Source organism: Cervus canadensis, chromosome 14 (assembly GCF_019320065.1).
Source record: "Cervus canadensis isolate Bull #8, Minnesota chromosome 14, ASM1932006v1, whole genome shotgun sequence".
Classification (NCBI taxonomy): Eukaryota; Metazoa; Chordata; class Mammalia; order Artiodactyla; family Cervidae; genus Cervus; species Cervus canadensis.
In genome coordinates, this window is record NC_057399.1 from 46,036,441 (window position 1) to 46,324,477 (window position 288,037).

The 288,037-nt window shown below is 41.6% G+C and overlaps 5 protein-coding genes, 2 non-coding genes and 1 pseudogene across 10 annotated transcripts in view; 2 read left to right on the plus strand and 6 right to left on the minus strand.

Annotated features, from left to right (window-relative positions):
* Positions 1 to 11,176, plus strand: part of ADAMTSL1 (ADAMTS like 1) — a 505,479-nt gene extending 494,303 nt beyond the window's left edge. The window contains 3 exon segments of the mRNA XM_043486937.1: positions 5,856 to 5,965; positions 6,750 to 6,970; positions 8,629 to 11,176. Coding sequence (XP_043342872.1) covers positions 5,856 to 5,965; positions 6,750 to 6,970; positions 8,629 to 8,735 — 438 coding nt within the window. The 3' untranslated portion in view covers positions 8,736 to 11,176.
* A 17,920-nt stretch (positions 11,177 to 29,096) lies between these two features.
* SAXO1 (stabilizer of axonemal microtubules 1) lies at positions 29,097 to 137,352 on the minus strand. The gene is made up of 4 exons (XM_043486964.1): positions 137,071 to 137,352; positions 58,758 to 58,937; positions 41,829 to 42,031; positions 29,097 to 30,200 (listed from the first exon to the last, which is right to left on the minus strand). Exons 1-4 carry the CDS (start codon positions 137,115 to 137,117, stop codon positions 29,200 to 29,202), a joined length of 1,431 nt encoding a protein of 476 aa, XP_043342899.1. The 5' UTR covers positions 137,118 to 137,352; the 3' UTR covers positions 29,097 to 29,199.
* A 9,425-nt stretch (positions 137,353 to 146,777) lies between these two features.
* RRAGA (Ras related GTP binding A) lies at positions 146,778 to 148,576 on the plus strand. The gene has a single exon (XM_043486974.1). It carries the CDS (start codon positions 147,212 to 147,214, stop codon positions 148,151 to 148,153), a length of 942 nt encoding a protein of 313 aa, XP_043342909.1. The 5' UTR covers positions 146,778 to 147,211; the 3' UTR covers positions 148,154 to 148,576.
* Positions 148,577 to 154,452: 5,876 nt separating this feature from the next.
* HAUS6 (HAUS augmin like complex subunit 6) lies at positions 154,453 to 193,532 on the minus strand. Its single transcript, XM_043486939.1, has 17 exons — positions 193,119 to 193,532; positions 189,455 to 189,550; positions 186,539 to 186,617; positions 185,714 to 185,846; positions 182,758 to 182,905; positions 181,711 to 181,776; positions 181,356 to 181,404; positions 178,474 to 178,644; positions 175,585 to 175,778; positions 174,732 to 174,858; positions 174,156 to 174,258; positions 167,234 to 167,315; positions 161,169 to 161,235; positions 160,671 to 160,856; positions 158,650 to 158,785; positions 156,042 to 157,085; positions 154,453 to 154,592 (listed from the first exon to the last, which is right to left on the minus strand). The coding sequence occupies exons 1-17, from the start codon at positions 193,244 to 193,246 to the stop codon at positions 154,531 to 154,533; spliced, it is 2,871 nt and encodes a 956-aa protein (XP_043342874.1). The 5' UTR covers positions 193,247 to 193,532; the 3' UTR covers positions 154,453 to 154,530.
* LOC122453460 lies at positions 161,317 to 161,450 on the minus strand. The gene has a single exon (XR_006273078.1).
* A 5,873-nt stretch (positions 193,533 to 199,405) lies between the features above and the next one.
* Positions 199,406 to 214,096, minus strand: PLIN2 (perilipin 2). 4 transcript variants are annotated; one of them, XM_043486915.1, is made up of 9 exons: positions 213,987 to 214,091; positions 212,963 to 213,017; positions 212,679 to 212,874; positions 210,770 to 210,852; positions 209,682 to 209,967; positions 208,541 to 208,722; positions 207,291 to 207,425; positions 205,742 to 206,032; positions 199,406 to 199,799 (listed from the first exon to the last, which is right to left on the minus strand). In XM_043486915.1, the coding sequence occupies exons 2-9, from the start codon at positions 212,990 to 212,992 to the stop codon at positions 199,659 to 199,661; spliced, it is 1,344 nt and encodes a 447-aa protein (XP_043342850.1). In that variant the 5' UTR covers positions 212,993 to 213,017; positions 213,987 to 214,091; the 3' UTR covers positions 199,406 to 199,658. The 4 variants fall into 4 exon arrangements, with proteins under 4 accessions (XP_043342850.1, XP_043342848.1, XP_043342846.1 ...); XM_043486913.1 differs by lacking the exon at positions 199,406 to 199,799 and having other exon boundaries at positions 205,202 to 206,032; positions 214,001 to 214,096; XM_043486911.1 differs by lacking the exon at positions 199,406 to 199,799 and having other exon boundaries at positions 205,202 to 206,032.
* A 56,483-nt stretch (positions 214,097 to 270,579) lies between these two features.
* On the minus strand, positions 270,580 to 270,685 carry LOC122453472. Its single transcript, XR_006273090.1, has one exon. It is a non-coding gene; the product is annotated as a small nucleolar RNA U13 (small nucleolar RNA).
* Positions 270,686 to 284,402: 13,717 nt separating this feature from the next.
* LOC122452833 lies at positions 284,403 to 285,273 on the minus strand (annotated as a pseudogene).
* Between the last annotated feature and the right edge of the window lie 2,764 nt (positions 285,274 to 288,037).

The window sequence follows — 288,037 nt, forward strand, 5'->3', positions numbered from 1 at the left end:
TTTCAACATGTATTTATATTTGCTGGCCATGTCATATGGTTTAGAGTTACTATCTCACATCTTTTCATTTCAACCTAAGGGTCTCTCGTGTATCTTACTTTCAAGTATAGTGGTTAATGAACTCCCTCTGATCTTATTTGGGAATATCTTAACTTTACCCTCATTTTTGAATGACAGTTTCACTGGATATAGAATTCTAAGTACATAGTTTTTTTTTTTTTTTCTTTCAGCACTTTAAGGATATAACTCTATTACCTTCAGGCCTGCAGGGTTTCTGCTGAGAAATCATCTGCTAAGCTTGTTGAGAGGATCCCTTATACCTGATGAGTCTATCTTGTTGATTTCAAAATTCTTTGCAAGACAATTTGATTATAATGTCTCAGATTTGCAGTTCTCATCAAATTTGGGGTTTTTTCAACAATTATTTCTTCAAATGACTTCTCTGCCCCTTTCTCTCTCTCCTCCTTCTAGGACTCATAGAGATAGATAAAATCTGTATACATTGGTCCCATTTTCTTCATTTTCTTTCTTTGAGCTCCTAAGACTCAACAACATCAATTGAACTGTTTTCAGGCTTGCCAATTGTTTTTTCAGTCTCCTCAAGCCTGCTATAGAACTCTTTTAGTGAAATTTTCAATTCAGATAAGTATTTTTTGGTTCCAAATGTTTTTATAATTTGACTTTGTCAGTATCCTCATTTTGTTCACATAACGTTTTTCTGATTTCCTTTATTCATGTTTTGCGTTAGATCTCTGAACATGTTTATGACAGTTGTGTTAAAGTCTTTGTTTAATACATGTGATGCTCTGTTGCTTTAGGGCGGGTTCTGCCACTTTACTTTCTTCCTTGAATGGGCCATGATTTCCTATTTCTTTGAAGTGCTTATGACTTATTATGGAAAACTGGGCATTGAAAAAAATAGACATCCCTCCCAGTCTTTGAATACCCTTTCTCTGTGCCTGTGCACAGATTAGCTGGGTGCTCTCTGAACCTAGGGATCAGCCTGAGATGAAAGCTTAAGGTCTTCTGAGGTCTTTTCTGAGCATATGTCTTACCTGGGCCTGCTTCTGGCTTTCAGAATTCCTCTTTATGTACAGCTGCTCTTGAACATCTTAATTTCCAAAGATGGTCTCACCTCAGGTTGTCCTCAGGGCCTTAGGTGGTCTAGTGCATGTCTCCATCTGTGATCTCTTGCCCCAAGCGTCCCCAGTCTCCTTGCAGCTTTCACACGTGGAGGATGGCACTTGACGCCTGAGTTAGGAGAGACACAGACCAGTCCTTCAGGCAGCCCTCTGATAGGTTAGAACCCTGCACACTGCAGATAGGATCTTCTCTGCTCCCTACAGATGGTGGAAGAAAAATAGGCTGCTGCTACTACGTCTAGACCAAAACTGCCTTGCTGGGATTTGGGCACAGGAAAAGACAGACATCCCTCCCAGTCCTTGAATACACTTTCTCTGTGCCTGTGCACACATTCGCTGATTTCACTGGGTGTTCTCTCAAAACTCCACAATTTTTCCTAGTGTTTTGAAGACGGATTTTTCTTTATTGGGTATTTCTAAGTTGCTGTAGGCCTTTAACTTTTTCAGAATTCCTGTGAGATTAGTTTAGCCAGTTTCTGGCAGCTTTTTGATGTTTGTGTGCAAAGGAGGACTTAGAGCTACCTACCCTGACATTTTGCTGACATCCTCACAATCGGGAATTCTTGAAGGAGTGCTGTCTCTCTAAGAGCCCTATTGCCTCCTCTCTCGTTTGTATCTCTGTTCATTGCTGCTTTGACTTCAATGCCAACTGCCACATTGAAACAGCCCTTTCCAGGATCACCAGTGCAGCCTATAAGTTCCACTGGGTCCTGGCCACTTCTTTGTTCTTGTTGATGCATTTTGATTTTGATACCACTGACCCCCTTTCCTTTCTGGAAACTCCTTTACTGGTCTCTGTGAATACATTTTCTATGTTCTCTTTTTCTCCTCTTCCTGCAGTTTAATTAGTGTCCCTTGCGGTTCTGCCCTAAGCCTTTTCTCCATCTCATACTTTCCCCCACCTTGGGTTATACTACTTGTGACTCCTAGCCACTACTTGTCTCCTGATGGCTTTCAAATGGATAGTGCTCAGTACAGCTCAACTTTTAAGTCACAGATCTATATACCCCCCTGCTTAGTGAACATACATATTTGCATATGTCACAAACATCTCATACAAAACATCTTCAAAACAAATTCTTATCTAGTTGTTCAGTCCTTCAACCTGAGACTCAGCTGGCTCCCTGTCTGTTACTGAGAGTCAAGGCAACACGGAAGCCAAGCGAATAATACTTCTGGAGAATCACCTCTCCATTTCCACTGCCCTCATTTTGGTCAGCACAATTTGTTGCCTAGATTTCTTTCTCCAGACTTTTCAACTCAATTACTATACTGCTGACAGAATAATCTTTTTAAAGAGTAACTCTGATCATGACACTCCCACTTAAAAACCATTTTAGGTGCCTCCCCTCCCCCACCCCAACAAAGTAGCATTCATAAGAAAATCCAAACTCCTCAGACAGCATACAGTACTTCTCATGATGTGGCACATGTTTTACAGCCACATTTATAATTCTACCTCTCATGTAATTCTCCTGTAAACATTCCAGGGCTGTTTTTGCCATCATTCCTTCACACATGCTTTTATGGAACACATTCCCTATCCACGACAGGTGCCTCATAAATTTGTTGGATAAAAAGAGTAAAGTTGAATTATACATGAAGCCAGGTTGTTAGAACTGAGAAGGTGGTCTTAGTTCTACTTTGACTAAAACCAGCATGGTTTTCACAGACTTCAAAGAGATAGGAAAATGAAGGAATAGATCTTTGCATGACACTATTTCAAAAGAACTTTCTTGTCAGAAACTCACCATTTTCATTCTTACAGGAGAGGGATATGGAGGTTTGGTGGGACTTTATGGTTTGAAGCCAATCCAAACAATATCACCAATGCAAAAATACTAAAAAGATCTTGAGATCAAGCAGTTCCCTATTCTTTGTAATGCCGTAAGCCTTGTTACTGTTTAACATGAGGTTCATGGACCAATGATATTGGCATCACCTGAGAGCTTTTAGAAATTCAGCATGGGTGAATAAAAAGATGTGTGAACAGAATGAGAAATTCAACCAAATGATAGAAAATATAAGAAGGTACCAAATAGAAGTCACAGAGCTGAAGAACACATTAACTAAAAATTATATTAGAGGTGTTCAACAACAGACTAGATGAAGCAAAGGATCAGTAAATGTGAAGTCAGGGCAGAAGAACTCATCCAATCAGAGCAGGAAAGAAAGTTAAGCTAAAGGGCTTGTATTATATAGGTCCCAGAAAAAAAGGAGCAGAAATCCTGTTTTAAGATATAATACTGAAAAATTTCTAAACCTGGGGAAAGAAACAGACATCCAGGCTCAGGAAACCCACGGGGTTCTAAGTAAAATGAAGGCAAAGCAATCAGAAATAGTTCCACAAATATATGATCAATTAATTTACAACAACGGAGTGAAGAACATATGATGGGGAAAGGACAGCCTCTTAAATAAACGTAGTCTGGAAAATTGGACCACTACCTTACACCATATACAAAAATTAACTAAAAATGGAGTAAAGACTTGAATGTAAGGCCTGAAACCATAAAGTTCCTAGAAGAAAACATAGGTGGTATGCTTCTTGACATCAGTGTTGGTGTTGATTTTTTAAAATCTGACACCAAAAGCAAAAGTAACAAAAGCAAAAGTGAAACTACATCATACTTAAAGTTTCTGCACAGGAAAGGAAATATCAATGAAATGAAAAAATAACCTACTAAATGAGAAAAGAGTTGCACATCATATATCCAATAGGGTTTAATATCCAAAATAGATAAAGAACTGATATAATTCCACAGCAAAAAAAAAATTTTTCCATTTTAAATAAGCAGATTTGAATATACATTTTTTCAAAGACATACACATGGCCAAAAGGTACATTAAAAGGTGCTCAACATCAATTATCAGAGAAATACTAATCAGAAACACATTGAGATATAGCTTCATACCTGTCAAAATGGTTATTATTGAAAAGCCAAGAAGTAACAAGTGTTGGTGAGGATGTGGAAAAACAGGAGGCCTCCCACACTGTTGTTAAGAATGTAAATTGGGGCAGCCACTATGAAAAACAATATGAAGATTCCTCAAAAAATTAAAACTACCCTATGATTCAGCAATTCCACTCCTGGGTATTTACCTAAAGAAAATGAAAATGCTAAGTTGAAAATGTATCTGCACCTTCATATTTTACTGCAGCATAATTTACAATAGCCAACATATAGAAACCACTTAAGTGTCCATTGTTGGCTGAATGGATAAAGACAACATATGTATATCTATATATATGTGTTGTGTGTGTGTGTATATATATGTGTGTATGTGTGTATACACACATCATCTTTATATATATATACACACACACACAATGGAATTTTATTCAGCTATAAAAAAGACTAAAATCTTGCCGTTTGTGACAATATGGATGGACCTCAAGGGCATGCTAAGTTAAATAAGTCATACAGAGAATAATTAGGAAATGGCAACCCACTCCAGGATTCTTGCCTGGAAGATCCCATGGACAGAGGAGCCTGGTGGGCTACAGTCCATGGAGTCACAAAAATTGCATGATGGCGCATGCATGCACACACACACACATACATAGAAAGATAAATACCATATGATCTCTCTCATATATGGAATATAGTTTTTTAAAAAAGCAAGCTCACAGATACAAAGAACAGATTGGTGGTTGCCAGAGGCAGTGGGTGGAGTGTGGAAATAATGGGTGAGGAGGTCAAAGACTAAAAAGAAAAAATAAAATTTAAAATAAAACAGGATTTCCGCTTGTAATTTTAAGGGTTAACAGCTCCCCTGTGAATCCCTAGGAGTCCAGATACTTTCAAGTTAAGAGCCTTTGTTCTAAAATGACCTCCAAGGGGGTATCTGTCCCCTTACCCTACTCAAATAGCAGATGTTGGCTAAGGGCCTGCTGCTTTCTCATTGTACAGACATCGCTGTTGGTGGGAATATTTACCATGATAGGCTGGCTCTGCCAACCCTGGGAAAAGCTTAACCATCTCCATGAGCGTGGACTAACTATACACACTTAAGTCTACTTTTGCTCCAGCACCTTTGGTTTATCCTAGAGGAAATGAAACCAGAGAAAGGAAAGAAATGATCATTACTTTAATGAATTCAGCAAGAAAATAATAAACCAGATTACCCTCTGGACTGAAGGAGGGAAGGGGGCCTTGTTTAGAGGTCTTCAGCTCTCAAGTTTACCACGACATCCCTAGTACATTGTGTCAAGTCAGCTTGCATATGGTTCATCTGGGAGGCGGCTGACATCTCTGACCACCTCCACACTACCATTAGCCAATTGCTCAGTGGTAAAGAATCCATCTGCCAATGCAAGAGACAAAGGTTCAATCCCTAGGTTGGGAAGATTCCCTGGAGGAGGAAATGGCAACCCACTCCAGTATTCTGGCTTGGGAAATCCAATGGACAGAGGATCTTGGTGGGCTACAGTCCGCGGGGTTGCACAAGAGGCAGACATGACTTACCAACCAAACAGCAACAACGATGTGAGAATGCTCACAGAATTCAGCAGAGCCAACCATCCCACTGTGGCACTAAGAAAAGGAAATGTGATGGATAACCTTTAAACTGGCCTAAAGAGAGGCAGAATCAATGACCTGACGACCTCGAACAAGCCCCTGCACAGGGATCTTCTGCCACACGCAGCCTGGGTGTGGCAGCCTGTCCCATGACTGGCTAACATCTATGTCACCTTTCTCTGCTTCCCAGTGCAACGGGCCTTGCATCGGGCCTCGCCTCGCGGTGCAACACAGACAAGTCTTCTGCCAGACACTGGATGGCATCACCTTGGCATCGGAGCAGTGCAGCGCCCTTCCGAGGTAAGGGAGAGCCACGGACCACCCCTTCCCCAGCCCTTGTGTCAACAGCGCGGAAAGACGTCGGCGAGTGAACGTGTCTCCTCCAACCTCCCACGGTCCCAGCGGTCAGACACTCTCCCCTTTCACCTCCACCCTCTCCAGACCATTGGACTCCTAAAGGTAGACAGCTCAGGGTGGCCTCATGCTTACTGGATGGATCAGGCTGGGCTTTCCTCATTCAGAGATGAGAGCACAAGAGGGTGCTGCTCTTCTGAGGAGACTAGCTGGCACAGAGACTGGCTCTGGCCCCAGGGTGGACAGGAGATCAGGTCCACAAAGGGGACACCAGACCTCAAGGGTTCCACCAGCCTCACTCTTGTCCACTTCCCTTTAGAAGTTACACTGAGACCCTTGTCTCCGGGTCTCCACCTACCATTCCTACCCAGCCCCCAGCCCCTCTCCTCCTTCCTTCCCTGGGGGTGAGGGCTCATCACCCGCCTCCCCAAGGTCCCAGGCCCTGAGTGCAGCTCTGCTGGCCCCAGCCTGGTGGAGCTCATTCTCAATTCCTGCAGTGACAGAGACGCTGTAGGGATGAGCAGATGGAGGCCCAGTTAGAGGAAGGGGTCTTCTGAGACCCTGCAGCCGTTCAAGAAAAGAGATCAGAACCCAGGGCTAGCAGCACTGGAAGTTCTTGATGGATGCCTGACAGTCTTGGGTTTATAGCAGTGTGTTCACATCTGCCTCCCCTGATCCTGCCCCCAGAGGCGCAGATCCTAACCCTGCCACTCCCACTCCCCCGGCACAGGCCTGTAAGCACCCAGAACTGCTGGTCAGAAGCCTGCAACGTACACTGGAGGGTCAGCCTGTGGACCCTGTGCACGGCGACCTGCGGCAGCTACGGTTTCCAGTCCCGGCGCGTGGAGTGCGTGCACACCCGCACCAACAAGGCAGTGCCCGACCACCTGTGCTCCTGGGGACCTCGGCCCGCCAACTGGCAGCGCTGCAACATCACCCCCTGTGAAAACAGTAGGTTCCAACCCCACAGAGCCATCTGCAAACTCCCCGCCAGGCGTCGGGTGCAACGGGCAGTCCCAGGGACTGAGCCTGAACACAGGGCAGTAGTCCCACCTTCCCAGGGATCCTGAGCCAGGGCCGCAGTCAGGTGTTTTCAGAGGGTGCACACAGGCGTGCGAGGATGTGGATACATGTGTCGAGGCCACAGAGGACGGCTGGGTGTGGCCCAAGGGCTCCACACTGGCCCCTGAGAGGGCCAGGTGCATTTGGCTAAGCGCTGGATGCAATCAGCCTCCAGCTCACCTACAGTAGTTTGGCTACGGGTACTCCCCCGATAGCTTAGATGGTCAAGAGTCTGCCTGCAGTGAGGGAGACCCAGGTTCCATCCCTGGGTCAGAAAGATCCCCTGAAGAAGGGAATGACAACCCACTCCAGTATTGTTGCCTGGAAAATTCCATGGACAGAGGAGGCTGGGGCCTGGCAGGCTACAGTCCACGGGTCACAAAGAGTCAGACACGACTGAGTGACTAATACACACACACAGACACTCAGAGAGGACGACGAAACCGTGGCTCTTGGGGAGAAAGCACTGTTTATACCCGAGCAGTGAACAGAGGTCCTCCCGCTCAGCCGACACTGCAGCCCTCGCGGCTCTGCTTCCCACAGAACAAGGACCTGCCGACCCGTGCCCTCCTTCCCTGCCCCGTGTACACCCAGCTGGTTGTGCAAGAGCCACACCCAGGGTCTGATACTCATTCCCTCCCTCAAGTTTGGAGCCTCCTCCTCAGTGCAACACCACATTTGTATCCCAGTTGGGTGGGGACCTATGTTTTCTTCCTTTGGACCCAAAATACATTGGAGGTGCTTCCTCCCAAGGACAGAGACAAAACATGAGGCAAAGAATAGGAAATTTTTAAGTCTTGCTGTGCAGTTTCTCCTCAGTCAGGGCCTCACCGAGTCTCAGATTCCCCCTGCTGAAGAGATACCCTCTAGACAGACAGTCCCATTGCTTCTTCTACATGAGCAGGGATTGCCTATGTCCTCCTGTGTGGTGCTGACCCATCTTTGCCAGCTCCCACACTCGGGGCCACTGTTTTCCATGAAAATAGTTCAGACTTAGCACGTTAACCACCGATGTGCACAGCCCCAACCCACGTCAGTATTGAAGAACCATGTAGCCGGTGTCGGTACTGAACTAGGACGCCACGGTGCAGGTGAAGAGTAGAGAGGCTGGCGGGAGATTACAGCAAACAAAGCTTCACAGGGAAGGGAAGATTCACATTTCAGGGATGAGGCCACCACAGGCAGGCCTCCCTTGCATGCCCCCCGCCCCGAAGTGGAGCAGAACTTAGTCCTCCTGGGAACCATCTCAAGGAGGAAGAGCTTCAGGTACTCAAATGCCATGGGAAAAGGGCACCTTGCCTAGGAGGTGAGGCAGTCCCGACCACCCTCAGGAAGGAAGGGGGCTGTCAGAAAGGCCACAGAGCCCCAGCATTCAATGCCCAGCTGCAGCCTGGGGAGCAGATGGCCAAGCTCTGCCAGAGCAAGGCCATTTCAGAGGTGCCGGGCAGCGGTGGCCCTTCCAGCACAAGAGTCTGACCCCAGAAGGCACCTGGTGGCCACGGCCATGACTGAGTCTGTGTTTCACATCTCCTTTCTGCCCCCTTCAGCGGAATGCAGAGACACCACCAGGTACTGTGAGAAGGTGAAACAGCTGAAACTCTGCCAGCTCAACCAGTTCAAATCTCGCTGCTGTGGAACCTGTGGCAAAGCTTGAAGACAGGACGAGGCGAGACTACCCTGGCCGCACAGAGGACTCATGCAACCACCTCGGGCAGAACTTAAGCTTTCTTCGTTTTATTTATTTATTTGCCCCTCCCCACCCCTACACACACAACCCTCTTCGACCTCCTTCCTTGCCCCCTCCCCAGATGTGAGGCCCCAGCTGTCTGCTCTCAGCTGGCTGGAGGACAGAATGAGGGGACAGGACAAGGACGGAGGTCTAAAGGAGGCTGCAGAGCAGAACGGGCCAGACAGCAGAGCCCCCTGGCCAGCCGGCTCCCTCCCAAACCTGGGTCCCAGAGAGACCCAGGAAGAGGCCAGCGTAGGCCCCGGGACAGCAGGGAGCCAGAGCCAACAGCAGACGAAAGAGAGGGGCAGAAGGGTAGGTGCCTGAGAGTTTGTAAAGCATCGGTATTGACTCTGGACAACCAAGGCGTCTCTCCTAGCCAGGGATGGTCAAGACCGGGGAGAGGGGACATCAGCCATGCTAAAGACCCAGCCCAGAACTCAGCTCTTCCACTGGAGGAAGGGGGCTTCAGAGAAACAAGAACTCAAAACACTGTAGGGGTAAAGGGAAGCCAATCCAAGTAGCTGAAGTGGACGGTGATGCAGAAAATGAAGTAGGCAGGGCAGGGACAGAAGCACAAAGAAAGTGGTGTGTGTTCCTGAGAGGAGGGGACAGCAGGGAATGAGCAGACAGCTGGTGAGGGTCTGAACCCCAAGCCCACATGCCTGGTGGACTTCTGTGGAGTCAGGGGAGGCCCTGGGGCTCTGAGCTCTTCTGCCCTTGGGCCCAGGCTGCATGCATGCCATGCCCTCCCCAGGGTGGAGAGGAGTCCCCGAGGCAGCTCCGTGAACTTTCTGCCCACACCCCAGGGCAGAGCTGGTGAGACAGCGGGGCCTAGCTGTGCAGTCATGCCACCCCTGACGTCTCTAAATCAAGAGTCCCCCAGCCCGGAGCTAACTGCTCACACACGCCAAGGTGTTTTGATCTGAATAGACTGGGTTTCCTACCTATAAGGTTTTTAATGCGTCACTGAAGGGCCAGGGACTAGGGTCAGCTTGTCAAAAACCAAGCCATTAATCGACTTGTCAGAACATCCATCAGATCAGAGCAACCACTTCCTTCCAGAGCTGACCAGGTGTGGGTGGGGCCAAGGGGCTCAGCAGCAAAGCCGAAGGGTAACTAAAGCTTCCCAGAAGGTCCTTGAAGGCTTTTCAACCATACCCTCCATACAGTGAAATATGATATACTCTACCGGAATTAACATACCTCGGGTTTGCTAATTCAGTGTGGGCAAAGCAGCATACACACCTAGTCATGCCATCAGCTATGGTAGAGAGGCTGTAGCAAGTCCAGTGGCAAAACTGAAAATCTGGGACATTTTGGCAAATTGCTCGTTCAGCAGAGTGGTTTTGGGCGAGTGATTTTGTTCACCCCCCACCACAATGGCCCCCATTTAGTAGCAGCTAGAGCAGAACCAAGTGGCCAGAGTCACTCACCCCTCACACAGACTGCCCCCCGCCACATATACAGACTCGCAAAATGCCACTCACCTCAGAGGCCACCACTGACATCAGGGCTGCGTTTTCCAGCAAGCCTGGAAATAAAAGTTGGGGTGGGGGGAAGACATTACGCTTTGTGTCCGCCCCAGGTGAGCTGTGGACAGTTAAGGCGGTTTCCTCACCATAGTAATGGGCTCTGAGAAATCATGTTACTAAAAATCAGTGTAATTTTTATTTAAAATAAAAGAGAATGTTTTCTATGTCTGTATATCTTTTGTGAATATTTATTAGGATTTCTTGTATAAAAAAAGTGCAATATTAATAATTGTACATTGTCTTCCAGAAAAAAAATAAAATATTTGGGGGACTTTTTATTAACTTCCTGCAGTTGTGTTCCTGTAAACTCAGTGGCGATTATTGTATTGTTCCTATTTTTAGACGAAGCTGATGTTTAACTCTGGATCCACCCACTGTGTACAGAATACATTGTAATAGTCGGCACGGGATGATGGGGCAATAAGAGGGGATTCGTTTGTGACACAACAGTCATGCACGGAATGCAGAAGACGGATTCCATACTGGTACTAATGCGGTTGGTTCTTTCTAGTTCAATAGTTCTAGAAACCCAGTGGCCAATATTTACAGTTCCTGAACAGTGGAGGTCCTCTAGCTTGTCCACATGTCAGGGTGTAGCAGGTGAAGATGGCTTTCAGAGCGAGCCCAGAGGACCGAGGTTTGGGGTGGGAAACAGCGTGCTCCTTCCATGAGATGAATGTACATTTACTGTTTGTTCTGTGAATCGTGACTCAGCAGCACCACGAGATTATTAGGGCTGCTGAAGAATGTGGGAGGAGGCACTTCCTCCTCTAAAACACAAAACTGTATTTATTTTTTTTTTTTTGTACAGATAATACAGCTTATTTATTTAAATCTTGTCGTCCGAGTCTCTATTAAGTTCAGCCTTCCTATCTTGTTTTGGGCAGGAGGGGAGGGGGTGAGGCTGGTTCCCAGCCACTAATGTGAGTTTGGCCAAAATGGATGAATTGCAGTTTGGGGCTTTGCCTAGAAAGCTGGGGGGCCCATGCCTGGAAGAGTCAGTCCTGTAAGTGAACCCAGAGGAGCTAAATATCCACAAATTGAGACAAGTGCTGCCTTTCACGATCAGCTCATTTACAGCCCTATGGATAGGTATACCTCAGAGATTTAGGATTTTGTTCCAGACCACTGCAATAAAGCAAATATCACAAAAAAAGGAATTCCCATGAATTATTTGGTTTCCCAGTGCATATAAAAGTTATATTTATGCTATCCTGTAGTCTATGAAGTGTATAGTAGCATTATATCTTTAAAAACAACGTACATACCTTAATGATAAATCCGTTTTTGCTAGAAAATGCTAAAGATCACGTGAGCCTTCAGCAAGTCATAGTAGCAACAAAGATCACTGATCACAGAGCAGCATAACAAGTAATGATGAAAATTCTGAAACATAGTGAGAATTACCAAAATGTAACACAAAGACGCAAAGTGAGCAAATGTTTGAAAACTGGTGCCAACAGGCCTGCTCAGGGTGGGGTTGCCACAGACCTTCAATTCTAAAACACAGAGTATCTGCAAACCACAATAGACCAAAGCACGATAAAGCACGTTATGTGTGAGAGGGAAGACGGGAGCCACGGCACCTTCAGGAAGAAGAGCAAGCGCAGGCATCTCTGGGGTGTATGCAGACTTGGGTGCAGGAGGAGCCTCACTCCCGGTCAGGCTTCCCGCCCCCAGGGGCATGCACCCTGGGTGTACACCCTCGTCAGGGCTCCATCTAAAGATCATTACCACATTTCAATCCTCACATGAACCCTATGATTATCTCCACTGACTTATGGGTAGACAGAGGCCCAGAGAAGCCCAAGGTCACCCAGGATTCAAACCTGAGCAGTTTGGCTTTTTAGCCAGAGCCCTGCCCTTCCCTCGGAGGCCAGCCGCAGCTCCTCTGTGCGATAGCCAACATGTGTGGCCACCCTGGTGTGGGCATCGTTCTCTCCTGCTGCTTGGAGGTTGGCAGAAGCCAATGGTGTGACTTTTAATAGAGACGTTGCTTTTGCACCCTCTAAAACCAATGCTCCTGGCATTCGAGGGCTCCTAGCTCCCCCTCTTTTTAAAGCACTTTAATAAAGCTACTAGAGAAAGTGCAAAAGAAAACAAAAGCCTGCTTGTCGAGTTCTTTATAAACAGGCTCTGGTGAAAGGACAGCGTGTCCCCAGGCCCAGAAGACACCCACACAGGGACCTTTGTGAGAGACACTCCAGGGGACCCCAGCCTGCAAGCCCAGCTCCAGCCTCTTTCAGCCACTCAACCCAGCATGTGACAATCTGTTCTGCAGCATAAAAGTATGCCAGCAAGCTCTTCTTGAAATTCCAATTATTTTCTAAGGAGTTGTGGGTTTCGCTTTAAAGAGAAGACCAATGCTAGCGCAATAAATACTCACATACCAGCAACCAATCAATGTCCCCCAGAGACACCCATGGAGGGTGGGGGGAAGGAGAGACGCCAGAGAGAAAACCTAGGATGGCTCAAACAGTGGGGAGGCCTCAGACAGAATGTATGGAAAATTTTCCAGCCAAAATCACAACGCTCAGCAGGGGGAAATGAAGAGATCCTGACCAAGATGCCACCAACCACAGTGTAAGAGTTTAGAATCTTAACCACGGGCCAGTCCTGGGATTGTGACTCCTCATGTGAGGGTCCCCTGCTTGGCCTCAGAAGTGTCCATCTTTGACAGGATAAGCTGAGAATATCTGTGGACCCATCGAGTCCAGGATGATCAACAATCATCAGAACTCTCTTGCATCCCAGCTTCCTCACCTTTAAAGAGAAGATACCTCACGTGACAGGTTGTTGTAAGGAACTGGTTAATTCCTGTTGAGGAAACAGAAGGGTGCCTCGCCTATCACTGACACATTCATTGAATGTTAACTGCTGTTACCATCATCCAAGCTACCTCAGAGAGATGCGGAGATGAAGGGCAGGGCTGGCAGAAGGTTTATTTCACATTACTTCCCATTGTCAGTTTTCAAAGACTCTCGCCTGTGTTTTCATTTTCAACTGAGAAAGACATCAGCCATTCCTTCAAAGTTCAATACCAGCCAATAGTGTAAACGAGAGGTATTAGGAACCAAGCTCTGCATCATGGAAGAAAACCAATCCCTCCATGTAGCAAACTCAATGATTCACCAAAATACTGACAAACTCCCAGAAAAACATCCCAAGACGGATATGATTTTATAATCCCAATGGACAACCTAGTCTCAATTCAAAATACTCAAATGTGCACATAATTGCAATTTCCTTCAGTTTAAAAAAATGGAGAGATAGTCATTCATGAGCAAATATACAAGTTAAAGTGAAAGCTAAAATTAAGGATATCTTACTTACCAAGTTGAGGGCCATAAACAGCGTGGTATTATCCTCTCATTTCATCCTGCAAATAAGATCAAAGGAAATAATCCAATTTTATTAATGCTTTTCAGCTAAAATGAGACAAGACAGACCTAAATAACTTGTGAGACTCCCCCAAATAGGCAAATTCATCTACAAAGGGCAAGGGAAGATTGAGGTAGAGAGAAGGATGAAGCTTTGGGGAAATAACCCAATGAAAAGCTTGATCTGTTTGGCAAAATAACCCACAGAAGAATAAATGAGGAAACAAAACAAGGTGACACCCCCTTGATGTTTTCTGTCTGTGTCCCTCATTTTGTTCAATGAATGAGCTGTGATTTAAGGACTTCAAGATTCAGAGTCAGAGTGCATTAAATGTGAGTGAAATCAGGGTAGGTTACGTATCCATGTCCTATACTGCCAATTAGGAAAACATCAGTGTTGATGCAAGCCTTGAAATAAATAGTGAACAGTTGAATGCCCAATGAGTTCTACCAACCCTCTAAGGTTAATCTAAAATTATTGTCTGCCCCTCACATACCCCTCCTATCCAACTGAAGATGCTTTCACAGGTCACATTTGTGTGAGCTGATGAGCCAAACCTTAGCTTCTTCCTCATAGCACCCCAAGGTTTTCAACTGTTGCCACCCCCAAAACTGGAAGGCAGGTATTTGCAAACAAGTTTCTGCTAAGAACTGAGCCGTCACCTCCTCCATCGGCGAGAGGTTTACAGCTTCAATCAGAGGGATTCCGTGAAGCACCTGGACCCCATCAACCACGTGTGTCACACCTCTGATAACACAATATACAGATGTCACTCACCTCTGCGTTTTCCAAAGGCAAAATCCATCTTCAACCGACCATTTCCCAGGCTGCTCCTACAGATGTGGTTTATATATGGATAAACAGAAATTAAATGTGTAGTTTTTATGTGAGTGAAGAGAAAGCAGACAGTGGGGAATGGTTCTCCTGCTGAACATAAATAATGTTTGCTTAAGCAGAATGTTTAGGAGGGCCTGAGAGAGATCGCACGGTCAGCGTCCAGACCAGAAAGCATGCCTGGGAAACCTGCCCGCCTCTCCAAGACGACATAAACAGCCTTCCTCCAGGCCTCTGTGATGGCCAGGGGTGACCTCGTTCCAAACCCCACAAAGGAGAGTAGACAAGCTGTGAACTGGTTGCCAGGTGAGCAACTCTAGGAAAGCTTGAATGGTCAATGCAGGGAGGCGAAGTGAGTCACGAGCTTGGTTTTCTTCCCTCAATCCCCACCACCATTTTTAAAATAACAATGAAAGGGCCAGGAAATGACTTAGCGGAGGTCAGTTGGAGAATGATGAAGTTGGTCATCAGTCATCCAGGTGGCCCGGTCCCACAGCCAGAGCCCAGCACATCACAGTGGCAGACACACAGAGGTGCCAGGTTCATGGCCCAGTCACTCCTGAATTGCCTTTCTTCCCCTGTATTGGCCCTCCCTACCGGAGCAAAAACAGTCAAGGTCACCACCAGAGAGCAAACCCCCTCGACTTGGATCCTTCTGCACTGTGAAGTTCCTGGGCCCCACTGGGATGGAAAACCATCAACCTGTCCATCCAGGCCTAGTGGGCCTCATTCTGCAAGCCCCCACCAGGCAGTCCTCCCATTTCTTCTCATCTCATCTCCTTCTCCCTCATCTCTTTTCCCGTTACATACCTTTCCTTTCCTTCAGAGTCTGACCAACTCTGGCTATGCACCGGCTCTGTGCCAGGCCCAGGCTGAGCCCTGAAAACACAGGGGTGAAAGCCTTCTCCCTGTCTTGAGCCCCAAGGAGTTCAGAGTCCAACCAGGAAAGCAGATACACCCCACCACAGACGCCAGTGCGTCCTGCTCCTCCACGTTTGGGGAAATCTCCAGTCCAGTTTTCTTCCTCATTTGGTTCTTTCCACAGTCAGCAGGCATGAGTTTCTTCTTTTATTCCTGACTCTCTCCCACTGGGGCTTTTGCAAAGGTATCCTGACTGGACTCCTTAAATCTGTCCTGTCTCCTCCAATTCACTTCCCATATAGCAGCCAGAACTAATGTAATATTGCCTGCAAACACATCAACGTAAACTGATGGCTGTGGGCGAAATAGACTTAAATCACACCCTAGGGCCAGCTAGCTAATATTTAATTATCTAATCATAAATCTACTCTCCAAAAGTGACCACTGCAAGCATTTCAAATATTGTTAACTTAATCTGCACCAGAGGGTCTGTTAATTACACAAGGTTCATTAATTACATATCAGTGAAATTAGTTGTATTGGCAGATCAGAAAGGGCACACAAGCACCACAGCCCTTGTCCAAACAGTCTAGGTATCCAGCAAACCCAACAGCCTGGAGCTCCAAGTCTACCCCCCCAGCTCCCACCCAACTCTTGCTTGATCTAACTGGAGAAGGCTTTGGCTGATCTTACCATAAGAACATCCACCTTGGAATAACTCTGAGTGACTAGGGCTGGAACAATAGGACTTACTCAAGTTCACAGAGCACTGGGCCAGTTTGTGGGCATTTTATGCTCATACCTGATAGGCTTCCCTGGTGGCTCAGATGGTAAAGAATCCGCCTGCAATCAGGGTTTGACCCCTGGGTTAGGAAGATCCCTGGAAAAGGAAGTGGCTACCCACTCCAGTATTCTTGCCTGGGGAATTCCATGGACAGAGGAGCCTGGCTGGCTACAGTCCATGGGGTCACAGAGTCAGACACGACTGAGAGACTGACACACAAGCCTAATATCAGAATTTGGCGTGAGACTGTTTCCACTGAAACACACCACCTTAAGGAATGAGGCGGTGTAGGTGGAAACTCAGAGCTCCAGCCTTTTTTTTTTTTTTTAATAATTTTATTTTTAGCTGAGCTGGGTCTTTGTTACTTCACGGGCTTTTCTCTAGTTGCGATGCTCAAGCGTCTCATTGCAGTGGCTTCTCTTGTTGCTGAGAACTAGCTCTAGGACATGTGGGCTCAGTAGTTGCAGCTCCCAGGCTCGAGAGCACAGGCTCAACAGTTGTGGTGCCTGGGCTTAGCTGCTCCATGGCATGTGGGATCTTCCCAGATCAGGGATCGAACCCGTGTCTCCTGCATTGGCAGGTGGATTCTTTACCAGTGAACCACTAGGGAAGCCCTCCAGCCTCTCCTGATGGAGCTCCGATTTTCCCAAGATAGCCTGGAAAGTATTGGTCAGCCAAAATGGCTTAAATTCATTCACCAAGAAATCTCAAAAGACAAAAGGGTTATACCAGTCCTCTGTTCTAAAGCCTTCTACACCTTCCCACTGTTGTCAGGATAAGGAACAGACTCGGTGAAATGCCCCGAGGCACCCTGCAACAGCACCGCCTCATCTCTACGTGACTGACCTCAGCTCCCTAGAGACTCCATGTTCCATCTTCCTTCCCCTTCTCACCTTCCATGAGCCATGGAATGCCAACCACCACAGCCACCACCACTTACTCTTAGCTTGTGAGTTGTCTTGGCACCCAGGGCAGGGAAAACATGGAGGCTTTAAGATGTTTGCTTCTTAAAGATTTCCTAATTTCACAGCACTTTCCCCCACTGCCTTGCAGCCAAGGTAGAAAACTGAGGCTCTCAGTCCTTCACCAGCCCACAGAGATACAAAGTCAAGGCCAAAGGTAGGAAACCCTGTGTTTACAAAGCATCTCTTCCCCCTCTGCCCCTCTTCTCCTCCCTCATTGCACACATCCACTTATTTCAGGGCCAAGTTTGAACTTGGCTCCCGCAAGTGGCTGAAAAAAATAAAATGATGATTATTTATCATACCCCCTCTTCTAAATAGAGTAGCTGCCCACAAATGCTTCCCGTTTCACTGAAAAGATGATGGGTGAAAATAAAGAAGACCACAACCAAGAGAAGACGACACTGTGCAACCCTATAAAAGGATGAAGAAATCCTGAAAGACAAGATCTGGGTGACTGTGGCTGGAGAGGCTGGGGAAGGGGAGACAGAGGAGCGAAGTGGGAAGGTGAGGGTAGTCACATATCATATCAAGATAGTCACAACCTCCAGGGAGCCATCACCATCTTCCAAGCTGATCCCCATCCTCCTCCTCCCCCCTCACAGCACCCAACACAATTATAATTACCTGTCCAATCCTGGTGCCTGGGAACTCAGAAGATCTTTCCTTCTGTACTTCAGGAAAGAACCCAATCTCCCTAAAGTTGTAGGGGAGAAAGGAGAAACAGAAAGAGGACACATTTCTAGAAAACCCTAGGATGCTCGGGTCACCCCTGGGCCATACTGGGTCCACAGTGGTGAGTGGAAGTGCCAGGCCTGCCTGGCTGCAAGAGCCCCACTACACCCCGCTGGCCATGTGAACGATGGTCCCGCACTCAGACGGCCCAGCCCAACTCTCCTCAACCTCAGTGGATGGCAGCTCCATCCTTCCAGCCACTCAGACCGAAGGTTCTGGAGTCATGCTTGATTCCCTCTTCATCTCACTCTACCGTCAGCCAGAACGTGCCAGGATAGGCCACTTTTCTCACTGGCCCCAACTCCACCGGCCAGGCATCTTTCTCTAGGTAAGAAGCCCCCTACCAAGCCCTGCTTTTACCCTGGCCCACTGCTGCCCCCTTAAAGCAAGGGACAGGGCAACCAGAGCAACAGCCGTAATGGAAACCTGATCCGGCACTTCCCAGTTGCAAGTGTAGTGCTGGCTCGCCCTGGAGTAAAAGCCAAATTCCTGGCAGTGGTCTCTGCACTGGCCTGGCAGTGGCCTCAGGACCACTCCCTGGACACACCTGGACCGAAATATGCTCATGTCAGGGCCTGTGCTCCAGCTATTCCTAAACACCCTTCTCTCTTCCTTTGAGACTCTCCAGTCTCCCTTTCTCAGGGAGGCCCACCCTGACTACTCCCTTCAAGACACCCTGGGCCTCCCAGAACTCCCAGGTCCTCTTAATCCTGATGACTTTTTCCTTTTTCCATGGCTCTTATCACCTTCTAAGTTACCATACATATGATACTTTTTATCATGTGTTTATTATTGCATTTATATTATATATTATACATTATTAGATACACTTATATATTTGTTGTCATTTAGTCACTAAGTCTGGAGAAGGCAATGGCACCACACTCCAGTCCTCTTGCCTGGAAAATCCCATGAATGGAGGAGGCTGGTAGGCTGCAGGCCATGGGGTTGCGAAGAGTCAGACACGACTGAGCGACTTCACTTTCACTTTTCACTTTTATGCGTTGGAGAAGGAAACAGCAACCCACTCCAGTGTTCTTGCCTGGAGAATCCCAGGGATGGGGTTGCACAGAGTCGGACACGACTGAAGTGACTTAGCAGCAGCTGCAGCAGCAGTCACTAAGTCGTGTCCAACTCTTTTGCAACCCCCGTGGACTATAGCCTGCCAGGCTCCTCTGTCCATGGGGTTTCCCAGGCAAGAATTCTGGAGTGGGTTGTCATTTTCTTCTCCAGGGAACTTCCCAACCCAGAGGTCAAACCCACATCACCTACACTGGCTGGCAGATTCTGTACCAGTGAGCCACCATGGAAGCACATGTTAGCTGTACAGTATATTTATTATTGAGTGTTTGTCTCTCCCCGACTAGACAATAAGCCCCACGAAGGGTAGGATCTGCATCTGCCCTGTTTACTGATTAGCCCAAAGCATCTAATAAATATTTTCTGAAGCAATGAATAAATCTATATATGCATGTATTTACAGATGGCAGGAAGAGGAGAAGTGTGGCCAATGCTGTGACAGATGGTGCGTCCTGTCCCTCCTGGTGCTGGGGCTAAGACAGCAGTTGTGGGGCGGAGGGGAAAGGGAGGCGTATCTAGGGAGAGGCACACAGGATGCGAGGTGTGGAGGGAGAAGGCAAGCTTCCTGAGCAACCGCCCACCAGACAAGGGACTCACTGGACGCAAGCTCATTGAGAAACTGGAGAACGCCTACAGGCTGTCTGGATGGGTCCCCTGGAGATGCCCCTGGGGCAGGAGGGTGGTGAGAACTGTCGCTGACCCAGGAGTCTGGGCAAAGGGCTACACAAACCCTGTCATAACCTCAAGTCCCACGGAGCCCGGGGCAGCCAGGAGAGCAGAGGTAGGGTAGGACACACAGCAGTCACCGGAGCCCAGGACACTGCCTCCCTTTGAGAGCTTGTAACAAAACCAACACAGTAGATGGGCGGTATGTTAGCAGATCACAAGATGAAATTATCTTTTTCCTTGAAAAATCCCAAGGGATCCTTTTCTAGAGTCTAAAGTGATTATTTTAGACCGAAAGCTTAAAATGTAAAAATCTCTGCAAACAACCTTTATCTCTGGATGTAATCATTCCTTTTTATATATATGACTTGTAAAGCAAGCAAGCATCATGGAAAGAAGCCCTATTGCAACTTAATCAATATTTTTATATCTGTGTGTGTGTGTGTGTGTGTGTGTGTGGTGTGTGTGTGTCCAGGAGTAATTTGTAAGTCTGAACGCTAACTCAGTACTAGGTACAGTGAAGAATCACTCATATAGACATAGTTCTTTCAACCTTAGTATTTCAGAAGCCACACCTGCAAACTGAATGGCCCCTTAAAAACATTCCAGGGACCTCCCTGGCAGTCCAGTGGTCCTGATTCCTCACTTCCAACGCGAGGAGCATGAATCCAATCCCTGGTAAGGGAACTAAGGTCCCACACGCTACACAGTGCGGGCAAATAAAAACTTTTTTTACATAAAGCATTCCAAATTGTGTTCTTTTCTCTCAACCTCCAGAGTCTCCTGCCTCTAGCTAGCTAGCATCCTCCTTCCTCCAAATCCAAGGCATCATTCAAAAACATCTTTGCTGTTCACAAGATTTGTTTTGCAAATGTCATTTCCTCCAATGTCCTGAGCAAGGCTGTGAGTAACTTGCCAAGTTGCTTTACCTCTCTGAGCCTCAGCTCCCTGCCTGGACAGGAGAATAACACACACTGAAGGGTTGCATGTGGATAAAATGAGGTGGTGTGTGCTGGTGCTGTGGGAAATTGACACAGGAGATACGTGAACTTTCCCAGGCTCCTTGGGGCTTGCACTTGGCTGTGCCGTAACCTCCCATTTATCAAGAAGCCAAACAACATCAGTGGATGGTGAGTAGGATGTTTCAGCACTCAGAGCTGACCCCGAGGCCCGGCAGAATCCACTGGGTTTCTGCATCATCAAAGAAAGGTCCAACCACATGTTTGCATGCGTGTGTTTTACTACATTCTAAACTTCTTTTGGAAAAAAATGTGCAATGATCTCTTGGCAGTGTTTCTCCATGTACGCGCCAATGAGTCTTGCAAAACAAAAGGACTCTGCTGTCAGAGTTGGAAACTGTTGTTTCCTGCTCAGCATCCATCCCTGGAAACCACGTCCCAGTTTTCTCTGGGGCAGCCCCCTCACCCCAGCCTCCTACAGTTCATGTAGTTTGCATGAGATTGACCCCCCATGTATATACACTGCTCAGTCCAGGGGTGTCTGGGTGATCCTGGCCCAGAGAATGAGTATTTTCCATCTCCCTGGCCAGGGCCATCAGTTCAGGGATCAGAAATGAGACTCAGTCAAGCAAGAGAGACTCAATTCAGGGACGTTTACTGGAACCACTGGAAAGGAGAAGCACTTTAGCTAAAAGGATGCTGTAAACTCACAATTGCTGTAAACTACCATTTAGAAAGGGCCTGCCTGAGATGGCAATGCAGAGAAAAGGAAGCGCCCATCACAGCATCCAAGCCTCTGGATCCAGCTACGCCTGAAGGCCACAGACAAAGCTCTGGTCTGCTCAACTGTCTGAACCAACAGCTACTCTTTTTCAGTTTGAGTACTTGGAATTACTAGAATGCTAATTCACGGCCTGGAATAAACAAAGTTAAACAAGGTGCCTTTACTGTAGGGCTCCACAAAGACTTCAAAGGATCAAAATGCATCACACATCTCCAACAGGAGGATATAACAGGCAGCCTCTCCCTGATCTACATGTCCAGTGACCATATCCCATATCCCAGGGCTGGTATTCCACAGACATTGGGCTGATACACATTACCTGTAGGTTAACCTTATATTAAAATACTCCAAATCCCCATTCCCTTATTATTCTGAGACAAACGGGAATTTATTTTTCCAACACTGTTGATGCATTTACCCAGACTTTAAAAATGTGTATGATTTTTTCTTCTTAATAGCACAAACTGTGGTATATTTTCCAGACTCAATAAAATATGTATGCACATACATGTGTGTGTGTGTATTATACTGGGATGATTCATGAGCTGCCATGCTTTTGAATACTGCATTTTTTAATAGTCTTCTTTTTTTTTTTTTTTTGGCCTCTAATCCCAGTGCCAAGCTATTAGTTGTCAGTGCTTTCTGTTCTAAATGTGTCAAACTAGCAGCAGTCTCTCTTACTCTTCTGTGGGCTAATAAACAGGGAAAAAAGCTCATTGGAAATCTGTGTTTAAAAAAAAAAAGTGGAGGAGAGGGGCCAATATGCTGAGAGTGAGCGCTGTGTGAAGTACCTGAGTTTCCACACATGAAATGCATGTCAATGACTTTGGCAGCTTACAAGATGCTTATTTCCAGGTCTTGCCTCAGATTTGGACAGCTGAAATTTCCAAATAATTGACCTCTGAATATAAGAGGTGTTATAATGCTTAGCCAAGAAAAGAGTCCCTCCAAGTCAACAGTAAGCATTGTGCCCTGCTTAGAAACTTTCAAGTGAAAAGTTTTGTTGTTTTTTTAAGCCCAAGAGAGCCTATTGTCCAAAAAATTCCATTTCTTAGTTTATAAGTCATCCACTGGCATAGATGTGTCAAACTGCAGTCATTTTACAGGTATTTTGTCTGCCTTAAGTAGCTGCTTGCCTGTTTAAAGGGTGTTTGTAGGCTCCTTCATTTTCTGCTCCTATAACATGAAATGGCCTTCCCAGGTGGCACTAGTGGTAAAGAACCTGCCTGCTAATGTGGGAGACACAAGAGATTCTGGTTCGATCCCCGAGTCGGGAAGATCCCTGGAGGAGTGCATGGCAACCTACTCCCGTATTCTTGCCTCGCCTGGCAGGCTACAGTCTATGGGGTTGCAGAGAGTTGGACATGACTGAAGTCAAGTAACACACATGCACTGGGGGTCACATGGAAGAAACCAAGCTTCACCCCATCATTGAAAGAACAACCTTGGTCCTGATGAGGTAGGCAGGTCACAGGCATACAGGCAGGCTGTCTGGTTTGGGCAGTAAAAGCCCAAGAAAATCAGTGTTTCAGATTCAACCACAGGAGTGGAAAGTTCCTGAATCCTTTCAGTTAGCATCAAGCTGTGTTTGCTGCCACACCTCAAGACCTAACAAGGAAAAGCCATCAGTACATCTCATATCAGCATCCGAGGACCCAGAGGCAGGGACCCAGGCACCTGTGGCCCAGAAGTGCGACTTAAAGAGGAGCCCAGCTTAGCGCTACCTTGATGCCTTTTCCAGAATCCAGAGCACATGTTCTAAAAGGTTCACAGGCTCCTAGGCTCCCCCAGGGCACCCTCCAAGTGGGAAGGAGACCAGCACCTGCTCAGCCAGCCATGTGGAAACTCTGAGCTTGTCCGGCCAAAGAAAACACCTCTGCTGGCCTCCACCCCCAGCGCTTATGCTCAGAAGGGCCTCTGTCCTCCGCTTCAAGGTCTGAGGACCAGATGTGGGCCTGGGGGATGGCCTGGCAGGTCTGAGAAGCCAGGGGGCCATTTAATCCTCCATTAGGACCTGTACACACCCCGCCAGTCCAGCTACTTCCTCACAACAGCTGCACAGCTGAAAAGCCCTTTTGGAGAATCTGGATCACTCAGTACATCTTCAGGCCCTAAATGACCAGATCCCCAAAAGAGAGCACCCCTCTGGGAAGGGTCTGTTGTGCTGATCCTATTGCCTTTGAGCAATCTGCTTCCCTCCTGCGTTACAGGTAGAAGTGTGGAAGAGGGTGGGGAGGACAGCTGCACTGTGTACATTACTGCAAACACTTTTAGGGCAGTGTGACCACAAATGAAAAGGTATTTGGAGACACAGCAGGGAGGACTGGCTCCCTCGCCACCCCCAAGCAAGGCCCCAGCCAGGACTGATCCTCCTGGTGTCAGAACTGGGCTGTGGTTTCTGCTTCAATAGACAGCTCTCTCTGAGCCCCCAGACCCTCCTCCATGAAACCGCTGGTGACGTCTGAAAGGGGTAAGGAGGACAGCAGTTGAGGCCCGAGGATGGAGTGGGAAAATGCTATCCTAAGCCACATGCACAACCTTGGGGAACAGCCTGGGGTTTAGAAGGCAGTGGCCCAAGATCCAGGACTCTCTTCACTGCAAACACTAGTTGACCTGGTACTTATTCTATGCTGACTGCCCACATTTGCCTTTCAGTCCCTTCGGGGGAAAAAGTCACCCTCCGGGTGTGCTTCCCAGTGGAGAAGACCCCAAGAAAGTCCATTAGTCTTGCTCCACCTTCAGTGGGCTCTCTGCCCAGTCAAGTGGTGTCAACTCAAGCTCATCTCCAGCCTGCCCCCTCATATACACTATTCAACTCTTTTAAGCAATACTGAAATTATAAAATACCATAGTGAAGAAGATGGGAGGAGGGTCATCAGTGAACGAGGGTTTTCAAGAAAATGGAAGAAGACAGGAGAGAGATAGTAGAACAATGACTGACAAGCATGGAGCAGACAAGCCCAGAATAAAAATACCACAAGAATGCTGGGGCTGATAAGGAGTGGGTCTGACAGGCAGAATCTGGCAGGAGCTCAGGATCTGAAATAGCAGGTACCACAGAGAGCAGAGTGACAAATGGTGCTAAAAGTGGGAACTGCTGAAAGAATCATTAACGGGCCCTGCCTTCCCCAGCCTCTAGTCACTGCCTGGCCTAAGATCGTGGAGCCAAGGCCTAAAAAGGGAGGCCCATCTTCAAAGACATTGACTCCTGTGAAAACGCAACAAGCAGTATATTGGAGATTTTTCAAGCTACCCTTGGTGCCGTGTTTCGATCATAATTGGGAAGCCAACTGGAAGGGGGGGGGGCGGTCCTGACCTTCAAAAAATACAAGTGATGTGCCAGAGTCTTTAACCACACAGGCAGCCCTCATTGTAAGGTGAACCAGGGAATGAGAGGTGCCCTGGCTATCTAGGCTGCTGATACAAGGCTGCCCTGTGCAAAGCACGGGCAGGAAGACACCGTCAGTGGGAGTGGCACATCCCAGTAGATGCCCCCGGTCACCATAGCACAAACCAGCAGGCCACACTCACTCCACCAGAGTCTCCACACCAACTAACCCCACCACCTCCAGCCCATCAGCCTCACCCTGAGATCCCACTTTCTTCGAGCAGAATAGAGCTTTCCCATCTTTGAACTTTAAAAACCCCACCTGTTTGCATCTCCAGAGCCTCATCCCAGAGCATATTGGATTCTGCACTGGAGCAGGTTCCCTGCTTGGCCATACTTTTTTGTTTGCATTTGATTTCTGGTCTCTAATAATTTTTCTTTTATAACGTGCTGAAAGCCTTGGAAACCCTGGAATGTGGTAGGTGATTAAGCTCCCACTTCATTCCCACAAGTGAGAAAGGCATGAAATAAATAATGTGTGTGTATTTCTAGACAAGACAACATGTTTGAAGTCTTTCATCATCAGAGTTTGTTAAATAGGATGCTATGGGGTCTTAAAGCAGTGTGTGCACACGTGTGCATGGGTTTTCGTAACTGTAAAAGAATTTTTCTCCAACAGTCTTTTATAGGGGAGCCCAATACATAGAACTGACTACAAGAAGCTGCCATGGGAGAACAGGGGAGGGGAATCAAGGCCCCATCAGCTCAGATCACTGTCTTTTTCCATTCTTGTGACCCAAGTAATGCTCTTAAATGACATTTCTAGGGAGCACAGTTATCAACCCCAACTCAGAACAACTAAAAGTAAATGAACTATAAGAAAAAAGGAGGTATTTAAAACTATATAAAATACACAAAATTTAAAATATGAGCAGTGGGACTTTCCTGGCGGTCCAATAGTTAAGAATCCACCTGCCAGTGCAGAGGACAGAGGTTCTATCCCTGGTCCGGGAAGATCCCACATGCTGCAGAGCAACTGAGCCCATGAGCCACAACTACTGGGTCTGCACTCTAAAGTCCACGCTCCACAACAAGAGAAACTGCAGCAATGAGAAGTCCGAGCACCACAACTAGAGGTTAGAGCCTGCTCGCTGCAACTAGAGAAAGCCCATGTGCAGCAATGAAGATCCAATGCAGCCAAAAATAAATAAATATTTTTAAAATAAGTAAATAAAACACGAGCAGTTGTCCTTACCTGCACACTTGTGAACACTGACCAATAAAATCACAGGTAGTTTCAGCGGCAGAATCCAGCAATCTTCATCATCATGATCACCACCATTGTTGTCATCCCCATCTACATTTAATAAGTTAAAGATAAGCCATGCCTAAGTGATTGATATATACTCAATCATTCAATCCAAACCACAAAACCATGAGACCAGTATTATCCACATTGTAAAGAATTTGACCAAGGCCCCATAGCTAGTGGGTGACAAGGACCAAGATGCAAACCCAGGTCTGCTGGACTCTCCTCGTATGCTCTTAGCCATTGTGTTCCACTAGCACCCATAAAAGCCACTTGTGTCCTTCTTTATGTATTTTATGAATTTATTTGTATTAACTACTGTCATAAGAAGAACTAAGAGTAGGGGAGAGGCAATTCCTCAAGTCCTAGAGAGACAGATAAGGCAGAGATGCCCTGGGTGGGTCATCAAGCCTGGAGTCACCGTGGAGATGATTCCAAATGTCACAAAGAATGGGCTCAGAGGAAATTTCTCACCCCAAGGGGACTCAGTGCTCCTAAAACAGTCAGATCTATCAATCTTTCTTCAGTTTCTTCCCTTCCTACTCATCAGAAAAGCTTATTAGTTTTGACATTACTACACACTCTCATATAACTATATTAAGAAGGGGGAGCGAAGGAATTAAAAGAATTAAAGAATTAAATGTAAAAGATTAAAATACCTAATTTACCAAAAGAGACTAGGTCTAAAATCAATGAGTCAGCAGACACCAGTACACACACACACACACACACACACACACTATTATAGGGGGGCTTTCCTGGTGGCTCAGAAGGTGAAGAATCCGCCTGCAATGCAGGAGACTCGGGTTTGATCCCTGGGTTGGGAAGATCCCCTGGAAAAGGGAGTGGCTACCCTCTCCAGTATTCTTTCCTGGAGAATTCCATGGACAGAGGAGTTTGGCAGGCTACAGTCCACGGGGTCACAAAGAGACACCACTGAGCGATTTTCACTTTCATACTAATATATTAGTATATATACTATGGACTTCCCTGGTGGCTCAATGGTAAAGAATATGTCTCCCAAGAAGGAGATGCAAGTTCAATTCCTGGGTTGGGAAGATCCTCTAGAGGAGGAAATGGAAATCCACTCCAGTATTTTTGTCTAGGAAATCCCATGGACAGAAGAGCCTGGCAGGCTACAGTCCATGGGGTCACAAGAGAGTCAGACACAACTTAGCAACTAAAACAACATTATTAAGGAATTTGAGGGAAAATATTAGTAGAAACAGATCCAATTATTTACAATTGTTCTCTGGGGAAGTTATAATAGAGACGAAGGGGTGGCTGCTTAAGAGACTGCTGCCGTTTTATAAGCATTTTAATACCATTTGGTTTTTCAAATCAAGTGCCAATATTCCTTTGATCTGTGAAAAATGATGAAACAAAAATAATAAAACCTACCCTCCTAAGTGGCCTCCTTTAGCTTAATGGCCTCCAGAAAGGAGTTCAAACAGAGATAGTACAATTTGATGCAGTTGCTGGAGCCATGAGATCTGAGCCACTGCAGATGGGAGGTGCCTGGTGTTGAGTCAAGAGCCCTGGATCTGGAAACAGAAGACCTGGGTTCCAGTCTTGGCCTTGGTGCTCCAAGCTCTGTGGCCTTAGGCAAGGTGCATCATCTCTCTGAGCTTCTTTATCCCATAAGGGCAGTCATCCACACCTGATACAACCAAGAGGATTAAATGCCATAAATCCCAATCCAGTGATGCAAACTAACCTCACGGTAAGAAGACAATGAGTGGGGACCTGAAAGTCTGGGCCAGGGAGGTGAGAGCCATGGAAAGATAGACTTGAATAAGAGATACAGGCGTCTTGCCCATGAACCAGGCACTGAACTGAAATTTCCTCTCCCCTCCATGCTCTTCCCCAGTTCTCTGATACCATGGAGTATATTTTAAGGTTCTACAGACTCAAAAGAGAGGCAGATAACCCAAGTGTCAATCTGCATCCCCCTGGATGAGGCTCACACAGACCTTGAACCCATCTGATCCTGGCCTGGGCCCTCTTGAACAAAGTCCCTCCTTGATTCTTCCCAAAAAAAAAAAAAACTCCAAATTACTTAACCTTAGGATCAAACCTTAGGCCCCAAAGAGGAACCTCCAACCCTTTCTCCATTATCACTATATCACACTTTATGAGAGGCCTGGTCATAGCTGTCATTTTAGGACAAGCGGATCCAGGCTTCCCAGGAATCAGCCCAATGTGCGGCCATTTTTTCCAGGTTCTGAGCATTTAGAAGCGCTCACAGCTTAAGAGCCAGCTGCCAACTGCCTGGTTGCCGAGGGCTCCCTTTCTCCCCCCTCCGCCCCTCCTCTCCCTGGACTCAGAGCCTGCACTGGTTTGGGAATGAGAGAGGTCTGGCCGTCCATGCTTTCCTAGGACTGCCATAGAACTTTGTCCTTTCCCTCCATCTGCCTCTGTTTTGAGTCGGTAGAACCCTAAAATACACTCCATGGTATCAGAGAACTGGGGAAGAGCATGGAGGGGAGAGGAAATTTCAGTTCAGTGCCTGGTTCATGGGCAAGACTCATGACTAGACTCATACCCCATCAGACAACACTGTTGTTACTGGTATGTTGTGATGTGAAGAGGTAGAAAGATGCCCTGTGAAGCAGCCCTGTGTAGAGAGGCCCCAAAACAAGACTCCAGATCAGGCCTGAGGCACCCCTACCAGGATGAGGAAGCAACAAGAGAGTTAGGCTGAAATATCCCCAGAGGTCGCAAGAAATATGGCCTGCTCTCTGCATAGACAGCACATGGGGTGAACAAACAGACCTGCAGATTCAATCCCCCCAAAATGAAGTTTATTCTTTGGCACTTCATTCTTGGCAAGGGATGATCATGATGTCAATTTATACAATAATTAAACTAGTAAAATACATCTGGATGGGAAGGAAACCTCAGAGACCAGCTTTGATTCCATGAGCACAAGATAAAGGGCCCAAGAGGGGGAGACAGAAGAGGGAGGGTTAGGGGACTAATTAGCCAGTGATTAAATGTCATTTTCCTTGAGTCAAGTGATTCTCATTTTATTCAAGTGTCCAGGAAACGACGATGAAATTTTTTTTTCATTTTTGGGGAATTCCTTTTTTTTTTTCTTTTTTGGTCCAATGAATAGCTCAACCATATGATTTTATAAGTATTGTGCAATTTCTAAATTACAACCTTTAAAAATCAGGCTGACACTGTCAACTCCTGCTGGTTGGGATTTTCTGAATCACCTACAGAAAAACGGCTGTTCCGCCGAGAGCCTGTCTGAGAAATGGGCCTGTATATCCTGTGCCCCAAAGCATCTATTTCCTCAAAGATGTAGCCAGGAGGCTCAGGGTACGAAGCCAGGCATCTGCTCATTTCCTTAGGAGTAAAGCTGATGGTATATGTGGTCTGGCCCTCCACAGGGATATTTCCTTGGGGCCCAGACCAGAGGGGCTTGCAGCTTTTGGTCATCATGGGCAGGTGGGGCACATAGTGGGCTCGTGTGGTGGTCAGGCAGTCCAAGGGCTCAGAGGGAAGGTTCAGCTGGGGGATGGGCTTGACCGGCTCTGTCCGCATGCTGGCCCACTGCTTGTAGTCCTCTTTGGTCGTGGTGGAGCCTTCAAAGTGGCCACCCTTCTTGACGGAGGGCGCGGGTCGGCAGGACTCAGCCGGGGCGCCCTTAGGGAACGTGTAGTGGGCCTGAACTGTTGTCAAAAGGTCCATCTTCTCTTCAGGAGGGACATACATGGCAGGAGGTTTGGAGAACGCCTGGGGCGTTGGCCAGGCTTGGTACTTATCTCGAAACTCAGTGGTGTTGGAGAAGGGCAAGAGCCCACAAGGCCTGGCAGGAGGTTTCAAGCTCTTGGCTGGCTCCCCCATCAGACCGCGGTATGACTCCTTGTGGGTGGTGAGGCTTTCAAAGGGGATTTCACAGGGCCTGAACTTCTCTGACTCATGCACAAAGCGCTTCTCCAAGGGGTGGGCCACGTAGCTCATCTTGTAGTTCGTCAGATCCTCCAGGGGGATGTTACAGAGCTTGGGCACAGCTGGAGGCTTACAGCTCCTGGTGTTCACCAGGCCCTTCATGGAATAGTCGTCCTGCTGTGTAGTGCGACTATCAAACTTGGTCGATGCCGGCCGGTAGTGGTGAGGAGGACGAAGCAACTCTCGTCTTGGTTGGTTCCAGGGTAAATAGTCAGCTGAAAATAAAGCAGAAGTGGTGATTATTCATAAATCCAATCACTCGACCTGCATGTATTCCCAGAAGCCCCAAAGCCACAGGCCAGACTTCAGGGAGATGTTACAGGAGACAGAGGAAAACCAGACTAGATCCCTGCCACCACCTCAACCAAGGGCCTGATGTTTCAACTTTGTGGTATTTGCAGGTCATTGTGCAGCAGAAGGGCTTCCCAGGTGGTGCTAGTAGTAAAGAACCTGCCTGCCAATGCAGGAGATGTAAGAGATGCAGGTTCAATCCCTGGGTCAGGAAGATCTCCTGGAGGAGGGCATGGCAGCCCACTCCAGTTTTCTTGCCTGGAGAATCCCCACGGACAGAGGAGCCTGGTGGGCTACAGTCCAATAGATCACAAAGAGTCAGATACAACTGAAGTGACAGCACACACACACATGCAGAAGAGACTAATTTATAGGAGTCTCATCACACCCACAATGCTGCATGTGGGGATTTTAGAGGGTCCATGGCCATGAGTGGACCCACGGAATGGATTCCAACAGAGGAGTCCAACTGCTGCTGCTGCTAAGTCACTTCAGTTGTGTCTGATTCTGTGCAACCCCATGGGCTGTAGCCTACCAGGCTCCTCCGTCCACGGGATTTTCCAGGCAAGAGTACTGGAGTGGGGTGCCATTGCCTTCTCCAGTCCAACTACTGCTTTTCCCTTATCCAAGAACAGCTCCATTCCTCTAAGGGAAGGTGTCCTCTGTGAATCATCAAAGAGTGACTGGGAAGGTATATGCAGAGCAGTGAGACCAAAGATTCATAACCCAGCCCTACTGGGCCACCAGCCAGACCTACCAGGCCTCCCCTGGTCATCCATGGGGTAATCGCCATTATGTTCCTATCATCACACATACAATCCACATACATCAAATATGGCACTCCAGGGGAATAAGGGGGACTATGTTGGCTAACCACTCTGAATCCACAGGGAATTCTCTTGCCTACAACTTTACAAAAAGAACAAAAGCAGTCTTTGAGGTATATAGCCAATACCAGTGGAGTCCACAGGCACACATTTTAAACAGCTTTCTTGAGGTATAATTTGTATAAATATAAAATGCATCATTTTACACACATAATTTAATAACTTTTACAGAGTTGTGCAACAATCTATAATCAAAATCTAGTTACGCTGAATCACCTTGCTGTACCACATAAATTAACAAAACATTGTAAATCAACTATACTTCAATAAAAAAAATTTTTTTTTAATCTAGTTATACAACATTTCCATCACTGCCCTAAAAATTTAATCAAGCCAATTTGCAATCTTCATTCTCATCCCTGGGCAATAATTAATCATTTCTTGGTCACTATAAATGTGCCTTTTCTGGACATTTTCTATAAATAGAATTGCACAATATATAGTGTTTTGTATTGGCTTCATCCACTAAGCATAATGTAAAGGAGGCTCATCCCTCTCACAGCATGTATCAGTCCACTCCCTTTTATTGTTGAATAGTACTAGGGTAAATTTTGTTTATCCATTCATCATTTGATGGGCGTTTGGATGGTTTTCATCATTTGGCTATTATGAAAATTTCTGCTAGGAACATTTATAGACAAGTGTTTGTGAGGATATATCTTTTCATCTTTCTTAGGTAGATACCAAGAAGCAAAATTGATAAGTTATATGTTTAATTTATGTTTAACTTTTCAACATTTACCGCAAACTTTTCCAAAGTGGGTGTGCCACTTCATGTTCCTACCAGCAATGTATGAAAGTTCTCATTTCTCCACATCTTCAACACTTGTTATTACAATTTGTTTTTTAATTATAGGCATTCTATAGTGGGTGTTTAATGGTATCTCATTGTATTTTTTTTCATTTATTTTTATTAGTTGGAGGCTAATTACTTTACAATATTGTAGTGGTTTTTGTCATACATTGACATGAATCAGCCATGGATTTACATGTATTCCCCATCCCGATCGCCCCTCCCACCTCCCTCTCTATATTTTAATTTACATTTCCCTAATGATGAAAGTGAAAGAGGAGAGTGGAAAAGTTGGCTTAAAGCCCAACATTCAGAAAACTAAGATCATGCCATCTGGTCCCATCACTTTATGGCAAATAGATGGGGAAACAGTAGAAACAGTGTCAAACTTTTTTTTGGGGGGGTTCCAAAATCACTGCAGATGGTGACTGCAGACATGAAATTAAAAGATGCTTACTCCTTGGAAGGAAAGTTATGACCAACCTAGAGAGCATATTAAAAAGCAGAGACATTACTTTGCCAACAAACGTCCATCTAGTCAAGGCTATGGTTTTTCCAGTGGTCACGTATAGATGTGAGAGTTGGACTGTGAAGAAAGCTGAGCGCCGAAAAATGGATGCTTTTGAACTGTGGTGTTGGAGAAGACTCTTGAGAGTCCCTTGGACTGCAAGGAGATCCAACCAATCCATCCTAAAGGAGATCAGTCCTGGGTGTTCATTGGAAGGACTGATACTGAAGCTGAAACTTCAATACTTTGGCCACCTCATGTGAAGAGTTGACTCATTAGAAAAGACCCTGATGCTGGGAGGGACTGGGGGCAGGAGGAGAAGGGGATGACAGAGGATGAGATGGCTGGATGGCATCACCGACTCAATGGGCAGAAGTTTGAGTAAACTCCTGGAGTTGGTGATGGACAGGGGGGCCTGGCGTGCTGCGATTCATGGGGTTGCAAAGAGTCGGACACGACTGAGAGACTGAACTGAACTGAACTGCACCTTAAACTGCATTGAATCTTCAATCTACAAACATGGATTCTCACTACCTATTTTGATATTATTTCTCATTCTACAAGGCTACCATCACCCTGATAACCAGATAACCAAAATCAGACAAAGTTATTACCAAAAAAGGAAATTACAGGCCAATATCACTGATAAACATAGATGCTAAAATCCTCAACAAAATACTAGCAGACTCCAACAACACATTAAAAGGATCATACACCATTGTCAAGTGAGGTTTATCCCAGGGATGCAATGCATATACTGATTCTTCAGGATATGAAAACCAATCAATGTGACGCACCACATTAACAAACTAAAGGATAAAAACCATATGATAATCTCAATCTATGTAGAACACAATTTCAACAAAATTAAACCAATTTATGATTTAAAAAAACTTTCCAGAAAGTAGGCATGGGGGAACCTATCTCAACATAATAAAGGCCAGATACAACAAACCCACAGCAAACATTATTTTCAATTTTTAAAAAACTGAAAGCATTTCTTTAACATCAGGAACAAGATGAGGGTGCCCACTCTCACCACTATTATTCAACATAGTTTTGGAAATTCTATCCACAGCAATCAAAGAAAAAGAAATAAAGGGAATCCAAATTGGAAAAGAAGAGGTAAAACTCTCACTGTTTGCAGATGACATGATACTATACATAGAAAATCCTAAAGATGCCACCAGAAAACTACTAGATCTATCTCAATAAAGAATTTGTTAAAGTCACAAAACAAAAAACTAATACACAGAAATCTCTTGCATACTTATACACTAACAACAAAAAAATCAGAAAGAGAAGTTAAGGAAACAACCCCATTTACCATTGCAACAAAAAGAGTAAAATACCTAGGAATAAACCTACCTAAGACAAAAGAGTTGTACATAGAAAACTATAAGATGAGAGAAATCAAAGATGACACAAATGGATGGAGAGATATACCACGTTCTTAGACTGGAAAAATCAATATTATGAAAATTATTATACTACCCAAAGCAATGTACAGATTCAATGCAATCCCTAGCAAAATTACCAGTGGTATTTTTCACAGAGCTGGAACAAAAAATTTTATAATCTGTATGGAAACACAAAAGACCCCAAACAGCCAAAGCAATCTTGAGAAAGAAAAATGGAGCTGGAGGAATCAGGCTCCCTGACTTCAGACTGTGGTTATTGCTTGGTTTCTAAGTCATATCCAAATCTTTGTGACCCCGTGGACTGTAGCCCACCAGGCTTTTCTGTCCACGGGATTTTCCAGGCAAGAATACTGGAGTGGGTTGCCATGCCCTCCTCCAGGGGATCTTCCCAACCCAGGGATCAAACTCAAGTCTCTTATGTCTCCTGCATTGGCAGGAGGGTTCTTTACCAATAGAGCCACCTAGGAAGCCTTCAGACTATACTGCAAAGCTACAGTAATCACTATAGTATTGTACTGGCAGTTTTTTCTTTTTAATTTATCTTGCTTTTAGGCCTAGATTCCTAAGAGCTACCCTCTATCACAGCATAGTTTAGTAATCAGCCTCTGATTAACCAGAAGTTATACATAAGCACCCTCCTCCTAGTGGCTCAGATGGTAAAGAATCCACCTGCAACGTGGGAGACCTGAGTTCAATCCCTGGGTTGGAAAGATCCCCTGGCGGAAGGCACGGCAACCCACTCTGGTATTCTTGCCCAGAGAATTCCCATGGACCGAGGAGCCTGGTGGGCTACAGTCCATGAGATCACAGACTTGGACACTAATGAGCGACTAAGCACACATACTTAGGCACCTTAAGCCACTAAGGTTTTCACCATTTGCCAATGAATCTGTGTGTGAGTTGGAGAATACAGTCAAAGATCGTACAGCTTACAACTTTCCCCCAGCTTTTATTTTCTACCAGGCTGTCTCATATCTCCTCTGCATATGCACCAGGCATCATGTTCAGCCAGGAAAGATGAGTAAATAACTAGACCCTTTCTCTGATCTCTTGAGCCTGCACACTGCCTTGCCCATATGCACAGTCTTTAAGACCATCAGGAATATATATGAGCTTATCAAGGCCCACCTCTGAGTCTGTCTCATTCTCTGAGTCTCTTTGGTCAATTTCTCACTGATCTGCTGGTCTGCTGCTTGTTTCAAGTAGTACTGCAACCTCAAACTAACCGCAGAAACTGTCTTCCCTAATTTTTTTGCCATTAATGTCACTATTGTTTTTACTGAATTGCCTGAGTGTGCACTTTTCTCCAATCAGCCCTCACTGGCAGCAAAGTTTCTGGTTTTCGCAGCCTAGCCTGCCCAAGCAGAACTACCACACAGATGGAACTTGAGGGAGGGGTGATGGAAGCAGCCCCAGGATAAAACACCACACACTCCCACTGTTCATAACATGATTTAGTAGTTTTTCCTGAATAAATGGTTCTCAATTTGTTGTACCCCTTTGGTTGAGTTCCAGAGTCCTAAAATGGTTGGTTTTTACTATTTTGTCCAGTTTTATTGTTGCTTTTTTGGGGAGAGAATTTGTCAAGTTCCTCACTCTGCCACGCCTGTAAGTCCTGACATCCCCACCCCCAGGCACACTCTTAAGCTTAGTTCAAGCTAATAATACTACCAACTATTTATTTTAAATTGGCTTCATTTTAATTGAAAATCTAATCTTTCTCCAAGAGCTATTAATGGCTCTATCAGCATCTTGAAAGCATTAGGGGGCCTTAGAGGGAACCATCTTGCTGAATATAAACCACATGTTTCCCCCTCAGACTTCAAGCCTCACTGAAATGGGGGCATCTACCTGTAGATGCCTACACACTGCCTCAAGGTACATGGGGGTGGGTAGGACAGGGTTTTCTGGCCCTCTCCTGTGATGGATGGAGTGTTAAGAAAACAGGTTCCTAAACTGAGAGTTGCCTCATGTGATTTCTGATACCCAACAATACAGTGGAAACCACATTATTATCCAACCTCCTAACTTCCTCCACCCAGCGTATATTACAAAAAAACCTCAGAATTCCACATGACAAACTATTCACATGCCTGAAAAGCCATCAGTAAAAGCCCTTCAGGGCCAGGGTGTCATGTGCGTAATTGGCAAGAACCTCTTTAAAAGAGATTCCATTCAATAATGTGTCTAAAAAAAAAAAAAAAAGCTAAACCTAAAGCTGAGCATCAAGTAATTACACTCTCAATCTTTCCAATTGCACAGTGTTTTGAAAATGTCAAAATTACAACCAAATGCTGCTGGAGCAAATTTTACTAGTGGTTTTCTGGAGGCCAGTAAAGGCACTGGCCATAAGAGTAGTAAGAGAAAAGTTTGCATATTTTTCCTATGCAACAATAGCAAGCAGAGCATATAGACATAATATAGATGCACCCGTTGAAATACATCTATTTAATGACCTTGATCTTTGGTTTCTACCCCACCTTCCCTTTGGAAGGAGAATCAATGTATAGACACAAAACCATAAACACTGCTACAGAAGACTTATTAAAGACTTATTAAGTATTAAAGCAATACTATTTCCATAAGAGAAACAAGTCATCACATGAGCAATAAGCCAACTGATAAGGCAAGGATGTGGCCCCTCAAATATGCATGAGGTTGTGCAGGATGCAAAGAGCAAATGTCCTGGGCCTTCCCCAGGCTTCATTCTTGCCCTTGGCCTGCACCCACCGAGTAACAGACCTGGTGGGGATATGTGCAACTCTAATGCCAAACTATGGCACCGGGAGCCCTCGTAAATAGAGATCTAGAACTACTCGTTCATTTATTACCTCACTAAACACATCTTCACTGCAGCATCCCCTGTGCTAAAAGTGGAAAATAAATGTTTGGCATTTAAGGCCAAGTTTTGGAAGCCACTATACCCTAGAGGAGTAATGGAAAAAATTAACCACTGAGATTATATGATATGGTAAGTATTATTCAAAAAACTAGGTTACACATAGGTTACAACTGACACCGAATGACAGATGTTTTCTTTGACTACAAACCGAATTGATTTTAAACCTGAATTTCAGAGGAGAACTATGAAACCTACCCTCAGGTACATATGTAGCCAGAATAAAACCAACAGGTCTAAGCATGCCTGGTTCAGAACAGTCCTGTTAAGTCTGTGTAAGTACACTTTTGGTAGGAATGTAAATTGGGGCAGCCACTATGAAGAAGAACAGTATGGAGGTTCCTTAAAAAACTAAAAACAGGGCTTCCCTGGTGGCTCAGTGGTAAAGAATCTACCGGCCAATGCAAGAGACATGGGTTCGATCCCAGATCTGGGAAGATCCCACATGCCTCTGAGCAATTAAGACTGTGTGCCAAAATTACTGAGCCTGTGCTCTGGAGCCTGAGAGCCACAACTACTGAAGCCCAGGGGCCCTACAGCCCATGCTCCACAACAAGAGAAGCCACTGCAATTAGAAGCCCACACACTCAACTGGAGAGCAGCCCCTACTTGCTACAACTAGAGAAAAGCCTGCATAGCAATTAAGACCCAGAACAGTCATAAATAAATAAATAAAATTATTTTTTTAAAAAGAATGAGAACAAATCTTTAAAAAAAAAAAAACTAAACTAAAAACAGAGCTACATTTGATCCAGCAATCCCACTACTGGGCATATATCTGGGGGAAAAAACCAATTTGAAAAGATACACGCACCCTCAGTGTTCACTGAAACACTATTTACAATAACCAGGTCATGGAAACAACCTAAATGTCCATCAACAGAGAAGTGGATAAAGAAGATGTGGTACAGATATACAGTGGAATATTACTCAGCCATAAAAAAGAACAAAATAACGCCAATTGCAGCAACATGGATGGACCTAGAGATGATCATACTAAGTGAAGAAAGTCAGACAAAGACCATATGATATCATTTATAAGTGGAATCTAAAGAAAAGCATACAAATAAACTTATCTATAAAATAGAAATAGAATTACAGATGTAGAAAATAAACTTTGTTACCAGGGGGACAGAGGGAAGGAGTAAACTGGAATATTGGGATTGACATATATACACTATTATATATAAAACAGATAACAAAGAAGGACCTACTTTATAGCACAGGGAACTCTTACTCAATACTTGGTGATGGCTTATATGGGAAAAGAATCTAAAAAAGAGTGGAGTCGATATATAACTGATTCACTTTGCTCTATAGCAGAAACTAATACAACAGTGTAATCAACCATACTTCAATTTTTAAAAAATTTTAAGTCTGTGTCAGCAGACAAATTTCTGGTGCCTATTAACTGCTTTTTAAAAAAAAAGAAAGAAAGAAAATAGGGTTTTCTCAATATTAACTTTCTCGGTAAGGCAAAGTCAGCCATGACTCAGTTTTAACAGCAGAATACTATTCTCTGGTTTGCAGAGGGCAATTTGAGATGTAAATGTTTGGAGAAGGGGAAGAATACTGCAGAGATTAAAGCTTAAGTATTAGATTTTTTTTTTCTGTGTGTTGATTTTGGGGGGGATTATTTTGTGGGGAGTGGAGGGAGATGTCCTTTTAAATAATACCACTGGAAAACTCCATCCTTGCCAACCGCTAAGGAAAGCAGGGAGTATTTCTCAGCCCTAGGTCTCTCCTTGCACCCAGGGCAAGGTGGAGAGGGGAAGCTGAGCTGAGCAGACAGCTGCTCTAAGGAGCCTCTAACTCTGTTAAGACTTGTAAACCCAGGAAGCCCACAAGGAGGATGTAGAGAGGAGAGGATGCAGTCGGATGAGCCCTACCAGAAGCCCTGCCTCCTCACCGTCAAAGGGAAGTGCTCATTTGGGCTCTGTTCTTTTCTGCGTGCTCAGTGTCCATTTTTTGCCCTCCTATAAACACTGGATGAAAAGGGAAACAGAGGAGCCCTGCAGAGGCCAAGTGCCACCCCATAACGTGCCTCGTTGGGCTGACTCCTTAGTACAACATCTGCTATGGTGCCTACCTTGTTGAGGGTAGCAGACAAAGAAAAAGGCAGACCCTTGCTCTCTTGTAGCCTGCGATCTAGCCAAAGAGACAAATGTTAAACTAAATTACAAAATGAATTACGAAACAAGGTGGGACAAGTCAGCCTTCAAGCACCTTAGGGGATGTGTCTGGTCTGGCACAGGGGAAGGTGTGATGCTTCTGCCCTTTGCAGAAGGATGAGCACTGGAGAGGGGACAGGAGGATGGCTCTCTAAAGAGGGAAGGACAGTGCAACCTGCCCTGAGAGAGAAAAGTGGAGCAAAGCAACTGAAAGAAGCTCCTGTGGTCAGAGCAGAGGGGCCCAGGGAGGAGGAGCCCAAATCTTCAAGGCAGCAGAGCGGGCAAAGGTGGGGGAGTTTATCCTAAGAACTGGAGTGATTATTTGAGGAGTTTTAGGTAAAGACGAGGTCAGGTGAGATTTCTGTTTTCAGAAGATCTCTCTGCTTGCTTTCTGTGGCCAACAGAGATGAGCTGATAAGGTTGGAGAGATGTGCAGCTGGGCATCCAGTGGTAGACATGGAGAAGGCAGGGTTTGGTTGTTACCAGGAGGATGCGACAGAAGGACAGAAGAAAGAGGGAGTTAAGACAGGGGCTGCAGTGATACAACGTGGAATAAGCTGCATGGGAACAGACACAGGAGAGGCTGATGATGATGAGAAGGAAGGTTGAGGCATCAGTGGGCTGGAGGTCCCAGTGAGGCCAAGGACTGTCACGGTGGGAGTAAATACAAGAGCCAAAAGGACCAGATGTGGAGGGCACGAAGGTGGAGCTGTTTGGGGATTTGACAATGTCCAGAATGTGGCTTGGCAGAAGGTGGCTATAGAAGAGTAAAAGATAATAGGTGACACTAAAGAAAGTAAAAGGACAAAAAAAAAGCAAAAGCAGAGATACTCAGCCACATTTAGAATCTTCCAGAATGATAGATTAAGAGCTCCTGGAAGGGCTTCAGGAACATTGCTACATCCCCTCAAGCCTCTCCACCTCCCCATGGCCAAGTGTTAAGCTTGACTAAATAAGAGCCACTACTGGGGACTTCCCTGGTGGTCCAATGGTTAAGACTCCATGCTTCCAATGCAGGGCTGAGGGTTAGATCACTGGTTAGGGAACTAAGAGGCTTCCATGATAGCTCAATTGGTAAAGAATCCACCTGCAATGCAGGAGACCCCAGTATGATTCCTGGGTTGGGAAGATTCACTGGAGAAGGGATAGGCTACCCACTCCGGTATTCTTAGGCTTGCCTTGTGGATCAGCTAGTAGAGAATTTGCCTGCAATGCAGGAGACCAGGGTTCAATCCCTGGGTTGGGAAGATCCCCTGGAGAAGGGAAAGGCTACCCACTCCAGTATTCTGGCCTGGAGAATTCCATAGACTGTATAGTCCATGGGGTTGCAGAGTTGGATGCGACTGAGCAACTTTCACTTTCACAGGGAACTAAGATCCCATGTGCTGCATGATGCAGCCAGATTTTTAAAATAATAATAATTTTAAAAAGCCACCATCACCACAGGCATGCAGATATCCAGACATGTGACAGGGACAGTTCTGCACATTTTCTTAGGACAACCATGTACATCACAAGCAGCGCAGTTACTGATCACAAACCTGGCCTCCATCCCCATGGCGTCAGTCCTGTGGTTCATGCTCCATAGAGTAGAGTGACTGCTACCTGCCACACACATCACTCGATATCCTGTCTCTCCTACCAGACTACAAACTCAAGGGCAGGTCATTATGCTTCCTTCACGGGTCCTAATACCATGCCTGGAATGCAGAAAATGCCCAATAAAGAAGGAACCCATCTCAATACAATGAAGTTCAAAACTAGCAAAACTAATTTACGAAGTCAAGAGTCAGCACAGTGGTTCTCTCCTGGGTGGGGACGGTAACTAGAAGGGAGTATCAATGCTATATGTTTCAATCTGCATCCTCTTTCCATGCCTATTCACTCACAATTCATTGGTCTAATCTGCCTTTGTACTGTCAGCTATCTGGCAACTCACCAAGGGATTCTCACTTTCCTCTAGAACTTTCCTAAAACTTTTGCAGTCCAATGGGAATTAAAGATGAACAGGTCCTCGCTGGTTATCTATTTTACCTATAGCAAATACAGCACAAGGAACTCTACTCAATATTTTATAATAACCTAAACAGAAAAAAAAATTGAAAAAGATAGATATATGTATACATATAACTGAATCACTTTTCCATACACCTAAAGCTAACACAGCATTGTTAATCAACTGCACTCCAATATAAATAAAAAAATTTTTAAAAATTAAAAGGATTGATGTATATAGCAAAATAGTTATTCAGGGGGAGGTACTCAGCCCATTAAAAAATAATACAATTTTAAAAACTCACCAGTCTCTATCATTATATATTTGCACATTTTTCTGTATGTTACATTTCCATAATTTTTTAACAAATGAATGAATCAATCAGTGGTGAAACCCAACTTGGCTTAAACTTGAACTGCTTGCCCAATATAGGACAGGAATGGCAAGCTGAGGCAGGCAACTAGCAAATATTTTTTGTAGGAGGCCAGATATTAAATGTCTTAAGCCTTGCATGCCATATGATTTCTGCCACAGCTATTCAACTTTGCTGCCGAAGCACAAACTTAGCCATAGATAATATAGAAAACCAATGGAAGTGGCCGTGTTCCAACAAAACATACTTATGACACTGAACTCTGAATTTAATATTCACATACCCTAATGTAATAGTCTTTCTCATTTTTTTTTTAATCATTCAAAAATTTAAAAACCATCCTTACCTCTCTAGCTGCACAGAAACAGGCTGAAGGCCAGATCTGGCCGCAGAAAAGACTGCCCAGCCTGTGCACTGAGGGCGTGTGTGCATAAAACCCACTTCCCAGTCAGCACCTAGGCTCAGCCCGTCCCCCCCAGCCCTGCCCCTCCAGCCTTCTCCCACCTTTGTAAGTAGGCAGACTCTCCATCTTGTCCCCACAAGGGTATTTACTGTCCCGAGGTTTGATGGGATCCACTCGACAGAGGGGGTAAGGGTTGTAATCTTGTTTATACGTGGTCTGCAGATCCATGTTCTCTTCACTTGGGACGAACGGATTGGGCTGGTGGATCTTCACTGGTAACACTTTGTGAGGCCCATAGTCTCTCCTGTAGGAAAATAAGCAGAAGCCTTGGGAGCCCTTGCCTCAGAATAAGGCTCATGGTTTCCATTCAACCCAATTCTATAGGCACTGGCTGAGAAGTCATCCTCCCCTCTCTGCCTCCCGTTTCCCACTTCTGACAAAGACATGGCCATTCACGTCTCACTCAAGTTACACGCCGTCAAGGGCCAGCCATTCACCAAGTGCGTGATCCCTACCTCCACGCTGCAGCTCATCGGTTCCTCTTTCCTCCTCAGTTCAGACCCTGGCCATTTCTCATGTGGGTCATGTTATAACCTATAACCTGGGCTTCCTGCATGATTGCCACCACCTGCCACTCTCCTATCCTGGAGAGCCAAAATCAACTCTCTAAACCCAAAATCTTACCCTTTTACTCCCTGGCTTTAAAATCTTCCAGATAAAGCCCAACTTTCTAGCACAGAATGTAAACCTTCCTGGACCTGCCTCGGCCTTCCCTCCCTGGCCGCGCCCCCCTCCCCCTCATTCCCACCCCCATCCCACTGCCGCCACCCAGGACCACTGAGAAGGCCTCTCCTGTGCTTGCTGTCTCCACCTTCCTCCCCCAACCTGTTCACTGTGGAGCTGACTTCTATTTTTCCGGTCCCGCCACCTCCTTCTCTGTGCTCCCAATAGCTCATGCTAAGATTTATCTCCTTCCTCTATTTAACTTCATAGAAAACCCAGAAGAAAAGGCCAATAAATGCAGACAATGAACCTTTCACTTCTCAGCTCTCTGGCATCAGCAATCCCATCATTTCAGGGTATATGGAAACAATGGAATAGAAAAACGAAGACATTTTATGAAAAACAAGTGCATATATATGGAATCTAGAAAAAATGGTACAGATGAACCTATTTGCAGGGCAGGAATAAAGTCCACTAACTTAGAAAGCAGATATGTGGACACAGGGCAGAGAGAGAAGCGGAGGCGGGGGGGCACGAACTGGGAGAGCAGTGCTGACCTATACATAGTGTGTGTGTGTGTAAGTCTCTGTCATGTTCGACTCTTTGCAACCCCGTGAACTGTAGCCTGCCAGGCTCCTCTGTCCATGGAATTTCCCAGGCAAGAATGCTGACGTGGGTTGCCATTCCCTTCTCCAGGGGATCTTCCCAACCCAGGGATTGAACCTGGGTCTCCTACACTGCAGGCGGATTCTTTAACTTCTGAGCTACCAGGGGAGCCCACATGTAAAACAGATAGCGAGTGAGAAGCTGGGGGTGTCACAGCAATGAGCTCAGCTCAATGCTCTGTGATGAGGTAGACAGGTGGGATGGGCAGACAGAAGCTCGAGAAGGAGGCGATAAATGTATACATACAGTTGATTCACTTTGTGGTACAGTAGAAACTAAATACAACATTGTAAAGCAATTTATACTCCCAACTTAAAAGAAAGAAAAGAAAAAGCATGACACTTTTTACTATACACTCTCTTCCCAAAGCACCCCAGTTCTACAAAGACCAAGACACTGCGGCATCGCCACCAGCACGAAGTACCCTGGCTCAGCCCGGGTGCCCACTGCCCACCAGCTGCCCAGGGCAAACTCTCTTCAGCATACCTTCCCCCCTTCCTCCGAGAACTTCTGCTTCACACAACGGGCTGTTCTTGCCTGAAACTCATTTATCTAACTGGACAGGGGGAAGGTGGCTTTTCCCTAACGGCACTTCCAAAACGACCTCACCAAGGGAAGGGGAAGGCTTCCGGACAGGAAGACGTTGGGCCCAAACACCAGTAAAAACCTACTTCCCCGCCAAAATCTGGAGCAGTGTTACTGAGCCATGCTTGACTAGCAGAGGCAACACGCTCCACTGTAACCTGTCTTGCATGAATTATACATATGGTTGTCAATAAACCCAAACCAGGGACTGAAAGCGCTTGGTGGGAGGGGAGGAAGGAGTTAGGAAGCCGGAGAATTAGTCTCCCTAGGGCTCCAAGGGGGAAACAGGAGATGCTTCAGTTGAACTCCCTGTAACACCCTCTGGGTAGGTTTAAAAATACATCTCAGCAGCATTTACCGGGCCTGCAGCCTGGGCTCTGTCCCCAGGGGCCCCATGTTGGCAAATAGCAAGAGGAAGCCAAAAGACCTGAGGCAGCTGTTTGCTGACAGTGTAAGTCAGGGTTTATGGAGGGAATGGGCGGAATAAGAACCCAGGGATCAGCTCCCCGCTCCTATCCTTCTACGTGTGCAAGTACCTCACACTGATGTCTGTTCAAAGCTAAACCAGCTGCAGCAGGGAACTAGGACAGTCAGGCCTCTAGGCTGCCAAGAGAAATGGGAAGGCCCAGAAAACACTGGCTGATAACCAGTTAACTGCAAAGTGGCTTCCATCAGAGAGTTTGTGTTCTCAAGGAGGGCTCCCAAGGGGAGGTGGCTTTCCTCACTCCCCAGGGGGCTGGAGTCGGGTTGGAGGCAGCCTGAGACCCTACAGCTCCATACAAATCTGTGTTGACTAATGGCTATCCAAGAGTTCAGCCCTGTTCACTTCCAAGAATGTGTATCAGAAGATACCAGGCGGCAGGTGATGAGGAACAAAGCCGAATGCCCACACTGCCCCGCAGAGCCCTCCCAGGCCCAGAGCAGCCAGGGCTGCCTTCCTGTCATGGGCCCATCACACCCTGGAACCTGCACACAGAACACGAGACATTCTCTTCTGCTGTTACTTCTACTGAGGGAACCAACTTCCCCTCAGAGATGCTGTGAAAACCTTCCTACAAGGGCGGCCAGGCTCTATGATAACTAAAATGTGCTTAATGCCCCCATTTCCTGCTGCTACAAAGATAAAAAAAAAAAACAAACAGGATTTCCCTGGTGGCGCGGTGGATAAGAGTCCACGGGACGACAGAGAGGGTACAGGTTCAATCCCTGGTCCAGGAACTAAGCCCTCAGCAACTGGCCTCAGCAACTAAGCCCATGCACCACAACTAACTGAAGCCCTTGCTTTCCAGAGCTGATGCTCTGCAACAAGAGAAAGCCTGTGCATGGCAACGAGGACCCAACACAGCCAAAAACAAAAAATTTTTAAACAGAAAAGCACAGATGACTGCCTACAACTAACCTTACCAATTCATGGACTTTTCCTGAAATTGGTTTCTCAATAGCAAAAGGTGATGTGGCAAAATCCTCATTTACCATGTTCAAGGAACGAAATTCTTAACCGAATCTTCCTCTCCAACACAAAATTCAAGACAGTTTATGAAAGAACATCAATGGATTGAATTTACTGATCAGTTATAACCAAGACAAATGATCTTGGGGAGGGGAGCAGTGATCTACCTCTGAAGAGAGGAAAGTAGTTTAAATTTTAATTCATTTATCCTCCACCCAAAATTATTTATCATGGCTTAAGAATGAATTGAATCAGAATTTATATGTTTCCTCATTATGTTTTTTATGTTCAGAACATTTACTGAAATCTATCGTTAACCACAACATAACTACAGGTCCCCAACCTCTCATAATCTTACAGCCCTTAAGTTCACGTAAAAGAAAACTATTTTATCCTTCCCAGAAATTGCTCAAATTTAGTAGGTTGTTTTTTTAATAAAACTCCCTTCTCTTCCTGGGGTACATATCCTAGCTCCTGTGCCCATTTTGACTCTGAACCAAGAAAAAAAATGGTCAAAGATGCCAAGTTTCTTTTAGGTGCATAGTCATAAAAGTTATCTGGTATGGAAAGTCCTGAGTTAAACTCTGAAGTAAAGGTTAAAGAGAACCTGCTGGGAAGCCAAAACAATTTGACTTCCCATCATTAGGCAAAGTTAAAGGAAGGCATTTGACAAGAGTCTGGCAAAAGGAAAGAAGCTATAACGTAACAGCTAACCAGGGTCATGAGCCTGGAAGAGGGAAAAGGATATTTTCATTATGATAAAGGGGCTACACAATACTTGGTTCAATCTATTTTTAATTTTTAAAAAATGCTTAATATTTGTATAACTTTGGCATGCTAGAGAATTTTTTTTTAATCTGGCCATCCCACTTGGCATGTGGGATCCCAACCAGGGATCAAACCTGTAGCCCCCGCGTTGGAAAAGTAGAGTCTTAACCACTGGACTGCCAAGAAGTCCCTATTTTTAATGTTTAGCTGGGCAAACTTCAGAATTTGTTAGTATGCCCAATCATATTAATAAGCAGAAATAATTTTAAGAGCTCCTGCCCAGAAATTAACCCAGGCACTTATGATCAATTAATCTACAACAAAGGAACCCAGGATATATACAATGAAGAAAAGACAGTCTCTTCAGTAAGTGGTACTGGGAAAACTGGACACACACATATAAAAGAATGAAGTTAGAACATTCTCTAACAATAATACAAAAATAAACTCAAAATGGATTAAAGACCTAAATGTAAGACCAGAAACCGTAACATCCTAGAAGAAAACAGAATACTCTGACATAAATCATACCAATAGTTTTTTTCAATCTGTTTTCAATCTCTCCTAAAGCAAAGGAAATAAAAACAGAAATAAACAAATGGGACCTAAATAAAGTTGAAAGCTTTTATACAGTACAATGAAATGAAAAGACAACCTACAATATGGGAGATAATATTTGCAAACAATATGAGCAGTAAGGAGTTAATATCCAACATATATAAACAACTCATACAACATAAAAAAATTGATTATAAAACAGAAGAGCTGAACAGTCAAAATTTTTCCAAAGAAGACATGCAGATGGCCAATGGGCACAGAGAAATATGCTCAACATTGCTAATGATCAGGAAAACACAAATAAAAACCACAATGAGATATCACGTCAAAATGACTATTATCAAAAAGAACACAGATAACAAATGTTGGAGAAGAAGTAGATAAAAGCGAGCTCTCCTACACTGTTGGTAGGAATGCAAATTGGTGCAGCCACTGTGGAAAACAGTATATAGGCTTCTCAAAAAGCTAAAAACAGAACTACCATATGACCCAGCAAATCCACTCCTGGGTATATATCTGAAAGAAACAAAAACCCTAATTCAAAATGATACATGCACTTCTAGGTTCATTGCAGCACCACTTACACAACTGGCAAGATATGGAAGCAACCGAAGTGTTCATTAACTAATGAACAGAAATTGTGTGGTGTGCGTACACCACACCTTTTCTGATACACACACACACACAATGGAATACTACTCAAACATAAAAAATAATAAAAGTTTTGCCATTTGCAACAACATGGACAGACTTGGAGGCTATTATTCTAAGAGAAATAAAACAGAAAAAGAGAAATACTGTGTGATATCACGTACATGTAGAATCTAAAAAATACAAACTAGTGAACATAACAAAAAAGCAGCAGACTCAAACCAATGATTACCAGTGGCGAGGAGGAGGGAGGAGCAATGTAAATAAAAAGTAGGGGATTACATTATAAATAAAAAATAGGGGATTAAGAGGCATAAACTATTATGCATAGAAATCTACAAGGATATACTGTACAAAATAGTAAAGCTAATATTTTACAATAGCTATAATGAAGTATAACCTTTAAAAGTTGTGAATCACACTTCCCTGGTGGTCCAGGGGTTAAGAATCTGCCCTTCGCTGCAGGGGACACAGGTTCTGTCCCTGGTCCTGGAAGATCTCACATGCCTCAGAGCAACGAAGCCTCTGTGCCACAACTACTGGGTCCTCACTCTAGAGCTTGTGCTCTGCAACAAGAGAAGCCACTCAATAAGAAAGCCACACACCACAACTACAGAGTGGACCCCATTCACCACAACTAGAGAAAAGCCCCACACAGCAATGAAGACAGTGCAGCCAAATAAATATATAATTTTTTTAAAGTTGTGAATCACTACATAGCACACTCATAACCTATATAATAGTATACATCAACTATACTTCCATTCAGGGGAAAAAACAGCTCCTCCTCTTGGCCCAAAAGCAATCCTCACACCCTGCCCTAAATCTCCTCCCTCTTCCTCAAGGATCAGTGTTTTCACCTTTTCCTCTTACTGGCTGCTTTCTGTCAGTATTTAAACATGCTTCAGTCTTCCCCATTTTCAAAGAAAAACAGCAAACAACAACCCTCACTGCAGTCCACTCCGCATCTCTCCTCTAGAAAGTTATCATTGTTGGTTAGTTGCTAAATCCTGTCCAATCTTTAGCAACCCCAATGCAAAATTCAAGTTAGTTTGTGAAAGAACATCTATGGATTGAATTTACTGATTAGTTATAACCAAGACAAATCATCTTGGGGAGGGGGGCAGTGATCTACCTCTGAAGAGAGGAAAGAAGCTTAAAGTTTAATTCATTTATCCTCCACCCAAAAATATTTACTGTGGCTTTAGAGTGAATTGAATTAGAATTTATATGTTTCCTCATTATGTTTTTATGTTCGGAACATTTACTGAAACCTATTACTAACCACAACATAACTGCAGGTTATGTTCCAAGGCATGTGAGGTTTTTTCCAATCAAAGATTGAGTCCATGTCTCCTGCATTAGCAGGCAGATTCTTTATTGCTGAGTCACCAGGGAAGACCCCTCTAGAGAAATGTTGTTCAGTCGCCTAGTCGTGTCCAACTCTTTGTGACCCTAGAGAGGCAGCCAGGCCTCCCTGTCCCTCACCATCTCCTGGAGTTTGCCCAAGTTCATGTTCATTGCATCGGTGATGCCTTCCAGCTATCTCACCCTCTGATGCCCTCTTCTCCTTCTGCCCTCAATCTTTCCCAGCATCAGGGACTTTTCTAATGAGTCGTCTGTTTGCATCAGATGACCAAAATACTGGAGTTTTGGCATCAGTCCTCCCATGAGTATTCAGGGTTGATCTCCCTTAAGACTGACTGGTTTGATCTCCTAGTGGTCTAAGGGACTTGGTGGAGAGGGAGGTGGGAGGGGGGACCGGGATGGGGAATACGTGTAAATCTATGGCTGATTCATATCAATGTATGACAAAACCCACTGAAATGTGAAGTAATTAGCCTCCAACTAATAAAAAAAAAAAAAATTAAAAAAAATAAAATAAAATAAATAAAATTTTAAAAAATTAAAAAAAAAAAAAAAAGAGTCTTCTCCAGCACCAAGTTCAAAAGCATCAATTCTTTGGTGTTCTGCCTTCTTTACGGTTCAGCTCTCACAACCATGTGTGACTACTGGGAAGATCATAGCCTTGACTATATGGATCTTTGTCAGCAGCGTAATGTCTCTGCTTTTCAACACACTATCTAGGTTTGTCATCACTTTTCTGCCAAGAAGCAATCATCTTCTGATTTCATGGCTACAGACACCATTTGCAGGGATTTTGGAGCCCAAGAATAGGAAATTGGTCACTACTTCTACCTTTTCCCCTTCAATTTGCCATCCAGTAATGGGGTCAGATGCCATGATCTTCGTTTTTTAATTCTTAGTCTTAAGTTGGCTCTTTCACTCTCCTCCTTCACCCTCAAGAGGCTCTTTAGTTCCTCTTTGCTTTCTGCCATTAGAGTGGTATCATCCACATATCCGAGGTTGTTGATGTTTCTCCCACTTATCTTGATTCCAGCTTGTAACTCATCCTGCCCAGCATTTCTCATATTGTGCTCAGCATATAAGTTAAACAAACAGGGTGACAGCAGACAGCCCTTTCATACTCCTTTCTTGATCTTGAACCAATCAGTTGTTCCATACCAGGTTCTAACTGTTGGTTCTTCACCCACATACAGGTTTCTCAGGAGACAGGTAAGATGGTCTGGAATTCCCATCTCTTTAAGAGCTTTCCACAGTTTGCCATGATCCACACAGTCAAAGGCTATAGTGTAGTTGATGAAACAGAGATAGATGATTTTCTAAAATTTCCTTGCTTTTTCTATAATCCAGAAAATGCTGGCAATTTGATCTCTAGTTCCTCTATCTTTTCTAAACCCATCTTGGACATCTGGAAGCTCTTGGTTCACATCATGCTGAAGCCTAGCATGCAAGATTTTAAGCATGACCTTACTAGCCTGGGAAATGAGTGCAATTGTCCAATGGTTAGTACATTCTTTGGTACTACCCTTCTTGGGAAGTGGAAGGAGGATTGACCTTTTCCAGCCCTGTGGCCACTCCTGGGTCTTCCAGATTTGCTGACATAATGAATGCAAAACCTTGATGATATCCTCCTTTAGGGATTTGAATAGCTCTGCTGGAATTTCATTGCATCCACTAACTTTACTGACAGCAGGGCTTCTTAAGGCCCACTTGACTTCATACTCCAGAAACTCTGGCTCTGACTGACCACACCATTGCAGTAATCCGGTTCATTAAGATCTTTTCTGTGTAGCTCTTCCATGTATTCTCTCCTTCTCTTCTTGATCTCTTCAGCATCTACTAGGTCTCTACCATTTTCACTCTTTATTGTGCCCATCTTTGGGCTGAATGCTCCCTCGATGTTTCCAATTCTCCTGAAGAGAGCTCTAGTCTTTCCCCTTTTGTTGCTTTCTTCTGTTATTAAACACTGTTCGTTGAAGAAGGCCTTCTTGTCTCTTCTAGCTCTTCTTTGAAACTATGCATTTAATTGGGTGTACCTTTCCCTCTCTCCCTTGCTTTTCACTTCTCTTCATTCTTCTGCTATGTGTAAAGCCTCCTCAGATAACCACTTTGCCTTCTAGCTTTTCTCTTCCTTTGGGATAGTTTTGTTCACCACCTCCTGTACAATATTATGGACCTCTGTCCATGGTTCTTCAGGCATACTGTTATCTAGATCTAGTCCCTTGAATCTATTTGTTACCTCTACTGTGAATTCATATGGGATTTAAGTCATACCTGGCTGGTCTAGCATTTTTCCAGTTTTGTTTAGTTTAAGCCTCTAGAGAAGGGGCTGTCTACAAATACAGGCTTGCCTTCCTCACACCCTACTCAGGCTCCACCCATCAAATCTCATCCTACTCACTCCTTGCTTGAGTCAGGGCCTTCAAAGCCCCACCTTATTTCTCCAGGCCTTTATCCTTATGCCACCAGATACTCTGGCCACCTGATGCAAAGAACTGACTCATTAGAAAAGACCCTGATGCTGGGAAAGACTGAAGGCAGGAGGAGAAGGGGATGACAGAGGATGACATGGTTGGATGGCATCACCGACTCAATGGACATGAGTTTGAGCAAGCTCCAGGGGTTGGTGATGGACAGGAAATTCTGGAGTGCTGCAGTCCATGGGGTCACAGAGAGTTGGATGATACTGAGTGACTGAACTGAACTTATCCTTATGCAGCATCTCCATGGCATCCATTCTCTCCTTCAATTTTGTAGTAATCTCTCCCTCGACTCCTTTGATACCTCTCCTCATCATTTGACCTCTTAATTGCTTCTATGGGGTTTTGTTCTTTGTCAAGTAATTTGATTTCATTATTTCTGCATGTAATTCTGAAACTCCTGGCATACAGGAGCCCTCTGAGGAAAACATAATGTCTCCACAGGCAGATCGGGTAGGCCATTCCAGCCCACTGAGAAAGATCCCTAGGCTGGGTCACAGGGCTTGATTCGTGCCCTTACCCTGGTAAAGACACACTAAGCCCACGTTATCTTTGCTACAACAGACCGGATTCCAAGAATATGCCTCTAGTACAGAGATTCCTTGGTATCCATTATTCGTGGAGGATCACCCCCAGCCCATGGATACCAAAATCTGTGGATACTCAAGTTCCTTGTATAAAAGGGTGTAGTATTTGCATATAATCTATGTACATCTTCTTGTATACTTTGTATCACCTCTAGATTACTTATAATACCCAACATTATGTAGTTTCTAGTGCATGGAAAATTCAAATTTAGCTTTAGGGAACTTTGTGGAATTTTTAAAAATATTTTTAATGCACAGATGTGGAACCCACCGATATGGCTGTACCTATCTACTCCTCTACTCACTCATCTCCTCAAACCCAACCAAAGCTGAGGGTAACATCTGTCATTGCCTCACATAAACTCTGGACAAAATATAAAAATCAACTACCTGTGAGCACTAAAGGGCAACCAAAACAGGAAGATTCTAGAGCAGAAGCATCAGGTGGAAGAAGGGAATGATACCGGATGAGCCTACGCATCAACTTTCCTTCTTTTTCCAACATTTCCAGTCTGTAGGCAGGCTCCAGTCTGTGCCATGTAGGGCACATCTTCTTGACTGAAAAACCAGAAGGCAAAATTTGAAGCCACCACAAATGCTGGGAAGTGAGAAAGGAATCCTGAAGAGGGGAGACCGGAAACAGTAAGGCTTAAATTCTGTTTATAAACTGGGCCCTTATCTCTGGCTGACATTGCCTGCGTGGGACAGACTTCAAGCAACTGTGCTAAAGATAAGTGAACTGAGGTGAAAATTGCCACACAAAACACAAGTTTGCATTTTGAGTCCAATCAATTTGTGGTGGTGGTCGTTTAGTCACTAAGCTGTGTCTGACTCTTGCAACTCCATGGGCTGTAGCCCGCCAGCCTCCTCTGTCCATGGGATTTGCCAGGCAAGAATACTGGAGTGGGTTGCCATTTCTTCCTCCAGGGTATCTCCTCAACCCGAGGATCAAACCTAACTCTCCTGAATTACAGGTGGTCTCCTGCATTGCTGACAAATTCTTTACCGCTGAGCCACCTACTGTCTGCTTTAAAACCACATTCTTCAGAGGAATGTAATAAAATCTAGAGTTTCCACAACATAATATTAACAATGCACAGGATCAATCCAAATTTCTTGACATACATACAGAAAATGTGACCCATTATCAAGGGGGAAAAAGAGAAGATAATCATGAAGACCAGCCCCAAGCAGTCCCAAATTCTGCAATTAGAAGAGAAAGGTTATAAAGTAGCTATTTTAGCTATGCTTACTTACAAAATGGAAAACAAGGTCACAATAAATTAAAAAAAGGAAATCACAGAAGAAGAATAGAAACTATATATAAAAATAACTACATGTAAATTCTAAAACTAAAAAACATAATATCTAAAATGAAACACTCACTGGATAGGTAACAGCAGAATGGAGACAGGAATAAAGACAGACTTAGCAAACCTGAAAACAGATGAATATAAGCTGTCCAGTCTGAAGGACGGAGAGGAAACAAGACTGGGTGAAAGAAATGAACAAAGCCTCAGGGACAGAAAAAATACTTAAAGGCCAAAATGTCCCCAAATTTAAACAAAGATACCCTGATATCTCAGTTGGTAAAGAAATTTGCCAGCAATGCGGGACACCCCGGTTCGATTCCCAGGTTGGGAAGATCTGCTGGAGAAGAGATAGGCTACCCACTGCAGTATTCTTGGGCTTCATGTCCATCGAGTTGGTGATGCCATCTGACCATCTCATCCTCTGTCATCCTCTTCTCCTCCTGCCTTCAATTTTTCCCAGCATCAGGGTCTTTTCCAATGAGTCAGTTCTTCGCATCAGATGGCCAAAGTATTGGAGTTTCAGCTTCAGCGTCAGTCCTTCCAATGAATATTCAGGACTGATTTCCTCTAGGATTGACTGGCTGGACTGCAGTCCAAGAGACTCTCAAGAGTCTTCTCCAACACCTGTTCAAAACCATCAATTCTTCAGTGCTTAGCTTTCTTTATAGTCCAACTGTCACATCCATACATGACTACTGGAAAAACCATAGCTTTGACTAGATGGACCTTTGACAGTAAAGTAATGTCTCTGCCTTTTAATATGCTGTCTAGGTTGGTCATAACCTTTCTTCCAAGGAGTAAGAGTCTTTTAATTGGCTGCAGTCATCATCTGCAGTGATTTCGGAGCCCAAGAAAATAAAATCTGTCACTGTTTTCATCGTTTCCCCATCTATTTGCCATGCAGTGATGGGACTGGATGCCATGATCTTCATTTTTTGAATGTTGAGTTTTAAGCCAGCTTTTTCACTCTCCTCTTTCACTTTCATCAAGAAGCTCTTCAGTTCTTCTTCACTTTCTGCCATAAGGATGGTATCATCTGCATATCTGAGGTTATTGATATTTCTCCTGGCAATCTTGATTCCAGCTTGTGCTTCATCCAGCCTGGCATTTCGCATGATGTACTCTGCATGTAAGTTAAATAAGCAGGGTGACAGTATACAGCCCTGATGTACTACTTTTTCAATTTTGAACAAGTCTGTTGTTCCATGTCCAGTTCTAACTGTTGTTTCCTGACCTGCATACAGATTTCTCAGGAGGCAGGTTAGGTGGTATTCCCATCTCTTTCAGAATTTTCCACAGTTTGTGGTGATCCACACAGTCAAAGGCTTTGGTATAGTCAATAAAACATAAATAGAGATTTTTCTGGAACTCTCTTGCTTATTCTATGATCCAACAGATGCTGGCAATTTGATCTCTGGTTTCTCTGCCTTTTCTAAATCCTACTTGAACATCTGGAAGTTCACGGTTCACATACTGTTGAAGCCTGGCTTGGAGGATTTTGAGCATTACTTTGCTAGCTTGTGAAATGAGTTCAATTGTGCAGTAGTTTGAACATTATCTGGCATTGCCCTTCTTTGGGATTGGAATGAAAACTGACCTTTTCCAGTCCTGGGGCCACTGCTGAGTTTTCCAAATTTGCTGGCATATTGAGTGCAGCACTTTCACAGCATCATCTTTTAGGATTTCAAATAGCTCAACTGGAATTCCATCACCTCCACTAGCTTTGTTCATAGTGATGCTTCCTAAGGCCCATTTGACTTCACATTCCAGGCGTCTGGCCCTAGGTAAGTGATCACACCATCATGCTTATCTGGGTCATCATAAAGATCTTTTTTGCATAGTTCTTCTGTGTATTCTTGCCACCTGTTCTTAATATCTTCTGCTTCTGTTAGGTCCAAACCATTTCTGTCCTTTATTGTGCCCATCTTTGCATGAAATGTTCCCTTGGTATCTCTAAATTTTCTTGAAGAGATCTCTAGTCTTTCCCATTCTATTGTTTTCCTCTATTTCTTTGCACTGATCACTGAAGAAGGCTTTCTTATCTCTCCTCGCTATTCTTTGGAACTTTGCATTCAAATGGGTGTATCTTTTGTCTATAGAGGTGAGAAAGTGTATCCCCACTGGGACAGCTCTGAGTACAGAAATAAGTATTTGAACAGGAAGTGCGTAATATTCAATTGGTAGACACAAGCCTACTACCAACTTTATTGCTTCTCTCCTGGCTCTTTGGAACAGATTCCAAAAGCCCTTCCCTGGACTTCCCTAGTGGCACAATGGATAAGAATCTACCTGCTAGTGCAGGGGACATGGGTTAGATCCCTGGTCCGGGAAGATCCCACATGCCGCGGAACAACTAGGCCCAGGTGCCACGACCACTGAACCCATGTGCCTAGAGCCTGTGCGCCACAGCAAGAGAAGCTGCCGCAATGAGAAGCCCACGCGTCACAACGAGAGTAGCCCCTGGTCCCTGCAACTAGAGAAAGCCCGCACATAGCAACAAAGCCCCAGTGCTATCAAAAGTAAGTAAACAACAAGATCTCTCCCTTTTAGCTCTTTCTCTTTACTCTTCCACTTACTAAGGAGTCTTGTCAGTAAACAAAGGAATCCATGCCACTTCCTACCCTTTTCGCGGCAGCCAAATTCATCACGTGAACCCAATTTCACCCACCCCCTTGCACCTCTATCTCCCCCTACCCACAGCCTCACTCCCTTTAGAATAAAGGTCTAACACCATTGTAAAGACTCACCTCTTTTTTCTGAGGCTATTCACTTTGCTCATCTTCAGGGATCGCACTTAGCTAACAAAACAATGTCCAAAAATGGGGCCCAAGTGTCTAACATGGTGACAGGCCTAAGAGGAAACAAGGCTTGAAGCACAAACCTTTTGCTCATAAATTGATCTCAGGTCTATCCAGACTAAAGGCAGATCCTCTGTGAGAGAACTACCAAAGGGCTGCAAGAAACCACTCAATATCAAGAAGGGCTGAAAAGCACAAGCGAATATTCGCCTCGTGGCACCTGCTGTAAATCCCCAAGACTTACAGTCAGTAAGAGCGGCGTGCAGCTGCGATCATGCCTCATGCTGGGATAATAACTGTTCTAGAAACCAGGTGTTTTTCGTGTCTGGGCTTCATCACCAGACCCAGCCAAGCCTCAGGCCATATGACTCTGTCATGCAGCAGGTGGCATGTCAAGCAGTCCCAAGTCCAACCTCAGAAACTAAGCCAGGTCCTCCTTTACATAAAGAAGTGGGTCAGACATTCTGACCACCAGATTCCACGGGCAGAAGGATGACGACCTGCACGGACACAGAGGTGTGCAGACACAAGGCCGACCCACCCCTTCCTCACCAACCTCTGGTGGAGCGCCTAGATAACAGCATCTCTACAGTTCCCTATGGGGAATGGTTTTATGTATTCAGAGATATGGACCAGAGTCTCTGCTGAGTTTACAAGGTTCAGAAAAGATGGTTAGTAAAAATCTTGATTTTTGTTGATTTATGTCAGTAAAATCCCACCAAAGCTAAAAGAAAAAAAAAAGGCATCCTGATAGTGGCATGGTTGTTTTGTTTGTTTTTTTCATTCTACAAAAATGTGCCCAGCAGGGCAGGCATGGGACTGAGAAATGATGAAACTGAGGGACGGGGGAGAGAAGAGATGCCTTCTGTTCATCTCCCCTTAGTCCTCTTTTTGGGGAAGAAAATAAAGGAGAGGAGAGAGGTATTTCTGTTCTTTTTCCTTCCCATGGGTAACTGTGATCCTGCCACTTCTTGTTTTTAAGGCCTGTATGATCATTAATAAGTTATTTTGGAAATTCTTTTACTATCTGCATTCCTCCGCTTTGGCCACAACTTAACATGAATGATTTTATTATTCTGGCCTTGCCAGGGACAGAGAGGATTTCTGGGTGATATGTTTATTGTTGTAAGTAACACAAGGCAAGGATAATTTAGAACAGGTCAAAGGGCTGGTTTTTGTTTTGCAAAGAGGGAGAGCATATGGGGAAGGGGGGCATGATGGGGAGGAGAGAGGGAATGTGGGGCTCCACTGGGGGCTCATAGCTCAGGGATGGGGCAGGACTACTGCTCCAGAGAAAAGGTTTGTCTTCATTTGTCCTGAGCTTGTGGGTAACAAACAAAAAGCATCCTTCAACATCCAGCCCTCCAAGGATTCAAATATTTCCAGAACAATATCTGAAGCCACGCTGCACTCTACATTCCATGAGGCGCTCTATATACTTGGGTATAAAGAGAAGTGAAGACTAGTATCTTAAAACCAAATGTGATATTCACAAGCCATTTCTCCATACTGCTCTTATCCTTTCCTATCAACTACATGTCTGTTATACACAAGCCTAGTTCTTTTCATGAGTATCGACCGTAGTTTCTTCAAACGAAAAGCAACATTCGAGAATGATCCACTTCTCTCTCTTGTTGAGGTCTTTAGATTCTTAGAAACAAAGGATGCTGTTTTCTTGGTAAAATGAAGCCCAAACCTTAAGGTTTATATTGTTTAGTAAGTCATAGGTTGAAAAGCAGGTTGCATAGATTACGTTTTTTTCATGAATCAGGACCCAGAAACCCTGTGCTTAAATCAAATCATTTAATATAACTATTCAGCATAAAGGTGGCCTGATTCAAGAATCAGATAGAACCCTTGACTCCCCCCCATTCTCAAACTGCCTCTGTCCACCAGTTCCCACTAAGTCCAGCAATCACTTGGCTTCGACCTTGCCTTGTGGGTCTTTTCTACCCCATCACCCAGACGTGGACTTCTTCCTTTGGATATACAAGATAAGCAGCATTTAGTACACGCCTCCAACCCATGTTCTCAACAGAGGATGTTTCCAGGCCTATCCTGGAGGAAACCCAGAGGCAGAAGCAATGGTGTTCTGCTTAGTCTGGGCCATCTGGGACCTTTATCAGAAAAGCATAAAATTGCAAGGCAAAGGTGGGGGCAGCATGCAATAGGAAGAAAATTTACCAGATCTTGAAAACCTATAATATGTGGGCATCATACTAGGACTATTTCCTCTCCACTGCACAGCAATCCTGCCCCTTAGGGATGAGGATCATCAGAGGCAGAGAAGGCATCCAGCTCTCAGGTCTTATCTGGGAACTAAGCTATACAGCCTGAAACACCGCCCAAGTAACTCCAAGGTATTGGTACTCCTCTTGGTCAACAGGCACAGGACAGAAGTCACTCACTGAATTGTCAACAACCCAATTCTGTGAGAGCCTTGCAACGCAATGTGTAGAACAATCCTGGGATTGACCATGTGTCCCCACCCCCTCAATACAGATAACGCTGCAGCCCTGATGTGTTGACTCATCAGGGACTCAGTCTCTGTACAGAGCTGGACCTCAAGAATCAGAGTTTCTAAGTCAAGAGTAACTTAAAAGGAAATATTCTTTGCTTACATTCTTGATGTATGTTCAAGGGGACCTCAATTCAAAATCTACAGCATAACTTCAAAAACGCTCAAGTTCTCTTTCACCACTACCAACATCACTAACACCACCCAAGCTGACCTGGAGCTTATGTGCAAAAGCCCAAAACTCCTTTTTCTGCAGCAGCCCTCACCCCTTTCAAGTTATTATTTCCCTTTAATAATTTAAGCCTTTCCATGTAGATCAATTTGCAATTCCTGCCCCACGGCCCCACCCTTGCCCCAAGCCCCAAGCAAGAATCCTTTCTAGCTAAAAGAGGGCTGGGGAAAACTAAACTGGCTAATAAATGCAGGATTTTCTTTCAGAGATTCTCTGAGTAAATTAAGGCATTAATAGCACATATTGATAGTGCACATTAATGTAATATTGAACATTAACTTAATGTACATTACTCCATCAGTGTTGTACACTCCTACATTTACACCACACCCTCACCTCGATGTGGTCAGGCCTTCCATCGGCGTGCACGCTCTCTGGTAATCCATCTTGGGCTTGAAGGACTCTCTGGGCAGGTAAGAGTGATGGACAGGGTAGTTCTCGGTATATTCGGAGAGAAGACATGGTTTCTCTGTTTTATCATAAATCTTGGTAGGGAGGTGTGGACAATGATGCCGCCTAGTTAAAAAAGAAAAATGGAACATGAGGTTGGTTACCTTCTTGCAAAGAATACATTCAGCCTGCTACCTACTCAAAATGTGACCCAGAGTATAGAATCATGACAGCCAACATTGAAAGCAGGAGTTTAACCCTTCTTTTTCTCTACTGAACTATATGAAGTGGCCAGAATTTTTTAAATGATCTGTAACTGCAACTGGTTAATTGTCAAAATTCCTTGGATCATAAAGTTACAAAAGCATAGCTGACAACCAGCCCTCACATGCATCACACTTCTCATTTAAATACTGAAACACTCCCATACTGTAGCAAAATGGTTGTAGCCACTGAGGCATCTGAGTGCCAATCCAGTCCCTCCCAAGACCTTCCTGCACCTCCCGGTCGCCCAGCAATCAAGGGCTTAATATCTGACCTAACAGGCAGCTCCAAGGCTGTGCTCAAGGGCCAGGTTATTATCTTTCTTCATTGGTTCCTGGGTTAATTAAGAACATCACCCTCACACACAAGTGGCATCACACAGAGCGGAACCACCCCAGTTCTGAGTATACACCGCTGACGACGTGAAAACATTTTTGCATTGAAAGTCTGGTTCCTTCATTCTTTCAGGTCTCATTTCAATTGTTGCCTCCTTAGACTTCCGCTGATCATCTTAACCTAAAAGACACCCCACCAGCCCCTCCCATCACTCACAGAGTTTCTCTCATCACATGGATGACTTTCCCATCACTTCCTATTATCTGTAACTTGCACTTTTGTTGACGAGTTTATTATCCATCAAGCTCAGCACCATTTTTCTGTCTTGTTCACTGCTATATCTCTAGTACCTCTCATATCCTGCCTGCCATATAGCAGGCACTCAAAAAAACATTTACTAAGCAAATACTGGGGCTTCCATGGTGGCTCAGTGGTAAAGAATCGCCTGCCAATGCAGGAGACATGGGTTCGATCCCTGGTCAGGGAAGATCCCACATGCTGTGGAGCAACTAAGCCCACGCATCACAACAACTCGGCCTATGCTCTAGAGCCCAGGAGCCGCAACAGGAGAAGCCACTGCAATGAAAAGCCCGTGCGCCACAGCCAGAGAGCAGCCCTCGCTCTCCCCTACGAGAGAAAAGCCCACACAGCAATGAAGACCCAACACAGTCAAAAATAAATAAAAAAATTTAAACACAAATATTGAACATATGAATGAATTATTAAATAAACTTTATCCAGGTTGATGACTAATAGACAATAACTTGAATTTATAGTGTATAGTGAGTTTTTCCATTTATTATCATTTCCATTTATAGTTTATAGTGACTTATTCTATTACCATAAGCACGGTAATAAACAACCTTATTATTCTACTTACAGGTGAATAAAGGGCAGCTATTTGAGCTGTCAAAGCTAAGCAGTATATCAATTATTTGTACACCCACACACAATCCTTACAAACCAGCTGGGTATCTCTATCATCAGACACCAGCACATCAACAAAGCTCCGTATTAGTGATCTCCAACTTAGAGATCAGAAATGACACCCAGAATGTATATCCAGAAATGACACTGAATTTTTTTAATAACTTTTTTATACTAAACCAATTCTAAGATCAAGGCATCTGGTCCCATCACTTCATGGCAAATAGATGGGGAAACAGAGGAAACAGTGACAGACTATTTTGGGGGGCTCCAAAATCACTGCAGATGGTGACTGCAGCCATGAAATTAAAAGACGCTTACTCCTTGGAAGAAAAGTTATGACCAACCTAGACAGCATATTAAAAAGCAGAGATATTGCTTTGTCAACAAAGGTCCGTCTAGTCAACACTATGGTTTTTCCAGTAGTCATGTATGGATGTGAGAGTTGGACTATAAAGAAAGCTGAGCGCCGAAGAATCGATGCTTTTGAACTGTGGTGCTGGAGAAGACTCTTGAGAGTCCCTTGGACTGCAAGGAGATCCAACCAGTCCATCCTAAAGGAAATCAGTCCTGAATATTCATTGGAAGAACTGATGTTGAAGCTGAAACTCCAGTACTTTGGCCACCTGATGTGAAGAACTGACTCACTGGAAAAGATTGAAGGTGGGAGGAGAAGGGGATGACAGAGGATGAGATGGTTAGACGGCATCACTGACTCAATGGACATGAGTTTGAGTAAACTCCGGGAATTGGTGATGGACAGGGAGGCCTGGCAAGCTGCAGTCCATGGGGTCGCAGAGTCAGACACGACTGAACGATTAAACTGAATTCTAATAACAGAAACTAAAATACACATACTCTGGGGCATCACATCAGAGAAAAAGGAAACAGACATACAGAGAACTCATCACTGCTCCAACCAAAAGCTGGTTTCCAGGCAACAGTTAGCATGCTGCTCCTGTTGTTAATAAGTTCAACCCTCTACATAAACATTGCTGCCATCACTATAGCTACTGTGTGCCTCTCTTCAACCTCCAACCCCCAGGGAAAATGATCAACACCTGTATTGTTTATATGGCTAGAACTGCACATGGACACGTGTCTCTAGAAATATCCCTATTTTCATTTCACATGTAGATTTGTCTATCAGATTAGGATTCCCTCAAACCTCAAATCAAAAGCCAAGAAGTGCGGGTTATGCAAAAATACCTCTGCAGATATATTTTATTCACCCGCACTCTGAGGGAAAAAATCAAGATATTACTAAGGGTAACTTAAGAGGGTACAAACTTACCATATTTACTTTTCACTTCTGTTATAAAAGTACTATTGGTTCTAAAAGATGCTTGTTCCTTGGAAGAAAAACTATGACCAACCTAGACAGCATATTAAAAAGCAGAGACATTACTTTGCTGACAAAGGTCTGTATAGTCAAAGCTATGGCTTTTCCAGTAGTCGTGTATGGATGTGAGAGTAGGACTATAAAGAAAGTTGAGCACCGAAGAAGTGATGCTTTTGAACTGTGGTGCTGGAGAAGACTCTCGAGAGTCCCTTGAACTGCAAGGAGATCAAACCAGTCCATCCTAAAGGAAATCAGTCCTGAATATTCATTGGAAGGACTGACGCTGAAGCTGAACTCCATATTTTGGCCACCTGATTTGAAGAACTGACTCACTGGAAGAGACCCTGATGCTGGGAAAGATTGAGGGCAGGAGGAGAAGTGGACGACAGAGGATGAGATGGTTTGGTGGATGGCATCACCGACTCGATGGACAGGAGTTTGAGTAAGCTCCGGGAGTTGGTGATGGACGGGGAGGCCTGACGTGCTGCAGTCCATGGGGTCACAAAGAGTCAGACATGACTGAGTGACTGAACTGAACTGATAGTATGAGTATCTGAATTTCAGTGTTAAATACATTCAAAAGTTTTTCTTTTTAATTAACTTATTTATTTTGGCTGCACTGGGTCCTTGTTGCTTTGTACTGCTTTTTCCTAGTTGCGGAGAGCAGGGCTATTCTTCACTGTAGTTCGAGGGCTTCTCGTTGCTGTGGCTACTCTTCTTGTGGAGCACAAGCTTTAGGCATGCAGGCATTAGTAGTTGCAACTCGAAGACTCAATAGTTGTGGCACATGGGCTTAGTTGCTCTGCAGCATGTGGAATCTTCCCGAAATCAGGGTTGGAACTTGTGTCTACTGCATTGGCAGACAGATTCTTACCCACTGTGCCACCTGAAAAGTCCCCAAAGTTTCCTCTTTTAAAAATGTACAGTATTGGCATTTAACATATGAAGATGCATATTTATATTTTATATATATTTAATAAGGCTTCCCTGAGAGCTCAGAGGGTAAAGAATCTGCAGTTATCTCCTAAGTGTTGGCACAAAAATGATTGCTCTATTTTGTTTTGTTTACTATGAAACATTTCCCACAGTATATGTTAGATATTGTTAGCACTGCTAGGCTCAGAATCAGTCCAATTATCTGAGATTTCAATTTGAGCCAATTAGTACCCTATCATTTTGGGATTCCTACAAACCTCAAATCAAAAGCCAAGAAGTGTTGGCTACCCAAAAATACCTCTGCAGATATATTTTATTCACCCACACTTTGGAGAGAAAAATCAAGATTTTATTAACAGTTACTTTATTGCACGTGCCTGAATCTAACTCCAGACTTAAAAAGGATTTTCCCTCTCTAGTGCTCTTGCTTTTTAAACCAGTAAAACTTTGCTTTTATATAACCTCCTTTTCATATTGTTACTTTTTCAAATTGTAACATGTTATAAAGGTTCATTACTACAGAAAAATAAGTGTAATGGCAAAAAAGACATTATAGCTGGCATCATGAGAGAGGATTTCGGTATAGCAATACACTTGCCTCCAGGCATTGATGTTCCATTAAATGGACTTTATATATATATTTACAGGGAAGATTTTATTTATTTGAGATGTTGCTAGTTAACTAGAACTTCCCTGGTGGCTTAGACGATAAAGCATCTGCCTACAATGGGGGAGACCAGGGTTCAATCCTGGGTCAGGAAGATCCTCTGGAGAAGGAAATGGCAACCCACTCCAGCACTCTTGCCTGGAAAATCCCATGGACAGAGGAGCATGGTAGGCCACAGTCCATGGGGTCACAAGAGTCAGACACGACTGAGAGACTTCACTTTCACTTTCTTTAGTTAACTAAGACCTTGTTTCACTTTGAAATATCAAAGACTCGCAGAAACTCAATGTTTCATCACCTGAGTGTGCTCATGGAGGGACCTTCTTTTCTCATCTGTACCCACCCCAAACTGAAAGTCCCTCTCAAGACCCCAAGTACTGTGTCTCCACCTTATTGATCTTTATCCAGGAGTTCCTCAGGGATGAAAACCAAGTCTTACACATCTGTGTTCTGGAAACTAGCTAGCCTGATATTTCATATATTTTAATAGCTGGATGGACAATGTATAGGAGGATAAACTACTGGAGAAAGATATGGACAAAGAGATGACTGATTTGTGCTAATATTAGTAGAGCCAAAAGGGAAAAGGCAGAGCAGATTCTTTTTTTATGGACCTAGTGCTACAGAGTGTGGGATCACTATGCACGGTGTATTTGAAAGTGGTCTTAATAGTCATGGACCAAAGAAACACGACTCTTCGTTCCAGCTCTCTGATACCTGTTCCAGTTACCTCAGTCACCCAGCTCAGGAGCACATTCAAACAAGCCTAGATGGGCCAGCAGACCAAGAAAAGAGAGAAAGAGTAAGATCTCCTTAATCTATCAGAACTCTGAAGTTTTTCCATTCCAAGAATTACTAAAGGACCAGCAATAAAAGGAAATAATCCTAACATATTCTGTGTTGGTAAAGGGACAATAGAGACCTTTCAGCAGAATCCAGAAAAAAAGTTGTTAACAACAGTTGATTCCAAATTAGAATTATAGAATTTTAAAATTTTTAAATGGAAAACATCTGATCCAACATCCCCGCTATGCAGATGAAAAATTTGAAGCTCAGAGAACTATGCATGTAACCTAGCCACAGACCTAACCTAGACAGCATATTAAAAAGCAGACACATTACTTTACCAACAAAGGTCTATCTAGTCAAAGCTATGGTTTTTCCAGTAGTCATGTATGGATGTGAGAGTTGGACTATAAAGAAAGCTAAGTGCCAAAGAATTGATGCTTTTGAAGTGTGGTGTTGGAGAAGACTCTTGAGAGTCCCTTGGACTGCAAGGAGATCAAACCAATCCATCCAAAAGGAAATCAGTCCTGAATATTCATTGGAAGGACTGATGTTGAAGCTGAAACTCCAATACTTTGGCCACCTGGTGCAAAGAACTGACCCATTGGAAAAGACCCTGATGCTGGGAAAGATTGAAGGTGGGAGGAGAAGGGGACGACAGAGGATAAGATGGTTGGATGGCATTACTGACTCAATGGCATGAGTTTGAGCAAGCTCCGGGAGTTGGTGATGGACAGGGAAGCCTGGCGTGCTGCAGTCCATGGGGTCACAAAGAGTTGGACATGACTGAGTGACTGAACTGAACTCTTACTACATTCTCAAAATCTAATGTGTGTCTCACATTGACAGCACATATCAGGACCACCACATTTCCAGGGCTCAAGCCACATGTGGTGGCTTCCCTGCTGAGAAGGGCAGGCCTAGAATCTGAAAGTACAGACAAAAGAACTGCAAGCACATGGGTGCTGAAAGCTCTCCCAACAAATGCTTAGAAATACTTTTGTTGACAAATAGGGTATTTTGCCTCTTAGACTCTCTGGCCTGCCTTCATGTAACACAATCCAAGGCATATATTAAAAGACATGAAAAATTAGTAGGCGGATTTTTTCATCATCTCCTCACTCCACAGAGCCATCTTCAGTTTTAAGCACCCTAAGTTAACTTCTTTCCTGCCGCCTCCACTTTTTCAAAATGTTCCCCTTCCTTCAAGGCCAATCATGAATGCCACTTCTACCACCATCACCACCGCCACCACAGGGAGCTACTGATGATCCCACTGCACTCTCTTGCTGGCCATCACTTTCCTTCTCTGGGCCTGGCGTTGTGTCCCTACCTCTTTGAGGACCCCATTACCATCTGCTCTGCCTTCCATGTTTCTCTACTTATAAATTTTGACGTTAAGAATTTTCATGGTTGCAAACAAAGCTGTTCATGAGGGAGAAAGTATGGTAACTCTTCTTGCCACCAAGAGGCAGCATGATATTCAAAGTGGATAACCAACAAGAACCTAGTGTATGGCACAGGGAACTCTACTCAATGTTATGTCTCAGCCTGGATGGGAGGGGGGTGGTGGGGAGAACGGATACATGTATAGGGATGGCTGAACCCCATTGCTGTCCTCCTGGAACTACCACAACATTGTTAATTGGCTATACCTCAACACAAAATAAAAAGCTTCAAGTTTGAAAAAAGAAAGAGAGGCAGCATGAATAGTAGCTGCTATAACTTTAGACTTTTCAAACAAATGAACTTCTAATAGTTCTTTAGAACCCAGTCTATTTGTAAGCAGGACAGCATTTAGTGGGTACCAGTGACTCATCTGGCCTCTACCGTGGTCTTTTAGAATCCCTCGCTAAACCCTGTGGGCAGTGAGGAGGACTCTCTACTCCAAGGTGCAGACAGCATGGCAGAAAGGGACTTTGCAAGAAGGGAGACTGTTTTCCAGTCCTAGCTCTGTCATTGACTGCTTCTATAAAGTTGAGAAAATTACTTAACTCTTCTGAACTTTGATTTCCTCCTCTATGGTGTGAGGATAACAACTTCTACTTAGTGTCATTGTGTGGATTAAAGTAGATAGCTGGAGGGAAAATGTCTAGCCCAGACTAAGGCAGGCACTCCGTGATTAGTAGGCTATGTTAATTGAGCAATTATTATACATCACATGGGCTAAGAGCTCTACATCTCATCCTGTCTAATCCTCACAGCAGTGCCATAATGGAAGCCCTCTTATTTTCCCCATTTTACAAACATAAAAATTGAGACTTATCTCACTCAAAGTCACATAGCCAGAAGGTAACAAAGTCAGGACTCGAACCTCAAGCCTTCTGCCTGGTTCCAAAGCCTGTACTCTTAACCACAGCCATACACACTGTGTGGCTTAATGGGATGCCAGCCTATACCAAACACCTGTTTCCTGGCTGCTCTGCCCCTGCCCTGTTGTCTTAGCTACACTCTGCGTTCCAAGAAAGAATGCACTCCCCTTTCCTGAGGATCCCAAAACCTTTCTAATACAAACCAAAAATAGATGCAATTCCAAGTACTTTTTAAGACTCTGATCTCTCAACTTTTTTTTTTTTTTGCTGTCTAAAAAAACAGTCTCATTACATAAAATAATAGTAACCACCAGGAAAACAAAGAACACAGAACGCTGGGTCTAGAAGGACGCTTGAGATCAGCCAACCCCTTTGGCTTCATCAGTCAGATGTGGCCACTGAGACCAAGACACACCAAGCTTCTGCCCCCCCACGTCACACAGCCAGTCAGCAGCAATATCCACCCCAGGTCACATATCAACTCCCACATCATTGACTTCCATTTACAACCCGATTTAAAACTCGAAGTGCAGGCTCTTAAAGGATTTGCAGCACATTTTCCCTTTTGCCCAGTAGTTGGGAGCCTGTGACCTGTCACAGCTGCTGTGCGAGGGAGGAAATGCTTCGAGCAGAAAATGCATTCTTGGTCTAGGAGAGGGGAAGGTGCTAACCATCACCAAATCTCAAGTCAAAAAGTCCTCATTCTATACCAAGGATTTAGAATTATTCCAAGGTAGAGTAAACTCCAGGAGATGGTGAAGGACAGGGAAGCCTGGCGTGCTGCAGTCCATGGGGTCACAAAGAGTCAGACGTGACTTAGCGGCTGAACAACAAGATATCTAGAGTTAACAAGAACTCTGAGACCCTAGAGGCAGGGTCCTCTCAGAGGAGGACCTACATCTCTGAATGGTCTTCTCCTGGACAGTTCACAAAGCCAACCCAATTAGCCTCCAAGCATGGACAAGGCCAGTGCTTTTACCAAAGTACACTTGTATCTGCTTGCAGTAGTTTATAAACTTTTAAAATATTTTATAAAATTTGTTCTCTCATATCTATAAAATACCCGGATCCAAAGGGAGAAGTGAGAATGCTTTTATGAACTGAAAAATAAGACCACTGTTGAACATACATATATTTCATACCAATCTTAAGATGACTCACATTTCCCCTACCTACCTCTTCTACATAGATCTTTAAAGAAACATAGCGGTGGGAGAAATCTGAATTACTCGAGCTTTTATCCTGCCTGTGGTGCTAGGGAACTGAACAGTGATTATAAACTAAACCTTTGGTAATGACTAATACCAAGGGAAAATTTCATGCAAAGATGGGCTCAATAAAGGACAGAAATGGTATGGCCCTAACAGAAGCAGAAGATATTAAGAACAGGTGGCAAGAATACACAGAAGAACTATACAAAAACGATCTTCACGACCCAGATAATCATGATGGTATGATCACTCACCTAGAGCCAGACATCCTAAAATGCAAAGTCAAGTGGGTCTTAGGAAGCATCACTACGAACAAAGCTAGTGGAGGTGATAGAATTCCAGTTGAGCTATTTCAAATCCTAAAAGATGATGCTGTGAAAGTGCCTCATTCAATATGTCAGCAAATTTGGAAAACTCGGCAGTGGCCACAGGACTGGAAAAGGTCAGTTTTCATTCCAATCCCAAAGAAAGGCAATGCCAAAGAATGTTCAAACTACCGCACAATTGCACTCATCTCACATGCTAGTAAAATAAAGCTCAAAATTCTCCAAGCCAGGCTTCAGCAGCGCATGAATCGTGAACTTCCAGATGTTCAAGCTGGTTTTAGAAAAGGCAGAGGAACCAGAGATCAAATTGCCAACATCCGCTGGATTATCAAAAAAGCAAGAGAAACATCTATCTCTGCTTTATTGACTATGCCAAAGCCACTGACTGTGTGGATCACCACAAACTGTGGAAAATTCTTCAAGAGATGGGAATAACAGACTACCTGACCTGTCTCTTCAGAAATCTGTATGCAGGTCAAGAAGCAACAGTTAGAACTGGACATGGAACAACAGACTGGTTCCAAATAGGAAAAGGAGTACTTCAAGCCTGTATATTGTCACCCTGCTTATTTAACTTATATGCAGAGTACATCATGAGAAACGCTGGGCTGGATGAAGCACAAGCTTGAATCAAGATTGCCAGGAGAAATATCAATAACCTCTGATATGCAAATGACACCACCCTTATGGCAGTGAAGAAGAACTGAAGAGCCTCTTGATGAAAGTGAAAGAGGAGAGTGAAAAAGCTGGCTTAAAGCCCAACATTCAGAAAACTAAGATCACGGCATCTGGTCCATCACTTCATGGCAAATAGATGGGGAAACAGTAGAAACAGTGGCTGACTTTATATTTTTGGGCTCCAAAATCACTGCAGATGGTGATTGCAGCCATGAAATTAAAAGACGCTTACTCCTTGGAAGGAAAGTTATGACGAATCTAGACAGCATATTAAAAAGCAGACACGTTACTTTGCCAACAAAGGTCCATCTAGTCAAGGCTACGGTTTTTCCAGTAGTCATGTATGGATGTGAGAGTTGGACTATAAAGAAAGCTGAGCACTGAAGAATTGATGCTTTTGAACTGTGGTGTTGGAGAAGACTCTTGAGAGTCCCTTGGAATGCAAGTCCAACCAGTCCATCCTAAAGGAAATCAGTCCCGAGTATTCATTGGAAGGACTGACGCTGAAGCTGAAACTCCAATACTTTGGCCACCTGATGGGGAGAACTAACTCATCTGAAAAGACTCTGATGCTGGGAAAGATTGAAGGCGGGAGGAGAAGGGGATGACCGAGGATGAGATGACTGGAGGGCATCACTGACTCAATGGACATGAGTTTGAGTAAACTGTGGGAGTTAGTGATGGACAGGGAAACCTGGCATGCTGCAGTCCATGGGGTTGCAAAGAGTCAGACACGACTGAGCAACTGAACTGAATCCTTCAGGGGACCAGATTCTCAGTAAGAGAAAGCAGGGCTGTCTGGTACAAATACGACGAATAGATACAACTGATGTACCAACTAGCAGTGGCTACCTGGGAGCCACAATAAAAAACTATACGTCTCAACCAACTGAGTGAGAATGACCATCTTGACAGACAGCCATGTCTGTCAAGGGTACTGAGTTAGGGAAGTGGGGGTAGGGGATAAATGTATGAATGAACCTATCAACAAAAAGGAAGGAAAGAAAGGGAAAGAATTCTGGTTGAAATGTCCACCAACTGTTGAAAATGGTGACATACAGGAATCAAACTTTGGAAGACATCTAGAAACAACAAAGCCATACAAATATGAAAGAAGTTGCCAAGATGAAAAAAGAGGACTAAAAACAAGGCCAACGTTTTGAAGAACACCAAATTTAGGATGCAAGATAAAGTTTAGGAGGAAAACACTGACAAAAAGAAGATAATTCAGGGGCAGGTCAAATAAAGGATTTTAAATGTTCAGCAGTTAAATACCACAGAAAAATCTCTTATGGTGACTAGAAAGCAGCTTTAGTAGAGCATTTGGGCAGGAACCCAGAAATGGATGCTGCTGGCGAAGTGGAGGAGGGCAGAGAGGCCATATTGAAAAATCTGGTGACAAAACCAACAAAAAAGTCCATTAGGAGAGACATGATTACAGCAGATATGATTAAGGTTGGGGGGGGGGGGTGTGCCCAGAGGGGACATGGGTGGGGATCAAGGGACAATTTGGTTTTGTTTTGGGTTTTTTTTTTTTTATTTAAATTATTTATTTATTTATTTTACTTTACAACATTATATTGGTTTTTCCATACATTGACTTGAATCCTCCATGGGTATACATGTATTCCCCATCCTGAACCCCCCTCCCATCTCCCTCTCCATCCCATCCCTCTGGGTCACCCCAGTGCACCAGTCCCAAGATCCTGTATCATGCACCGAACCTGGACTGGCAATGATTTGTTTCACATATGATAATTTACATGCTTCAATGCCATTCTCCCATATCATCACACCCTCTCCCTCTCCCACAGAGTCCAAAAGACTGTTCAATACATCTGTGTCTCTCTTGCTGTCTCGCATACAGGGTTACCGTTACCATCTTTCTAAATTCCATATATATGCGTTAGTATAATGTATTGGTGTTTTTCTTTTTGGCTTACTTCACTCTGTATAATAGGCTCCAGTTTCATCCACCTCATTAGAACTGATTCAAATATATTCTTTTTAATGGCTGAGTAATATTCCATTGTATATATGTACCACAGCTTCCTTATCCATTCGTCTGCTGATGGACATCTAGGTTGCTTCCATGTCCTGGCTGTTATAAACAGTGCTGTGATGAACATTGGAGTACACGAGTCTCTTTCCATTCTGGTTTCCTCGGTGTGTGTGCCCAGCAGCAGGATTGCTGGGTCATATGGCAGTTCTATTTCCAGTTTTTTAAGGAATCTCCACACTGTTCTCCATAGTGGCTGTACTAGCTTGCATTCCCACCAACAGTGTAAGAGGGTTCCTCAAGGGACAATTTGAAAGGAGAGATGTGAATCTGAGCAGCAGCAGTCTGGAGGCCTTGATGCAAGGCACAAAGGCATCAAGACAAAGCAAATAGAGGAGGTGGAAGGCTCAAAGCATGCACAGGGCATTCTAGGGAGAGCGTTGAAGCGGCAACTAGAAAGGATGCAGGCTTGATTCCGAGGACTAGTGATGCCAAGGGAGAAAGGCCCAACCAGGATGGTGTAGCAAGGTTCAGAAGCTCTGGGGTAAGATACTCTGCTTCCGCAGAGTGGGAGGCAGAGGGTTTGTGGGGTGGCAGGCACCAACGAGAGGAGCTCTGCTGGGATGTGCAGCCACCAGGCTGAGTGGGCAGGAAGGTGGTCGGCGAGAACCAGTGGTCCATGGGGAAATCAAGAGCCTGGAGAGAGGGGTAGAGAATACGTTCAGAGCCATGGAGGGGATCCCAGAGGCTCTCCTCACCCATTCCTCCTTGGCAGACGAAAGAAGAGTTTCTTTTATGGAAAAAAATGTTAGATGAATTGAGGAAATCCCTTCAATAAGGTGCAGTTGGAGCCTAGAGCCTGTTATACAGAGTGAAATCAGTCAGAAAGAGAAAAACAAGTATTGTATATTAATGAATATATATGGAATCTAGGGAAATGGTACTCATGAACCTATTTACAAGGCAGAAATAGAGACTCATACATAGAGAACAGGCTTAAGACACAGCAGGGGGCAGGAGAGGGTGGGAAAAATTGAGAGTAGCACTGAAATATATACATTACCATAAATAAAATAGATAGCTAATGGGAATTTGCTATATAACACAGGGAGCTCTAACCCAGTGCTCTGTGACAACCTAGAGGGCTGGGAGGTAGAAGGGAGGGAACATATGCACACCTAAGGCTGATTCTTGTTGTTGTATGGCAGAAACCAACATCACATTGTAAAGCAATTATCCTCCAATTAAAAATAAATAATGTTTTTAAAAAATAAAATAAAATATCCAAAAAAAAAAAAGGAGGAGGAGGTACAATTGGTTAAGGCATCATCCACAAGAGATGTAGGGCAGTCATTGCAGCAATGGCCCCAACTGAGTCTTGAAGAGACATGCAGAAATAAGCATACCAGTCAGCAGGGCACCTTCTCTTTCCATTTCTTTAACAACCAACCCTCCGGGGGAAGGCAGATGCCACCCGAGCTGTTCTAACTTGGCACATCTCCTCCCCATCAGCTCTGGCAACAGTGCCAAGACCCTATTCCCACCTAACCCCCTTCACGTCCTTCAGATTTCAGCTCAAAGATCTCTCCTGCGGAGGACTTCCCAGATCCCTGATCAGATCATGTTCACTCTGCTCCTCGCCCCATTCACGAATCACATGCTGGCAGCGTCCTGTTCAGTTTGACACCCTGAAAGGCGAACCTTGGCTGTCACTGCCTCAGTGCCCAGCACACGGTGGACATTCAATATACGATTGCTGAAAGAAGGCAAGAAGAACAGGCACAAGTCCTCCACGTGGCTAAGCTGTGTCCACTGTGGTCTGACCCAGCAGACCACTTACAAACTGTTTAAAAAAAAAAAAAAAACAGCAGCTTAGACTCATATTTTAGCAGTTTAGCCATGTCCCGTGGCACTTTCTAGGTAAACAAAGCCTAGAAACTTATTTAAAAAAACAAAAAAAACAAACCCAATCTCAAGTCACATATATACATAATTTAAGATGGATCACAACAAACCTTAATGTGAAAACTAGAATTATAAAGTTCTTAGAGGAAAACACAGGGTAATGCCTTTTGTAGAGTAGAAGGCAGATTTCTTAGGTAACAGGAAATAATAACCATAAAGGAAGGAATTGGTTAAGTTATTCAGACAAAGTCAAAAGCTTCTGCTCATCAAAAGATACAACTAAGAAAATAAGCAAGCCACACATTTGTAAGTAATACTTGCAAAACAGATATCCAGCAAAGGACTGGTAGCCAGGATATATAAAGATCATCAATAACTCAATAAGAAAGACACAAAAATAACAGACAAAAATCTGAACAAATACAAATGGTCAATAAACACATACAAAAGTGCTTAACATCATGAAGGAGGGCATGGCAACCCACTCCAGTATTCTTGCCTGGAGGATCCCGTGGATAGAGAAGCCCAGCAAGCTACAGTGCATAGGGTTGCAAAGAGTCAGATATGACTGAAGTGATTTAGCATTACAAGAGATACCACTCTACACACACAAGAACAGCTGAAATTAAAAAGACTAACAAAACCTACTGTTGGTTGTTGGAATAACTAGCACTGTCATTCACTGTTGGTAAGACTGTAAAAAAGTCCAAACCAATTTGGCAAAAGCTATGGCAGTTTCTACATGCTGATCTACCTACTAGTCCAGCAATTTCATTCCTAGGAATTTATCCAAAGAAATAACAGCCATTCATTCACCCAAAAAAAAAAAAAACTGGACAAGAATTTTCATAGGAGCTAATTCATATAAACAAAAAAGTAGAAACAGCACAGGTGTCCAGCAATGAGAGAATAGATAAATCATGGTAGCATCATTTAATGGAATACTACTCAGCAATAAAAAGATAAACTACTTGCAGCCACAGAGTAGCAGTCACATAACATGAATGAAGCCCATGAACACTTTTGCTGAGCAAGCAAATTCAAGAGTACATACTTTATGATTCCATTTATATGAAATTCTAGAACATAAGGAACTAACCTCTACTAGGAAAAAAAATCCATTCAGTGGTTACCACAAGCAGAGAGAAAGAAGGGAATGACTGGGGAGGAGTATTCAGGAATTTGCCTGAGTGCAAGTATGGTTCTACAGTTTGTTAGTGATTGAACCCACCAGGCTCCTTTGTGCATGGAACTCTCCAGGCAAGAATACTGGAGTGGGTTGTCCATTCCCTTCTCCAGGGGATCTTCCTGACCTGGGGATCAAACCCAGGTCTCTTGAATTGCAGGCAGATTCTTTACCATCTGAGCCACACCAGGAAGCCCTGGAGTTACACAGACACATGAATTTGTCACAATTAAGCCAACATCTCAAGATGTGTGCATCTCATTATAAATTTACCTCAAAAGAAAAAGTTAATCAATATTGAACTGTTAGTGATATGAATCTTTAACTATTTAGGGGAGAGGTTTACTGATGTGTGTGAGTTACTTTGAAATACATAAAAAAGATGGATGGATAGATGGTCAGAGGGGTAACAGGAAGACCAGATGGAGAAATGCATCAAAGTGGATGAGAGCACCTAGGCAGCAGATAAATAGACGTGCATATTAAATTCTCAACTTTGTCATATGCTCAAAATTTTTCATCAAAAAATGTTGGGAAAGTGAAAGAGCAAGAAAAAGTTCCTAAAAATCCTCTGCTTTCAGATGTAATCACGCATTATGGTAACATAATAAAGTGTCCACAAACTTAGAGAAGCATAGTGAAGTACACAGGGGTAAAATGACAAGACACCTGGAGTCGATGGATGAACCAAACATGACAAAACCTTTACAATTATTGATGCTAGGAGACAATTATTGACAGGGAGGGGTTCATCACGTTTCTCTTTTTTGCAGTTATAATTTTTTTTCTAATTAAGGAAATATTAGACACATCCCTAAGAGGCAGGGCCTGCATGAAACAAGCATGTATCTGCTTCAGCAAGAGCTCCCCCGAGGCCAACAAGGCTTTAGTCCAACCACCTGGGACCAAACAGGATCTTGATTTAGGCTGATGATAAGTGCAGAGCCAGCAACCACAGGCAGCTTCCCTTCTCACACTCTGAAGTTTGTGTCAGCTGCACTGGGCTTGTTCCCACACGGCCTTTTAGTGTCCTCCAGCCAAAAAGCAGTGAGCACACATACCTAACCAGAGTTTCATTCTCTTCTCAAGAAATCAAGTGAGCATCCCGTGCATTTCGGATGAGATCCGACAGCTGTGCTCAACAAATCTTCCCAAGGCACTCATCCAGGCATTGCAAAAAAAAAAAAAAGCCTCTTTAATCCCTATTTTAAAACAGTAACTGTCTCTGACCCACCACCTCACCCCTAACCCAAGATTGCATTACCGCCAGAGCTCTGTGTAATTATTCTTATCACAGCATTTAATCAATGGTATTTTTAAAAAATGCTTGTTTTTGCCCAGACTATGCTTCTTGGTGTGAGGACAGGGAGGGTATCTTGTTCACTATTATATAACCAGCTAAGCTATGCTCGGAACACCTACATGCTTGCTAAAACCGTTTTGGGCAGCTGGGTGAACAGTTGTAAAACACATAGAGTTTACACAGCCTGTCCATTCAATCTCCTTCCTCCTGCAAACCTAAAAGCTAAGGAGGGCAGAAATGATCCCTCTCTCAAAATATCCTTGCAGATGAAGGAGCAAGGCCAAGAGGGTGCTCAAGACGTGCTTCAATCTCTCAGAACAACCAGTGGTAAAAGCAGGACCAGGGCTGGTTCCGCTAACTGCCCAAGATGCTCTCTCCATCATATCAAATTCCTTTCTGAGGAAAAACCAAGCAGATCACTCAGAAGACCAGACATTTCTCTACCCACCAAAGAGCTCAGAGTTAGGGATCGTGTGGACAGGACCCAATGAGCATGGCTCTTCCTCAGAAAGCAGGCAGAATAAATAGCTGGATAAACTCCACTACCCATAAAAATCCAGATGTTTGGCTTGATGTTTCAACATGATAAATGTCTCATACAATTAATTAAGGTAAAAGAACAACAGTGACACTCTCCACCATGTTAATTTCCACCAGCCAGCTGACATCAACTGCTCAACATGCATTAATTTGTTGCATAATTTCTCCTGCCAAACATGCCCTTTCCCTCATTTTGCATAAATAACAACCAAGTGCTGTCTTCACAGCCCCTCTGGAAGGATCAGGAGCTGGTTAAGATTACCCTGAGCTGTCACCTTTGAGGTCAAACTACCCCCAAGCATTGTTAGTTCATACAAGACTTGTCCTCCTCTCTTAACTTCAAGTTGGGGGAAAGAACTGGAAGTTCTGGTGGGTCTATAAATAAAGCTGGCCATCCGCCTCAGCACGCCCTTCCCAAACCCATCCGTGCACACATACACTGCAGCCCAGGATTTGAGTTTGAGTTTCAGCAGGTGAACTGGCAACGACTTGCACAGGAACAAGGGTCCAAAGGGCAGATCTCCAGGCACAGCCTCGCTCCCTCCCCTTCAGAAAAGCAGCCCAACATCCCGTCACCAGGACTCAGCACGCCCTTTATGCCCTATACAGTGTTACCATATGGAACAACAGACTGGTTCCAAATCGGGAAAGGAGTACGTCAAGGCTGTATATTGTCACCCTGCTTATTTAACTTATATGCAGAGTACATCATGAGAAATGCTGGACTGGATGAAGCACAAGCTAGAATCAAGATTGCCAGGAGAAATATCAATAACCTCAGATATGCAGATGACACCACCCTTACAGCAGAAAGTGAAGAAGAACTAAAGAGCCTCTTGATGAAAGTGAAAGAGGAGAGTGAAAAAGTTGGCTTAAAGCTCAACATCGAGAAAACTAGGCTCATGGCATCTGGTTCCATCACTTCATGGCAAATAGATGAGGAAACAATGGAAAATAGACATTATTTTGGGGCTCCAAAATCACTGCAGATGATGAAATTAAATTCATCAGGCATGAAATTAAAGCCTACAGCCATGAAACTAAAAGATGCTTGCTCCTTGGAAGAAAAGCTATGACCAACCTAGACAGCATATTAAAAAGCAGAGACATTACTTTAACAACAAAGGTCCATCTAGTCAAAGCTATGGTTTTTCCAGTAGTCATGTATGGATGTGAGAGTTGGACTATAAAGAAAGCTGAGCACTGAAAAATTGATGCTTTTGAACTGTGGTGTTGGAGAAGACTCTTGAGAGTCCCTTGAACTACAAGCAGATCCAACCAGTCCATCCTAGAGGAAATTTTGAATATTCACTGGAAGGATTGATGTTGAAGCTGAAACTCCAATACTTTGGCCACCTGATGTGAAGAACTGACTTACTGGAAGAGACCCTGATGCTGGGAAAGATTGAAGGTGGGAGGAGAAGGGGACGACAAAGGATGAGATGGTTGGATGGCATCACCAACGTGATGGACATGAGTTGAGTAGGCTCCGGGAGCCGGTGATGGACAGGGAGGCCTGGCATGCTGCAATCCATGGGGTCTCAGAGAGTCGGACACAACTGAGCAACTGAATTGAACTGCACAGAGTTACCAACAGGCCTGGGAACTGTCAAGGGCCTTGTGAATTACTGTGGAATTACCAGGCACTTCACTGTATTTATCTATGTCCCATTGCCTTGGGCTCCAAAACTTGGTACTGAAGAATCAGCCTCCACCTGACTTTCAATGTCAAGGTCCTGCTGTGTCAAGATTCCTGGAAACCTTCCCTTCTATAAATGTGGACCTGTCCCATGCTGTGGGTAATGAAGAGGAAACAGCTCCCACCATCTCTTGCCAGCCCCAGCCTTCCTCCCGAGCTGGGCCTTCCCAGGTGGCTCAGTGGCAAAAAGAATATGTCTGACGACGCAGGAGCCGCAGGAGATAGGAGTTCGATCTTTGGGTTGGGAAGATCCCCTGGAGGAGGAAATTGCCACCTACTCCAGTATTCTTGCTTGGGAAACCCCATGGACAGAAGAACCTGGTGGGCTATAGTCCATGGGGTCACAGAGAGTCTGACACAACTGAACAACTGAGCATCCACTGCCCACCTCCCCAGTACTGTTCCCCACCCGAGCAGTCACAGAAAAGAGCACTTTCGTCCTTCACAGCAGCACGTGGCCAAGCACATGCAGACAGAGCAGATCTGAATCTAGTAGCCAATGCCCGATTTCAACAGTGAGAATTTTCTCCACTGCTATTCGTAAGCTACTGGCTTTACCCTCATAAACTGAGCATTCCCCAAGCCCCACTGCTGCTTGCTTCAGTGCTGGGAACCTTTGGCATTTCAACTGATACTGAAATTTCAACAACTGTTATATCCTCCATCAAAAAAGATTTACCAATGCTAATCTATGCTTTTTTCCCTCTGCCTCTAAGGAGCTTTTCAAAATTTGAGCCAGATCTTCTAAAATGTCATTAAAGTGAAAGAAACATAATTTAAACAATGAGGGGAATAATTTTAGAAAAATAGCCTTATTGCATTATATTTATTCCTTTGAGTACCATAAATATTTTTAAACAAGCATCTGATTCTTAGGGACTGAAGTCAGTGTTACAAGACACCCCCCTACCCCAAAAAAGCAGAAGGCTGAATTTCTAGTTTAATTATGACTATAGCTGAGCAGCTGGAATGAAATTACTTCATTCTGCTGTGTGTTCATAATTCATCTGTCCAAGTGATCTCTGACTTCATTAATGATTTTTCTCTACTTCTACTCAGATGTTTAGCTTAAAGGGAAGTTTTTTAAATTACCTCTTTCCAACTGTACTTTTTCAATATACTTGTCTCTCTGGAAATTTAAGTTCACTGATATTAACTTTATACCAATGGTGTGAAACCCACCCCTTCAATAAAAAAACATGACCTTATAAATGTTAAAGGCAACCCACTCTTATCTCTGAACAAATATCCTGCTTTATATCAACTGCCTGATAGCCAATAACAAAAGATCCAGGTTTTATTATACTTTTACTTGACAAACACACAAAAGATTTCTGGCATAAAGAACCAAGTTACAGAAATTGTATTTTTTTTTCTTTTTTGGTTTATATGTTTTAGCTAAAATCAGAACTTGTTAAACCCCTTGGGCTTCTGGAAGAATGCAGAGGATTTAAAGAGCATTTCTTACTGGACCTCCCAGATGCTGGCAAAGTCCTAGGGAATGAGGAGGTGTTAGGAGAGAACAGGCAGATATACACACGCAATGGGTGTTAATTCCGTTCTTGATTTCTGGTAGAACACAGTCCTTCACCAAAAAAAAAAAAAAAGAGAAATTCACAAAAATAAAATTCTTGGCTCTCTATCATCTCTGCAAAGTGACCACCTCTTTCTCTTCTCAAATCACTGAAGAAATAAACACCATACGTTTCCATTAGTCCAGATGAAATCTCTTCTCTGTGGGGCCCTCGGCTTTTCATAAAGGTAGAAAGTCTGTCCATTGGTAGATTTGTACACCCTCAAAAAAAAGGTAACGATATGAATACTCAACACTGAGAGCACTGACCACGTACAAGGCGCAGCTCTTACCTCTGTATCTGTATTATCTCAAATTTCACAACAGTCCTTAGACGGAAAGGCTTACAAAGGGCTCAGATCCTCGGGCTGAGAGCCCTGGGCTGCCAAGGGGACCAGCTCCACACAAAAAGCACAAAGGCATGAACGAGGACGTGGACCTGAGTGTCCATCTCTGAAACTCCAAGAAGCCTAAGGTGCTGAGGGCAGGCCTCCTCCAGTTTCCGTGAGACCCCATCCCTTTCCTCATTCTCTCCCTTATGCTCTTCCCCTCGCTCTTCTCCTCTTGGTGCCCACGCAGTACTCCAAACCTTGAATCCTTCAGGCTCAAAGCCAGAGACCGTTCCCAACCCAGAGGACACTCTGGCAGGCAAAGACCGCTAAGAGAACACGGTATCAGCAGCCCTAAGTACTTAGGAATCCAGCCCTCTCCAACCAGATAAAAGAAGAGTGAAAGACACTTCCTGTAATACTTTCACTAACTGGAATCAGGTCATAAACCACACCCGGTGGCAAGGGAAGCTGCGAAGTCAAGGGTCAGGCTTCTTCAGTCACCACAGTGGGCCACAAACAAAAGAGAGAGGGATAACGTCGAGTGGTCACCCAACAGAATCTGTGGTCAAAGTGATTCTAACAAAATAAGGCCTTTTCACAAACTGTCATGTAGTACATGCAGGTACCATGCAAGAGCTAGTGAAAACTAACGAAAGGGTAATGAGTTTCAAGTATTCACAAAACTAGTATTATGCACATTTACTTACAGTTGCAGGCTATCAGAGAGCATTCTAAAGTACTAGCATCTTTACACCAGCAACTGGCTAGCAAACGTCCCAATGCATGCTCAGTCATGTCTCTTTGCTACCCTTCGTGGATTATAGCCTGCAAGGCTCCTCTATCCATGGGATTCTCTAAACAAGAATACTGGAGTGGGTTGCCATTTCCTCCTCCAGGGGATCGTCCCGATCCAGGGATCAAACCCATGTCTCCTACCCTTGGCAGGTATATTCTTTACTGTTGAGCTACCTGGGAAGCCTGCAGATCCCAATAGAGTTGGACAAAAATGACATAAAACACTGCAAGCTCAATAGAATTTCAGGACACACATAAATGAGCAGGAACTATTTACTCTGGGTGCTGCTTTGTATTAGCTCTAACACACAATCACACTTACACACACGAATCTCAAATAAAATGAAGCAGCCTAAAGATCTAAATGTAAGACCAGAAACTATAAAACTCCTAGAGGAGAACATAGCCAAAAAACTCTCCGACATAAATCACAGCAGGATCCTCTATGACCCACCTCCCAGAATATTGGAAATAAAAGCAAAAATAAACAAATGGGACCTAATGAAACTTAAAAGCTTTTGCACAACAAAGGAAACTATAAGCAAGGTGAAAAGACAGCCCTCAGATTGGGAGAAAATAATAGCAAACGAAGCAACAAAGGATTAATCTCAAAAATATATAAGCAGCTCCTGCAGCTCAATTCCAGAAAAATAAATGACCCAATCAAAAACTGGGCCAAAGAACTAAACAGGCATTTCTCCAAAGAAGACATACAGATGGCTAACAAACACATGAAAAGATGCTCAACATCACTCATCATCAGAGAAATGCAAATCAAAACCACAATGAGGTACCATTACACGCCAGTCAGGATGGCTGCTATCCAAAAGTCTACAAGCAATAAACGCTGGAGAGGGTGTGGAGAAAAGGGAACCCTCTTACACTGTTGGTGGGAATGCAAACTAGTACAGCCGCTATGGAGAACAGTGTGGAGATGCCTTAAAAAACTGGAAATAGAACTGCCATATGACCCAGCAATCCCACTTCTGGGCATACACACTGAGGAAACCAGATCTGAAAGAGACACATGCACCCCAATGTTCATCGCAGCACTGTTTATAATAGCCAGGACATGGAAGCAACCTAGATGCCCATCAGTAGATGAATGGATAAGGAAGCTGTGGTACATATACACAATGGAATATTACTCAGCCATTAAAAAGAATATATTTGAATCAGTTCTAATGAGATGGATGAAACTGGAGCCCATTATACAGAGTGAAGTAAGCCAGAAAGATAAAGACCAATACAGTATACTAATGCATATATATGGAATTTTAAAAGATGGTATCGATAACCCTATATGCAAAACAGAAAAAGAGACACAGATGTACAGAACAGACTTTTAGATTCTGTGGGAGAAGGCAAGGGTGGGATGTTCTGAGAGAATAGCATTGAAACAAGTATACTATCAAGGGTGAAACAGATCACCAGCCCAGGTTGGATGCATGAGACAAGTGCTCAGGGCTGGTGCACTGGGAAGACCCAGAGGGTTGGGATGGAGAGGGAGGCGGGAGGCGGGATGGGGATGGGGAACACATGTAAATCCATGGCTGATTCATGTCAATGTATGGCAAAAACCACTACAATATTGTAAAGTAATTAGCCTCCAACTAATAAAAATAAATGAAAAATAAATAAATAAAAGGTAAAAGAAATAAATAAATAAAATGAAGCAGCCGAAGTTTAGACTGTTTCTTGCACTTGTTCCCATAACTGTATCTCCTGGTTAAAGGGGTCCCTGAAGCTGTGCTGGATACAAAGATAAGCTGGTGGCCTCATCTGTCAACTGACTCCAGAGTTTCATTCAGCTCCTCTGGCTCCTTGAGCAGGTATTCCCAAATCTGCCCCTTCCCCCTCCCTCACCCCACCCCCCGACCTTAGTCTTGCAAAGGTGAAGGGACAAAAATGTCCCTAGACAGAGAAGATGCTTTGGTCTTACCTATCCTGTTCTCATCCTGATAATCCCAACGTAACATCCACAAGTTAAACAATGAACAATCGCAGAGGAAAATTGTTTACTCTCTAATTTGTTCATTGGTTCATTTATCTATTCCTTCGTACAGCATTCATAAATCTCCTATTATGTCATGTACCATGTTGGATGGTGAAAAGAGAAGGCACATATCTCCTGCCTAAAAGCACATATCCATTACTTCTTATCTCCACTTCTTGACATTGGTGCTCAGATTCAAAAACATGTGGAGACAAAAGAAGCCTTTATGCCTTATGAAGACATTGGTGCAATGTCCCCCCAAGGGTCAAGGAGGCAGGCAGGAAGAGGTTGGATACAGAGGTGGCAGACAAGAGAGGCAGCCAGAGTAGTCAGGAAGCCTGGTGACACTGAACAGATACGTCAATCTAGTGAGAATAAAAGGGGTGAGATTTCCCGCTCTGAGATTTCTCAATATGGAAAGAAGGCTGGAAAGACCTCTGAGATGTAGGACTGGAACTAGGAGTATTGGTATGAAGCGATGGGTTTTTAAATAAGAATTGGCTAAAATATTTATTTTCTCTATTTGTGAGTGTCTCATATTTGTATGTATAGCTGTGTGTGTGTGTGCATACAGAAGCTATGAGCACAGTGAATAATCAAATTTTGGTTTGCAAATATCATCCTCCACGAAAATGAATCAGAACACTTTGAAGAGAAGTTGATTTCAGGGCTGGAGAAGAGAAAATACAAGATGATTCTGGAACATCTTGTGTTGGAACATAAGGAAATGCTTAACAGATGATGGGCATCTGTGAAGAGGACGTAGGAACACCTTGAAAATAATCAGGAACAATCTGAGGATTAAAATTCTAGTTAAAAGATTATAATCCATTGGTTAAAATAGAACCATAAGTCCATATTTTACATATATAAACAGAAGAGAAGGGAACCCTCTTACAGTAGAAAGCCAAGTAATGAACGTAGAAACGGTGGAAACAGATCACTGCCATTCAGCATCCATGGTAAGGGTGGATGCAGGTGGGACTCACCCATTAAGCTAAGGTTCTTGGGTGATATTTTGAGGAGGAACAGGATATTAGTATAACACTACATACCACAGTGATCAAATACAAAGGGATATGACAATTCTACAGTAGACACACCAGGCCAACCCCATCGTGATCAAGGTAAACGTCACCAGGGATAAGATGGGTCATCATCATGTGTCTCTTGACGGGATACACCCAGAAGAGCTCACATCATGGCCTGAGTCTAATCATGGAGGAAGCACTGGACAGATCCGAGTGAAAGGCTGTCCTATAGAATGAAAGGCCTACCAAGGGCATGAGTCACAGGAAAAGACTGAGAAATGTTTCCAGGTTAAAGGATCCTGATGCAGTAAGATAATTAAATAGAGTGCATGTTCCTAGATAGGATCCTGGACTAGAAAAGAGAAAGGTCATTTTCATAATGCTTGGATAAGTCTGAATGGAGTCTGTGGGCCATGCTATTGTTGCTGTTCAGTCACTAAGCCATGTCCGACTCCTTGCGACCACAAGAACTGCAGCATGCCAGGCTTCCCTGTCCTACATTACTCAAACTCAAGTCCATCGAGTCAGTGATGTCATCCAACCATCTCATCTTCTGTTGTCCCCTTCTCCTCCTGCCTTCTGTCCTTCCCAGCATCAGGGTCTTTTCCAATGAGTTGGTTCTTCGCATCAGGAGGCCAAAGGATTGGAGCTTCAGCTTTAGTCCTTCCAATGAATATTCAGGACTGATTTTCTTTAGGATTAACTGGTTTGATCTCCCTGCAGTCCAAGGAACTCTCAAGAGTTGTCCCCAACACCACAGTTTAAAAAGCATCAATTCTTTGGCACTCAGCCTTCTTTATGGTCCAACTCTCACATCCGTACGTGACTACTTGAAAAACCAAAGCTTTTACTAGACAGACTTTTGTTAGCAAAGTAATGTCTCTGCTTTTTAATATGCTGTCTAGGTTAATCATAGCTTTTCTTCCAAGTAGCAGGCATCTTTTAATTTCATGGCTGCAGTCACCATCTGCAGTGATTTTGCTGTCATTCTTTCCATCCTTTCCCCATCTATTTGCCATGAAGTGGTGGGACTGGATGTCATAATCTTATAGTTTTTTAAATGTTGAGTTTTAAGCTAGCTTTTTCACTCTCCTCTTTCACCTTCATCAAGAGGCTCTTTAGTTCCTCTTCGCTTTCTGCCATTAGAGTGGTGTCATCTGCATATCTGAGGTTATTGATATTTCTACTGGCAATCTTGATTCCAGCTTGTGCTTCTTGCAGCCCAGCGTTTCTCATGATGTATTCTGCATATAAGTTAAATAAGCAGGGTGATAATATACAGCCTTGACGCACTTCTTTCCCAATTTTGAACCAGTCCATTGTTCCATGTCTGGTTCTAACTGTTGCTTCTTATCCTGCATACAGGTTTCTCGGGAGGCAGGTAAGGTGGTCTGGTATTCCTATCTCTTTAAAGAATTTTCCACAGTTCATTGTGATCCATACAAAGGCTTTAGCGTAGTCAATGAAGCAGAAGTAGATGCTTCTTCCGGAATTCCCTTGCTTTTTCTGTGATCCAACAGATGTTGACAATTTGATCTCTGATTCCTCTGCCTTTTCTAAATCCAGCTTGACTATCTAAAAGTTCTCTGTTCATGTAGCTTGAAGGATTTTGAGTACTACTTCGCTAATATGTGAGATGAGTGCAATTGTGCAGTAGTTTTAACATTCTTTGGCATTGCCCTTCTTTGGGATTGGAATGAAAACTGACCTTTTCCAGTCCTGTGGCCACTGGTGAGTTTTCCAAATTTGCTGGCATATTGAATGCAGCACTTAAACAGCATCATCTTTTAGGATTTGAAATAGCTCAACTGGAATTCCATCACCTCCACTATCTTTGTTCATAGTAATGCTTCGTAAGGTCCACTTGACATCACATTCCAGGATGTCTGGCTCTAGGTGAGTGACCACACCATTGTGGTTATCTGGGTCATTAAGACTGTACAGTGTGTATTGTGGTATTGATGCTAATCTCCTGATTGGGATGCTTGTATAGGAGAATGCAGGAGGAGAGGTCCTTGTTTAGGGCAACATTAGTGGTGATCAGCATGTGAGAAAAAAGATGCATGTCATGTGGCCACATGCACGTATAGAAACCAAGAGAGAGTGACCAAAAATTGAGGTGAAATATTAAAATCTAGGTGAGATGGAGGGGATACAGGATCCATTGTACTGTTTTTACATTTTTTGTATGTTTGGGTCCATTGCCAATTTTCTTATAAAATCAGATGATATAAGACAGTGGACACTGGCCCTGACACCACTAGGATCTGAGTTTAAAATCTAACTCAGTAATATATTTGATTTATGACTCTAAGGAAATAATTTGAAGTTCAGTTACAGTATTTAAAATTAATTCCTACTGTGCCTCACAAAATTGAAATTAAAGTAGATAACCAATTATAGTCACCATTTACTGAGGACTTACTGTATGCTCACATTTTAGAAATACTATTTCTAAACCACTCAACAAACTGGCATAGTGTTATGATTCCCAGTTTACAACATGAATAGCCTAAGACTCAGAGAAATGGCATGCAAAAAAGGAGGGCTCAAGCCAGGAAACCAGCTTCAAAATCCCACCCTCATTCTGCTCCACTGGGCTTTTCAGACAGGCAGCTCTTCTTCCCAGTGTCTTTAGGACACTGAAGGAGCTCAATCAACATTCATTTTCCCACCAACCACCTAGTAGAAGAGCAGATAGATGACTAAATGATTATACTATAAAGTGTTAATGCTGAATGCAATGAGTAACTAAAGATCTTGTGCAAAGTGATCTTGTGCAATCTGGCTGTGTGGCAAAAAGGAGACGAGGCTTCTAAGGCAGTAATAGTTGAACTGAGTGTTAGAGAATGAGGAGGTAATGGAGAAACAAGAGGTAAGGGATTTCAGGCAGAAGTTCAGCAGATGCAAAGCCATGTTGGTGTGTGAGCAGGGGTGCTGGGGAAGCAGCATATGGAGGGAGGATGCAGTTGTGGAGGGGTCAGTGATAGGTGGGCAGAAACCAGATCAGGAAAAGTCTGACGTGTCCTCTTTAGAAGCTGACATAGGACTTTTCTGGCTGTACAGTGGATAAGAATCCACCCGCCAATGCAGAGGATACGGGTTCAATCCCTGGTCCAGGAAGATAAAGATTCCACATGCTGCAGAGTAACTAAACTCATGAGCCACAACTATTGAGCTTGTGCTCAAGAGCCTAGGAGCCGCAGCTACTGAGCCCCTCTGCAACAATACTGAAGCCCGCGTGCCCTGGAGCCTGTGCTCTGCAACAAGAGAAGCCACCGCAGGGAGAAACCTGCATACCACCACTAGAGAAGGCCCACATGCAGCAGTGAAGACCCAGTGCAGCCAAAAATGATAAATTAATTTTTAAAAAGGAAGCCAACACGTGGTTCTCCTGGCTAGAGAGGACACGGCACATCTGCTCCCAATGCCTCTCCCCACACTTGTGAGACATTACAAATCACAGCACTTTATGACACTTCGGACAGCCTGCACTTCAGATGGCCACTACCTAACTGGAATTGGCACCCTCCTGCTGTAGGCAATGGGGAGGCGTACAAGGGTTTTAACAGGTAGCTGGTAGGATTGGCTCTGGTGTTAACAGACTACAACCAGCTCAGCAGTGAGGACTGGCCAAGAACCAGACTGCAGACCTCATGACCCGTGAAAAGGCTGCCACCACCGTCCTGTGCGATGTATAAAGGCAAGGGGCACATCCAAGCGAAGTCAGGATTGGGTCAAACTCCAGGCTTTCCTCCAGGCACTGTCACAAAGCATATTATGGTGGAGGAAGCATGCAAAGTGCTCTTCAAACAACAAAATCCAGGGCAAGTTGGAAGTTGTGCTCAGGAGACAGTGAGACTCAGGAAACAGACTACAGTAGGATTGAAAGCAGGCAGACCAAGAGAGATGCAAGTTTCACTACCCTTGACAGTCCACGTAAACGTGGTTGCAAAGCGGCCACAGCAGTACCGCGACACCTATGTGGTATCGGGACTACTGGACGACCAGTTATTCCCTGCAACACTAAGGTGCTCAGCGAAAGGATGCATGTTGCTGCTCAGTCGCTAAGTTGTGTCCAACTCTTAGTGACCCCATGGACTGCAGCACACCAGGCTCCCTCGTCCTTCACTATCTCCTGGAGTTTGCTCAAATTCATGTCTATCAAAAGACAATCACACTTTCTGTATCTTGAGGGGAAGAAACATGATACTTAAGCACTTAAAACACACATGCACAAATAAAGCCCGGTGTGCACAGAGACCTAGAATACAATGAGCAAGCATTTCGACGCAGGATGCGCTTCTTAAGTTTGAGAAGCAGTGGAGCGCTGGGTAGAACTAGGTTTCATCTCTTCTCGGGACCTCGGTTTCCCCGACTGACAAATGAGAGGATAGAAGTATAATCTCTTCACACATAATAATGCTGACTCTGAACTCTCCTCTTAGAATGAGAAGAGCAAGGAAGTTTGGGAGAGTGTTCTTGCAACAAGCACAAGAATGTCGGGCTAAATCCTCCTGAGTGCCTGCGAATCTGGTGAAGGTAGCAACTCATACCACATCCAGAAACCCGGTAATATGATTGAGAAAACGGGAAACATGTTGCAAGTGAAAGCGTGGGGAGCGCACTACATGCTGCTTTAAGATGCTGACTGTTTTTGAAATAAAACTTTAAAACACACTGTAAAAGGCAACTATTCCTCTGGGGAAAGAGTGGCCTAAAGTGTCTTTGATTGTAACTGTGGGAAAGGCTTTCATCTGTGCTCTTTACGAGGTTAATTGTAACTCTCCCCCAAGCTCAGAAACCCCTTTCTGAATCTTGTGGTTGTAATCTTACACTCTGTATGATAAATCTTCATTTTCAACAAGCACATTCCAAAATGTTCAAACTCGTGGCTCAGAAAGCAGTCAAATGAGGGAAGGCTGATAAAAAGGAGCTCTGTTCTTGATCGCCTGCACACATATGTGCCCACGTGTGTGCACACACACAGCCTGCTGACCTCCAGCTACACCCAGCGGCAGTGCTTTATCTTTGACTTCTGCTCTTCTAAGTGATTAAACTTTATCAGAAAGACACCACAACCCACACAAATGTGAGGTACAAGGCAAGCCCTCCACAGCTCCTAACTGTTATCATGTATCCTTCTTTTCCTTCATTATTGCTGATGGATTATAGCACTAAGTATTTAGCAGTCATTGAGAGAGTTATTCCCTACAATGAGGCCATCTTCATGGAGTATATAGCCACAGAAACAGCCCTGTGGAATGCTGTTGTGGTTGCCTTCTTTTACTAATGGACAGAAGACAGTTACCATAAATGTGTTGTTTATATAGCAGACAAAACCCACCATGTTGTTTTTCACATTCTTTTATATACAAAGACCTCAACTGAAAACTATCGTTCATATTTTCCTCACAGATGCTACAGGAATTTATCTCCTGCTGTATTTTCATGACTCCCTTCTATCAATAACAGGCTCACTAGTAATAATTACGTGTTAACATTTATAGAGCATTTGCCACATGCTAGGCATTGTATTGATTGTTTTGTTTATTATTTCATCTTCACTGCAACCCCATGAGATGCTGCTGTTATTTCCATCTATGTGAGATGTCTGAGGCTTAGAAAGGTTGAGCTATTCAAGATCATTCTTCAGTGAGACACATAGCTGGCAAAGGGGTGGAACCAAACTCAAACCAGGTGTTTCTGAACCCAGTGTCTGTGCTAATGTTTTTCACAAGACTGTAATTACTAAATAAAGGGTTCTTAACTTAGGTTCCTTAAATGAACTTCAAGAGACCCATGAGCCAGCCCCTTGGAACCGTATGTAAAATGGTATGTGTATGCATGCATTTTCCTCGGAGAAAATTCAAAACTTTTACCGTATTTCCAAAACAGTCCAGGACTCAAAAAATATTTTTTTTTAACAGCCCAGACGCAGGTGGGACTACATCTTACCATCTTTATATTCTGGACCATCATTCCTCTCACTGCCCTCAGCACCCAAAAATAGTGCCTAGTACATGACAGGTTATCCAATTGACCCCATTCTCTTCTCTGGTCCTTTCTTAGTCTTTCCCCCCATGGAGATGCAATCAGAGTGATTTTTTTTTTTTTTTTTTACATTTCTGTTTTTAAGCCATGCACATGTGAGAGCTCCATTAGCACAGTTCCAGGGCCCAGGCTGTCACACTATTGCCCTTCACAGCCATGTGCTCTGAAAGAGCACACAAGACCCCCATTCTGCCTTCTCATCCCAGAAAACCGACATCTGCTTGCTCCGGCCTGGAGGGCACACCTGCGGAGGAGGAAAAGCCCAGCAGTGCAGAGCAGCACACCTGGCCCTTCTGTGTGAGCTCCAGCCTCATTTTCAGGGTCAGCTGTCAAGTAATCCTCTGCTTTATAAACAATCTCACATTTTAATAAAAGCCACTGTGCACGGTGAGCTCTTGAAATATGTAAAGTTGGTTTGCAGTCTGCAGCTGCACTTAACAGATGCCCCAATTTCCAACTGAACTGTGTGTGATGGCCAGGAAAATGATGACCCATCACTGCACTTTGGGCATGCCTGTGTGCCAGGCTCTCTTCTAGATGCTTCCATCCATCATTCTGCCATCCTCACAATAGCTTAGGTAGACAATATCAACATTTTGCAGATGGAGAACCTGAAGTTCTATCAGAAAGGTTCAGTAAGTTCTCAAGAGCCAAGATCTGACCCCATGTTGGGCCAACACGAAAACCCTTACACATCCCTATCCCTCCACGGTCCTGTCTTCTCATGGAACCAATATTACTTTTTTTTTTTTTTTAAGAAAGTTCACTCGTTTGGAAGTAGCAAAGATATCCAGGCCTCAATATCTTCAGCAGCTACAGAACTATCATTTCACAGCACCGTACTAAAATGGGTTAGTATAGAATGTTTTCCACACTTCATGAGTAGGAGTATATTTAGCATATTTCTTAAGTCTATTGTAGATGCCTCATTAAAAGTCATCTTTGATTCTTGTTATTCAGTTATCCAATGATTCATTCATAATACATTCAACAAATAGAGGAGGTTCAAGGCACTCAGCTAAAGAGTATGAAGAAACCCCAAAGAGTAAGGGAGACTTGGCCCCTCCGTGGATCTTCCAATCAACTGAGCAGACTACTCCCCATATTGTTTAATGTATTACTAAAGCAAGAGAGCAACAATTTCCTAGCAAGCTAATAAGACCTTAACAGAAGGAAATAAGGATGCATTTGTTGTCCTGGGGGTGGGCTGAGGGAAGGAAGGGATGTGATAAGTACAGAATTCACAAGGAGACAGCATCCAAGCTGAGAAGAAGCAGGCTTTGGCATGTGAGGGATGAGTGGACTCACGTGAAGGGGGCGTGTGAACAAAGGCTCTGGGAGAAGGCACAAGGCCCTTGAAGGACTATCCACAGCCACCCCCTGCCAGAAGTGCCTGGCCTGGAGGTGGCCAGCAGGCTGGGAGCTGCACTGGGAAGGTCTCAACGGCCTGCTGCATTCAGAGACAGCAATGGAGCTCAGTGAAGGTTCTGGGTTGGGAGCCACCCAATCGGCTCTATTTTCCATAAAAGACTGACCTGGCCAAAGTATACAGAGTGAAGACAGATTAGAAGCGGGGAGACCAACTACAGCCGTCTGGTGATGAGACGATGAGGCCTCAACTAGGATGTAGAAGCGAGGAAGCAAGGAGTTAAGTGGCAGCTCTATTGGAGGAATGCAAGGAAATTCCCCACCAGAGAAGCAGTCTGAAATGGGGTGCTTAGAAAGGAAGTCTTGCCTTAGAAAGGGAAGAATTTCTGGTTTTTAACAGCCTGATTCTGATTGTTTCAAGTATTTGCACTTTAGGATTAACCATTTAGAATAATTTCAAAGTTTAATTTGTGCAGAGGCCTGAAAACAGGGTTATTCTTGGGTCACTTTCATGCTCTGAGGTTGCTGAGCTCTTTCATAGAGCTGTTTTCTGGCACCTTTGGGCTCAAATTCTCTAAACCAACAGTAGGAACAGAGGTGCTGCTTGGGAGTGTGTGTTTAAGCAAACGAACTCAAAGTCCAGTGGGATGTGGCACATGTGGCTGTGGTAGGTCGGATTTGGGATCTGTCGTTTGAAAGGAGGCTTCAGGAGAGGAAGACGGAGACTTTTAGCAGCTCGTTAATCCTCCAGACCCACTGAAACTGGTATGTGAGGCTCACCAAACACCCTGCTCTCACAAGGACAGGCTGGCCTGGGGAGGAGCCTGGTGGCCTCTGCCCAGGTTCAGAGCAGCTGCTCGGATGATGGAAGGAGACCTGTGCTGGCTCTTGAGGGAAGTCTCCAACTGGCTGGGCCCAGCTTGCCTCTGGGGCCCTCTGGTCCTCTTCAGTTGTCTGTGTGTGTGTGTGTGTGTTTATAAGTCACTTAGTTATGTCCAGCTCTTTGTGATCCCATGGACTGTGGCCAACCAAACTTCTCTGTCCATGGGATCCTCTAGGCAAGAATACTGGAATGGGTTGCCATTCCCTTCTCCAGAAGATCTCCCCAACCCAGGGATCGAACCCAGGTCTCCTACACTGCAAGCAGATTCGTTTCCATCTGAGCCATCAGGGAAGCTGACGTATAATGGTGAATCACTAACTTTCCAAATCCCTATCTTTCTAATCCTAAATAGCACTATATTCAATTTGTGTGAGGAGATACATATATTTTTTGGATTGCCAAAGCAAAACTCATTCTTGAACAATTGCCAAGTACAGAAGGATAGAAACAGGGGGAAAAAAAAAAAAGTCATTGAGAACTCTACTAAGAGCCATCAGTCAACATTTTGATACATTACCTTCCATTCTGTTCCACCTGCATTTTTAACATAGCAAAGAGATTTTCACCTTACAAAATGTGTTTTTCCTGCAGAGCATCATCTAAGAGCTGAAAAACAAATTGACTCACGGACTTGTGAAACTCACATCTGACCAGCGCCCAGCCGAGCGTCTAACAGCAGAGCAGGCGTCGAGTGTTAAACCAGCTTCAAAGTCTCTCCTAAGAACCTCTGGAAATAGATATGATGACATCAATGGACAACTGCTTTAACAGAAATGCTTCTCCCCATGTTTCTGGGTTATTTCTTTGTGGCTGCTAATGGAAGAAAGGGAGAGAGGGCCGACAAGCCTGGCCCCACTCACTCTCATTCTCAGTCATAAGATACCCCGTGGTGTTCTCGTAATGACACTTGCACATCTACATTATTTGCTATTATGTCTACAAACATCGTGGGAGGTGAGCAAAGCTGGTCCTCACCAGCTTCCAAGAGAGTCTGGAAATTGAGGCAAATGGAGGGCAAGTGGCTCACCAGAGGTCATACAGATGGTTGGGGGCAAAGCCTGAACAGAACTCAGGCAACGTGCCCCCTCCACCCTTTCCGGAGGGGCCCCTGAGCAGATCCTCTGGAGAAGGGAGCAGAGGGAAGCTCCTCATGCAGCCAGGAGCCCGCCCTGAGCCAGCGTGTTACTAGTCTCTGCAGTCATCTCACTACTCCAGTGTGCGAAACCCAGTCACTCTCCCTTTCTTCACCACCATGGGCTTCTCAAATGTACTGCAAGAGTAGATACTTGCAATCAGGAGTAATAACCTCTGAGCTCCTGACAGGTATCACATCTCCTCTCACAAGAACCCACAAGGAGCCTGAGCCCTATTTTATAAGTGTTAAAAACCCAACTTGTCCAAAGTCCTGGAGTAAGTTCCAGAAACAGGATTCTTAGTGCAGCTCTGCACAGCTCTGCATTTTGCCGCACTCTGGAGGTTTCAAGGCATCCAGCTCCCAGAGGCTGGGTGAGCCGGACCCTGTCACCAGGGGAAGAGGAAAACCCCATCCCAACAGCGGTTCCCTGGTCCACGGGCCTCTCAGATCTCACCAGGGCCAGCACCGGGACAGCCCCCTCTCAGGCATCACCCATGTCTCCACTGTGGCCAGGCAGGGCTTCCTTCTAAGGACTGAAGACCCTCATTCCCAAGGGAGGCCTGCCAGATGGAGACACAGAGCCCTTGCCACCTCGCTCAGCCAAAACTGGCAATCTTTTTACCTTGGTAAATCTTTCCTTCCTTCATTCACGGAGCTTCTATCTACCCAGTCTGACGGTTTAGGGAGATATGAATTAAAAGCTATGATCTTCGACCTCAAGCAGCTCCAAGTCCAGTCAAGTCCAACAAGTATTTATGCTTTGAGGCAACTGCTTTGATGGCTGTATTTACATAAAGCTCAAAGGGAAAACAGAAAGCTGAGAACCTGAATCAGGACAGGAAATCAGGGAGGGCTTCCAAAATAAGGTGGCATGGGGCTAAGGAGAGCCAGCCAGACCAACCGTTCACAGGGAGGACATCCAAGGAAGAAAGAGCAAAGGTATGAGAAGAGTGAGAGAGCAAGGTATATTTCTAGGGACTTCCCTGATGGTCTAGTGGTTAAGAATCCACCTTCCAAAGCAGGAGAAGCAGGTTTGATCCCTGGTCAGGGAACTAGGATCCCACGTGCCTCGGAGCAATTTTGTCCACATGCCAGAACTAGATGAGAAGTCCACACACAACTAAGACCTGATGTAGCCAAAAATAAATACATACTTTAAAAAGGTATTTTCCATGGCAACCCACTCCAGCATTCTTGCCTAGGAAATCCCATGGACAGAGGAGCCTGGCAGGCTATAGTCCATGGGGTCACAAAAGAGTTGGACACAACTTAGTGACTAAACAACATGTATACAGCACAGTAATTTTACTTCCATCCGAAAGGAGAACAGTCCTGGGTGTTCACTGGAAGGACTGATGCTGAGGCTGAAACTCCAATACTTTTGCCACCTCATGCGAAGGGTTGACTCATTGGAAAAGACCCTGATGCTGGGAGGGATTGGGGGCAGGAGGAGAAGGGGACGACAGAGGATGAGATGGCTGGATGGCATCACCGACTCGATGGACCTGAGTTTGAGTAAACTCCGGGAGTTGGTGGTGATGGACAGGGAGGCCTGGCGTGCTGTGATTCATGGGGTCGCAAAGAGTCGGACACGACTGAGCGACTGAACTGAACTGAATTTTACTTCTGCTGACTCTGCTTTTGTTGTTTTGTCAGTTCAGAAGTAGTTGAATAAAGTATCATTTATCCACATGACAGATAACAATGCAACCATTAAAATGTTTACAACAGCAAATGCTTCTTGTAAACAAAAACAAAATATAAAAATATTTATATATAATCCAATTACACATGTAAGAAAGTAGAGAATAATAAAAGCCCAAGAAGAAGAAAGCCACCAAATATTATTATTTTTTTTTTTTTTTGGTATTGAAAAAGGAAAAAAAAAAAAGGTCTTTTACAAAATTATCATCAGTCCTATATTCCTAGAGCAAAAAATGACAGGTGAGAAAGATTGGGAGATCAGGCTGGACAAGGCAGCAGAAGCCCCACCTTGAAGGGCCTTCAACAACAGGCAAAGGAGTTTTCATTATATGCTGGAGGTGGAAGACTGGGAGAAAATATTTGCAAATGATGTGACCGATAAGGGATTAGTCTCCAAAATTTACAAACAGCTCATGATGCTTAACACATCATCAAACCAAAGAACTCACTCAAAAGAAGGGCAGAAAACCTAGACATTTCTCCAAAGAAGACATACAGATGGCACATGAAAAGATGTTCAACATCACTAATTATTAGAGAAATACAAATCAAAACTATAATGAGATTACCACCTCACACCAGTCAGAATGGCTATCATCAAAAAATACACAAACAATAAATACTGGAGAACCCTCCTACACTGTTGGTGGGAATGTCAATTGGCACAGCCACTATGGAGAACAGTATAGAGGTTCCTTAAAAAACTAAAAATAGAGTTACCATATGACCCTATATTCCCACTCCGGCATATATCCAGACAAAAACATGATCCTAAAGGACACATGCACCCCAATGTTCATTGCAGCACTGTTTACAATAGCCAAGACATGGATGCAACCTAAATGTCCATCAACAGAGGAATGGTTAAAGAAGATGTGGTACATATATACATGGACTATTACTCAGCCATTAAAATGAATGAAATAATGCCATTTGCAACATCATGGATGCACCTAGAGAGTGTCCTGCAGAGTGAAGTAAGACAGACAGCAAAGGAGAAATATCCTATGACATCCCTTATGTGTGCAGGCTCAGTCACTTCAGTCATGTTTGATTCCTTGAGACCCCATGGACTGTAGCCTGCCGGGCTCCTCTGTCCATGGGATTCTTCAGAAAAGAATGCTGGAGTGGGTAGCCATTCCCTTCTCCAGGGGATCTTCCCAACCCACCTGATCTTCCTAAACCATGTCTCCTGCATTGCAGGCAGATTCTTTACCACTGGGGGAAAGCCCATGACATTCCTTGTATGTGGAATCTAAAATTAAATGATACAAAGGAAGCTACAAAACAGAGACAGACTCACGGACTTAGAAAAAGTGAAAGTCGCTCAGTCATGTCCGACTCTGCGTGACCCCACGGACTGGAAACCGCCAGGCTCCTCCGTCCATGGAACTCTCCAGGCAAGAATACTGGCGTGGGTTGCCATTCCCTCCTCCAGGGGATCTCCTGACCCAGGAGTTAAACTTGGGTCTCCTGCATCGCAGGCAGATTCTTTACCATCTGAGCTACCGAAGAACCCCACAGACTTAGAGAATGAGCTTAATGGTGGATAAGGGGAAGCATGAGGGGAAGGGATTGTTAGGGAGTTTGGGATGGACATGTACACATTGTTATATTTAAAATGGATAACCAACAAGGCCCTACTGTATAGCACTTGGAACTCTGCTCAATGTTATGTGGCAGCCTGGATGGGAGGGGACTTTGGGCAAGAATGGATACTTGTCTATATACGGCTGAGTCCCTTCATCGTTCACCTGAAACTATCACAACGTTGTAATCAGCTCTACTCCCAATATAAAATTAAAAGTTAAAAACAATAAAATATGCTCAAAAAAAAGGTGCATTTCCAAAATCATCATCAGTCCTACATTCGTGGAGCATAAAATGACAGATGAGAAAGGTTGGGAGATCACGCTGGACAAGGTGACAGAGGCCACACCTCAAAGGGCCTTCAACAACATGGAGAGGAGTTATCATCATACGCTGGAGGTGACAGAGACCCCAAATGAGCCCTGAGCAGGGAAGAGAAGGTCACAGGTCTTTAAAAGATCTCTCCAGCTAGGGCATACTGGCGAGCCCAGGGAGGCCTATCCAGAAGGTCCTGCACAGGTTTCAAGCAGGATTCATGGGATGCTGAGGCAGGCAGGGGGTCTCGCCAGCACAGAACAGAAACGTTAGCAAGTAAAACTGTCAGGACTTGGAATGTGGGGACACTCTTCAGTGCTCCGGCTGTTAATGAACCCAGGCAGGCCTCGGCCTGGCGGGTATTTCCAGCAGAAACCCCAGTGTTGGATGTTTAATTACACACAGTGTGACGATAGTAGCTGGATTGCAGAGAGGAGAGATGCATTTTGTTATTTGATTTGTCAGCAACACAGAGCAGGGCTCCCTGACCACACCTTCTGGCACAGCGGCCCAGGGAAGAGCCAGGCTCCTGCAGCTCAGAATAGAGCCTTGAGGTCTCCTGCCAGCAGCGCTGAGCGTATTCGTGGCCACCGCTCCATCTCTGCCTCCCCTGCCCCTTCTGTTCCGGCAGCTGCCTTCCAAAGACTAATGAGAACAAGGTGCAGCTCGGTTCAACAGCTCTGATACATTCCTTAGCAAAACCTAATTTCTTTCAAAACATATCGACTGCCTTACAGTGACTCCATCAGGCAAGACACATGTCAGGGGGGAAAGCAAGAGAAAATTTGGCAGGTACGTGTAACGTGTCAATAAATTAAAAGAAGTTTATTTTCACAAAACCAAATGGTCAGACTTGCTCGTGGTTTCCTACCGAGCTCTAAAAATTACTCCCTAGAGAGAGTAATCAAAGCACAATTAGGGCAGTCCTGGAATTTTTTTTTTAAACATACCATCCTTTCTTCACACATGGCTGCTCCTGCATTTGTAGCAAGGGTCCTTAACTCAGAGAAATGGGCTTTTCTAGGTTTGGGTCCTTCTGTGATAATATGCAGTCATAAAACTGGTTTTCTGTTGTTATTTTTTACAAAAGCAATTGGTTTACAGTTAAGACTAAATGTCCTCCACAGTGTATCCATTCATTTGTTCATTTAACAAATAATAGCACTGCCTGTTGGGTTGGTCTATTTCAAATCCTGGAAAACAGAAAATCTATTTTCCTAATAATGGCAATAATTTTTAGCCCCTGGGCAGGAATTTTATCACTCTGAGGATATTTCATTAAAGTCCTAAATTATTTCAATAAAAGAGACTATTGTACTGGAGTGACTCTGTATTTTCAAAATGCAGCAAGTGGTCAAAGAACAAAGAAACCATCAATGGAGGAAAGTAAATATAGTTTTAAAACAAATCAGACTAAAAACGGTTGATATGTGTCTCAGAAAATGGCATAGAGACTTGGCCTCATGAATAGAAGTGACACTTTTAGACTCATAGACTTAGAAAACGAAATTATGCTTGCCAGGGGAGAAGGGATACTTAGGGAATTTGGGATGGACATGTACACACTGCTACATTTTAAATGAATAAGCAACAGGGGCCTCCTGTATAGCACATGGAACTCCACTCAATGTTATGTGGCAGTCTGGATGCAAGAGGGGGCTTAAGGGAGGATGGGTACATGTGTATGTATGACTGAGTCCCTTCTCCGTTCACCTGAAACAAGCACAAATATTGCTAATTGGCTCTACCCCAATACAAAGTTAAAAGTTCAAAAGAAAATTTTAAAAAATAACCTTAAGCAAAACGAAGAAGTGACACTTTTTTTTTCCCCCTGTGGCCTAACAGAACTGAAATTATCTTCTTCCAAAACAGAATATCCTTCCAGGTTTACAAAGATTTTAAAGCTTCTTACCGAGAAATATCTATGGAACTTCAATAAGATTCATTAGTAAGAGGCAAGGGGAACAAAGACTGCTATACACAGTTATACAGGTCGTGTACTGCACAAGGGTGACATCTAAGAGGGCACTGTCACTTCGGAGACATTGTCAATTTGTGTAGTTAAACAGTTTTTCAGGAGATAGTAATGGAGGGTATTGCTCCGAAACCCAGCATGACAATATTCTGATAAGTGGAAGTAAAACACACTGAGGAAGCCGTGTCTGTTTCTAATTTGCACAAAGGCTTCATGCGGATAACAGTGGCTCTGCTGGTGAAGTTATGATTTGTAGATGACACCATTCAAGTGATTCTTTGGAATGAACTGCTGCTTTGAGTCAACTTTCCAACCTAGTGCCTTGCACACAGCACTCCATAAACATTTACTAAATAAGCCATCAGCATGATTGTCAGGTATGCTCAGCTCGGGTGATTGACCAGGATGTTAACACAAAGACAGTGTCATGATTCAGCTGCTATAGAAGCCGTCATCTCAGCACAGAGAACTGCTCTTCCTGTGGAGAGCTTGAGACCGCTCTCCACACCTCTTTTTTTTTTTTTTTAACTCCACACCTCTTAACCCAGGAGCAGCCACGTTGCCTCCTCCTTCTCCTCAAACCTGGAAACGAGGAACTCCAAGATGGCAGAGCGGCAGCATGGCAGAAGTCCTGACCTCTAGTCACTACACAGAAAAGAGCCTCTGACTTTGACAAACCTTCGTCATAACTGAGATCGCAGATCACCGCAGCACTGGCTATATTACTTGACTAATACACTAAGGCAAAGACACGGGACCCTGCTTCCCATTTCCATGTGCTTCCCTCAGGCAGTCCCCCCGCCCAGCCCGCTGTGAACACCTGTGTTCAGTAATGCTATGGGAGAGGGCGAGGGAGAAAGAGAGCAAAGACTGAAGAGTCTCTTCCTCTCTGAACCCTCGCAGCTGAAATCTCCTCTGAAGCCTCCGCGCTTGCAGACACTAACAGTTCCCCCTTTGAGAGTGAACCCAGATTTAAACATTGCTCTAGGATCCCTGAAATAATCTCGATACCATCTGCTTATCCCAAGGAAAAGTGTCAGGACCTCATGATGTATTTGAAAGAGTGCAGAAGGAGGAATTAGGAAGAACAGATTTTAGTGCGGGTTTTACAATTTCCTAGCAACGCTGACTCTGAAAGCACCACTGATCCCTGATCATCACTTCTTCAAAATGGAGCTAATGGAAGCCTCTCTTAAAAGGTGAAAATGAGGACACCAAACACATGTAAAAAGAACACTTGAAACAAAGCATACAAGCACAAGAAATATTAACAAAAGAGGAAAAGCATGCACTCAAACTTCCCTACATAACCCAGCTCAAGAGTCACTTAAACCCCCAAATGTCCTTCCAAATTCTAAGGAGAACAAAAATATTCCTAACTAGACATTTAGGAATGTCTTATTGCACGTGTATGATGTTAGGCTATATGCACAAGGCTAATAAAATTTCAGCTTACATCTGTATAGCACTCTATAGTTTATTAAGCTCTTTCATATACATGAAATCATGGCAGAGCTGTGCATTTTATATGCTGAATGCCTGTTTTATAAAGCACTTGGGCCTTTGGATAATCAGTGTATATACTATACACATGCCCGTTGTATGTAACTAGGAGTATAATATTATTTAAACTATTACACAATGTATATTGTTGTATCTTTACTTTTACAACATATTAGTGGCAATATGTATGATTTATACCATGCTGAGCACTTTGTGAGGAATAAAACCCCTAATTAAAACTAGACTCCTGTGGGAAAACATGAATTGCTTTTATGATGATTCATTTTACCCTGATTTCCAGATCATATAACTACTCAAACCAAGGTCTTACCTGAACATAGGTTGTGAAAATAATTAGCAAAAGGGGGTATTAAAACCTCTGGAAATTTCCTCTGTGTCTTGTACTTTCCCCTGTGGAATTTGTTAGTATTTTCATCTTTAAAAAGAAGTAAGATCATTCGATTTCAAGTGCACTAAAAGTAGTTACAGAATAAAGTTATATTGATTATAATAAGACATGAATAACCTCTCTCCCAGCATCTATCATTACTTTGCTGGAAAATGACAAAGAACCCACATCTTTATAATGAAATCATCTGAGAATGGCCTTGAGACTAGAAAATTAATAAAACAAATAAACCGATTCCAAAACCTAACCTTCTATGCCTCTCTCTTCCCCTACCCCCATTGGTTTTTAAGTGAAACTAGAGAGTAGACTCTTCATCTGATACCAGAAGACTAATTCAATTAAGCTTAAACTGAAGTTCTGTTTTATATGGATATTAATACAGTCTGCATTGATGTTTATAAAAAGCTTTTTAGGTTATTGATGTTATCTGAACCCTAAGTGCTCAAATAGCCATAGTTAATAATGCAGATTTATCTTAGAGAACTTCAAAAATATACATTTAATTTCTGGAGGTAACCAATTCATAATTAAAGAATACTGGCTATAGGAAAATGTACTTTTTTAGCCATCATGCACACACACACACACCCCTGTTTCATGATACCTCGTTCCTCAAATGTTTAGTACTTTCTGACTTTTTTAAAAAATAAGTAACTCAAAAGTTATGTCACCAAAAGAACCATAAGAAGAATATCAAATTCACTGTGCACCATGCTGAAATAAAGTTTTACATCTGAATTATGTCACTCCAAGGTTCTCAGCATGGAAGTGGTGGGTAGCTTTCTGCAGAATATAATGGAAGAAAAACAATGAGCTCTATCCCAAAGCCACCTCCACATCATGCCTGGAGCCACCAACAGGTAAGCCATTGACAGCTGAGGAGTGGGGAAGAGGCAAAGAAAGGAACTTTGGGATAGTATGCACCACATAGAGGAGGCATTACTTTACCTACATTATCTTCCTTAAACCTTAAAACAGCCACTTGGCAGGTAGCATCAGCAGTTGCCCAGAAAGAGTAAGTAACTGGCCAAAGGACACACACAGGTACAAGCATCCGACTGAAGCCCACATCTGATTTCAGATGCCAGCCAACCACACACTGAGAAGGATTTTAATTCACAGACTTTAATGTTTTTCTTCTAAATATCACCAAATAATCCAGGCCTTACTTCCTATGACCTACAATTGTTGTTTTGTTGCTAAGCCATGCCTGACTCTTTTGTGACCCCATAGACAGTAGCCCGCCAATCTTCTCTGTCCATGGGATTCCCCAGCAAGAATACTGGAGGAGGTTACCAGTTCCTTCTCCAGGAGATCTTTCTGACCCAGGGATTGAACCTGCATCTCCTGCATTTTCTGTATTAGAAGGTGGATTCTCTACCTCTGTGCCACCAGGGAAGCCCTATAAAGACCGGGATTCAAAAGTAAGACAATCAATCAATAGGTACGTAAAGGTTATAGGTACTAAAGGAAATCATTCCTGAATATTCACTGGAAGGACTGATGCTGAAGCTCCAATACTTCGGTCACCTGATGTAAAGAACTGACTCATTGGAAAAGACCCTGATGCTGGGAAAGATTGAAGGCAGGAGCAGAAAGGACAACAGAGGATGAGACGGTTGGATGGCATCACTGACTCAGTGGACATGAGTTTGAGCAAGCTCCGGGAGATGATGGACAAGGAAGCCTTTTGTGCTGCAGTCCATGGGCTCACAAAGAGTTGGACATGACTGAAGAGACTGAAAGGTTATCATATAATATAACAAAGACTCTCAGATACAATGGTTAACAGGGAAGGGTCTCAGCCTGTTAACACATACTAACCTCTTAGGATGGGATAGTTTTGCAGATTATCTGTAGCTGAGCATATTGTCAAGAAATAAAACCCCTAATTAAACTAGATTCCCACAGGAAAAAATGATTTGCTTAACATTAAGTTTTCTAGATATTCTGGCCACAGAAACTAGAACCCAGCTCGACAGCTTCTGAAAAAATGCAAATTTAAAAGTGGCCCAAGGCTGAGGAAGTCTGGGAATTGGTGGAAGAACAGCAAAGGGATACCGTCAATAAACATCTTTTCAAAATGCCAGGAGCTCAGGAAGATCACCTGAAAGAGGCTGTGGCAACCCATGCCAGCATTCGCGCCTGGAGAATCCCGTGGACAGAGAAGACTGGTGGGCTGCAATCCATGGGGAAGCACAGAGTCAGACACGACTCGAGCAACTTAGCTTGCAGGCACACAGACGCTATTTAACCCTCAGAAGAATCCTATGAGGTAGGTATGATTTGCCACAGCATCCTGTTCTACAGGTAAGGAAATAAGGCTGAAAAGTTGAGCAAACTTGACTGCTTCACATAAAATATTTGTTTCCTCCAGAACAAAGTACCACACTCTGGGTGGCTTAAACAACAGAAACTGTCTCACAGTTCTCGAGGTCCAACATCAAGGTGGTGGCAGAGTAGTTCCTTCTTACGCCTGTGAGGCAGAATCTGTTTGTTGCAGGCCTCTCTCCCGGTTGCTGGCAGCCTCAAGCATTCCTTGGCTTCTAGATGTTCTTTCTGTGCCTTCCCACCATCTTCCCTCTGCATGTGCCTGCCTCTGTCCAAATCTCCCCTTTTAAAAAGGACACCAGTCATGCTGGATTAGCGCCCACCCTAATGACTTCATGTGACCTTGATTTCCTCTGTAAAGACCCTATTTCAAATAAGGGCACATTCTGAGTACTAGGGGTTAGGACTCTGACATCTTTGGGGCAGGAAGACACAGTCCCACTCATAACACACAGCTATTAGGCAGTCAGGCTGGCTCCCTTTAACCACTCATCTATAACTCCTCCTTGTGGAGCCAAGTCCGCTCAGGGGACAGAGCAGAGCCTTCCAAGTAAGAGGGCTGCAGAGAGAGATGGGCGGCAGGAAGCAGCAAGGATGAGGAAGACAGGGACCACCTCGTGAACTCCCTACACATCCGTTGAAAGCTTATCCAAGATCCCACCTGCTGTGTGTGCCGTGCGCGTTAATGTCCTATAGGCAATGCAGGGCTCGGTGAGGTCTCAGCCTCTGTCCTCAGACAGTCTTCATTCAGGGACTCAGCCAGAGGGGGTGAAGTGGGGACATCCACGGACAGCTCCCCTGTAATCACCGCACTGAGACATCACGTCCAGGACCACGTGGGAGGGGCGGAAGGTACAGTGCATTATGGAAACACAGCAGTGAGCCTTCATTCCAACTGGGGACGGCTCCATGAGAGGACAGGCTTTGCTATGCGCTAGTTTCAACAAGAGGAGATAAGAAGACCAGGTAGAAGGCAAACAGAGCCAACGCCTGCTGCGAGTTTAGATGGAAGGCCTATGCTGGGGGAAGCTGGCACCCTCCATCTTTACAATAGCCTATGCAATGGGTATTCTCCCCAGTTTACAGGTGAAGAAGCTGAAGCCTGCAGATTTCAGGGAGGGGAAGGCGGCCAGGATCCTAACCTCCAATGCATCTGGAAACCCAAGGATCTTAGCACAGGACTCAGCTGGCTCTCAAGAGCTATAAAACCAAAGAATGAGTAAAGCGAGGCTTCCTTAGTGGCTCAGTGGTCAACCAGTAAGGAGACATGGGTTCATTCTCTGGTCCAGGAAGATCCCACGTGCTCTGGAGCAACTAAGCCCACGAACCACAACTGCTGAGCCCACATGCTACAACTGCATGCCCTAGAGCCCGTGCTCCGCAGCAAAGAGCAGTCACTGCAATGATAAGCTTAGCCACAGGCTGGAGAAAACCCTGGGCGGCAACAAAGACCCAGCACAGCCAAAATAAATTATTTTTTTAAATTAGTAAAGCCAATTCATCATCTTGTTTCTGATTCCAAAACAAAAGCAAAAGTACGGTTCAGCATGCAAAAATCAGAGGGATTTTATTTCAAAAACACCAAGTCTGCTCAAATTCACTACAGTAAAAAATAAGATTATTTCCTGTAGCAAAGGTAGAAAAAAATTCAGAAAGTTATAAAACTGGTGATTTCTAATAACAGAAGTAATCATATAGCCAGCTAGGGCAGCTACATGCATATGTGGGTGTGTTTGTGTATGTGTGTTTTTATATGTACATTTTTTTCCTTTAAGCCATTAGAACTTTGGAAAATTTTATGACAACAATGTGCCGTGTACGTGAAAGACGGATGGGTTAAAGTTACTGTTTTCTTAGGATCTGTCTGGAGTTTGACAGCCATGCACCGGTGCACTATCTGGAAAGATTTAGGACCTCTGCTGTAAAATTATTTATTAGTTGTTATTTATACTACGTGCTCACTAGCAGACCACCCAGTGCTGTAACAACAAAGGCAGTCACGCTGTGTCTCTCCAAAACAAGCAAGAGACCACAGGGGCCACCTCTGGGTGTCACCGCTGAAAGATGTGGCTTCCGGCAGGGAAGTAGGTTCTATATTTGAAGGTGCTGCCATGCTAACAGAGACCGAGAAAATGGAAAACACCGGGCTCAGCACGAGAGGGCTCGGGCTAAGCCACCCCTTTAGAGGTCTCAGTTCTGTCATCTGTAAAAGGAAGGGCTGCTTCGCTTTTTGCCTGAAACTGCAACAACATTGTTAAACCCAATACAAAATTAAAAGTTTAAAGTGTGGGGGGAAAAGTGTTTTTAAATAAAATGAAGAACAACACACAAAGATAAATAAGAAAGAAACGAAAGGAAGGGCTGCACCAAAAGTCTCTCAGTTCCCGTTCCCTCTGAACCCTGGATTTTAGGAAGATAAATCTGTGAGCAGTTGCATGCTAACCCTGGGGTGTGATCTGGGGCTAATCTCAGTGCCTGGAGCCTCAGGATCCAACAGGCTGCCCCCCTCCATCCTTCTGACCCCCCACTTTGGCTTGAGTAAGCTAACAAGGCATATCTGAACATTCTTAAAGGCCTCAAAAGAAAAGCTCTTTGTTTAATGCTTAATTGGGACATATTAAATATGTCAAGATGTGGTTCCACTAGACCAAGAAGAGATCGAGTTTTTCTTTTTAATATAGGAAGTAATTGTTTCTACCACTTATAGTGAATTAGTAAATATAAAAATAAATGAATAAAGCAAGCATCTCTCCCCAAACCCCCACCCCACCCAAAAAAACAATCCTTTGGTAACTTGTAGTTTTTTTCCTTTTGAGATATTTGTCTAAAATTTAATCAACCAAATACACAAATATCTTCTTCAGTACAAGGAATTAATCCCCTCAGTGGTCAATTAATCCCCTTTAGTGGCCAATATCTCTCTCTCAGGCTGAAGCTCACATCAGCCAAAGTTTCATCATGTAATAACTCATTCAGGGAGCTCATTACTGGTATAGTTCAGTCTTCCTATTTTTTCCAAGAGTCAAGTTCAACCAAAGTCATCTACGGCTATGAACTGAAATGGAACTTCTAATTCTAAGCCCTGTTCTCTTCCCATTAAAGCAAGAAATCCTCTAGGCTGAAGGGCTCCCATGCCCGAGTTCTGAAGTCTTGCTCACATTTAATGATTCCCAAACCTGGCTCCACAGAAATCATTTCTGGGGATTAAGTCCCAAGTGTTCACAAGAATCATGGAATATTACTCAGCTATCAAAAAGAATGCATCTGAATTGGTTCTAATGAGGTGGATGAAACTGGAGCTTATTATACAGAGCGAAGTTAAGTCAGAAAGAGAGATGCCAAAACAGTTAATATACTGTATTATAACAATGCATTAATATACACATACATACGGAATTTAGAAAGATGGTAACGATGACCCTATATGCGAGACAGCAAAAGAGACACAGATGTAAAGAACAGACTTTTGGACTCTGTGGGAGAAGGCGAGGGTGGGATGATTTGAGAGAACAGCATTGAAACATGTATATTATCATATGTGAACTAGATCGCCAGTCCAGTTTCAATGCATGAGACAGGGTGCTCAGGGCTGGTGCAGTGGGATGACCCTGAGGGATGGGATGGGGAGGGAGGTGGGAGGGAGGGTGAGGATGGGGAACACATGTACACCCATGGCTGATTCATGTGAATGTATGGCAAAAAACACCACAATATTGTAATTAGCCTCCAATTAAAATAAATTAAAAAAAAGAATCACCTATACTGACTTCTAGAGGAAAGAAGAGCACTTTAGGCAAGAGTGAGACTCTTACAAACAGAAAAACTGTTAACAGATTCTTCTTCTACCTTGGGAAAAGGCAAAAGCATAATATATCTGGATGTTACAAAAGCACAGAGTATACCCTAAAAACAAGGGGAAAGTGAAAGTAATCAAAACAATAACGACTTTAAGTAGAAATTTAGTAAATGAGGGCATTAAATAATTTAAAATTAAGTAATTTAAAACAGTCCTTTAAGGTTGACTGGTTTGATCTCCTTGATGTCCAAGGGACTCAAGAGTCTTCTCCAGAAACACAGTCCAAAAGCATCAATTCCTCAGCCCTCAGCTTTCTTTATGGTCCAATTCTCACATCCAAACAGACTACTGGAAAAACTACAGCACTGACTAGACGGACCTTTGTCGACAAAGTAATGTCTCTGCTTTTTAATATGCTGTCTAGGTTGGTCATAGCTTTTCTTCCAAGAAGCGTTTACTAAAAAGTAGAAATAATCATTTAATAAATCTGCAAAGCATCATCCTTTCTCCACAACTATCCAGATTTTGCCACACTTCAAATCTCGTTTTTTTGCTTAAGTATTTTAAAGTAAATGTCAGACATTACTCTTGTATATTTCAATATGCATGCCTACAGAAAAGGCTTTTCATAAAATTCAACATCCCTTCTTGATTAAAAAAAAAAAAAAACTAAGACCAGAAGGAAACTTCTACAACATGATAAAGGACATATATGAAAAAACTCATAGCCAACATGATACTCAACAACGAAAGACGAAAGGCTCTTGCCCTAAGATTAGGGAAAAGACAAAGATGTCTACTTTTACCACTTTTGTTCAATATAGTATTAGAAATCCTAGCCAGAGAATTAGTCAAGAAAAAGAAATGTACCCAAATCTAAAAGAAGTTAAATTACTTCTGTTTATAGATATAATCTCATATGTGAAAACACTAAAAAAAATTGTATTCACTGTCAGATCTAATAAACTCCACAAAATTGCAGGGTAAAAAGATAAAAACAAAAATCAACTGAATTTCAATACACTAACAATAAACAACCCAAAAAGGAAATGCAAATTGGTAAAGATTCCGCCTGCAATGCAGGAGGCCCTGGTTTGATTCCTGAGTTGGGAAGATCCCCTGTAGAAGGGAAAGGCTACCCACTCCAGTATTCTGGCCTAGAGAATTCCATGAACTGTATATCCATGGGGTCACAAAGAGTCAGACACAACTGAGCGACTTTTACTTTCACTTTTCATTCTAAATGGGAAAACGATCCCATTTAGAATAGCGTCAAAATAAGAAACATATTTAGGAATAAATTAACAAAGGTGACAAAAGACTTGTACACTAAAAACAAAACTGCCTGGAAAGAAATTAAAGACAACACAAATAAATGGAAAGATACTTCCATTTCTATGTTCATTATTTGGAAGATTTTAATATTACTAAGATAGAAATAGTATACAAAGCCATCCACAAATTCAAGGCAATCCCTATCAAAATCCCTGGCATTTTCTGCAGAAATAGAAAAACTCATCCTGAAGTTAATATGGAATCTCAAGGGTCTCTAAACAGCCAAAATAATCTCAATAAATAAGAATGAAACATTCACATTTCCTGATTTTTAAACTTTATACAACAGTAATCAAAAGTGTGGTACTGGCAATAAGAACACACATATAAACCAATGGAACAGAATACAGCACTCAGAAATAGACCATCATATACACAACCAAATGATTTTCAAAGGTTATCAGGACTACTGATGGTCCTCAAAAAAATGGCACTAGGCAAACTGGACATCCATATGCAAAGGAATTAAACTGGACAATTACATCATATAGAAAACTTAACTCAGTTCAGTCGCTCAGTCGTGTCCAACTCTTTGCCACCCCAAGAAACACAGCACACCAGGCCTCCCTGTCCATCACCAACACCCGGAGTTCACCCAAACCCATGTCCATTGAGTTGGTGATGCCATCCAACCATCTCACCCTCTGTTGTCCCCTTCTCCTCCTACCCTCAATCTTTCCCAGCATCAGGGTCTTTTCAAATGAGTCAGCTCTTCGCATCAGGTGGCCCAAGTATTGGAGTTTCAGCTTCAGCATCAGTCCTTCCAATGAACACCCAGGACTGATCTCCTTTAGGATGGACTGGTTGGATCTCTTTGCAGTCCAAGGGACGCTCAAGAGTCTTCTCCAACACCACAGTTCAAAACCATCAATTCTTCAGCACTCAGCTTTCTTTATAGTCCAACTCTCACATCCATACATAACTACTGGAAAACCTATAGTCTTGACTAGATGGATCTTTGTGGACAAAGTAATTTCTCTGCTTTTTAATATGCTATCTAGGTTGGTCATAACTTTCCTTCCAAGGAGTAAGCATCTTAATTTCATGGCTGCAATCACCATCTGCAGTGATTTTAGAGTCCAGAAAAATAAAGTCAGCCACTGTTTCCCCATCTATTTGCCATGAAGTGATGGAACCAGATGCCATGATCTTAGTTTTCTGAATGTTGAGCTTTAAACCAACTTTTTCACTCTCCTCTTTCACTTTCATCAAGAGGCTCCTAGTGCTTCTTCATTTTCTGCCATAAGGGTGGTGTCATCTGCATATCTGCGGTTATTGATAATTCTCCTGGCAATTTTGATTCCAGCTTGTGCTTCCTCCTGCCCAGCATTTCCCATGATGTACTCTGCGTATAAGTTAAATAAGCAGGGTGACAATATACAGCCTTGATGTACTCCTTTTCCTGTTTGGAACCAGTCTGTTGTTCCATGTCCAGTTCTAACTGTTGCTTACTGACCTGCATACAAGTTTCTCAAGAGGCAGGTCACGTGGTCTGGGATTTCCATCTCCTTCAGAATTTTCCACAGTTTATTGTGATGCACACAAAGGCTTTGGCATAGTCAATAAAGCAGAAATAGATGTTTTTCTGGAACTCTCTTGCTTTTTTGATGATCCAGCAGATGCTGGCAATTTGATCTCTGGTTCCTCGGCCTTTTCTAAAACCAGCTTGAACATCTGGAAGTTCACGATTCATGCGCTGCTGAAGCCTGGCTTGGAGAATTTTGAGCATTACTTTACTAGTGTGTGAGATGAGTGCAGTTGTGCGGTAGTTTGAGCATTCTTTAGCATTGCCTTTCTTTGGGATTAGAATGAAAACTGAGCTTTTCCAGTCCTGTGGCCACTGCTGAGTTTTCCAAATTTGCTGACATATTTAGTGCAGCATTTTCACAACATCATCTTTTAGGATTTGAAATAGCTCAACTGGAATTTCATCACCTCCACTAGCTTTGTTCGTAGTGATGCTTCCTAAGGCCCACTTGACTTCACATTCCAGGATGTCTCTAGGTGAGTGTGAGTGATCACATCATCGTGATTATCTGGGTCATGGAGATCTTTTTTTTTTTTTTTTTGTCCTTTTAATAGTGTTTTATTCATACTACTACAGAGGGTAATTAGTAGTTATGTATTATGTAAGGCATTCATACTTTATTCATATTAAATTATTGATGTGTACATTTTTAAACCTTTTGTCAGTGCTCCGTTGACTAGATACTGTTTGCAGAGAACTAAATTATTATAAGGACCATGGTTTCAGAGATCAAAAACTCAAGGTGATTACTTCACTTTGAGTAACTTTTAAAGATAACCACTCCCCAACCAAATAAATGGAACTGAGTACTATGTCTTCTTGGTGGTTTTGTCGCTAAGTCATGTCTGACTCTTGCGACCCCATGGACTGTAGCCTGCCAGGCTCCTCCATCCATGGGATTTTCCAGGCAAGAATATTGGAGTGGGTTGCCGTTTCCTTCTCCATGGAGATCTTTTTTGTATAGTTCTTCTGTGTATTCTTGCCACCTCTTCTTAATATCTTCTGCTTGTTAGGTCCATACCATTTCTGCCCTTTATTGAGCCCATCTTTGCATGAAATGTTCCCTTGGTATCTCTAATTTTCTTAAGGAGATCTCTAGTCTTTCCCATTCTATTGTTTTCCTCTATTTCTTTGCACTGGTCGCTGAAGGCGGCTTTCTTATCTCTCCTTGCTATTCTTTGGAACTCTGCATTCAAATGGGAATATCCTTCCTTTTCTCCTTTGCTTTTCACTTCCCTTCTTTTCACAGCTATATGTAAGGCCTCCTCAGACAGCCATTTTGCTTTTTTGCATTTCTTTTTCTTGGGGCTGGTCTTGATCCCTGTCTCCTGTACAATGTCACAAACCTCTGTCCATAGTTCATCAGGCACTGTCTATCAGATCTAGTCCCTTATATCTATTTCTCACTTCCACTGTATAGTCATAAGGGATTTGATTTAGGTCATACCTGAATGGTCTAGTGGGTTTCCCCACTTTCTTCAATTTAAGTCAATTTGGCAATAAAGAAGAGCTCATGATCTGAGCCACAGTCAGCTCCCGGTCTTGTTTTTGCTGACTGCATAGAGCTTCTCCATCTTTGGCTGCAAAGAATATAATCAATCTGATTTCGGTCTTGACCATCTGGTGATGTCCATGTGTAGAGTCTTCTCTTGTGTTGTTGGAAGAGGGTGTTTGCTATGACCAGTACGTTCTCTTGGCAGAACTCTATTGTTTGCCCTGCTTCATTCCGTACTCCAAGGCCAAATTTGCCTGTTACTCCAGGTGTTTCTTGCCTTCCTGCTTTTGCATTCCAGTCCCCTATAATGAAAAGGGCATCTTTTGGGGGTGTTAGTTCTAGAAGGTCTTGTAGGTCTTCATAGAACCATTCAACTTCAGTTTCTTCAGTGTTCCTGGTCGGGGCATAGACTTGGATTACCATGATTTTGAATGGTTTGCCTTGGAAACGAACAGAGATCATTCTGTCATTTTTGTGATTGCATCCAAGTACTGCATTACAGACTCTTTTGTTGACTATGATGGCTACTCCATTTCTTCTAAGGGATTCCTGCCCACAGTAGTAGATATAATGGTCATCTAGGTTAAATTAGACTTTATCAAAATTAGAAACTTTTGTCATCAAAATACACTGTCAAGGTGAAGAGAGAGCTCACAAAATGAGAGAGAACATTTGGAAATCAAAAATCTGATAAGGAATTAAAATCCAAAATATATAAAAGAACTTCTACAACTACAATAACAAAGAAAAACACAATTATAAAATTGGCTTAGAAAAAAAATAAAATAAAATTGGCATAGGACTTAAATAGGTATCTTGCAAAGGATTTATATAAAATGATCAATAAGCAAATGAAAAGATGCTCAATATCATCAGTCATTAGAAAATGCAAATCTAAACCACAATAAGATGCTACTTCATGCCCAATAAGATGGCTATTATATAAAAAAATATTTTAATGACAAGCGTTGGTGAAGACGTGAACAAATTGGAACCTTTGTGCATCACTAATGGGAATGTCACTGCAGATGGTGACGGCGTCCATGAAATCAAAAGATGCTTGCTCCTTGGAAGAAAAGCTATGACAAACCTAGGCAGCATATTTAAAAAGCAGAGACATTACTTTGTTGACAAAGGTCCATCTAGACAAAGCTATGGTTTTCCCAGTAGTCATGTATGGATGTGAGAGTTGGACCATAAAGAAAGCTGAGCACTGAAGAATTGATGCTTTGGAACTGTGGTGTTGAAGAAGACTCTTGAGCATCCCTTGGACTGCAAGGAGATCCAACCAGTCCATCCTAAAGGAAATCAGTCCTGAATACTCATTGGAAGGACTGATGCTGAAGCTAAAACTCCAATACTTTGGTGACCTGATGCAAAGAACTGACTCATTGGAAAAGATCCTGATGCTGGGAAAGATTTGAAGGCAGAGGAGAAGGGGACGACAGAGGATGAGATGGTTGGATGGCATCACTGACTCGATGGACATGAGTTTGAGCAAGCTCTGGGAGCTGGTGATGGACAGGGAAGGCTGGAGTACTACAGTTCATGGGGTCACAAAGAGTCGGACATGATTGAGCAACTGAACTCAACTGAATGGGAATGTAAAAAGAACTACAGTCTCTGTGGAAAACAGTATGGAGGATCCCTAAAAAGTTAAACAGAGAATTACCATTCAATCTAGCAACTGCACTTTCAGGCATATTAACTAAAGAACTGAAGCAGGAGATCAAATCACACTTGCACACCAATGTTCAAAGCAGCATTATTCACAATAGCCAAAAACTGGAGACAACCCAATATCCATCAAGAGATGGATGAGCGAGCACCTTGAAAAGGAATGAAATTCTGAGGCGTGCCACAACATAGGTAAATCCTGAGGATATTACGCTAAGTGAAATGAGCCAGGTAAAAAAGGACAAATAGTGTATGATTCCACTTATGTGGGACCTAAAATAGGCAAATTCTCAGAGACAGAAAATAGAAGTTATAAGACACTAGGGAGTTGGGATAGTGGGGAGTTATAATTTCACAGGTACAGAGTTTCTGTAGGGGATGATGAAAATTTTGTAGACCTGGACAATGATAATGTTTGAATGTGCCTTTTGTCACTGAATTAAGCACTTAAAAATTGGCTAAAATGAAACTTTATGTTACATTTTATCATACTAAAAAACAATGCATGTCTTTAAAATATGGTTATTTTCCTAATCTAGCAATCTGTTTTTAAGCATTTTTAAATATATGGCCTCAAAACTTTGTCAATTTTTCTAAGTATTTTTAGATTCCCCATCCCCCTGCCCCATTCTTAAATCTCACCGTAGTTGACCAACTTCTATCTCGAACAGCAAAACATTGCTTTCTTTTCTTAGAGCTTACTTATAACAATCATCATCTAAGTTAGAAATCAGCATACTATAGCCTTGGAGTCAAATTGGGCTCACCACCTGTTTCCGTACAGCATGTGAGCTAAAAATGAATTTTACATTTTAAAATAGTTAAGAAAATTAAGACAAATATTTCATGACACATGAAAAATATATGACTCAAATTTCAGTGCGATAATAAAGTTTCAATGGAACACAGCCATGCTCATTCTTCTGTGTACTGTCCACAGCTGCTTTCATACAACAAAGGCCGAGTTCAATAGTTACAACACAGAAGCTATGTCTGGCGAAGCCCCCAAATATTTACCATCTGGTCCTTTGCAGGAAAACTTTGCCAATACCTGATCTAAATGATCGATTCACAAAAGGCCAAATGGCTACATCTAACCAGACTGAATTTTCCACTGAGCTAATACAGCACTTGGTCATTTTTTTTTTAATAGATCTGACATGGCCATTTTCGGACTGAACTGATCTTTCACAAATCAAAGATTTCTGAAAGAAGCACAAAAGGGGAGAGGGTCACTATATTTGAAGAGCTGAATGTGGCAGAAAATGCTAGCTGCCTACCTTGTTACCTATATTTCCCTTCTTCTGTGGTAACAGAACCCCCATTTTTAGCTGCACCAGTCTTGTGTGACACTTCTGTGAGGCATACATGATTTGGGGGTTAGGAGAGACTACTCTTTCTTGCTTCCTAGAATATGGATGCAATGGCTGGAGGTTAAGCAGCCATGCTGGATTATGAGGCAAAGCACGAGAGGGTTAGTCACCAAGCCAGAAAGTACCTGGGTCCCTGACATTATGAGCTGCCCGACCAGCTCTGGACTTCTCTCAGGGGAAACACATTTTCTAACACATGTAGTCAAACTTTATCCTAAAGATCACAGAGGTATAAAAGAAATAATGGTAAAGTTAACCCTAGGGCACAATTCTGAATGAGATGAATTTTAAGGACAAACATATTAGGGGATGGCTGAGAGGGAGTAGTCAGGAGGCCCACAGGCTTCCCTGGTGGTTCAGATGATAAAGAATCTGCCTGCAATGCAGGAGACCTGGGTTTGATCCCTGGGTCAGGAAGATCCCCTGGAGAAGGAAAGAGCGACCCACCTCCCTTGTGGATCAGCTGGTAAAGAATCTGCCTGCAATGTGGGAGACCTGGGTTCGATCCCTGGGTTTGGAAGATCCCCTGGAGAAGGGAAAGGCTACCCACTTCAGTATTCTGGCCTGGAGAATTCCATGGACTGTATAGTCCATGGGGTCACAGAGTTGGACACAATTGAGCAACTTTCACTTCACTTCAGTATTCTTGCCTGGAAAATTCCATGGACAGAGGAGCCTGGGATCACAAAGAATCGGACATGACTGAGTGACTAACTCTTTCACTTTACATTAACAGAGGATAAGAAAATAGGCATATTATCTGTCGTAGCATTTTAAAAAGTAGGCTGCACAAAAGAGATACAAATGTAAAGAGCAGACTTTTGGACTCTGGGAGAAGGCGAGGGTGAGATGATTTGAGAGAATACCATTGAAACATGTATATTACCATATGTAAAATAGATGACCAATGCAAGTTCGATGCATGAATCAGGGCGCTCAAAGCCAGTACTCTGGGACAACCCAGAGGGATGGGATGGGGAGGGAGGTGGGAAGGAGGTTCAGGATGCGGGGACACATGTGCACATGCAGCTGATTCATATCGATGTATGGTTTGCCACCACAATATTGTAATTATCCTCCAATTAAAATAAAATAATTTTAAAGTAGGCTGCAATCTATACATATCCTTGTATATTTATAGAAACTCTCAGAAAAGATATATAAGAAACCAAAAACAGTGGGGCCTTAAATAAAGGGAATTGGGGGGACTATTTAAACTTTTTAACCATGAACTTGTATTTCCTCTAAAAATTTTTTCTTAAATCTTAAATTTTTGAAAAATAAAACATTAATAGCACAAATGCCGCAAACTCAAGCCTCAGTTCCCTAGAATGCTTGAAATGATAATGACAAAAGATGTGGGGCAGTCATTTGTATTTTAAAACAGATTAGTTTAGTCAGATTGCTTTCCATCAATAGACTAAAATAATTATTCATTTATTCATGCAAATACTTATTAAAAGGCTATTATGTGCCACTGTCCTAGGATATAAACAATAAATCAATCACCAAACAATTAAAATCCAAGTTGCAAATATTAGAAGGAAGTTTCGAAGTCAGGAAAGAAAGGAGAAGTAATGGCAGCACCAAGGACAGAGGGGAAGGCAGGCCTGGGCCTCAGGGTGGGTCTTTGCCACAGGACAATGAACTTGAACTCCTGAGGGGTAGGATAGCAGACAGTTAGGAGGCAGATGTGATGGGAGGACCTCAGGGGCTTCAAGAAATGTTCTCAGGTCTCATGCCCAACCTCTCACCTCCTGTGAATCTGTCAATCCAACGACAGTCAGCCCATCTGTGGTGTCACGGGGTGAAGAATGGGACAAATGTGGGGTGTGAGGGGGATTTAAATGGAATCCTGCAGGGAGGTTCCTCAAAAAGTTAAAATAGACCTACCATATGATCCAGCAATTTCACTACATCCAAAGAAAATGTAAACAGGATATCGAAGATATCCACACATCAAGATTCATGACAGCATTATTCACAATATCCAAGGCATCAAAACAACCTGTGTCCATCAAGAAATAAATGGACAAAGAAAATGTCATATCAATATACAGTAGACTATTACTCAGCCATGAGAAAAACGGAAACCCTGCCATTCAAGACAATGTGGATGGACCTTGCAGGTGTTATGGTCAGAGAAGTAAGCCAGGTAGAGAATAAGAAATAACGCTTATAACATGTGGAACAACAAAGTCAAACGTCAAACTCATAGAAACAGAGTAAAGAAGTGGTTGCCAGGAATGGGAGGTGTGAAAAATAGGGAAAGGTCCAAGCCTCCAGCTATGGAACGAATAAGTCCTGAGGAGTTCAAGTATAACATTATGACTATAGTTGATAACACTGCATTGTGTATTGAAATTTGCTAAAAGTGGAATGCAATGTTTTACAAAAAATAAATATGTGAGATGATGGCTATATTAATTAATTAGATGGGAGGAATCCTTTCACAATGTGTTATCAAACCATCATGATGTATATATACTTTGAATATCTCAGTTTTGTCAATTATACTTCAATAAAGTTGGGGGGAAAAAACTATAAAAAGAGAAACATCTTTCCAATAAGATTAGAAAAAGATGGGGAAGTGCTGGGGACAGGACATGGCACCCCAGCCACTGCAGAGACTTTCTCAAGGACAGACCAGCTCTCTGGAAGAACTTTTGAGCACATGTGCAACTTAGCCCCTCAGCCAGGTGAATGCTGATCAAGACCCAAAATTCAAAAATCCCAAAATCAAAAGCAATTCATCAACCAGCTGACTGATAGATCAATGTAGTAAAAATGGCCAAATTTCATACATGCAAACTTAGCTCCAAACAAAAATCCATATTTTACCTTCAGATAAACAAAAATGCTTCATTTTCATCAGTACCACACAGCTCTGGCATAGTGAACTGAATCTATCTTCACTGCCTGTCCTTTTCCTGTCTTCAGAGAATAAAAGACTGAAGCTAACACAGCTACACTAAGGCTGTTTTCTGTATCTTCAGAGGAAAAAATAATCTTTATATTTTTAACATCTTCCAAGTTTACTAAAAAGAAAAAAAAAAAAATCCCAGCAGAGATCAGAAAGGTCAAAAGGCATTTTCAAAAGTAAGTCACCCCAAATCAGTCACAGTTGAAAGCTTTCCAAGATGATGTTGGTTTTTAAGCACGGGGAGACCCGCCACTTCTAAGATTCCAGCTTCAGTTGAAACTAAAAACTCAATGATGACATAAACAGCTCACAAAGAAGTCCCCAGTTCTAAGATGTGGCAGAAGAGGGGAAACGGCAGATGCTTTTTTGGCTCTGTGCAAACTCCTGAGACCCCAGGTGGAAACTGTGAAGTCAGAGAAGCAGTTTGGTATTTAAATCCGTGAGGAGAGGAGTACACAGAATAAAATGGAACAAATATCAGGGAAAAAATCAAGATTTCTTGCAGTGTTATTCCCCAAATGCAAGCACTCTGCCTACTAAAACAGCTGTGAGAAACCCAGACTTTCTTACACTCTTTCATCCCCAAAGCCGGTCAGATTTTCCTTTACTTGTGCAATTTCTGTCACCTTCAAAAGAGAAAATTCACTCTTTCAAGAAGCAAAGTCCATTAAAACTTGCTGGGGTTGAGGTTGGGGGTTAGAGGGGCAGTGTTTCCCTACCATTATTATTATTATTCCCTACATTATTATTAACCTAAACAAAAAAATCTTATATGAGGTTGAGACCTAGTAAGTTGCTTTTCACTCACTCTGCACCTTACTCTTCCCGGGAGGGTCTGGAGTACTTTGGTAGCTCTAAGACCACCTTGGGCAGCATGAATTCCTGGAGAGGGGACCCTGACAGCATGACGCCTGGAAGCCCTATATTCCTGCTAGGAATCAGGTTTTCCATCACACTCATGTCACATGGGAAATAAGGATGATCCAGGAGCTACTCACTGTTTCTTTGCATTCCTGGTCCTACTAAATAAACACCACGTGGTCAGGTTCCACACTTCCAGAACCCTAAAAAGCATGGCCAAGAAGGTGGGGACAAAGAGAGTACCCCCAACCCTGGAGAAGCCCCAGAGTTGACTTATGAGGCCCCCTGCAGGCCCTCTTCTTGACTCCTTTGTATACATCGTTTGCTTAACTCACTCTTCAGAATAGAAGCAGTTTATTTAAATTTTTTTTTAAAAAAAGGAATTTTTTTTTTAAGGGACTTTCTCTGGTGGTCCAGTGGTTAACAGTCTGCCTTCCAATGCAGGGGACTCGGGTTCAATCCCTGGTCTAGGAAGATCCTACATGCCACAGGGCATCTAAGTGAGTGTGCCACAACTAAGACCCAATGCAGCCAAATAATTTTTTTGGGAAAAAAAAAGTCATTGTAGGCAGGCACACTGACTGCAAGCAATATACTTTTTAAGAAAAGATCAATGGATTCATACTTCTACCAGAAAACAGTTTTTATTAAAGAAATCAAAATGGTATATAGTAGTATTTTAAGGAATTTTCTTTCAGAGTAATTTACCTAAGCACTAATATGGAAATATGGAAATACAGTTTTATCAATAAAACTGTAAAAAAGACCATTTTATTAGACCCAATTACTATGATTATCTACCAAATACTGAACCTTTAACCATACGCAGGCTCTAGGCTAAATACTCTACATACACTATGTCATATAATCTTTTTTTCCATATAATCTTCACCATACCAAGGAACTAAGGCTTAGAAAGGATAAAAACAAATGCAGGTCTGTCTACCCCAGAACCCCTACCCTGGTCACTACACTTCATCGTCCTGCATTGCTCTCACATCATTTTAGGTACATGCCCAATTACATCCATTTTAAACTCTGTCAAAACAGGAATTAGGTCTTCTACTTATCTACACAGTACCATGAAACTCAAGCACAGGTCAGAGCATGAAAAAGCATTTAAATTCATGCTGACTAAACTTCAGTACCAAATAATTCATTGTTTAACAGGCCTATCTCTGCAAATGCTATAGAACTTCGTAAGGAGGCATTTGAGCCCATGGCCACCCTTTTCTGACGAGGGAGATGGGATGGGGACAGCCACACATGTGTCTCCTCCCCACTTTGCACCAGAACCCAAGGCCCATGAGTAATTCTAACAGCAAATGAACTGAAGACACACCCCGGAGCCTGCGGAGATGCCCCCTCACCTGAGCACAGGCATGAAAACAAAAATGTTTCCGGGAAAGCATTCATGTTTGTCATGTGTCCAGAATTAAGTCTTAGATTGTAAGACCTGAGGCTTGGTCAACATCCTTTCTGACTGAAGACAAATTAGTGGAAACTAAAGTAAAAAATAGGATTCATAGGCTAGTATGTATGTATCTTTAATTCAGTATTAACTTTATCTAATGTTATGTGACTATTCAACCCAAACTGACACAGAAAAAAAATTTACAAATTTAACAACCAATCCAATTATAGACCTAAGACCTAATTCCACATTCTTATTAAACAATTTCAAATCTTACCAGTATTAAGGATGGATAAAAAAGAAATGAGAAGGGAAAATGAGGCAAAGATGAGCCATCTTGTTGTTTTAACCAAAGGCAAGCAAAGAGAAGAAAGCCAATAGAGAAAGTGAGATTTAGAACCTTTGTTTCCACTTATCTGTACTTAGTCACCATGTGCAGTTAAGAGCCAGTTTTATTTTCTTAAACCTTTTTGATGTCTTCAGGCACAGTCAAAAGTGCTAAGGGGCCTCACCTCTAACATCCCCCCTAAATACTCAGGCCTAAAGTTATTAAAATCATCTGTAATAGATAAAATGTAAACAGTACCTAAAGTGAAAAATGGAACATGTGAATGTAATCTAATGATTTATGGCATTATCCGCTGACTTGTAAGTCTGGCATGGACAATAGGGAGCAGGGCAGAGACCAAGTCAAAGGCTCACCAGGAAGGCGCCCACCACATTGCTCCCGTTAGGAAGCTGGGCACTTTCTCCTCCCAGCCAGCCCCTCACCGCAGGCAGGGGCGTCAGAACATCACAACGGACCTCCAAACCCGCGATTCATTGCACTCTCCTTGCTCAGAACTCATACAAGCAACCTGGCAACTATATTTTGGCTCCTACTCTTAATTTTTCTAAAAGGAAAGTACACTCTGGCCAGCAAAAGTGAGTTTCTAGGCCTCCTCAGCAGATGTGTCTCATTCTAAACCGAGAAACAGGCATTTTGGTTAACACACCAGTCTCCCTTGGCCTGGTTAGAGCTAAGGCATGCCCAGGGGTGACGGCTCTACTCTTGGGGTGCTGACAAGCAAGATCCTCTGCCAGCGAGAAGCACTGCCACAGAAAGCAATGCTGTCTCTACGAATCAGGCATTTCCCCAGAAACAATGCTGTCCCATCAGCCTCCATCAGACTTCCAACACCTCCACCTAGGCTGAAAGGTGGCTCCAGAAGCTAACTGTAGGTCCTGCCTGCACACGGATTAGCTCAAACTGGCTTTCAGATGAGCTAAGATCTGGAGACAACAGTGTTTGTGACAGTGTGAAGAGCACACGGCCCATTCAGCATACAAAACGCAGGCGGGCACCCAAAGAACTGTACAACAGTAATGCCCAGGCTAGTAGCTTTTGCAACTTTAATCCCTTTCACTTTTTGAGAGACTATATTGCCCTCTTGTGGGAAATGGGAAGGTAAAGTTTCACGAAGTCTCCTTTATCCAAGGATACCACGGAGAGAACAAGCCCCTGTTTGGGGCAGGAGCAGATGGTCACCACTCAAATGTGGGCAATGGTAACTGCCACATCTTTTCACTTTTCTACAGAAACAAGTCCAGACTTCTTAAAAATCAGGAAATATCACATGCTAGCAATCAACTCCTTTTTAGATTTCTTTTATAATGTGGATCATTTTTTAAGTCTTTCTTGAATTTGCTACAATATTGCTCCTGCTTTATGTTTTGGATTTTTGGTCCCAAGGCGCGTGAGATCTTAGCTCCCCACCCAGGGATCAAATCCGCAACCCCTGCATTGTGAGGCAAAGTCTTAACCACTGGGCTGCCAGCGAAGTCCCACCCAATTCTTTTTTGAGGGAAATATTTGGCAAGCTCCCCATTTGTGAACTGGGTATTGCACACTCGTTTGTAGAATAGTCTGGTGAGCCTGGAATACAGGCTGGTAGAATCATTAGCACACCAAGGATAGTTAGTATACCGGTGTCAGCACAGCGTGGGGAGCTTGGAACTCAGGGTGCAGGTAGGGAATAGCTGGAAAGGCAGGGTGGGCTCTTGAGTGATAGTTCGTCCTTTATTGATGGACAACTATCAAAGTCTTTGAACAAAAGCCACAGCATGATCCGAGGTGTAGAAAAACTGCTGTTGGAAATAGCACTGTGACTAGTCCTAGCTACAGCAGAAGTGAAGACAAAACCAAGGAGCTCAAGTAGGCACCATCTCCCCACCTCCACCCCAGACACGGTAGGATGCTGTATCCGTGGGTGGAATCGTCTTGCTCAGACTTAAGGCTTCCTGAGAGAAGAGCACAGAGGTTCAGGAAGCCCACAGCGCTGTCTCAGGTATTACCAGATGTCTCCTCCACCCACAATCAGAATATGAGACCTCCCACCATGGAGCCTCCACAGGGGAAGTGAAGCCAGTGATGCTGACTGTGCTCCTGCGGAGGTGAGGGCCTCCGTGAACAAGACCACGAGACAGACCAGGGAGACCTGGAAAGCATTAAAACCTCCCAGCAAGATTTGACTCACACTTAAGGGGGGGCCAGGAGGGAGGCAGGGAAGAGGGGCTGAAGTGAAAGGTCCTGTCCCAAGGGGGACTGAGAGGCAAGGCAGAGCTCCAAACAGAAGACACTTCTTGCTGATGGTGATGAAGGCTGATGAGTGCCGGCATCACGTGTCAAGGCTGGGTCCAAACAACCCTTGCCAAAAAACTCCTGGAAGAACAGACCACATCTTTACCTTGCTTCTTTTTAATCAATGACTGGAAAGATCTGAAAGGCTCAAAACCATGTCTCCTCTCCTTAAAGAAACACATGCCTTTGTTTTTGAGGCCAATTCTCCAGGAAGGAGCTGTATGTTTCTTAACGTGTACTCTACAGCCCACCTGCATCAGAGTCGTGAAGGTTTAGTGTTAAAACTTGCAGATTCCAGGACCTCAGACCCACAGAGTCAAACTATATGGAGGCAGGGCCCAGGAATTCATGTCTTTCAAAGAGCTCTCCAGCTGATTCTTAAGCACACTTAAGCTGGAGAGCACTGAAATTTCAGACCTTCGCATGCAAGGGAAAGGCACCAGGTGGGGAAAGCTGTGGGTCTCTCCAAGGACAATAGTATAAGATCCATCCTGTGATGCAGCCATCACTGCAAGGCGATCAAGTCATAATCCGTGGTTTGAGAATGCCTCTAGCCAAGGGATTCTCAACTGGAGCCATTTTACCACTCACCCTGCCCAGCAAACATGTAGAAATATCTGAAAACATTTTTTATTGTTCCCCACTGGGCTGGTACCACTGGTATCTAGTGGTTAGAGGCCAGGATTCCAGCTAAACATCCAACCATGCATAGGACAGGCCTCCACATCAAAAATGCCAAAATGGGCCACGGCTGAGAAAAGGGAAAGTGTTAGTCGCTCAGTCGTGTCCGCCTCTTTGCAATCCCACGGACTGTAGCCTACCAGGCTCCTCTCTCCATGGGATTCTCCAGGCAAGAATACTGGAGTGGGTAGTCATTCCCTTCTCCAGGGGATCTTCCCAACTCAGGGATCGAACCCACATCTCCTGCATTGCAGGCAGATTCTTAACTGTCTGAGCTACCAGGGAATCCCTGCTCTAATTTTATTTTACTATGTTGGTACAGAAATGTAAACAAACTAATTTGCAGCAATTTTTTTTTAACTGCCTAACATCTGACACCCTTCCTTTGAGAGATTCCCAGTGATGTTCACCTCGTGAGTGGTACCCACCTCCAGAAACCAAAGAGTAAAACATCCTTCCCAGCCCCCAACTCCACAGAGAGGCCTGAGCATATGACCACAGCACAGCACATCAGAAATTCCCATCTGGGGACTTGCCGGGTGGTCCGGTAGTTAAGTATCCACCTTACAATGCAGGGATGCAGGTTCAGTCCCTGGTCAGGGAACTAAGATCCCACGTGACATGAGGCAACAGTGCTGCAATTGCTGAGCACGCTGGCCCCAGCGCCCACGCGACCCAACTAGGGAGTCTGGGCCTGACAATGAAAGATCCCACAACTAAGACCAGACACAACGAAATGAATAAATAAATATTTTTTAAAAAGAAAGAAACTTCAATCTGGAAATTTTAATGTAGAAAAAGTGATGCAAAAAATAAGTAAAAAGCGGAGTTAAAGTGAAGAACTTCTTCCAAAGGAGGGGCGGTGACAGGGCAGAACTGTGTCCGGGGCAGTGGCTACACCAGCAGCGTCCTCACCAGGTGGTTTCTGGAGAGTGATTTGGGCTGTGGCTCTGACCTCCTGGCCTCTTTCCCTACCTTCCCATCTGCCATCCGAGGCTCTTCACTCTTCCCAGTTATTTATTCTGTTTCACTGCACTATAGCTTTTGTTTAAACCTGCTTAAACCAGCCAATGCCCATTTCCATTGCTTCAATTGAGAATTCTGTACACTAAAACCATTCTAAAAGCTCTTGTTGGTACCAACAGCATCATTAAAAGACGATGGAATCACACCAAGTTCCTACACCTCAGGCAGAGACTAGAAGCTCCAGAAGCAAAAGGCAGAACAGAAAGCCTCAATCTGCACACGATGATGACTCCGAGCAGGCACCATGGGGATGGAAGACCTGGACCTAGTCACTGAGGCTTGCTTTATTGTACTGTATTATGTGAGGTTATTTAAGATTCTTCACGTTCCTTTTGGAGAAGAAAGCATCTTAATAAAATCTATTTCTAGACTGAGCAGTGGAAGCGAAACAGGAAGGCTTGAGTCATGCAAGTGTCAGAATTTCAGGAACTGCCATCATTGGCAGCAAACAGCAAGAAGAGCTTCCAAGCCCACAGCCCAGCTTAGAAAAGGCCTGGAGGTGGCGTGCAATGGAACGTCACAAGACAAGAGACACATGGATCACCCTAGCGCAGGAATGAAACACATCTCAAAAGTCCATCTGCTGGGACTGTGGTCCAGTGGTTAAGAATCCACTTGCCAATGCAGGGGACTCAGGTTCGATCCCTGGCTCAGGAAGATTCCATATGCCATGGGGCAACGAGGCACCTGGCCACAACGACCGAGCCTGTGCTCTTCAACAAGAGAAGCCACTGTAATCAAAAGACCTCGCACCATAACTAGAGAGTTGCCCCCACCCGCTGCATCCAGAGAAAGCCTGCACGCAGCAACAAAGACTGAGCACATTCAAAAAAAAATTTTCTTTAATTCCATATACTGGCTGTTAGACTTGAAATACATTTCCCATAGAAGTATTTCTTCACATGGTGGCTAGAGTCCCAGACTAGCCCACATAAGCCTCCCATACATGCACTCCTATATGTGGACATAACCAGGGAAAGTTATGGAAGTGAACGACGAAGCTTCTTTATATATTACCCGAAGGTTATCAGAGGGCTCTCAGAAAACCAGGGGTACCAAGTACAGAGGCAGGTGCAGTGGATGAGGACAGAAGGCGTAAGCATACTGCACCAATGCTTTAAGCATTAAATATAAACGCCTTAACTGTCTCAACTTCCTTGGTTTTCCAGGCACATGTGGATCTCAGCTTATTCTTCCTATCACCTGCACCCATCGTTCTTCCCTCTGCAGTAGTCTTTCAAGTTCAATCATCATATTAAAATAAATGCTATTCTCCCCTTCCAGAAATCTGGGTTTTCCATGCTGAAAGGGACCCTAGAGATCCTTTCATCAAAGCTCCTAAACCCTTTCGACAGGACCCCAACAGGTACATGCCCCAGCTCAAGGGCCAAAGACTGTCCCCTTCAGGTCCCTAAGGTTCTAACTGCTGCAAAATTCTTCTCTGTATTGACTCCAGTTCAGCTGTCCTGAAGTGACCACACAGTGATCTTAAGTCCACCCTCCGAACAACCCAGAACAAGCCTAAATGACTATCTATCCATCCCCTGATCTTGTCAAGTTCAAGTTCTCTCACTTCCAGAATGTGTGAACTCCCCATAACCTGGCCTTCATGATCACTTATTGGTATTATTAAAAAAAATACAGTGCCCAAATGGACAAGTGGTCTTCAGTTGCCGTCTGATCAAGCCCAAGTCCAATGATGTAATTACATCCGCTGACCTGGACACCCTACTGCCATGCGACTTGAAACAAAGTTAATGTTTCTTATCAGTCACATCACACCATTAAGATCATACTAAATGTGGAACTTCCCTGGTGGTCCAGGGGCTAAGACGCTGCACTCCCAGTGCAGGGGGTCCTGGTTTCATCCCTCCTCAGGGAAGTAGATCCCACATGTCACAACTGAGAGTTCCTACGCCACAACTAGAGATCCCGAACGCCGCAATGAAGATCGAAGATCCCGTGTGCTGCAATTAAGACCTGGCACAGCCAAATAAATAAATATTTTTTAAAGGATCATATTTAATTGTGGTTAAGCAAAACCCCCAGGACCTTTTCACAAACTATGGCCAAGATAAACGTCTCCCATTATGAACACATAGAACTGATTTTTCATCCCAACTGTAGACCTTCATGTTTACTCTTGTTAAGTCTCAGCTCGGTTTTGGGCCCTGCATTCCAGCCTGTCAAGATAAGTTTGAATCTTGATTCTGTCGTCTATCACTTGCTCTCTTCTTCTCATTTTGTGTTTTCAGTACATTTGATAAGGATGACTTCTATGTCTTCATCCAAGTTTTGATAAAAGTGTTGGACAGAGCTAATGACAGAGTCCTGTGGCATGCTGCTAGTGATGCTGTTCCAAGTAGGCAAAAAGCCATCAGTCAACACTCTAATGGTTCTGCTTGTTCAATGAGCTAGGAATCCACCTCGTTATACTATCATCTAATCCATCTTTCACCAACTTTATCTGCAAGGATAACTTGGCAAGAGGCCAATCATTTCTCCTATCATTTTTTTCCTTCCCCTACCTTCTTACACAAAATAGCCCCTTCCTCTAACTGCTCAGTTTAGATCATGTAACTCCCACAACTCAACTGATTGGACCAAGGGTAAGGACCCCGGATGCCAGAGGAACCAGGTCACAGGCCGATCCAACCAGGCCCTCTTCCCCTTGAAATGTGGAGACAGTACACTGAACTCTTGGTAGCCTCTTTGGTTAACGAAAATGGTAAGCAATGCAAAGTTAGGGCTAGGCAGCTACAAATACATCAGACATACCCCCAAGACCAAACATCATGAGGCCCGAGAAGGACACTTAATCATTCTAAGCAGCTACTCAGGAATTGTTGGCAAAGTCTAGGGGACATCTGTCCACCCTCAGCTCTGTGACACATCTCCACTTTCCCCTCATTTCTCCAAGATCACCAACAGAGGCACCAGGAGACCTCTGCACATGCCTTCAGAACCCCGAGACGTTTTTCTAGACAGGCCTAGAAAAAAAGCTATTGTGGGCAATAGGGACTACTTCATTGTCTGATGATCACTAACTTTTTTTATTTTAGTTTTATTGTGGTAAGAACACTTAACATGAGCTCTATCCTAATTTTCAGTGCACAATAACAAATCCATTCATCTTATACAACTGAACAATGTGTGCTGATTAGTAAACTCCCCATCTCCCCCTTCCCTCACCCCCGGGCAACCATCATTCCACCCTGATTCTATGAATTCACAACTATTTTAGACAAAAGGATGAATACAATCACATCTGTCTTTCTATGACTACCTTATTTTACTTAGCATAACATCCTTGAAGTTCGTCCATGTTGTCCATATTACAGCATTTCCTCATTTTTTTGAACTAAAGAATATTTTCCTGTGTGTATATACAACATATTCTTTACCCATTCATCCATCAATGGACATTTAGGTTGCTTCCACACCTTGGCTATTGTGAATAATGCTGCAACAAACAAGAGGGTGCTAAGAGCTCTTCGAGATCCTGATATCAACTCTTGTGGATTAAAACCTAGAACTGGGATTGATGGATCATACAAGTAGCTCTACTTTTGCTTTTTCGGGAACCCACCATCCTGTTTTCCATGGTGGCTGCACCATTTTGCATTCCTACTAACAACATGAAAAGGCAACCTACAGAATGGGATAACATATGTCCAATAAGGGGTTCAGTTCCGAAACATCTAAGGAACTCATCTACCTCAATAGCAAAAAGAAAAGTTTGATTTTTTAAAATGGGCCTAGGACTTTCCATAAGCTTATGGAAAAAATGTCCACTATAGCAAATCATCAGGGAAATGCTCAAAGCTACAATGAGATACCCCCTTCACACTATCATCAACAAACAAAACTGATGATCACTGACTTGGAGAAGTTCAAAGATGTTAAAGGACCTGAACAACTTCACAAACCTCATCATTCATCAAAACCAGGACTAGAATGCAAACATACTGCCTCAGTGTCTCTAATTCTTTCCCTATCACCATCCCCTGCCTTCCCATTTGAAGCAAGATACAAAACAAACAGGGGATTCGATCAATGCTTTGCTTTTCACCTTGAGCTCTTGTTCTCAGATATTATATAAACTTTATTTGGAAAACACAGTTAAAGTATACTTGAAGGAGAAAATGGACAGTTTAAGTGGGAAAAATTGTTTTTTTTTTTTTAATGATACTGTTTTTAAAATTAACTGACCAGGACAAGCAGAAATTTAAGGTATTCCTTATCTTACAACTTAATTTGATTGAGCATGAGGGACATGGAACTTTCCTGGTGATCCAGCAGTTGGGAATCCGCCAGTCCGAGGGACACGGGTTTGATCCCTGGTCTGGGAAGATCCCATGTGCTGTGGAGCAACTAAGCCTGTGTGCTGCAACTACTGAGCCCGTGTGCCAAGGGCCCATGCTCTGCAATGAGAAGCACTGCAATGGCTGAAGCCACTGCCTCTGCACCACAATGAAGAGCGGCCCCCACTCACTGCAACTAGAGAAAGCTGGTACACAGCATTGAAGACCCAGCACAGCTGACAAATAAATAATAAATAAAAGAATAAGGGACCTTTGGATACCTGGATATCTAAACTACGTGGATAGATTTGGCTAAGTGGTTAACTTGACAGCCATTCAGAAACACTGCCATTTCCTTTTAGAGACACAATCACAGATGCTTCAAAGTTATTCCGAACCAGCCCATAAAGAAAACTCCAGAATAGAATGGTAGAGAATGTTACACAATAAGGATGCCTTTAATGCCCGGGTCATTGAACTTAAGGCTTGGAAAGCTCTAAACCGAACAGAAACTTAACCTTAAAGTTTGTTAACGTCAGTTGGAACTTGAGAAGTACAGTCATTGCTGGACTCAAGTGTAGACAGCCTTGCAAGGGCTGAGAGCCTCCCAGGTGTGTCAAGGGTAGATTCGATCTTTGCAGACGATCCCTATCTTCCACATTTAATCGAGTTTCCCAAGAACTTCAGCACATCACTCAGTTTTCATTCTCTGCAGAGCATTTAAGTACCTACCAGTTAACAAGGACTTCCCAGGTGGCTCAGTGGTAAAGAACCTGCTTGCCAATGCAGGAGACATAGGTTCAGTCCCCAGGTCAAGAAGATCCCCTGGAGAAGGAAATAGCAATCCGCTCCAGTATTCTTGCCTGACAAATCCCATGGACAGAGGAGCGTAGTGGGCTACAGTCCATGGAGTCGCAAAGAGTCAGACACGACTGAGCAACTAAACAACAACCAGTTAATAAACAAAATTAACACTCTCTTCTAGAGTGCAAGCTCTCCATGAGAGAAGAGATCTTGTTCACACTTCTCAGCGCCTCACAACCTGGCCCACAGACTGACATCTTATTTATATTTATAGAATAACACTTATCTGTGCTCTTTACAATGTATGCCAGGCCTTGTTCTGTTTGCTTAATAAAGACACAATCCTCACAAAAACCCTCTGAGGCAGGCTCTGTTATCATCTGCATTTTTTTTTTTCTGGCCAAACCATGCAGCATGTGGGATCTTAGTTCCCCGAGCAGGGATCTAAGGCATGTCCCCTGCACTGGGAGAGCAGAGTCTTACCCTATCGTCACCTGCATTTTACAGATGCGGACACGGCAGCACACAGGAGGGGACTATGCTGTCAGATGGTTCAACAGGGCACCGCTGCTGAGCGGAAAGGCTGGGAACTGAACCCACGGGGTTTGGCTTCACAATCTCTGCTAAGTCCCGCACGCGGCTGGCTCTCACAGTAAATCATCCTAAGTTATTTGGTGAATTTCAAAAAACGCCAAGAATGGAACGGAGACTACACACTTTAAAAATATGTATATTAAGAACTATAAATCCATTCAGCTCTAACTGAATAACAGGCTTAAGTGTGACCTGATTCAGATACTGGATATTTATTTTAACAGAAAAAAGAAGAGGAAAATGCTGCTCCTTTAAGTACTTCTTTGAGGGAGAAGAGTGTTTTATCTGTTATTTGCCTGTTCCAATCCATCAACAGCTCTCTCTGCCCTGAGAGCTCACGTTCTGAGGCCCTGACAGGCCCCCGAGCGCTCAGTGTGGGTGTGATGCTCCACATCTCTGTCTCCCAGGCTCCTGGTGCAGACATCCCCCCGCCGCCAGAGCTCAGCAGAGCCCGTCATACCATGCCAGGCCTGTTAACACAGTTTTCACCCCTGTCTTCCACTTGCACAGGCTTCCCTGATAGCTCAGTGGTAAACAATCTGCCCTCAATGCAGGAGACACAGGAGACTCCGGTTCGATCCCTGGGTTGGGAAGATCCCCCGGAGGAGGAAATGGCAACCCATTCCAGTGTTCTTGCCTGGAGAATCCCATGGATAGAGGAGCCTGGCGGGCTACAGTCCACGGGGTCACAAAGAGCTGGACACGACTGAGCACATTCCACTTGCACAAGCTTCCACAGCTCAAAGCAGCAGAGTCAGGATTCAAAACCAGGCCGTCTGACTCTGGCACTGACCCTCCTGACCTCCCCAGGAAAGCAATCTCCCCTTCCTAGAGCTTGCACAGCACCCCTCCCAGGGATCTGTCCCCCTCTGCCGTCCTGCGTCACTCACTTTATTCATCCTGTGCATTTGTGGCTTAGCTACTCCCACCCCTCCCCCCAAGAGATACTTCATTTCCTCAAATGAACTTTATCATCTGAAGGCCAGTCTGAAATATTTGTTACCGATGGAGGGAACAGTGCTTAAAACTACCCAGGGCATGATGGAATTGGAGCACAGTTTCTCTAAACTCATCCACTTAGAAACTCTTAAGACTGAGTAGATCATTTTAACTACTGTAATTTGAATTACCACGAAGTTGTACTCGGCAATTTCCTAATATCTGAAATTTGACTAATAATACATATTGACTTATAAGATTAAAGGTATTTATGAACAAACACTAATTCTGATATGACAAAAATACCATTATTTTTAAACAGGATATAACATTTGAATGCATAAGGTCTACAACAAAAATAATTCAATGTTAAAGGTTCCACCCCCACTGCCCCCCCCACTGTTGGCTTCTCTATCTGGATTCTGTTAAAGATAAAAAGCCACCAGCAAGCATCTATTAAAAGCTGCTCTTTGTCTTCTTTTCTTAATAAGAATTTATGAAGTCAATTTTATTTAAATTAAAAACAAGAATTCTTCTTGAAACATGTAATATCAAACCAACTCCTCGATTTTTTTTCCCCCTTCCTCTTAATTTGTAACAGAGACTCTAAGAAAATAAAATCTAAGGTTAAGGAAATTTCCATCGATGTGAAGAAAATATTTTCCAAAATTAAAATAACAAGTTCCTCCCTGGTTAACATAACTGATTTAAGTTGCAGATACATGGCTGCCCCTGAGATCACCTTCCTCCCCAGCCCCTTGCAAGGGCCAAATCCACATCCTTTTCAGCAATTTGCAAGTCCTCTATGGGACTACCTTTTTTATGAAATGCTGCACATACTACCAATGCTACATAAATATTTCATGATACATTACCCAGGCCTGGAATTTCCTGCAAGATTGCATGAAGTCTTTAAAACAGTGCACTGCAAGTCATAAAATAATCAGATATAAAAGTAAGCTGGATCAATCCCTTGATTAACCACAATTTAACAAGAATTTCAGAAAAAATAGTGTTACTACAACTTAATCTCAGGAGAGAGATTTGCTATTTATATTACTTTACTAAAAGGCTTTTAGAATTATACTCTTTTAACATCAGGTAATATTTCTCAACTGGACAGGAGCCTTCCCATTATCATCTACAGTCAAAAATGATCCAGTGTGACTTGAACGCAGATGGCAGACTGAATTGTAACATCCAGCAGTCTGATACACAGTAAAAGATGAATAAAATTTAATTGTTGACCTAATTGTCCTTTAATCTTAATAAAATATGTTCTCGGATATTAAAATTAATGCCTCAAATTCCTTGTCGGTAAAATAAAAGCTAGGAACCATTAAGATCCCTTCTAGCTTTAAAAAGCTGATTAACAATTTATTTTATCCTCAGCCCTCCCCTACCCCTTGCCCCAGAATCCTTTCGTCCCCACCCCCAGTTGCAAATTTAGTCATCTGGGGCAAGAACATCTCTGTAAACAGAAAACACCCCCAGGGAAAATGAAGGCTAAGATCAAGGAATTGAATTTCCAAACTAAGCAACGCTCCCTTTGTTGAGAGACAAAGGTAATAATGTATGAGAAAATGGTTTTAAAATTTTTAAATTTTCAAAACACTACAGAAATGTAAGGTGGTCTAATACTGAAGACTGTGAAAGTTTGGCATTTTTTTTCAGGAACAGGAAGTGCTGAGGACATTCAGGCGATCTTAGTATGTACAAAAGTAGGGTCTCTACACTCAAACACTCAGACACTTCAATGTAGCCATCACAAGAAAAGTGATGAGATGGTTAGAAACAATTTTTAAATGCTTACCTTGCTGTATATTTCCACATCGCATGAATATGTTTGGTTATCTGGCATTGACTGTATTGAAAAAGAAATTATAACACTTCATGGTAAGAAACCAATTGCCAGATTTTTTGTTGCCAGATTTTGGGGTACTGTTGTGGACAGAAAACCTTGGGCTTAATTCAGGAAATGTGTCTGGTTTTTTAAAACCATCAAAGCTCATTAAAAAGTTTTATGAGGGGTTGGAGTCTCCAGATTTAGATACTTGCAACACCTCCTGGATCATCGAAAAAACTAGAAAATTCCAGAAAAACATCTACTTCTGCTTCATTGACTACACCATAGCCTTTGACTGTGTAGATCACAACAAACTATGGAAAATTCTTCAAGAGATGGGAATACCAGACCACCTGACCTACCTTCTGAGAAATCTGTATGCAGGTCAAGACCAGTTAGAACTGGACATGGAACAACAGACTGGTTCCAAATCGGGAAAGGAATACAAGGCTGTATATTGTCACCCTGTTTATTTAACTTATATGCAGAGTACATCATGAGAAATGCTGGACTGGATGAGGTACAAGCTAGAATCAAGATTGCTGGGAGAAATATCAATAACCTCAGATATGCAGATGACACCATCCTTATGGCAGAAAGCAAAGAAGAACTAAAGGGCCTCTTGATGAATGTGAAAGAGAAGAGTGAAAAAGATGGCTTAAAACTCAACATTCAGAAAACTAAGATCATGGCGTCTGGTTCCATCACTTCATGGCAAATAGATGAGGAAACAATGGAAACACTGAGAGACTATTTTTTTGGACTCCAAAAATCACTGCAGATAGTGACTGAAGCCATGAAATTAAAAGACGCTTGCTCCTTGGAAGGAAAGTTACGACTGGCCTAGGCAGCATATTAAAAAGCAGAGACATTACTTTGCCAACAAAGGTCCATCTAGTCAAAGCGATGGTTTTTCCAGTAGTCATGTATGGATGTGAGAGTTGGACTATAAAGAAAGCTGAGTGCCAAAGAATTAATGCTTTTGAACTATGATGTTGGAGAAGATTCTTGAGAGTCCCTTGGACTGAAGGAGATCCAATCAGTCCATTCTAAAGGAAATCAGTCCTGAATATTTATTGGAAGGACTGATGCTGAAGCTGAAACTCCAATACTTTGGCCACCCGATGAGGACTGACTCACTGGAAAAGATTCTGATGCTGGGAAAGATTAAAGGTGGGAGGAGAAGGGGATGACAGAGGATGAGATGGTTGGATGGCATCACTGACTCAATGGACATGAGTTTGAGCAGGCTCCGGGAGTTGGTGATGGACAGGGAAGCCTAGTGCAGTCTATGGGGTCCCAAAGAGTCGGACATGAATGAGCAACTGAACTGAATACTTTCTCCTTGTCATCTGTGATCTACCCTTCAAGGTCTACCACTTCCTGAGCTCTGCTGGATCCTAAACTCTAACTGCTCATTTTAGAAAAGGTAAGGTAAATCTATTTTTAAAAAAAGAAAACAAAAACCCAGAACAAGGTATTGTTGTCCTTTTACGCTGATCTGGCAGAGTTGGTCGGGAGAAGGCTGCCATCTTGTGGCCAAAAGTAAGAACTCTCTCCAAGAGTTCCATTCCTCCAGCCTGCAGCAGAGGCTCCCACGGAAGGAAGTCCACCTGTCCAGGGGGGAAGCCTACCCACCCAGGGCTCCACGTACATCCTGAGCCTCCCCAATAAGAACAAAGTGTTCAAAAATCAAAGCTGAAAGGACTTTAAAGGACAATTTGCTCAAACAAAGCCTTAGGAGGAAAAGCAGAAGAGGAAAGAAGAGATAGGGGCTTCCCTCCCTGGCTGGCAGGCCCACAGGCCTCCACAAGCCTCCTGATTTCAAAAACATGGGGGAACTGAAGCCATGGGAGGGCAGGTGACTCACTCAGAATCAAGGCCGCCCTCTCCCACTGAAATGCTGTCTCATCTTACCATAGGGTTCGTCTTCATCAATGAATTTGGTAATGTTGCAGAATACAAAATTAATACACAGAAATCTCTTGAAGCCCTATGCACTAACAATGAAAGATCAGAAAGAGGAATTAAGGAAATCCCATTTACCATGACACAAGAAAGAATAAAATATCAAGGGATAAACCTACCTAAGAAGGCAAAAGACCTGTACTCAGAAAACTATAAAATGAAAGAAATCAAAGATGACACAGAGAGAGATACCATGTTCTTCGACTAAAAGAATCAACATTGTCAAAATGACAATACCCCCCAAAGTAATACACAGATGCAATGCAATCCCTATCAAATTAATGATAGCATTTTCCACAGAATTAAACCAAAACTTTTACAATATGTATGAAAGTACAAAAGACCCCAAATAGCCAAAGCAAACTTAAGAAAGAAAAATGGAGCTGGAGGAATCAGGCTCCCTGACTTCAGACTGTACTATAAAGGTGCCTCAAAACAGTATGGTACCAGCACAAAAAACAGAACTATAGCTCAATGGAATCGGATAGAAAGTCCAGCAATAAACCCATGCACCTATGGTCCCTAATCTATGATGAAGGAGACAAGAACATACAATGGAGCAAAGAGAGTTTCTTCAATAAGTGATGCTAGGAAAACTGGACAGTTACATGTAGAAGAATGAAATCAGAACACTCACACTATATACACACACACACACCTCAAAATGGATTAAAGACCTAAATGCAAGACTGGAAACCATAAGACTCCTAGAAGAAAACACAGGCAGAACACTGACATAAGTCACAGCAAGATCTTTTTTGATCCACCTCTTAGAGTAATGAAAATTAAAATAAATAAATAATAAACAAGTGGAACTTAATTAAACTCAAAAACTTTTTGCACAGCAAAGGAAACCATAAACAAAAAAAGACAACCCACAAAATGGGAGAAAATAATTGCAAATGAAGAGACCAACAAGGGATTAATCTCCAAAATTACAAATAGCTTAGGCAGTTCAATATTAAAAAAAAAACAAACACCCAATCAAAAAACAGGAAGATCTAAATAGACATTTCTCTAAAGAAGACACACAGGTGGCCAAAAAGCACATGAAAAGATGCTCAACATCACTAATTATTAGGGAAATACAAATCAAAACTACAATGAGGAATCATCTCATACCAGTCAGAATGGCCATCACCAAAAAAATCTAAAAACAATAAATGCTGGAGAGGGTGCGGAGGAAAGGGAAACCTCCTACACTGTTGATGAGAATGTACGTTGGTGTGGTTGCTATGGAGAACAGTAAGGAGGTGCCTTAAAAAACTAAAAATAGGGCTACCATATAATCCAGCAACCCCACTCCTGGGCTTATATCTGAAGAAAACCACAATTCAGAGAGATATGTGTACCTCAGTGACCACTGCAGCACTGCCTACAATAGCCAGGACGTAGAGGCAACCTAAACGTCCATCTACAGAGGAATGGATAAAGAAGATGTGGTACATATATATACGACAGAACATTACTCAGCCATTAAAAAAAAGGACATTTGCAGCAACATGAATGGATCTAGAGATTGTCATACTGAGTGAAGTCAGCCAAGCAAAGACAAATATCATGATATTGCTTGTATGCGAAATCTTTAAAAAGTGGTACGAATGAATGTATTTACAAAATGGGAATAGCGTCACCAACATAGAAAACAAACTTAACGGTTCCCACGGGAGGAAAGAGGACATTGGGTTTGACACAGACACACTACTACACATAAAGTAGATAATAAAAATCTACTGTATGTATCACAGGGAACTCTACTTAATACTCTATAATGCCCTATATGGGAAAAGGATCTAAAAAGAGTGGATATATATGTAACTGATTAACTCTGCTGTACAACAGAAACAATACTGTAAATCAACTATATGCCAGTAAAAAGTAAATTTAAAAAAATAAATAAAACCAGTGTAAATGGACCATCTATGGCAACATTAATGGGGCAGATACTGGGAGAGGGGGATCATGCCGACTGTTAAAAGCTGAGGTTGATGAAATAAAGAGATGAACCAACAAGCACTCTGAGAACTGAAATGAGACTAAAAGAAGAGAAAGCCTGATGGATGTGAGAGTCAACCGGAGCCCCCTGACTGAAATCCGAGTGGAAGGGTAGGTACAGGAGCAGGAGGAAAGAAAGGAGAGGCCCACGGACAGGCTCTGCATCTGATGGGAAATAAGCTATTTTCAGGGACAGAAGAGAAACAGAGAAGGAATATCCCTTACGACAGAATTAGGACAGAGACTTCTCTCTGCATATCCTCTGCACCTCTTAAATGAACATTCCTGCCTTCCTAACTGGAATGGATACTGTGCAAAGACGGAGACTGTATCAGATATTTCAATCCCAACAGCCACAAGAGAACAAATTAAGCCCCAGTCCTAACTGAATAACTCAAGTATCTTAAGAGAAGATGAGAGGGTATGTAAAGGGCCCCGGGAGAGGGTGTCGTAGAGGTTTTCCCTCACTAGTGTGGAAAATTAGCCCCAGATTACAACACTGCTCTGGATCTGCCTAACAAAGCTTAAAAACAAGACCCATGCTTCTACTTGATCTAGCTCAGCGGTTCCCAATCCTGGCAAATGGGAAAATTGCCAAAAGACTGCTGGTGATTTAACAGCCTGGGCAACCAGTATTGTTTTAAGCTCCCCAGGTGACTTTTGTGAGCAGCCGAGGTTGAGAACCACCCACTGACGCCCGAGATGTGTAAGGCTGCTAACCCAGTTTCTAGAATCCCTTTTAAATCTCCCCAATCCTGATGCCATTTTTAATATTCAAGTAACATAGCTGGCAAACACCTATTGCAGCTTCCAACATGATAACACATTTCTAGCACAATCCAGTGTCTCATACACACTTTCTCATTGAAACCTTAGAGAATCCTGGAGAAGATGGGTTACCTGCCCAAGACCCCACAGTTAGCAACCATCCAGGAGGGCTGACCCCAGGGCCGCCCCTCTTTGCTGTTGCTCCTCTGTTGTTCTCAAGCCCGGCAATTTCTAAAATGTCCTTGGGAAGCCGGTGAAAGAAGCCACCTTAGGCATTGTGAGACATAGGAAAGAAATCAACAACTCTGACTAAAACCCACAATCTCTTCAAGACCACGAGCTTCACCCAAGTATGGTTCTTAAAGGCAATGGCCAGGAGAGAACAGTGAAAAAATAGCTTCTTTTCCTTATTCTTGTTCAACTCTACACCACTGTGAACACGAGTTTTAGAAATACCTTACACTTCTAAGTAGCGACAATGTCTCTGAGTGAGAAACTCCAGTTACCTGGAAGGATTCCTCTTCCCCATCATAGACTCTTCCAAAAGGAAACCAACAAAAGATGCAAGACTTTACCCGACCTGGCCAGGGGTTTTCTGACCTCGCCCAACATGCCCTGGGCTGCAGCGGGGTGTGCACAAACTCTACGGATCTGTGCCCACTTTCAGCCTCCATGCAGTTCTGCGTGGCAGGACCACAGAGACGCCCTGAGGACCAGCCACCTTCACTGGGACTCACTCATCGCGACCGCGGTAACTGCTAGTTGGCAACACGACAGTCTACAGGACAGCAACAAGAGGACGCACCCACCATAGTGCTACCGGAGCCCAGGGTCAGGTCTCACTCGACTTTCGGAGTCCGAAAACCCAGGCTCGCGGGCCCTGGGCGCGCGGCAGCCTTACCCGCAGGAACACAGTTCACAGACACATTTCCCCTTCGTGGGGGCCATCCTGAGGCCTGGGAGTCCACGCCGAGCATCCGCCGCCGCCGCCGAGACCCCGACTGCCTCGCAGGGAGCGCGCCAAGTTTCGAGGGCCTTGGCAAATACTCTGAATACTGACCCCAAAGACAACGTAAGCGGCCCTTTTGCCAAGTCCGGTCTTGCGTTTCCTTCCCTGAGCAGGCCTCGCACGGGAGCAGCACCGGGCGTGGACCGCGCGGGCCGGGCGACCTCCCGCAGCCCGGGCCTCCGCCCGCCCCACCCACGCACAGGCCAAGCATCCCGGCCGCGGGGCCTCTGTGACATCAGCCGGCTCGGGAGGGACACCGGTGGGTGGCAGTGATGACACAAGCACCTGCGCCTGTGAGGTCAGGAAGCTTCCCGCGGCTTACCTGGGGGCCCAGGACCAAGGTCCCCCACTGGGCCTTGTTGAAATCTCAGGAAAAGCGAAGGATAGAGGACTTGGAAAAGTTTCTGGGTGTGCAAGTCCTCAAGCAGCCTGCTCACTTGGACAAAAAAAAAAAAAAAAAAAAAGGCTGAAAACCCCATTGTCATCACACTAGGTGGCATTTTTTATCTCTAGAACCTATGGTGCCCCTGGGTATAGAAAGGCACCCACTGATTTCCAGAAGGCTGGACGAAAATACCATTTCCAGATCTCTCTTGTGGAAATCATGCCTGCAGCTCCCCCCATAGACCTTGCTCTCTGAGAACAAAGCAGTTACAGGGCACCTGGGGCTTAACTGCTCACTGGGTGCTCAGTCACTCCCCCAGGTGCTAGTAATGATGCTGGGCCATGGTCCTCAAGTTTGAGCCTGCATCAGAATCACCTGGCTTGATGAAAGCCAGATTGCCCAACCCACCCCCAAGTTTCTGATTCAGTAGGTCTCAGTTCAGTTCAGTCGCTCAGTCATGTCTGACTCTTTGCAACCTGCAGCATGCCAGGCCTCCCTGTCCATCACCAACTCTTGGAGTTTACTCAAACTCATGTCCATTGAGTCAGTGATGCCATCTAACTATCTCATCCTCTGTCATCCCCTTCTCCTCCCACCTTTAATCTTTCCCAGCATCGGGGTCTTTTCTAATGAGTCAGTTCCTCGCATTAGGTGCCCAAAGTATTGGAGTTTCAGCTTTAGCATCAGTCATTCCAATGCATATCAGGACTGATCTCCTTTAGGATGGACTGGTTGGATCTCCTTGCAGTCCAAGGGACTCTCAAGAATCTTCTCCAACACCACAGTTCAAAAGCATCAATTCTTCGGCGCTCAATTTTCTTTATAGTCCAACTCTCACATCCATACATGACTACTGGAAAAACCATAGTGTTGACTAGATGGACCTTTGTTGGCAAAGTAATGTCTCCGCTTTTTAATATGCTGTCTAGGTTGGTCATAACTTTTCTTCAGGAGCAAGTGTCTTGTACTTTCATGGCTGCAGGCACCATTTGCAGTGATTTTGGAGCCCCCCAAAATTAAGTCTGTCACTTTCCCCATCTATTTTCCATGAAGTGATGGGACCAGATGCCATGATCTTAGTTTTCTGAATGTTGAGTTTTAAGCCAACTTTTTCACTCTCTCACTTTCATCAAGAGGCCATTTAGTTCTTCTTTGCTTTCTGCCATAAGGGTGGTGTCATCTGAGTAGCTGAGGTTATTGATATTTCTCCCAGCAGTAGGTCTGGGGTGAGCCTAACAAGATCTGAGCCACACAGATGCTGCTAGGCCAGGGACCACACTTTTTGTGTGAAGCACAGTTTGGGAGATTATTTTGTGCTCTCTATAACTAGTCAGCCCCTGGTATGGTGTTTCTTCAGCTATCCTCACCCTGAGAACCACTACAGATCCTGCCCAGAAGCCACTGGTATCAGACTTTCTAACCCGGGACCCTAGTTTCAACAAGAAGCCTGGTGATTTGGATCAGAAGCAAGCTGCAGAGGCACTGCTCTAGCAGCTGGTATGGAAAGAAGCATGCTTTTCCAGTTAGGAGACATGAGAGCTTGAAGTATTGACAATCCCATGCTTTTCTTCCCCACACTTCCTAACTCTTGCATTAGTTGTTTGGGTTTTTTGTTTGTTTATTTATTTATTTGGCTGCACTGGGTCTTGGTTGGGAGCACTAGGCATCTTTGATGTCGTTGTAGCGTAAGAACTCTTAGTTGTGGCATGTTGGATCTAGTCCCTGACCAGGGATGGAACTCAGGCCCCCTACATTAGGAGCATAGTCTTAGCCATTGGACCACCACGGAGGTCCCACCACCACCACCATTAGTTTTTATGAAAGACTGCTTCAGTAAGTCAGAGGCATTTTAGACTGCAGAAGACTTCAGAGTTTTTTTGGATATTTTTCTTTCATGTAAGGCTCTAGAATGTGTGTGCTAAGTCGCTTCAGTCATGTCCAACGCTTTGCAACCCTGTGGACTATAGCCCACCAGGCTCCTCTGTCCATGGGATTCTTCAGGCAAGAATACTGGAGTGGGTTGCTTTGCCCTCCTCCAGGAGATTTTCCCAACCCAGGGATCAAACCTATGTCTCATGTCTCTTGCATTGGCAGGCAGGTTCTTTACCACTAGCGCTATCTGGAAAGCCCCAAAACTCCAGAATAGAGGTCAGCAAACTATTTCCAACAGGCCAAATTCAGCCCGCCACCTGTCTTTGTATGACCAGCAAATCAAGAAAATTTTTTTACATTTTTTAATAATAGTTATGTATTTATTTATTCACTGGGTGTTAGTTGTAGCACATGGGATCTTCTATCTTCATTTCAGCATGTAGGATCTTCAATTGCAGCATGTGCAATTTTTTAGTTGCAGCCTATGAACACTTAGTTGCAGCATATGGGATCTAATACCCTGACCAGGGGTCGAACCTGGGCCCCCTGCATTGGGAGTGCAGAGTCTTAGCCACTGGACCACCATGGAAGTCACCCTCATTAGTTTCTGTGAAAGAGTGCATTAGTAAGTCAGAGGCATTTTAGACTGCAGAAGACTTCAGAGTTTTTGTGGATTTTTTTCTTTCATGTAAAGCTCCAGAATAGAGGTCAGCAAACTATTGCCAACAGGCCAAATTCAGGCAGCCACATGTCTTTGTATGGCCAGCAAACAAAGAATGTTATATATATATATATATATATATATATATATATATTTTAATATTTACATATTTTCTTACTCATTTTGCTGTGTTGGGTCTTTTTTTGTGTGTGTGTTGGGTCTTAGTTGCAGCATATGAACTCTTATTTGTGGCATGTGGGATCTAATTCCCTGACCAGGGGTCAGAGCTGGGTCCCCTGCATTGGGAGCGCAGAGTCTTAGCCACTGGATCACCAGGGAAGTCCCTCCATTTTTTAATGGTTGAGAAAAATTGAAAGAATATTACATGACCCATGAAACTAACATGACCCACTAAACTATAAAATTGAGTTTCAGCATCTATAAATTAAGTTTTGAATTTTGTCCAAAAATTTGTGGAAATATTCCTGATTTTTGCCTCTTGGCCCATGAAGGCTAAAATATTTACTGTAAGAGTTCTTACAGAGAAAATTTGCTGACCCCAGTTCTGAAAAGTCAAAGCGGGAGATCCAGAGGGGAGCAAAGCTTACCCATCATTCTCTTTTTTTTTTTTTAGCTGATTTACTTTGTATTTGTCTCCAAATCACATGCTCCTTAATAGTGTTTCAGTTTTAGGTATTTTCTTTTGAATTTCCATCATGGAAGGGCTTTCTTTCACCTCCCTCTCCTCTGCACACACTTCCATCTCTCCATCCTCCCAATATTCTTTCAATTTGGTTGCATCAGTATTCATTGTTTGGTATTATGACTGTGAGTGCTACTCACAGCTTTATCATGTTGTGTACTGTGGTGACTTTCTGCATAAAATGTATTTTTGTGCATTTCAAATTTGTCTTTTCTGCACGGGGCTGTGGGGACATTGATTTTGTATATTTTATTGCTAACCTGTAACCAAACCCTTCTCCCAGCTATGTAACCTTCTCTCGGTATTCAGGCACATTGCTGCAGCTGCTGCTGCTAAGTCGCTTTCAGTCGTGTCCGACTCTGTGCGATCCCATAGACGGGCCCACCAGACTCCGCCGTCCCTGGGATTCTCCAGGCAAGAACGCTGGAGTGGGTTGCCATTAAAGCTTACCCATCACTCTTAAACAGGAAAGTGGAAGCTGCTCCTTGCCTTCTCAGTAGGAGGTCAGGGCCTGAAAGGGGAGGGTGGAAACCTGAGGGGACAAGATGGAAGTGTGGGAGATATTGGAAGCCAGGGAAAGCCTGCATGCCATCCCTTGTCATTAACAGAGAACATCACGTGGGACTTACAGAGGAACTACAGGGATGAACACCAGCCTTCCCTTGGTGCTTAAAGATTATCTATGAGTCTTCCAGAAGAATGGCATACTCATGCCCCCAAACCCCATTCAGGCCACCCTTACAGGTAGCAACTCTGTCAATAACCCATGGCCCTCCCAACCTCCCCCATCCCTGCTCTCAACAGAGGGTGGAGATCTTAAAAGATGAAGATGGTAAGGATAAAACTGGCCTCAGCACCAGTACTTCTGGAGAGCTGGTGCTGTTACAAGACCACCTTTCCTCCTCCTCCTTGTGACATTACTGCTCAAGTTTCATCAGTTCCAGCCAACGCAGCCCTAACTTGTATAAACACCTCTCTAACCATGTTCCCAAATGTCCCTTCCTATGAAAAATTTACAGTCACTTGCTATGCATTATCACCTTTGTGTTCTTTCCCATAAGTTCTCTTGTCTGTCTTTAAAACTGACATAAATCTATCATACCCATGTTACAATTAAGGAAACTGAAGCTCGGCGGTAAACCCACCCAAGATAACACAGCTAGTGAGTACTAGGGTTGAGATTCAAGCCCTTGAATCCTTCTTTTCATACTTTTACACCCAGGAAAAAGAATGAATGGGTAACCTGGAGATCTTAAGGACCACTGCAAATGGTATTTTATTTTAAAATTTTGTATTTACTTCTTAATATTGAAGCAGAGAGGAATCTATGGTCCTTGCCCACCGCCACCCAGCCCACACCCCCACACCATGTCCTCTGCCTGCCTTTTGTCTGTGGAAAACTTTAGTCAAAGAATAAGTTTAATCAGAGAAGTGAGAAATGCAGAAACAAAGGGAAACAGTCAAAAGAGACTAAATAATAATAATGTAGTCACTAAGCATAGTTGAGGACCTTTGGTTCCTTCTCACGCACTATAGATGATATTCTGAGCCATATCCTGTGAGCTGTCTTACAGATACTAAAACATCAGGTGGAGATGTTAACTACATAAGGACCAGACTGTACCCAGGACATGAGCTGCCACAGTTCCAAGAATTGGCCTCAAGGAAGTGGGAACAAACTGACCTTGGAACTGAAAGTTAACTGTACCTAAAACTGCCCAGATGACCAACTGGAAGATGACTGTCAGAGCCATGTGCTGGTTCTGCGTGAAGTCCCACAAGAAAGCAGCCCCCACTCACCACAACCAAAGTAAAGCCCACGCACAGCAATGAAGACCCAGAACAGCCAAAAATAAGTGAATTCATTTCTTTTTAAAAGAAGGGCAATTCCTCAACCTGATAAAGAACATCTGCAAAAAAGTTACAACTCACATCATGCTTAGCAGTAAGGCAGATAGCTTAGTTGCCCCACTGAGATGCAAGGCTCTTTTAACATCTGAAAATTAGTCAGTGTGATACACCACATTAAAATGAAACATCAGAATCACATGTTTATCTCAACAGGTGCAGAAGCAGCATTTGACAACGTTCAACTTCCATTCATAATAAAAATTTTCAACAAAGTAGATGCAAAAGGAAATTTCCTCAACATAATAAGGCCATTTATGAAAAGTCACAGCCAACATCATAAACAATGGGGAGAAAACAAAAAACTTTTTTTCTAAGATTCGATACAAGGCAAGAATGCTCACTCTTGCCACTTCTATTTAACACAGTACTAGAAATACTGTAAATATCAATCAGACCAAAAAAAGGGATAAAAGGCATCCAAATCAGAAAGGAGGAAGTAAAATTTCTCACTGTACAGTGACATGATCTTATACATCGAAAACCCTAAACACACACACACATACACACATATCTTAGGACTATTAAACAAATTCAGTAAAGTTGCAGGATGCAAAATTCATGCATAAGAAGCAGTTGTGCTTCCAAAAGTAGACACGCAGATCAACGGAACAGAAAAGAGAGCCCAGAAATAAATCCATGCACTAAGACAAAGGAGGCAAGAATAAAAAAAGAAGAAAAATCAGCCTCCTCAATAAGTGGGTGCTGGGGAATCTGAAGAGCTATTTGTAAAAGAATGCAATTAACATTATATATGAAACTAACACCATATACAAAAATAAACTCAGACTGAATTAAAGACCTAAATGTAAGACTGACTAGAAACCATAAAACTCCTAGAAGGAGTAGAAGGTAGAACAAACACCTTGGACATAAACAGTAGCATAAATAGTAGCAATATTTTTTTGGATCTAATTCCTAAAAGCAAAGGAAATAAAAGCAAAACTAAACAAAAAAACTCAAAAGCTTTTGTATAGCAAAGTGAAAGTGAAAATCGCTTAGTCGCTTGTCTGACTCTTTGGGACCCATGGCCTATACAGTCCATGGAATTCTCCAGGTCAGAATACTGGAGTAGGTAGCCTTTCCCATCTCCAGGAGATCTTCCCAACCCAGGGATGAAACCCAGGTCTCTGGCATTGCAGGCAGATTCTTTAGCAGTTGAGCAAAGGAAACCATCAATAAAACAAAAAGGCAACCATTTGCAAATGATATGATTGATAAGGGGTTAATACCCAAAATACTAACCCCTTATGTTAAGCTCATACAACATAAAAAAAAAAACAAACCTAATTTTTAAAATGGGGCAGAAGACCTAAATAGATATGTTCCCAAAGAAGACATACAGATGGCCGACAGACATATGAAAAGATGCTCAACATCGTTAATCATCAGAGAAATACATAGTAAAACTATAATGAGATATCACCTTACAATGACTATCATTAGAAAAACCACAAATATCAAATGTTGGTGAGGATGCAGAGAAAAGGAACCCTTGTACTGTTGATGGAAATGTAAATCAGTGCAGCCACCGTGGAAAACACTATCGAGGTTCTTCAAAAAATTGAATATGGAATTGTCGTATAATTCAGAAATTCTGCTTCTAGGTATATAGTAAAAGGATAGAAAATCACTATCTCAAAAAGGTATCTGCACCCTCATGTCCACTGCAAGATTATTTACAATAGCCAAGAAGTGAGAATCAGGGACTTTCTGGCAGTCCAGTGGTTAAGACTCTGCACTCCCAATGCAGGGACATAGGTTCAGTCCCTGATCAGGGCACTAAGATCCCTCATGCCATGCAACTTGTCAAAGAAGGAAAAAAGAGATGGATTCAACCCAAGTGTCCGCTGATGGATGAATGGATAAAGAAAATATGGTTGACATTAATATACCAATAAATATCAAGGAGAGGAAATTCATCCATAAAGATGAAGAAAATCCTGCCTTTTGCAATAACAAGGATAGACCTTAAAGGCTTTATATTAAGTTAAATAAGTCAGACACATGATCTCATCTATATGTGGAATCTAAAAATCCAAACTCATAGACACATATTGGTTGTTGCCAGAGGTGGGGTTTTAGGAGGTGGGAAAAATGGGTGAAAGTGGTCTAAGGGTACAAACTACCAGTAATACATAAATAAGTCTGGGCATGTAACGCATTGTTAACTAAATAGTTATAGTCAATCATGGTGACTATAATTAACAATATTGTATTGTATATTTGAAATTTGCTAAAAGGAATAGATCTTAAAAGCTATTATCACAAGAAAAAAAATGTAACTATGTGAGGGGATGGGTGTTAACTAAACTTACTGTGGTAATCAGTTGGTAAGATATACATATATCAAATTATTAGTTTGTATAGCTAAAATGAATATCAATGTCATATCTCAATAACACTGTGGAAAGGGGGTGAGGGGAGTCACCATAATCCAATGTAAGTACTAGAAGAACTTAAATAAACTGAATACTAAAACCTCAGATATGCGGATGACACCACCCTTATGGCAGAAAGTGAAGAACTAAAGAGCCTCTTGATGCAAGTGAAAGAGGAAAGTGAAAAAGCTGGCTTAAAGCTCAACATTCAGAAAACTAAGATCATGGCATCTGGTCCCATCACTTCATGGCAAATAGATGGGGAAACAGTGGAAGCAGTGTCAGACTTTATTTTTGTGGGCTCCAAAATCACTGCAGATGGTGATTGCAGCCATGAAATTAAAAGACGCTTGCTCCTTGTAAGAAAAGCTATGACCCTCCTAGACAGCATATTAAAAAGCAGAGACATTACTTTGCCAACAAAGGTCCGTCTAGTCAAAGCTATGGTTTTTCCAGTAGTCATGTGTGGATGTGAGAGTTGGACTATAAAGAAAGTTGAGCACCGAAGAATTGATGCTTTTGAACTGTGGTGCTGGAGAAGACTCTTGAGAGTCCCTTGGACTGCAAGGAGATCCAACCAGTCCATCCTAAGGGAGATCAGTCCTGGGTGTTCATTGGTGGGACTGATGTTGAAGCTGAAACTCCAATACTTTGGCCACATGATGTGAAGAGCTGACTCATTTGGGAAGACCCTGATGCTGGGAAAGATTGAGAGCAGGAGGAGAAGGGGACGACAGAGGATGAGATGATTGGATGGCATCACCGACTCAATGGACATGGGTTTGGGTGAACTTTGGGAGCTGGTGATGGACAGGGAGGCCTGGCATGCTGCAGTTCATAGGGTTGCAAAGAGTTGGACACGACTGAGTGACTGAACTGAAAACCCCAAAATGTCCAACTTTCAGCAGGAATTCTTTTGTTGATATATTTTAACTAAAATATATGTCAATATCCACTTGTAGAATATGGTGTTAGAAAATACTCTTGTTGGTTCAGAAAATGAAGATATGTTGTTTTAAACATAAAAACAAAAGAAAAATGTTTACATTGAAAAATAAAAAAGCAGAAATGGTGATTTACATATATACAAAGGGAATACTACTCAGTCTTTAAAACGAAGATCCTGTCATTTGCAACAACAGGGATGAAACTGGAGGGCATCAGCCTTGAGTGAAACAAGCCAGACATAAAAAGGAAAAAACTTTGCATAATCTCACTTATCTTTAAAATCTAAAAATGTCAAACACATAATAGCAGAAAGGAGAATAGTTATTACCAGGAAGGGGAAACGCGGGTGATGGGGAGATAATAGTCAAAGGATACAAAGCTGCAGTTACGCAGGAAACTCAGAGTAAGTCTAGAGATCTAAACACGATGACTAACAGCACTGTATTGAATGCTGGAAATTTACTAAGAGAGTAGATTTAAGGTACTCTCACCACATTGGTTTCTTTTGCGACCCCAAGGACTGTGTAGCCCTCCAGGCTCCTCTGTCCATGGGACTTTCCAGGCAAGAATACTGGAGTGGGTTGCCATTTCCTACTCCAGGGGAGGTTGCTAAGTCAACTTCAGGGGAGGTTAAAACAACCCAAAAGCACACCGCGCATAGTCGTGTGCTGTGTTTTTTCGGCCACGAGGTGGCAGCAACTCTCCCAACTGCCCACGCACGTACAATTTTGCTACCGTAAGCTCAGTTTAAATAGGAGAACAGAACACCCGAGTCCTGTGTTCCCCTTCCAATTTCTCTTTCGGGTGGGCTGTACTGGGTCTCATTAATAGAGCGGTTTTTCAAAGCTCTTCCGGCAACGACAATCGAGAGCGCGGGTTCTCGCGAGATCGCCGCCGGAAGTGGGTGGCTGCGGAGGCTCAGAGACTCTTCTCCCCGGAAGCCGTTCGTTTCTTCGGAGCTGCTGCAGCGGTCCGCCCCGTGGCGCTCTACCCAGAGAAAGAGCTCACCGGACGCGGCCCTTCCCAGCGCCGAGCTCGCCCCTTCGGCTTCCCCAGCTGTACAAAGGCGCGGCCCAGCCGACAGAGCCGCCGAAATCCCCGGCTCCTCCCTCCCTCCGTCTGCGCTGCAGTTAGGCCGCGCCCAGAGGCCCAGTCCGCGGCAGCTCCGGCGTGTAATGCCAAATACAGCCATGAAGAAAAAGGTGCTGTTAATGGGGAAGAGCGGGTCGGGGAAGACCAGCATGAGATCGATTATCTTTGCCAATTACATCGCTCGCGACACCCGGCGCCTGGGTGCCACCATTGATGTGGAGCACTCCCACGTCCGATTCCTGGGCAACCTAGTGCTGAATCTGTGGGACTGTGGCGGTCAGGACACCTTCATGGAAAATTACTTTACCAGCCAGCGAGACAACATCTTCCGTAATGTCGAGGTTCTGATTTATGTGTTCGACGTGGAGAGCCGCGAACTGGAAAAGGACATGCATTATTACCAGTCGTGTCTGGAGGCCATCCTCCAGAACTCTCCTGATGCCAAAATCTTCTGCCTGGTGCACAAGATGGATCTGGTTCAGGAAGATCAGCGTGACCTGATTTTTAAAGAGCGAGAGGAAGACCTGAGGCGTTTGTCTCGCCCGCTGGAGTGTGCTTGTTTTCGAACATCCATCTGGGATGAAACGCTCTACAAAGCCTGGTCCAGTATTGTCTATCAGCTGATTCCCAATGTCCAGCAGCTGGAGATGAATCTCAGGAATTTTGCCCAGATTATTGAGGCCGATGAAGTTCTGCTGTTCGAGAGAGCCACGTTCTTGGTCATCTCCCATTACCAGTGCAAAGAGCAGCGTGATGTCCACCGATTCGAGAAGATCAGCAACATTATTAAGCAGTTCAAGCTGAGCTGCAGTAAATTGGCCGCTTCTTTCCAGAGCATGGAAGTTAGGAATTCTAACTTCGCTGCTTTCATCGACATCTTCACATCAAACACGTACGTGATGGTGGTTATGTCGGATCCGTCGATCCCTTCTGCGGCTACTCTGATCAACATTCGCAATGCCAGGAAACACTTTGAGAAGCTGGAGAGAGTGGATGGTCCCAAGCACAGCCTCCTTATGCGTTGAATATTGCCAAAATGCGCTCTCAGAAAATGCTCAATTGCCTTTCTTTTTTTTTTTAAATATTCATAATGTCGTGTGCTTATAAGTGGGCTTTGAAATGTGTGCTGCTTATCATTTCCATCTCTTTCTTCCCTTCTCCCCAGTCTTTTGGACGCTATTTACTCAGTTATCCAGTAGAGCTTTAAGATGGCCTTTCTGAAAAGTTGGTATGGGGTAACACTAAAGTAGGTGGTGGTGTATGTGTGTATGTGTGTTCTGATTACCTGGTTATAGTAGATATACACATCAAAGCCTTTACAATATCTTCTGTATTCCTTACAAGGTTGCAAAGATGGAATGTTATTTTATCAGCAAGGTATTAAAATGCATTTATAAATTCTTCCTGGCTTCAATCGTGAATAAACATTTGCTGTTAGCAGTTTAAAATATGGTCTTATTTGAAATAATTTGAAGGTGGTGAATATTAAAGCTGTAGATTCTGACTGCCCACAGGTATTGCCTAACTGGTAAATTTGATTGTGTGATCTTGGCTCCCCCATTGCCTTAAGGGTGTTACTTAGCAACTGCAGCAGTGTGGTTAAGAGAATGGTCTCTGGAGCTGGATCACCTGAGCTGAGTTAGTATTCTAGTATTAGTATTCTGAGTTAGTATTCTAGCACTAGTATTCTAGGGCCTTCACTTACTATCTCCATGAGCTGAGCAAAGTACTTAATTTTACTGTGTTTGTTCCCTTATTTGTAAAATGGGGTTAAGAATAGCACTGCTTCCCTGGATTAAAACAATAAGGAAAGCATTTAGAATAGAGCCTGGCACAGACTAACGAGTCAGCTGTCAATACCACCTACTGAGCCATTCTTCCCCCTCACTGCCAAATTACTGGATGTGAACCCTAGCAAAATATGAGCTACCTACTAAATCCCAGGTATTCTTAAATACTTAATGTGCATTTTCTTATCTAACCTTCCTAATTGGTGAGGCAGATTACTTTTCTCTCTGTTAACAGATGAGAAAACTGCCATGACCTTATTAAGGTCATACAGCTGCAACTTAGGCAGTGAAATTGCAGATCCTCCCCCCTTACATGTCACTACTTCCTCCATTGACAGAAAAGTTAAATCATAAAAATCCTAGCTTTTTAGCTATACATTATTCCTTCATATAATTTCTCAAATTTCATAGATTGTGTAAACTGAAACCTAGTAAGTTAAGTGACTTCTCTTAAAGAATAGTGTTTCACCTTGGGCAAGATCATTTTCCCATCTGTATTTATCTGGAAATTGAATAATTTTCGATCTGATTCTTAGATTACATACTTTCAGGGAAGAATTCTAAGGTTCCTGTTTTGAGTTGGCAATGTGATATAGTGAAATAAAAAAGACCTAAAATGCCCTGTTTCAGCTGCCTCATATATTGTTTTAAATGAAATCTAAGTATCTTAGAGACAAAACACCTCTTCTCACCTCTCATTTTACAAATGAGGCATTATATATACAGACATGAAATATAAGTGATAGGGAATTTCCAAACCTTTATAAAGTTATTTAACATTTATTAAATCCTTTATAGCAGTAACTGGATAACAAGGTCCCTACCTATGAAGAGCAAGAAGCTATTCAGACACATTATTAAACTAATAGAGAATACAGATGTACTTTTAAGTCATTTTAAAGTCCACATTTAATAATCTAGAGCTAGGTGGTAATAATAATGTTTATTCAAGACTGCAGTATGTAAAACATTTACAAATAGTCCCATGGAGGACTCACAGATACTTTAAATTTAGGATGTGGCTTTGACATTGACAGTGCATAAGGAGAAAGGTATATCAACTATATATTGGCAACAATGTGAAAGAGAATTCTACTTTAGCAAATACTTTTACATTAAGGAAAATGTCCTTAAAACATATTTCATTTTAGTATACTTAGGGGAAAAAATAGTGATTCCTTCTATATAGTTCTCAAGGATTAAGTAAATTTACTCCAAGATCATGGTTAAGAAATACATAGTAAAGAATGGTTTCAAAATACTTGTATTTTTGTTTTCAATTAAATTCCCCCAAATTGATTTTCTTTAACATGATATAGTCTTTATTCCACTTGATAACAGTTTTCATGTTGAGCAATATATGCTTGTCCTCTTTAAGCATTTAAAATAATTAGGACATGTAGGCATTATCTTAAGTTTCATACTAATACGGAAGTCAGTTTATACACCTTCATCTTACGAATAGTGAATAAAAGTACATTCTGTTGTAAACATAATGAGAACAAGTACTCTTATAGCAATAAAGTAGCCCTCCCTCTTTACCATTCCTTTAATTCCATCATACAGAAGGCAAAGGAAGCAATTCCAACACTTCAGTATCAGTTAAGAAGGTATGTATGGACACACCCCCCACACACATCTACATAGGTATATGTGTATTTAATCAATACAACTGGAGAAATCACAACCATGAAAAAATATGATAAAAGCAATAAATGAAAAATACTAAGTGAACAAAAATTAGCATAAGCTATAGGGGATTTTAGAGGGACAGGACCATGGATAAGGAAAGAGATATGACTTCAAGATGAATGTGAGATTTGTTCTGAACCTTAAAGGACAAAGGGCTTCCCTGGTGGCTCAGCTGGTAAAGAATCCGCCTGCCATGAGGGAGACCTGGGTTCAATCCCTGGGTTGGGAAGATCCCCTGAAGAAGGAAACAGCTACCCACTTCGGTATTCTGGCCTGGAGAATTCCATGGGGTCCCAAAGAGTCAGACGAGACTGAGTGACTTTCACTTTCTAAAGGACAAATATAATTGTGATAAGCTGGGAGATGAAACTAGGATATTTCAGCCTCAAAATTGTGAATTAAGACTTTTAAAGACACATGCTGACCAAAGCACTTCAGTTAAAAAAACAAAAAATAGAGGGGAGACTATACTGGAAGAGGAAATAGAGGAATCTATGGAGGGAACCTTGTATGCCTTTAAATTTGAACTCGATTCTGGAATTAAAATGGTATGATCAAAGCAGTCCCTTAAGGACAAAAGGCATGTATGCAGGCAATAAGGGACAAGGAAGAGACTGAAAGCAATAAGTCATAATCAAATGGTTTACGAGAAAGTGACATTTAATACACTTTTGTTTATACAACTAGCATACAAAGGACAGGGAAGAATGCCAAAAACTCTCAGCCTATCCCAGGTATGACTCGTTTAACAATGTGGTTTTTGTAAATCCATTAATATCTAGAGATATTTGATCTTCGGATTCTCAGCAATTTAGGGCCTACACTTACTGTTAAGCTTCAGCTTCCTTTCAGTTCAGTTCAGTTCAGTCACGCAGTTGTGTCCGACCCTTTGCAACCTCACAGACTGCATGCACCACGCCAGGCTTCCCTGCCCATCACCAGCTCCTGGAGCCTCCTCAAACTCATGTTCATTGAGTCAGTGATGCCATCCAATCACCTCATCCTCTGTCATCCCCTTCTCCTCCCACCTTCAATCTTTCCCAGCATCAGGATCTGTTCCAATGAGTCAGCTCTTCACATCACGTGGCCAAAGAGTTTCAGCTTTAGCATCAGTCCTTCCAATGCATATTCAGGACCGATCTTATAGGATGGACTGGTTGGATCTCCTTGCTGTCCAAGGGACTCTCAAGAGTCTTCTCCAGCACCACAGTTCAAAAGCATCAATTCTTCGGCACTCAGCTTTCTTGATAGTCCAACTCTCACATCCATACAGGACTACTGGAGAAACCATAGCCTTGACTAGACAGACCTTTGTTGGCAAAGTAATGTCTCTGCTTTTTAATATGCTGTCTAGGTTGGTCATAGTTTTTCTTCCAAGGAGCAAGCATCTTTTAATTTCATGGCTGCAGTCACCATCTACAGTGATTTTAGAGCCCAAAAAAATAAAGTCGGTCACTGTTTCCATTGTTTCCCCATCTATTTGCCATGAAGTGATGGGACCAGATGCCATGATCCTAGTTTTCTGAATGTTGAGTTTTAAGCCAACTTTTTCACTCTCCTCTTTCACTTTCATCAAGAGGCTCTTTAGTTCTTCACTTTCTGCCAAACAGCTTCCTTATCAAACAGCTAAGATCTATAAAGCAGTATGGTGTGAATAGTGTATCTAGCTTCTTTAAGATACCCCAGGACTAAAGGTGAATCTACATCCCCTGGCACTGACTCTCAAGCTTCTTATTGAGCCTAACAATTACCAGGGAAGCATATTTAAAAGTGGAAATTTCTAATCCTCATTTTAGACCTACAGAATCCACATTTTTTAAGATGTATCCTAGGTAATTTCTTGAGTCCATCTTAGACAAGTCATTTAAAGAAGGTCCCTAGCTTAGGTATCATTATCTATAAAATAAGTACAATATCACTATCTTACACAGGTTTAAGAATTAAATGATATAATTTGTATTATTAAGTATCTAATACATATTATTAGGTATCTGGGCTTCCCAGGTGATGCTAGTGGTAAAGAACCCACCTGCCAATGCAGAGTACATGAGAGACTCGGGTTCAATCTCTGGGTGCGGAAGATCGCCTGGAGGAGGGAATGGCAATCCACTCCGGTATTCTTGCCTGGAGAATCCCACAGACAGAGAAGCCTGATGGGCTGCAGTCCATAGGGTCACAGGAGTCTGATATGACTGAAGCAACTTAACATGCACACATATGAAGTATCTAGGACGGCCCTGGCAATTTGTAGATGCTAGTATGATAGCTGCACCTTCTCCTTAACATGTTAATTTTGAGCTTACCAGTACTGGGTTTCTTAAGACTAGAGAACAGTTTCCTAGCAGACCTGCAGAGTCCCTATTTGTTCTATTAACTAATAAAAGAATATGGCACCTGAGGAGAAGCTTTTCTCTTCCACTTTCTTTTCCACTGCTAATAAAGTAATTGTAGGTACTTTTCTTCTGTCTTTTCTCTCTCACACACACACATGACTGGCCTTCAAACTTGGATCAAACAAGCAACACAAAAGAAAATAAGCCAAGATGAGTAATGAAAGATGAACTATTAAGCCCATCTACTTCCAGAACTCTCTCCTTCAACTTTTCTCCTCTTCTGGCCAATTTCTTGGCAAATGGACAAAGCTGTGATGGTTAAGAGCTGGCGTTAGACACAGGGGTGCTGTAGGTGCTATAACCCTTCCAGCATGTACTTAACCTCCTGGTTCACAGAGGGTAATGGCATGTATTCACCTGAATGCTAAAGACAAGCCTTTCTCTTGGCTGCGAGGCCTGACTAAATCAGGCAGGACACTGTACAAGAGACCTCACATCTGACTCCCATTTAGAGTCCAGAAGGCCCACTCCTGCAGCCATATCCTACACCTTGGCCTTTTAGTTCTGAGAGGTCTTGTTGGTTTATTAAGGAAGGAAAATAGGGTCAAACCCTAGCTTCATCACTGACTTAGCTGTATAACACTGAACAAGTTATTTAACCCCAAATTCAGTTTTTTCAAGTTAATTTGAAGCTATTCTATAGGTAGTTGGGGAACTTATGGTTTTTGAGGAGGAAAGTAACAATACAAATTAGCTCCCCCCAAAATGGTGCCCCTCCAAAAAAATAAACACAAACTAATTTTTTAATTTTTTCTGTTAAAATAAAAAACTAGAGTTAAATTCTTAAAGTCTAAATTAGACTAAACATAAAACAGCTATACAACCCACTGAATGGATTTATAGTTATTGTCCCTCAAAAATATCTAGTCATCTTCCACCTTTTTCTTTTTTTCTAAATTCATTCTACCCCAGTTTTCACTATTATCACATGCACTTTATTCCATCAAACATCATTTTCAGGATCAACCTACTTGAATAATCATTAAGCCTCTTTAGAGCTTTCCCAAACTTAAACTTTGTCATTTTGACTATACATTACTCTCCTCACTTAATAAAAGTTATTTCCCTAAAAAGAAAGATCAGTATATCTAATAGCTATTAAGTTAACCACTTGATAAAATTACATCAAAAACTACTCATCTTTATGTTAATTAACTGAATTAGGACATAATAAATTAGCCTACTACCTTGTCATTTACTTCATGCTTACAATATTACTCGGGCTTCCTGGGTAGCTCAAATGATAAAGAATCTCAAGATTAGTCAAGAAACCAAAATGGCTTCACATAACTTGATATTTGCTTTCCAATACTTCACATTTCAACCCCCTATCCATACAAAGAAAGAAAATCCAAACACACTCTCCTTACCTAAAAACAGTAGAAAAGGCTAACAGGCGTTATTTAAGACTTTTTAGACCTTGAAAAACAGTTACACTTCCCATGTGTATTTAAACTGCAAATTAGTTTTTATTTTGTGACATTGCTTCAACTTGTGCATCATAGTTAAACTGACTGGACTACTGCTTCATCTTGTCGAGTCAGATGGAGATACTTTTGCATCAAGGCTCTTATTCAAGATTTCTTCTTCTGCAAAATTGATTTTAAAAAGAGAAAAAAAGGATAAACATTATAAAGAAAAAGTATGTCAAATTCCATGTAATAGCAAACTTCAGTCTTCAGAAAAAGTTCACAGGCATATACGTAACTGTGATAAAATTACCATTATTCTCACTGAGGTACCTCTTTGCCAGAGGTACATCTCTCCTAGAATACTTTTAAACACACTAGTGTTTAATTATCATGGGCAAATCAGAATGATTTATAATCTGTCTTACCAGATCTATATCTGTTCTAGCATGCTTTAAGAGCAGTTTTTGTTTTGTTGAAGTACAGGTGATTTACAATATTGTATTAGATGTAGGTGGACAAAGTGATTTATATATTTCTTACTACCTATATTATATTTTCTATTTTTATAACATATACATTATACATATTTTATACTATATTACATATTTTTTTATTATTTCCCATTATAGGTTATCATAAGATATTGAATACAGTTCCAAGAGCAATTGTTTTTAACTTTTTATGATGAGCCAAACTTCTCTGCCATCCAGCTTAAATAATTATTAATACTAATTGTTACAAGTTGAACTGTGTCCTTTCCAAAAGAAGTTCTAACTTCTGTACCTCATGTTGAGGTACAAGTTCTGTACCTGATGTTGAAGTTCTAACCCCTGTACCTCAGAATATGGCTTTATTTGGAAATCGGGTCACTGCAGATATATTCAGTTAAGAGTAGGATGGGAGCACAATGGGCTGTTAGTCTATACGACGAGTATCCTTATAGGAAGGTACATAGAACACAAGGGGAGAATGCCATGTGCAGATGGAGGCAGAGATGAACTATGCTGCCACAAGCTAAAGAACACCTGGTAGTATCAGAAGCTAGAAAAGTCAAGGATCATCCTCTGTGATCTCAGAGGGAACATGGTCATGCCAACACCATGAGCCTGAATACCACCCTCCAAAACTTGTTTCCTCCAGAGACAAAAAAATTTCTGTTGTCTTAAGCCACCAAGTTGTGGTACTTTGTTATGGCAGTCCTAGGAAAGTAGTACACTGACCCATCTTGTCACCACACCCCCATCAAATTACTTCAAAGCAAATCATAGATACTATAAGTTTTGAGATATTTCTCAACATTTTTCGAACCATCTTCCATTAGCAAAGATTTTGACATGATCTATTTTCAGTAGTTTGTATTACAAAAGCAACAGGTTCCAGGTTTTTGGTTTTGTTTTCCATCCCTGTCCCATAGCAGTTGTAAGCTATATACATCATCTCATCACAAGAGATTCTGAAAGTACCCATAAAAATGATGGGTTCACTTTTCTCATCCTGACTGAAGGAATAAGGAATATATTCTGTCACATTAACAAGATTGTGTCACATTCATAGAATACTATTTTTACAAGAAACTGAGAGAAAACTTTCAGCAGGTCAATATGCCCACATCTAGTTAAATCTTACCTGTTAAATTAGGTAGAAGTTCTCCAAGGTTACATGGTATTGTGGTCTTCAATCTTTGTTCCACTGGAGAAAACTTAATTAGTGGTGAAAGAGACCGTTTTCTTTCACCAAGGGACATGCGTGAAGATGGTTTTGTATAGTCAATGTGCAAATCATGAATGCCCAAAAAATTAAGCATATCATCAGTCTGCATGTTTTGGGGAGTAAGGTTCAATTCTGGTTGGTGTCTTTCAAGTATTTCAGGATTAGAGAGGTAAATTTCCTCCCTTTGCTTGGACGGAGAATTCTTCAGAGCCTCATATCCACTGCAAGTAGCCTGTAAATTGAAGTCTGATTCTGGAGTAGTCTTTCTTTCTCCCACAACATCTTCTGTGAAAATGCCACTGTGAATAGGACTGTTTGGTTCCAGTTCAAAAGTGGCCTCTGTACTACTGGGGCTAATAAGACTTATGTGACCAACTTCTGGAAGAGTTTCATGTAATATGCCAAAATCACCATCTTTAAAACTGGAACTAATTCCACTTGATACCTGAAAACAGCTCCATAACATACTGTTATGCATGGAAAAGTCTTCGTAAGAAGCTTTCGATTGGTCTAATATTTTAATATTATCTTCTTCACTGCTACCTAACACATTTCTTCTATTGCCTACAGCAGGGGAAAATGTCTCTATTTGTCTAGTTTCTAAAAGTTTGTTCTGTAAAGTTGTACAGTCCAAATCTTGTATACAAATTATATCCTTATTTAACAAATCTGATGGATCTTGTGTTGTTTGTTCACCTATGCAAGTGGTCACCACAGGTTTCTGAGGCACACACTCGAGACAACCTGAAACAACTTTCTCTTCAGGCAAATGAGAATGACTAGAATCGGATACAGTGGCTGCTGACAAGAAACTGGCCATGCTAAACTCTTTTTGATTATGCACCACAGGTAAGGATTCTGGCAATTCTTCTCTATGTTCAGTATCCACTTGGATTGGTTCTGTACTTCTGTTATCTTCTGTTTCAACAGCTTTTCTCCATGAGCTCCGAATTTCACTTACTAATTAAATGAAGAGGGAAAGAACACAAGTTGCTAATAAATTCCCAAACAGAACATGCAATTAAACATTTCATTTCTAGTGCTCACGATAAAGCTGCTGACTCAGTATATGTTCATAGGTACGCCAGCTGAATGACAAGACTCCACAATATGCCAAAGCCCAACAACATCAAAGAACCCCATCTCCAAATGATCACACAAAAAACAAAAGCTGTTCCTGAAATATGTATATACTTTCACACAGCACACACAAATTACATGTGTTAAAAAGATATTTTCTTGTCCATCTAGGCCAGGGCTCAGCAAACTTTTTCTATAAAGGGCCAAATAGTAATACATCAGGTTTTGCACAGCATCTTGTCAGTGGCAACTCTTCAGTTCTGTCACTGTTGTGTGTGCGAAAGCAGCCATAAAAGATATGCTGACAAATGAACAAAGAAACAAAGAAAGTGAAGTCGCTCAATCGTATCCGACTCTTTGCGACCCCATGGACTGTAGCCCACCAGGCTTCTCCGTCCATGGGATTCTCCAGGCAAGAATACTGGAGTGGGTTGCCATTTCCTTCTCCAGGGGATCTTCCCAACCCAGGGATCGAACCCGGGTCTCCCACATTGCAGGCAGACGCTTTAACCTCTGAGCCACCCGGGAAGCCCAGCAAATGAACAAGGTTGTGTTCAAAACAACTTTATTTATAAAAACATACAGTGGGCCAATGCGGTTTGCAAGATGTAGTTTGCCAAACACCAACCTATACAGTGGCTAGGTTCAACCTGAACTGAATCCATTTAACTTTCAATATGTCATTTCTAGTAGTATAATGGAAATTACACTTACTCACCCAGGATGATGTGCCTACATGAGGACAGGAATATCAGAACTTTGCCCACACAACATAGGTTGTTAAGAAGAGACTACTGGAGAGTCTGCCTAGCTCGGGAACAGTAGATGGGCTCTCTGTACACACAGTTTTTGGCTGATGCTGCTGGTTGTTGACTAGAAGAATATAGCCTCCATACTCTCTAAGTGGGCTTCCCAAGTGACTCAGTGGTAAAGAATCTGCCAATGCAGGAGACACGGGTTTGATCCCGGGTCAAGGAGATCCCCTGGAGAAGGAAATGGCAACCTACTCCAGTATCCTTGCCTGGGAGATCCCATGGACAGAGGAGCCTAGCAGGCAACAGTCCAGAGGTCACACAAAAGAGTCAGACACCACTTAGCAACTAAACACCTCTATAAATGTTGATCACAAATCAGATGTGGAGGCAGAGGATTTTTTTTAAGTAATCAACTAAAATATTTTCCAGGAAAAAGCCAAGTAAAACAACAAAAACAAAACTGTATAGTTATCAGGGCAAAATAATACTGCTGAAGGACTGCCATATAAGTGACAGTGCTCACAGTATTTCAATAAAAGTCCCCCACATCAAAACAAACAGAGCCAATGCCACTAAACTGAAAGATACAGAAAACAATTTTAAAGTGAATTTCAGCAGATCTGTCAAACCATGGTTCTAACAATAGTATATCGAAGAAAGAAAAATAACCAAAAGCATTATTAACTTACTCAAGTTTTCTGGAGTTCGAGGAATTTGACTCCTTGTTATGAATGGGTTAGATATTAGAGAGTCAACTAGTTCCTCTAATTTTACTTCTTTTCCTTCAGAGAGCTGTGGTGAATTAGATAAAACTGCCCTTGCAACCTAAAACAGAAAAGAAAAAGTAAAGCAAAAATATAAAGCCCACTGGTAGACTACAACAAAAGCCATAATAACAGCAACATGCACAAAAATAAGCTCAACAATGTAGCTCCCAGACACTTCATAAAGACTATATAGGCACAATCCTATAAGGTGAAATCAAACCCCAAACCCATTTCCTCCTTTCTTATCTTAAATGAATATCCTGTTACACTGAGAAAAAGATAAATGTTTATACCTAGAAAGATTTAGACAGAGATAGTTCTGACTGCAGTGATCTGAGCTATCTGCCACACTTATGAGCTTCACAATTCCATATCTGCTAAAATGACTAGTTCTAAAGCATACAGGTTCTTCTTAAAGTCCACTGAACAGCAGCATCTCTATTAACAGAGTACATTATGGTGACAACATACTTCTTTCCCAGTAACCTCATCATCAGACATAAATTAGTGAACAAAACATAGGAATATATTTTTAAAATAAAGAAAAGTACAATATGAAAATAGCACTCTATACTAAATTTTAATAAAACCAGAAAACAAAAATAAGCAAAATAAAATCTCTGTGCCCTGAGATCCCTAAAAAAGAAACTGCCTACAACCATAATCAAACTGACTCCAGTTCACCCTCCTCCCTGAAAACAGATGGCTTCTTAGAATTCTAACACTAAATATTCCTTGTCTTAAATACCACAATGGTTGTTGTTTAGTCACTAAGTTGTGTCTGACTCTTCTGCAACCCCCTGGACTGTAGCCCACCAGGCTCCTCTATCCGTGCGATTTCCCGAGCAAGAATACTAGAGTGGGTTGTCATTTTCTCCTCCAGGGGATCTTCCCAATCCAGAGATTGAACCCGCGTCTCCTGCATCGGCAGGCAGATTCTTTACCACTGAGACACCAGGGAAGCCCTGTCATAAACACTATTAGAAGTAATTTCACTTTTCAGAGCTTTATGAGATGTTAGGACTCTCCTCTTCCATCCCTTCTCATACCACTGCTACTATCAATTCCTTTAGCCAAAAAACATGCCTTTCCTCCCACATTAGGAAAGAAAAAAAGAATGACTAATCATCTGTTCTTTAGTACAGAGTCAATCATCTAATACAGAGAAACAACAGAATTTTAGAGATTTAAAAATATTTAGAGACCATGAAACAATGAATGAATCAATATGCACTAAACCAAAATTTTCTTTCAGATGCTCAGGAATGTAAAATAGCTGATATACTTTCTGTCTGTTTATCCAAATTCAAATAATGGGAAATATGTAACAAAAATAACATTAAAGAATAGCCTAGCCATTTAATTTATGTAAACTGAGTTCTAATACTCAGCATTAGTAGTATTATATGGTCACTTACCAGTGAAAAGTAGAAAAGTATTAAGGAACAGAGCTAGTTAAGAAAACTGAGATCATAAACAATCATGTATTTATTCACTTCTGAAATATTTGAAAAGCAGAACAAAACCTTTGCTTAGTGATAATATATACTGTATAGCCTTTGTTCTAAAATTCAAAAACAGACGAAGCTCAGCTAAGAAAGAGATAACAGAGTATTTTAATAAAGTATAATCATCAGGTGTTATCTATCCAATAATTTACATAATGATTAATTCAAAAAATATTATACATGTATTATTTTTACACTTTTGAATAGTTATAGAATGGAACATTCTATACCATGAATGTAATCTTAACTAAGTAAGTTTACTTCATTATATCTTTCCTACTTTAGGAGAGGACAAACTTTGCTTTTTTTATTATCTGTGACCTCCTTTCCAAAAATACCCCCAGTAAATCAATAATTAACTATACTTCACTTATAATTCCAACACCATCAAGAAAATAACATATTTCAGTATACTTATTACAATCTTTTTCTAACCTCTTCTACCAGATGATCTTGCTCTTTCTGGAATGGATTGCTTTTTTTAGCTGGCAGAGACCTTCCACATGCACTACTATCTGTATTCTTTGCAATATTTGATGATGAAGAGTATTCCACTTTAAATTCTGGTGTTTTCTTAAGAACTGTTTCATTTTTCTCTCTAAGAGTTATCAACTTCGTGTCCTGAAAAAGATAGATGTGTAATGTTAAAAACTTAATAATGGTACCTGATCTTGATTAGAGGTTCTAGAGTTATCATGAACCTATAAAAAGTTGTTAACGTTACTATAAAAACTATGTTCACTAATGCAATTTAAAAATTCCAATATTCCCATTTAGAAGTAATAAAAAACGTATAAATAGGAATGGTACATAATGTTCACAAACAGGGAAGTGTGAAAACAGAAATTTAATTTGAGAGATCAACAAAAGTAAATAATATTTTATCGTAAATAATTATGGTCAGAATTAATTTTAAATTGTTTTAAAACATACCTTTGCAAGTAATGTAACAATGTCTCCACCTAATGGTGAAACCGGCTGTAACAGAAAAGAAGCAGGGCTAAAAGGAAAAATATTATTAAATCCAAGTTATGAATAAGAAAGAATTCCATTCACTTGATATATCTGAATATTCTAAAGAAACTGTCTGCCCCGTATCTGTCCGTTACGATTTCTCTCAATTCGTCCCGGTCATCAAAAGGCAGTGTGTTATTCTAGGGAGGTATAGTGACAATTAGAGCAGTACTTCAGCCCAATTTGTGTATCAGCCTCCCAAATTTGAACATTTTCCTTACCCATTATGTATTTTAAGCCAATAGCATTTTTTACACAGGTTAGATGACTTGATGAACACTCAGAAACTTGAGTACAGGGTAAAAACAAATTCAGTTAACTAGAATCACATTATTACCATGTCCTCAGGCTTCAGATAACAGAAGGATTGTAGCAGAGACTGTAAGCTTCTTTGGATATTTCAGGTCCAAAAGCAATTTCTCTTATGTTGAATTTTCTATGGCAAATGTATTATAGTAAAGTCATAAAACCTTAATTTGTGACATTCTACACTTGTGTGCATGCTAAGTTGCTTCAATTGGATCCAACTCTTTGTGACCCCGTGGACTGTAGCCTGCCAGGCTCCTCTGTCCACGGGATTCTCCAGGCAAGAATACTGGAGTGGGTTGCCATGCCCTCCTCCAGGGGGATATTACCAAACCAGGGATCAAACCAGCATCTCTTAATGTCTTCTGCATTGGCAGGTGAGTTCTTTACCACAGAGCCACTTGGGAAGTCCTATTCTACATGTTTTGGCTTGTCTCAGGTCAGATTTGGAGAAGGAAATGGCAACCCACTCCTGTATTCTTGCCTGGAGAATCCCATGGACAGAGGAACCTGACAGGTCATGGCCCATAGGGTTGCAGAGAGTTGGACACAGCTGAAGCGACTAAGCATGCAAGCACTCATTCTACACATAGTGTTCCTTAATCTCTTAGATTCTCTTGCTCCTTTTGGTAAACATGAAAACCTTACGTATCTTTTCACTACAATTACAAAAGAGGGTAATAAATATTTTTTAAGCCTTCAAAGTAATGATAACTTTAATCATTTATCTTCATCTTGAAAGTGCTTTCAAATTCAATCATGGATTGGGTCTGCTCACTGACCAAAAGCTTTACAGGTAAAATGAAAGGTAGGATTACCACTTTCAATATCAAGCATGCTAATTTTTTCCTTTCTGTTCATAGAAAAGGACAAAACTAACAGCTTTGCAAATATTTTACAAAATAGCAAATATACCTTTCAAACTTTTTCAAATGTGCCCTTCTCGAAATCTACCTTCCAAACATAATTCAAAAAAATCACTGAAATTGCTCAAGCTTCAACTTTGTCTTGACAGGATATAATCTAGATATCTAGAGCAAAAGATGAGTAACTACTATCTAGTGTGACTTCATCCAAATTCTTCACCAAACTTGACATGAAAACGATCAGAAAGCCCTTTAAAGCATGGCCAGCAAGTTATGGACAAACACCACTAAGATGCCACCAAAAGACTGGTGAGCTCCTTGAGGACAAGACTATGTCTTACCAAAGGCTATTCCCAAGTCCTAACATAGTGCCTGGTACTTGGTAGTACCACACATACTTGTAACTGATTAATGGATGGATTGATCAATGAATAAATGCCACTTGAAGATGAGGTTCTATAGATGCCACCAAATTTTTCTACTTGAATCATTCTTGCAGAGTCTCATAATAGAGAAAAATGGAACCACATTCTATACCTCCTCTCTCTGATTTCTGAAGTGGCAACATGCTGTTAGTCTTGCTAATACCTCAATTCAACTTTAAATTGAATTGAGCCCTGGCTCAGTCCTTACTCTCTACCCACTTGCAATGCCAAAAGTGAGGCCCAAGAAATCCAGATAAAAAGCGTACTGACCCCGTTGTGGAAATTTACCCTAAAAGCACTTCCAAAAGAAAAAAGACACACTTTTTTAAGGAAAACCTAAAGTCTAAAAATAAATGAAATATTACAAAGCTATTTTAAGTGGTTATATAATGTTAAGCACATACACAAACTTTAAAAAATGCATTTATGCTATGATAATGTTGAGAAAATTTTGTATTTTAGAATACAAGACTATATTCATGCTTTGATTAGAACTAAAATTATAAGTAAAGTCTAAAAAGAACTTGGGAAAGAATCTGAAAAGTGATTTGTTAGAAATTTTAGCTAGTTTTTTACAATTTTCATTTGTTGTTGTTATTCCAATATGTCTACAATTAACAGAGAAATAACTAAAGAAGGAAATAATAAAATGAGATTAGAATTCAATTTCTAACTCTAAGGATGTTCATTTGAAATGCATGCAATATCACACTGCCCTATCTTTGAAATGCAATAAAGGAGAAACTCTAGAGGTTAAAGGTCTAGAAGAACTGCATCACCACCACTAGAAATATCATGGAAACCTCCTTTCCAGAAACCATTGCAAAGAAAGATACTACCCACAGTGTGCAGCAAAGGCATCACCAATTATTGAATTCTGATTGTAGGTATAGTGAAGCCTCCATCACTCTGATCAAAACCAAGCCAGGAGATTCATGGAGAGACTCCTTATATTTTAGTACTTGTGAAAAGTCAAACAACACACTTACTCTAAAAACTACATTCATTTCATGTTTTTTAAGTGACTAGCTTAACCATTTTCACATATGAATTTCCCAATTAACTACATTGACATTGATGTAAGATGATGCCTCTATAAATATTTAGTGTAACAGCTGTTCTCTATGCCCAAAAGGGGTATTTCTTTAAGTGCAATCTACCCTCATTACACATGAAACATTTTATTACAAAATACCTTTTTTAATAAACAATCTTCTGAGAAGAAATTTTACTTCTACATCTCAGTAACTCAACTCTTCACCTCTCTTCTGTTCCTCTGTTAAGCAGTAATAAACTTTCATTTCCCATTAAGCATTTATCCTTCATCACCAAAAGCCTTCCTCTACCTTCTTTTAATATCCCAACCTATAAGTAAAATTAAGTATCACAAGACAGTTAAAAGCTCCAGTAGCTTGAAAGAGGATAAATGAGGAACTGAAAATTATTTAAAACAACTTTTTCCTATTTTAAGAGAATTCTATTTGAATCAAATTTTTAAGGGCTAAGTGTCTGGCTCCTGTAGAATTCTGATAGTACATCTTAGTACAAAATTCTACCTCAAGAAAGAATTTTAAGGTTCATGTTGTTCAAAAATAAAATCAGATTTGTAAATTAATCTACTAACTCCATAATCTTTAAGTCCAGCAAGAGACATTAATCAAAATTAATTTGCTCTCTCAAGAAAAGACATGAAAAAAATAACAGACTGGGAGCACCAACTATTTCCCTCTAAGAGGCATGCTTTAGAACAATTGTGATAAGAGGGTAAAATTAGCAAGCCCAATAACTTCAGTTTCTTCAATACCAGGTCTTCACTGAATATTTCATTATATTTCATTAGGTACTTAGAAAATCAACATCACATCCATATGTAAAAACAAAAATAAAATTCTTTCACAAGTAGCCCTGACCTTCTATGAACAGAAAATTACTGCAGAGGAAACTGCCAATAGCATAATTTCACATTTAAGTTTTGACTCTGGTTATGGTGTTTTCTTTGACTGTGTGGATCACAATAAACTGTGGAAAATTCTGAAGGAGATGGGAATACCAGACCATCTGACCTGCCTCTTAAGAAACCTGTATGCAGGTCAGGAAGCAACAGTTAGAATTGGACATGGAACAACAGACTGGTTCCAAATAAGAAAAAGAGTACGTCAAAGCTGTATACTGTCACCCTGCTTATTTAACTTATATGCAGAGTACATCATGAGAAACGCTGGGCTGGAAGAAGCACAAGCTGGAATCAAGATTGCCAGTAGAAATATCAATAACCTCAGATATGCAGATGACACCACCCTTATGGCAGAAAGTGAAGAGGAACTGAAGAGCCTCTTGATTGAAGTGAAAGAGGAGAGTGAAAATGCTGGCTTAAAGCTCAACATTCAGAAAACTAAGATCATGGCATCTGGTCCCATCATTTCATGGGAAATAGATGGGGAAACAGTGGAAACAGTGGCTGACTATTTTTTGGGGCTCCAAAATCACTGCAGATAGTGACTGCAGCCATGAAATTAAAAGACGCTGACTCCTTGGAAGGAAGGTTATGACCAACCTAGACAGCATATTAAAAAGCAGAGACTTTACTTTGCCAACAAAGGTCCGTCTAGTCAAGGCTATGGTTTTTCCAGTGGTCATGTATGGATGTGAGAGTTGGAATGTGAAGAAAGATGAGTGCCGAAGAATTGATGCTTTTGAACTGTGGTGTTGGAGAAGACTCTTGAGAGTCCCTTGGACTGCAAGGAGATCCAACCAGTCCATCCTAAAGGAGATCAGTCCTGGGTGTTCATTGGAAGGACTGATGCTGAAGCTGAAACTCCAATCCTTTGGCCACCTCATGCAAAGAGTTGACTCATTGGAAAAGACTCTGATGCTGGGAGGGATTGGGGGCAGGAGGAGAAGGGGACGACAGAGGATGAGATGGCTGGGGCATCACCGACTCAATGGACATGAGTTTGAGTAAACTCCAGGAGTTGGGGATGGACAGGGAGGCCTGGCGTGCTGTGATTCATGCGGTCGCAAAGAGTTGGACACGACTGAGCAACTGAACTGAACAGATGGTGTTTTTGAACTGAGAGTCCCTTGGATGGCAAGGAGATCAAACCCGTCAATCCTAAAGGAAATCAGTCCTGAATATTCATTGAAAGGACTGATGCTGAAGCTGAAACTCCAGTATTTTGGCCACCTGATGCGAAGAACTGAAAAGACCCTGATGCTGGGAAAGACTGAAGGCAGAAGGAGAAGGGGACGACAGAGGATGAGATGGCTGGATGGCATCACCGACTTGATGGACACGAGTTTGAGCAAGTTCCGGGAGTTGGTAATGGACAGGGAAACCTGGCCTGCTGCAATCCATGGGGTCGCAAAGAGTCAGACACGACTGCACAACTGAACTGATGGTGTTTTAATTTATTATAACTTACTAAGAGCATACAAAATGCAGGAGGCCTGAAGTCTCTTAAAATTTAGAATCTTATTTTTAGAATTATTCTAAGTATTTTGTTTCCGTACCTGTGCCTCATTAATATGGGGAAAGTGAACTAAAAGACACCCATTTAAATCAAATGGTAATCAGAAAAACAATAAAAAAGGAATCTGTCTAGCATGTCGTGTTTGACTACTAGTTAATAATGTTTATTTAAGGAGAAACATATACACATTTAGAGATTTTTGCTTTTATAATCTGACGTCAGTTTATTTAAGGGCCAAAACAGAATAATACAGAAAAAAGGCAATAAATAAAATAAGACTATTAGTTAGCTACAATAAACTAACTAGGTTCAGCTTAATCATGCTAAACTTGGGGATTAGATTAAATCAGAAGTTTTCCCCCCCCAAAAAAATTTTTAAGCATAGAACTCTTTTTATCAAATGGCATATAAAACCCCAATATACAATACAGATAAGAGTAAGCTGCTCAGGTTGAAGTGGCAAAGGATGGAAAAGCCACAGACTAAGTCTGACTCATCCTTAGCATCAGAGGGCGCTGCAGAACACAGACTGAAAACCACCAACCAGGTAATTTCAGAAGTCCCTAAACACTTGGATTTAGTCAACAGTCACAAGTGATTTCAAAGTTCACAGACACAAAAATGCAAAAATTCCCAAACTTGTATTAGATAATTTTCATATATATCTTTCTCTTCAAAAATTAGGTAACCCCCATGAGTCTCAACATTTAGATAAGAATAGAAAAGGAAAAATTGCCCATGCATCAGAAATGTTGACTCTTTCCAGAAAAAGGGGATCCACAGTGGGAAAACACCGTCTGATTAAGAGAAGAAAGTTATAAGCTATCCCATACTAGCGAAGCTTGAAAACTGGCTGAAGATGGAACTAAAACTAATGAAGATGAAAAAAATCAATACGAAAATCAAATCTGTTTTACCTGTTGGCTGGATCAGATTTAGTTTCCAGGGTATCACTTGCTCTTCTGCAATTATTTTCCTGGATATGTTGCTTAGGTGTAACTAAAGGAATAGAAAAATTAATTACTCTTTAATTACACTTGTACATTCTAATATTTAGAGCTCTCTTAAAGTTCTAAACAGAAGAAAAATAAAAAAAAATATAAATGTTAATAGGAAAAGATAATTATTCAATTATTAACTATAAAGTAATACACATGACAGTGATGGAGAATATGTACAATAGGCTCTCCTAAAAAGACAGCTCAAAGTATCCCCAAAAGGGACAATCCTCAACTCTTTAGTGTTATATATAGCCATGTTTCATGTTTAAGTACACAAACAATGCACTTATCAAATAAACCAGTCAAAAAGTTACAATACTTAGCACATTTTAGCTCAGCACCTACAACATCAACTGCTATGTATTTATTCTACAACATACCATTTAATAACTATGTCACTGCAATACTAACAATGGGGAAAAAATTTTTTTTAATGGAGACCTGCCTTCAAGAAATCAGTAGAGGAGAGACTATTGATAAGAAAAGCATTATGACATACTGTTACAGTATTATAATACAAGTATGCACAGAATGCAAGAAGGCAGAAAGGCACCTGGTCCAGAGTAGGGAACGTGAAGAAGCCACGAAAGTACCAGGAGAATAAGGTGCACGTTTGGTGTACCAGAGCATAGCATATATCTAGTGGAGAAGCATGACAGGAAATAAAATTGAAGGAAGTCATGGCTATATTTCAGAGGATTAGATATTCCAGAAGCTCCTCTTCTTTCAACATGTTTGATTCTGAAAGATTATACATGTCCAAAGTGTTACTGTATAAGAAACCAATGTGTATTGTAAAGTTTTCTTTTAATTCATCATAATGCCACCTTTTAACATTTTCAATATCCTAAGCTTTTGAACTTACTAATGATGATGTAGCTTCTGTTATTTATAAAACATTCCAGGGTTTCCCTGGTGGTTCAGCAGTTAAGAATCTGCCTTCCAATGCAGGGGACATTGGTTTGAGCCCTGGTCTAGCAAGATCCCTGGTCCAGGAAGATCCTACATGTTGTGAGGTAACTAAGCCTGTGTGCCACAACTACTAAACCCACCCTCTAGAGCCCATGAGCAACAACTGCTGAGATAATGTGCTGCAACCACTGAAACCCACATGCCCTATGGCCTGTGCTCCACAACAAAGAGTAGCCCCTGTTCACTGTAACTGGAGAAAGCCAACACAGCAACAAAGACCAAATGCAGCCATAAATAAATAAACAGACAGATAGAAAACTCTTTTAAAAAATAAATAAATGAAAGTCTTAAAAGCAACCAGAGATCAAAAATTACCTACAAATGAATGACAATTAGACTGACAGCAAATGTTTCAAACAGAAGGCATTAAGTAATGATGGCATATTATCAAAGTCTCAAGGAAAAATTAGTCCTTGATCTTGAATCCTATAACCGATCTATCATTCCTGAGTAAGTAAAGACATTTCTCCAAAGAAGACATAAAGATAGTCTATAATAGACACATGAAAAGATGCTCAACATTGCTAATTATTAGAGAAATGCAAATCAAAACAACAATATCAACCTCACACTGGTTAGAATGGCTACCATAAAAAAATCTACAAATAATAAATGCTGGAGAGGATGTGGACACAAAGGAACCCTCCTACACAGGGGAATGTAAACTGGTGCAGCGACTATAGAAAATATATGGAGATTCCTTACAAATCTAAAAGCAAAACTACCATTTGATCCAGCAACTCCACTCCTGGATATATATGCAGAAAAAACAAAAATTCTAATTTGAAAAAACACATGCACTTCAATGTTCATAGCAGCACTATTTATAATAATTAAGACACGGAAGCAAACCAAGTGTCCATCAACAGATTACTGGCTTAAGAAGTGGTATAAATGTGCATATATATGTATATATGTGTGTGTGTGTGTGTATGTATATATATGTATATATACATGTATAGTGGATATTTTGGGCTTCCCCAGTGGCTCAGCAGTAAAGAATCCGCCTGCAACGCAAGAGCCGCAGGAGACTCAGGTTCATATCCTGGGTGGGGAAGATCCCCTGGAGGAGGGCATGGCAACCCACTCCAGTATTCTTGCCTGGAGAATCCCATGGACAGAGGAGCCTGGCAAGCTACAGTCCATAGTGTTGCAGAGTCAGGCACAACTGAAGCAACACAGCACACACACAGACATAATGGATATTTATATGAATATTTCTCAGCCATAAAAGAGTAAAACATTGCCATTTCCACAACATGGATGGACCTAAAGAATATTAGGTTTAGTAAAATTAGTCAGAGAAAGACAAATACTATATACTATCACTTACATGTGATTTCTAAAAAGTAATGGAAATTTCGTCTAACTCAATGAAACTATGAGCCATGCCGTGTGGGGCCACACCACTGGAGAAGGGAATGCAAATCACTTCAGTATTCTTGCCTTGAGAACCCCATGAACAGTATGAAAAGGCAAAAAGATACAACACTGAAGGATGAACTCTGCAGGTCAGTAAACGCCCACAGAAGTGTGGAGAATAACACCAGAAAGAATGAAGAGACAGAGACAAAGCAAAAACAACACCCAGTTGTGGATGTGACTGGTGATGGGAGAAAAGTCCAATGCTGTAAAAAACAATATTGCATAGGAACCTGGAATGTTAGGTCCATGAATCGAGGTAAATTGGAAGTGGTCAAACAGAAGATGGCAAGAGTAAACATCATTTTAGAAATCAGAGAACTAAAATGGACTGGAATGGGCGAATTTAATTTAGATGACCATTGTATCTACTACTGTGGGCAAGAATCCCTTAGAAGAAATGGAGTAGCCATCATAGTCAATAAAAGAGTCCAAAATGCAGTCCTTGGGTGCACTCTCAAAAACCACAGAATGATCTCTGTTCATTTCCAAGGCAAACCTTAAATGTCACATTAATCCAAGTCTATGCCCCAACCAGTAATGCTGAAGAAGCTGAAATTAAACAGTTCTATGAAGACCTACAAGACCTTCTAGAGCTAACAACCAAAACAGATGTCCTTTTCATTACAGGGACTGGAATGCAAATTAGTAAGTCAAGAGATACCTGGTCTAACAGGCAAATTTGGCCTTAAAGTACAACATGAAGCAAGGCAAAGGCTAACAGAGTTTTGCCAAGAGAATGCACTGGTCACAGCAAACACCCTCTTCCAACAACACAAGAGACAACTCTACACATGGACATCACCAGATGCTCAATACTGAAATCAGATTCATTCTATTCTTTGCAGCCGAAGATGGAGAAACTCTATACAGTCAGCAAAAACAAGACTGGGAGCTGACTGTGGCTCATATCATGAACTCCTTATTGCCAAATTCAGACTGAAATTGAACAAAGGGAAAACCACTAGACCATTCAGGTATGACCTAAATCAAATCCCTTACGATTATACAGTGGAAATGACAAATGGATCAAGGGATTAGATCTGATAGAGTATCTGAAGAACTAAGGATGGAGGTTCGTGACATTGTACAGGAGGCAGTGATCAAGACCATTTCCAAGAAAAAGAAACACAAAAAGGCAAAATGGTTGTCTGGGGAAGCCTTACAAATAGCTGAGAAAAGAAGAGAAGCCAAAGGCAAAGGAGAAAAGTAAAGATATACCCATCTGAATGCAGAGTTCCAAAGAATAGCAAGGAGATAAGAAAGTCTTCCTCAGCGATCAATGCAACGAAATAGAGGAAAAACAACAGAATGGCAAAGACTAGAGATCTCTTCAAAAAAATTAGAGATAGCAAGGGAACATTTCATGCAAAGATGGGCTCAATAAAGGACAGAAATGGTATGGTCCTAACAGAAGCAGAAGATATTAAGAGGCGCCAAGAATACACAGAAGAACTATACAAAAAAGATCTTCATGACCCAGATAACCACGATGGTGTGATCATTCACCTAGAGCCAGACATCCTGGAATACGAAGTCAAGTGGGCCTTAGGAATCAACACTACGAACAAAGCTAGTGGAGGTGGTGGAATTCTAGTTGAGCTATTTCAAATCCTAAAAGATGATGCTTTTTAAAGTGCTGCATTCAATATGACAGCAAAGTTGGTAAACTCAGCAGTGGCCACAGGACTGGAAAAGCTCAGTTTTCATTCCAATCCCAAAGAAAGGCAATGCCAAAGAATGCTCAAACTACTGCACAATTGCACTCATCTCACACACTAGCAAAGTAAGACTCAAAATTTTCCAAGCCAGGCCTCAACAGTATGTGAACTTCCAGGTGTTCAAGCTGGACTTAGAAAAGGCAGAGGAACCTGAAATCAAATTGCCAAAAACTGCTGGGTCACAGAAAAAGCAAGAGAGTTCCAGAAAAACATCTATTTCTGCTTTATTGACTACACCAAATCCTTTGACTATGTGGATCACAACAAACTGTGGAAAATTCTTAAAGAGATGGGAATACCAGACCACCTGACCTGCCTCTTGAGAAATGTGTATGCAGGTCAAGAAGCTACAGCTAGAACAGGACATGAAACAACAGACTGGTTCAAAACTGGGAAAGAAGTACATTAAGGCTGTATATTGTCACCCTGCTTATTTAATTTATATGCAGAGTACATCATGCAAAATGTCAGTGTGGATGAAAACACAAGCTGGAATCAAGATTGCCAGGAGAAATATCAATAACCTCAGATAGGCAGATGACACTACTCTTATGGCAGAAAGCAAAGAAGAACTAAAGAGCCTCTTGATGAAAGTGAAAGAGGAGAGTGAAAAAGCTGTCTGAAAACTGAACATTCAAAAAACAAAGATCATGGCATCCAGTCCCATCACTGCATGGCAAATAGGTAGGGAAACAACGGAAACAGTGGCTGACTTTATTTTCTTGGGTTCCAAAATCTCTGCAGATGGTTAACTACAGCCATGAAATTAAAAGACACTTGCTCCTTGTAAGAAAAGCTATGACCCTCCTAGACAGCATATTAAAAAGCAGAGACATAAAAAAAAAAAAAAAAAGCAGAGACATTACTTTGCCAACAAAGGTCTGTCTAGTCAAAGCTATGGTTTTTCCAGTAGTCAAGTATGGATGTGATAGCTGGACCATAAAGAAAGCTGAGTGCCGAAGAATTGATTATTTTGAACTGTGGTGCTGGAGAGGACTCTTGAGCGTCCCTTGGACTGTAAGGAGATTAAACCATCAATCCTAAAGGAAATCAGTCCTGAATATTCATTGGAAGGACTGATGCTGAAGCTGAAGCTCCAATCCTTTGGCCACCTGATGCAAAGACCTGACTCACTGGAAAAGACCCTGATGCTGGGAAAGATTGAAGGCAGGAGGAAAAGGAGACGAGGGAGGATGAGATGGTTGGATAGCATCATCAACTCAATGGACATGAGTTTGAGCAGGCTCTGGGAGTTGGTGATGGATAGAGAAGCCTGGCATGCTGTAGTTCATGAGGTCGCAAAAAGTTGGACACGACTGTACAACTTTCACTCAAACTAAGTATGCCGAGAGTAAAAAGGCCCTTTCCAAGCTGAAGTGAGAACATAATGCCAACCAAATATGTCAAGAACTATCAAAGTAATTCTGTCGTCATGAATAATGCTCTGAATCTGAAAGTCTTTATTCATCAAACTATGAAGTCTTTTCTGTCTACACTTCTGCTGGCTCCTATCCTTGACCCATGCTCTCCGGTCTATGATGTTTCCCAATTAGTGTCCTCCTCACATACACCTGACTCTCAAACAAATCACCTATGCTAGTTGTGGTTATCCTTTTCTTCCTAAGTCCTGTGCTGATTGCTGCCATGATCGAATAGCTGCCTGAACTCCCCTGTGACCTACTCCTCACTGGCTACATATTTCAACGTTTTTTTATACACTTATTCCTCTACCTATCTATCTTACATTTACTGAACCCAGTAACAATTTCTTGTACACAAGCAGCAGACAACTGGGGAGACTAAGTATGAAATGGCTATTAGATATTGCAGAGAAATTAACTTTGAGGTGTGACAATGGCATGATATTTGAGGAAACTGGATGAGATATTATAGAACTATTATTAATTTGAAGTATAAAATTAATGGTAATTAAACAGGAAAAAGTCCTTATTTTCATGGGAGTGCATGCTAAAACACTTAAGAGTCAAGTGTTAACATTTCAAATGGTTTAGCAAAGAAAAATACATATTTAAAGCAAAAATCTCAACTGCAGAAACAGGCAATGGTTAGGTATTCAAGTAATTACTGAACTATTCTTTCATGTTAAAAAACTGTGGGCTTCTACACAAAAACTTATAAACGACTATTAATAGCAGCATTACTCATAGTAGCCAAATGGTGGAAACAATACAAATGTCCATCAAAAGACAAATGGATAAACAAAATACAATTAAATCATACAAAAGAATGTATTCACACATAGTAATGAAGTATAGATAAATGCTACAACTTGGATGAACCTTGAAAACATTGTGCAAAGTAAAAAACTGTGCAAGTAAAAAAAGGAGACACAATAAGCCTCCTATTATATGATGTTCTTTACATGAAATATCCAGAATAGGCAAATTCACCGAGACTGGAAGTATTTAGTCATTATCAGGGCCTGGGAGAGGGGAAAATGAGGAGTGATTGCACAATAGGTACCAAGTTTTCTTTTGAGGTAATAAAAATCCTCAGAATTAATTAGTGGTAATGGTTGCACACTTTTGCAAATTTACTAAATGCCACCGAGTTGGACACTTTGCAATGACCGAAATGCTATATGCATTTCATCACAAAATATAACTGGGAAAAAAACATGAAAGAATATGTAAGAACTATTATTATAGTGAGAAACATTAATGAGAGGCAAGTTTAAAAGAGAAAAAAAGTAAAAAACCAACCTGGAAGTGAAGCAGGATACTGTAAAAGAATGCTCCTCGCATATGCTTCTTCTGAGGCAGGGTCAAACGAAAGTGGAGACATAGGCGGTAAAAGATCCACAGCCTCAAAACAAAGAATTTGTTATTTTGAAATATACACACTTTACTCAGTACCACAATAACAATACTAAATTAACCTATGAAAGGATGATTTTTTTTCCATAATAAAGATAGAATTACCAAACATACAAATTATACTATAACTGTTTTAAACTAAAGAATACAATATTAGGAATAAGAAGACTACTTTGTCCTCAACTATGCCTCAAATGTAACAGAACCTAACATAAAGAGAAATGTCTCATTTTCTTTTTAACACAATCCATTGAATCTAAAAATATTAACCATATCATAACAACACCTTGATGAACATTCTAATATGTATTTAGAAAAATCAGAGAAACCAAAATATTTGAAATTTAGGCTCAGATGCAAAGCATACACACATACTGCATTTCTAAGTCACTTGTTACATGATAAATCAAGAGATTACAAGAGATTAAACTATTCTCCAAAAGGCAAGTCAATATTACTTACTGGAGTAGAACTCTTAATTATACTGAAAGGAGATAGGCCGAGAAACTCTTTCCACTTTTTATGCCATTCTTCTTGTTTTTCAACAATAGAATGTCTTATAGTTTTGAGATCTTCTGTTATTTTATACCTATGACGGAATAAAAAATAACTTCATTCAAAACATAAATATATAAAAAGAAGGACTAAGAAAAAGTACTGAAATAAGAATTTGTGGTGTATCTGGGAAACCTCTGTAACTTCTCCTCAGTTTTGCTGTGAACCTTAAACTCTTCTTTAAAAACATCAATTTAAAAAATTTAAGAGCCAATTTTAAAAATCGAAAAAAATGAACAAAAATAAAAAAGAATACAGTGGGGCATTCCAGGTGACACAGTGATAAAGAATCCACCTAATAATGCAAGAGGCGCAAGAGACGCAGGTTCGATCGATCCCTGGGTCGGGATGATCCCGGGGAGTAAAAAATGGCAACCTGCTCCACTAATCTTGTCTGGGAAATCCCAAGGACAGAGGAGCCTGGCGGGCTACAGTCCATGGGATGGCAAAAGAGTCAGACACAACTTAGTGACTAAATACCACACCACCACCACAAAACAAAGCTAGAGAAAAGCTTAAATTATTTCATTAAGAATTATCATTCAGTGCAAGTATTATACACCAGATAAAAGAAAACTACATTAATTTTCCTTTCTACTTCATGTGTCTCTCTAGGAGTTGATGATATGGTTTTTGAGTACCAGTAAAATTTTCACATTTGTTTGCCAAAACTACAGAGGTGTTAACTAGAGTTGTGCTGAGAAATTATCAAAACCACCCTACTCTTCCCCAAATGAAATAACAGGTCTTTTTAGTGTACCTCATATGCTTCAGATCTGACAGTCTTTCTCTCTGAAATCTGGTCTCTTTTTCAAGGAAGTGTAGGTCTACTGTCAGTCTTGCTTGGTCAGTCTGACAACATTCACATTTCATTACTTTCAAGACTTCATTTAATAACCAAAAAACTGTTAAGATGTTCAATTTTCCAGCCTCATAAATATTTCCTATGTGCAACTAAGGATTCAGAAAGGAAAAAAAGTGGTGAATTATAGATTCTTAAAATAATAAAATGCTATAAGAACATATTTATGTCTTTCACTAATATATAAAAAAGCTACAAGAGTGAAAAAAAAAGCTATACAAAAATGAAATTATGTAAATACTTCTGATCCAAAGAAAACTACTGTGGAAGAATTAACACAGTTTTTTATATCATGCAAAAAAAGTTGAAAACTAGAATAAAAGAAATGCAAAGAAATGGAAAGTAAAATAAAGATTGAGGAGAAAGATAAAGCTTAGATAAAGATAATAAATTCATGTTTTAACAGAAGTTGCAAAATTGAAGGGCCCCTAAAGACTGATTCCAAACTTAGACATTTTTATTTGGCTTGCACAGTTCCAAAGTTTTAAAATCATTTGAATTAGTTACCAATATTTCTAAAAAAGACTTCATCATTTCCTGGTGCTTCCCTAGTGGCTCAGTGGTTAAGAATCCGCTTGCCAATGCAAGAGATATGGGTTTGATCCCTGGGTCGGGAAGATCCCCTGGAGAAGGAAATGGCAACCCACTCTGGTATAATTGCCTGGAGAACCCCATGGACAGAGTAGCCTGGTGGGCTACAGTCCATGGGGTTGCAAAAGAGCCAGACATGACTTAGCAACTATACAACAACTTATATAAATTTATATAAAATTATATACAATTATATATAAATATATAATTTTTATATATTTGTAATATATATAATAGTTATATATTATATAATATATTAATATAATATATTCATATATATTATATAATTATAATATAATATATATTATAATTATATATTTATAATATATAAATTTATATATAAATATATATAAACTTATATAAATTTAACTTTATCCCTATTGTTACACATAATTTTGTACTTAATTTATATATTACCTGCCTAGCCCCTATAGGAATCTGTGTTTACAGATCCTAATTTTTTATGTACTCTGAATTTGAAGTGCCTGACATGTTACCCGTTAAAGTTCTTCAGGGTCACAATATTTTATCTTTACATCCCCTTGTTGTGTTGTTTAATCGCTAAGTTATGTCCAACTCTTTGCAACCCCATGGACTGTAGCCTGCCAGGCTCCTCTGTCAAGGGGATTTCCCAGGCAAGAATATTGGAGTGGGTTGCCATTTCCTTTTCCAGGGGATCTTTCCAATCCAGGGATCGAACCCAAGTCTTCTGCATTGGCTGGAGGGTTCCTTACCACTGAGTCACCTGGGAAGCCCTTATATCCGCTACAAGACAATAAAGTCAATGCTTAATAAATTTTAATTTACTAAGAAAAAAAAAAGTAGTGATTCAGATGTAAATGTCCCATAAGCAAGTGGAAAAATTTGATACAGTTTGCATTGAAGGGGAGGGACTGGAAATAACAATTTGGTAATATTATTGTATAGGAGGCTGATGAGACCATGGAACTGGGTAAGAATTTACAGATGAATTTATAACATGAGGAAGAAATGAGATCATTAAAGGAATAACAGGGAACACACTCACTTAAAAGTGAGAGAAAAAGAAACCACTGGAAAAATGGAAACAGTAGTCTGAAACACCACAGGAGGGCACCGACACTAAGGTAACAAAAGCTAAAAAAAAAGACTTTAAAATAACAGAATCAAGATCAAAGGAAAATAAGAAAATGGAGAGTTTTTAAAAAGAAATTTTTAAAGAATTCATTTGAATCAGTTCTAATGAGATGGATGAAACTGGAGCCCATTATACAGAGTGAAGTAGCCAGAAAGATAAAGACCATTACAGTATACTAACACATATATATGGAATTTAGAAAGATGGTAATGATAATCCTATATGCAAAACAGAAAAAGAGACACAGATGTACAGAACAGACTTTTGGACTCTGTGGGAGAAGGTGAGGGTGGGATGTTTCGAGATAATAGCATCGAAACATGTATATTATCTATGGTGAAACAGATCACCAGCCCAGGTTGGGTGCATGAGACAAGTGCTCGGGCCTGGTGCACTGGGAAGACCCAGAGGGATTGGGTAGAGAGGGAGGTGGGAGGGGGGATAGGGATGGGGAATACATGTAAATCCATGGCTGATTCATGTTAATGTATGACAAAAACCACTACAATATTGTAAAATAATTAACCTCCAACTAATAAAAATAAATGAAAAAAAAATTTAACAAACTAGTGAATAAAAAAAATAGAAATTTTTCAAAAAAATAAATAAATAAAAAGAAATTTAGCTATCAGAGATCATTATTGCCCTCTTTGAGAATTTATAAAGAATTATGTACCATATCATCTTCCTATTAAGTACCTCCTACTCTCTACACTGTACAATGTAGTACCATAAAGTGAAAGTGAAGTCGCTCAGTCGTATCCGACTCATTGCGACCCCGTGGACTGTAGCCCACCAGGCTCCTCCATCCATGGGATTCTCCAGGCAAGAATACTGGAGTGGGTTGCCATCTCCTTCTCCAAGTACCATAAAAGGTATGGACAATTAATAAAAGTTGATAGATATAAATATACACACCCTTAACAGTACCCCTCGTTATGAAAGATTCACCAGATACACGCACAAAAGTAAATTCTGAAGACAGTAGAAAAAGACTGTAAGAAAAATAATATACAATACATAAAATAATTAAGTGAAAGGAGTTTTCTCAAAAGCTTCCTTAATTATCAAATGCTTACCTGACACACTTGTTTCTCAATTTTATCAAGTAAGAGGCTTGGAATATTGATAGCAATGTTAGTTCCATCTAAAGTATAATTGTTATCAAGACTAAGAACTGAACTAACAATTTCTCTCTCTTTTTCCAAAAACCTAAGTGTTTCATTCACTGAAGTCCACAAAGACCGAACCTTTGAAAACAGAGACAAACAAATATTAAAGTCTACATACAATCAGTCTATACATACATTAAAGAAATGTAAAACACAAATATATGTTTTTTCCCAGGAACAAATGAAATATTCCTGGAATGGCTTCTGATAAAAAAATTAACTATTTTAACAGTCCAAAAGCACTGATACTACTTTCAACATCACTTTAAAGAATTTCTAAGGAGAATCTAGACCATTATGATTTGGAAAACATACCTAAGAAACCTTACATTATCAAGATGCAATTAGCATTTCCTGTATTCTGATATGCCATCAATCTAAAGATTTTTCAAGAAGAGTCGAAGATTTTCAGGAGAAAAAAGAAAACACTATATATCAACTTTTAAGAGTCATTCAAGTTTCAAAGAGTTAAAATGTCCAAAACTATGTATTAACCTGTGTTTATTAAATTAATTATAAGAATGTTCATAGCACTCATTTGTAATAGTCAAAAACTGTAATAAATTCAAAGAATTACCTTGAGTAAAAAGAGTATATTTTGCTATACTCATAAAATAGAAAATTAGACAGCAAAGAGAATGAACACATACAACAGCATGGATAAAACAGCATTAAGTGAAAGAAGCTGAATACAAAAGAATGTATTTTATACACGCCCATTTATGGGTCAAAGAGGCAAAACTAATCTTTAGTGTAAGAAGTGAGGACAGCCGTTTATTCTTGGAAGGAAACAGCCGTGAATGAAAGAGGGTTCAATGATCCTGGGATGATGATAACATTCTGTTCCTTAAGTTAAATGCTGGTTACATGGATGTGTTTCGCTTTGCAAAATTTTGTCAAGCTACATACAACGATTTTTGCACGTTTTTGCATGTATGTTATTATGCCTCAAAAGAATTTACAAAAGTAGAGAGGAGGAGGGAAAATATAATAATTATATTTGTGTTAGTGTCTGTGTCTTCTCACAGCACAAAGAAAAGCTGTTCCACAAAGGAAGTCTCATTGACTGGCCAACTAGAGATCTCACAGGATGGCATTTTCTTGGTGAATGTACAAAGATCCAGGATCCGGGTCTCAGATTTTTCAAGTCTAGAAATTTTATCTTGTCAATGGCTCAAAGTTGACTCAGGGAAACTAAATATTACCTAAACTCAAGAGAGACAGCTGTGAATTTAAGACTCTGCACTCCCAATACAGGACCCCAGGTTCAATCCCTGGTCAGGGAGCTAGATATCAAAGCCACAACTAAAGATTTTACATTCCACAACTAAGACAAATAAATATATAAATTTTTTTGCTATGAAAACTCTTAATGGATTTCATACCAACCAAACCTATTAAGCTTACAATCAAAGATACTACATTCAACAACAGGAATATTCATATTCACTGAACTAGAAGCTCCATAAAGGAAGTGACTCTGCCTGTTTTCTTCAATGCTCTAGCCCATAATATCTAGAAGAATGTCTAGCAAGTGATCAATAAATAGTCACTGAATTAATGAATAATTATTTCCTATTGTTGTTTAGTCACTAAGTTGTGTCTGACTCTGCAATTCCATGGACTGCAGCACGCCAGGCTTCCCTGTCCTTCACTATCACCTGGAGTTTCCTCGGATTCATATCCATTGAGTCAGAGATGCCACCCCAGTCTCCTTTGCCATCAATCTTTCCCAGCATCAGAGTCTTTTCCAGTGAGTCAGCTCTTTGCACTATGGGGTCAAATTACTGGAGCTTCAGCTTCAGTCCTTCCAGTGAATATTCAGAGTTGATTTCCCTTAGGATTGACTAACTTGATCTCCTTGTAGTCCAAGGGACTCTCAAGAGTCTTCTCCAACATCACAGTTCAAAAGCATTAATTCTTCAGCGCTCAGCCTTCTTTATCCTCCAATTCTCACATCCATACATGACTACTGGAAAAACCACAGCTTTGACTATCCAAACCTGTGTTGGCAAAGTAATGTCTCTGCTTTTTAATATACTGTCTAGGTTTATCATAGCTTTTCTTCCAAGGAGCAAGTGTCTTAATTTCATGGCTGCAGTCACCATCTGCAATGATTTTGAAGCCCAAGAAAATAAAATCTGATACTGCTTCCACTTTTCCCCCTTCTATTTGCCATGAAGTGATGGGACCAGATTCATGATCCCCGAGGAGGGCACTCACCTCTTCCAATGAAAAACTGCCTAAAAAGTCAAATCAATACTCCAAAGCAGCTTGGTGACCACAGAATAAGAACAAAGAGCTTGGGAGAGATTTCATCCAAATACAAAGACCTAAGAAAACACTCCTACCGCACATTTGTTAAAGCCAACCTCTGAAAGCCTCAGATCATCTATATCTACCAGATTCCTCATGCCAGTCTCAATGTGACTTCTCATTTTTCTTCCAAACTTACCACTATCCTCCTTCAAATCAAGTATTTTTTGCTTAGATAAATATTACTGATTAAGTTACAATCAAACTGAACCTTCCTTGTTAGAGTGAAGATTTTAAATTAACCAAATTTAAAACTGTGTTGTATACGTTTAGTCTGATTGATTATAAGCTAATTTTTTCCATTATATTCAAGTGTCTGAAAGGCACCTGATACTTTTATGTCCATACAACTTATGAGTTAAAAAAAAGTATAACACTGTTACAAAAAGACACATACATGAGTTCAGTTAAGTAAGTAAACACTGCATATCACAAAAGCAAGATTAAATTTCTCCCTTCAAAAGTTGTCTCACCTTTTGAATTTTCTCTTGTATATTACTTTGGTCATCACAGGGTTCCATTCTAGTTAAAAATTAAATAATCTCATTAGTCAATTAAAAAAATAATGGTAACTTACCATCCAAAGAGCTAATTAATCTGCAAACCCAGCCACTAACCACCATTCCTATTGAAAGCAAAAATAAAACTCAACCTCAAAGCTACCATAATTTATTAGAAGAACTGGACTAGGAATCTGTTTTTGTCTTATTATCAACTAGGTATTGAAATGTTATTTTAACTAATCTCATTTTTTTTTTTAACCTATAACATGCAGGAGGTTAAACTAATAAATACTTCAGGCAACTTTCAGTTCTAGAAGTCACTTACTTGTTTATTTGGTTTTGCAGTCCCATACATTCTGATCTCAAATTTCGTACCTGTTTAACTGACAATCTGCAACAAAACATACAAAATGACAGCTATAATTCTACTACAACAGTATAGCCCACTTTGATATTTCCCCCCATTTCATATCTTTACTCAAGGCCTCTAAGGGCTACTCTTCCAAATATACTAGTAACTAGTCTTAAAGGGGCTCTAGACTCCCTTTAAGAATTACAAGAGTGATTTAACATATAGGCAGGACTATTGAGATAAACCAGAACTTCTTGGTTCATAAACTCTGGCTTCAGGTAAAAATGCTGGAGGTAAGACTGTTCTCTTATCACATTCTTAGGGGATAAATTTAAATGTTACCTAAGGGAGGCAACATTGCAGTTTTAAGGAGATTTAAAAGGATTTTTTAGCTTTCATAATAGATAAGACAGCATTTAAAAAGCTATCTTACTACAGTTGTTTACAATTATTAAAAATCTGACATAATCTATGTCTTGGGAGTAAGAACCTTGCCTCTTTGTTTAATGCTGTAGAACCAGTGTATAACCAATATCTGGCACACAGAGGTACAAATTAAAAAAAAGTGCTGAATAAATGAACATAAATAAATATAAGACAATATAAAATGGCTAAAGAAACCAGTATACCTTCTCAACAGATGCTAAGTAGACATTAAAAGTAATACATTAAAGCAATATGGAAAAATTTACAGAATAAAATATCAAGAGAAAAGAGGATACAAATTAGAATGAGCACTATAATTACAGCTTAAAATTTTATTTCCACGTTTAAAAGAAAAAACATCTGAAGAAACTGAATTTTTGAACAAAAATGATACCGTCCTTTTCTCTAAACTTTCATTTACAGCATGCCTGAAGTACTTTATTCAGAAGTGATCAGGCTTTAAAATGGAAAGATAAAAGGTAGTTGCCAAGAGATTTTGAGGTATTCATGAATTACAGCCACCGAAGGGATACTGATGACATTTGTTCAAAAAGAAAGGAATTTTCATTTTCTAACTATCAAAGTATTACTTACTGTGCATTTTCTTGATATTTTCGGATAACACAATCTTCTCTTTGCAAAACTTGTAAAAATCTATTACGTGTTACAAGGCATCTGGCAAGGCATATGTGCAAATCTTGTGGTTTCACATTAAATGTCTCTGTAAAACGTATAGAAGAATCTACATGGAAGATAAAATACAGAAAACTTAGACTTGTGCTGTGCTGTGCTTAGTTGCTCAGCCATGTCTGACTCTGCAACCCATGGACTGTAGCCCGCCAGGCTCCTCTGTCCGTGGGGATTCTCCATGCAAGAATACTCAAGTGGGTTGCCATGCCTTCCTCCAGGGGAGCTCCCCAATCCAGGGATCGAACCCAGGTCTCCAACATTACAGGCAGATTTTTTACCATCTGAGCCACAAGGAAAGCCCAAACTTAGACTTACAAGCTAATAAATACAAAAAATGTGAGACTGTTGAGAAATTAACAACCTCACTTAACTAACAACTCCTTAACAGCTGGTATGACAATACACACAAAGATATAACTCATTTCAATAAAAGCAAGGATGACCTGTTTTTTAAAGAAGGCAACTAAAAAAGGATTGGGGACTTCCCAGATGGTACAGTGGTAAAGAATCTGCCTGCCAATGCACAAGATATAAGAGAGAAGAGTTCGATCCCTGGGTCAGGAAGATAACCTGGTGTAGGAAATGGCAACCCACTCCAGTATTTTTGCCTGGAAAATTCCATGGACAGAAAGAGCCTGGCAGACTATGGTCCATGGGGTCGCAAAGAGTGTGACATAACTAAATGACTGAACATACACAAAAAAGGATTATCTGAAGTTGAGTTATTTTACATAACTAAAAATTTTTAGAATCCATCTGCCCAAAATAATTCTTATTATCACAGCACAAAACATCCATGAACAAATATGCTGTTACACGTAAGCAACTTCTTAACACACCTTTTAACAACAAAGGAAGAAAATTAGAAGGGATGAGATGAGATCACATCACCTTCATTGCTGCCAACAGCCTACTTTTCTTCCTAGTAAGACCAACAGGACAAGACAACCAAATAAAACCAATCTCCATTTCTCAAGTAATTCTTGGCTATGTTACTAATGATCAAAGCAGACCCTGAGAAAAATCCATCCAAACATTTTAGAGTTAGGGTTTTCACATGCAATAAAATGTAATAAATCCTACTTTAAGATGGCTAATACAATAAAGATAGGTATGCTGGAAAACAATGGCCTCACACCATACTTAACATGACAAATCCATGTGCTAGATCACCCACAAAAAATAATCAAAAATTCTAAATATTTAACAGGAGATGAGTTTATTGGATTTAGAAGTCATCCATAAACTGAATATGATCAATGAAACTGCCTTAAATAAGAAATCGAAAAAAAAAAAAGAAAAAAAAAATCGAAAAAAATAAATAAATAAGAAATCGGATAACCCATGCCTAAAAGTTTTATGTACAATAAACTCTTGCCAAATCCAAATACACATGATTCATATAAAATAGTTTGGGTTACATGTAACTAAAAAGAATCATCTAATAGAAAAACTGGTAAAGTGCTCATGCCACATTAAATTTAAAATATGCAAATACTTATAAATGAGATTACATGTACATGTTTTAAAAAACCATGCAGGGAAGATAAACTAGAAAAAATGTACTGTACATATATATATACACACAAATACATATACGCACAAACACAATATGTACCTTGAACACACACAAAATGATATATGTATAAAGTTTGTCATTGTACAATTGTTTTTATAGCAAAATATTAGGGGCGGGGGGAAGCCAAATTTCTGTCAGAACAAACGTGTGATAAATACACTATGACACACCCATTCAAATACCCAGGTATTTGAAGTTCCAAATACATTGTATTTGGAAAGATACAATGAGAGAAAAAGAATAAGATCTATGAACTGATATGTGATGATCTCCAATATACACTGTTACATAAAAAACACAAGACTGAAAACCATCACCATTTAGGGTTTAAAAAGAATATATACATATTTGCCAGAATTACTGATTCCAATGGCTGTTTCTGAAAAGGGTATCCAGGTAACCTAGATTATAGATAGCACCTCCATAGATATCACTAGACAGTCAGAGGTGCAAGACACTTTTCACTTTCTGAATTTTGAATCATGAGAATGTATTACTTACTCAAAATAATTAAAATGTACAATATGACACTAAAAAAACAAACACCTAAAAGAAATCAAAATGTCAGCAGTGGTTATCTCTAGAAACTGGAAGATGGGATTGTACTGTACCAACGTTTTCATCTTTTTCCTCCCATGTTTTAAGAGCATAACTCAATTAAACAGAGCAGCTTATTTAATAAGCTACAAATGGCATTAAGTCTTAGCGTAAAAATCCAGTATTTTGTTTCTAAGATTTAGCAAATAGATAAAATCCCTTTAAAACATAATTTCAAACCAAAATATTCCAACACATTGCCAGTAGCCAAACTAAATCTCTAACAAATTCAATACAGCATTTAATACAATGTATTATAGGCAAACTATAACCTGTAGGTCTAACGTGCCCAATTTTTGTGAGGTCAGCAAACTAGGCCTGCTTTCTACATTTTTAAAGAGTTATATTACAAAAAAAAATTTTTTTAATTCACAGAGAGGTGTATGTTACAGAGACTCTTATGTGGTCCACAAAGTGTAAAATATTCACTGTCAGATCTCACATAGAAAATGTTCCCCAACCCTGTATTAGAACATAATAATCCATATTGCTACTTATGTTCATTATGACGGGATTTCAAACTGCAGTTCCAATAAAATATTAACTATTTGCCTTTTGAGATAAAGTAATATCTTTATCTTCCCTTATTTTATTAAACTCTCTTGATGATTTACAAATTATAAGAAATAATAAAAACCAAGAATCAAAGTGAAAAAAAAAAATCTTACCATAAGCTTAACTTACTTTTAGAATGGGTTTTTATATATTTTACTGCAACAAATCTTGCAAAGTGATACATTATATGAATAAACTTAGGACCAACTGGAAATAGAAATAGTGAACCAACAACTTGAGGAAAGCTACTTCCACATTCGGCCTATGATAAAAGGAAATAAGGCAATTTGAAGACATTATCAACGATAACCTTTATATTTACATCATACTGTTTTTGAAGCACAACAGGATTTATCAGAATTATTCCATTTGAACCAGAAGTTAAATTTTTGAATCTTTCTAAGCTCTTGGTAGATTCAGTCACAAAAAGTAATTAAAATTTAAAGTCACAATTATTGATACTATTTGGGGACACAAGCTAAAATAATCTACAGTCAAAATTATTTCTTTAAATAAAAACTGTTATATAAATTCCTAAGAACTCAAAAACCTATTTCCAAGGCACTTAGTCAAAAAACTGGTTTCCCAGAAACAGAGTCCCAATCAAAACCACCAGAAAGTATTATTCTGATATTTCTTATTTATACTGTTAGCATAAAAGCATTAAGAAGACTTCACCTTTAAAAAAATTAATGTACCTCAATAAAGCCAGACCAAAAATTGCAGTTTTCAACTGCTCAAAAGTTTGCATCTTTTATGGAGAAGGAAACAGCAACCCACTCCAGTATTCTTGCCTGTAAAGGTCCATGGACAGAGGAGCCTGGCAGGCTGCAGTCCATGGGGTTACATGACTGAGCACGTGTGCATGAGGGTGGAGGGAGATGGGTTGGTAGCAATAAACTGGTAGAACTTAAAAAAGAAAAAGTTTGCATCTTTTAGAAAGAGAATACTTACAGAAATCTTTTTTAACCATTCACAGAAAAGTTTTCGGAATTCAACATCACGTTTTTGATCAAATGGAGGCCAACAATGTCTTTAAAACAAAAATAAAAATTAGAATTATGAACAAAAAAACAAACTCAGCAAAACTTTAAAATATCAAATTTATCTCCTAGCTCAGCTGATAAAGAATCTGCCTGCAACGCAGGAGATCCTGGTTCAAGTCCTGGGTCAGGAAGATCCACTGAAAAAGGGATAGGCTACTGACTCCAGTATTCTTGGGCTTCCCTGGTGGCTCAGCTGGTAAAGAATCCACCTGCAATGTGGGAGACCTGGGTTTGATCCCTGGATTGGGAAGATCCCCTGGAGAAGGGAATGGCCACCCACTTCAGTATTCTTGCCTAGAGAATTACATGGACTACAGTCCATGGGTTACAAAGAGTCAGACACAACTGAGTGACTTTCACTCACTCACTCACTAGAAACATTATTGCTAAATCAAGGTTAACATTGTTGGCTTAAAACTCAACATTCAGAAAACAAAAGATCATGGCATCCTGTCCCATTACTTCATGGCAAATAGATAGGAAAACAACGGCAACAGTGACAGACTTTATTTTCTTGGGCTCCAAAATCACTACAGATAGTTACTACAGCCATGAAATTAAAAGACACTGCTCCTTGGAAGAAAAGCTATGACCAACCTAGACAGCATATTAAAAAGCAGAGACATTACTTTACCAACATAGGGCCATCCAGTCACAGCTATGGTTTTTCCAATAGTCATGTATGGAGGTAAGAGTTGGATAATAAAGAAAGTTGAGTGCCAAAGAATAGATGCTTTTGAACTATGGTGTTGGAGAACACTCTTGAGAGTCCCTTGGACTGCAAGGAGATCCAACCAGTCAATCCTAAAAGAAATCAGTACTGAATATTCATTGGAAGGACTGATACTGAAGCTGAAACTCGAATACTTTGGCCACCTGAGGCAAAGAACTGACTCACTGGAAAAAAACCCTGATGCTGGGAGGGACTGGGGGCAGGAGAAGGGGACGACAGAGGATGAGACAGTTGGATGGCATCACCAACTCGATGGACATGAGTTTGAGCAGGCTCCAGGAGTTGGTGATGGACAGGGAAGCCTGGCATGCTGCAGTCCATGGGGTCATAAAGAGTCAGACACGACTGCATGACTGAACTGAACTGAAGGCTAACATTTCATAAATTTCAACTAAAGAGAGACGAACCTGTAAGAAATGAGGTCTTTTTCTTTATAAACATCTACAGGGTTAAACTCCGTTTAGTGTGAATAATCAATGAATACATAGGGATGAATACAGGAATGAATCACTATTAAAATTACTGAAAATTAGTTAAAGAAGACAACATGCTCAATGAATTTAGTAGGCTAACACATAAAGATAGTGTAAATAAATTAGTATGTTAAGCCTGGGGCAAAAGAGAGAAACATAATGGTTACACATGAAAAGCACAAGAAGAATGGCCTAAGAGATCATGACCCCTAGGGATAACCCATATCACAGTCAGCAAGTGCTACTGTTTTGTGGACAAACAAGATATAAAATTATTAAAAATTCAGTTTTAGTAGAAAATAATGGATTTTAAAATTTGCCTTTTGCTTCCCACTGATAATCAATTTTATCTAAATTTTTATCCTGAGGCATAATTATTTGCTGAGGGTCCCATATTTTTCATATTTCTATAGCATAACATACCTTGTGTATTCACAGAAAAAAAATTAAGTATGCATAGAAAAAAGATTAAAAGGCTGAAATAACAACAGTGATATTCTCTAGTTGGGTTTAGGAATGATTTTTACTTCTTTAACTTTTTCTGTATTTGCTGAATTGCTTTAAATAAGCTCTATTTTGTTTATAATGAGGGAAAAAATCCAAAAATCTATTTTTATCTGAGCAGGGGAAGCCCTATAACTTAGCAATGCCTGAATGCCTGCTAAGTTGCTTCAGTTGTGTCTGACTCTTTATAACCCTCTGGACTATAGCCTGCCAGGCTCCTCTGTCCATGGATTCTCCAGGCAAGAATACTGGAGTGGGTTTCCATGCCCTCCTCCAGGGGATCTTCTCAACCCAGGGATTGAATCCCCATCTCCTGCATTGCAGTCAGATTCTTTACTGCTAAACCACCAGGGAAGCCCATAACATAGTGATAGGGATTTCCAAAATATGTTTCAAATATACTTGTTCTCTTGGTCACTCAAAACTTTAACTGAAGGCAAGACTATTAAATTATCATAAATAAAAACAATGGTCTTACTATTTAAGAGAATGATGATGCAACATAAATATCTGAACATTTTTTACAACAGATGAAACCCACCTACAAAATAACTTGGAATCAAGGTTAGTGATTATTCATTTTTATCTCTTCTTATACTATTTAATATACAACAGTATAGGACAATAGGCTAAACTTAATAGGAATGATCTTTGTCTATAGCACTTGAAACTTCTTTATATCATGACAAAAATAATAACGATTTACAGAGATTTTAGGAAATAAAAACAAGACAAAACAAACAATACTGCCTATTAAAAAAAGGAGTAAAGGAGTAAACAGCAAAAGGAGTAAACAACAAAAATTAAAACATAATTAAGTGCATGTCTAGATTAGTATCAATTAAGTATTCTAATAATTAAGACTATGAAGAAGTTAGGAATTATATATGTATAAAATGAAATCCATGTTACTTATGAAATCTACCATGAATTAAAAAAAAAAAAAAAAGGACTCAGATTAATAAAGGTTAAGTACTAAATCTGTAAGACCCAAACCTAACTTTTTTAACATACATTAAATAGTTGAAAGCCAAAGTTGAAATTTTCACCATATCAAGTGATAATCCCTTTTTTAAGTCCCTTACAAAAATAAAATGAAATAACTTTTACTCACTTGAAAACTTCTTTGGTGAGAGACTTGTCAAGTGTTTGAAACAAAAAATAAGAAACTATGTGAAAGGCATCACGGTTCAGCTTGTCAAACATGTTCCTATGGTTTAAAAGGAAATAAAGGCAGGAAAAAAGAAAAGGTTAATAAAACTAAGTATCACAAAAAGCTGTGTAAGAGTTTGACACAAATTAGTTTTCATTCTGTTCAGAGGTCAAAACAAATTAATTTTTCTATTTCATGTATACATTTGTAACCAATTAAGAAACACATGCAAGTTTTTATATTTTGGTTCTGAAAATAATGATCAAATAGAAGAAAACTGGTAGAACTTTATTTCAATGAACACATTCTAAAAAAAAAAAAAAAAAAAGGAAAGTCTAATTAGGCGAAGAGAAAACCATGGCTAAGATAAGTGAAGATGTGATACCAACCAACATTTTCTGAAAATAAAAGACTTAAAATTTATTGACTTTATTAGTCAGGTATTATTTTAACTAAGCCTTTTACAAGCAGTAACTCAGCTAATCTCCACTAGTCATATGAAGTTACTAACTGTACTTGCAGTTTTAACATGAAGTATTTTATTTAATCTCAACAACATTAGAAAGTAGTTTGATTTTCCTCATAATACAGATGACATAACAAATAGATTTAAGTACCTCGGTGAACACAAAAAGCTATTTTCCTGAAATAAACTTTTTAAGTTGAAAAAATGTTCACATTAAAATTCCCACACTTAACATTTTGTCAAACAACTCTTATCCTTGGAATGTTTCTATTCCTCAAAAAAATACAAATAAAGTTCCTACCTCCTTATCATCTCTCAAACCTGTTATTTTTTTTTCCACAGAGTACCCTGTTCTCTTCAACACTTCTAATTTTTAAAAAGATAACCTTTAAAGAAAGGTTTGTTCACCCACTAGACTAAAATTTTATAAGGTAAAAGTTTATGTTTGCTCTGTTCACCAGTGTATACCCAGGTCCAATACTGTGTTCAATTAATATCTGTTGAGTAAACAAGTGAATGAATCACTTTTTCTTTCCATTCCCACTGCCTTCCGTAGTTTAGGTCCACCTAACTGCAAAGCCATTCTAATCCATTCTCTGTAATGCAACCAGCATGATTTTTCCAAAATGCAAATCTCTGGGGCAAATATCTAGCAATGGAATTACTTGATCATATGTTAAGTGTACATTTAACTTTACAAGCAAAGTGACTATGCAATTCCATGCTCACAGAAACTAGGAACACATAAAATTTTGCACCAACATATATAAGTGAATCTGGGACTTCCCTGATGGTCCAGTGATTAAGACTCCACACCCCACTGCACAGGGTGTGAGTTCAATTCCTGGCCAGGAAACTAAGATCCCTGCATGCTTCATGATACACACAGCACAGCCTCTATATGGATGTGTGTGTGTATGGATATGTGTGTGTGTGTGTGTGTGTGTGTGTGTGTGTGCGCGCGCGCGCGCGCACGCGCATATTAAAAAGCAAAGACATTACTTTGCCAACAAAGTTCCATCTAGTCAAAGCTATGGCTTTTTCCAGTAGTCATGTATGAATGTGAGAGTTGGACTATAAAGAAAGCTAAGTGGCAAAGAATTGATGCTTTTGAACTGTGGTGTTGGATAAGACTCTTGAGAGTCCCTTGGATGGTATGGAGATCAAACCAGTCAATCCTAAAGGAAATCAGTCCTGAATATTCATTGAAAGGACTGATGCTAAAGCTGAAACTCCAATACTCTGGTCACCTGATGAGAAGATCTGACCCTGACCCTAATGCTAGGAAAGACTGAAGGCAGGAGGAGAAGGGGACGACAAGAGGATGAGATGGCTGGATGGCATCACCGACTCAATGGACATGAGTTTGAGCAAGCTCTGGGAGTTGGTGATGGATAGGGAAGCCTGGCACACTACAGTCCATGGGGTCACAAAGAGTTGAACACGACTGAGTGACTGGGCTGAACTGAACTGACATGTGTGTGTGAGAATCAAATAAGTGAATCAAATTTTTCTAAATTTGCTTTAAAGCAAATTTGATGCCACATTCATGCTTAAAGAATTTTAAAGGGGATGTCTGTTTCAAAAGAGTAGATTCCTCCCACTAACCAACTGAGATGACTCTAAAGACATGGTGGGGAGGTGGGGGGTGGAAATCTATGACAATGTTTTAAAAAAAAAAAAAGATCATCACTGAACCAAAACTTGACTGATTTTAGTTAATTTTCAAAGGCAGAAAGCAGACTGCAATTGTATAAACCAGAACAGAGAAAAAACTAAGATTGCCAAAAGAATAGAGAGGATACACTGACAATGGGAATCATTCTCAGTGGAGGCCTCAAGAAGATTTAAACTTCTCTGCCATATTTTGGGGCATCAAATTATGTGAGATAAATGGAACATTTATTAATACATAATCATAACTTGATAAATGCTACCCAATGGATGTCAATTTTTAGGCTAGAGGAAGCATTTCTATATATAAATAGTAGTAACTTCTAAACAAATAGTTCCCAAGCAAAACTATTATAATTACAGCTCTAAACCTTGACAGCAGGTGCTCACTTGTATCCCACCAACTGGAGCCCTGTCAGGCTCCTGTCCATGGGACTCTCCAGGCAAGAAGGCTGGAGTGGGTTGCCATTTCCTTCTCCAGGGGATCTTTCCCAGCCAGGGTTCCAACCAGTGTCTCTTACATTGGCAGGCAGACTCAACCACTGAGCCACCAGGGAAGCCCTACACCCATTTTACTGATGAGGAAACTAAGGCACAGAGAGGTTAGGAGTCCCTAAACCTTGACAGTAAAACAATTTTAATACAGCTGAAAAAGTCAAGAAAAGGGAGAAGGCAAAAGAGGGAAGGTTAAGTGTAGATGAACTAATTGTCGTGTAAAGAAAAAGCTACCTTCATTGTGAAATTACTTAGCGGGAAATCAAGAGATATTTTTAAGAATAATACATCAAGAAATAGAGGACTAAGCACATTATTTAAATATTGACACAAGGAGGATAGAAATAACGTAATTACAAAAGTCAAGAAGATTGAGAATAGGAAATAGTCTACGTATCCCAAATTTTCGTTGGCCTTCAGTGGGAAAGATAATACTGGGTAAAGTTGCTAAGACACAGAAATATAAACAAAGTTTCTTTTTATAATGAGACTGTAACATTTGTAGCAGAGTAGGAAGGAGCGTTTATTTTTCAGCTTAGTACCACTCTCCACCGTTTTTTTGCTAACTGTGGCGTCCTTCAGTCTAATCCAAGAAGTAAAAAGTATAAACTAAAGAGCAACTAATTTAAAAGGCCGCCTTGAGTCCTAACGGCGTTTCTATACAATGGAAGGCGTTGGCTCTCCGTTACCAAATCGCCACCTCTCCCTCGACTTAACAGACCAACCAGCTTCACGACCAAACCAGGCCTAAGCCGCCCCTCCAGTTTCGCCCCAGCTGCAGACTCTACTCCCTACAAAGTGCTCCCGGCAAGGTTCCATAACGGTCAGTCCCTGCCACCATGTCAGCTGCCGCTGGGAGCAGAGGCTTTGTAGCCAGTGACGGACCACAGTAACCGACTACTTAATTATCAACCCGCCGGTCGCAACAGGGCGGGCTGCGCCAACGGAACCAGTCTCAGACTCCCCCGCCGCCAGCCCAGTCCTCCTTACACTCCGAAGTGCGCGTGTGACACGGTATTTCCACAGGCTATGGTCTCCAGACAAGGCTCGAAGCCGAGCGCCTGCAGGTACATCCACAGACGCGCCTTTTCGAAAGAAGTGACCCAGGCCGAGCTCATCTTCGCGGCAGGCAGGGCCCGGCAAAGGAAGAAAGCACAGGCTCCAGAGACTGAGAGGGCCCTTCAGGCTTCTTCCCTATGGGCAGCCTAAGGTGGCGGCGGCCCCTCCATTGCCACCACTTGATCCTCTCTCGTTCGGAGCCATTTCGCCTCAAATGGCCTCAAGTAGCCTGAAATTCTAAAGTCTCGGGAAAATAGAACCTCTAACTGTAGTACCGCACAGCGGCCAGAGCGAAGACACCACAAACCGAGCGTCCCGCGCTTCCGGAAGACGCCGCCTGGCTGCCGGGGGAGGACGGGCTTCCGGGGAGGATTGTATCTCCCGCCATGCAATGCGCCCTCCCCTCGGTCTTTTCCGCGCAAGACCGGCGGAGAACAATAAGACCCACAAGGCTTTGTGGGGCTGGCGAACTTTCTCGCGCTTGCACGGCATTCTTTGGCTTCGCGCTTTCTGACTCTTTTTGTCTGAGCTCTGTGGTTCCTTTTGCTCGTATATGCCTACTACGTCAGATAAAAACCACAAGCCGTAAAAAAAAAAAAAAAACCACAGGCCGTTATTCTGTGTAGTAGAAAAAGCACTGGATTTCTTCCTCAGCTATTCTCAGTATATGTGTAACCCTGAGCATGTCGCCTTATTTCTGAGCGTCGGGTCTATTATTAACAAAATATTCTATGCCCTAAAGTGCTGAATGTTCCTTTCAGCTCCTTGCTTTAAGAAATCTGGCTCTCCCCTACGCATATACCTTTCCACTGCAGCCCTGTCAATTGATGATTGCTTTCTCCTCTACATGCCATATATCAATACAACGGGACCTGGAAATGGAATGGGTATCCTACTTATTTCTGATCACCAGTTTAGGCATTATTGCCTCACTAAAACCACCAGCTTATTTGAAATGTATGCTGTCACCCTCAACTCTTCCTTGTGGAGGTCAAGTATAATAAGATCTCCAGGTTGCTGGACCTCGTTCTGAAATTTCGCATTTAATTCTGTCTCTCCAATGTTACTACTGTATAATATTTGATTATTTCAGTATCCATGTAGCTGACCTTTCCAATGCCCTGGCCTCTCAGTTTCTTGACCTCTTCTCAGCACCCTCGCCCCCTTTTCTTTGCCAGGTTTATCTGGCAGAAAACAAATCGCTGTTAAATCAGTTTTCCGCCTACTCCATATCTAAAGATTAGCAGTTAAATGCAATCATGATGCCTGGTGCCATCCAAAATTCATGACAACTGAAGTAGACTCAGGCCTGCCCGCTCCACCCTACTATTTTTCCCAAATCTCACTCTCCATACAATTATACCTATATTCTTCCCTCTCTTAATCTTCCAGTAACCTTCTTCCTCCTCACTCTCAATGATGAACTTTGTTCTTAGTTGATAGATGCTTCCCAAAAAGAACCTCCATCAACAATTTACCAGTCTGCCTGTATCTATGCCCATATAGACTTCCTTGTCTCATTAATCTGGGTGATTCAGGGTGTAGCTACCTAAGACCAAGCCACTCCTCATTCGATATGCTGTATTCCTTTTCTCACACTCAAGGAATTTGCTCCAGTATTTGTCCTCTACTCTCTCCCGCATCATCAGTTCTCCCCTCAGTATATAAACATGCTGTTAATATCTTTCATCATTTAAAAAAAAATTTCCTTTGACTTCAGTGGCTTTCAAGCTGCCAGTCCATTTCTTATCACAGTGAAATGTCTTCAAAAAGTTACCTATATGCACCTCACTGCTAGTGGTAAGTTACAAAAGCCACTTGAATCAATTAGTGTTCTTTTGCTGCAGGCAGCAAAAATGACTCTGAAGGGGTTTTATTGGGGGAATATTGAAGAGCATATATAAAGAATGGAAAGACTAAATATTAATAAGGCTCAGGAAATGGCAGGCCCATGTGTCACTTCAGTCAAGATTTATATCCCAGGCAGTCCAATTTACTTTTTAAAAATAGTTTAATGTGTTTATATAGGTGAACATCCTCATAAATCAAATGAGAAATAAATGTTTTCCATCTATTCCAGAAACTTCTCCTTTCCTGAAAAGTCATCACTATCCTCATTTTTTAAATAATAACTTTCTAGCATTTTCTTGTAGTTTGACTGTTCATCCTTCCCTAGACACTATAATTCAGTCTTGCTTTTTTTAATTTGTCTTGCCTTTTTTTAAAATGAGTCTTTCCAGGGTTTTTTGTTTTAAATTTTTATTGGATTATAGTTGATTTACATTGTTGTGTTAGTTTCAGATATTCAGCTAAGTGATTCAGTTATACATATACATATATCCATTGTTTTTCTTAGATTCTTTTCTTTTTTTTTTTTTTTTAGATTCTTTTCTCATATAGGCCATTACAGAGTATCGAATAGAGTTCCCTCTGCTGTACAACAGGTTTTTATTAGCTACCTATTTTATATATAAGGGCTTCCCCTTGTGGCTCAAGCAGGAGATGCAGGTTTGACCCACGGGTCCAGACGATCCCCTGGAAAAGGAAATGGCAACCGTCTTCAGTTTTCTTGCCTGGGAAATCCCGTGGACAGAGGAGCCTAGTGGGCTACAGACTATGAAGTTGCAAAGAGTCGGACATGACTTAGTGACAGACTTTCACTGTCACTTTTTACTTAATTTTATATTTCAGTTCAGTTCAGTCGCTCAGTCGTGTCCAACTCTTTTCGACCCCATGAATCGCAGCATGCCAGGCCTCCCTGTCCATCACCAACTCCCAGAGTTTACTCAACCTCATGTCAATCAAGTCGGTGATGCCATCCAGCCATCTCATCCTCTGCTGTCCCCTTCTCCTCCTGCCCCCAATCCCTCCCAGCATCAGGGTTTTTCCAATGAGTCAACTCTTCGCATGAGGTGGTCAAAGTATTGGAGTTTCAGCTTCAGCATCAGTCCTTCCAATGAACACCCAGGACTGATCTCCTTTAGGATGGACTGGTTGGATCTCATTGCAGTCCAGGGGACTCTCAAGAGTCTTCTCCAACACCACAGTTCAAAAGCATCAATTCTTCAGTGCTCAGCTTTCTTCACAGTCCAATTTTCACATCCATACATGACCACTGGAAAAACCATAGATTTGACTAGACAGACCTTTGTTGGCAAGGTAATGTCTCTGCTTTTTAATATGCTGTCTAGGTTGGTCATAACTTTCCTTCCAAGGAGCAAGCGTCTTTTAATTTCATGGCTGCAATCACCATCTGCAGTGATTTTGGAGCCCAAAAAAATAAAGTCTGGCACTGTTTCCACTGTTTCCCCATCTGTTTGCCATGAAGTGATGGGACCAGATGCCATGATCTTAGTTTTCTGAATGTTGAGCTTTAAGCCAACTTTTTCACTCTCCTCTTTCACTTTCATCAAAAGGTTCCTCTTCTCTTTCTGCCATAAGGGTGTTGTCATCTGCATATCTGAGGTTATTGATATTTCTCCTGGCATTCTTGATTCCAGCTTGTGCTTCCTCCAGCCCAGCGTTTCTCATGATGTACTCTGCATATAAGTTAAATAAGCAGGGTGACAATATACAGCCTTGATGTACTCCTTTTCCTGTTTGGAACCAGTCTGTTGTTCCATGTCCAGTTCTAACTGTTGCTTCCTGACCTGCATGCAGGTTTCTCAAGAGGCAGATCAGGTGGTCTGGTATGCCCATCTCTTTCAGAATTTTCCACAGTTTACTGTGATCCACACAGTCGAAGGCTTTGGCATAGTCAATAAAGCAGAAATAGATGTTTTTCTGGAACTCTGTTGCTTTTTCGATGATCCAGTGGATGTTGGCAATTTGATCTCTGGTTCCTCGGCCTTTTCTAAAACCAGCTTGAACATCTGGAAGTTCACGGTTCACGTATTGCTGAAGCCTAGTTTGGAGAATTTTGAGCATTACTTTACTAGCATGTGAGATGAATGCAATTGCGCGGTAGTTTGAGCATTCTTGGGGCTTGCCTTTCTTTGGGAATTTTATATATAGGTGTGTATATTTCAGTCCCAGTCTCCCAGTTTATCCCACCCCTCCCTTGTCCCCTGGTAACTACACGTTTCTTTTCTACATCTGTGAGTCTACTTCTGCTCTGTAAGTAAGTTCATTTGTAGTCTTTTTTTTTAGGGTTCATATATGTGATATCATACGGTATTTGTATCTGACTTATTTAATATGACAATCTCTAGGTCCATCCATGTTGCTGCAAATGGCATTATACTGTTCTTTTTTGTGACTAATATTCCATTGTATATATGTACATCTTCTTTATCCATTCCCCTGTAAATGGACATTTAGATTGCCTCCATGTTCTGGCTACTGAAAGTTGGGATGCAGGTATCTTTTTGTTTTTAGTAATACTTTTTTTTTTTAATTTGCAAGTCCTTTTATTCTTAATTATTTGGCTGTACCTGGTCTCAGCTGCAGCATGTGAGATCTAGTTCCCTGACCAGGACTAGAACCCAGGGTCCCTGCACTGGAAGCATGGAGTCCTACCCACTGGACACCCAGGAAAATCCCTGTTTTTAATAATATAATTTAATTGCAGGTTTTTCTCATTTCCCCTCCTCTTTTTCTTACAAGTAATCTGTTGAAGAAGCAGGGCTACTTGACCTGAGTGACTTTCCCTGGTCTGGATTTCACTGATTGCATCCTCATGATACAGTTCAATATGTCCCACTGTCCCTGTCCTCCGTATTTCCTTCAAATTGACACCTGGCTCCAGAGGATTGACCAGACTCATGTATGATGCCTTTGGTAGGACTAGATGATGGTTGGAGTAGGCTTCTTCATCGGAAGTATGTAATATCTGTTTATGCCATTGACAGGCATTAATGCTAAGTGCCTAGATCCATAATTCACAGATGGTTGCAAAATGTTGAAATTCTAATTTACCATGTGTTATGAGCTGAATGTTTGTGTCCCCCTGCCAAAAATGTGTATGTTCAAACCCTGTTGCTCAATGTGATAGTATTAGAAGGTTGGGTCTTTGGGATGTAATTAGGATTAGATGCAGTCATAAGGGTAAAGCCCTCATGAATGGAACTACAAGAGGGTTTGTTTCCTGTCTCTGCTCTTCCCACTACATAATACACCGAGAAGTCAACTCTCTGCAATCCAGAAGGGCCTTCACCAAAACCTGACTCTGCTGCACCCTGATCTCAGACTTCCAGCCTCCAGAACTGTGGGAAATAAATGTTTGTTGTTTCAACCACTCAGTCTAAGGTAATTGGTAATGGCAGTCCCAACTAAGATACCATTTCTTTTTCATTTGTCGGAGGGAATGGGAATACTTTCATGAGAGATGTTTTCCCTCATTTACTATTTATTTACCTAGGAGTAAAGACATAAATAAGGATAAATTCTTGATTCTTTCATTTACCAGTTTTCAAGATAATGGGTTGGTTTGCTATCATTCCCCGAAAGTGACCAATTAGGTTATTAGGTTGTGTGTGTGTATATATAATGATATCTTTGAATCCCATCAAATGTGAGCACCATCAAATATTCAATCTACTGCAATTATTCTTATTGAAGTTCAGATTGTTCCATCTTTAGTCAATGGGAACTTCTTCAAATCAGCTTCTTTTCTACCTGAAATAGCAAGAAGTTCAAGGTTCATTTTGTACATTTCCTGCCCCAGACCTGGAATCAGCCATTTCTCCAAGACACACTGCTTTCTCTTAGTGGGAAAAGGTATTTCAGAATTGCAATCTAGACACTAGGGATGTTCCTCAATACTAGGCTAGCCATTGTTTGTACAATTTACTTAACTAATACTTATGTAATGCTGTTCTGTGCCAGGCATTGCTCTAAGGTTTTGCAAAGGTTTATGCTTCATAATAAACCTACAATTATCCTTACTATTGTCCTTATAGATGAGGAACTTGAGGTACAGAGAAACTAAGTTTAAGGTCATATAGCTAGTAAGTGACAGGGCCAAGATTAGAACCCAGAGTCTGAGCCTTTACCCATCATGATATGCTTCCTCTCATTTGACCTGTTTTTGGTCATATGCCTACCCCCAGGCCAGGGGAAAACAAAAACACCTTGACTAACAGACCCACTGAGACAACCCCTTCTCCCCCTGCCAAAAGACATAAAGGTGCTGTTACCAGAAGAAACAGGAATGAATTCGAGGAGGAAAAGAAAACAGTCCAATATATCAGTTTGAAAAAAAAAAAAAACCACTCTGATTCAAGAGCCCATTTTTTATTATAGGCATTTTGATGATTACACTTTGAAGAATTATATAAAATATATAATGCAGAACTAGAATCTGTTACAAAAGATTGGGTCAATCAGGGTTTCATTACAATTAAGACCAAGTAGTCAAAAAAAGAGATTAACCCCTAACAATCAATCCCTAAAGTCACAGGAATGAACACAAGCAAACACGAAGTTTAATGTGACACAAACTGTGTATTCAGCAAATGGAGATTTTTCTTGTTAGTTATTCAACATTTTGCCCTGAGAAGGCTCAGGGCCATTAGCATGAGAATGATTTGGTCCATCCTCCTCTTCCAAAGCTATAATATCTGGAATTTCATCAGTCTCAGATGTCAAGTCTGTGATACTGAAATCAAGTGCCTGTAAAAAAAGAATCTTGGATATTAAACCAAACACTAAAGAAATGAGCTGTCAATTCCAGGTGAGCTCTTAGAAACACAAATTAATACATGAACTTTACTTTCTCAATAACTATGCTTTCTTCAAGATGTTTATAGTCTTATCCCCACAATTCATTCATATTATAACTAAGAAACGTCTCTTTAAAAGGAAACCAACTAGTGGTAAAACATATGAAATGAAAGTTTTTGAAATTACAAGCTATAAAGCATTTCTGGCTAGTCATCTTTCTATTACTCTCTTAAAAACAGTAATATTCCACTTTTCCATATTCTGATTTCCAATACTATAAACAGTTTGGAAAATGTCTAGGAACTGAGGAAGCAAAAGGTCTTTGAACAGTTTAAATAGCTATCACAAAGCCCTAGCTCTTGTCTGCATAGAGAAGGCTTTTAGAGATAAGAAGTTCGATTAACTCTTACTTTACATACAATTATGATAAGCAAAGTAATATTTCTTAACTAACAGATGACTAGAAGCAGAAAAGGTATAGTAAGTTCAGTTCAGTCGCCCAGTCGTGTCCAACTCTTTGCGACCCCATGAATCGCAGCACGCCAGGCCTCCCTGTCCATCACCAACTCCCGGGGTTTACTCAAACTCATGCCCATCGAGTCGGTGGTGCCATCCAGCCATCTCATTCTCTGTCTGAAGGCTAAATCTTGATAGCAGAGGAAAAAAGCTAGCTGATTACCTAATGGAGACAAAATAACTACCAACAACAAAAACCCATCAAAAAACAGATGGAAGGGAGAATGAGGAGTTATTGCCTAATGGGTACAATGTTTATGCTTGGGATAATGATATAGTTCTGGAAATGGGGAGTGGTGATGGCTACAGAACACTGCAAATGTACTTAATACCAATGAACTGTACACTTAAGAATGGCTAAAATGGTAAACTTGATGGTATGTATGCATGTGTGCTAAGTCACTTCAGTTGTGTCCAACTCCATGCAAACCAATAGACCCTTTAGCCCATCAGGGTCCTCTGTCCATGGAATTCTGCAGGCAAGAATACTGGAGTGGGTTGCCATGCCCTCTTCCAGGGGATCTTCCTGACCTAGCAATTGAACTCAAGTCTCTTAGGTCTCATGCATTGGCGGACAGTTTCCTTACTGCTAGCACCACCTGGGAAGCCCTATGTTATATATATTTTGCCACAATATTTTTTAAAATAGTTTTTAAAAATACATGAAGAGAGAATCTTTCTTTTTATTGGATCTCTTACCTGGCTGTCTGTGGCCTGTACTACACTTTTCCCTAAAAACCCAGGTGCTCAGACGACAATCCAGACTGAGGTAAGAAGACTTCCACTATTTATTCCTGAGGCTATTTGGGGAAATCAAACTACATTCCAGATCTTCATGAATTTTCACTTTGCAAAGATTATACCCAACCTGACATCCATAAAAGCCAACAACAATGATACACTGATGATGACAACAACTGATAAACTGATGCGGGGCGTCAGCCAGGCAGGTCAACGACTGCAATTTTATTCTTTCTAGGTTAAAAGATGTACCTTGCTCAGCTCTCTCTTCTGATCTATTTCTATTAAATGTATATTTTAATATCCACTATCAGTATTTTTAATAAATGTAGAATAGAACAGGAAGCTACAACACAAGAAAATAGAGAGGGATTTTTTTGAGTCCTAAGCAAGCAGGAGTTTTCTCCTATCAGAGACTAGATTGCTAGAATAGAAAAAACAAGCACTTTGACATCAGTAACACATTGGACTAAATCCCTACTCTGCCACTTGTCTCTTTTCAACCTCAGTTTTCTCACCTGTCAAGTGAGGAAAATTCCTAATTGATTGTGTTGCCAAGTGAGGAGTAAAGATAGTATGAGCCTAGCTTGTAAAAGGTACTCAATAAATAGTAGCTTTAATTCTCTTTAGTTTCTTAAATACCACCCTGTCACACATATAAACCTCCAAAGTCACCTACAGATCAGGAACTACTGGCCTAAGGTAGAGTTCTTTGCAGAAGATTGGAGATTCCACACTTGTGGGTTAGGAAAAAAGCCTCCACCACCACCAAAAAGGGGGCTCTAGTCCGTGAGATGTTCTGGGAGAACCATGTGAATAATCCACCTTCCATATATCCAGAATGAGTCAGAGTATTTAATTTTCATTATTCTCGACCATCACCAAAACCTATTTGGCGGGCTTGGGGAAGAAAAGGGTGGGGCAGTTAAGAGGGAGCCATAGTCTATCAAGTTTATTCAGTGAGTTTAATTTAAAATGAGGTGGTTGGGACTGCCCTGGTGGTCCAGTGGCTAAGACACTGTGCTTCCACTGCAAGGGACTCAGGTTTGATCCCACATGACACATGGAGCGGCCAAAAATTTTTTTTAATTAAAAGAATGTAGTGATTGTGCTTGACCATCTTCATAGGGTTTTTATAAATGTGGAACAAGAGAAATCACTTTGCAGATTTATAAAATAAATTCCTTTTCACTGACATAAAAAACTAGTTTGGAAGGAGTGTGAGGAGACTCTTGCCCATCAGGCATTCTGAGGCCAAACTCAGAATAACACGCTTACTATGAAACAAATGAGATAATAACAGTCTCTCCCTGCAAAGACATTCAAGAAAACGAAGTGACCGTGCCAGGGTTCCAGGGAGTTACATCATTTTTGCAGGTTGTTGGGCTTCCCTGGTGGCTCAGAGGTTAAAGCGTCTGCCTGCGGGAGACCCGGGTTCGATCCCGGGGTCTGGAAGATCCCCTGGAGAAGGAAATGGCAACTCATTCCAGTATTCTTGCCTGGAGAATCCCAGGGACGGAGGAGCCTGATGGGCTACAGCCCACAGGGTCACAAAGAGTCGGAAACTGAGCGACTTCATTATCACTATCACTATCACCATCACCATACAACCATAAGAGGGCACCATTCATTCATAAGCCTGCTTGATTTCCGTATTTACAATGATAATTTTCCAGAAGGTGGCGCTGTAGGTGGGGCTACTATAGAAATGAAAACAACATCTGAGGGAATTTTACTTAGTGGTAAACGTGTATGTACAGGCAGTGCTCATAAACATGACACACAGTCAGGAAAACAGACTGATTTTGAACTAGAAAATAATCGTGGCTCAGATGTAAAGAGTCTGCCCGCAATGCAGGAGACCCAGGTTCGATCCCTGGATAGGGAAGGTCCCCTGAAGAAGGAAATGGCAACCCACTCCAGTATTCTTGTCTGGAGAATTCCATGGATGTAAGAGCCTGGTGGGCTACAGTCCATGGGTTGCAATGAGTCGGACACAACTGAGTGACTAACACATATGCCTATGTTTCCCTGACATCAGTCTTAGTATTACTTTCTTTGATCCGTCTCTTTAGGCAAAGACAACAAAAGCAAAAGTAAACAAATGGGATCAAATCAAACTAAAAAAGCTTTTGCATAGTGAAGGAAACTTTCAACAAAATTTCAACAAAATTAAAAAGCAACCTGTTGAATGGGAGAAGATACTGGCTTGGCCAAAATGTTCATTTGAGTTTTTCTGTAACATCTAGGCTTAGTCAGTTTTTTTCCCTCAAAATAATTGCCCTCCTTGGGGCAAAGTCTGTTAAACTAAAACTGCTAGTTTATCCAACAATAAAGCAAGGAAACCATGCGTTTTGAGACATGTAGACAACCAAGGGACATGCATGTAGGCACAAACTTGAGACACAGACAGATAAAAGCATGACTCATGGTAAAAAGCAGGGTGTGCTCATGGTAAAAGCAAAGTCAGGGGTAGTCTTCCAGAAGCTAAGAGAAGTCTGCTTTATATTCTGTCTTGCTCACTTAGAACAGCTTTGAGATCTGTCTCCTTTTCATAAGCAATTCAGTAGGTACGATTACTCTTAGGAACAGGAAACAGCAAGTTCACGTTCAGTATAAGGAAGTCTGTGTACAGCTGTAGTAAATGAACTTTCCAGCCAATCACAATCAGCCATAAAATACCACCCGTGAAGTTCTGAGGCAAATGACAGCAGGGTCCTGTCCAATTTGGACTAAAAAAGAAAAAAATTTTAAGAGGTAGAGTCTCTAGAAAAGCCACTCACTAGGGACAGGCAGGCAAAGGCATGGATTGGCTCCACCCTGGAAGCCCATCAATCATGACAGTCCACTTTTCCAGAAACCAGAAGCTCCTTCACTTCAAGTGTCTCAGGGACTCCCTCTAACTGAGCTCACGTCTACTGACTCCTGGAGTTACCTCAGGGGAAAAAAATTAGTTCTCTGACTTAGGAAGGTTTGATAGCTCATTCACGTAAGTGCATGTAAAGTTGTATGCTGCTTCCTTGTTTTCATGGGGAGACAGTGGCGAAGCAGGGTAGAAAAAGGAGACACATTTGACTTAGACTTCAGTTCTGCTGAAGGGCAAGTCAGGCCTTCAGTATTTAGCTCTATTTCAAAGTTCTAAGATTGGCTTTTTTTGAAAAGGTTTGGCATACTGCAGCTTTGTTATGCTGCTGCTGCTAAGTCACTTCAGTCGTGTCTGACTCTGTGTGATCCCATAGACAGCAGCCCACCAGGCTCCCCCGTCCCTGGGATTCTCCAGGCAAGAGTACTGGAGTGGGTTGCCATTTCCTTCTCCAATGTAAGAAAGTGAAAAGTGAAAGTGAAGTCGCTCAGTCGTGTCTGACTCTTAGCGACCCCAGGGACTGCAGCCCACCAGGCTCCTCCTTCCATGGGATTTTTCAGGCAAGAGTACTGGAGTGGGCTTTGTTATGAGGAGGTCCATATTCCCTACATAATCAACTCATGCTAAGCGGATTAGAAGCCTAAACACCCTAGGCAGGAGGTAGTAGGAACTCCTTTCTACAGGGGATCCAAAGTCTTTTTTTTTTTTTTCGAATTATCTTCATGCAGTCTTCTAAAGGTACCTCACCCACCACTGAGGTTAGTGCCTCTCTACCAAAGTGACAACATGGTACATTAAGTCCAGCTGGGACTGGACATTGAACAATCTCATTCCTTACATGTGAGATGGCCCCTTAGCAAGAAATGCTGCTACTTTTACATGAGACTGATGCAACAGTCACTCATGTGCTTCCTCTCAGCTGATTTCTCCTCAGCAAGGCAGTCAGGTACTTATGTACCTCCTTCTACTGGTTTAAGAACGCGTTTTCAGGGGTCCAGTAAACAGTCAGATGAAAGGAACCACCACCACCCCCTAATACCATTCTTAAAGGAACATTAGCTTTTGTTATCAAACATTCCATTTTTAACATTAGTCTTCCAATGTCTGTACAAACTGCCCCCTGCCCCCAGGCCATTTGAATTCATATGTATTAAAAACCCTGTCAAGGAGGCGAAGCAGTTCCGAGAAAGCCACACAAAAAGCACATGTAACACATAGCATAAAACCGATCTATTCTGCAGTGAGTTTTATTGAATTCAAAGGAGGCACTCCTTTATGAAAAAATTAAAAAACCCAGGGTACACAAGCATGCATTGTGAGACAAACCAGAGTTGAGGCCTGCTCAGAGCAGACCCCAATTCATACAACAGCCTACAAGAAGGTGTTTTTATTCAGTACAAACAGCAACAGTAGCAAAAGAATGAGGCCATAAAACGCCCTGAAACATGTGTGAGTTCTGGACAGGCTGTGACCACTCTATTATTCTTTTCTTTCCAGCCAGGTAAGTAACAGAACTTATGCACTAATGCAGAAACTTTATAGCTCTTATGTCAGCTGGAAATGACTGAAGTGGAGACCTTTTTGCCTCATTAGCTGCCTGCCTACTTTGGAGCCGTCTAGCTCAAGAGGAGCTGTCATCTGGCTGGCTGCCCTGTGCGTTGCTGACAGGGACGGGTTTAGGGTGTTTTGTACTCCGCCTGCCAGGCCTCCTGGCTGTACCTGGGGCCTGAGCACTCTCAGACTCGGTCACCTGGGGATAAAAGGGACCTACCAGCCAGTTGAGGGGTGTGTTGTTAACAAGATAATCCATCACATCATCTAAAGACTCCTTCATTTTCTGCAGCTGCCCCTTGCTGGAAGCGAGGAGGCCATCAGACACTTCTTTAAAGGAGGCAGCATTGCGAAACACAGCGTAGATGTCACCAGCCATCACCCCCAAGTGCTTGGCCCGATCTTGAATGTTCTGTGGTAACCCCTGGATGTTGGACAGGAGGGTGTGGCACGTGGTCTGGAGCTGCTGAGTCAGGTTCCGGGCAATAGCAAGAGTACGTGACTCAATGTGCTAAAAGTAAGACAAGTTTAAGAATGAGCAGTGGATTCAACAGGGGTATGTGTGACTTAGTTCACGTACATTCGGCTGGGATATGTCCACCACACATGTGGATTCTTTAACTTTTTAAAATTCTCACAACATCCCTGAGTGCAACAGTTATTATTTCACATTTCATAGGCAGAACATAGGACTTCCGGGGTAACTCAACTGATAAAGAATCTGCCTGCAATGCAGGAGACCCTGGTTCAATTCCTGGGTGGGGAAGTTCCTCTGGAGAAGGGATAAGCAACCCACTCCAGTATTCTTGGGCTTCCCTTGTGGCTCAGACGGTAAAGAATCCGCCGGCAATGCAGGAGACCTGGGTTCAATCCCTGGGTTGGAAAGATCCCCTGGAGGAGGGCATGGCAACACAGGCCAATATTCTTGCCTGGAGAATCCCCATGGACAGAGGAGCCTGGTGGGCTACAGTCCATGGGGTCGCAGAGTTGGACTTGACTGAGTGACTAGGTACAGCACAGGTAGAACATAAGCTAAGCCCCAGATAACAGCTGGAAAATGGCTGAGCTGGGATTTGAACTAGTGCCTGAGTCTTTGAAGTTCATGGTCTTAAGCAGAAGAAACACAACAGGGGAGACCGGACAGAAAGAAAATACCCTCCATATTAGTAGGGCAACTGGGATGTTCTTTCTTCAAGTGAGATATGATATAAATAAATAACTAATGTTACTTTCAAGGGCAAGTGTATATTAGCTTCTGGAAGATAAAAAACTGTTTTCTAGGACTACAATATGATATTTCTTCTGTCTGGAACACTCACCCCTTTAATGCCCTTTCACCTAGTTTATTCACCCCTTAGGTCTCAACTGACCACTCATCTCTTCCAGCAAACCATCTGACTCACCCATCCTTACTCCAAGGTTGAGTTAGTACCCTTCCTACAAAGCATTCTCACAGCAACTCTATTTATACTATCAAAAAAACCCACTATGGCAGTAAAGATACCTGTATTCACTTAGCTTGTACCTTTCATGAGGGAAATGCCTGTTCCTCAGGTAGTTGTGTCCTGACTGGGGCAATATACCTGCCGGTAAGTTGTTAAAGTCACTGCACAGTTTTGCTTCTATCATATAACAAGCAACTTATGTACCCTGTATTGTTCAACTTTTGCTAGAGAAGAGTATTCTAAGAGGAATAATAAGAACACTGCGATACCTGGTAGGAATTTCTACACAATTCTTGGTGGATGACCCTGTCCCAGTTGTCTCACCTCTGCACAGTGGGATTCATCTGTATCATCGTAGCCGATGCTTCTCTTCCACTCCAGCCAGGACAGATAGAGCTTATCCTGAGCATCCTGAATTTTCTGGTTGGCATTATGCACATTCTTCCTGGCAAGTTCAATCTAGAATATGTTGGAAGAAGACAAAGAACAAACTATTAACAGATATTCATATTAGCCTGTTCTCAGGTCTATGATGTAAACCAGCCATCATCAATTCTTACAGAAAGTCTTGGTATTTAAGGAGATATCTCTGATAGCCTATCAGAGATAGCATTGTTCTGTTTTGCCCTGTGTTAGTTGCTCAATCGTGTCGGACTATTTAAGACCCTGTGAACTGTAGCCTGCTGGCTTCCTCTGTCCATGGGATTTTCCAGGCAAAAATACTAGAGTGGGTTGCCATTCCCTACTCCAGGGGATATTCCCAACCCAGGGATTGAACCTCGGTCTCCTGTATTGCAAACAGATTCTTTACCATCTGAGACACCAGGGAACCCCAAGAGCATTGTTACTTGTTATCAATATGTGTAAGTCAGCCGAGCAGTCATAGGACTTGACTGCCTCTTATTTATTAAACCACTATCTCCAATTTCCCTCCAGTTTAACACAAGTACAGCAACTGAAATTTAACGTGTGTATAAAATTATAAAAGAGAAAGGAACTTAAACTTCCTCTTTCCTGTTGCCAGCCACCTACTTCCCCTTCCAAGAGTAAACTGGTCTCTAATGGCCGAACAACGCATACTGTTCTGTAACTTGGCAATCCTTCAAGGCTACTCAGTAGTCTTTTGTGATGTATCAATGGAATCAGTCTATTAGTTGATGTGCATTGTTTACACTCTTTTGCAACTCTGAATGAATATACATTTCTAGAAGAAAAGCTGCTCCAGGCATAGGGGTGTCTCTAACTTTCCTATTTCCCTTGAATCCTCCAAAAGTGCAAAAACACAAGTATATCTCTCCTCTACACCATCGCCCACAGAATCTAGCTTTGCAAATGCCACCAGACAGGAAAGGAAATCAGTAATCTGACCACTCAGAGTAAGATTAACACTGCTTCATGTATTCAGCTAATTATATACTTCCTTTTCTGTGAGTTTTCTATATACTCTTGGCCCATTTTTCTACTGGATTGTTCATAAGGTAAGATTAAAATTCTTGGATTTTATGATTACGTTTATCCTAATCCTGGAGTTAAATGAACTCACTTCAGCTGCCTTTAAATGAAGTTGTACTCACCAGGTTGACGGTGGAATGGAGCTGAGAAATGGTCTCCTGGCCTTTTTGCTTAGCTTCTTCAACCCTGCAGAGGGCCTGCTGGTAGGCCCGTGAGCGCAGCTTGGTGGACAGAGATCCCAGTCTAACATAGTAACTTGGCTTCTGAACTGTATCGAAACCTTCCACTTTTTTGGCTTCTTTTTCTGAAGTTATAAAGAAGGGGGGAAAAAAAAAAGAAGTCTTAGGGATCACAGCTCTAAGTGCTCCAAGTGACAAGGCCTAAACTCTTTTTTTTTTTTAAGGCCTAAACTCTTAACTTGGATCTCGTCTTTGTTGATTCCACCCACCCATCTGGTAACTATGCACCCCTTTGCCCAAGATGGCTCCTATCTGCTGCTGGGCTTGGCAACCCAGAACATATCACTGTGACACGTCATCTACACAGGTCTCTTCCCATCAGAGTGTCTTACCTGGCACACAGTAAGCACTGAATATTTAATAATCCCATACAGTAGCCTACAAAGGGCAATCCATTTGTAGAAAGTATTTCTTTAGGTTAATTTCTCTGGAAGTTTCAAAACTATGTACAAAAGAATCTGCCTGCAATGCAGGAGACCCAGGTTTGATCCCTGGGTTGAGAAGATCCCCTGGAGAAGGGAAGGGCAACCCACTCCAGTATTCTTGCCTAGAGAATCCCATCATCAGAGGAGCCTAATGGGCTACAGTCCATGGGGTCACAAAGCATTGGACACAACACATGCAGACAGAGGGGGTGGGATGGGGGAATGGAGACTGACTGTCAACAGGCATGAAAGATCATGAACTTTACTCTTTGGGGGTGACAGAACTTTTATCTTTGGGGGTGATAAAAATATTCTACAACTGGATTGTGGTGAGGCTCATGCAACCAAAAACGTAAAAGGAAAACAGGTGAATTTTTTTGGTATATAAAAGTATATCTCAAGGAAGCTGTTTAGAAAAACTGCTTAAAGATATAAAACACTGAAAGAAGTTCCTTGGTGGCCTCGTAATTAGGGTTCTAGACTTTCACTGCCATGGCCCGGGTTTGATTCTTGGTCAGGGAACTGAAATCCCATAAGCTGCATGGCATGGCAAAAAAGGAAAGATACAAAACATTATTTCAAGGCAAAAACCCAATTACCTAGTTCATCCTTGGTAAGAGGAAGGTACTGGTCTACCAGCAACTCCGATTTGGTGAGTGCATTTTCCATTCCACTGCTCATCAGCTGCATCACCCGACTTCCCATGACTGTGTGAATGCTGCCATTGACCACAGACTTGGTCTTCTCCACACTACCAGTCACAGCTCCCTTGGTCCTGTCCACCACCCCAGTGATTGTGCTGGCCACAGAATCCCTGGCCCCAGTCACAGTAGTCGTCACAGCATCTCTTGCCCCTGTCATAGCCCCTTTGGCATTGGCCACAACCTATGGGGAAAAAAAGCAGGCCATCTGGCTGGTGAGAAACATGGGCATAGACACCTATATAAAGGTCTTAACTAAGGCAGCACAGTTGAAGAGTTAAAGGATGAATCTGGCCCTTTTACTTTCTAGTCGTGGGTCTTGGACAAGTATATGAGAGTTGATGAGCCTCAATTTCCTTAACAGGTATAAACGCCCTACCTGCCACCACCCAAAGGTTGTCGGAAGACCAGAAAAGGGAAACGGATAAAAAATTTGTCAAAGTTTTTTCTTTGTTTTAAACTAGATACACCTGCAGCAAGGAACAAGTGGGACCCTAGAGAAAAATGGCATTTTCCATTGACATGCTTCTTACTGAGCACCTCATACACGCCTGTAAGCACAGACACAGGTACCCATGCACGCTACCCCAGGCTGACACACAGGCAGATGTACCAGTTCTCCACTCCACTGGCTGTGCTCTCAAATACCAAGCAAGAAAAGGTTCTATTCACCACCTCTGCATTTATCCAATACCACATAGGACTCGGTGATTTAACAAAGCAATTTCACCTGCAGAGATGAAGCCACACATTTAACAGAGATCAGACTAAAGTCTGGCCCAAAGGTGGATAGCTCGTCTCTGCTTCCCAAGACAACCTAACAACAGTTCAGGAAGTAAGAGAGTGGTCATTAGTCTTTCAAAAAATATATCCAAGGTTGGAACAAATAAGTACTGCCTGTTTGTGACCTGCAACAGTCTGTATGAAACAGATAAAACTTAAAAAATGTGCGGTGGCAAGCCTCAGCACTCTTGTCCCAAGCTCACCTGGTTTGTTGGCTGATTCAGAATAGGCAGCTTCTCCTCAATCTTGTCTAGCCCCTTACAGGCATAGGTATTGGCAACAGCAACTAGAAGAATCACAAATGGTGAAAATGTCAATAGTCTGGTAAGAGTGACACGTAACTTGAAGCTTTATTCTTACTATGGAAAAACAGCAAAAAATATCTAATTTACCACACCATGCTTTGTCTGGTTTCTCTAGTTCAGAAAGGAGATCCTTGCCAGATTTCCAGCAGCTTCCTTCTACTGACAGGGAAATAACGATGTGTATGTGTGTGGTGGGGGTGGGGGAGCAGCAAGCTGAGGCAGTGACAAGCCAAGAAGGAAGCTGGTCAGGAAGCCTCTTCCTCATCAGTTGTCCCCTAAGGTTAAGAGAAGCCAGGCTTCACCAGAATCCTCATTCAAGGAATGAGGTATCTGAAAATCCTCAAAATTTGCATTTCCATGCTTCTTTAATCTCTGCTGCTGCCAAGTCGCTTCAGTTGTGTCTGACTCTGTGCGACCCCATAGACGGCAGCCCACCAGGCTCTGCTGTCCCTGGGATTCTCCAGGCAAGAATACTGGAGTGGGTTGCCATTTCCTTCTCCAAGTCTAATCTCTACCTACACTTAATTCAGTAGGTTGCAATATATTTGGGGTTATCACCAGGAAACAGTGTGCTAACAGGACCCTGGATCTCCCTAACAAGACCCAGATTTTAGTCCAAGCTCCCCCACCAACTCCCAACATTTGGGGAGTAGCAGAGTTGGAAAGCTGATTTCTAAAAGCCTCCCCATAATCCTGAAAGTCCATGATGTAATAATTTGAGAGAATGATTTAATCCCTTATTCCAAAGCAGATAATAATGCAGAGAAGCTGAAAATTCCACTCCTAGGTATATATGTGAAAGAACATATGTCCACACAAAAACTTATGTACAAATGAATGCATTAGCATTCATTGATGATGACAGGCAAAAGTTAGAAGCAACCCAAACATCAACTGATGCATGAAAATGACACCCACACAACAGAATATTAAATTATTCCATATTAAAAAGAAATGAAATACTGAGATGATGCTACTATTTGGATGAAATTTGGAAATATTATGCTAAGTGAAAACTAGCCAGTCACAAAAGACCACATGTTTTATGATTCCATTTATATTACATGTCCAGGATATGCAAATCTATAAAGAGAAAATAGATTACTAGTTGCCTAAGGTTGGGGAAGGGGGGGTTGGTGGAGTGACTGAGAATGAGTATAAGGTTTCTCTTTAAAAAGAAAAAAAAATGGTAAAATATACAAAACAAATGTCACCATTTAAACTATTTTTAGGTGTACAATTCACTGGGACTCACAATACTGTTCATTCAGAATATTGTGCAACCATTACCACTCTCATTTCCAGGACTTCTTCCTCATACCAAACAGAAAGTGGTATGAGGTTTCTTTCTGGAGAGATGACAATGTTCTACAATTGATCATGGTGATGCCTAAACAACACTGTGAATATACTAAAAGCCACTGAATGGTACACTTTAAGTGGGCTATTTGTATATTGATTTCTTTTAAAAGCAGTTCATGTCTACTGTGTAGTCCCAAGGAAGTCAGTTATTTCAGTTTACTCACTGATTCCCCATTTGATCTCACTTGCCAACACAGAAACATCTCTGGGGAATTTTCTTTTCTTTTAATATCATATTTGCCATTGCTCTGAAGCAGGCCTTCTATAACAATGAGCATCACTTGGCAGTTCTCAGAAAAGGCAGTATGTGTCTCAGGAAAGGCTGAGGATTCCCTGACTGATGAAAGCTCAGGGTGTAAGGCTAGCCTTCATTATTCAAACCAGCTTTGGGCTCACTCGCAATGACTATATGGGACTAAATTTTGAGGCCAAAATGAAAACTCACTTTGTGGCTCTAGCTTTTGGATGATTGGCAGTGCGCTGGTCACAGCCACAGAAGTGATGGTCTTCATGCCCTTCTCTGCCATCTCACACAGAGACTTCAAGTAAGGATACTGATCCTTTGTACTGATGTAAGCCGAGGAGACCAGATCACACGTGGAGCTCACCAAGGGGAGGCTGGCCACCCTGGTCACCACACTCTGCAATCAACAGGGAGGGAGGGGTTAACTTCTACAAAGCAGGGCGGGTGGGGAAAGGAATCAAGAATCGGCTATTTATAAATCATACCAGTTGTGGTTCAACTGAAACAGATGCCATCTTTCTTGCTGGAGAAAGAAGAAATCTGCAGAAAAGAAGCTTATTTCAGAACACTGTGATAAGATCCCCAGATTAATTCTCCAACCCCAGGTTTCAAGTGAGCAAAATTCAAGGTACAGTCAGTGGAATCTGCATTGCTCCCACCTTCTGGCTCTCAGAGGTCTCCCCTGTGCAAACAAGTCTTGAAAGAAGGCTTCAGAGCTCACAGGTACAATATACCAACTTGGAAGTGTTCAATTCAATGCTTTCCCCACCAGGACATTAGAGACGCCTTTTGAAGTAAAAGATCTATCCACAAAAATGCTAACCAGGTAACATCCATGTAAAAATTAGCGAGAGATTTCAAGGAAAAGATATCTTGGGCAGTCAGGCCGATCAAGATGGAGCACTTCGGGGTGGGGGTGGGGGGAGTCAAACTTTTCTTGTCAAAGAACCGAAACTAGTTCAGGGGACATTAAGCACAGGGGGTAAGGACGTACTCCGACGATCGAAAAACTTTTCAAGGAGTTTTTAAATGTCACTTTAGTGTCCCCAACGACCCACACCTACACAAAACAGCCTCACTGGTAAGCAGCAGGGCTGGGAAGGCAAGAACCCACCCCTTCGGAGCCACCCTGCGGCCGAGGGTCCCAATTTTACAAGAAATAAGAACCACGCCAAAGGCGGAAATCAGGCGCCACTTATCAATAGCCCGTCTGCGTACCCCCACAAAATTCTGCTTTAAGACGATTTTCTCACGCGTTTCCTTTTAACTAACGTCCTTTGGGGTCGATTGGAAACTGCTAGCCCCAACCCAACCAAGAAGCTACAAACGCACTAAGGCAGCGAGCAGAAAAGCAAGCCTCGAACAAGGAACAAAAGCGAGGGTGGAAACGCAGGCCCCAGACACCGCCCCTTCCCAGCCGGGGCCCCGAAACCGCCGCGAGGCCGCGAGCGTCCGGCCCGAAGCCCGCGTGGGCCGAGCCACAGGGGCCGCTGAGGATCGCGCACCCACCCGCAAGCAGATACCAGAGGGCGAGGGTCCGGCGAGTCTGTGCGGCGTTCACAGCTCACCGCCCGGCGCGCCGGAATATATGCCCGCCCCGCCCCCGCCCGCCCCCGTGCCACGTGACCCCCGGCCCGCGGGGCTTGGGGGGCGGCCCTGCAAGGATCAGGAGTGCTGGGGATGCCCGTGCAAAAATGTGGCGGGTGCCCACGCTGGCTTCGTTAAAAGGAAGTGGGGCCCCGGTGGCTCAGCGGTAAAGAATCCGCCTCTAATTCGGAAGATTCGGGTTCAATCCCTGGGTCGGGAAGATGCCCTGGAGAAGGAAATGGCAACCCACTCCAGTGTTCTTGCCTGGAGAATCCCATGGACAGAGGAGCCTGGCGGGCTACAGTCTATGGTGTCACAAAGAGTCGGACACGAGTAAACGACTCAGCCACCAAAAGGCAGCGGAGGAGTTGCCCCGAGGGACTCACCGTAACTAACCTGTTGATTTCCACCATTTCTGGGAATAGAATTGTCTTTAAAAATGGAAACAATGGCGTTTGGACTGCTATTTATAGCTAACAAATAACTTCCAACGTTTTGTGAAATTCTAAAGGATGACAGACCTGTTGGGAGGGCTGTCCTGTTGCTCTTTTGACTTTAAAGTCAGTTTCTCCAACATCTGTCTAATTTAAAGTTGAATTGGAATTTCCAGAAAGGTCTTGAGAATATACTCTTCCAGCAAGACTAAAACCCTGCGGTCTGATAGGTGCCTCCGTTTACTATGCAGAATAGCTTTTTGTTTGTTTTTAATTAAAGGATAATTGCTTTACAATATTGGGCTGGTTTCTGCCCTACATCAACATGAATCAGCCATAGGTACACACAAGCCCCATCCCTCTTGAACCTCACTCCCCAAAATGGCTTTTTTTTTTTAAGTTGAGAGATAAGGGCTCTTTTTTGTTTGTTTTTGTTTGGGGGTATGCAGAGTACATCATGAGAAAAGCTGGGCTGGAGGAAGCACAAGCTGGGATCAAGATTGCTGGGAGAAATATCAATAAGCTCAGATATGCAGATGACACCACCCTTATGGCAGAAAGTGAAGAGGAACTAAGGAGCCTCTTGATGAAAGTGAAAGAAGAGAGTGAAAAAGTTGGCTTAAAGCTCAACATTCAGAAAACTAAGATCATGGCATCCGGTCCCATCACTTCATGGAAAATAGTGGCCTCCAAAATCACTGCAGATGGTGATTGCAGCCATGAAATTAAAAGACGCTTACTCCTTGGAAGGAAAGTTATAACCAACCTAGACAGCATATTAAAAAGCAGAGACATTACATTGCCAAAAAAGGTCCTACTAGTCAAGGCTATGGTTTTTCCAGTGGTCATGTATGGATGTGAGAGTTGGACTGTGAAGAAAGCTGAGCGCCGAAGAATTGATGCTTTTGAACTGTGGTGTTGGAGAAGACTCTTGAGAGTCCCTTGGACTGCAAGGAGATCCAATCAGTCTATCCTAAAGAGATCAGTCCAGGGTGTTCATTGGAAGGACTGATGTTGAAGCTGAAACTCCAATACTTTGGCCACCTCATGCGAAGAGTTGACTCATTGGAAAAGACCCTGATGCTGGGAGGGATTGGGGGCAGGAGGAGAAGGGGATGGCAGAGGAGGAGAAGGGGATGGCAGAGGATGAGATGGTTGGATGGCATCACAGACTCAATGGACATGGGTTTGGGTAGACGCCGGGAGTTGGTGATGCACAGGGAGGCCTGGCGTGCTGCAATTCATGGGGTCGCAAAGAGTCGGACACGAGTGAGCGACTGAACTGAAGTGAACTTGTTTGGGGGAGTACTTTGCCTTGTTTGTTTGTTTGTTTTTTTAAGAAACAAATCTTCAGCATCTGAGTCCTGGTGTTTTCTTGTGTAAAAAGCAAGGACTTGAATCATGATGTGAGTGTGCAACTGCCCCAAGCCGGGTAGGGGGTTGGTTCTCTGGACCTTTCCCGGAGTGAGTGGGCTGGTATCTGATGACATCGCCAGAGGTCTCAGCCTCCCAGCTCTTTCCCAGGGAAGATATAGGAGAAAGGAGAGGTGGGAGGTGCGAGGGAGAGCTGGGGCCAGGTCCTCAGCCCCTGGAATCTAGAGCAAGAGGAGGCGGCTGGTGAGTACACAGGAGCCTGGAGGCATGCTGTGTTTGTCAAGCTCCAGAGTTTGAACTGTGGGAAACACTCAAAGGCATTTACCTTAATTACTTAACTGATGTTACAGGTACAGAGATACTGTGCATATTTAAAGTTCCAAACTGACCCATGGAAAAAATGTATCTCTCATACAGGACTGAAGACATCGAGAGGCCCCCAGCAAGAAAAACTAAATATTGTGTCTTCTTTCCCCTCCTACACACACCAGGTCATTCAAAACAAAATACAGTACTATCATAAAATAACTGTTAGGAAGTCCAAAATTTTTATGTCCCCCTCTTCCCTGCTGTATTGACATTTTCAATGCTTCAGTCAGTTCAGTTCAGTTCAGTTCAGTCGCTCAGTCTTGTCCGACTCTTTGCGACTCCATGGACTGCAGCACACCAGGCCTCCCTGTCCATCACCAACTCCTGGAGTTTAGTTAAACTCATGTCCATTGAGTTGGTGATGCCATCCAACCATCTCATCCTCTGTCATCCCCTTCTCCTCCCGCTTTCAATCTTTTTCAGCATCAGGGTCTTTTCAGATGAGTCAGTTCTTCACATCAGGTGGCCAAAGGATTGGAGTTTGAGCTTTAGCATCAGTCCTTCCAATGAATATTCAGGACTGATTTCCTTTAGGATGGACTGGTTGGATCTCCCTGCTGTCCAAGGGACTCTCAAGGATCTTCTCCAACACCACAGTTCAAAGGCATCAATTCTTTGGTGCTCCGCTTTCTTAATCGTCCAACTCTCACATCCATACATGACCACTGGAAAAACCATAGCTTTGACTAGACGAACTTTTGTTGGCAAAGTAATGTCTCTGCTTTTTAATATGCTGTCTAGGTTGGTCATAACTTTCCTTCCAAGGAGCAAGCATCTTTTAATTTCATGGCTGCAGTCACCATCTGCAGTGATTTTGGAGCCCCAAAAATAAAGTCTCTCACTGTTTGCACTGTTTCCCCATCTATTTGTTATGAAGTGATGGGACCGGATGCTGTGATCTTAGTTTTCTGAATGTTGAGTTTTAAGCCAGCTTTTTCACTCTCCTCTTTCACTGCTTTGAGCACTCAACTTATCTTTTTCTTTTCTTTTTGCTGTTCCATTTTAGTTGGTGCGCTAAGCAGATGCTTAGTGTTCCTCTTGTTAATCTATCCCCATCCTGATGTAAAAACAGCAGAAATCTGTGTGATGATGGTGAGGTGTTTTTTTGTGTTTGGTTTTTAACTTCTCATTAGTCTGAGCTCTTATTTTGCAACAGAAAACTTTTGCCCTTTCACCTACATACGCCTCCATCTTTTTTTTAATTTTATTTTTAATTGTAGGATAACTGCTTTACAATATTGTTGGTTTCTGCCATACATCAACATGAATGAGCCATAGATATACATATGTCCCTTCCCTCCCACCTCCTACCCTGTTTGTTTTAAACCTGGGAGTCACTTGCCCTCTTAAAGGATAAGCTTTTCTGTACCCGAGAAGGAGAGGGCTCGAGAGACTAATGTTGGGAGCAAGATTCTTCAAGTTCCCAGAAGATAAAGCACACCAAATTCTGCACCTGCTGCTCTTTCATCTTCATGAGTCTGGGAGAACATGGAGCTATGGGCAATAATAACACCCAGGTCCTCTAGGTGATTCTGATAGTCTCTGGAAGTTTGAGAACCTTTGTTTTACAGAAGTGGTTTTCACAGTTGGTCTCAGACTAGTGCATCAGAATTACTTAGGGTGCTTGTTAAATGTTCTGTCACCTACACAAGGCCTACTGAGTTAGGAGCTACAGTGGGGAGGCCCAGGAGTCTATATTTTTAAAAATACTTTTTTTTAGTAACACCACTTTATACTTCACAAAGTGCTTTCATATGTTCCTTATTGCTTGAGCCTCACAACAATCCGGCAACTCAGTGCAATGGGGATAATTACTTCCATTTTATTAATGAGGAAGAGTCTCAGAAAAGTTACCTGATTTTGCCCACAGTCATGACTGACTAAGTAGCAAGGTAAGTAAGACTAGATCCCAGGGAAATAATCTGAACCAGTTACCTAATTGCTCTTTGCCTTAGTTCCTTCATTTATAAAATAAATATTATCCACCAATTTGAGAAAATAAACAGGCCTGTAACTACATGCCATGTTAGTGAAAGAAGCTGCATACAAATAATACTATACAAAACAAATTAAGTTGTCAGAAGTAAGGCTGGTAGTTGCTTTGGGGAGTGGGGAGGGCTAGTGACTGGATGGGGCTTTGAGGGGGCCTTTCATGTGCAGGTAATTTTCTTGTTCTGGGTACTAGTTATGAATGTCTGTTCTTGTGAAAATTCATTAACTGAACATTTTATTTTTTAAATGCTATACTTCTATTCTTTAAAGTTTTGAGAAGTTGAGAAAAGAAAAAAGTAGTGGTGCTTACTTCATAAGATTTTTGTGAGGATTACATGAATTGATACATTCAACAGAATAATGCCAGGTACATGGAAATGGCAGTTGTTATTACTGTTTTCTAACCCACCCAGAGCCTCTCTGCCCAAGAAAGCTTTGCTCACAGGGGAGGCAGAAGGGGCTCCAGGGAACCAGTAATATCCCAGGTCCCACCTAATCTTTTTTTTTCTGGACTAGGAAGTACAAGAGACTTGGCTGAAGGAGACACATTTCTTCGAGTTTGTAGCAACTCAACCTGTGTGTATTAATGATACAAAATAATAGTAAAAAAGAAGGAAAAAGAACATCTGCCTTGAAGTTTCCTTTTCCAGAAGTGGGGCAACTGCCTCCTTCCCCATGCTATGGTTTTCCTTCCCTCCCTCTAAAGAGCTGTATGCTCTTGCAGCCACCTGTATCCCCCACTCCATGCTGCGCTCTCCCCCTCACAGACCTCTTTCTCTCTCTCTGGACAAACCCTCGTTCCCTCTGCCTGGAGTGGTTGCCCATCTGGCAAGCTCTTCTCTGTACCACTCAGCTCTTTACTTCTGTGAGGCCCTCAGCCCCAAGGTTACTAACTAGTGAGCAGTAGAACTGGGTCTCAAACTAGGTATGTCTGACTGTAGAATTGGCACTTAATCATTACTTGGTGTGTGCTTAGGCAGTAAATACACTTGACCCTCAATGCCTGTAAGATGTAGGAGTTAGATGACATCTAGGGTTCCTTTCAGCTGTCCAAAAACTAACAATACCTTACCTTGTTTATAGCTTTATAATGTCCTTCAATAAACATCTCAACCCAGGCAGGTGCCTTTTCCTATTCCCTTGTCACAAGACAGCCTCATCCAAACACAGGGGAAACATTACTCTGTTCATTTCTTCTTTTTACTTGAGCTTGAAATTAGATAAAACTACCTTTCTCATTGTGGCTTCCCTGGTGGCTGAGACGGTGAAGAATCCGCCTGCGATGCAGGAGACCTGGGTTTGATCCCTGGGTTGGGGCAATCCCCTGGAGAAAGGAATGGAAACCTACTCCAGTATTCTTGCCTGGAGAATCCCCATGGACAGAGGAGCCTGGCAGGCTACAGTCCATGGGGTCGCAAAGAATCGGACACAACTGAACGACTAAGCACACCTTTCTCATAGCCCAGAGACAAAGATAGTGGGTCACAAGTAATGAGTCATGAAGGCAGATGATTTCTATTTCAAACAGTTCAAACTCCATGCAATCCGGTCACCAACAGGAAGTTACTTGGATGACCCAATTAATCTACCTTCTTACTCACCCCTGAACTTGATACTCCACCATCCTTTATTCTCCTCCAAGTACCTTTGGGTGGAAAACGCAATTCCTTTTTCACATGGACTTCATCCTGAGTTGGTTTCCAAACAGACCACCCTCCTCCTCCTGCCCAACTGAACTTCACATCTTTTAGCCTGCCAGGGTCCTTTCCCTGTTCTCCCTTAAATAGGTAACTCAAGAAGAAGCAAGAAGGTTGATCAAATTTCAAGTCTATTTCTCATCTAACTTATTTATTTCCCCCTCCATCTTGTATCTCCTTATAGGTTTGAGAGTTTATAAATGGAAATTATCCTGGGATGTCACAATTTCAAGCATTCTTATTCCCTTTCAGTGAATATAATTAAGTGAATTTAGAATATAGCTTACTTTCTGTTTTGTATTTATATCCAGTTTACTCCCCACCACACACAAAGTACATAAATTGCCTTACAAATTTCATAAAATACAGGAAGAATACATTTCAAATAAGTAAAAAAAATTATAATATTAAGGCAAACAGAAATTAAGATGAAGCTTCTTGCTTTTATTTTATCTTTATATCAGGTAATTAATGCTTATATTAGGAAAAACTCAGTGATTCCCCACAAGTGAAGAAATGGTTTCCAAGATAGTAATCTATTGTATGGGGAGCTTATCAGTTACAATAAGCTCTTTTGTATACAGCATGATACCATGGGGAAAAAACATTGAATTCAGAATCCCAACTTTTTTGTTTTCAATGTTACTGAGATACTATAAACATATAACATTGTTTAAGTTTAAAGTATACAATGTAGTGATTTTATATATGTATATACTGAAAAAGAATTACCACAATAAGGTTAGTTAATATATCCATCACCTCATATAGTTAGAATTTCTGTGTTGAGAAATTTTTTTTTTTTTGGCTTTACCTCACAGCACGTGGGATCTTAGTTGCTGGATCAGACCAGTGCTGGAACCCCTGCCCCCTGCAGTAGAAGTGCAGAATTTTAACCACTGGACCACCAGGGAATTCCCAAGAACTTAAAAAATCTATAGTAGGGGAGCAAAACTTACCACACCAAAACATGTTTATTTGTCATAAGGACTGATTTAGGCTGATTTTTTTTTTTTTTTTGCCTGATTATTTTTAAGACTCAGAATACTCAGAAGACTCACTCTTGTTTTACCTCTCCCTTCTGTGAAGTCACTCAGTCGTGTGTGACTCTTGGTGACCCCATGGACTATAGCCTACCAGGCTACTCAGTCCGTGGGATTTTCCAGGCAAGACTACTGGAGTGGGTTGCCATCTGCCTCTCCCTTAGCTGCCTATAAAGAAAGCTGAGCACTAAAGAATTGATGCTTTTGAACTGTGGTGTTGGAGAAGACTCTTGAGAGTCCCTTGGTTTGCAAGGAGATCAAACCTGTCAAACCTAAAGGAAATCAGTCCTGAATATTCATTGGAAAGACTGATGCTGAAGCTAAAACTCCAGTACTTTGGCCACCTGATGCAAAGAACTGACTCACTGGAAAAAACCCTGATGCTGGGAAAGATTGAAGGCGGGAGGAGAAGGGGATGACAGAGGATGAGATGGTTGGATGGCATCACTAAATTTGATGGACATGAGTTTGAGTAAGCTCTGGGAGTTGGTGATGGACAGAGAAGCCTGGCAGGCTACAGTCCAGGGGTCACAAAGAGTCAGACATGATGGAACAGCTAAACAACAACAAATATATATATAAATGCTCAGTCACTGAGAAAGTCACTCAACTTCTCAGTCAAAGAAAGTCAGTTCCCAACTTCAAGGCCTAATAACCCCAAGAACATACAATTTGGGAGTTTCGAGAGTATGGCAGTTTGCTTTGCAGGATGAGTGCCCTCTGTCCTTGTTAACCTAAGTAGCTCTGCTTGGAGGCCATGATCCACTGTGTATTCAGGTCAGGAACAGTCAGAGCTTGACCACAGGAAGATAAAAGCAGGTGAATTATTTTCTGTGGGCCCCCCACCTACTCTTTGAACCCCCTTTCTCCTCCTGAGAGAATCCTCCTTTCCCTGGGTGCTTGGAGTCTCCCTTCTGTAGTATCCTCCCCAATACACACTCCAATCCTAACAAGCCTGTGCTCTCAACTGAAAATTCAAATGCATTTTATTTTCAAAAAAGTTTTTATCTCATTTATTTATTATTTATTTATTTGGCTGCTTGGGTTCTTCATTGCAACCCAAGGGATCTTTGATCTTCATTGCAGCATGCGGGATCTTTAGTTGCAGCATGTGAACTCTTAATTTCAGCACATGAGATCTAGTTCTGACCAGGGATTGAACCCAGGCCCATTGCATTGGGAGTGTGGAGTCTTAGCCACTGGACCACCAGGGAAATTCCCTCAAATGCATTTTGTAAATGTATTCAAACTTAAATTCTAAAGACTAATTTATTAAGTGTCCTCTCCTAGGGGCATTTACAAGTTAATAAAAATCTATTTTTTTAAACAATTTACAAAATATGTTCTCATGTAAAGTAGGAAGGACATGCTGTTCCTATTCTGTGCTCTGACTCAGAGTCACTTGTCCAAGTTTACTCAGTTTGTATGCAATAGAATTAAGTCATAGATCCTGTCTACAACCTTGTGGCTATATCATGCTATCTCTGAAGGATAAATGTGTAAAGGTCTCCAGTGTTTATTAAATGAATATTAAAATAAAGAACAAGAGGGAATGAGATAGTAAGAAAGAAAGAAGGAAAAGAAAAACAAAAGAGAGATCAGGGGCATTTCTTTAAGGGACTAGAAAGGAATTGTTTTTGGTAAATGGGGAAGCAGGCTATGTGAAATTATGAAAGTCTGCCCCCAATACACATACACACACTTCCATATACTATCTATGTGTCAGGCCTCAGGCTTGAGCAGTTCCCAAATAACATCAAGCCTGTGGATAAAATGTTTATTTCTCCTTTGCTCTTTCTCAGGAATTAAGAATCATAGGCCATTTTAACTTTGGATCATCAAGTCCAAATGATAAACCTAGAATTTTATTTTCTTCATTTTTTAAATAACTTTAGAATGTTTTTTATTTATTCATTTATATTTTTTGGCCTCACTGCACTGGAGGTAGGATCTTAGTTCCCTGACCAGGGACTGAACCTGCACTCCCTGCAGTGGAAGCACAGAATCTTAACCACAGGACCACCAGGGAAGTCCCAAACCCTAGAACTTTAGAGTAGGAAGAGATTCTACTGATCCAGTGGGTCTATGTGCAATAGCTTGGGGTACAGGTCTTTAACCAAGCACCTTTCCCTGGGGTGGCTCCTTCATCAGTTTTGTTGGAGGCAAAAGGTGTGGGGCCAGCTTCCCTTGGAAAGTGGTCCTTTGGGCCTGGCTTCATCTTTGTAAAGATGTCTGATCCTTCCATTTCTTTGAGTTCTCTATTGGTTGAGAGCAGGGAGGGAAGTAAAGTAGGAAAGGAGTGGTTTTGTGTTTTGTTTACATATGCTAATTTTGGAAAGATGACTGAGCCAAAAGTTTTGGGAGTAACAGCTATTATATTTAGGGTCAACCTCCACATTCCAGTTCTAGAATTAGATTTGGCAAAGATGCTTTTCCTAGGTTGGCTTTTGACAGAGCCAACATGAGCAGTCCTTAATGACTCGACAAACAACTGAAGAAATCATGGGAAACATGGCTTTACCAGCCAGGGCCACTGCCATTTCCAGAATCCCCACACTCTGAGCTGCAGAATGAAACCCGCAAGATCAGGATCCATTTTGTCAGCCAACTACAAGTCAGTTCTTTTATCTGAGCCAATTAATCAAAGTTCCGCATTTCATTTAATATTTCTTTACAGAAAAATCCAAAAAGCTTCACTGAGTAAAGACAGGATATATCATGATCCAAACTTCAGCCGACATGCACAGCTACACTACTATAAATGTTACAAAATCCATCAAGGATTCAAAACTGATCTTTGAAAATTTAAGACCACACTGATAGGAGTAGTCCTGATATTATTTTAACAGATTTGTAAAAAAAGAAATAATAATAAGAATAAAGCAATCTGTCTTTGATGATCTTTACATGTTAGAATACTGAAATTAAAAAAAAAAAAAAGGAAAATAGACATGTGACCCAAAGTTATGCTGTTGAGAATCGCATCTGTGGTAGCAACATCACTTTTCCAGTACTCTAGAAATTTTCATTTCTGGCTTTAGCAAACTGAAATCACGCTAGTCTACAGTCCAAGGAGAAGAAAAGTGAAAGTGAAAGTCGCTCAGTCGTGTCCGACTCTTTTCTACCCCATGGAATAGTCAATGGAATTCTCCAGGCCAGAATACTGGAGTGGGTAGCCATTCCCTTCTCCAGAGGATCTTCCCAACCCAGGGATTGAACCCAGGTCTCCCACATTGCAGGCAGATTCTTTACCAGCTGAGCCACCGGGGAAGACCAGGAGAAGAAAAGGAAGGCCATTTTTCTGAAACTGAAATACAGATCAGCTAGCTACTGCCACCCACCCTAAACCCTTACACTGATCTCTTAAATTTTGATTAGATATAAAAGGAAGATATAAATGAACTCAAAACTGTCCCCACTCCCTAGGTTAAGGAGCTTCAGGCTGGCTTTACAGGTCATAATATATAACCTTGGAAATATATGTATGTCGGTAATACAGAGCTAAATTAAATTGAATGTCATACATATAAGACATGTTGGTTTTTTATTCCTCTTCCCACTCAAGTTTCCTCAAAAAATGTAAGTAAAAAAGAATATCATTTGACAGAATGTGCCTTTAAATAAGCAAACTAATTTATTATCTCCTCAATCTGTAGTTAACAGAATGTATTTTCATATTTTCATAAAGAAACCTCATAGCTCTATGTTTGTTTATACAGAAGATAAGGACTACAGATATCTAAAACCGTCAAGCTTGCCAAGAAGATTGAATAAAAATAATTCACGGTCAAATGTTTTTGAAAAACACAGATGATAGAGTATTTCTGTGAAGAAAAAAGAAAAACATCATAGCTAGCCCTAAGTTGAAATAAAAGGAGAAAGGAAAACTTTCTCAAACAACTATATGATATCTATTTAGTGAAAGTTTATTAAAGTAAGAGGATTTAAGAGGAAAATATGCCTGCCTGCCAATACAGGCGATGCAGGAATCTTGGGTTTGATCCCTGGGTGGGGAAGATGCCCTGGAAAAGGAAATGGCAATTTGCTCCAGTATTCTTGCCTGGGAAATCTCATGGACAGAGGAGCCTGGCAGGCTACAGTCCATGGGGTTGCAAAGAGTCAGACACTACTGAGCAACCTGGGCACACAAACACACACCAAAATGTTAATTATATGTATCATTTATAGGAGGACTATAGCTCATCTTTTCTTAGTATTGCTCTGTATTCTCTCAAATGAATATTACTTGTGGCAGGAAAAGCTTTTTTTGTAGTAAGTTTTTCATAAGGCTACACTTAATGCTTAAAAACAAAACAATCAGCCAGAAGAGTCATTAATGATGGCTAAATTTTACCTAGCAACTGGATTACAGAAACTTAATAATTGAATACAACTTACTTGTTCCAGAAAATCCAACTGTGAGCTTTTATACTCATAGATGAGTCAGAAACTCCCACAGCTCCTTAGAGATGGCCAGTTAAGGAGTTTCAAAATTATGACATATTCTCTGAAATGTTCTGGAAAAGTGTGGGTGTTGATGTGAGAACACAGCCACAGGATCACAGGACCCCTTCCTAGAGGAGACTTAGGCCTTTAAACCTACCTTTTCCAAGCAACATGTATCCGCAGTTACCCAGCATCAGTTTCTGGAACTTCTTGGTGGATGGTGCATTCCTAAAGGCCCATGGTTTCATGTCCATGAAGGCGTTCAAGTTAAAACTGCAGGTTCCTAAACAATCATTTACAAAAGGACTTCCCAACCCATCATTCCAGGGTGTATTTGTTAAGCATCTAGGATACAGTCCCTTCCTTTATGTGTTTCTAAGAATGTCAGGTATCCTTGGGTAGAAATCACATCTAAGCCACCATGTTCTTGATAGCTCTTCAACAGGTAAGCAGTTATCATAGCTCATAACTATTCCATTCATTCCTTCATGTTTGGGGGATAATTCTGATTGAAGCATTCTGTGACTGAACTAAATTTTAACATATTCATGCAAAATAAATGATTGTTGTTCAGTCAATAAGTCTTTTCAGCACCATGGCCTGCAGTATGCCAGGTTCCCCTGTCCCTGTCCAGGTGGGTTCTTCACAAGTGCCACCTGGAAAGTCCTAATTCATAACACAGTTTCTTATGAAAGATAAAAATCAAGAACTAAAGAGCATTTCCCAGAAATGGAGCAGGGCTGATTTTATCACATTTATTCCAGTTGGCTGTCTCTGTCTTTCACATACAAACATACACAGTCTGGTTACATATCCCCAGGAATCTCAGTTTATAGTGGGTGCAGTTTGGCAGGGGGGCGGGGGCGATGGTCAGAGACATTGTGTATTAAGACACAGTCTGTCAGGGAAAGATAAATTCTGTATGATATCACATGCATGTGGAACCTAAAAAATACAAGAAACAAGTGAATGTTAGAAAAATGAAACAGACTCACAGATACAGAGAACAAATTGGTGGTTACCATAGTGAAGAGGGGAGATGCAATATTGGGATAGGGAATTAAAAGCTACAAACTACTATGTATAAAATAAACCACAAGGATATATTGTACAACACAGGGAATATAGTCAATATTTTATAACTATAAGTGGTATAGTGTGTTCGTGCTCAGTCATGTCCGACTCTTTGCAACCACATGGACTGTACAGGCTCCTCTGTCCATGGGATTTCTCAGGCAAAAATACTGCAGTGGGTTGCCGTTTCCTTGTCCAGGGGATCTTCCCAGCCCAGGGATCAAACCCATCTATCCTGCATTGGCAGGTGAATTCTTTACCATTAGTGCCACCTGGGAAGCCTATAAGTGATAAATAGCCTTTAAAAATTGTAAATTACTATATTGTACACCTCTGACATATAATATTGTACATTAAATATACTTCAATAAAAATGAAAAACAAATTATCAAATTTAAAAAAATTGTTACAAAAACTAGAACATAGGGAAAAAAACACACAAGATGCTTTAAAATCACAAAGTATATTATCTTCAGAAACATACCAAACAACTGCCAATGGCAATTTGGAGTAGGCGTGAAGAGATTGTAAAAAAAAAAAAAAAAATTCTATTTTCATATGTATTTATTACAACACTTAAAAATGTTTAATGAGCTGTATTTCCATCTTTGTAAACAAAAAACATAAAATAGAAAATTTAAAAACAAAATCATCATATGCAGTGTGGGAAACTTGAAGCTTTCCCACCAAAATCAGGTACAAGACAAAGATGTTCCCTTTCACCCATCTTTCTCAACACACCCTGAAGGTTTTAACTAATGCAATAAAAGAAGAAAAGGAAAGAAAATGTATATAGATTGGGAAGGAAGATATAAAACCATCTTTGTTCACAGACAACATGATAGTCTGGTAGAAAATTGAAAAGAATGGATAAAAGAATTGCTGGAACTAATAAGTATATAATAATAGCTAAGATTATTGCAGGATACAAGGTTAATATACAAAAAAGCAATATGCATATCCCTTAGTAATAGATAACACATCATCACCACTAGCTTCAGACCAGTCTTTCTTGTGACCATACAGCCTATCATTGAGAATCCTTAATATAATCTCCAAGCAGTTGTGGAAGTCCCCGAGAAGACTTGGCAGTTTCTTCCCTATCATGTGGTTAGGTAGGAACCTATGTAGATACAAATCTTGGAAAAAGTAGAAGCCCCCGGGGTTCCTCTTCCTGTGAGTCCTTCTCTTGAAGGACTCTGTCTTCACCCATCAGAATGGGCAGTTTCCCTTCAGGGCCTTGCCCCCAACCTCTCCTCTCCTACCTTTTGTTTACATCTGATTCTCCAAGCTACTCAGAAAATGGCTAGTGGCCATAAGGGTTTAATCTAGTACAGACTCTTGGAAGCAACAAACTATGCTTAGTCAAAGACGGGTGTTAGAACTGGACTGTTAGGTAGAGCTCTCAAAATGTGCGGATGAAGAATGCTGGAAGTGAGGTGAGGAACTTATGTGCTTTTAGATATGCAAATCATTTAGCCCAGTGCACGCTGCCAGGAAGCCAAGAACCCATTTCCCACGATGCCCGAAGTACAATACACTCTATTCAAGGAGGCCCTGCCATGCAACAGACATACCAGAGGGAAAATTCATGCCTCCCGTTCTTGAAGAAACAAACCTAAATAGTTAATGTCTGAGGGCTCTGACTATTGGAAAGGGGCAAGGTAATGTCGTTCCTTCTGTTTCTTTCATTCTCTCTCGCTCTGAGCACTCCTACACATAGGGTACCGATTCCTGTTAGCCACCCGTCTGCTTACAAACATACACAGTTCCTTAACAACATTCTTCATTTCTTCACCAGATCACGTACTGCCGCTCGAACTCTCTCCTTTTGCCTTTCTGAGTTTGGCATCCTCCTCCTCTCCAGCCACTCTTCCTGTCGCCACAGGGGCACGTGAGCAGGAGATGAGCATTAACAATGCTCCAGTCTGCTGCCTCTGGGGCTTGCTTCCATCAGACTCAGTGTTTTCCAGCTTCTTCAGAATCCTCTCCACCATCCTTACTCTCTAGCCCTTCTGTGCATCATGCCAGGGTCAAACAGTCCAAGAATATTGGCCCCTGACGGGTTCCTTCTTTCTTTCCTAGTCAAGCACACACAAAAGGAAGCCCTAATTATTCCGACAAAAGATTCTGTGCATTCAGAATAAACTCTTGATGGAGTCCTGGAAACTTGTTCAAATAGCTAGCCAGACTACTGCCAGTCAATTCCAGGAAGAACCAAGTAAGAGTCTGCCAGTTCCTCTGCCTCCTCATTCCTTCCCCTTCCATGTTAAATGGCCTCCTGCCCACAGCTTACAAAGTCCCCATTCTCCTGGTGACACCATTTCAAGAGACTTAAACAGCTTCCTCCTTAGACTAGCATCTATGTGTTTATTATATTCCCTGCCAAGCTATAAGGGCAGCCAGCAAATTATAGGTAGTTCTTCAGGCCTGCAGAAATTCTGAGAATTTCTAGGCTGGCCATCATAAACAAACCTCAGAGCATTAATAAAGGGCAACGAGAAGTGGAGATAGAGAATGGTAGGAAACAAATCATTTCAAAAAGAACAGCTAAAGAAACCTCATGGGTGATGTCACTTTAGTCTCGTGTCTGACCCTTTGCGACCCTATGGACCATAGCCCACCAGCCTATTCTGCCCATGGGATTCTCCAGGCAAGAATACTGAAGTGGGTTGCTGTGCCCTCATCTAGTGGACCTTCCCCATCCAGGGATCAAATCCGAGACTCCTGCATCTCCTGCAGAACAAGCAGATTCTTTACTGCTGAGCCACTGGGGAAGCCCAAAGAAACCTCAAAATCTGCATATAAACCAATCAGAAAGTTTTGTTCATTTACAGCCTATGTGATATGCCAGATAATCACACATATATAAATATTTTAATAATAAAAGTATGAAATATGACAGCAAATTGATAGGAAGAAGGATGTGCCCATTTAGTAACTCAAATTGAAATAAATTTCATGAAAAGAAAGACAACGTAGTGCACTGATTAGAAGCACAGCCTGGAATCACCCAGATCTATGTTTGATGCCAAAAAGCATTAAACCTTCAGGAAATGCCTCTAAGAGAAAATGGGAGGGAGCTAGGAGAGGCTGGGAGAGCCATGAGCCTGTGATGCAGGCCTGCCCAGGAGTGAAGAAGTGAAGGAAGAAAGGCTGCCACAAAACATGTTAGATTGCAATGTACTAAAAGGAAAGTTCGGCAAGGCTGCTGGGTCCACTCAAGCCATCAGAGTCCCAAAGAATGAGCCTGCCTTGATATCACTGCTGCACTTAACTACTGGCTGTGAGCAGCCCATGGAAAGCATGGGCTCAACTCAAACATGCAGATGAATTTCAGAACCCAGGAGGGGGCCCTTGGTCAGTTACTTCTTGCAGTTGGAAAGATATCTGAGAGGTGAATCTTGTGGCCACTGTACTTAGTTTCCGCTTCAGTTAAAATAGGACAAAATCCATGCCTACTCATCTTGTAGGGGAGTTGTGTAGCTCAGAGGAAGTGATGTTTATGAACACTTTGTAAAGTATGGAATATGCAGACAGTTATTTACACAGGACTATGCCCCTGTCATCAGTTGTAATTCTTCACCCCTGCAGCGGTGGGGTCCACCATCCCTCCAGTCTGCCTCTGAACCCCTCCTTCTTCAGAGCTACCCAACCAAGTTACTTCCTCAGCTCAGGCCCATCTGGGAAGCAGGAATGGAAAAGGCAGTCCTTTGACTCTGTGCTAAAAATGTCCTCAGACAGAGCCCGCTGGTTGCTGTTGGACTGGTCTAGCCCACTTCATGAAACTGGACGTTGACTTTGCTAACTAAGAGCCATACACAGCAAGTTGTGTTTATTTTACATTTATTCTATTACTTTGAAAAAAGGCAGACTATTAGACTCTGAGAGCTTTATATTTTTAATTTATTTTTGAATAGGTATTGTTTTCATTGTTCAGTCCCTCAGTTGTGTCCGACTCTTTGTGACCCCATGGACTGTGGCACGCCAGGCTTCCCTGTCCTTCACCATTTCCCGGAGCTTGCTCAAACTCATGTCCATTGAGTCAGTGATGCCATCCAACCATCTTATCCTCTGTCATCCTCTTCTCCTCCTGACTTCAATCATTCCCAGCATTGGAGTCTTTTCTAATGAGTCAGCTCTTCGCATTAGGTGGCCAAAGTATAGGTGTTACATACATTCAATCTGATATTCAAAACTTAAAAAAGAGAATTTAAGAAAGTCTCCCCTCTATTCTTGTCCTCTAGCCACAGAGTTTCCCCTCCTTGGAGGAAATGCTATTATTTCCTGGTGTATCCTTCCATGAGATATTTTATGAGTAGTTATGCTTATAAAATAATTTCCAACTTTGTTAAGAGAAACTCCCTCAGAGAGGGACGGATGGTTCAGACTAGGCTAATGCTATTTAGCTATATCTACTGTATTCTAATTGTCCCATTTCTACATTTTGGAAACTCTTAGAGGTAGGAAGCAAGAGGTCTTTCAACTTTATTTTTTTTTGGCTGTGCCATAGTCACTTGTGGAATCTCAGTTCTCTGATTAGGGATGAATCTGGGCCACAACAGGGAAAGCCTAGAATCCTAACCAGTAGCCCACCAACATTTTCAACATTTTATTATGAAGATTTTCAAAGATAGGAAGTTGAAAGAATTGTTCAGTGAATACCCACCACCTAAATTCTACCATTAATAATTTGCTATATTTGCTGTAGTTATTATTCCCATTATATTGCCAGGAAACTGTGTCAGATGGTATAGGTACTTTAGTCACTCAGGTGACACTGTGTATTGGTGCTTTTTCCAACTCATCACACTACTTCACTAGGGGATAAAGGTATTAATAGTTTGTTGCAAAGGCCCCATGTGCTGTCTTGCCCTTCATTTACTTCTATTCTATTACAGCATTTCAAGCAAGATCCAAAGAGATACAAGTTCCCTGAAAAAAACTGAAGTCCAGTTTCTTGTGTCTGGATATGATCTGCAGAAAAGCCACAGAGAATAGATGTCCTCTGTTTTACTTGTAATCTCCCTACCCGCTTTGGCCCTCTCATCCAATGTGGTGCTGCTTTCCCTAAAAGACTTTAGCCTCCCTTAGCTGACCTCATTCTTCTCAAAAGTTCAGGACTTTTTAGACACGTGAGGGACGCAGACCAGGCAGCCTAGCAGATCCATTCATCCTTCTTTATCCCAATAGCCTTGGATAACCACCTTGCTACTCACAGAGTGGTTCAGGGACCAGGAGCATCAGTACCACCCTCACAGACCAGCAGCATGACATCATAAATGTCCAATCTCAGGCCCGCCCAGACCTACTGAATGAAAGCTTGCATGTTACTGGATCCCCAGGTGATTCCTATGCACATGCCAGATGACTACACTCTCACTTCAGTTATTGTTAAAAGCAAGGCCAATGTGAGGAGCAGGATAAATTCCAGGTGGAAAAAAAAAATAGCAATTAAAGACATTTATCCTAAGAACTACATTCTCCTGGGTTTTTTGTTTGTTTGTTTGTTTTTAAATTTATTTGGCCAAGCCAGGTCTTAGTTGCGGTATGTGGAATCTCCATTGTGGTGTGTGGGATTAGTTCCCAGAGCAGGGATGCAACCCGGTCCCCCTTGCATTGGGAGCATGGAATCTTAACCACTAGACTGCCAGGGAAGTTCCCCTCTTGGTTTTTTGTTGTTTTTTTTTCCGCCTCTTCACTCCCCCTTTTTCATAACCTATACCACTTGTTGAGCCCTTATTCTGTACCAGAGACATTATTTATAAACTTCAAAAAATATTTTTATTCTTAACATGCATATGAGGCTTAGAAGGTTAGAAATCTACCCAAAGTTAAGTGGTTGTACATTTGAAACATAAATGCATTCCTTTCCAAGGCCCACTGCCCTCTTCCCACTTTACGACAGTGTCTCTCAAAACCCCAGCAGATGTCTCAGTCCAGACCTTGCCCACCTGAGCCAGAGGTCTTAGGTTTGCCTGTCACCCGGGCTTCTGGACTTGTTTGCTCCTCTCAATCTGATCCGTATGTCCTTTCACTGATAGTTTTTCTGGATCTTGTTCTCTCAGCTCCCAAGTATCAGTCAGGTCCTCTTATCATCTAAGAATGATGGGAAAAAAAAAAAAGAATCATGGGAGTCACCCGTGCGCTGTTAACTGTGGTCTTCCGCAGGCAATGGGGGAGGGAGAAGTGAGAGGATGGGAGGCCAGTGAAGAAGTGTTTGGGCAAGTAGGATGCACTCTGTCAGGGCATGCCCTATTTTAATCCCAATAAAGAGATCAAAAGGTTCCTACGGATGGCTGTGCCTGCGTGGGCTAGAAAGATCCCTAAAATGTGATTCCTTCCCTTAAGGAACATTCTAGCAGGGGAGCTGGAACCAGAACACAAAAGCCCCATGAACAACATACATCAGAATATAGACAAGACTGCTTCTGGGTGATGAAGTTACAGGTGATTCCTCAGAGCAAGTAGCATTTGCAGATAACCCAGTGGGAAGATGAGAGGGAGAGGGCATCCAGGCAAGGGGAGAACATGCAGAAGGACAGAAGGAAAAGCATCTTTGGGGAATGTCATACATGGAGTCCTGTGTGGCTAATCTAGAAGGTATATTTGAAGCCGGTAGTGGAGAGATTAAGGAGGTAGGTTGGGAAAGGAATCACTGAATTCTGAGAAGTGATTAGGTCTGAAGTGGGCACTTGTATTACTATTTTGCAAAGAAGATGGATCAGAGGAGACGGTGACCAGAGTGAGTGAGGTGACAGATTGATCCTGAGAATGAACGTGAGAGAACATGGAGATGTTGTGCATGCTAAATCGCTTCAGTCATACCTGACTCTTTGCAACCCTAAGGACTGTAGCCTGGCTGGCTCCTCTGTCCATGGGATTCTCCAGGCAAGGATACTGGAGTGGGTTGCTATGCCTTCCTCCAGGGGATCTTCCCCAACCCAGGTCTCCCACCCTGCAGGCAGATTCTTTACCAGCTGAGCCACAAGGGAAGCCCCACATGTAGATAACTGACTTTCAAACATTTTGACTATGAAACCCTTTGTGCAAATGAGATCTCGCTCAACAATGTAAACAAAATGGATGAAAGTTAAACCTCTTCCGACTGGAGTGACTGGGAGGAGGGTGCTCAGTTTCTCCCTCCCTCTCATCCCTTGCTTTCTCTCCAAGTGGACTGTGAAGGGGCTTCTTGCTTGAAAATCTGTACATAACAAGGATCGGCAACCGATAACCAAATCCTGCCTGCCTCTTGTTTTTGAAGAGAAAGCCCTGCCGGAACACAGCCATGCCCGTTCGGTTCGGTGTTGCCCGTGGCTGCTTCCGTGCCGCAGTGACAGAGTTGAGCAGCTGGGACAGAGACTGTCTGGCACTTCACAGAGAAGGTTTGCCAACCCCTCATCTAGAGCCTCGATACCTCACCCATGCTCCTTAGGCCAGCTGCGCAGGCCGGCACACACTTTGTCACGTATGCAGGGAGCTTGAGCGGGGAAGGCTGATTCAGAGGTCGTTCCTGTGGAGGGAATAATCAGAGTTTGTGTGATATGGCTGGGGGCTAAGGGAGAAAAACCATAAGGAAAAGAAAGGAGGGTCTGAGAAAACTTTTGAGGAATACCAAGATTTAGGGAGCAGGCCAAGTCAAGAGACATCACTGGGCAAAGTATCAGTTCCCAAGTTTTTGATGAAAAGCCTGAAACATTCTGTGCTGTGCTGTCTCAGCACAGCTTAGTCACTCAGCTTAGTCACTCAGTCGTGTCCAACTCTTTGTGACCCCATGGACTGCAGCCCACCAGGCTCCTCTGTCCGTGGGGACTCTCCAGGCAAGAATACTGGAGTGGGTTGCCGCGCCCTCCTCCAGGGGAACCTTCCCAACCCAGGGATCAAACCTAGGTCTCCAGCATTGCAGGCAGATTCTTCACCATCTGAGCCACCAGGAAGCCCCTGAAGTATTCTACTCTCCTTCAAATGCCTTGAAAAGTTCACATCTTAGCAATCCAGGATGTATATTGTCTTGCTTCTCACTGTACACAGTGTCCCTGTAGAAACCCCTGTTTGCCTTCTTGCAAGCAGTGTTTGAAGCCATTACTATTTATTCTTAAAATGTAAACTCCTCTCTGAGAAGAAATGTATATGATGATGTGTTTATCAGATGTCTGGAAGCATATGGTCAATTCCTTCTCTCATTTAAAGGCATATCCTACTTTTTTGAGGGGGAGGGTAGGCAGGCTGCATGTTTTACAGGGTTGCAGGATCCCAGTTTACCAACCAGGAATTGAATCTGGGCCCCCAGCAGTGGAAGCGCAAAGTCCTCATCACTGGACTGCCAGGAATTCTCCATATCCTACTTTTTAACTTGACATACATGACAGGAAAATTTCCATCCAACTCAAGCAATGAGCACCCTTTTACAATCCCAGCTTTTATATGCCTATCTGCAGACAATCTCTTTCTTTTTTCCTTCAGGGTCTGTGCATGACAGACAGAAAGAGCTCAGAGTGAACTGGAAATCCATAGTTGCCTGTGTTACTGGTTTATAAGAAATAATTTTGTCCAAGTGTACCTCTGGAATTGCTTTTTTGATTCATTTTAACCTCTTGATAGAGAGATTTTTTTTTTTTTTTGGAAGTGTCAAGATGATGAGCTGAAATAAGAGCTGGCCTTTTGGTGGGACCAATTTTCTAAGATTAAAAATAAATAAATATGTATTTTATTTTGTATATCTTCATTTGTTTTTTTACTCTATATATTTTGGAAAAGGCCTAGGGAGATATACTTTTAACAATTGTTGCTTTAAGATACAGCATTCTGATTCCTAAGATCTTCCTCAAAGCAATTTTCTAACATGTTTTACTAAATGCTTCTTTCTTCTTTCTCTTCTATCACTGAGTCACTGTCCAAATGTTAAACATTCCAAAGGTAAAGCATTAACAAATAGTCTTCAAGATGATGTTACTATCAGTGTTATGCTAACATCTCACAAGAATAGCTTTTTTAATATATATATACATATATAAATATATCATTATCTCCTGGAGTTTACTCAAATCCATGTCTATTGAGTTGGTGATGCCATCCAACCATCTCACCCTCTGCCACCCGCTTCTCCTCCTGTCCTCAATCTTTCCCAACATCGGGGCCTCTTCCAATGAGTCAGCTCTTTGCCAAAGTATTGGAGCCTCAGCTTCAGCATCAGTCCTTCCAATGAATATTCAGGGTTAATTTCCTTTAGGATTGACTGGTTTGATCTCCATGCTGTCCAAGGAACTCTCAAGAGTCTTCTCCAGCACAATAATTTGGCCACCTGATTGGAAGAGCCAACTCACTGGAAAAGACCCTGATGCTGAGAAAGATTGAAGACAGGAGGAGAAGGGGATGACAGAGGATGAGATGGTTGGATGGCGTCACCGACTAATGAGTTTGAGCAAACTCCAGGAGATGGTGATGGACAGGGAAGCCTGGTGTGCTGCAGCCCATGGAGTCACAAAGAGTCAGACACAACTGAGCAACAACAACAAAGTGAGAAAAAATAATTTTTAGGTAAACTCTTTCTTACAGACATAAATTAGTTTCTCCAGATTTTGGTAATTGAAATTAAATGAAGTCAAATGAAGAGAATTCTTTGACTATCTGGGTCATTTCAAATAGGATAAAATAATGGAACTTTAATTGCTGGATGGGTGTAAGTTAACCTACCCTTGCCTTCTTAGGAGAGGAAGGCTAAATCAAAAGTTTCCAATCAGGAAATGCACAATTACTTGCTTCTTGGTTTTTACCAGAGGTTAAGGTTTTTAAGGGTTAAAGTTATAATCAGTCATAACTCTAGTTATTGTAACCAAGTTTCTTTATCGACTACATTGTAATCAGGTGCTTAACTGTGACTTTTTAAGTCTTTTGTCATTTACAGGCAATTTTTGTTGTACTCTGATGCTTTTGCAAAAGTGCTTCATCTTCAAGAAGATTAGCAGGAATAACCTTTGGACAGTGACAGGTCTCTGATAAATTTGATTATACTGCCGAACAGTGTAAAAAATAAAGGAATCCTAATGGAAAACTGTTGGGGATAGGGATGGGGAGACAATGGAAACAGTGAGAGACTTTATTTTGGGGGGCTCCAAAATCACTGCAGATGGTGACTGCAGTCATGAAATTAAAAGACGCTTCCAAGCTTTTCCTGGAAGAAAAGCTATGACCAACCTAGACACCCTATTAGAAAGCAGAGACATTACTTTGCCAACAAAGGTCCATCTAGTCAAAGCTATGGTTTTCCCAGTAGTCATGTATGGATGTGAGAGTTGGACTAAAAAGAAAGATGAGTGCCAAAGAATTGATGCTTTTGAACTGTGGTGTTGGATAAGACTCTTGAGAGTCCTTGGACTCTCCTTGCAGGACTCCTTGGAGAGTCCTTGCAGTCCTTGGACTGCAAGGAGATCCAACCAGTCCATCCTAAAGGAGATCAGTCCTGAATATTCATTGGAAGGACTGATGCTGAAGCTGAAACTCCAATACTTTGGCCACCAGATGCAAAGAACTGACTCACTGGAAAAGACCCTTGTGCTAAGATTGAAGGCGGGAGGAGAAGGGGATGACAGAGGATGAGATGGTTGGATGGCATCACTGACTCAATGGACATGAGTTTGAGCAAGCTCTGGGAGTTGTTGATGGACAGGGAAGCCTGGTGTGCTGCAGTCCATGGGGTTGCAAAGAGTCGGACACAACAGAGCAATTGAACCGAACTGAACGGGAAACCTGATGGTTTCATAAAAAAGATATCAAAAGGATTGGCTACTGAGTGAACTGGTGAATGTAGTTATAATTTGCATGGGTTTTGTCTGGAATATTACTGGTTTTTATCTCTATTTTCCAGATAGAGGGAAGCCCTTCCCCTTAAGTTGGTTATGATTTTTTTTTTTTAAGTTGGTATTGATTTATAACAATTTGGTAAACTACACCTGTAGAACTGAAACATTTTTCTTTTCTTACTGCCTGGTCCTTCCAGAAATTGAGGTCTCTTAGGTTCTGAGCATACTTTCAGATGAATGGGAAAGACCGTCTTCTGGGATGGGACAGGATCTCAGTATCTAGGGGACTGAGAAATCCACTCAGGCAAAGCCTGATAGCAGGCCTTGGGCATGATTTTCCTGGCTCTGAGGAACCTGTTGGGAAATCAGTCTGGACTCCTTCTGCAGAGTTCCCCCTCAGCCAGTTTGGAGGAACCTATACAGTCAACTGACAGACTTGTTTTGCAAACAAATGAGTCTTGATTTGGCTGTGTTTGGATCTAGTGAAATTGCCACAGAGTGTACTCTTGCCTGGAAAAATCCCATGGATGGAGGAGCCTGGTGGGCTGCAGTCCATGGGGTTGCTAAGAGTCGGACATGAATGAGCGACTTCACTTTCACTTTTCACTTTCATGCATTGGAGAAAGAAATGGCAACCCACTCCAGTATACTTGCCTGGAGAATCCCAGGGACAGGGGAGCCTGGTGGGCTGCCGTCTATGGGGTCGCACAGAGTTGGACACGACTGACGCGACTTAGCAGCAGCAGCAGCAGCATACTCATGAAGTGTGACTCTGCTTGCTTTAAGTCTGCTGTTAAAAACACATGTACAATGCTCGTGTGACAATTGGGTATAAGTGATAAAATGTATAGCTTATAAAGTATTTTTCCATTGACATACTTCTGAGTCTGTTCATGAAATCTGAGTAATCTTTCCTCAACATGAATGACTAGGTGAATATAAAGGAGGCCTAGCATCAAGGGACATGATCTGAACCTGGGGTAGGAGTCAACACCCCAGCATGGATGCTCTGATCATCAGTGGAAAAGGAAATGGCAACCCACTCCACTATTCCTGCCTGGGAAATCCCATGGACAGAGGAGCCTGTCGGGCTACAGTCCAGAGAGTCGCAAGAGTCGGATATGACTTAGCGACTAAATCATCAAAGGGCTGATATTAATACCTAGCATGTAGTAAGGGTTCAATAAGTATTATCATTATTACCACAGGATGAAAAAAATAGGCAAGGGTCATTTCCTAATGCTGAGATGGAAGAATGGTTTTAACTTTAAACCTATGTGTTACTATTTATGATGTATTTAGAGATCTCCAATATCAATACATTAAAAAGAATTATTAGGCTCACTGCAATACTAGTAACGATTTCAGGCAATCAGGTGTCTAGGTGAAAGTTCACAGAGGAGTATGTTTCGTTGCAACACAAACTAGGCCAAAGTTCAGAGCTACAGTTGCAAAGCTTTTGATTCATCTTATCACACTACCAGTAAAACTTTTAGCACCACAAAGTGGACACAAAGTTCAACAGAAAACGACTCAAATTTAGAACAAAGTTCATCCCATGAACAATGAAAAGTTGTACAAGGCCAAAAGGATGCGTGTTGAGGGCCACACAGGATATGACGATATACTGCTCAAGATACTTGTGGGCAATCAGTCTTGGCAAGAGTCAGATCATCCTCTCACTTTAGAAAAGCTTTTCCATTTGCCCTAGATAATTTTATTCTCTGGGCTACTTCCCCAAGTATGTTTCCCTTAAACCAACAAGGAAAGGAAAAATGTTTCAAGTGCTCTGAGTTTATTATTCCCTTTTTCTAGAATCTGTCATCAGGGTCTAGCCTACTGTGTTCCCTCCTTGCCTGGCAAAGAAATAAAGCCATTCTTTCTTTCTCCTCCATAACTCTGCCTCTGTATTTCTGTCCTGCATCAATGCACAGAGAGCCAAGATTTTGGCATCAGTTGGTGGTAATTAGAACTTCAAAGTATTTAAGGAAACCTATTTGTGTGTTTCCTCTAAATGTTCTTCACATTGATCAACATATAGTAAAGACCAGCAGAAAGGAAAATGATGGGGGAGCCACAGGAAAAAAATAGCAGGTCTTCCACGGATAGAGTGTGATAACAGGGATAAAAATAAGGGCAGCCAAGTAAACAACAGAGAGAAGGAGTGGGAGTCAGGCAAAACGTGGGCTATAGGAAGGAAAAAGGCAGGAAGAATGGGAAGCCACTTAAAATGAAAGCTTAATGAGGTGTCAGGCCTACAATAGTGCCTGACACAAAGGGTGCATAGTATCCAAATAAATTTATTAACTAGAAAGCAAGAGGAAAATTAAACGAGGGAATTCCCTGGAGGTTTGTGCTACCACTGGAAGGGGCACAGGTTCAGTCTCTGGTGATCAGGAAATAAAATCCTGCAAGCTGCCCAGGGTGGCCAAAAAAGAAAAGGGAAATTAAAGGAAAGGCCAGATATTCAATGTTTCCCTCTTTTTTTTTTTTCCCAGTAACTGTTTCTTAAATAAATATGTAGCTGCTCTGATGACATATAAAAAAAATCGGTTGCAGGTATTCTGAGCTAAATTCACATTGCATTTTTTTCATAGTTCTATTTTATTTTAGCCCGCTATTGTTCTAGGTCTAGCAGCAAGGAATTTCAGGATGTAACTGAGTTTCTCATTTTCTGGCAATGATCATATGAGAGGCAAATGAGAGCCTTTTACTGAAGGACTTTCTTAATGTGCAAAAATGATAAAAAATATTAAGAGGATTAAGTAATCCATAGTGGTTAAATAAAAATTGCAGTGTGGAAATTCACTCTTCATCTGATGAAACCAAAGTTCACTGTGAAACCAGGATTACACATGAGGTTCTATACTGAATTGTGGCATTAGGCCAGAATGCTTACTTCATGGTTGAGTCTCGGACTGTGCCTCAGTTCCCCTGTGCTGGTTGTGAAATACACAACCAATGAAAAGTGATTTCAAAGCACTTCTTGGGAATTCCCTGGTTGTCCAGTGGTTAGGACTTGGTGCTTTTGCTGCCAGGGCTGGGTTCAATCCCTGGTGGGGAAATAAGATCCTGACAAGCTTCACGGCGGAGCCAAAAAAAAAAAAAAACTAAAGCATTTCTCAAGAAAGATAAGAACTGGGGGTGGTGAATGCCAGTACTTTTTTTTCGCAAGTGGAGAAAGAAATGTGACAGAGGATGCCAATATAATGCTCAAGAAGTGACCTGCTGTGGGGATGGTGGGAATCACCGACGGGTCTCAGGCATGTAAGTGGGCCTTTGATCACCCACCTGCCTGCTGTCATACTCAGCACCACCCAGCCTCTCAGGCCAATGTTCCCCTTCCCCTATTCAGGTCAGCCAAAAATGCATCATGCCACTGTTACTCCTCCTCCTTCCAAATCTTAACAGTTTGTTAACTTATGACCTATTAATCATTGATCAGGCAAGAACTTTTCTTCCCTTGGGTATCTGGATGTGTGTCCTACTCTATCCCTAGTAAAGCTTTCAGTGGAGTTTTCTAGAAAGCCCATCTTTAGCTGTTGTACGTCAATAAAACAGAATTGTTAGTGATGAATGTAAATCATTTCTGAAAGTGCTTTGTGTATAAATTGCTAACTTCTCAGAGTTATCAGCTCTTTTGTACTATGACATCACAGAGATGTGAAGAAGAGATATGATGAAGGAGGGAGGAATGAAAATGTCAGGAACATAAAAATAAAATAAATTTAAATAATTTTGTTGGCAACTCTCTTAGCAAGAAACAGATATAGCTGACAAATCTACAGTGTATTAAGGTGATATAAGGCCAGAAAACTTTTTGTATTATTATAAGACCCCGATGCTGGCAAAGACAGAAGGCAGGAGAAGAAGCGGGGGACGACAGAGGATGAGATGGTTGGATGGCATCACTGACTCAATGGACATGAGTTTGAGAAAGCTCTGGGAGATGGTGAAGGACAGGGAAGCCTGGCGTGCTGCAGTCCATGGGGTCACAAAGAGTCAGACACGACTCAGCGACTAAACATCCAGAAAATAAACTCACATAAAGATTATATCAGGTCGTAGCTAATCTGTCAATTAACACATACACATTATGGGTTTTTGGTAAAAACTATATGGTTTTTATTTTGGTCATGTCACACAGCTTGTAGGATCTCAGTTTCCCGAACAGGGATTGAACCGGGGCCACAGCAGTAAAAGTGTGGAATCCTAACCACTAGGCCACCAGTGAACTCCCTGAAACTATGTTTTGTTTTTGCTAAATTAACCAGTCTCAAGTATTTAGAGAAAGAATTCTTAACACGATAAAATAATGTGTCAACTAGGAAACTATGTTCTCCTGAGACCTGTGTCAGAAGACACAACGCTCCCTGTGAAATTCTTTTTAAAGTAAGACTTGCTATTGTTTTTTAAAAAAAAAAAAAGGGTAAAGGGTTTTGAGAGTGATTCTTAATGCCAACTTCTCATTTGAATCACCTGGGAAGTTTTGAAAACAATGTCAGCGCCAGGGCCCTTCTCTCAGATTGTCACCTACTTGATGTTAAAATGGGCACAGGGAAGAGTATTTTTAAGAGTTTCCAGGCAATTTTAATATTCAACCAAGGCTGAGAACCACTTGTGTAGAATGGGAAAAAAAAAAACTCCCTTTTCAAACGCAGCAGAATTCTATGGTCTTTGCCCCCTCCCCACCCCACTCCAGAGTCCTCTGCCTGCCTTTTGTCTGCAGAAAACTTTAGTCAAAGAATAAGTTTAATCAGAGAAATAAGAATAAAAAAAAAAAAAAGAAAACAGTCAAAGGAAACCAAATAATAATAATGTAATCATTAAGCATGGTCAAGGACCTTTAGTTCTTTCTCAAGGGCTATAGATGATATTCTGAGCCACATCCTGTGAGCTGTCTTATAGTTACTAAAACACCAGGGTGATGACCAGACAGTACCCACGACTTAAGATGCCACATTCTAAGAACTGGCTTCAAAGAAATGGGAACAAAAGGATCCTAGAACTAAAGATTAACTATACCTAAAATAACCAAGATGATGCTGGTCAGACCACCAACGATCAATTTGAAGATGACCGTCAGAGCCAACTGTGCTGTTTCTGCATGTAGCCCCCTCCTTCTGTCTGTAAACGCTCTTGCCCCACTGGTTCCTGGGCCAGGAGTCAGCCTTTGGACAGATGTCCGCCCTTCCTCCAGTTGCCAGCATCTGAAATAAAGCAAACCTTCCTTTCCACCAACCTGGCCTGTTTATTGGTTTTTGGGCAGTGAGCAGCTGGACCTCACAAACTCTTTCGGTAACACTTTAACCCTTTGAACCACTGGCCCTCAATTCTCCTGCCAGAGGCAGCCACTGCTGCCAGGCTGTTATGAAATCCTTGTGGTGCCTATACACACCCTACCTTTAAGAAATATGGCACCTATATGTATATCCCAATGGCAACTCCCTCCAGCATTCTTGCCAGGAGAATCCCATGGACAGAGGAGCCTGGTGGGCTACAGCCCATGGGGTTGCAAAGATTTGGACATGACTGAGTGAAGCACGTTGGCACATTGGCCCATAAACGTGGTATGGTGATTAAGAACAAAGGCCATGAAATCCAGACTACTGATTTACGTATCAACTTTTCCAAGCAGTAGCTAAAATTTGGACAAATGATTTAACTTCTCTCAGCCTGTTTGCTCATCTATACCTTAGTGATAAGTACCTACCTCTGAGGGTTTTTATGAAGGTGAAATGAGAAACTCCATTTTAAAGTGCTCAACAAATGTTAACCGCTACAACTTCCTTCACTTTTCTGCACCTAGCAGTTTTCTAATAACTTATCTTCCAGATAATTTTGTATCAGTTCCTATAAACATACTCCTTTCTTTTAATAGCTGCTGTAATTCACTGTAAGATGTGAATATTTAATCAGTGCCTGTTGACTGGCCTTTAGGTCACTTCTAGTCTTTTGCTACCACCAACAATTGTGCAGTGAGTATCTCCTTACACAGATATTTGTGCATGTGTGCAAGTACCCTGGTAGTTCAGTAGCTAAGTTCCACGTTCCCAATGCAGGGGGCCCAGGTTCAAGCCCTGGTCAGGGAATTAGATTCCACATGCAACTAAGACCCAGAGCAGCCAAATAAACAAATATTTTGAGCTTCCCTCACGACTCAGACGGTAAAGAGTCTGCCTTGTTGCAGGAGACCCAGGTTCAATCCCTGAGTTAGGAAGATCCCCTGGAGAAGGGAATGGCTACCCACTTCAGTATTCTTGCCTGGAGAATTCCAGGGACAGAGGAGCCTGGTGGGCTACAGTCCACAGGGTTGCAAAGAGTCAGACACGATTGAGCGACTAATATGAAAGCTGAAAGTATTATACATCTTCAGGAAAAAATGTCTAGGAGAACAACTGCTGTGTTTAAAATTTGACAGATTTCCAAACTGTCTTTCCAGAAAGTATAAACAAGTGTACACTTCCAGTAAGAACGTATAAAAATGCCTACTACCCTGAACCTACTATCAATTTTGTGGATATCTGCTAATCTCCTAAATGAAAACAGATTTCTTTATAGTTTTAGTGTGCATTTCTTTTATTAAGAAGATTTTGAATCTTTTCTAGAATTTGGGGAGACATTTGTAAACAAACATGATACAAAAGTATCGTGACAGAGATTTGCCTACAATGCTCCAGGTTAAGGAAGAGAGGGTCAGATAAAGCACCATTGAGCAGGTGGCATTTGAAGGAGGCCTTGAAGGATGAATGGGAATTCTGCCATGTGAATGCTTTGATCTTGGTACATCATAAACAAAAGGCTTAACTACTGCATGTTGACTTAATTGGCAAAATTACGACATTCGCAGAATACATGTTTTGGATAGCTGAGATATCTGATGACATATGGCAAGAAAACTAATGCACAAATACCAATACAAGACTAAGCAAACCACAGGTTCAGACAGTGAGAGGTGGCAGGCCTTGGAGTTCCAAACAGGAGCTTTATAATTCACAGCTGGTTTCTTATACTTCCTGCATGTTGAGCGACACCTAATGGCCAAATAGAAAAAAGTCTATTTCCAGTATTTCATTTTCAAGAAAAAAATCCCTTTTAGTAACATGAACATAATGAAAAAACAAACAAAACACTTTACTTCCAGATTTATGGAAAGACAAAGTCTTATTTTTCCCTTTGAACAGGGGGGAAGATGAACAAAAATTAATTTGTTTGATATGGTGCACCAAATGATACTGGGTGTGGAGGGGAAGATATTAGAATTAGAAGACATCTTAGACCTGAATTCAAGGTTTTCATTTTATCAGTAAGGAAATTTACTTTCAGAAAAAAATTATTTGCCCAAAGCTATGCAGCTAGTGAGTTATTGGTGCTCTAATATAGTTATGATTTGGGTACAACAAAGTGAATAAGAGTGAATAACTACCAATCCATTTGCAAAGCATAAGATGAAAAAGACAAACACTTTTCATTACACTAACACCTGCTAATCCATAGTGTGGGCATGTGTGGGATTTAGAGCTATCTGTAACATTTGAGATAATGAAGTAGTCGGTTATTGGTATTTGGTTTTTCAGACCATTTTTTTAGATCAAAAATAGTCAAGTTCCTATGGATGCCAGACTATGTTTCAAAAAATCCAAGTAAAAATTTGACCTCCAGGGGACTTCCCTGGTGGTCCAGTGGTTAGAATTCCATGCTTCTAATGTAGGGGGTGCAGGTTCAATCCCTGGCTCGGGATCTAGGATCCCCCCCCATGCTGTGGGATGTGGCCAAAAAGGAAAAACAAACAAACAAAAAAAACCAGCAGGAAGACAGGCAAAGTTGAGTGAGGAAATGAGGATCAACCCACAACATACAATCAGTCAATCTCTAAACATTTATTGACCCCTTGTGTGGGGCCACCATCATAGAGATGTTGAGGAACACAACACTCTACAGAGCAAAGAACAAGTCACAGCAAACTCACTTCTCAAACCTGTTGATCTGAGTTAAGTAAAAGGCAGCTTAAAGATGGAAAAATTCACAACACTATAACCACAACCCTGGGAAATTCACCGATTATTTATTGAATGAGTATTTATTGCGTATCCATTATGTACTAGCGTAGGATACTGCAGGAAGCAAGACCCAAACTCTCAGGTAACTTGTAACATGGTAATTATATGCCAACAGCTATGACAAGTTCTACTAAGAGAAAGTACAAGTGCCATAATTACAAAACATTGATGATTTACTGAGTACTTGCTATGTACCATGCGCTACTCTTGGTATTTTACACCTTAAGTCCTTTAATACTCACAAGCAATCCTATAACACAAATTCTTTATCCTCATTTTATGGATGAGAAAATTGAGAACCAGAGAAGCTTGTTTAACTTGCTCAAGGATACACAGATGGGGCAAGTGTATCCTTGACTGTGTATTCTTGGACAAAAAGAGAATATCGTGGAGATTTAACCTAGTCACAAGAATTCAGGTGTATGTAAAGAAGAAGCGTAATTACTATCCATTGGAGATACATCCACTTCAGAACTCTGCTGAGCTCCAGATCCATAAATGCCTACAGACCAACTCCATCTGGATGTCCAATAAATAGGCAGCTGAAATCAATATATCCAACATTAAAGTCTTCCCCTCCACGTAGGTTATTCTTCCTATGTTTTCTATTTCAATAAATTCACTTAGTTACCTGGGCCATCAATTTTACCCAACATTGATTTTGGACAAGGGGAGCAAAAATCAACACATGAAAAAGACAAATAAAATCTTTGTATTATTATGAAAACATTTTCAATATTACAAACCTCCTGAAAATTGTGAGACCCCATGGGTTCAGAGACTACACTTTGAAAACTGCTGTTCTAGCTATGAAATCTCCTGTTAGTTGTGGACATTGCAAATGTCTTTCTTTTCCAGTCTGTCTTTGCTCCAGGAAATTAAACAAGTGATATCTTAATGTGTCCCCTGATAAATTTGCTTAAGAATGGGGAGAAGGGGAGATTTGCATTTTTAACAACTTTTGAGGAGGATTTTTAAGTATTCTGGTCCATTGTTTTCTAAAATCAATCCTTTTAGAAATGCTTATTTTTTAAGGTGTTGATGAAATCACTTTTTCTTCTTTGTTTGGGCTAAGTAGCTTATTAGGGAACACCAGGATTACAAAGAACTTGAATTTGGCATTGGAGCCCTGCTTCTAGCCAAAGTGAAAGTGAAGTCCTCAGTTGTGTCCGAGTCTTTGCGACCTCATGGATTGTAGCCTACTAGGTTCCTCCATCTGTGGGATTTTTCAGGCAAGAATACTGGAGTGGGTTGCCATTTCCTTCTCCAGGAGATCTTCCCAACCCAGGGATTGAACCCCGGTCTCCAGCATTGTAGGCTTTACCGTCTGAGCCAACAGGGGAGTTCGACGGTGGGACAATGCTGAGAAAGCCCTGGATGTACTGCATCGGCCATCTAGATCAGCCTGTCTCCTTTTTCTTCCATTTGGCCACGTTGGGAGTCTGATCTCTCACGTTCCCAGCACAGGCCAGGGAACTGTGGACAGAGAATGTTGTCTGGCATTCCAATGAACAAAGAATGTTGCCTACCATCCAGTTCTACAAGGATCAAGCCATTGGCCACTGTAGCTAACCACCAAGGACAGTGCGCCCCATGGGGAATTCAAGATACAGAAAAACAGGAAGTATTCTGTGCTTTGGATCCTGGCCCTAGATAGTTAAGATGCATACCTAAGAAATAATTTTAATGAACCCAGATCCTTGTATCTTCTCATACATGTATACCTAGAAAAGCACTAAAATCATTAACTTGAGATGTCTGTTGAGATTAGCAGTAATCTTTTGAGGTTCAACCACATTTTTTTCCCCCAGAAAAAAAGAAAAAAAAAGAGACCCCCTAAATATCCTGGCTCCTCCTTTACCTCTTGAGAGCAGTCCCTCAGAATTATCCAAGAAACGGTCTCCCAGGCTACAGTCCTCAGTAAGATCCAGGAATAAAACTTAACTTGCAGCTTTTAGATTATGAGGTTTTTCTTCAGTCAACGGAACCATTCCCACATTAGCTCAATTGAGGGAGAACATGGCTATTTCCTTAGCTCTTCTTTCCTCTCTTTCCTTCTATAATGACCATGCAATGTTTTCAGAAATGGCATTTCGGCAGGGATAGAAGGAAAAAGAGAGGTAAAATCAGGGCAGGCATTAGCAAAAACCCTCTTCCCCAGGACTGTCTCCTTTGGTGTTACCAATGAAGGCTTGTGAATTCCGACTTAGCTGAGTTAATTTCATGCATAAAAATGAGTTATAGGAGAAAAGGGAACCCTCTGGCACTCTTTGTGGAAATGTAAACTGGTATAGTCATTATGGAGAACAGTATGGAGGTGCCTTAAAAAAAAAAACACTAAAAAAACTACCATATGACCCAGCAATCCCACTCTTGGGCAAATATCTGGAGAAAACCGTAGTTCAAAAAGAAAATTGTACCCCAGTGTTCACTGCAGCACTATTTATAATAGCCAGGACGTGGAAGCAACCTAAATGTCCATCAACAGATGAACAGATGAAGACATGGTACATCTGTATATATGTGATACATATATACAAAGGAATAGTACTTAGGCATAAAAAGGAATAAAATTGGGTCATTTGTAGTGATGGGGTTGGACCTAGAGTTTGTCATACAGAGTGAAGTAAGTCAGAAAGAGTAAAACAAATATTGTATATTAATGCATATGTATGGAATCTGGAAAGATGGGTTCAGATGAGCCTGTTTGCAGGGAGGGATAGAGATGCAGCAGTAGAGGATGGTCATGTGGACATGGGAGGGAAGAGGAAGATGAGACTAACTGGGAGAGTAGAACTGACATATAAACACTACGGTGTATAAAACGGAGAGCTAGTGGGAAGCGTCTGTAGGGCATAGGTAGCACAGCTTGGTGCTCTGTGATGACCTAGACAAGTAGGAGCGGGGAGCGGGGGAAGGGACGTTTGAGAGAGAAGGGACATGTGTATACATATAGCTGATTCACTTCACCATATAGCAGAAACTAACATAACATTGTAAACCAATTATACTCCAATAAAAATAAAAACGAGCTGTGTGTGTTGAAATGCTTGTTAAAAATCACAGACTATTGGATCCTTCCCTAGCACTAATGATTCCTTAACCTTCATGATTCTAATGTAGGTGGCCCTCAGGCCACACTTTGGGAAACAATGGCTTAAACCTGGCCAAGAAAAACTGCATGAAACTGTGAGGACATGTGGTCTCTTTTGAAATCTAGTGGTTGGTGACTGAATATTGATAGCTTTGTTTTTCCAATTAGTGGAAATTATCCCTGCTGGAAGGAACTGATTCATTTTGGAAAGAGGGTGTTCAGTAATCTTTGAAGCACAGAAACATTTTTTCCATTCTTTGTGTGCAAACAGATTGTTGGCCTTCTTCAGGGGTGCAGGCCCAGACAACATCTCGGCAGGCCCTTTCAGATGGCATTTTTTCACAGATGAAATTAGGTCAAGGAGAAAATTCAGAGCAGTTTGAAGCAGGAGAGAAAAAAAAAAAAAAAAATCCAGAAATGCACCATAAAGCTGAGGGCCGCCGGAGACGTCCACCTGCTTTGTTTGCCCTGGTGAAGGCCAATGGTTTGTCACATGAATCTCAGGCCTTCCTGTTCTCGGCAGCTGCCTTCTGAGTCACTGCGGGTGACCAGGGAGGGTGCCCTAACTGTCAGAGAACATAAGGCCAGCCGACTGACAGTATGACTTTTAGGTGAGGCCATTGTGTCAGGCCAATTTTGAAATTAAAGAGCAACTGCATCATCGCCTATTCTCATTCAAGAATTTCTTTAGTCTAGATTTGTCTATGACTGCAAATCAGCAGACGGCACAAAAAACGAGCTGCTAAGTGGAATTTGCATCTGGTAAGTGAGAACTGGTTCCAGTCCTATTAGTCACCAAGATCATTTAAGGGTGGAGTTCACTAGCAGGATAAACATTAAACCAAAAGCAACACTTCCTTATAACAGTTGGTGTTTCCTAAGAAGTCTGTAAAATGAAAACCCAGATGCCTAGGTAGGCAATATTATAGTTAGAAAAGCCAACCTTTACTTTTCTTTTTCCTCTGGCTTCAGCTCTTGCAGAATAGTGTTGAGTATATTATGCGTGCTCAGTCACTCAGCTGTGTCCGACTCCTTGTGAATCCATGGCTTGTAATCTGCCAGGCTCCTCTGTTCATGGCATTTTTCAGGCAAGAATACTGGAGTGGGTTGCCATTTCCTCCTCCAGGGGATCTTTCCGATCCAGGGATCGAACCAGCTTCCCCTGTGGCTCCTCCATTGGCAGATGGATTCTTTACCACTTGAGCCAACTGGGAAGCTATGGGTATATTATACTCATGAATCAAGATTTCTCTATTAATCACATTTACATTGTATGAAAGCCTCCCCCAAACTAACCAAGATACAATACATTTGAGCATAGAGTCCTGTCTCTATCCCTCAACCCAATACCTGGATGTAAGGGGTGATTAATAAAGCCCTGACTGTGTGATCCACTTATTAGTTGTACAACAGAGTCATAATAATTGATTCACTTCTCTGAGCCTCCATTTTCATTTCTGTGATCAGGAAGGAAACCTTCTGTCTTGTCTACCTTGCACAATTTTTGTGAGGATCAAATAAAATAGTAAGTACTGAAGATTTGCTTTCTTATAGCAGAAAAATGCATTAAGTATCACTGAAACGCTAGATAAGAAACTGTGACTAGTGGTTATCTCTGGGAGACAGAACACAGACAGGGGTCAAGGCTAGGCAAAAGATTTTATTGTATATACAGTACTTTCCATTGCATAAAAACAATGCATATGTAAGAATGATTAGTATGAAATTTAGGCTTTAATAAAATCTTTATGAAAATCCAGAGGCATGTTATTTCATTTACACTCAGATCCATTGTTTTGACTGCAATGCCTTGTAACAGAGTCAGAGAATTAAAATTGCACAATAGAAAGTTGCACATCTTTTAGAGTTACATTTCTCTTCCTTTTGTTTTTCAATTAAAGCATAGTTGCTTTATAATATTGTGTTAGTTTCAGATATATAGCAAAGTGATTCAGTTATACATATAGATACATTTTTTTTTTCAGATTCTTTTCCATTATAGGTTATTATAAGATATTGAATACACTTCCCTGTGCTTTACAATAAATCCTGGTAGTTTATTTTATATATACTGGTATGTATCTGTTAGTCCCATACTCCTACTAATTTATCCACCCTCCCTTCCCCTTTGGTAGCCATAAGTTTGCTTTCTGCATTTGTGGGTCTGTTTCTGTTTTATAAATAAATTCATTTGTATTATTTTTAAGATTCAACATTTTAGTGATATCATGTAATTCTCTTTTTCTGTCTGACTTATTTCACTAAGCCTAATACTCTCTAGGGCCATGTTCCTGTAAATGGCAATATGTTACTCTTTTATGGCTGAGTAATATTCCATTGGGATATATATATATTAATATATGCACACCACATCTTCTTAAGCCAATAAGCTGCTGATGGGCACTTAGGTTGATGGGCACTTGACTATTGTAAATAGTGTTGCTATGAACATTGGGGTGGAGTTACATTTCTTATCTGATGAAAATCAATGCCCTTTAACTTTCTTATACAATAGAACATTAGTTCAAAGACTCTTGAAAAAGCAAAATTGAAAGAACAGCATGGAATTTATATACTGGAATCTGATACAGTCAGTACATATAAATCATTGGACCATAAAGAAAGCTGAGCACTGAAGAATTGATGCTTTTGAACTGTGGTGTTGGAGAAGACTCTTAAGAGTCCCTTGGACTGCAAGGAGATCCAACCAGTTCCTCCTAAAGGAGATCAGTCCTGAATGTTCTTTAGAAGGACTGATGTTGAAGCTGAAACTCCAGTACTTTGGCCATCTGATGCAAAGAGCTGACTCATCTGAAAAGACCCCGAAGCTGGGAAAGATTGAAGGCGAGAGGAGAAGGGGACGACAGAGGATGATATGGTTGGATGGCAAAACCGACTCAATGGACATGAGTTTGAGTAAACTCTGGGAGTTTACTCAAATAAACAGGGAGGCCAGGCATGCTGCAGTCCATGGGGTTGCAAAGAGTTGGACACGACTCAGCGACTGAACTGAACTGAAGCACTTTTTATCCTGAGAAAGTCTGAACAGAAAACAAGACTATTGCAGTAACTTAATCCAATGGAAAACATATCATAAGCTTATTGTGTACCAACAAAATTTGCTTATTTAATATTTTTATATACTTACAAACTCTTTTTTGATTAGACCATTGAAATTGGGGTAAGATCTCTGAAAATTAGAACTATATCAGAGAATTGCATCTGAAATATACAAATCCTCGCCTGGCTATTTCAATAGTATGGCAATAACTATAATCTTTTAAATCTGAATAGAAGTGATGGTCAATATACAGTACTACATATAAAATAGATAACTAATAAGGACCTACTATATAGTACAGGGAACTCTACTCAATACCCTATAATGGCCTACATGGGAAAATAATCTAAAAAAGAGTGGATATATGTTTATGTATAACTGATTCACTTTGTTGTAGACCTGAAACTAATACAACATTGTAAATCAACTATACCCCACTTAAAAAGTCTTAAAAACGAAGTGATGGTAAAATGTCTCCTTAAATTTCTCTTTCCAGTAAACTTTAATTCAGCACTTTGAATCTTTAGTTACCCAGAAAAGGATTGGGTAATAAATGTAGCAATCACAGACTAGTCATCGGCACTGTTAAGGAGAATAAGCATTCCTTAAACAACTAAAGAGGAAACTAAGAAGGAAAAAGGCAGCATCTGTTTCCTCATAAGGAAGATACAAGAACATCCATAACCATTACTGAATCTTTATTATTTGAGTATCTCCTTCCCATTAACCTCAAAAGATTATCATGTCTCTTCCTTAAGGTCAGGAGACCTTAGGGTTCTGTCCTGCCTCTGTGCCTAAAGTCACAAGTTGATGTTATCCTCAAAACTTTAAAATCCTTGTCTTTATTTTGAAATAATAATAATAGGGGAACACAGTGTGCTTGTTGCAAAACCATAGAATCTTGAACTGAAAGAAGCTTAAAGATGATTTCAATATGTAGTTACTAAATTTTTTTTGCAGAACTCTTTTACTCAAACAAAAATATAAATAAGATGAAAGCTAAACAGCTTTGGTAGAAGGAAGGTAAGTGTTTGAATGCCTGCCTACCGGTCTCCTATCCTCTCCCTTGCAGTCCTTCAGAGGAGCACTAGGACTCCACAGAGCAACTTGAACACTGACTGAATCCAACCTCATTTCACACATGGGGAAAACTCAGGAACTTTCTGAGTTCATTGCAAATTAATAGCAGATTCAGGGGTTTCTCTGGTAGCTCAGTGGTAAAGAATGTGCCTACCAAGGCAGGAGACACAGGTTCGATCCCTGATCCTGGAAGATCCCACATGCCATGGAGCAACTAAGCCCATGCGCCTCAAGTATTGAGCCTGTGCTCTAGAGCCCTGGAACCACAACTACTGAGCCCCCAAGCCACTACTATTGAAGCTCATGAGACCTGAAGCTTGTGCTCTGCCACAAGAGAAGTCACTGCAATGAGAAGCCCAATGAGCACCGCAACTAGAGAAAGTAGCCCTCGCTCAATGCAACTAGAGAAAAGCCTGAGCAGCACGGAAGACCCAGCACAGCCAAAAATAAATCAAATAAAATGAAAAAACAGCAGACTCAGGACCCCTTATTTCATTGTTATATCTTTGTAATCACAACATTTATTGAGTGATATATTTGAGCTTAATACAGCTTTAAATTTTTCACTTGCATTATTTCATTTATTCCTTACAATAACAATCTGAGGTACTGCTAAGATTTATCTATTTTAATTGAAGTATAGTTGATTTACCATTTTTGGGGTATATATATACATACACACACAATCTTTTTCAGATTCTTTTCCATTATAGGTTATTATAAGATATTGAATATACTTTCCTGTGCCATACAGTAAACCCTTGTTACTTATCTGTGTCATGTATTAGTGGTATGTATCTGTTAATTCCATACTTTTAATTTACCCTCCTCCCCCTCCCCCTCTGGTAACCATAAGTTTGTTTTCTTTTTTTTTTTTTTGTAAGTTTGTTTTCTATGTCTGTGAGTCTATTTCTGTTTTGCAATTAAGTTTGTGTCATTTTTTTTTAGATTCCATATGTAAGTGATATCATATGATATTTGCCTTTGTCTGATTTACTTCACTCAGTATGATAATCTCTAGGTTCATCCATATTGATATAAATGACATTATTTCATTCTTTTTATGGCTGAGTAATATTCCATTGTGTGTTCCCATCTTCTCTAGCCATTCATCTGTTGATCGACATTTAGGTTGCTTCCATGTCTTGGCTATTGTAAATAGTGCTGATAAGAACACTAGCATGCACATATCTTTCCAACTGAGAGCTTTCATTTTTTCCAGACAGTTACCCAGGAGTGGGATTGCTGGATCATATGGCAACTCTATTTTTAGTTTTTTAAGGAACCTCCATGCTGTTCTCCATAGTAGCTGCACTAATTTATTCATTTTTTGCTGCACCAATTTATAATCCCACCAACAGTATAAGAGGGTTTCCCTTTTCTCCACACTCTAAGATCTATTTAATAGATAAGAAAAGTGAAGCAAGAGAAAATAAGTAAATTGCCCAAGGTCTCAAGGATACTATGTTGTCTTCCTAGACTTCAGTTACTTCATCTGTAAGGAGCTGGATAATTTCTGAAATGCAGGCTGGTGTGTACCTCTAACATTTCATTGTTTTAGGATTCCAAGTTGTGAGACAGGTTCTTCCACCATAAATTGTTCCTTGAGAAGGAATTACATTCTTTTGAGACTTAAATGTTTGATGTGTACAGAGGGAAATTTAAAACGTTCTTTATTGATTGATTTATTTTGGGCTGTGTTAGGTTTTTATTTCTGTGTGTGGGCTTTCTCTGCTTGTGGCAAGTGGGAGCTACTCTAGCTTTAGTGCTGGGCTTCTCATTGTGTGGCTTCTCTTGTTGCAGGGTGTGATCTCCAGAACACAGGCTCAGCAGTTGTGGTGTATGGGCTTAGTTGCCCAGAGGCAAGTGGAATCTTCCCGGAACAGGGATTGAAACCACGTCCCCTGCACTGGCAGGCAGATTCTTAAGCACAGGACCACCAGGGAAGTCCCAACAGAGGAACATTTTAAGATGCAATTGTTTCAATTCTTCAGTCTAATAACCTTTCACCTGTGATCAAGTACCGCCATTGACCCAGGGTCTGTTGATGCAGTAAATGCTATACAGGTGGGTGGGTGCTTTGTAGTTAGAGAACAATGAGCTGGTAGGAAGAGGTGAGACAAAAACCTTTCTTTCAGAAGATTATTTAGTAGTAGTAAAAAGATGCTGATTGTGCCTGTTAAACTTCTATGAGTTCGAAAACAGGCAAGTGGCAGCGACAGCATAATCTGATTGAGTCAATATGTTAATGGCAAATCTGCAGCAATTTTTGCTATGCAAACGGCATAAATCTATTAAGACTATGCAAGGTTTTATTTTATGATCAACTTGGTTAAAAGCATAACTTTTTGCATCAGAAACAAAACGTTAGCCAAATAACTCTGGACCCATTGAGAAGACCTTGTAAACAGAAGAGCAGTATTTTTATAAAGATAACAGGTTCTTGAACTTTGACCATATATACATAGACCAATCATACATACATAGACCAACTTTGACCAATCATACATAGAGATGATTACATCTGACATCAAAGTTCCATGACTCATTAATCTTCCTTATTTTACTGTTTCAAATAACATTTAAACTCAAGAATAGTTCACTACTTCCCTCGGCTTGAATCTCCTACACACAGTGTTAGATTTCTTACTTCTCTTATGTATACATCTCAATCTAAAGAACATGTTTCTCAGTCAAGCATTTGACTGAGTCAAGAATTCTTGACTAATCAGTCAAGAATTTGACTGAGAATCAAAATTACTGTGATTTGTTTAAAATATGAATTATAATTTTGTTCTGCCTCTGAACTTACCCTGCCTTCCAGCCTCATCTTCTCCCCCATTTACAGTGTATCCTTTGCTCCAGTAATTTCCAATTTCTTATTGTTCTCTAATATTAAACTTTTCACATCTCTATACTTCGGTACTTGCTGTTTCCTCTAACTGGAAAACCTTCTTCTCTTTCTATTCTTTGCCCAAAAGGCCTGGTTAATCTGTATTCACCTTTTACTATTCAGCTTATATATCTCTTCCTCTTGGAAACCTTTACTATTATAAAACTTCAATGAATATCCTTGTATATGTCTCTCTTTTTTTCTTGTACATATCTTTGCACACATTTGTCACTGTGCCCTTAGTGGAAATTATTAGAGGTGGAGTTACTATGACAAAGATTATTCAACTTGAGAGTTTCCTGGTAGTCTAGTGGTAGTCTAAGATTCTGGGCTTTCACTGCTGTGGCCAGGGTTCAATCCCTGGTCAGGGAGCTGAGCTCCCACAAGCCACGTGGTGTGGCCAAAAAAAAAGAAAGAAAGGAAGGAAGATTATTTGCTTGTACATCTTTATATACATCAAAGCTTTTTCTCTTAAAATAGTCAGGTATGATAAAATGTTTATGAAGTCAATCAATTCCTGACTTGCAAATGACAGCACAAACAACCGGCCCTTCTGCTTCACCCTTCCTGCCCCCGAGCTCCCCTGGTGCTGATATTGCTTCCTTTACATAAATGGCCTGGTTTCTGTTTCAGGGGGAGCCTGTAAAGATCTGGCCCGCCTTCCTTCCTTGTGCTGGACACCTTCCTTTCTTCCACTCTGGTGCCTGGAACTGTCCACTTGCCTTACCATCTCCTACCACTCACGCTCCAGGCTGTAGAATACGTTTGTGTGTGTGCCTGCTAAGTCACTTCAGTCATGTTTTACTCTTTGCGACCCTATGGACTGTAGCCCACCAGACTCCTCTGTCCATGGGATTCTCCAAGCAAGAATATTGCAGTGGGTTGTCATGCCCTCCTCCAGGGGATCTTCCCAATCCAGGGACCGAACCCTCATCTCTTACGTCTCCTGCCTTGGCAGGCGGTTCTTTACCACTAGCACCACCTGGGAAGCCCAGAATATAAGTTTAAGAGGAGCCAAATGGTCAGATTTTAGAGGCTTAGAGGCCCTGGTGCTATGATTTACTATATCAGTGGCTTTCAAGGTAACGCCCTAGGGTTTTCAGAGATGCTCTCAGGGCCTCTAAAGGGAGACAGGGAAGGAGGAAAAGGCCAAAACCAAAGCTCCAGGTGCCCTGTCCTGCACATCAACCAGGGTCCAGTTTGTCTGTTTTATATGTATTGTGCTCAGGTAAGTTTTCATTTAAAGAAAAAACAAACAAATCAAAAAATTCCAATGCTTAAAAACAGTTTTAACATGATTTATGATCTTGCCAATCTTTGGTGGACTGGCCTAGTAACCTCACCTCACCATAAAGTTTCAACTTTGGTCTCTTGAAAAATGCATTCATTCATCTCTTCCTAATGTAACCATTTGCCCTGGTTTATCTGAGACTTTCTAGGTTTTAGCACTGAAATTTCTATGTCCTGGGAACCTCACTGATCCCAGGCAATGTTACCTTATTCCATTTATTCTTTCCACCCACTTATTAAAAAAATCACTGAGCAGTTACCATCTGCTGGGCAATGTACTAAGCACTGTTACAGTCCTCTTAGCCCAGGTTTGAGACGCAGCAGTGAAGAAACTTACAGAAAACTCCATTCTAAGTCACCATACAACAGATCCTGAATGAGAACCACCCAGGGAGCTTAGTCATCCCCCCAAACTTTGGACGATGCCAGTGAAGAGCTGTTTTAAGTTATCAAGGCTTAAGGTGGTTGGTAACACAACCGTAAGTGATTGGAATGATACTCACTTCACAGATGAGAAATGGAGAATGCTTAAGTAACTTGTCCAAATCAAAAAGAGCTAGGTGCTTCCCTGGTGGTTTAGTGGTTAGGAGTCCACCTGCCAATGCAGCAAACATGCGTTCTAATCTTTGGTCCAGGAAGATATGAGAGAGGCCATCTCTTAGATGAATTCAGTATTTTGATAGTTTGGTTGACCGGTTGAAACTTCACCTGCAACTCAATGATGCTTCAAGAGTTAGTGCATCACGGCTCCTCTGAAGATAAACAGGTGTTCAAAGCAAAACGAGTATTGAGAACAGAGGTACAGACCAAAGAAGTCAGAGGACCGAATTGCTACAGAGTTTCTAAAAACACAGATACCAAGGCCAGTTTAGTTCAGTTCAGCCGCTCAGTCGTGTCTGACTCTTTGCGACCCCATGAATCGCAGCACCCCAGGCCTCCCTGTCCATCACCAACTCCCGGAGTTTACTCAAACTCATGCCCATCGAGTCGGTGATGCCATCCAGCCATCTCATCCTCTGTCGTCCCATTCTCCTCCTGCCCCTAATCCCTCCCAGCATCAGGGTCTTTTCCAACAAGTCAACTCTTCGCATGAGGTGGCCAAAGTCTTGGTGTTTCAGCTTCAACATCAGTCCTTCCACTGAACACCCAGGACTGATCTCCTTTAGGATGGACTGGTTGGATCTCCTTGCAGTCCAAGGGACTCTCAAGGGTCTTCTCCAACACCACAGTTCAAAAGCATCAATTCTTCGGCGCTCAGCTTTCTTTACCGTCCAACTCTCACATCCATACATGACCACTGGAAAAACCATAGCCTTGACCAGACAGACCTTTGTTGGCAAAGTAATGTCTCTGCTTTTTAATACGCTATTTAGGTTGGTCATAACTTTCCTTCCAAGGAGTAAGTGTCTTTTAATTTCATGGCTGCAATCACCATCTGCAGTGATTTTGGAGCCCCAAAATATAAAGTCTGACACTGTTTCCACTGTCTCCCCATCTATTTCCCATGAGGTGATGGGACCAGATGCCATGATCTTAGTTTACTGAATGTTGAGCTTTAAGCCAACTTCTTCACTCTCCTCTTTCACTTTCATCAAGAGACTTTTTAGTTCCTCTTCACTTTCTGCCATAAGGGTGGTGTCCAAGGTCAAACCCTCCTTAATCAGAATTCCTTGGGATAGCACTTGGGAATTTGTACTTTTATAAAGTTCCCCAGATAACTCTGCTTGGCCAAGCTGAAGAACTACCACTCTGAGGGTTCTTCTTTGCCTCTTTATTCATTAAAGGTTGATATTTCCCAAAAGGTCTATCCCCAGTTGTCTTCTCATCCTATGCTCCCTGTCTGGACCATCTCATTAATTTCAACAACTTCAACTATCATCTGAACACTAGGAGTTCCACAAGAAACCCAGATCTTTCTTCTGAGTTTTATCCTATATTTCTACTGTTAGCCTGAACATCTCTACTGGGATATGTGCTGGCATTAGAGAAATAGCTAAAACCCCAAATAACTTCATACTTAATGGTAAAAGAATGCTTTTGCCCCAACACCAGGAGTAAGATAAGGATTTGCACATTAGCTACTGCTATTCTTTCATACCGCTCGTCTCGCAGGATCTTAATTTCTTAACTAGGGATTAAACCTCGGCCCTCAGCAATGAGAGCACCATTGGACTGCCAGGGAATTTCTTTGCCACTGCTATTCAACATTGCATTGGAGGTTCCAGCAAGGGCAATTAGGCTATAAAAAGAAAAAAAGTAACACAATTTCTGTTTGCTGGTGACCTAATCTTGCATATAGAAAATCCTAAGACATCCACTGCAAAAACTATTAATATTAGAACTGGTAAGTTCATCACAGTTGTAGGGGTCAAGATCAATTTTAAAAATAACATGTCTATACACTAGTAGAGAACAATCCAAAAATGAAATTAAGAAAACAATTGCATTTACAATAGCATCAAAAAATAAAATCCTTAGGAATACATTTAACAAAAGAAATGCAAATCATGTACTCTGAAAACTACAAACATTGTTGAAATATATGTTAAAAGACCCAAATGAATGGAAAGACACCCATGTTCATAGACTGGAAGACTTAATATTGTCAAGATGGCAATACTCCCCAAGCTGATCTACACATTCAACACGACTCCTATCAAATCCTCAAGCATCTTCTTCACAGAAATAAAAAAGACGATCCTAAAAAAAAGTATGGAAATGCAAGGGATCCAGAAAAGCCAAAACAACCTGGAAAAAGAAGAACAAATTTGGATGACTCATACATCCTGATTTCAAAACTTAATACAAAACTATAATAATCCAGACAGTGGGATACTGGCATAAGGATAGGCACATAAATCAATGGAAAAAAACTGAGAGTCTAGAAACCCTGACATTTACAGTGAACTGATATTTAACAAGGATGCCAGACAATTCAATAGAGAAAGAAGAGTCTTTTCAACAAGTGATGTTGGAACAAATAGATGTCACATGCAAAAGAATAAAGTTGGACCTTTACCTAACAATATATACGATAATTAACTCCAAATGGATCACAGACCTAATCATAAGACCTGAATAAAACTCTTAGAAGAAAATATACGTGTAAAATTTTCAGGACCCTGGATTAGGCTATGTTTTTTTTTTAGATATGACACCAAAAGCACAACAACTTAAGAAAAAAATGTATTAGATATTACAAAATGTATAACTTTTTTGCTTTGAAAGACAACTTCAAGAAAGTGAAAAAACAAAGATAAGCAACAAGGATTGTAGTGTATAACACAGGGAAATACAGCCATTATCTTGTAATAACCTATAAAATAACCTAAATAATAAATAAAATAACCTGCAAAAATACTGAATCACTATGCTCTACATCTGAAACTAATATAATATTGTAAATCGACTATACTTCAATTTAGAAAAGAAAGTGAAAAGATAAACGATAGAAAGAGAAAATACTTGCAAATCTTATTAATAAGGGCATTCTTTATATATTCTAGATATATGACAAGAATGGAGAAAAATTGGAATTCTTGTACATAACTACTGGAGATGTAAAATGATGGAGCCACTGTGGAAAACAGTTTGCTAGTTCCTCTAAATGTTAAAGAGAGACTTATCATATGACCTAGCAATTCTGAAAGTGAAGTGAAAGGGAAAGTCACTCAGTCGTGTCTGACTCTTTGTGACCCCATGGACTATACAGTCCACGGAATTCTCCAGGCCAGAATATTGGAGTGGGTAGCCTTTCCCTTCTCCAGGGGATCTTCCCAACCCAGGATCTTCTCCTGCATTGCAGGAGGATTCTTTACCAGCTGAGCCACAAAGGAAGCCCAAGAATACTGGAGTGGGTAGATAATCCCTTCTCCAGGGGATCTTCCTGACCCAGGAATTGAACTGGGGTCTCCTGAACTGCAGACAGATTCTTTACCAACTGAGCTATCAGGGAAGCCCTACTTGTAGGTATATACCCAAAGAACTGAAAACTAGTACTCACACAAATACTTATATGACATTGTTAACAGCAGTAGTATTCAGATTAGCCAAAAGGTGGAAACAAATGTCCACCAACAGATGAAGAGATAAAAAAAATTAGGTATATCCACACAGTAGAATACAATTCAGCCACCAAAAGGAATGAAATATGGATAAATGCTACAACATAGATGAACCTTGAAAACATGCTAAGTGAAAGAAGCCAGACACAATATGCAAAAGGTTGCATATTGCACTTATATGAAATAACCAAAGGAGGCAATCCATAGAGACAGGAAGTAGATTAGTAGTTCCCAAGGGTTGGGGGAAAGGGGAACAGGGAGTAATTAGAATACAGGGTGTCTTTTTGGGGTGATGAAAATGTTCTGAAATTAGATAGTGATGATGGTTACACAACTCTGTGAATAAACTAAAAGTCATGAGTTGTATACTTTGAATTGGTGAATTACATGGTGCATTAATCAGGATTCTCCAGAGAAAAAGAATAGGATATATTCATAGATACACAAAGGAGAAAATTTATTATAGGAATTGGCTTATGTAGTTACAAAGGCTGAGAAGTCCCATATCTGCTATCTGCAAGCTGGAGAACCAGGAAAGCCAGTGGTATAATTCAGTCTGAGTCTGAAGGCCTGAGAATCAGGGGAGTCGGTGGTGTAGCTCCTAGTGCGGACATCCCAGCTCAAGAGAAAGGGAAATCACCCTTCCCTCCTCTATTTATTTATATATATATATATGTATATATATACATTTTTTTTCCTTTTTTTGGTTGCCCTGGGTCTTCATTGCCGCACTCAAGCTTTCTCTAGTTGAGGCAACTAAGGGCTATGATCTAGTTGTAATGCACAGGCTTCTCACTGCAGTGGCTTCTCCTGTTGCCAAGCACAGGCTTTAGAATGTGTGGGCTCAGTAGTTGTGGCACAGAAGCTTAGTTGCCCTGCAGCATGTGCAATCTTCCCTGACCAGAGATCGAACCTGTGTCCCCTGCATTGGCAGGCGGACTCTGGACCACCAGGGAAGTCCCTTTCCTCCTCTTTGTGTCCTATTCTGGATCTCAACCTTTTGCATGATGCCTACCTACATTGCTAAGGGCAGATCTTTTCTCAGTCTACTGAATCTAATGCTAATCTCTTCCAGAAACACCCTACAGACACACCCAGAAATGTTTTGCCAGCTATCTAGGCATCCTTTAGCCCAGTTATTGATGCATAAAATTAACCATATGGTGAGTGAAATTTGGGCTTCCCTGGTGGCTCAGTGGTAAAGAATCCTGCCAATGCAGGAGACACAGGTTCGAGTCCTGATCTGGGAAGATCCCACATGCCACAGAGCAACTAAGTCCAGGAGCCACAACTGCAGAACCCACGTGCTACAATTACTGAAGCCTGCTTGCCCTAGAACCCATGGACGACAACAAGAGAAGCCATTGCAACTAGAGAGCAGCGCCTGCTTGCCTCAACTAGAGAAAAGGTCAAGGAGCAACGAAGACCCAGCATACACACACAGACACACACAGCAATGAAGACCCAGAAGAGCTAAAAATAAATAAATAATTTTTTAAAATAACAAAAGCTGTTAAATTTAACAAGATTTGAGTGAACATCGTTATTAGCTTCTCAGGTGGTGCTAGTGGTAAAGAACCCACCGACAAATAAAGGAGACACAAAAGACATGGGTTCAGTCCATAGGTCAGGAAGATCCCCTGGAGAAGGGAATGGCAACCCATTCTTACGTGGAGAACTCCATGGACAGAAGAGTCTGGTGGGCTACAGGTCATGGGGTCAGAGTCAGATATGACTGAGCAACTAGACCTTGAGCTTCAGTACATGCTCATTGTAACACATCAGCAAGCTAAGTGACATGCCCACAGGCACCATGACAGTTCTAAGATCAAACACAGAGGTAAAAAAGTGGGTGGTGGCCCAATTGCTGGAGGTCTCCACCCCTCCCCACAAATAGCTGGAATACTCCTCCCACGCATTCAGTTCAGTTCAGTTCAGTTCAGTTGCTCACTCGCGTCCGACTCTTTGCGACCCCATGGACTGCAGCATGCCAGGTCTCCCTGTCCAACTCCTGGAGATTGCTCAAACTCATGTCCATCGATTGGTGATGCCATCCAACCATCTCATCCTCTGTCGTCCCCTTTTCCTCCTGCCTTCAGTCTTGTGCAGCATCAGGGTCTTTTCAAATGAGTCAGCTCTTTGTATCAAGAGGCCAAAGTATTGGAGTTTCAGCTTCAGTATCAGTCCTTCCAATGAACACCCTGGACTGATCTCCTTTAGGATGGACTGATTGGATCTCCTTGCAGTTCAAGGGACTCTCAAGAGTCTTCTCCAACACCACAGTTCAAAAGCATCAATTCTTCAGTGCTCAGCTTTCTTTATAGTCCAACTCTCACATCCATACATGACTACTGGAAAAACCATAGCCTTGACTAGACGGGCCTTTGATGGCAAAGTAATGTCTCTGCTTCTAAATATGCTGTCTAGGTTGGTCATAGCTTATCTTCCAAGGAGTAAGCGTCTTTTAATTTCATTGCTGCACTCACCATCTGCAGTATTTTGGAGCCTCCAAAAATAAAGTCTGTCACTGTTTCCATTGTTTCCCCATCTATTTGCCATGAAGTGATGGGACCAGATGCCATGATCTTAGTTTTTTGAATGTTGAGTTTTAAGCCAACTGTTTCACTCTCCTCTTTCACTTTCATCAAGAGGCTCTTTAGTTCTTCACTTTCTGCCATAAGGCTGGTGTCATCTGCATATCTGAGGTTATTGATATTTCTCCCAGCAATCTTGATTCCAGCTTGTGCTTCATCCAGCCCAGCATTTCTAATGATGTACTCTGCATATAAGTTAAATAAGCAGGGTGACAATATACAGCCTTGATGTACTCCTTTCCCAATTTGGAACCAGTCTGTTGTTCCATGTTCAGTTCTAACGGTTGCTTCCTGACCTGCATACAGATTTCTCAGGAGGCAGGTCAGGTAGTCTGGTATTCCCATCTCTTTCAGAATTTTCCACAGTTTGTTGTGATCCACACAGTCAAACGCTTTGGCATAGTCAATAAAGCAGAAGTAGATGTTTTTTTGGAACTCTCGTGCTTCTTTGATGATCCAACGGATGTTGGCAATTTGATCTGTATAATCATGAGGGATATGATTTAGGTCATACCCAAATGGTCCAGTGGTTTTCCCTATTTTCTTCAATTTAAGTCTGAATTTTGCAATAAGGAGTTCACCATCTGAGCCACAGTCAGCTCCCAGTCTTGTTTCTGCTGACTGTAGCCTATGAAATTTCCCACCCCTATAAAAACTGATGACTCCATACCCTAGGGCTGCTCTTACTTTCTGAGATGCTCACACTCTGTGGAGTGTGTTTCTCTTCATACCTATCACTTTGTCTTTCACTGAATTCTTTCTGTGATGAGACATCAAGAACGTACATCTCAGACTTCCCCGGTGGTATGGTGGAAAAGAATCTGCCTGCCAATGCAGGGGACACAGCTTCAATCCCTGGTCCAGGAAGATTCCACATGCTATGGGCAACTAAATCCCATGCCCAGAACTACTGAGCCCATGTGCCTAGAGCCTGTGTTCTGCAACAGAAGACACCACAGTGAGAAGCCTGTGCACTGCAGTTAAGAGTAGCCCCTGCTCACTGCAAACTAAAGAAAGCCTATGCAAAGCAATGAAGACCCAGCACAAACAAACAAACAAAAAGACCCTAAGCTTCATTGAGTCCTGAGAAGCAGATGTGGAAGCAGGTGTGATCTCAGTTAAAAGACTGTGGGTTCAGTCTGGGTTTTGGCTGGGTTTGAGTCCCAATCTGAGTTGCATGGTTTCATAAGTGTCAGACTTCCTTTCCTTAGCTTTTCCACAGATGTAGAATTTCAGCTCTGGCTTACACTCTTCAATTAAATGAAAACAAAAATATGACTGTGAATTAAGATTAATTTGCAGGCAGCATGGTGAAATAGAATGATTTAAAACTTTTTGTGCATAATACAACTCATTCTTCAAATAAGATATAAACTGGAAACTTAACATGTGGAACAAATGCAGGTATTATAAATAGAGCTCCTTCGATAGAGGTATGGAGGGAAGAAAGCCTTTTCTTCCTCTCCTCCAAATAAAAGCAACTCAGCACAGCTTAAATGGTGTGGGGGCTCCACATCCCAGTCTTTGGCAAGGTACAGAAACTCCACGGGCTTCTATTTCCTATCTGTCAGATGAAGGGGTTGTCCTGAAACTTGAAAGCCCCTTACTATTCTCAAAGTCTACAATTACATGACCCTAAAACAATTAACACCAAGTCTAGTAGCTCTTGGTTTCTAAGATGTTTACCAGTCACCCAAGAGCTTAAGGAATGAGATCAAAACAGGACTTGAGTTAAACAGACTTTTCCCAAACCTGTAAAATAAATAGCAAACTCTGGATGAAAATAGCAGGGCTTATATCAAAGCCAGTGAAAAAGTCTGAATAAAGGGCAGCTGGTTTCCACTGATCTTTCTTATCTTTTAGATAAAAGTAGTTAGTGGGCCATAACTACAAACAAAGGATCTGCCTCTCCCAAGGAGGAAGGCAGTACAGAACTCCCTTCCAGGTGCAGCATCTCACGGAAAAGCAGAACAATGGGGCTTCTACGAGACAAGGAACCGGCTGCTAGTCAGAACCAGTATGGGACAGGATAAGTACACACTATGCAAACTCTTAGTTGCAGCGTAGGGGATCTAGGCTCCTAACCAGGTATCGAACTCAGGCCCCCTGCATTCAGAGCACGGTTTTAGCCACTGGACCACTGGGGAAGTTCCTCAGTTAAGCATGCTGCTAAGTCACTTCAGTCGTGTCTGCCTCTGTGTGACCCCATAGACGGCAGCCCACCAGGCTCCCCCGTCCCTGGGATTCTCCAGGCAAGAACACTGGAGTGGGTTGCCATTTCCTTCTCCAATGCATGAAAGTGAAAAGTGAAAGTGAAGTCACTCAGTCATGTCCGGGGGTGCCATTGCTAAGCATAGGTTAATCTGAATTAATCCTGGCATGTGATAGGTAAAGATGATATATGATTAACCAATGCTAAGAGTTCTCATCAAGGAAAAAAGTTCTCTTTTTCTTTGCTTTCTTCTTTTTTGTATCTATATGAGATAGTAGATACTAACTAAATTCACTGTGGTTATCTGCTATACACCTTAAACATATGCAGTGATATATGTCAGTATCTCAATAAAACTGGGAGAAAAAAGATTATTCAGTGTAAATGAAGAAGTGGAATTCTAGCATTCTTCAGTTCAGTTCAATCACCCAGTCATGTCTGACTCTTTGCAACCCCATAGACTGCAGCACACCAGGCTTCCCTGTCCATCTCCAACTCCTCGAGCTTGCTCAAACTCATGTCCATCGATTGGTGATGCCATCCAACCATCTCATCCTCTGTCATTCCCTTCTCCTCCTGCCTTTAATCCTTCAATTCTTACTATCCGGTAAATCTTACTTGTAAGACTCTTAAGGGCTGGGTCTATATCTATTTCACTTATCTAATACACTGCCTTACTGTAAAGGGAAGGGAAATCGCTCAGTCATGTCCGACTCTTTGCGACCCCAAGGGCTGTAGCCTACCAGGCTCCTCCGTCCATGGAATTTGCCAGGCAAGAGTACTGGAGTGGGTTGCCATTTCCTTTTCCAGGGGATCTTCTCAACCCAGGGATCGAACCCAGGTCTCCCACATCTCAGGCAGACGCTTTAGCATCTGAGCTACCAGGGAAGCCCCTTACTGTAACTAGCACTAAATAAATAGTTGAATAAGTGAAAGAAGACACAATTAGTACTTTAAAGATAAATTTTATGAAATGTGAATTATACTTCAAAAAATCCCACCAAAAACCTACAATATAATTTCTAAGGGTGGCATGTCAGCAACACCATACTTAAGCTCCATGAGGGCAGGGCCCATGTCTGGTTTGTTCACCACAATATCCCTAGTAGCATATGTCTAGCACATTGCTCAGAAATACAGGAATAAACGAATGGATGAGTACATGACTGGAAGACAAAATTTCCACGAATATACCTGAAAATGAAATAGACAATTAGCTACCCTTGGAGGAAACTACCCCTTCTTTAATCCTTGGATTCTCATGAAATCAAAGATGAATTTACCTGACATTGAAAAGGAGCATTAATCTGATGTGAGTTAGTATGGTATGATGCTTATCCTCACAACTCTGAGTCGAATTTAAACTTTACCATAAAATGGGGTGAAGTTTAGCCTAAGATGAGGCTGTCTTACACATTCTAAAGTTTCTTTTAGAATGCAACTTATATAGCAGCATAATCTATAAAGAATTCCTTCTGCATGAATCCTGTCATGGCAGTCTTGGGCAATACTAGGAAAATAAGGAGTTTATATTTGACCCTTTCAGAATTTTTTAAACTTTAAAAAGTATTTTAGTGTGACATTTCATACATACAAAAAAATACGTGTTATAAGAATTTCTGTTCTGCTTAAAAACAAGAACATTATCAAGATTTACTTCCTTTGGGATCATATACTAATTTCTGAAGGAGTTTGGCTTCTAGCTACCTAATATTAATGTAGAAGGTTTGAGAAATACATATTCAACTAGGTGCTACCTGATGAAAATAGTTTTAAAATTTTACCATCCTTGGGTGCATAAACATTTTTTTTAAATTTTTTTTTGCATAAACATTTTTATAGCATTTTTTTCTGATAATAAAAGTATATGTATTCAATATAGAAATTTTGGGAAATAGGGAAACATATAAGGAAATAAAAATAGCTAACAATAATCCGACTGTCTCCAGGTAATTGTTAACATTTTAAAAATACACAGGCTTGCACACACACACACATACACACATATTTTATTAGGCATCTTGAATTCCTTTCAACGATTTAAAGAAATGAGTCCTTAAGTGGAATTTCACGCTTCGTGGCAGTCTGGTGGGAAACTTAAGGTTTTCAAGTTTCCTCAAATTGTACCAAAGAAAACATTTGCATTTCTAAAATGATAGCATTATAGTGACACTCTCAGATATTCAGTTATTAAGTAATCCAAATAGCTCTAGGCCCATGATATTAAAGAAGTGAAAAGTTGCTCAGTCGTGTCTGACTGTTTGCAACCCCGTGGACTGTAGCCTGCCAGGCTCCTCTGGGAGGAGTCCATGGGATTCTCCAGGCAAGAGTACTGGAGTAGGTTGCCATTACCTTCTCCAGGGGATTTTTCCAACCTAGGGATCGAACCTAGGTGTCCTAAATGAAGGCAGATTCTTTACTTTCTGAGCCACCAGAGAAGCCTGGCCCATGATATGGGTATTAATAATTTAATATTATAATTCAAACAAACTGGCATCAAATTCATATACTCACAATAAGCTAAGAGTGTTCAGCCAAATTCATGCCAAGTAATGTACCTGATGCCATGTACACATTCACAGATACACATTTATCTGGACTGATGGGCAGAAGACAGTGAAATGATACCAGAATAGAACTAAGGTACAAGGTAACCTTAGCTCCTTCTAATAAACCACGTACCAGACAAGCTGTGTAGGCAAATGTGTCTATTGGGAGAGTAAATGAGCAGATGAGTACTGAATGTAAGACAGACAGGCTTCGAGTGTGTATCATAAATGTCTTTTCTAACAGAATGATGGCAACTAGTACAACAGGTTGTTCTTGTCCCCTTGGGGGAAAAGCCTGTACAAACAGATAATTCTTGCACAGTGCTTCTTGAATTAACAAATTTTGGTGAGGACCCTCCACCTAAGAGGAGATCACATCTAGAGACTAAGAAAAGATGCCTTTCAAGCTGAGTTAACATTTCCCCTGCGGTTTCAGTCTCAGTTTAAGAGATGTGTGGGTGGAACTTGTGGGGGGTGCTGAACTCAGGAATTTGAATTACAGCTCAGGAAGAAACAAAAGTGAAAAAATATGACAAAGGTAGGATCCAAAATATGAGGAGACAAAAGAAACTAAAATCAGAATCTGAGGCTAAGGTCATAAATCACAGTGCCAAGGCTAAAGACACCAACAGTAAAATTCAGACTACAAAGAAATCACAGGAAGACTGGTATCAAATAGTAAGGTTTGTGTATTTTGCTAAAGAGAGTTAAAAATGTAAACAATTGCCCACATGAGTGGATCTGGCAAGCTTAGAGGGAGATGAGGTCACTTCATCTCTTTTTTTTTTTTAGTTCTACCAGTTTATTGCTACCAACCCATCTCCCTCCACCCTCATGCACACATGCTCAGTCATGTAACCCCATGGACTTCAGCCCACCAGACTCCTCTGTCCATGGATTTTTCCAGGCAAGAATAGTCACTTCATCTCTTATGAAGTCAAAGGTTCATATTTGATAGTCAACCTTGATAGCTGGCTATGTTATGGATGTTACGGATTAAATCAACCAGTATAGGTATCCAGTAAACAATGTTAAGCAAATAAATAAGTAGGGTTTACATTTGTTTACATTATTATATTGAGGAGGAAGTCTCAAGAATTAATTTTCAGTTGTGATGTCTATAGATAGAAAAGACTGTATGATTCACTTGAAAGAGGTCTTCACTTCTAGATTTATCAGAGAATTACCATTTGTATGCTATAAGCTACTGCCGAAAATCTAAACATAACAGCTCAACCTTGCAAAAGCCACTTGCCCACTAATCATGTATGTGCTTAATAGTTTTGCTGGGTTTGATATTCCCACTATAGCTTTAGGTTTCAAATTCAACATTCTGGTCATAGGTTGTTCCTTTGCTTCATGGCTATAAACTGACGTTTCATGTTATGTTGATTACATGAACATTGTCCAAAAACTGGACTTCGGGACCAGGGATGGTTAACCAAGAGGTAGATCAACACATTTTTTACATCCCTCTTCTCTCTAATATGAAAGTATTTAATACATAGAGGGCTCTTGTTAAACACTAAGCTTAGTCTAAATAATATCCCTATCAGGCAAGATTTTACTGAAAGCATACACATAAGCTAAATGTAATACTTTTACCACATTTCAAAATATATCACATTTTGGTTTTATGCCCAGACCAAGTGGAAAGGCTTCTTTCTAACTGATCCTGAGTATAAGTCTTATAAAAGGTCTCCTCCCGACAAGATGGTTCCCACACTTCAGGCCAAATTAGTCTCAAAATTCCTCTGGTGACAAGAGTTCAGTGGGTTTTTCTCCAGCTTAATGAAGTCCATACTATTTTCTTGCTACACAAAATTACTGCAAGAGTTAATTGAGGTTTAGTTTTCTTAGTACTCCCTACCCTCCAAATCAGTTAAAGGTCCTTATCAGTTTCTTCCTACTGCTTTGTTCTCTTTTCATTTGGTTTGAGAATTAAGAATAAAAGAGAGGATAGTCTCAAAGAGAATAAAGAGAGAATAGTCTCAAAAATACAACCTTATACGGCAGAGGGTCATTCACTGTCCTCTTAAAAAGAGAGCACACCTCCCTTACCAATAGCAATCCAGATGTTCTCTGTTTGCTTCTGTTTCCTTCACAGTCTAATTCTGATAGACCGTTTTATTTTTAACATGTGCTTCATTTAAATATTTTATAGCTTTTGTCAGATGACTGTAATACCTGCTCATTGAAAATACAGTTAAGCAAAGCTGAAGAAAATAAATTCTCCATGACCTCAGTGGCAGTGTTTTTCTATATATATGTGTATGCATATGTATATTCACACTAATTTAAAAAGCAATCCTCTGTGCATTCTATTTTTTTGGCCTGCACTTTTCCATATAAAAATATATTTTCAACATCTTTTTTTTTTTTTTTTTTTACGTCAGACAGGTAATGTGCTGATGTCGTAACAAGGTTTGTGAGGGAGGCACATGTCACGCAGCAGCGTGAACACCCAATCATCATGCTCATGAACTACAAAAGGATCTTCAACATCATTTTTAGTGTGCTGCATAGGAGCCCATCTCATTGATGTTGTTCAATTCAGTAGTTGAATATTTATTATTTTAACGTATTTTTAAGTTATTGGATTTAAACAATCTCATAATTACCTCAAGTAAAAGATAGCTGTAGCCTTATTTTTTTCATTAAAGTTTCTGCAAATAGACTCACTGGATAAAAGTTATACATGGTTTGAAGCTATTTAATAAACACTGGCAAATCATGCTGCTAAAAATACTATGAACGGATACTTCTCTTTTAGTTTATAAAAGAGAAGCCTTTTCCCCTGAAACCACCACTTTCCCATTTTTAAATTCTTTTTACCCCCTATTCTTTGCTGATATGCTGGATGAAAGGCAATAGCTCACTCTTTTAATCTGTGTTTTCCCCTTTTACTAGGAAACACATATATTTATTTGCCATCTATTTGTATATATTGATTTGTCTTTTGTATTCTATCTGAATTGTCTTGCATTGCTTTTGTCCATTTTTCTCTATATAAATATATTTTATGTTATTTCCTATGTAAATTTGATGCTTATGTTTTTTATTATTGATTTGAAAAAGCTGGTTATATTAAAATAGTTTACTTTCATATACTTATCAGAACTTTCTCTATAAGAAAGTTTCCCAGGTTAGAAAAATCCAAAATATACATTAGTAAGTAACTGACTAAATACATTATCATTCATTCATATAATGGAATATACAAGGCAGATGTTAAAAATAGTAAAGTAGCTCTAGATGTGCTGATGAGGAAAGATGCCCAGATACAATGCTCACAGAGAAAGACTGGATGCAAAATATAACTAAGAATGATTCTTGTTTTGAAAAACTTACATATTTAGATACTCACACTATATGTGCATATATATATTGATGAAAGTCTGGAAATATATAATACACATTATTAAAGGTAGTTACCCATGAAGTGAGGGATTGAAGAAAAGGAGATACTAATTATTTTATACAACTCTGTACTGTTTGATGTTTTTTACATTTTACACTGAATTCACAATGAACTACTTTCACAATTGAAAAATGCTAAAGAAAAATGAAACACATTTTTAAGTTTTGTGTAAACATCTTTTCCTGTATGTTTATTACCTTTGGCATCAGGCCTAAAATGATCTTTCTTGCGCCATGATTATAAAATTATTTTTCATTTTACCATTTTTATGGCTTTACTTTTTGACATTTACACCTTTAATCAGTTACAATTTATTTTGCTGTGGTATGAGTTACAAAGCAATACTAACAAAAATTCATCAGTTTTCAACTTTATCTTAATGTAAATTATTTTGTATCCTTAACAAAATCTTGAGTTAAATATTCTGTTTCACTGATTCCTCTTCCTAGTTGAACACTGATATCACGCTTGTTTTAGTCTTCATAACTTTAAACAGATTTTAATGTCTTACAGGTAAACAAAAATAATCTATGGTCTAAAGTGGGAGAAAGCGAGGGTGGGATGTTTCGAGAGAACAGCATCGAAACATGTATAATATCTAGGGTGAAACAGATCACCAGCCCAGGTTGGATGCATGAGACAAGTGCTCGGGCCTGGTGCACTGGGAAAACCCAGAAGGATCGGCTAGAGAGGGAGGTGGGAGGGGGGATAGGGATGGGGAATACATGTAAATCCATGGCTGATTCATGTCAATGTATGACAAAAACCACTACAATACTGTAAAGTAATTAGCCTCCAACTAATAAAAATTAAAAAAAAAAATAATAAAGTGAAACTATTTACAACATATTTAATGAAAAGCGGTAAAAATTCCTAACATGTCAAGAATTTCTTTAAGATGCCTTAGCTGCAAGTATCAGAAACTTATCTTAAAAGGCTTTAAAAAGAAGGAATTTTACTGACTCACATAAATGGAAGTCCAGAGGCAGACAGGGCTCTAGGCTCAGCTCAGTCACATGCTGGCTCTATTTGCCTGTGAATTTCTCTGCTTTTCCCCGTGTAAGTTGGCTTTGTCTTCAGAGGTCAGCTTCTCCTATTTCGGGCTTCCAGCACACACTAGGGCGTGTTTCCACCCAAACCCTTCCCTTCAGGCCACTGTGCCAATTCTGGCAATTTGCCAGCCATGGGCCAAAAATGGTGTCCAGGGTTAATACTCTATGATGATCAATTGAGCAGGAATTACTCCCTGGCCCTTTATTCCCATCCTTAGTTATTTCCCTATAGAATTCTCATATCTTGGACACTTAAGACGCAACTCTTCTTTCATGCAGTACTTTTTGTGAGAATTCTTTTCTCTGCAGAAATCATCTCTTCATGGCCTACTTGATTTGGAACTCTGTAGAAAAGAATACAGCTCAGTTTTATGATAGAGCTGCTTTATATCACTGTGGTATTTTTGTAACACTTTTGTTTTTATGGCTAAATTTTAGTAATGTGATCTACTGACATCAAGAAAGCAGATATATTTATTGACAGTTTCCCTTTGTATACTGTGTGTGTTAGTCTCAGTCCTGTCCAACTCTTTGTGACTCTGGAGACTATAGCCCACCAGGCTTTTCTGTCCATGGGATTTCCCAGGCAAGAATACTAGAGTGGGTTGCCATTTCCTTCTCCAGGGGATCTTCTGAGCCAGGGATTGAACCCAGGTCTCCTGCATTGCAGGTAGATTCTTTACCATCTAATCCACCAGGGAAGCCCTTGTATACTGTAGTCAATGTTTAAAAACATATTTTTATTTAAAGGCCCAAGTTGAGGGAACATCAATTAATACTGGCCAACATACTACAGTTCTGAGCCATGAATGACTATCAAATGAAATCTATTCAGCATATCATTTGAAATTTAATTGGGGGTAAGAAAAACAAAACACTTCTACACTAACTGAAAATAACAGTGAAAAATTTTAACTGTAGAATATTTCATGCAATTTTAGAATTTTTGTCTGTGTTCAGTAATCTGGAATTAATAAACTGCTATTTAATAATTACCTGCAAGAGAAAAGATAAGTATCTTTATATACTAAAATACTAAGTGAAACATAAATCCAAATGAAATAAATTAGAATAGTGTTATCAAAAGTACTTTAGGCATAATACTCTTGGACAATATCATGAAGGCAAAAACTATGTTACAATGAAGTTGAATTTTAGGTTTTTTTGACAACAGTTTGCATATACTATTCAAATAGGCTTATAACAAATGAACTTCTGAGATAAGAAGGACATATTGAGAACTCTCGTGAACAAAAATACAATTGTTCAGGATTAATGAATATTCACTTGTTACATAAATTACAACTAATAATATTTTTAATTTAAGCAAGGCGTGGCAGCTCTAGGTGTACAAACTTTGGGATAGATGGGAGTCAGCGGAGATAATCTGCTCACGATCCTTGCTTTCACATAAAACATACCAAACTATCCCTAAATCTCTTGTCAGTTTCTTCTCTAAGTGTTTAGCCACCTCAAATGAGAATGTTCTTTCCTAAGAAAGCAGTAATGATAATGTGCCAGGCAGAGTCAGATAGACCTGAAATCAAATTTAGGCTCAAGGGCCATGCTCTAGAACCTGCGAGCCAGAACTACCGAGCCCGCATGCCCCAACTTCTGAAGTCCATGTGCTTAGGGCCTGTGGTCTGCAGTAAGAGAAGCCACAGCAATGCGAAGCCCAAGCATAGCAACTAGACTAACTCCCACTCGCCACAACTAGAGAAAGTCCATGAGCAGCAACAAAGACCCAGTGCAACCAAAATAAAATGAATAAAGACTGCATTAAAAGTAAAAAAAAAAAAACAACTTAGGCTCAAGTTATTTAATCTCTCTGAATTCCAGATTGGTGATGGTTTAGTCCATAAGTCATGTCCAACTCTTGCGACCCCATGGACTTTTGACCGTCAGGCTCCTCTGTCGATGGGATTTCCCAGGCAAGAATACCGGAGTGGGTTGCCATTTGCTTCTCCAAGGGAATCATCCCTGACCTAGGAATCGGGTCTCCTACACTGCAGGGCTTCCCTTGTAGCTCAGTTGGTAAAGAATCTGCCTGCAATGTGGGAGACCTGGGTTCAGTCCCTGGATTGGGATGATCCCCTTGAGAAGCAAAAGGCTACCCACTGTAGTATTCTGGCATGGAGAATTCCATGGACTATACAGTTTGTGGGGTTGCAAGAGTTGGACATGACTTTTACTTTTCACTTTCTTTCTCCTGCATTGCAGGTAGATTCTTTACTGACTGAGCCACCAGGGAAGCCTGAATTCCAGATTCCCCGTCTATAAAATGAAAGAAATAACAGTACCTACTTCATGGGGTACTTATAAGTCTTAACTGAGTTAATATATATAAGGCATTTATCAAACCACCTGGCAGCTATTATAATTAATTATCATTATTTACCAAGATTTTATTCATGTGTAATGCCATCATCACAAAAAAAAGTTGCCCTAAATTGATCTTAAATAAATATTCTAGTTTTCTAAAGATATTCCAATTTTAATAAAAATTGATATTAACCTATGCAAATTAATCTTTTCTACATTTAAAAATCCACTTTGATGTAAATTATAAATATATGCAAAGAGTCTGACACATGCTCCTACTGAAAAACATTCTTGGAGACCAAAGAGCCATGTAAATCAGTCATAATATTCATATTCTGTTTATCATACACAAAACCCAGTTTAGTAGTCTTAGCCACGAATATTTACTTCCTGAAAAAAAAGGGAAGCTATATTTCATCTAGGTTTATGCAATTAATGACTTGCATTGATTGAAAAGAATAAGAATCACAGCACTTTAGAGATTCTCAGCTGAGGACCTAATTCCAGCTGCCTAGGTAGGTAGTGGCATAACTAGTACCCAGAACCCAAAACTCCTGACTCATTTCTTTCCAGACACAGTGCTATACCTCAAATGGAAAGAAATTCTAGGGTGGATTCAATGATCAGTTCAACTGCAAAAGCAAAAGTTATGGGAATTTTGCTTTTATATGGCTTCCATTTCTGGATCTCACCAGAATTTATATTTAAAAAAAAATTCATCAGGCTCAAAACATAAGCAAAGATAGTTCTAACACTTTCCCCCCTCTTTTCACTTTTTTTTTTTTTTCCTCTTTTCACTTTAATTGGGTAAATTAAAAGTAACTGGCATGGGATACGTGGTAGTGGAGGTTAAGAAGACAGGGAAGGCAAGGGATGAAATAATGTTCTCACTATGCATAAGGTCTTAAGTAATCAGATAATTGGGCAAGCTACCACCAGTCCCAATTCCTGTCTCTTGGAACCTTCTTCAAACTTCCAGCTAAGTGTCCTGTAAGCCCCAAAGCATTTTAAAGAATAATTAGGGTGTTCAAAGCTGACTGAGCCCTTGTTAAGAACTGTAAACATCCAGTCCCCAACAGCCCCCTTTTCCATTTCCAGCACAATTTTTCTTCTTACATTTACAACTTCTATATTATGTATTTTCCTATTTACCTTGTTTATTGTCTGTCTTCCCCCACTTGAATATAAGCTCCTCATAGGCAGGAATTTTTGTGAGTTTTGTCTTGCTGTATCCTCAGTGCCCAGTACAGTGGAGGCATATAGATAGATATTCAATCAATACTGAATGAGTGAACAATTACAGGCCCGTTGCCTTTCTTTTACTTACTATGAATGTTAAGTTAGATGGGTTTTCTGGCTGACTTACATACACAATTGTGGGTCTTTCTCTAAAAGTAAAATCTTTTTCTAACATTTCCGCTCAAAAACCTTATTTTCAGCACACCAGAACATCATTGCTAATAGTGCTGTGATTTTTTAGGTGCCTTCTGAGAAAACCAGTCTGTAAGTCCAGTTCTAAAATAACTTTCATATGCTTAAAAAATTAAAGAACTGAAGAAAATCAGGATCAAAGTGAAACAGAAAATAAGAATTAACTGAACTTAATCTAAGTAGGTAAAGTTAAAAATGCTTCTTAGTTTTGTCCCCAAATAGGATGGAATTTCAGAAGAGTTACCCTAAGATATCGACTCTATCAATGTTAAACTAGTTTGAACTCTGCTTAAAAATTCTGGAGATGGAAAGGCTTATAAACACTGAATGATAAAAAACTTAGTAGAGATGAGAGTATATATTAATGAGTCAGAACTCCCCTGAAACAAAACTGCAGGTGGTTCCTTCTTTGTTAATTTTTTTATACTTTCCAGAAATCTCAATCCTTTTACATCACTTTCCCGAAATGAGAAAAAATATTTTGAAAGATGATGTTATCTAAAGAAAAAGCAAGAGCATATCAAAAAACAAGATTAAGAACTTCTGACAGTATGGTTTCACTTTCTTTTTAACCACAGAAATATTTCAAACTACCTTTCTATAATCCGGCCTTCTGACTGCTGTAATTCCAATAGGTTAAAGAATGAAAACAACTTGATTGATAAACATCGCTGGCTACCCATAGTTAGTGGATTGATGCTGTAAGGCCTGCTCACTCCTGGCCTACAAAGTTTATAGCTCAGACCACCATCTTCATCAGGCCACTGACTCTCCTAGCACCTGAGCTAGAGCAAGCGCACGGTAAGAATCCTTTTGAAATTGTGAAGCCAGATGATTCCACCGTGCTTATCATTCCTGCCATCATCTTCAATCACTGTTCAAAATCTAAGTCCTTTTTGTCACGGCTTTTTGTGCTGCCCATATTCTTGCTTCCTGTTCCCACTCCCAACCTCCCAATGGCGGAGAGCGCCTATGGGCATTAGGGAGCAGCTTCAGATCTCCTAGAAGCTCCTTCAGTTACGCCCATTCATCAGTATGGGTAAGGGACAGTTTTCTCAACCAGGGATACTCCTAGGTTCCTTCTGTTATAAACATTCTAGGGCCACCACTGCTCTTGCTCTTCCCTTATAAATCTTTCCACTCTGCCTCCTGAGATTTTCCATGGTAAACAGATTTCTGCTCTGCATCCTTAATCTATTCACTGAGGACTTTCTTTCTGGCTTTCTGATGAGGAGTCTAATTCTTCCCAGAGCATGTTGCTTGCTACTTTCTGTATTGGAGGCTCCTCACTCTGCAGTAGGCAATGTATCTGGAAGTCACAAATTAGGGTCTCTGTTCACATTCATTTCTGCTAGTTCTTCCTTCTTCTTCTTCTTCTTTTTTTTTTCGGTAAAAACCTTTGTATCAAAAAAAAAAAATCTTTGCATCTTTGAAATTCATGACCCACTCTCTAGCCCTGCTTGACTGCTTTATTTTTCTGGCCTCCTGTTTAGATAAAAAGTGCATCAGAGATTTCCCTGGTGGTCTAGTGGTTAAGACTCTGTGCTTCAAACGCAGGGGGCATGGGTTTGATCCCAGGGGAACTAAGATCCCATACGCTGCACAGCAAGATCAAAAGAAAAAAAAAAGTACATCAAACTAACTTTAGTTGGTCTTCTGGCACAGGAGTTGGTGAACTTTTCTGTAAAGGATCAGATAGCAAATATTTTTGTCTTTGTGGGCCATATGGCCTCTATCACAACTCTTAATTTCTGCCATTATAGTGCAAAAGCAGCCACAGACAGCAGTAAACAAATGGGCATGCCTGTTCCAACAAAACTTAATTCACAAAAACAGGCATCAGGCTGGATTTGGCCCAAGGATTGTAGTATGCCAACCCTTGTCCAAGTGTACGTCAGTTACTATGACAGAGGCTTTACATACATTATATCATGAGTAACCACAATGACAATTCCCCTATAAGGTTAGGGAGTAGACAAGGAAAGTTAAGTACTTAGCATAGTGACTGGCCTATGGTAGATGACTGATAAATAGTTGTTGCAAATGATAATTAATCTTATAGGACTCTGCAAGATGGATTATTTCGTGCATGGGGAAACAGGGCCATGAAATAACTTGCCCAGGGAATAAGTGAAAATACTAGGAACTTATTTACAAAACAGAAACAGACTCACAGAAGGCCGAGAGGCATGTGTGGAGCCTTGGTTCTGCCCACGGAGAGGCCCAAATAGCTTCCAGGCAGAAAACAGAGAGTGCTGGCAGAGATGACAGGGTCCCACCTCAGCAGAGAGGTCCTGGGCCCGCCTGGGCAGGGTTGCAGTGACCCAGCTTACCATCAAAGCCCAGCCCATTCTCTCTGACCAGCCCCTCAAATTTATGGTTTCCACTTCAGGCAAAAAGGTTTTGGGTCTGCCTACCTCTACCCCCACAAAGAGTGTGCCTCCCTGAACTGCCCCCAAACGGGCCAGGGCAGACAGAGGTGGTAGGAGTTCTGGACAGGATGACTGCCCTGGCGAGTGGCCGTGGGTTGGCAAGGAACCTCAAATGCCAGCTCCCCCTTTGCCACTAAGACAGCCCCAGAGGGAGAGGGATCCAGGCTGCATCGAACATCGAAATAGTATTAAAATAGCAAAAACCTTTATGATTAAAGTAAACACAAATATAATTTTTCTTTTGGCACGCTCAAAATGCTCTAAGTATTACTAGAGCACTGCGCAGCCTGCAGGATCTTGGTTCCCTGGTCGGAGATTGAACCTGGGACCACGGCAGTGGAAGCTCAGAGTCCTAACCACTAGACCACCACAGAATTCATGCTAATAACTCTTGAAGGTAGCAGTCATCAGTAAATAGCCATTTGAGAATTAACATGGCATTCAAGTCAGTTAAGATGGAATCTACTAACTTTTTTCATTTTTTTAAAAAATTTATTTATTTTTTCAGTGGGTTTTGTCATACATTGACATGAATCAGCAATAGATTTACACGTATTCCCCATCCCGATCCCCCCTCCCACCTCCCTCTCCACCCGATTCCTCTGGGTCTTCCCAGTGCACCAGGCCCGAGCACTTGTCTCATGCATCCCACCTGGGCTGGTGACCTGTTTCACCATAGATATATACATGCTGTTCTTTCGCAACATCCCACCCTCACCTTCTCCCACAGAGTTCAAAAGTCTGTTCTGTACTTCTGTGTCTCTTTTTCTGTTTTGCATATAGGGTTGTCGTTACCATCTTTCTAAATTCCATATATATGTGTTAGTATGCTGTAATGTTCTTTATCTTTCTGGCTTACTTCACTCTGTATAATGGGCTCCAGTTTCATCCATCTCATTAGAACTGGTTCAAATGAATTCTTTTTAATGGCTGAGTAATATTCCATGGTGTATATGTACCACAGCTTCCTTATCCATTCGTCTGCTGATGGGCATCTAGGTTGCTTCCATGTCCTGGCTGTTATAAACAGTGCTGCGATGAACATTGGGGTGCATGTGTCTCTTTCAGATCTGGTTTCCTCGGTGTGTATGCCCAGAAGTGGGATTGCTGGGTCATATGGCAGTTCTATTTCCAGTTTTTTAAGAAATCTCCACACTGTTCTCCATAGCGGCTGTACTAGTTTGCATTCCCACCAACAGTGTAAGAGGGTTCCCTTTTTCTCCACACCCTCTCCAGCATTTATTGCTTGTAGACTTTTGGATAGCAGCCATCCTGACTGGTGTGTAATGGTACCTCATTGTGGTTTTGATTTGCATTTCTCTGATAATGAGTGATGTTGAGCATCTTTTCATGTGTTTGTTAGCCATCTGTATGTCTTCTTTGGAGAAATGTCTGTTTAGTTCTTTGGCCCATTTTTTGATTGGGTCATTTATTTTTCTGGAATTGAGCTGCAGGAGTTGCTTGTATATTTTTGAGATTAATCCTTTGTCTGTTTCTTCATTTGCTATTATTTTCTCCCAATCTGAGGGCTGTCTTTTCACCTTACTTATAGTTTCCTTTGTAGTGCAAAAGCTTTTAAGTTTCATTAGGTCCCATTTGTTTAGTTTTGCTTTTATTTCCAATATTCTGGGAGGTGGGTCATAGAGGATCTTGCTGTGATTTATGTCGGAGAGTGTTTTGCCTATGTTCTCCTCTAGGAGTTTTATAGTTTCTGGTCTTACATTTAGATCTTTAATCCATTTTGAGTTTATTTTTGTGTATGGTGTTAGAAAGTGGTCTAGTTTCATTCTTTTACAAGTGGTTGACCAGTTTTCCCAGCACCACTTGTTAAAGAGGTTGTCTTTTTTCCATTGTATATCCTTGCCTCCTTTGTCGAAGATAAGGTGTCCATAGGTTCGTGGATTTATCTCTGGGCTTTCTATTCTGTTCCATTGATCTATATTTCTGTCTTTGTGCCAGTACCATACTGTCTTGATGACTGTGGCTTTGTAGTATAGTCTGAAGTCAGGCAGGTTGATTAAGATGGAATCTACTAACTTGCTCTTCACTTTTAGGCATAAGTCAGTTAATGGTTATTGCTATTAGAGAATTGTTTACAATCATATTGAATGCTCTGGACCCAACTCAAAGAACCTTCTTACATAAACTGCGCACCGGGAAGAAATGTGGATAGTAAGAGTCCCAGAGATTTCAGACATGCTCAGGCACATTTACAGGATTGGAGAGGGGAGGCCAGCTGGTATTTACCTGTGCTAGGGTTTCAGCAATTTAAAGGACAGAAAGACGACCAGAAACACAAAGGCTTAAAATTGATGGAGAGAACAGACTCCGAAAAGGGTTGCTTAATTATGCGAACAACTCAGCATCAAATATTTAAGGAAATTACTACTGCTCTAGGTAAAAAGATAATAAAATAAAAGTTTAATGAAGGAAAATAAAGTTCTTATCCTTAAGGAGCTTATATACTGGTAGGGAAGGTAGTAAACACATAGATAGATAGGAAATGTCACTGACCAGAGTATGAGGAATATTTAAAACAGGGCAGGATGGTATAACAAGATGGTATAACCCTGTTCTAAATAGGGTAAGCAGAGAATACTGAATTAGCAAATGCAACCATTGTTCCTAGTGGAAATAACTGTTAGGTTTCTGAGAGCCTCTATTTGCAACATTTGTGTCAATCGACATTTGTGTCAAACACTTGTGTTAGGTGTCTTGCTGCTTAAAAACACCATATGTAATATCATTGATTCATTAACATTGAACTCATGGTCAACAACACTGTAACTCCTGCTTATCTAACACAGCTTATCTAACAAGTGTTTTCTCTGTAAGGTGGTGGCTTTATCTTTGCCCAGTCCCTCCCAAGTGTTAATGGTAAGGTTTTTCCTTCTGTACTACCACTGCTCCTATGGGTGTCGAGTTACCCTGGCCTGGATCCTGAAAAACTAAAAAAGGGTAGTTGTTCACATGGACAGTGTGGTTAGGGGTTCAAGTCTCAGGACACAGGTTTGCACTCCCTTACTCAAGAACCACAGGCATGAGCAGGCTGCTGTCAATGGAAGGACCACACCCTTCAACCACCAGTCAGGCAGCTAAGGTGCAACTTTACAAGACTGCATGTTATGTACCCCTGAATGGCAATCAATGATCTGTAGACATTGGTCCTTGTGTGGTTCCCTGGAACTGTCCCTGAAAGTGCTGGACAGTTTCATAGTGCTGACCCCTGCCCCATTTCTCTTCTAGCATGCCAAATGATGTCCTCCTTAACTTCCAGTTCAGCTGATCCACCTTTGGATCTGGTGATTAAGGAAGATATCATTTGGTAAGAGATGAGACGGTGGTATTATATAGTGAAATGAGGTAGCTTAAAAAGGAATAGTTCTGGGGTGGGAGGTGATGCAAGACAGGAAGGGAAATAAGAACTGTATCTTGAACATGTACAGTGTGAGATGCCATTTGGACACTGGAGGTAGTTTGACGGTTAAATCTACAGCTTAGGGAAAACGGGAGCTACAGCAGTAAATCTGGGAGTGAACAACACGCAGATAATGCCACTGAGCTGAATGAGATCACAAAAGATGAAGAAGAGCTTAAACCTAGAACAACAGAAAGGGGTTGAAATAATTATTTTCTATTGATCCTTTAAAGAGATGGCTTCTAGAATTTAGTTCATTTTCTCCTTTTCTGTGTGAAAGAAACTATAAAACTACAAGGAAATTTGAATTGGTATTAAAGGGTATCAGCATCAGATCCCCAGTCTTTTTTATTGGGGTGGGGGGGCTCAGTTCAGTTCAGTTCAGCCACTCAGTTGTGTCCGACTCTTTGCGACCCCATGAACTGCAACATGCCAGGCCTCCAAGTCCATCACCAACTCCCGGAGTTTACTGAAACTCATGTCAATTGAGTTGGTGATGCCATCCAGCCATCTCATCCTCTGTCGTCCCCCTTCTCCTCCTGCCCCCAATCCCTCCCAGCATCAGGGTCTTTTCTGATGAGTCATCTCTTTGCATGAGGTGGCCAAAGTACTGGAGTTTCAGCTTCAGCATCATTCCTTCCAATGAATACCCAGGAGTGATCTCCTTTTTTTGGGGTTAGGGCATGTCAAGCCTTACTTAGCCTATTGCACTCAGATTAAATGTAAATTGGAGATGATCATTTTTGAGATTTTTAGGCAGTCTCTGATTCTTAAGTATTACAGAGTTTTTGAACTGGATAATGAATCACCTTTGAGGGGAAAATCTGAAAGGAAAGAATCCCTACCCTATATTCTCTGAAGCATGGAGGGAGCTAGAAAAAAGCTGGGACTGGGAAATAACATTCTAGTGCACCAATCAAAAAGGAGTATGGCAAACTCAACCCCTCTGGGCAGAAGTTGTATCCAAGGGACTAGATCCACAAGTAGGAAGGGGTGAGAGAAGGTGCAATATCAACATGGTAAGGTTCTTGGTCATTAAAAACATTAACAAAATATTTACTAAAATATCAATTAAAAAAAAATTTTAGGGCTTCCCTGGTGATCCAATGGTAAAGAATCCACCTTCCAATGCAGGGGATACAGCTTTGATCCCTGGTTGGGGAACTAAGATTCCACATGCCATGGGGCAACTAAGCCCATATGCTGCAACTGCTATGCCCACACTCTAGAGCATGTGCTTATTCTCTTGTTGCAATAAGAGAAGCCACCGCAACTAGAGAGAAGCCTCTGCTTCCTGCAACCAGAGAAAGCCTGTGTATAGCAATGAAAACCAAGTGGAATCAAAAAAGACAGAAAAAGTTAAAAGAAAAATTACTTTTTAATGGCAAAAATGGCATTGTGGGTATGGTTTTTAAAAAGTCCTTATCAAAAGAAAAAAAAATAAAAAAAATAAAATAAAAAGTCCTTATCTTTATCTTATCCACAAAAATGGCGTGTGGGCATGGTTTTTAAAAAGTCCTTACGGTTATGCTGAAATACTTAACAGGTGAAACACAATGTTGAGTATTTGCTTCAAGATGCTCAGAAGAAAGGAGTCAGAAGGGCATACATTATACAAGATTAATTATGAGTTGAGCCAGGCTTCAGCAATATGTGAACCATGAACTTCCAGATGTTCAAGCAGGATTTAGAAAAGGCAGAGGAACCAGAGATCAAATTGCCAACATCTGCTGGATCATCGAAAAAGCAAGAGGTTTCCAGAAAAACATCTATTTCTGCTTTATTGACTATGCCAAAGCCTTTGACTATGTGGATCACAATAAACTGTGGAAAATTCTGAAAGAGATGGGCATACCAGACCACCTGACCTGCCTCTTGAGAAACCTGTATGCAGGTCAGGAAGCAACAGTTAGAACTGGACATGAAACAACAGACTGGTTCCAAATAGGAAAAGGAGTACATCAAGGCTGTATATTGTCACCCTGCTTATTTAACTGATATGCAGAGTACATCCTAAGAAACTCTGGGCTGGAGGAAGCACAAGCTGGAATCAAGATTGCTGGGAGAAATATCAATAACCTCAGATATGGAGATGACACCACCCTTATGGCAGAAAGTGAAGAGGAACTAAAGAGTCTTTTTTTTTTTTGAAGTTTGCAAATTCTTTATATTTCCAGCTGTTGAGACAATATTTCTGAGAGCTGAGGTTACCTCTAGCGGCGAAACCAGAGCCAGCTATTAAGCAGCCAGAATGCTACAGTAATTGAATACATGACCATTTCTCTTTTAGCCCGTTCTTTGTTCTCCTCTTCCAGAAGTTGTAGACGTCTATTTAGTTTGATTATCTGTCGTCTTAATGAAGCTGCATCTACAACCGTCATGTCTTCTGAAGTTCCTTCAATCATTGCATCTATATTTGAAATGCCATACCTGATGTTGTCATGATGAGGGTTAGAAGGGGCGGCAGCAGACCCACCACGCAACACAGGTACGGAGTCAGTTTTGACCAGCAGTCCATTTTGGTGAACAGCGTTTTCACTCATAGAGCGTTCTTTTTTTAGCCTGCCAACTGCACGGATTTCTTCATTTTGAGGGGTTGGAGCAGGTCTTTCTAAATCCAGAAAATCTAGCGGTCTTTCACTCAGTGTGAGCACACGAAGTGCTGTTTTTGGAGCCACAGCCTTAAAGGGAGTTGACTGTATAAGGTCAAGATCTGCTGGTCTTGAAAATGGAATGTCTTCATTATTTCCTGCTACCACAATTCTCTCTGGAACTTGTATATCACACTAGCGTTTGAAACTCCTTGAAATCCTTGTTCCAGGTCAGCATTTGGTGGTGCTACCTTTAATTTTTCCAGGACCCTCATTCGCTGACTAATACCTTCGGTGTATTCCATTTCATACTGAATTCGACTAATTTCCGCCATCTCAGCAGCAGTGGGAGAAGGAAAGGCTGCCCCACTCACTAAATGTGTACCAATTACTGCTTGTTCTTTGGCGTTATCTGCTTCTGTGCTTCAGAGTAAATCCATTAACTTGCCTCAGTATGCACGTGCTGGATTGAGGCACTTTTGACCCTCTGGGCCCGCTGGAGGGTTCCTGGTGAGGGCCGCCGCCCGCGGCTCCTAAAGAGTCTCTTAATGAAAGTGAAAGAGGAGAGTGAAAAAGTTGGCTTAAAGCTCAACATTCAGAAAACTAAGATCATGGCATCTGGTCCCATCACTTCATGGCAAAAAATGGGGAAACAGAGGAAACAGTGGCTGACTTTATTTTGGGGGCTCCAAAATCACTGCAGATAGTGATTGCAGCCATGAAATTAAAAGACGCTTACTCCTTGGAAGATAAGCTATGACCAACCTAGACAGCATATTAAAAAGCAGAGACGTTACTTTGTCAACAAAGGTCCGTCTGGTCAAGGCTACTGTTTATTCCAGTGGTCATGTACGGATGTGAGAGTTGGACTGTAAAGAAAGCTGAGCACTGAAGAATTGATGCTTTTGAACTGTGGTGTTGGAGAAGACTCTTGAGAGTCCCTTGGACTGCAAGGAGATCCAACCAGTCCATCCTAAAGGAGATCAGTCCTGGGTGTTCATTGGTAGGACTGATGCTGAAGCTGAAACTCCAATACTTTGGCCACCTGATGTGAAGAGCTGACTCACTGGAAAAGACTCTGATGCTGGGAAAGATTGAGGGCAGGCGGAGAAGGGGATGACAGAGGATGAGATGGTTGGATGGCATCACTGACTTAATGGACACCGGTTTGGGTGGACTCCAGGAGTTGGTGATGGATAGGGAGGCCTGGCGTGCATGGGGTCACAAAGAGTCGGACGCGACTGAACTGAACTGAACTGATGGGTACAGAGGCTTCATTACACTCCTATTTTTGTTTGTATTTTATAATTTTCATTGTTTTCTATAATAAAATGCTTTTTAAAACTAATTTTTGAATAAAGAATACATCTATTTTTTTGATCAGTGGTCAGGACAATTTGTTAGGAATATCAGTCATGTTTGGGGAGAGTTATATAAAGAATGTGCTGAGTAACTCCAAAAGACTCTAGATGAGCCTTTACTGATAAAGTTGAGACAGAGTCTCCAGCCAGATAAGATACTGGAGTGGAGAACAAAGAGAAGAGTGTGCTGGGGCTCCCTGTGGAGAGTGGAACACACTGAGTCATTTAGATATCATATGAATAAAGCAGATGTAGTGTTTGTTGACGTCATTCTTACTAAAAACTCTTTCTAAAACAATAAACTAAGAGTGCTTACGGGCACCAGGCCTTCAAACACCATGTTTTTGAGAATTCATTATGAGGGACTGGAATGAAATAATTTGTTAATCTACAAAGTATGGATTATAGAAAATCTGGAGCAAGTTATTCTGTTTGGGAAAATAAAGAGCCATGAATTTAGTACTGTTGACCCCTGAACAACACATGGGTTAGTGGTGTCAATCCCCTTGTGCAGTCTAAAACCTGCATAAAACTCTACAGTCAGTCCTTCCTATCTGCAACTCCACAACCGAGGATTCAACCCACTGGCAGATCTCATAGTGTTGTAGCAAGCACTTATTGGAAAAAATCCCCATATCAGTAAATCTGCACAGTTCAAACCCACAATTCAAACTGCAGTTGTTTGTCAACCGCAGTTCCTACTCAACTATGAAATCACCAAAACTGAGCCTGGGAGACTTCTATTAACAAGTAAGTTAAGAAACTTTGCTAGGCCTCAGTTTTCCCATCTATTAAATGAGTTAATTAGACTAGACAATCTCTATAGGGATTCCCTTCAGTTCTTTTCATCTCTGAAATTCCATGAAATAATTAAAACAACTTTTTTTATATAAAATTTCAAAATGACATAAAATGCAGAGAGCACAAGGAAACCTCAAGTACCAATCATTGCACTTCAACATAATGTCCAATTTTATTTTACCTCAACCCCTACTCACCTTCCTGCTCCCACTATTATTCTGAAGCAAATTCTAGACATCATATGAAATATATTTTAATGATTCTCTTGAAGCAGATAGTTTATAAACAACATATCACACAAGTTAGTCTCTCCACTTTTCCAAGATACCTTCTCTTACTGCAACTGTAAACACTGTCATTTAACTTGGCATTGCAGAATGCTAAGGTTCACATGCTTAACCCAGATACACTCAGTAAAGGAGTTACCTTTTTTTTTTTCTTTTGCCCTGCAGGTGTAGCTTATGGGATTTTTAGCTTCCCCACCAGGGATTGAAGCCAGGCCCTTGCCAGTGAAAGCATGGATTTCCTAACCACAGATCCACCAGGTAAGTGCCTAGTTATGGAAGGACAAGAAGTTCACAAACTAATTCTGAAGTATTAGTTCCTTTGTAAACTTTTGACCAGATAGTCACTATCAATGACTGGTTACCACTAGGCTCAAAATGACTCCAACCTAGTATTAAATAAGACATTTTTATTGCTGTGCATTTCTACTGAATCAACTCTTACTGCTAACATGGTCAGGGAGATAGTTTCTGCACCCCATATATGCAATAAACGTTGGAAATAAATTGTCAATACGGCCCTCATGACCAAAGTTTAATCTCATACTTTTCAGCAAAAAAAAAAAAAAGTCAAAAAACAGATTTAATAAGGAGAAAGTAATTTTTTGGAAAATGATTACTGTGTGTGTGAATGCTTATTAGATATACACAAATCTTGTCAATTCTAATTCTGACCTGCCACGGAATCTATGAAGTCACTGGCCACGTTTTTTTTTTTTTGTCCAGAAGGTAAAA

Excerpts from the sequence above, each read along its gene's own strand:
- HAUS6 (XM_043486939.1), bottom strand. The coding sequence starts at position 193,246 with ATGAGCTCGGCCTGGGTCACTTCTTTCGAAAAGGCGCGTCTGTGGATG. Across the intron at positions 174,859-175,584 it reads TCAGATCTGAAGCATATGAG|GTATAAAATAACAGAAGATC; the intron begins GTACACTAAAAA and ends ATTCCGTCATAG. Across the intron at positions 161,236-167,233 it reads AAATCTGATCCAGCCAACAG|CCCTGCTTCTTTTCTGTTAC; the intron begins GTAAAACAGATT and ends TTTTCCTTTTAG.
- SAXO1 (XM_043486964.1), bottom strand. The coding sequence starts at position 137,117 with ATGGCCCCCACGAAGGGGAAATGTGTCTGTGAACTGTGTTCCTGCGG. Across the intron at positions 42,032-58,757 it reads GAAGGCCTGACCACATCGAG|GAGAGACTATGGGCCTCACA; the intron begins GTGAGGGTGTGG and ends ATTTTCCTACAG. Across the intron at positions 30,201-41,828 it reads GAGTCTGCCTACTTACAAAG|CTGACTATTTACCCTGGAAC; the intron begins GTGGGAGAAGGC and ends CTTTATTTTCAG.
- RRAGA (XM_043486974.1), top strand. The coding sequence starts at position 147,212 with ATGCCAAATACAGCCATGAAGAAAAAGGTGCTGTTAATGGGGAAGAGC.
- PLIN2 (XM_043486913.1), bottom strand. The coding sequence starts at position 212,992 with ATGGCATCTGTTTCAGTTGAACCACAACTG. Across the intron at positions 212,875-212,962 it reads TTTCAGTTGAACCACAACTG|AGTGTGGTGACCAGGGTGGC; the intron begins GTATGATTTATA and ends TGTTGATTGCAG. Across the intron at positions 209,968-210,769 it reads TGAATCAGCCAACAAACCAG|GTTGTGGCCAATGCCAAAGG; the intron begins GTGAGCTTGGGA and ends TTTTCCCCATAG.